The sequence below is a fragment of the Eubalaena glacialis genome, chromosome 5, assembly GCF_028564815.1.
Source record: "Eubalaena glacialis isolate mEubGla1 chromosome 5, mEubGla1.1.hap2.+ XY, whole genome shotgun sequence".
In the NCBI taxonomy this organism is placed as follows: Eukaryota; Metazoa; Chordata; class Mammalia; order Artiodactyla; family Balaenidae; genus Eubalaena; species Eubalaena glacialis.
This window is the reverse complement of record NC_083720.1, coordinates 53,842,721-54,131,078: the sequence shown is the minus strand read 5'-3', so window position 1 is coordinate 54,131,078 and position 288,358 is coordinate 53,842,721. Positions and strand designations below refer to the sequence as shown.

The following is a 288,358-nucleotide window of genomic DNA, read 5'->3' as shown; positions in this document are numbered from 1 at the left end:
ATGGACTCTAAAAAACAAGACAAACAAAATAAAATGAAAACAGACTCATAGATACAGAGAAAAACTGGGTGGTTGCCAGAAGGAAGGGATGTGGGGAGTTGGCAAAATAGATAAAGGGGATTAAGAGGTAAAAACCTCCAGTTCTATAATAAATAAAGTATGAGCATGTAATATACAGCATAAGAAATATGGTCAATAATATTGTAATAATTTTGAATGAGGACAGGTGGTTACTCGACTTGTGGTGATCATTTCATAATGTATGCAAATGTCAAATTATGATGTAGTACGCCTGAAACTAACGTAATATAGTACGTGAACTACATTCCAATGCAATAAATAAATAATAAAAGTTATATCTAGCTGGGTTAAAAAAAAAACAAGAGCAACACAAAGAAAAACCATAAAGTCACAGGTCACCAGCAGTACTAGAGTGTATCATAGATTTACTTGAATACAGATCATTTTAAAATTTTACTTACTTGTTTCATTTATTTGCAGAAATGCTTTTAACATCTCGCTAAACAGTGCTCCACGGAGCACCATTTGGAAAATGGAGCTCCAAATAATGTGTAATGACCACAGCTGCGAACATGACGTCAGTGTGGCCCCGTACTGCTGGCAGGGCACAAAAAACCTGAGGGCTGTGGGTTGTTCTCCGTGTGCTCCCCTGACCCCCTTACTTTGTGCCCTGTTACAGGAGGATGCTGCAACTCCGTGTGCCCATGCATAGTCGCGTGCTTGGCACAGTGCGTGTTATAAAACAAATCGAGAATGTTTTTTCTTGCTCCTGTGGTTCTCACGGTCCAGTGAGGGCGTGGAGAGGGCACATACAACACCAGTAAAGGGCATGATGGGGTAATAAACACACAAAGTGCTCTGGGAGTCCAAGGAAGGATGAAAGGCGAGCTCTTTTAGATTCTGTGTGTGCACAGGCATGCCCACACACATACACACACACACACACACACACTACACTTCACCTGGGGTCGCTCCACGGCTCTCAGGATAATATTTGAGACACCACTGCAAGTCGGCAGAATTATGTGATTCTGTTGCCAGCATCCGTATTGATTTACTTCCCGCCCTAAGAGAAGCTCTATAACCTCCCAGGGACATAATCCCCCATTTTCACTAAAGGAAAGGCCCTTCTTGACAGAGGCCTGGGGAGAGCCTATTAGCTCACTGTCGCAAGCCAGGGCTTCAGACCAAACACAGACAGCTTAGTTTTCAGCCTTTAATTCCCAACTAATGAGTCTGAAGCCTCAACCTCAGGCTTCAGTTCTTCACCCCTGGTTTAACAGGACCCAGACGGCTGAGCCCCTCCCCCAGGGCTCTAAGATGAAATGCAGTTCGGGTTCCTTGCAGCTTAGTTAGCGCTAACTTCTGTGAGTTTCTGTGCTGCTCTTTCATTGAGTCAGAAAAATATGGTGCTCTGTTATATATCCCTTTTCTTGTTCCAGAAGGAAACTCTACTTTGGATCAATAGACACACCCACTCTTGAATATTGTCTATTACAGAAGTCAAAACTCCTTGCCCAATCTCTCTTCTCTCACAGCACTTATGCCTAATTTAGAGTCCCTTCCACACTCTGCTTTTGACTGAGGCTGTTTGGGAATTCCCTGCCTCCTCTGCCAGACTATCATTCCTATGTGGGTCCAGTGAGGCTCCTGAATTTCGGCTGGCAGTGGAGACTAGGGTTGATAATCTGATTAGAAAGACAGGCTGGGGATTTACCTTGAAGTTCCAGTTGTGCAGCAAGCACACTGGTTCTCCTTCCCCTTTGTATAGTCCTTTGGAGTTGTATGAAGCTGATTGCATGGCAAGCTCCCAGTTTTTGCTACCACTCTGTGATGGTTGTTTTTATGTGTCAACTTAGCTGGCCATGGGATGCCCATATATAACACATTACTTCTGAATGTGCCTGTGAGGGTGCTTTCAGATGAGAAGAGCATTGGAAACTGGACTCAGTAGATTGCCCTCCCCTATGCAGGTAGGCTTCATCCATTCTGCTGAGGGCCTGAACACAACAAAACATAGAGGACAGAGGAATTTGCCCTTTTTTGCTTCCTGCCTGCCTGCTTGAGCTCTCATCTCATCTTCTCAGCCTTCAGACTGGGGTTTAAACTGTTGGCTCCCCGAGTTCTCAGGCCTCCAGACTCAGACTGAATTACACCTCTTACTTTCCTGGGTTTCCAGCTTGTAGATGGAAAATCATGGGACTTCTCAGCCTCCACAGTCCCATGAACAAATTTCTCGTAATAAATCTTTTTTTGATAGATTAGATAGATAGGAAGAAGGAAAGAAAGAAAGAGAGAGAGAGCGAAAGAAAGGAAGAAAGAAAGGAAGAAAGAAGGAAGGAAGAGAGAGAGAGGAAGGAAGAGAGAGAGAGGAAGGAAGGGAGGAAGAAAGGAGGAAAGAAAGAAAGAAAGGGGACTTCCTGGTGGTCCAGTGGTAAAGAATCCGCCTTCCAATGCAGGGGATGCACGTTCCATCCCTGGTTAGGAAACTAAGATCCCACATGATGCGGGGCAACTAAGCCTGCACGCCACAACTACTGAGCTTGCATGCCTCAACGAGAGAGCCCACCTGCCGCAAACTGCAGAGCTCACGCACCCTTGGAGCCCACGCGCCACAACTAGAGAGAGAAAACCTGCACGCAACAACTAGAGAGAGAAAACCTGCATGCAACAACTAGAGAGAAGCCTGCGTGCTGCAATGAAGAGCCCGCGCACCGCAACTAAAAAGATCCCGCATGCCTCAACGAAGATCCCACGTGCCGCAGCTAAGACCCAACACAGCCAAAAAACTAAACAGAAAGAAAGAAAGAGAGAGAGAGAGAGAGGGAGAGAGGGAGGGAGGGAGGAAGGGAGGGAGGGAGGAAGGAAGGAAGGAAGGAAGGAAGGAAGGAAGGAAGGAAGGAAGGAAGGAAGGAAGGAAGGTAATTAGATAGTTATCCAGTTCTGTTTCTCTAGAGAACCCTAATACATGTTTAGTTTGGATGGCTTTGGGACAGTGGTGAGAATTAGGGGGATAATAAAGCCCCTTCCCCAAAGTCACCCTTGAAGTTGCCTGTGGCTGCAACTGAGTCCTGTTCATTGTCATATTTCAAAGAACACCTCGCACAGTCCATGCAGGAGCTGCAACATTTAGCTGTAGAATGACACCTGAGCTGGATGTATGATCCAGAGAAGGACACAGCAAAACAAAGCTGGAGAAGGCACAGGCCCACAAAGCTGGGCCTAGTGCAGGTTCAGTCCATACTATTACAATAGGGCAGTGCCAAAGACAGCCACATGGCAACCTGCAGAAATATTTTAAAATAAAAGAAAACTAGCCTAGTACCAATAATAATTCCAACTGATCCCCAGGAAAAACACAGTGGGTCACCTCTAGGCAAGCACTCTAAAAATTAAGGAAGAGGGACCTCCCTGGTGGCACAGTGGTTAAGAATCCACCTGCCAATCCAGGGAACACAGGTTCGAGCCCTGGTCCAGGAAGATCCCACATGCCGCGGAGCAACTAAGCCCGTATGCCACAACTACTGAAGCCCATGCACCTAGAGCCCATGATCTGCAACAACAGAAGCCACCACAATGAGAAACCCGCGCACCGCAACGAAGAGTAGCCCCTGCTCGCCGCAACTAGAGAAAGCCCACACGCAGCAACAAAGGCCCGACCTAAAGTAAATAAATAAATAAATAAATTTATAAAAAATAAATTAATTAATTAAATAAAATAAAAATAAAAATTAAGGGAGAAATGTCAGTGCCACCAAGTGGTGCTCAGACCTTAGAGCAAGCTCTAAAGCGCCAAGCTCTCTCCAAAGGCATCTTGCCCATTAGCCTGCTGGTGTCTTGATCCAATACCCCTGAGGTCTCTAAATAGCAGTTTTACAAGGGTAATTGAAAGGGTATTACTGAATGTCTATCTATCATCTCTTGATCACCTAACACCATGGTACTTATTAGGACGAGCTAGTGAACTCTGTGCTAAAGGCACTCAGCTACAAGCTTTGCTGCTGCTTATCCAAGGAGGCAAAGCAAGAGTCCCCTCAAATCCTCTCATTCTGGACCAATCTTACGTGCTACTTAATCATGACTACTCCATGCATTAAGCATATTTGAGGAGATTAATCTGCAGTAGCCTCGGGTAGTGTCCTAATTAACAATATGCTGAAGCAGCGTTCTCCTTGTAAGTGTAAATACAGCTTTAACGCCATTTGCAAACAACAATATGACTGTTTATTAGGCAGCTGTGCTAATGGATGCTACGCTGATCTATTAAAAACCTTTCTGTCCTTTGACCTTTCTGCCTCATCATCTTGGCTGGATAGTCTCATACTGTAGTAGTAGAATATGTGGCTCAACTTCTTAGGATGTCATAATCAAAAAAAAAAGAGTGTGGCCAGGAAAATATAAAAGAGTTAGGAAATGTTAAATAGCAATTATTCACCTTCCTCTACCAGATTTTAAGAGCTGAAACATCATCGTTGTCCAGAGTTGAGATGGATGTGATAGTGCAGATAATACATTTCTTCATCCATGTTTAATGGGTAAATGAAATAGAGGCATCTGTAGGAACGAATGACCACTGCCCACTTCCACCCAAGCTGCATTCGGCCTTGGCCTTCCTTTAGCACTCCCCCATTCCCCATCCTCCCTCTACATTTCACTTTCTCTATATTCCAGCAGTTTAATTTGATCTAGCACTCCCACATCGTGGAGAAAGAAGAGAAAAATCAGGGAGAGTAGAAATTCAATGTGACCGCTTTATTAAACCTATCTCAGATTTGATTCAATTTTCCCATGGCTTCTGACCCTAATTCCATGAAAGAAGGGGACACTTTGCAAGGATTAAGCTAGAAAGAGGGAATAGGGCTGCTAGTAACTTATGATTAATATTTGTAGGTAAAGACCAGAAAGCTGATAATGGAAGAAAGCATCTGCCTCCTGACTCCTCAAAAGCAAATGAGTAGAAGGGATGTGGAATAAAAGAATACATTCCAGAGAAGGTCGGATCTATGGAAGGGAAGAAAGGAAAGAGAATTCAGCAGAGAAAAAAAAGTTGGTTTATGATAAAGTCTCAACCAAGGTCTCAGCCAACCCCATGGGGAACTTTGGGGCTGAGATGGTCCTTCAGATTACCAAATAGAGGAGGAGAAAATTATTGCATTTTTATGTTTTAAAAAGATTCTTCATATATGTGTGTGCACGTTGTTTCAGAGCAAGTTCGCAGGAAAGCAAACCCTGAGATAGGGTGAGCAGGCAGGAAGTTCACTGGGGAGTGCTCTCAGGAACAACATGGGGGCAAGGAAAGGGAAGGAAGCATCGCTTTCTAGGCTAATATTATAGATTCACCCATGGGAAAAAATTCACTGAATACCTATTATGTGCCAGGGACTAGCCACCGAGGATGCAAAAGTGAACAAAGTCTCCTAAGTCCCTGCGCTCATGGAGATTTCATTCTAGTAGGGGAGAAAGACAATCAACCAACAAACACAGACACATAACACAAGGTCAGATACTTGTAAGTCTTATTAAGAAAACTACAGCAAGACCAGGGGATAGAACGGTACAGACAGTAATTTTAGATGAAACGATCAAGAAAGGCCACTCTGACAGGGTAATAATTGAGTAAAGACTTGAAGGAAGTGAGATAGTGAGCCATGCGATTATTCTATGGACAACACGCAAAATATGTTCGAGAAACACATGAGTTTTTTTGTCTTTTAAGATATTTTCTTTTCTTCCAGTTTTATCAAGATATAATTGATGCACAGCACTGTATAAGTTTAAGGTATACGGACAGCATGATGATTTGACTTACGTACGTCATGAAATGATTATCACAATAAGTTTAGTGATCATCCATCATCTCACATAGATGCAACATTAAAGAAACAGAAAAAAAAGTTTTTCTTGTGATGAGAACTCCTAGAATTTACTCTCAACAATTTTCATATATAAACACAGCAGTGTTAATTATATGTATCACATTGTACATTACATCCCTAGTACTTACTTATCTTATAACTGGAAGTTTGTACCTTTTGACCGCCTTCATCCAATTCCCCCTCCCCCATCCCCCCCTCTGGTAACCACAAATTCTCTCTCTTTTTCAATGAGTTTTTGTTCGTTTGTTTGTTTGTAAAGTATAATTGACCTACAGCACTATGCTAATTCCTATTACACAACATAGAGAAACACATAGTTATTTTTAATAACTCACTGAGGCTCCATAATATGGATGCCCCATAATTCATTCATCCACTCCCTAACTGATGAGTACTCAGGACGCTTCCAAGTTTTTCCATTGCAGAAATGTTGCAATAAACATCTTTGTTTATTTACTAAGGATATATGTATACCCTTAGTTAGTTTACTTTTGTTTTTGTGGGGTGAATTACCAGGAGATTGGGAAAGATTTCTGGGTCAAAGGATATACTCATTTTTTAAATAAATACTTTTTCAACAGTATATAAAAATTAATAAACCCACTAGCAATATATAAGATGTCCCATTTCCCCACATCCTCACCAGCACTGATTGTTACCAACTTTTTACATGTCTGCCAATCTGCTGACCAATATGGTCTCTCATTCTTTTCATTTGCATTTCCTTGATAACTAGAGAAGCTGGACAGATTTTCCTGTGAACTGTCCACATATCATTGCTTTTCTGAGGTGCTCATTCATGCCTTTTACTTAGTCTTCAGTTGACTTGTATGTCATTTCCTTATCAACTTGAGAGAGGTTTTTTTGGATGAGGGATATTAATCCTTGTCATTCATATGTGCTGCAAATATTCTCTCCCAGTCCATTGTTTCACTTTTTACTCCATTCATGATGCATTTTTCTATGCAGAAGTTTGTAATTGTAAGTGATCAAATCTGTCAATCTTTCTTTTATGAACTCATGAGACGAAATTTAGGGGAGATAAATGTAAATATTGTCATCTCATCAAACACTGAATTGAAGTTCAGAAAATCCTCGTTGTCAGAGATTTTGAGGTTGGGAAATTAAGATAATATCAAAAACCAGAATTCAAGAAACAAATCAGAATTGAACCTATGAAAGCCCTTTAAAGTATATTTTGCATTCATGAAAATAAAAGAATAAAGACATTATTAAATTAATAATAATGGATGCTATAATAATAATTTCCATTTAACTTTCTTGAAATTTTTGAGTTTCTTAAAATTTCAGTGAAGTTGAAACTTATTTTTTTCTTTGCCTAGTTCTGCATTCAAATGATCAGTGCCTTCCTGATTGCCTGACTCAGAATATGCTTTCTACTCCCTCCTTGGATCAAATCTTCTCTCTCGCATCTCAGCTCTCAACTCCTCAACCCTTCCTCACAGATGTCACCTGAATATCTTTCTGAGTTTGCTGTGCTTCATTTTCCTTTGTCTTCCCCAAGGATTCACTGCAAAAATCTCTAACCTCCCTCTGCCATCTGCGTTACCTCCCCTTTCTATTCCCAACTTCCAATTTCCTCTTTCTGATTATCCAGAGCAGAAGTGACTCACAATCCACACAATTCTGTTTTTCTGGAACCAAAATTCCACTGGTTACCAAACAGGTGTACAGAAGGAGATTTCATTCTATTTTAGTGTATTTTGAAGTTGAAGAAAGATTATATCGCACTTGAATTAAGTTCAAAAAAAATCACAGACACTAGTATGGAAGAAATAATCTGGTTTAATAACTGTCCATGTAAAAATTATCTAGGGTTATTAGTTTTATACAAGCTTGAGCTAACAAAATATTATAATAGCAACAGAAATGGAAAAATCAGTATACACAAATAGAAATATATATCCAGATCAGGATTCAGTCCTCACGGTGGCAGCAGTGGATGGTGGGGGAATTATCTTCATCAATTTCCATCTTCCTAATCCAATCATAGCCAACTAGAATAGCACCAACAGGATGGGCTTAGACCAAACTGATTCTCCACCCTGGGCTGGGGCTAGGGCCGAGATAGCATCTCCTGAAGCACCTGGTCATGGAGGAGAGTAGAGACTGAAAATTCAAAGTGCTGTTTGAAAATATAAGAAGGAATATTTGCTTCCCACACCTCATGTTTCCTTCCATGTTGTAGGGAGCTCCATTAGTGTAAATCTCCTGGGTCCTCTCTACCTCCAAATCCATTCAATTCAAAATGATGGGAAGGGGAATGAGATGATGTATCTGACTGGTAAGTTTAGGAAGATAAACTCGCCAACAGATTCCAACATCCCTTCCCTCAACCTCTCCTTGTGATTTGAGAAGCATGCAATCTCCTCCATGACTTCCTACTCTATATCTGACAGAAGCGGAACCCCATGCAGGAAAGTCCTATATTTCGGTGGGAGGTTACATTCAATTCAGGGGACAGCTAACTTCTGGTGCTGAGCCAGAAACATTGGGAAATAGATAAGGGATGAGATATGGGGCAACAAAGTCTTCATGGACTTGTTGAAGCTTCTGATGTACAAGGGCACCCAATTTGGGGCCTTGGATGTGAGTGTGCAGACAGGGTGTTATGGTCTTCTTGGTGCCTAAATGTTTACTTTGATCCGTGCAATTGTTTTTTACAGATGTGCAGTAGGCTTTAACCACCGAGGCCAGACAAAGAGGCATTAATCATCTTGGCGGCAGCGCAGATCACTTTGCTCAGAGCTGCTTGTTCTTCCACGTGGCAGATTCAACATGAAAGTCTAAAGCAAAGGCTTCTGGGTGTCATCAAAGGACTGGGAGCCAAGGGCCTCAGCAAAGGCAGAGGCCACGGGGCTCCAGCCAGGAGCGGGGGGCCTCACCCAGCACAGGCCACACAGGGTTTAGGAAAAGAGAACCCTGCCCTTCTCCTCTCAGCAAATGCCTGTGTCTTCACCAGGCATAGAGACTGCCTTAGGATGCAGGTTACTCATGCTTGATCTTGAAATTCGCCTCAGCTTTTCCTAAGCAGGCGTTATCTCAGGTCAGGTTCCCCAGAAGCAAACCCAAACACAGGATTCACACGCAAGCAATTTTTTAAGAAAGTGCTTCCAGGAGAAACGGATAAGGGCTTAGGAGGGGAGAGGCCAAGCAAAGATGCCGTTTCAGGTCAAGTCCCAGCCTCAGTCTGAACCCTCAGTGCTGTTCTGGAGTATAAATTATCCCACAGAATTTGTCCAGGCTCAAGGCAAGGATGCTGGGCAATCATACTCCCCAGCACAAGTATGAAAGCTAGCACTCTTATAATTCTGTGAAGATGAGACTTGTCTTCCTGAGGATCTGGTCTTGATTCTGTATAACTTTTGAAACCCAAGTTGAAACTCTGCTCTACCTAGACATTGAAAACTCCTCTAGGTAAAACTGAGCAGAATAAAAAGCTGACACTATGAATTTTGGATATGATGCAGACATACTAACAGGATCTCCAGCAGCCCCTGGGAACCTTGACAGTGGAAGCCACACACTAAGGATGGATTGGACAGAAAAAGAGAAAAAGTTTCAATCCCTGACAACTTCATGACACTGCTCCACCTGCTTATGAATTCCCTAACTTTGGATTTTATTTTACAGGAGGAAATTAACTCCCAATTCATTTAAGCTCCTACAATCGGCTCTCAGTTCCTAGCAATCAAACAAAATTCCTTCCTAACACAATTGATGAACTACTTAAGGAACTTTTAATGCAAACTTACAAAAATGTTAGAAATCAAAGTATTGTTTTGCATTTTGGTTTTGGTGTTCAGGGATTGTTGTATTTTTAATTCCCAAAATTATGTTCAACGTGTTATGTGTATATTAATTATTTCATCATACATTTATTTACTCATTCCACCAGCAAATATTTATTGAGCATCTGTAGCCTGCCAAGAACTGCGCTAGGCTCTGGGGATGTTTCACAAACAAGACAGAGTCCCTTCCTCTAAAAAGTGCAGATTTAGTGGGAGAGGCAAAGCAGAGAGAAAGATAATACAATGCAAAGTGCCAAACACTATGATAAATACCTGAACAAAGAGGCTGTGGTATCCCAGAGGAGATGGGTTGCTTCAAAGTGCAAATAACAGCATACTTGGCAAAAAGCCATGAAGAAAAAGACTATGTCTGTCTTCAGTCAGCTCTAAGAGGCCTCTGAGTCATCAGCTTTGTGTTACAGCTGCCCCTTCTGTTAGTAAAGGAACTCCTGGAGAAACCACATCCGTACGCACAAGGATGAATAAACTGGAGGCTGGAGGTGGGTATGTGATGTGACAAAGCCACCTGCCACCAGCCACACATACGATCCTTTCTTTTAGCTTCAGTTCCAAGTCCATTAAAGGAACTGCAGACAAAAGTTGTCCTTGAGAAACCTTTGTAGTCTCCTTTTTTCTCTGTCCTGTTTTACTGCATCATTGTGGTTTAGGCTTTTTATTTTCTTCCATGAAGATGCCCTTGTGAAATTTACCTCCCAGGATTAAATCTTACCTTCTAGTCATATTTAATGTTTTCAAACCCACAGTGAGTTTGTATTTCAATGACAGTACAGTTATTCCCTAAGATGAAGAGTTTTTTCTGAATCACTTCAGAAGGTTATTCTCTTGCAAAATTTTCTCTTTAAGTTCTTTGTTACAAGAACCAGTTATGGATGGTGAAGTTGGGGGAATAGACTCTTGGAGTAGACTTATCCAGGATGCAAGGAGGGGAGGAGAGGGAATGAACCATGCTGTTTTTCCAACCAGATATTCTCCCCAGGTGGGTCCACTCACCCGCCTGTAGGTGGAAGATGGACTTGTAGGGGTGTTGGCTGTGGATCACGCCATTCTTTTCATCAATTACCATCCTGATCATTACCCCCGAGGAATGACCACACAGAGAGTTCAAGCAGCTCTTTACTCAATAATAAAACATAATTCTAAGAAAAGAGAGAGACAGCAGTGGAAATTGAAATTCATCTCTTTTACATGATTAAAAAGACAGGGAGGGCTTCCCTGGTGGCGCAGTGGTTGAGAATCTGCCTGCCAATGCAGGGGATGCGGGTTCGAGCCCTGGTCTGGGAAGATCCCACATGCCGCGGAGCAACTGGGCCCGTGAGCCACAACTACTGAGCCTGCGCGTCTGGAGCCTGTGCTCCACAACAAGAGAGGCTGCGATAGTGAGAGGCCCGCGCACCGCGATGAAGAGTGGCCCCCCACTTGCCACAACTAGAGAAAGCCCTCACACAGAAATGAAGACCCAACAGAGCCAAAAAATAATTAATTAATTAATTAATTAATTAAAAAAAAAAAAAAGACAGGGCACACAGGCTCTCATACCTGTGTTTCAGAATGTCCCCACTTGGTCATTCACTATACCAGCCAGTGCAGACCCCTCCCCAACCTCATATTTCCTTTTCCTGTTCCCTCTACCCTTTTAGCTCTTTCTCTCCCATGAATTTTCCTGCTTTCATTCATGTGAGATTGATATAAGTCAAAGCAAAGGGAACAGTAGCAAGAAGTGAGATGCAAAGGCTAAAGAGAATTCAACAGAAACATGAAATGAGAGCAAGAGGTGAGTGGAAAAATGGTGTTTCCCAAGATTATGTTGGGTTATTAGGGGACAATGTGAGTCTCCCATCATCTGGGCTATTGGGATCCCGAATAATTTAACTTAATGGAAAAGGGCTGTGTTAACCCAACAGGCTGGGGAGCTTGGGAATACCCAGGTAATTCATAGTAGTGATTCTCATACAGAAAACTCATTGAAAAGACTACTGCTTCTCGTTAGGGTGTAGAAAGTTGCAAGAGAGTATCATGCCCACTCTAAGCAACAAAAAGGGGCAAAATAAGCTACATACAAAATAGTCTTTTAAAAAATTCTAAGAGCTGAAGATTCCAAGAAACCTAGATGAACTGAATTTCACAAAGTGGAAAGTCCTTCCTCAGAGAAAAGACAGCACAGTTGCTTTCACCCCTGTTACAGCAATGAGAGTGGGGGGGGGGAATTGGCAATAGATGGAGATAAAGAGAAACCAGATGAACTTTCTACAAACTTTTAATGGGCACACATGAGCCAGGGTTATAGATTAAAATCCTGAGGGGCCCCAGTAATGGAATAATTCTGCACCCATTTGCCAAACTTCCTCAAAGTCCTTCTCTGAGGGCACAAAGGTACACACCAAAATCACAGAGCAGAGCAGGAGACATCCCTTGTAGGTACAATGAGTCTTCAGGGAATGCAAGGAAGGCTGCAGGCAGGGTTCACCGACTGCACTGCAGCTGCCCAATAAAGACTGGGGACAGGGCAGCTGTCACAAGTGGGGGAGAGGGATTTTTCTAGATGGATAGAGCCAGAGGGCAGGGTTGGAAAGCAAAGAGAGCTCCCCAGTGACTAAAAAATGTTGGCAGCCAAGTTGTAAAGCAGAGAGAGCTTTCCCATTGTTCAGAAAGCTGGTGGCTGAGCTGTAAAGCATCAAAAATGTTCCCAGAGTCATTCTGGTGTTAACATCTTAAGCCCTGCTGAAGGGACATCCTCAAAATGTTTGAAACCAGGGTGTACTGGCTCTAAAGGAAACTGGAGCAAGCATGAGACCCAGTCCAACTACAGATGTGATTGACTCAGCCTCATACACCATCAACCTGAAAGAAGGATAAGGAGATACTTTTCCTAGAGAAAAGTGTCATTTACTTTAGTATCTACTGTTTCTTGCACACAATAATGAGCATACAAGCAAAAATTGAAAGACCCCTGATGATGTGAGAAAATATGATTGGGACTTCCCTGGTGGCACAGTGGTTAAGAATCCGCCTGCCAGTACAGAGGACACAGGTTCGATCCCTGGTCCGGGAAGATCCCACATGCCACAGAACAACTAAGCCCGTGCGCCACAACTACTGAGCCTGCACTCTAGGGCCTGCGTGCTGCAACTACTGAGCCCACGTGCTGCAACTACTGAAGCCCGCATGCCTAGAGCCTGTGCTCTGCAACAAGAGAAGCCACCGCAATGAGAAGCCCATGCACCGCAACGAAGAGTAGTCCCCGCTCGCTGCAACTAGAGAAAGCCGGCGCACAGCAACCCGCGTGCAGCAACGAAGACCCAACGCAGCCAAAATAAATAAACATATAAATAAATAAATAAATAAATAAATAACCTTTTAAAAATCTTTAAAAATTCTCACAATCGGGAATTCCCTGGCGGTCCAGTGGTTAGGAGGGGGCATGGGTTTGATCCCTGGTCGGGGAACTAAGATCCTGCATGCTGCATGGCCAAACAAAACAAAAAACAAACAAACAAACAAAAAGAAAATATGATCCCCATCACCATCTTGATCTTATAAAAATGAAGTCATGTCAGCAAGTCAGAAGGGAAGGGACATTTTTCCTTCTCCTCCCTTCTGCCATCCCACCACCACAACCCACCCTAACACCATCATAGTGGCTAGAGCCTTCTTGCCTCTCAGGTCACAATTTACATAAAACATCTTCAAAGAGGACATCCCTGAATGTAAAATATACACTCCCCACATATCCCGTGAGTATTCTCTCTCAGCAATAAAAAACAATTTATAATCACTGAATAATTTACTTATTTGATTTTTTTCCCTCTTGCTCCCCTGGACAGTAAGATGCATAAAGGCCGAGGCCGTATCTCTCTTGTTCACTCCATCCAGTTTGAGGAATGGCAATCCAAGGCTCAGGGAAATTATATTATTTGCCTAGCGTCACACATCTAGAAAATAACAAAACCAGGATTCACACACTGGTCACTTCACTAGTGCTCCTTCTCCAGCATTTGACCTAACGCATGAACCTCTACATGCTTGCGTGAGTGTTAAATTGTTCAAAATTTAACAAAACTGAAATATGAAAATCGATAATCATGGATATTTTAATACTCAGTAGAGATGAAGAGAAAGGAGTATGGTCAGAAAATTCTAAGTAATTGGCTTAAAAGACAACCCAAAACTAAGTAAGAGGTTCCTACATAAAAAGTGACTCACTTGGGCTTCCCTGGTGGCGTACTGGTTGAGAAGCTGCCTGCCAATGCAGGGGACACGGGTTCGAGTCCTGGTCTGGGAAGATCCCACGTGCCATGGAGCAACTGGGCCCGTGAGCCACAACTACTGAGCCTGCGCATCTGGAGCCTGTGCTCCACAACAAGAGAGGCCGCGATGGTGAGAGGCCCGCGCACCGTGATGAAGAGTGGCCTCCGCTTGCCGCAACTAGAGAAAGCCCTCGCACAGAGACGAAGACCCAACACAGCCAAAAATAAATAAATAAATAAAGGAGTTCCTTTTAAAAAAAAAAAAAAAAAGTGACTCACTCATGTTACCTGAATAAGTCATTTTCCCATCCATCACTGTAACAGTTTAGGTTAACATGAGCTACTCTCAAATTAAATGCCAAAATCTTAGTGATTTTACTCAAGAGGTGTTTATTTTTTATTCTTGGGAAATCGAGAATCGTGTTCCTAATTGATGAGCAACCTTTTCTGCAAATGATGATGCAGCAATCCATCTGCATCACGCCAGCAAAGAGAAAAAACCTGAAGTATCACAGAGAAGTCTTTAAGGAGCAGATCTGGATGTGGTTTACATCAGAGCTTCTCAAACTGTAACATACTTGGAGAGCAGGTTTGCAGATTTCTGGGCCGCACCCCCAGAGATCCTGATCCAGGAAGTCTGGGATGGGGATCAAGCATCTGCATTTCCAACAAGCTCCCAAGTGATGCTGACCCTGCTGGTGTTTGGACCACACATGGAGTAGCACTGGCATGTATCACCTCTGCTGATAACTTATTGGCTAGAACTCAGAAATGTGGCTACACTTAGCTGTGAGAGAGTATGGTGAATACGGTGTAAACATATGCTACGAAAGAAGACAAAATGGGTTTGATGGACAGCTGGACAGTCTCTTCCATATCTCTCTTTAAAAAAAAAAATTACTAGCTTCCCATCCAGGTAACCAAGGAGCCAGGAAATCAAAAGAGAGAGATTTATAAAATGAAATTACAAATCCTTCTCCTAGTCAATCCTCTACCCAAGTAAGATTTCTCATTTAAGGAATCGCAGTCAGTTAAGAAAAGATCAATGGCTATATTTTGAAACTCTGTAACTATAGCTTAACAAATTGAGGCTAAGAATGAGAAAGGGAAATAAAAGCCCAAGAAACACACATACACAATATTAGCCAAAGAGACCACTTTTGACCAGGATCTAAGCAAACCTGCTCTTGCAAATGGAAATTCTAATGGGTCCTTAACTCTTGATAAAATATTAGCAATGCTGTAAGTACACTCACTCATCTCCAGGAGATCACACTTAATGGATATAACTCCCTGACCTTTAAGGTTTTACTTATATTTTTCAAGATGCCCCTGAGAGTCCTTATTCTGTTCCCATTTAGCCATTGGTCATGGGATAACAATGCTCTGTGATATAAGTAATTGCTCAGAACAGTCATTGCCCTCCAGGGTTTCTTTCCTTCTCTAGAAAGATTGTGTCTCCAGGTTCAGAGGGACTTAGAGAAGCCGTTTAGTCTCTTCTGGCCTTCAGGCTGGAATGTACTTGAAAGCTGTCCCAAAGACATAGAAATTTGAACTTCACTCAGTAACCCTTTCCAATTTTCATCCACTCTCCCTAGAAAAGAACTCTGCTTTCATTTAATCGAAGGATGTGTCGTTGCAGTTAATTTACTTTCGTCTTATTTTGTCCTCAGGGAAACAAGAGATATTTAGCTTCCAGTGTTCTAAGTTCAAGAGCCTTTGGAAAATGTGGAGATCCAACACATAAATTCACTTTAGTGAGCACCACATGTATGACTGAAAATCCACTTAGCACTGGGAGTATAAAGGTGAACAAGTCTATTGGCTGGAAAGTAGAAAATTACTTGTTAGTAATAATAAAATACCAATGTTTTCAAACAATACTTCTTGAAAAGAAATGTACTCCATAGTTCCTTTTTTATTGAAGTATAGTTGATTTACAATGTTGTACCAATCTCTGCTGTACAGCAAAGCGACTCAGTTATACGCATATAGACATTCTTTTTTTTTTAATATTCTTTTCCATTATGGTTTATCACAGGATATTGAATATAGCTCCCTGTGCCACACAGTAGGACCTTGTTGTTTATCCATCCTATATATAATAGCTTACCATAGTTCCTTTTAGCAATGAACCTCAGAATAGTATAGACACAAGGTGCAAAATTGAAGTCCTTCCTGCTAGAAATCAACCAAAATGGAACCATCAGGATCTGGAGGGACATCCTCACAGCTGTCTGTGAACTGGCTGTGATTGGCTGCACTAGGCAATTAGGAAGCCATCCTCAACCCTCTCCCAACGCAGCGCCATTCACAACAAATCACTGAGCAGCACCTTGAGTCAATAATTAAGCTAAGTGCTAGAGCAGAAACCAATAAGAGCAAGACTTAGTTTCTGCCTTCTGGAAACTGAAAGAGAGGCAGTCTATTTCAGGAATGGTAATTACATTTCCCCTGCATGTCAAATATCATTGACCAATGGTGGTTGTGCTGAGTGCTATGTTGAGAATAATAAAGCTTGATCTAAAGTCAGTGAGAAAGTACAAAGACAATAGCAATATCTGCCAGGACATGGACTTGTGGGGGTGGTGACAGCATGTTTTCCAGGTGTTTTCTTTCCCCATTTAGTATATTAGACTGGGAGTCTACCCAGATGGAGGAAAATTACTTCCCCTGCCTACCACTTGCCATTATCGAAGTTTCCTCCAGGTGCTGCAGACAAAGATAAGGTCCCAAGAGGAGGCCACTGGGGCCTCAGGAACTTCATTGGTTGTTCCTTATATTCCTCCTATCACGCTCAGGAGAGAAGCAAGCATTTCTGTTGCTTTTCTTTCCTCTCCCAAAAGAACACTTGAATCGCATAGAATCTAATCTTCCCCCATATATGTTTGGTGTGATAATGCCTCAAAGCAAAAGCATGTACAAGGTGGAATTACAGAAACAAACATTCTCAGTTGCCAAAACTGGATTTTTTTTTTCCTTACAGTTTTCTCACTTTGACTCTGCTCCCACAGAAGAAGCCTCTATGGCTCTCCCTTGAAAATTGTGACCTGAAAATGTACAAACACGTCAATCCTGAGACAGCCTGACATTTTCATAAAGAGCTTTATTAAAATCTAACAGAGAAAGACAGAAGTAATTGCAGAAATGCAAATGGTATTAAAATAGTTGGGTGTCCAAAGCACAGGTCTGTGATCCTAAGTCTACCAGCAAATCACAACTAAGAAAAACGAGCCTCAAAATCGCTCACCCTCAATTAACTACCCACCCCACCACCCCCCGTCCTGTGTGGACTGGCAAAACCAAGAGGGGCCTTTGCTGGCTCCCTTCTCAATGCTCAGAAAGTGACTTCAGGTGACTTTTGTCATCCTGATCCCTGAGACCTAGTCTAAGTTCAAATTCCAACTCTCTTTTCCTAGTTCCCCACTCCCACTCAGGGCCCTCCTCCTCAATTTCAGAATTTAGTCATACATCCAATACCAAAAAGTATTCATGGCAGCAGTAACTAGCACTCTCTGAGATCTAACGAGGGATATTGCTCTTACCTTTACCTGCTTTCAGTGCATTCTGGCAAGATGTTGTTGGGTCATTCTCTATCTCACCACCTGTGCACGTGAAGGAAATGCCTTACAAAAGTCCACCCACTAGAGTGTTAATAGTTCTAACTCATTCACCACAGCTTGGCAAGGGGACTCTGGCCCTGAATTGAGGAATCTGGAGCTGGTCCAGGCTCAGTGGGAAAGAATACAGAGATCAATTAGCAATGTCTGCCATGGGTGTGGGCAGCTCATTAGTATTATCCACAGACATATTTACCAACCCCAACTTTAATTGCATAGTAACCATAACACCAATCCAGAGTTAGCAAATAAGAAAGGCCCTTCTCTCCTGGTTGGCTGGGCCAAGAAGCATTTATTTAGTCTGTAGGAGAAAGCAGCTACAGAAACCATGGAGGGGTATAATGCTAGGTTTCGAAACTGATGACTCATCCACTTTTCTAATTAGCTCTAGACCTTTTCCATCACTCCTATTCTACTTTCAACCAAAAAGTAGGTCTTAAAGAAAACTCACATTTGTCCACATGATGCTTATATTCATCCTCTGTTGCATGAATATGTTGGAAATGCTGCTGTGAGAGCTTTCTTTAACATAATCAGGTTGAAACTGCTGATACTAGGCAGCTTCCTGGGTCATCTAGCCCTCTAGCTTCTGAGTGAGATTTTAGAAGGTCACTTGGTTGCAAAATCAAATGGAGTCCACCCCAAATTACTCTTCTCCTGACTGAAAAAGTTATGTGTCCAAGATCCAAACTGATCACAATTTTGTTGATTAAAAAAAAAGGACAAGTGATTTCACTCCACCAACAAATATCCAGGATTTTAAATGCAAACATTCTCACAGGAAGTAGAAAATAAAAGCCAAGGATCCTATTTCTAGTGTGGGCTTCTGCTCCTAACTCTGGCTCCTACATAGTATGAAGCAGGAGAAAACAGTAGTCTTGGTATGTTTTAATGCCAGAGGCAACTATATCAAAAAGGCTGTAAGAAATAAGGAAAAAATTAGCAGTAGAGAGAAAAAGGCAAAATTATCCTACATGTTGTTAAAAACACTCAGGTAGAAAAAGAGATGATAAAAGTGAAGAAAGCATATATTCTCCACTACTTCTAGCGTATATCAATACCTTGTTAAGAATCTCAAGATTTTTAGAATGTGAAAAAATGCCCATTAAATCTGCATGGTGGAAAATGAGCTAGGAAAAAAGTAATGGAGGAAGCAACTACAAGGTCAAAGAAGTTTGTCTCACTACTGAGGCAAATTCTTGATACATTTAGTACTTAAGGTTCTGGTGAGGAATCATCAAAGAATTTAGAAATAATTAGGAAAATAAGATTGGAGTTATGACTTTAAGACCAATAAAAGGGGATTAGAGAAGAGATAAGCAGAGTCAACCTAAGGAAATAGAATAACTCATGCAACTAATTCCCTTTATTCAGAGCCCATGTTAAACAAGCAACATTTTGATTGTGATGGGATTTCCCATGTAGTCTCTAGTGGGTTGAATTATGTCCCCCGAAAAGATAATGTCCTAGTACTAACTGCCAGTACCTGTAAATGTGACCTTATTTGGAAATAGGGTTTCTGCTGATGTAATTAAATTAAAGGGCTCAAGATGAAATCATCCTGGATTTAGAGTCAGTGGATTTAGTGCCTAGAATTCTGGTTTCTAGTGACTAACGTCATTGGATTTATAATGGAAAGGAGAGAGAGAGAAATTTGAGACACTGAGACACAAAAAAGAAGGCTATATAAAGATGGGGGCAGAGATTGGAGCTATGCTGTCATGAACCAAGAAACGCCAGAAGCCACCAAAGCTGGAAGAGATAAGAAAGGATGTCCCCTAGAGCCTTCAGAGTAGTCGATGTGGTTTGGCCATGACTTTGATTTTGGACTTCTGGCCTCCAGAACTGTGAGAGAAGAAATCTCTGTTGTTTTAAGCCATCAATCTTGTGTTAATTTGTTGCAGCAGCCCTAGGAAACTAACACATGATTTGCTTTAAGGAAAGAAAGCACTGATCTAAGGACTTAGATGTGCAGCCCTTTAACACTTACATTTACCATTGCACATTTTAAAATTAGCCTTTGATTTCTGTACAGTGATCTCATACACTCGGTATATTAGGCGGAATTATGCTGCAGTGATAACCCGAAAGTCTAAGTGCCTTAACATGCTACAAGTCCATCGGGGTGCCGTGGTGGGGGGATAGTGCTCTTACATATTCAGTCAAGAGCTAAAAATCCACCCTGTTGAGCTGAACCATGTGGAACACAAGGCCTTCTGAATTGCAGCAGCGAAAGAGATGGTACAGGAATTTCACATCTACTCTTCTATGTCTTAACCCAGAAGAGGAAAATACAACTTTTGCTCAGAGACCACCAGCAAAAACTAGTCATATGGCCTTACTTTACTGCAAGGGCAATGGAAAAGGTAGGCAAATAAATGAAATATTTTGTGAATATTACTTTTACTGCCACACTTTTTTAATGCGAATCCACGTGGGTAAAAGAAAGACTCTTCTCTTAGTAGACTCAAAAAGGGAAGCTACTAAGTTTATGAGATTGAAGGTTCGTTCTTAAATCGTAGCAAATTTCTCTCATGCTTCTTAGAGGTAAACCATGTGGCTTTCTCTGGCCACATACCATCCTACTATTTCAGCACTATGTGCAAAGAAAATATTTTTTAAATATTTTTAATTTCCACAGTGCAAAAATACTGAAGAAGCTCCGCAAGAGTCATCCCGAATCTAGCATTCTGTGGCTTTAATTCCCAACATCCTACAGCTTCTGGCACCCTGGTGCATATGTGCAAGCCATCCCACCCCCTTCTCCTGCCAGGTACTATAAAATTTGGAGTCCCTGGGATTCTCCAGAAAGAAGGTATGCAGAGATGCTGAAATTCTTGTCAACTGCAGGACCAAGACCAAGAAAATTTTTATGCCAAAAATTTACTACAAATTCTTTATGAAGTACCTAGAGACCATTGTGACTTACTAAATGGAGTCAAATAAGCATAAAAGAATCTTTGATATTCTGAATTATGTAGTACCTAAGGGTCATCCTTCTTAAGATACACTACTCAGAGAGGGGATTACCCCTCCCAAAGCAAGAGGGAAAGACTTTATTTTGAGGGGTTCAAACCACAGGAACTCTTCCAGATCTGTTCTCTCCTTCCAGAAATCATTTGGAATCACACCTTTCCTATTTCATCCACGTCTCAAGAGCCTGAACCCCGTCCAAGTTTACTTCCCACCATTTTCAGGCAAGAACAACAAAATCTGGATCTCAATAATTACCACTGAGTATGATTTAGAGGAAACAAAGTAAACACTCTTCAAGTTGCGATGTGCTGCAATTTCCGGCTGAGGTAAACAAGCTACACAAACACAAACGTTTGCAGAAAATTCTTCCTGTGCTGGTAAAAATTGATGCAGGTGGTCCTGGTGAGACTCCAGTATAGCAATCGGGTATTCACTTAAGGGCACACTTCCTTCTTGCTACTTAACTGTTATTTTTGTCTACAAATTAATAGGCACGGTTAACCTGGAGTTGGGATTTAACTGGTGAATGTCGAATTGGGACCTCAGAGACTGCTACACAAAGGAGGGAAGTTAGGTCTCCCCAGAAGACACTGTCAGTTCCCTGTGATGACGCCTTAGGTTGGAAATAAATGTCTTCCCTTGCAAGGGAATTGGCCTAAAGGAAGAGCAAAGGAGATCTCATTTAATTTACAGAAAACCATCCCAAAGTGGTGGAACATATTAGAAGAAATGTCATATCCTGTCACCAGTCTTGCACTGTTCTGTTACCCGTTTGAAAACAGGGACTCTAGAGACATCTACTTAACTACCCTCATTCAATAGCATCATTTGACACCACCATTATCCAGATTCCAAATACTACTGCACAAAGTGGAAGAAACGAGATCCAGAAAGCCTGGCTAAACAGGTGACACTGATCTAGATAACTGATTAAACAGAACCATGAATACTGTGAGCATCAGCATGTAAATTTCTTATGATTAATTCAGACTTGAAAACAAGGTTGTTGATACTAAAGGTTCTGAACAGTCCTGTATTATCAGGCATTCTTAGTGGTTATTGACTTAATGAAAATAAATGTGTTTTTTGTCTTCTCAGCAGTTTCTGATGAGGATTTGAGAAATCCAAATGATAGCCCAAATTTAAATGGTCCAGATTCATCTGTCAGTAAATAATTGCCAACTATCTCTTCTAATAGACTAGCTAGCATCCCTCACTCTTATATAGGAACAATAGCTCAATTTTGTTCAGTGAAATACTCCTTCTTTCACTCTCATTTGATGGTGTTTAGATTATATTAATTCCACATCTAGCCTGGCTAGTGAGAACATCACTTCCTCAGCTACCATTATGGGTCAGGGATGGATAAGCAATTAAAACCAATGACTTTTGCTTGAAACACAGAAAGAGACAGAGACAGAGAAACAGAGAGAGAAGCTCTCTTATCTTCTCATCTTCTGGCCTGGATTAGTTGGAGGCAGGTTGCCACCAAGAGGAGAGACCTGAGCTAACAACCATTAAAACAAACCATAGGAAGTAGAATTGAAGTATGGAGAGATACCAGGACCTGACAATCATTTGTGACATCATTTGAGCCTGAAACCAGCCACACCTGAAGGAGAAAACCCCTTAACTTTTCAGGTACTTAAGTCATTAAATTCCCTTTTTGGTTTGTTTAAATGTTTTGCTAGGGATTTTTTTCTTACTGAAATAATAAGATTTACACAATTATGTTTCTAACACGGTGAAAGAATCTTTAAAATACAAAGCACATAGGCTATTCCCCCAAGAAATTTACATGCTAGATAAAATAGCACATATGGTACCCAGGAGTAGACATTCATTGTTATGAATTAAACAACCTGCCACTCTAAAAAGTTTTCATGAAAATTAGGAAAATAGAGCCTGACCAGTTATCATAGTTCAGTAGGAAAAAGAACTGGGGTTACCCAAGGTCCCATTTTTAATTCTGGCTACTGAGTATAAAAAGGACCCATTTCAATGATGATTTAAGAATCTTGTTAGAGCAGATTTAGAGACCTTGAAACCTCCACCCACCACCATCATTTTTTGCTTTATTGTTCATAGTGCATGGAACTTTAGATTCTGAATTCTAGGCTCTTCAGGGTAAAGACCTAACACTGGAATATCAGCTACACAAAGCACAGAGAGTGTCAGAGATGCTATATAAATTATACACAGAGGCAGTGATGAGAGGAAAGGCGTTACAAAGAAATTGTGCTCCTTGGAGTTTTATGAGCATAATATTTCAAATTGAAACCAGACAATCTGGGAAACAATTTGCACTACATAAGAGTGGTAAAATTGGGGAGTTAAAGTCTGTGTTTCTAATACGTTATGATTAACCGAGGAATAGAAATAGAAATTTTATGATCTGGATCATTCTCCCTCAGTGGAACAATACCTTGTACTTATTTTTGTAAACTATATAGAAACTAATCGTCAGATTAAAAGCCCAAACCTTTTCATGGAGCCATTTCTTCTATGTTCTATATATTTAGAAAATTGGCATATAAACTAATAAGATAAAAACTATACAACATTTTCAAAAGTATTCAGAGTTTTGATGTTGTATTTCAGAAAAAAAAATGAAATTACAAAGAAGTCATGTTACTTTTCAAAGTTTGACAGAAAATGGTACAAGCAAAAACAGAAGATCATAAGAGATATCTACAAAAGATAAACAGATGGGAAGTATAGAAATAAATCAACTGACTTTGCTCTCCTCTAAAGTTTTCTCCATTTTCCCGCTCTACTTCCCCCGCCAAAAAAAAAAAAAAAGAGAGATTGAAATGGCCCATAATACAGATACTCAAAGGGCAGTTACCTTTACCCTATAAAATGTCCAAGTTACCACTCACTTTTGGTGGCATTTAAGAAAGCAAGAAGGAGAAACTATGATATGACTTTTTTGATAACAGCTTTGTTGAAATATAATTCACATGTGATTCAAGTTCACCCTGTTAAAGTGTACAACTCAGTGGTTTATATTGCATTCACAAACTACTGAAAATCTGTGAAGACATTAGTACTTTGTCCAATTCATTTAAGTTATCTGATTTGTTAGCATGCAAGTGTTCATAGTATTCCCTATAAACTTTGTTATTTCTGTAAGTCAGTAGTGATTTTCTCTCTATTGTTCCTGATTTTAATAATTTGAGTCTTCTCTCTTTTTTCACTCTGTCAGTTAGCTTTAAGTTTTGTCAATTTGGCAGGACTTTTCAAAGAATAAACTTTCTGTTTCAAGATTTTCTCTAGTGTCCTTGTATTCTTTCTTTTATTTATTTATTTCCTAGTCCTTATTATTTCCTTCCTTCTGTTTGCTTTGGGTTAGTTGCTCTCGTTTTGCTAGTTTCTTAAGATTAGTAAATTGATTTGAGGTCTTTCTTCATTTTTAATATAGATGGTTTAATATAAGTGGTTTAATATAGATGGTTAAAGCTCTAAATCTAGTCACTGACTGAGCTGCATCTCATAAGTTTTGCTACTGTGTGTTTTAATTTTCATTCATCTCAAAGTAGTTTCCAATTTTCCCTGTGGTTTCTTCTTTGGCCTATTGGTTATTTAAGAGTGTGTTGTCTAATTACCACATATTTGTAAACCTCCCAAATTTCTTTCTGTTATGGATTTCTAATTCCATTCCACTGTGGTCAGAGAACAAATTTTTTATGATTTAAACCCTTTTAAATTTATTGAGTTTTGTTCTGTGGCCTAACACATAGTCTATTCTGGAGACTGCTTCATGTGCACTTGAGATGAATGTGTATTCTGCTATTGTTGGGTGCAGTGTTTTATAAATGTCTGTTAGGTCTAGTTGGTTTATAGTGTTTTTCAAGTCTTCTATTTCTCTGTTGATCTTAAGTCTGATTGTTCTATCCATTATCAACATTACTATTGTTAGATTGTCTATTTATTCTTTCAATTCTGTCAGTGTTTGCTTCATGTATTTTGGGGCTTTGTTCTTAAGTATATATATATATATGTATAATTATTATGACTTCCTGATGGAGTTACCCTTTTATCATTATAAAATGTTCTTTTTTTTCTCTAGTAACAGTTTTTGTCTTAAAGTTTATTTTGTCTGATAATATACTACTCTAGCTCTTGTTTAAGTACTGTGTGAATGATATATAATTTCCACCCTTTACTTTTAACCTATTTGTGTCTTTGAACCTAAGTATGTCTCTTGTACACAGCATATACTTGAATCATAGTTTTGTAATTCATTTTGCAAATCTGTCTTTTTTTTTTTTTTTAAGGTTTTTGGTTTTTATTTATTTATTTATTTATTTATGGCTGTGTTGGGTCTTCGTTTCTGTGCGAGGGCTTTCTCTAGTTGCGGCGAGCGGGGGCCACTCTTCATCGCCGTGCGCGGGCCTCTCACTATCGCGGCCTCTCCTGTTGCGGAGCACCGGCTCCAGACGCGCAGGCTCAGCAGTTGTGGCGCACGGGCTCAGTTACTCCGTGGCATGTGGGATCTTCCCAGACCAGGGCCCGAACCCGCATCCCCTGCATTGGCAGGCAGATTCTCAACCACTGCACCACCAGGGAAGCCCGCAAATCTGTCTTTTAATGGGAGAATGTAATCTATTTACATTTAATGTAATTACTGATAAGGTAGGTTATATGTCCACCATTTTGCTGGGGTTTTTAACTGTGTATCTTATGCCTTTTTTGTCCCTCTAGTCCCTTCTTTTGTGTTAATACATATTTTCTTGTATACTATTTTAATTCATTTGTTTTTTTACTATATGTTGTGAATTATTTCCTTAGTATTTGTCATGAGGATTACAATTAACAACTGAATACAGTCTGCTTTCATTAATACCAATTTAATTTCAATAGTATATAAAAACTTTACTCCAGTATAGTTCCATTCCCTCTGCCCTACTTTGTACTATTATTGTCACACAAATTACATCTTTATACATTATGAGCTTACCAACACAGTTTTATAATTATTGTTTTATGTCATTGCCTTTTAAATCAAGTAAAAGCAGAAAATAGTTACCTAATATTTACCTAAATAATTACCTTTACCAGTGTTCTTTTTATTTCTTCATGTGGATTCAAGTAAATGTATAATGTCCTTTTATTTTTAGCTCAAAGGACTTCCATTAATATTTCTTGTAGAGCAATTCTCCTGGTGATGAATTTCCTCAGTTTTTGTTTTTCTGGCTATGTCTTAATATCACCTTCATTTGTAAAGGATAGTTTTGCTGGATATAGAATTCTTGGTTGACAAATCTTTTCTTTCAACATTTTTAATATGTCATCTCATCTGACCTCCATGGTGAAAAGGTAGTTAATATTATTGAGGACCCTTGTACATGATGAATCACTTCTCTCTTGCTGTTTTCAAGATTCTTTGTCTTTATCTTTAGACAGTTAGATTATCATGTGTTTGGTGTAGATCTCTTTGAGCTTATCCTCTTGGAGTTCATTAAGCTTCTTGCATGTACAAATTAATGTTATCAAATTTGGGGGGTTGGGACATTATTACTTCCAATACTCTTTCTGCTCCTTTCTCTCTCCTCTCTACTTTTAGGGCTCTCATTATTAATGTGTTGACACACTTAATGATCTACCACAGGTCTGAGGCTCTGACCCTTTTCTTTTTTCTTATTGTTCCTCATACTAGATAATCTCAACGTACCTGTCTTCAAGTTCACTCATTCTTTCTTCATCCAGTTCAAAACTAGACCTTCTAATATATTTATTTCAGTTACTTTACTTCTCAACTAGAATTTTTATTTGGTTCTTTTTTTATCATTTCTATATTCTTCATTCTCCTATGTTCTTTTAGTTCTTTAGACATGATTTCCTTTACTTCTTTGAGCATATGTACAATAGCTGATTTAAAGTATTTTTCTAGTAAGTTGAACACCTGGGGACAGTTCCTAGTTACTGCTTATTTCCTGTGTATGGGCCATACTTTCCTGTTTCTTTGTGTGTTTCATAACATTTTGTCAAAAATTGCAAATTTTAAATAATATAATGTGTCAACTATGGTAATCAGATTCCCCTCTTCAAGATTTGTTGTTGTTGTTGCTGCTGCTGCTGCTGTTTGTTGACTCAGTGACTTCCCTGGCCTAATTCTGTAAAATCTGTGTTCTTTGTTCTATGCAGTCATTGATGTCTCTGCTTGGTGACATAGTGGTCAGCTAATTATTTCCTTAACTTCTTAGAACCAATAAGTCTCCCAGTCTTTGCCTAAGGGCTCTCTATGTATGTTGGAAAGGCATACAATTCTGCTTCAGCCTTCATATCCTGTTTGTGCAGAGCTTCAATCTCAGCCATAAATTAGAGCAGCTTAGAGTTCCCTCAGGTCTTTCTCGAGCAGGCCTTCTAGATTCCTTCTAGATTCTAGGGATGTTTCAGAGCTTTCCAAAGCCCCCAGTGGACATCTCATTCCCCAGTTTTTGTGGTTAAGATTTATGATCAGCCTCCTGTTAGCCCCAACTGGTAACACCACATCTGGCAGCTATGATGTTAAACAGTTGTCACTGTCTGTTTTCAACAAATGCCTTGCAGATAGGGCTGTTTGCAGAGTGAATTCTGAGTCAAGTTAAATAATGCTCTAAGAATTAAACTTCTAATAAGCTGCCAGATAGGTCAAATACTGACAATGAGACTTTAGGGAACTCCAATTCCATTCTACCTTCTCCAGTGACTGCTAAGCTGCTGGTTTTCACAACAGTCATACTTGCAAGAGTGTTTGTTTTTTAAGCTATCACAAGGATGGGGAAAAGGGATGGAATTAGGGCAAGTGAAAAACACCACAAGGCTCATGGTTTTTACCAAGATTCAGCTGTTTTTCTTGAACAAATGTGCCTTAGATTGTTGCAAGCACTTAGTTAATTTCCAGAGTTTTGAAAAAATTGATTTTGACAGTATTCCCAGTGTTCTCATTGCTTTCACAGAGGAGATTTTCAGAGGCCCTTACTCTGACATTCCCAAACTTAGATCTAGTAGACAGTTACTGTAGCAAGTTTCTTTTAAGTAGAAAATAAAATTGTAGAAATAAATAACATATAATTGAATAGAAAAATAATAGAAGTCATATAACTTAACAAAACATAATAGAAGTAGATAAGTATTAGTATATGGTTACCATGATTTGCTTACTTCAACATTTCTAATTTTTTATCTCTAGTGATGGGCCAAATATTCAGGTGGTGCCTCATATCACATTCCACACATATAATTATATCATGCAAAAAGAGAGACATTTTTACAATATAATAATAAAAACAAAATCTCAATGGCTTAACCTTAATCTCACTCACACTACATACCCAATACTGTGGTGGGGTGAGGGGTATCTAGTCATCACACAGTGATCCAGGCTGATGGAAGCTTCATCTTGACAGGTGATTTCATGATCAATATCACATGGGAAAGTAAATCTCCCATTGGCTCTTAAAGTTTCTACCCAGAAGCAATATCCTTTCTGCTCAGATTTCATTGGCTAAAACAAGTAACAAAGCCATGCCTAACTCTGAAGGGATCCGAGACGTATAATCCTATCATATACATGAAGGAGAGAAGAGCCAAAATATTTGTGAACAGCTAGAATGCCTTCTGCAGTTGGTCTAATTATTTATTCTTTATCATTATCATTCTTAATTTAACAGAGACTACTGAGAATGAAATATATATGTCAATTTCAGAAGCCTGCTTAACAAGTAATACAGGGAAAAACACCTGGGAATGTATTAAATTCTAGTCATCGTTAGATTTATTTCCCTAAAGAAATTCCAGTAAAATAAATTTCAGTAGGAGAATCCTGGTTTCCTCTATTACGGTTGACAGTGATGAAACCCTGGGGATATTGTGGCCTACAATATCATCTGGTAAAAAGGGGTTAAGAAGCAGAGACTGTGTCATTCTTAATATCTATTCCTTCATTCAACAGACGGTTATTGGCCAACATGCACAAATCATTTTCACTCATCTAACAAGCAATCATTGGTAGTCTATTGACAGATTCAGTCCTACAAACATGTATCAGCACCTATAATGTAATAGGAACAAGAAATGCAAAGCTGAACTACATCCAATCTCTACCATAAAAAGAGTACACAGACCAGTGGAGGATGACAGACATGCAATTAACCAGTTATAATGCAGTGGTGGTATTTGAAGATCAGGAATTCTCTATTAGCAGCAAAACTGGCTTTTCATACTCATGGAAAGCCTCAGATTGTCTGCCCTCCCACTCTTACCAAAAGTAAAGTGGAGAAAATAGATACTTGGGTAAGATAAAATAATGGCCCATGTTCTAGGTAGTTGATTCTGAAATTTTGGTGTGTAACCAATTACAATTGACCAATTACAATTTGGTGTGTAACCAATTACCTAGAAACTCTGTTAGCAATGCAGATACCCAGGGCCTATCCTCAAATGTTCTGATTCAGTTGTTACAGCCCATCCCATCAAACATCCACCCAAATATTCTCCCTGTTATGGGTTTTATTTTGCCCCCCAAAATTTGTATTTTGAAGTCCTAACCCCCAGTATCTCGGTATGTGACCTTATTTGGAAATAGGGCCATTGCAGATGTAATTAGTTAAGTTAAAATGAGATCATACTGAAGTAGAGAGGGCCCCTAATCCAACATGACTATTACTTTTATTTATTAGTCTGCTTGGGCTGCCATTACAAAATACCATAGAAGTATATTTTATCACAGTTCTGGAGGCTGGAAGTCCAAGATAAAGGGGCCAGCAGGGTTGCTTTCTTCTGAGACCTCTCTCTTTGACTTGTAGATGGCCACCTTCTCACTGTGTCCTCACATGGCCTTTCCTCTGTCACACACATCGCTGGGTATCTCCCTATTGTCCAAGTTTCTTCTTATAAGGACAGCAGTCAGATTGGATTAGGGCCCACCCTGACAACCTCATTTTAATTTAATCATCTCTTTAAAGGCCCTATCTCCAACTACAGTCACATTTTGAGGTACCAGAGTTTAGGGCTTCTACATTTGGATTTAGGGAGGATACAATTCAGCCTGTAACACCTTATAAAAGAAGTAATTTGGACACAGAGGCACACAGGGACAATGCCACGTGAAGATGAAGGTAATACAGCAAAAGCCAAGGCCTACAAAAGACTGCCAGCAAACCACCAGAAACCCGGAGAGAGGAGTGAAAGAGACTCTCCCTCAGAGCCCTCAGAAGGAACCAACCCTCGCGATACCTTGCTCTTAGACTTCTAACCTCCAGAACTGAGACAATAAATTTCTGGTTTTTAGACCATCCAGTCATGGTATTTTGTCATGGCAGCCCTACAAAATGAATACACTCCTCTCTGCCACCACAGTGAATGCTGCCAGAAGTCCAAATTTCAGACCTGCATTTCTTTGTCTGGCTTTGCCTGCATCAGCTTTCCTGGCTGCCAAGATTTACTTTGCCCATCTGTGAATCAGGGCAGAAGTGCTGGGATATTAATGCCCCCCAGAAGCTACCTTTACCTAAGAAGTAATAGAAGTTGGTGACTAAATACTACAGGTCCCTCACCCCTCAGGGGTGATAAATGCACCCTGGCCACAGAGTTTCTCCCGGGTATTAACCTCCAGTTGCTCAGAGTGGTAGGTCCCTTACTAAAACACTAATTATTGGCTGTCATGTCTTCCCTGTTTCCTTCCCCACTCTCCTCCAGGGTTTAATTCACCTCGCCTACTTTACTCAAATCCTGTCTCAGCCTCTGTTTGGGAGGATTCTACTCTAATATTGATACATAGTTCTGTGCTGGGCCTGAGGATCTACATTTTAACAACCACCCCCATCGTTCAAACGCAGGTTCGTGGATTACCCTTGGAGACAGATTGTTTCAGGGATCTCTGAGACCAATTAGAGCAACCCAAGTTGACATGATTACCTCATAATAGTTCCTCTCTGGCACAAGCAATTTTCTGAGTTAGACTCTAATGTGACACTCTTGATCATTACAAGTGAAACAGCTACTGAAAACTACTTTTAAACTCATCATAGAACTCTTATCATATACATAAAATCCCTCCCACTATTTTTTCCCAAAAAATTTTATGCCAAGAAAAATTAAGTCCTTTCTAAGGAGCCAGAGTGCTTCTCTGTGATAATGAAAATGTGCATTTGCTTTTTTTCCCTCTTTGCCTTGGTGACCAGGAAGCTCTTAGACAAATCAGATGCTCACATCATTACTGAGCCCACATTCGTATCATATTTGTTTCTCATCCTTTTCATGCTCTTACATTTCAATTATACCAGTATTTCCTTTTTGAAAGAGTGCAGAGAAAGGAAATAAAGCAAGTATTAGAGTGTGAACAAGGAATAATAAATTCTCCAAGGTTACTGAAGAACTAAGTCAAACAGTGTCTCCTCTTTGACATTTTCTATGAAGGACTTTCCCCAAGGAACTTTAAATGGAGCATTTCACTGTCAAAAGAAACCTGAGTGAAAGGGACTCTGAGTAAAAATGATTAATGGCATTAGAATATGGAATGCACTTGACCTGAGCAGGTCACCCAATGACACTCACTTGGCCTCTAAATTGGAGTATACCCTAAGCTAAAAAATATGTTCAGGGGAAGAAAAAGACTGATTCAGTCAAGATCCCCAAAAGGAAGTTTTACCATTGCTGAAGAGTTATTGGTTGGGATAGAAAGTAACCATGCACATTTCCTCTTGTTGAGAAGGCAAGAATTCTACTTTCATTTCAGTTCAGCTCCGGAGTGGCCCACTTCAGACAACTGCAGTTTTACATACTGAGTCAGACTCCCTGAGCCCAAATTCCTATCAGTCCCCTGGGGGCTTAAAAGAAACCCTTGGACTAGTTTCTGTATAAGAGAACATGCCCAGTCGTACCTTGAAAGTGATAACTCCGCTTAATAAAGGGAGATAAAGAGAAAAGGCACTCAGAGACAGAGGAGGCAAACACGTAAGCATCTTTTTTATCCTTTGTCCTGGCATCAAGTTCAGCACATCAAAAGCACTCAACATTTTTTTGACAAAATTATTTATGTAATAAATTTTTTAAATGACATCCTCGTGAGAAAGGTAGGAGGAAAATTATTTTTATTTCAGAAGTAGGAAAAAAGAACACAGAGGGCTTATCTCTGCTTGGAGGTCAGATAATGCAAACTACTTAAGATGAGTTATCCCCCATCTTCCCCTAACAACCTGCACCTTCTCTGGTGTTTGATATCTTAGTTAACATCACCACCCACGCAATCCCTCTTGCTGAAATTGTCAGAGTCAAGCAGAACGCCCTCTCCTCCTTCCTCTCCTATACAAGTTGTCATCACTTGCTACTGAGTCTGCCCCAGAATCTGGCACCTCCTCTCTGTCCTCACAGCCATGACCTTGGTCCAACCTTGTCTCTCACCAGAACACTCAGCCAGTCAGTCAGTTACCAATCCATTATATTTTTGAGCACTGCATTGTGCCAGATTCTGAGCAAGGAGACTAAACAATTCTGTAAAAGAAATTACAGGAGTATTCCCTTCTCCAAAAAAAGGAAAAAAAAAACCCAAAAACTTATATCCTCAAGGGGGAGATAGAAAAACTACAGTGTATGAAAGGATACAATAGAGGTCAAAAGAGGGTACCGTGGATGCACAGAGTTCAAGCATCCATTAATTCATTCATTGGCAAATATTTTAACATTGAACAAACTATGTGCCAGGCATTAGGCTAGCACAGCTGGAGAGCAGCTGTGATCAAGACCATTAGGTTTACTCTACCCATGAAGCTTATACTTTCATGAAGGTGACAGACCAAAATCTGCATAGATGATAGACAATGAGATAGATGGTAGGTAGGCAGGTAGATAGATGTGTGTGTGTGTGTGTGTGTGTGTGTGAGAGAGAGAGAGAGAGAGAGAGAGAGAGAGAGAGAAAGAGAGAGAGAGAATCAAGTAATATTAATGGCTCTAAGAAAAATGAAGCAGGGGAAGGGATCAGTGCAGGTGTTAGTATAAACAGGGTGATCAGAGAAGGCCTCTCTGAGGAGGTCCAGTTGGAGCTGAGACCTGGAAGAAGTGAGGGAACATGCTAGACAAATACCTCTGCAACAGCTTCCAGGCAGAGTGAACAGCAAGTTCACAAACCCTGCAATGGAAACGTGCATTTCCCTCCAACCAGGACCCAGGAACAGTTTCAGGAAGATGAAGCACGAGCGGACTTGAAGAATGAATGAGTCGCCAGATGGAAATGGAGACAGAGAGCATCGTAGCCAAGGGCAGATGCAGGCAGGGCGCGCCGCCAGGAGAAAGGAATCGTTCATTCTGGAGCTCCAAGCGGTTAGAATTACCTAGCCACCAAATGATCTTGGTTCTGTGCCACCACCTTCCTACCCCATGAACGCTCCAGGTTTTTTGCCTCATCTTTGTTCAATCTGAAGTGTCTTTCTACGCAGGCATTTCACCCAGAAAAGCTCTCTCTGATCAGCTGCTCCTATCAAAAGCTGCCCCAGCCAGGCACCACGGTTAAGGCTTTGGCTTTTTTCCACGTGCTCGATTGGCCTGAGGTTCTTGATGCAAGGTAAGGGTGTGGGCAAACCACGGACATGACTCCCAGGCCCCCAAGGGGGTGCTGAGCAGCTCCCTAAGGATGCCTGCCCTCCTTTCTGAGCAGTAACAGGGCGAGGAGTCAGGCCTTGCTTTGCTTCACTGATTCTTTGCAAGAATAAGCACAGCCTCAGTTTCTCCATCCATTGTACAAGGACCAATGGTTTGTGCCCTCCTCCAGCTTTCCAGCACCCTACGAGGTTAATTAAATGTACCTGTAAAACTTGGTGAAATCCTCCAAGCACGGCTTCCTGTAAATACCAGACTAAGCCTTCAGCAGTAGGTAGAGGGCAGCTTTCCATTTCTACATCGGCTCTCTTTATTTTTTGCTACAGAAGCAATTCCATCACGCCAGAATTCACAACTGGGGAAAAAAAAAAAAAACATTCCCGATTTTACTTCCGTATAATCCAGAAACATACGGCCCACAGATCTATCCCAAAGGAAGACAGAAGGGGCCAGAGGAAGTGTCACCAGGCAGAAGGAGCCCAGCAGGGGGGTGGGAGCGGGTGTTCCTGAGACAGCATGAAAAATAAGTGATTCAGCCAGACCACAAGAGGGGAAGGGAAAGTGGAGTCACAGCAGGATTAGGCAACCACCCTTTATTACATTCACATTCTCAGGAACAGGAGGCCTAGAGAAGCGCCCATAAAACCTCAAGCAGCTCATTCCCATATGTCTTAAACCAACTACTTCTCCTCTGTGACCCCCTTCAATCAACAGAACCACCCATGTCACTGTCACCTTGCTAAGAACTTGAGTGGCATCCTTGATTCTCCCTGGCCTCTCGGAATCTAATCAGCCACTAAATAAGGTAGTTGGTGATGCACAAGGCAGGGCTTTAAAAACAACTCGTAACTGGGCAAACAGGACCGTTCCACCCAGAAAGTAGCAGGGCCAGATGGTGCCAGGCTTCCAGAAGGCACTTTCCCACCCTGAGTTTGCTCCTGTCTGTGATCACCTCATCTGTTCTCCAGATCCTGCTCTAGGCTCCCATCTTCCCATCTGACGTGGATGTCTGCTCTATGTGACCTTTGATTTCTCAGCCAGGGGCTGAGCCCCCTGGATGCAATTCTGGCACTGAGCCCTGCTTTCAGTCTCCTTATGTCTCACCTTGAGCAAGGTACATCAGCTCCTCCCCCTGCAGCAATACTGAGTCCTTAATTCATTTCATCACATGCAGGTAACAACTAGGTACAGAACTCCTATGTGTGTCCCACACTACTCTGAGTACCAGGGACACAGGTGCACAAGATGGAGAAGATTTCCACTCTCAGGGAGCACACATGCTGTAAACAGTAGAAATGTCCACAGGAGAGAGGTGGTTGATGGGCTGTCTGACAACTTAACACAGGTGGTCAAGGAAGACCTCTCAGAAGAGGTGATGTTTGAGAGATGAGAAAGAGCCAGCCAGGCAGCAGCGTGGGGGAAGAGAGTGAGAATGGCAGAGCTGGGGAGAACAGCTGGTCCAAAGACCCTGGGGCCGGATCGAGCTGTATTCAAAAAGCAGAGGGTACTTGCGTGGCTGGAGCAGAGGGAAAGGGGGGATTGGTAGGGGATGAGGTCAGAGAAGTTTCTCAGGCACCAGATGCGCTAAGGTCTCCTTGGCTATGGTAAGGATTTAGGGTTTATATGTGAAATGGGAAGGCACTCAAAGGCTTAAAGCAAAGAGAGTCATTTGTTCTGATTTGGACATATGTATTTTCAAAGATTGCTATGGCTGCTGTGTAGAGGGCACGAACGAAAGCAGAGACCTGTCCGGAGGCAGCCACAGGGTCCAGATGAGAGGAGGAGGGGGCTTGGGGGAGTCACCATGAAGATGACGCCTTTAGTTCATCTGTGCTGCCTTCACCCACTCTCAGGACCACTCTCCTCACTTTTGCCCAGACTATCACAGCAGCCTCGCAATTCTTTATCTGCACACCCCCCATCACTCCTACATCAAATCAGCTCTGAACACCACCTGGTAATACATCCTCAATTACAGCTGTGAAGACACTGCTCAATATCTATCCAACCTCAGGTTTGCTTCGCCCTTATTCACACATCCCCATGACCCAATGTGGGTTAACTCATTATGGTTTTCTCTGGGTATATGCCCAGTAGTGGGATTGCTGGGTCATCTGGTAGTTCTATTTTTAGTTTTCTAAGGAACCTCGATACTCTTCTCCATGATGGCTGTATCGATTTACATTCCCACCAACAGTGCAAGAGGGTTCCCTTTTCTCCACACCCTCCCCAGCATTTTTTGTTTCTAGATTTTCTGATGACGCCCATTCTAACTGGTGTGAGGTGATACCTCACAGTTTTGATTTGCATTTCTCTAATAACTAGTGATGTTGAGCAGCATTTCATGTGCCTCTTAGCCATCTGTATGTCTTCTTTGGAGAAAAGTCTATTTAGGTCTCCTGCCCATTTTTGGATTGGGTTGTTTTATTCCTTAATATTGAGCTGCATGAGCTGTTTGTATATTTTTGGAGATTAACCCTTTGTCCGTTGATTTGTTTGCAAATACTCTCTCCTATTCTGAGGGTTGTCTTTTCCTCTTGTTTATAGTTTCCTTTGCTGTGCAAAAGCTTTGAAGTTTCATTAGGTCCCATTTGTTTATTTTTGTTTTTATTTCCATTACTCTAGGAGGTGGATCAAAAGAGATCTTGCTGTGATTTATGTCAAAGAGTGTTCTTCCTATGTTTTCCTCTAAGAGTTTTATAGTGTCTGGTCTTACATTTAGGTCTCTAATCCATTTTGAGTTTATTTTTGTGTATGGTGTTAGGGAGTGTTCTAATTTCATTCTTTTACATGGAGCTGTCCAGTTTTCCCAGCACCACTTATTGAAGAGAACGTCTTTTCTCCATTGTATATACTTGCCTCCTTTGTCACAGATTAGATGGCCATATGTGCGTGGGTTTATCTCTGGGCTTTCTATCCTGTTCCATTGATCTATATTTATATTTTTGTGCCAGTACCACATTGTCTTGATTACTATAGCTTTGTAGTATAGTCTGAAGTCAGGGAGTCTGATTCCTCCAGCTCCGTTTTTTTACCTCAAGATTGTTTTGCCTATTCAGGGTCTTTTGTGTCTCCATACAAATTTTACGATTTTTTTGTTCTACTTCTGTAAAAAATGCCATTGGTAATTAGATAGGGATTACAATGAATCTGTAGATTGCTTTGGGTAGTATAGTCATTTTCACTGTATTGATTCTTCCAATCCAAGAACATGATATATCTCTCCATCTGTCTGTGTTATCTTTGATTTCTTTCATCAGTGTCTTATAGTTTTCTGAGTACAGGTCTTTTACCTCCTTATGTAGGTTTATTCCTAGGTATTTTATTCTTTTTGTTGCAATGGTGAATGGGATTGTTTCCTTAATTTCTCTTTCATTGTTAGTGTATAGGACTGCAAGATATTTCTGTGCATTAATTTTGTATCCTGCAACTTTACCAAATTCATTGATTAGCTCTAGTAGTTTTCTGGTGGCATCTTCAGGATTATCTATGTACAGTTTCATCATCTGCACAACAGTGACAGTTTTACTTCTTCTTTTTCGATTTGTATTCCTTTTCTTTCTTTTTCTTCTCTGATTGCCGTGGCTAGGACTTCCAAAACTATGTTGAATAATAGTGGTGAGAGTGGACATCCTTGTCTCGTTCCTGATTTAGAGGAAATGCTTTCAGTTTTTCACCATTGAGTATGATGTTTGCTGTGGGTTTGTCATATATGGCCTTTATTATGTTGAGGTAGGTTCCTTCTATGCCCACTTTCTGGAGAGTTTTTATCATAAATGACTGTTGAATTTTGTCAAAACTTTTTCTGCATCTATCGAGATGATCATATGGTTTTTATTCTTCAGTTTGTAAATATGGTGTATCACATTGATTGATTTGCATATATTGAAGAATCCTTGCATCCCTGGGACAAATCCCACTTGATCATGGTGTATGATCCTTTTAATGTGTTGCTGGATTCTGTTTGCTAGTATTTTGTTGAGGATTTTTGCATCTATATTCATCAGTGATATTGGTCTGTAATTTTCTTTTTTTGTAGTATCTTTGTCTGGTTTTGGTATCAGGGTGATGGTGGTCTCGTAGAGAGAGTTTGGGAGTATTCCTTCCTCTGCAATTTTTTGGAAGAGTTTGAGAAAGGTGGGTGTTAGCTCTTCTCTAAATGTTTGATAGAATTCACCTGTGAAGCTATCTGGTACTGGACTTTTGTTTGTTGGAAGATTTTTAATCACAGTTTCAATTTCATTACTTGTGATTGGTCTGTTCATATTTCTATTTCTCCCTGGTTCAGTCTTGGAAGGTTATACATTTCTAAGAATTTGTCCATTTCTTCCAGGTTGTCCATTTTATTGGCATAGGGTTGCTTGTAGTAGTCTCCTATGATGTTTTGTATTTCTGCGGTGTCCGTTGTAACTTCTCCTTTTTCATTTCTAATTTTATTCATTTGAGTCCTCTCCCTCTTTTTCTTGATGTGTCTGGCTAAAGGTTTATCAATTTTGTTTATCTTCTCAAAGAAACAGCTTTTAGTTTTATTGATCTTTGCTATTGTTTTCTTTGTTTCTATTTCACTTATTTCTGCTCTGATCTTTATGATTTCTTTTCTTCTACTAACTTTGAGTTTTGTTTGTTCCTCTTTCTCCAGTACCTTTAGGTGTAAGGTTAGGTTGTTTGTTTGAGATTTTTCTTTTTTCTTGAGATAGGATTTTATTGCTATAAACTTCCCTCTTAGAACTGCTTTTGCTGCAGCCCATAGGTTTTGGATCATCATGTTTTTGTTGTCATTTGTCTCTAGGTATTTTTTAATTTCCTCTTTGATTTCTTCAGTGATCTCTTGGTTATTTATTAATGTATTGTTTAGCGTCCATGTGTTTGTATTTTTTATGTTTTTTTCCCTGTAAATTTATTTCTAATTCTCATAGCATTGTGGTCAGGAAACATGCTTGATATGATTTCGATTTTCTTAAATTTACCAAGGCTTGATTTGTGACCCAAGATGTGATCTATCCTGGAGAATGTTCCATGTGCACTTGAGAAGAAAGTGTAATCTGCTGTTTTCAGATGGAATGTCCTATAAATATCAATTAAATCTATGTGGTCTAGTGTGTCATTTAAAGCTTGTGTTTCCTTATTAATTTTCTTTCTGGATGATCTGTCAATTGGAGTAAGTGAGGTGTTAAAGTCCCCCACTATTATTGTGTTACTGTCAATTTCCTTTTTTATAGCTGTTAGCATCTGCCTTATGTATTGAGGTGCTCCTATATTGGGTGCATATATATTTATAATTGTTATATTTTATTCTTGGATTGATCCCTTGATCTTTATGTAGTGTCCTTCCTTGTCTCTTGTAACATTCTTTATTTTAAAGTCTATTTTATCTGATATAAGTATTGCTACTCCAGCTTTCTTTTGATTTCCACTTGCATGGAATATCTTTTTCCATCCCCTCACGTTCAGTCTCTATGTGTCTCTAGGTCTGAAGTGGGTCTCTTGTAGATAGCATATAGATGGGTCTTGTTTTTGTATCCATTCCATGAGCCTGTGTCTTTTGGTTGGAGCATTTAATCCATTCCCACTTAAGGTAATTATCAATATGTATGTTTCTATTACCATTTTCTTAATTGTTTTGGGTTTGTGTTTGTAGGTCCTTTTCTTCTCTTGTGTTTCCCACTTAGAGAAGTTCCTTTAGCATTTGTTGTAGAGCTGGTTTTGTGGTGCTGAATTCTCTTAGCTTTCGCTTGTCTGTAAAGCTTCTGATTTCTCCATTGAATCTGAATGAGATCCTTGCCAGGTAGAGTAATCTTGGTTTTAGGTTCTTCCCTTTCATCACTTTAAATATATCATGCCGCTCCTCTCTGGCTTGTAGAGCTTCTGCTGAGAAATCAGCTGTTAACTTTATGGGAGTTCCCTTGTATGTCATTTTTTCCTGTTGCTTTTAATAATTTTTCTTTGTCTTTAATTTGTGTCAGTTTGATTACTATGTGTCTCGGCATGTTTCTCCTTGGGTTTATCCTGCCTGAGACTTTCTGCACTTCCTGGACTTGGGTGGCTATTTCCTTTCCCATGTGAGGGAAGTTTTCGACTAAATTTCTTCAAATATTTTCTCGGGTCTTTCTCTCTCTCTTTTCCTTCTGGGACCCCTATAATGCGAATGTTGTTGCGTTTAATGTTGTCCCAGAGGTCTCTTAGGCTGTTTTCATTTCTTTTCATTCTTTTTTCTTTAGTCTGTTCCACAGCAGTGAATTCCACCCTTCTGTCTTCCAGATCACTTATCCGTTATTCTGCCTCAGTTATTCTGCTACTGATACAGAATACACTAGAGTGTATTTTTCTTTTCAATTATTGTACTGCTCATCTCTGATTGTTTGTTCTTTAATTCTTCTAGGTCTTTGTTAAACATTTCTTGTATCTTCTCAGTCTTTGCCTCCATTCTTTTTCTGAGGTCCTGGATCATCTTCACTATCATTATTCTGAATTCTTTTTCTGGAAGGTTGCCTATCTCCACTTCATTTAGCTGTTTTTCTGGGGTTTTATCTTGTTCCTTCATCTGGTACCTAGTCCTCTGCCTTTTCATTTTGTCTATCTTTCTGTGAATGTGGTTTTCATTCCACAGGCTGCAGTATTGTAGTCCTTCTTGCTTCTGCTGTCTGCCCTCTGGTGGATGAGGCTATCTAAGAGGCTTGTGCAAGCTTCCTAGTGGGAGGGACTAGTGGTTGGTAGAGCTGGGTGTTGCCCTGGTGGGCAGAGCTCAGTAAAACTTTAATCCACTTGTCTGCTGATGGGTGGGGCTGAGTTCCCTCCCTACTGGTTGTTTGGCCTGAGGCGACCAAGCACTAGAGGCTACAGGCTCCATGGTAGGGCCAGTGGCGGACTCTAGGAGGGCTCACGCCAAGGAGTACCTCCCAGAACCTCCGCTGCCAGTGTCCCTGTCCTCACGGTGAGCCACAGACAACCCCCACCTCTGCAGGAGACCCTCCAACACTAGCAGGTAGGTCTGGTTCAGTCTCCTATGGGGTCACTGCTCCTTCCCCTGGGTCCTGATGCACACCCTACTTTGTGTGTGCCCTCCAAGGGTGGAGTCTCTGTCTCCCCCAGTCCTGTCGAAGTCCTCCAATCAAATCCTGCTAGTCTTCAAAGTCTGATTCTCTGGGAATTCTTCCTCCCATTGCTGGACCCCCAGGTTGGGAAGCCTGATGTGGGGTCAGAACCTTCAACCCAGTGGGTGGACTTTTGTGGTATAATTGTTCTCCAGTTTGTGAGTCACCCACCAAGAGGTTATGGGATTTGATTTTATTGTGATTGCGTCCCTCCTACCATCTCACTGAGGCTTCTCCTTTGTCTTTGGATGTGGGGTATCTTTTTTGGTGGGTTCCAGTGTCTTCCTGTCGATGACTGTTCAGCAGTTAGTTGTGATTCTGGTGCTCTCGCAAGAGGGAGTGAGAGCACATCCTTCTACCTTGCCATCTTGAACCAATCTCCTCACCTCCGTCTGAATTCTAAGCCATTAAACCAGACAGAGTGCTTACCTTTCTGATCAGTGAAAACAATAAAGCTATTTTCATTTGAAAAAAAGTGCAGAAAGGGTCTGGCATTCTGAAAATTTTTCCAGATTGGCTACGAAAATAAGCATGCCCACGCTTCTCCAAAATTTAAACTGTACCGGAAGCTCCAATACTCAAAGTCACAAGAATGTTTTTGTTGTTTGTTCTTAAATGTGGACAGGAAAAAAATGAGTACGAGAAGAGGAAATATAAAAGCTGGAGTGGGTTTGTCATCTGCTTTTGCAAGCCTGTCTGAGGCTGTGTGAAGAAAACACCCTGGTCTGTTCCATCTGCCCTCCTGCTCCTTTAATCTTCACCAAGACAGTATTTGAATAAACAGAGATAAACGGAGCACAGAGAAGTGCTTCAGGAAGGGCCGTGTGTGCTGGACGGAGTACACACAGAGTCCAAACTTGGAATATCTTGGAATTCAGGATCAAGTCTGAGTGTCCTGTGAATCCTATATTTCCTTTTTTATTTTATTTCTCTTCTTGTCCCAAAGTTTAGTGTCCTCACGAGTTTGCCATGGGAAGAGTCAGCCTGGGATTGAGCCCCAGGAAGGAGCCCGTGACCTCCCAGACTCCATCCTGACGGTGGCCAGGGAGCCGAGCCCAGGCAGAGACACACCTGCTTTTTCCTCCAGCCTCACCCATGGCACTGCTGGTGCAGTTTTTTTGTTTGTTTGTTTGTTTTTTTAGACAAAGCAGAAACCCTGCAGCTGACAGGAAACCAATCACCCACCACCTCTGCCCCTCCCTTCATTCATTTCCTTACCCAGCACACATCCATGAAGACCTTGCACTGTGCCAGCCCCTCTCAGGGAAGTGTGAGGTGTATAACTGATTAACAGGAAGTCCAAGAATCTTAAGCCCCAGGGGTACCTCCACATTTTATCCCATCCATCAATCACTGAGCTCAGGTGGAAGCAAAATAGCTCAGTGGTTAAGGGCGTGCACTTTAGAATCAGACCTGAGCTTGAACCCCAACACTACCACCAACAAGTTGTGTGACCTCTCTGTGCCTCCATTTCAATATCTGTCAATGGAGGACGATAATAATATCTACCTCTTAGAGTTGATATAAGGAATAGATGAGTGAAAATATGTTTGGAACCAGGTCTAGCACATAGAAGTACTCAATGTTGTTATTATTTCCTCATTGAAGTGTTGTGATGTTTAAAGGAGAAAATGCATTTAGCATCGTGCCCTGCGTACATAGCAAATGCTCAGTAAATAGTAGCTACTACATTCTTTCCACCCGCCCCCAGGCAAGGCGGTATGAGAATACTAGGGAAGCCGGGGCTGTTCTCTGGAAGCCTTACATTCTAACAGGGAAAGAGCTGTTAGGCAAGAAGGGCTGGAGGATGCTTCATGGGGAGGCAGAGTATTATTCATCATTCGGTCATTTAACAAAGATTTATTGAACAGCTGCTAAAGTGCAGGACAGTCAATATTTTAACAACAGCTAGAGAACACTCGGGAAATAACTGCTACCCAAGGCTTCAGGCAAGTGTCTCTGCCACCCCTGCTCTGGGACTTCTGCAGAATCCTGGGATGTCCCACCAATCCAGCCACTAAAGGGGCTTCCCCTGGCAGAGCCGGAGCCTCCAGGACCTCAGGATCTGCTCCAGGGCTCCCATTCTGAAGGGCTGGTACCTCTGCCCTGCCAGTTGTTGGTGTTTTGAAAACACCTCCGTGTTCACCCTCCACAGGCTGGTAGAGAAGACAAACAAGCAATGAGTTGCCAAACAGTGTGACAAAGAGCCAAAATAGTGCTACTCACAGAAATGAGGAGTACAGGGCCAACTCCACCTCGTGGATGGGGCATCATAACCGGCTTTACCGAAGAGGTGATGCCGAAACCAGGTATGACTGGGACAAGCAGAGATACAGCATCCCAGGCAGAGGGTACATCAGCGGTAAGGCACAGGGTAGAAGGAGCGTCCTCTGAGGAAAAGCGAGATCACAGAGCACTTATTAGATTTGTGGGCAAGGAGACTGGAAAGATGGGCAGAGGCTACGTGTTGGCTGGGTTGGGATGCAATAAGGTCTCAAGGATGAACAGGAAGCTGGGGAGTGCCTTTGGTAAAATCACCCTTGCAATGAAAGCGGACCAGAGAGGCAAGAGGATGGAAGCAGAGATGCTGGTGCAGGAATCCGGGGTGAGAAAGATGAGGCTCCCAATCTAAGCAGGGACAGAGGAGATGAAAGCCAGCGGGGGAATTACAAAAGAGGCAGAAAGGATGGATGTGGCAGCTGAATGGATGAGGATAAATGAGATGGGGCCGTCAAGGAGGACAGTCAGTTTTCTACCTGTTCACATGGTGCCCGGGACACCATTCCCCAAGGCAGAGCAGCCAGATGTGAAGGATGACAGCCAGTGACATACACAGAGGGGGCTAGAGGTTATGCAGCCACACACCCCTCCTGAGATGTCAGCCAGAGGGATTTTTTATAAATGTGAAAAAGATTACATCACTTCTATCTTAAAATCTTAAATCTTAAAATGGCCCCCAATCCACTCAGAATAAGATCTGAGCCCCTGATTTTCTTACCCACATAATCAGGCCCAGCACCTCTCCAAACTCAGTGCCTACCCGCAACCTCCCGGCTTCCTGATCTTCAGTTGCACTGACCTCTTTCTCATCTGGACCCAGAACAAGCTCATTCTTGCTCCTAGACATTTGAGCTTTGCTGTCCCTTCCACATAATTTGTGCTTTTCACCATTTTCCTTGTCATTGAGGACACTTCTCAATTGTCATCTTCCCAGAAATGCTTTCCCTGACCACCCCATCTGCTGTTACCACCCCACTGACACCCACCCAGTTAGGCTCTAGTACATTCCTTCCTTTTCTTTAAAGTATGAGATGATCTCAGGTATGCCTCCTTTCAGTCTCTCCCATTAGGATATAAAAGCCATGAGGATAGAGGGAGGGTCTGTCATTCATCCCTGAGTTCCTAACGCCCAGAACAGTATTGGCTCATAAGATATCATCAATAACCATCTCTAAAGAAATGAAGGGGCCGATCTGGGTCATCTGCCTGTCCCTTGTGTTTGGTTTTAATTTTAGAGGGATTCTGCGGAGGAATGAGATATACTATGTACCTGTAAGATGACAATAAGAAACAGTGCACTCAACGGGAAAACTGAGGAGAGTTAAATAAAGGGGCTGTTTATAAAGATGGGGGCAGGGGTGGGAAAATTGACAAGGGATGGCACCGTACCGCAGGCGTAGCCAGAAGCTGTTGCTTCCCCAGGGAAAAAGGGCATAAGAGGAGACATTACCAGGCTGTCTTACCAGAGTAAGCCGAGGGCACTGCAGGAGCAGAGCCGGGAGCTTTAGTGAGGAATGACCCCAGGAGGGAGGGAGTGGGAGGAATCACCTCACTCTCCCAGCTCCCATCCCCTCTCAGTGCCTCTCAATGGATGAATCCAACCAGAAACCATGGGGAAGGGAGCCCCGGGCGATGAGGGTCCTACAGCTCAGCCTCCCAGGCAAAGAGGCAGAGAAGGGTGGAGCATGGATCTGGGGGAGCAAAGGGAAGTTATCTGTGCACTGTTTTTTTCCCCCCTGCACCTTCAGAACCGTACAGTAGCAGAGGAGTGATTCACCAAAGTGATACAGAACAAACAAAAACAACACATTTCCACCGTGCGTATAGATTTACAAACGAGAGAGTCTTGCTTCCCATAACCTCCCTCTGGCCCCTTTGGAGTCCCGTCTTCCCTCTCTTCCCAGTACCCACCCCCTGCCCTCCCTTCCCCCCACTCACCCCTCACCCACCCTGCAGCTTCTCACTGCCCTTGGCTCGTCAGACATGGGAAACAGCACGGTGGCTACAATCTGTGGAATCATCCTTTACATGTCGATACTGCCTTGGGTTGTGGTGCAGAATAAACTGGAGGCGTAAAATAGAATGGTGTTCTGAAATTCTTACTGAGCACAAAAGCAGCAGGAGATGGTAGAACAAGAGATGTGAATTTCATGCCCTCCATCACCTGGGCTGCAAGTTTTGAAAATGCAGAATTCCTAAAATGCTGACCTTGGAAATGACAGGACTCAGGCTCAGAACTTTCTAAAGGATTTGGGCTGCTCTGTGTTTTCCCCACAGATGTGGGTGTCTGCTTTTTTAGCACAGAGCCCACAGATGTGGGTGCACATATGTCAACGAGTCATTGAAGTTTTCTGTGTATTTGTTTCTGTGACATCTAATTCAGTGCTTTGCCCCAGGCTTCACATCACGGGCACAATCAAGTATTATCTAATAAAACTTTACATGTAGCCAGTGCTTAAAGTCCTTTTCTTAATATAATGGAAACTTGGGGTGGGGGGAGAAGAGAGGAAAAAAATTCATCTTCAACCTTCGTTGTGCTCCAGCGAGTGTCAGCACCAAGCAAACCTGGCCCCCAAGCTTCCAGGCATCCAGGGGTTGTCATTTGCTGCCGGCTTTCCCCACATCATTGGAGAGTTTTCCCCACTGCAGATCACCCCCATAGAAGGATTTCTCTTTCCTTCAATTTGTATCATTAAAATCAAAGATAAATGCTGGGTTCTGGGAGGGGTTTTACAGGGCCACCTCGGTGCCCCCGAGAAAATACATGGAAGCAACTTAGAATCTCAAAGGTTTCTCTTTGCAGAGTCCACCCTCAGACTTAAGAAACAGCCCTCGACATAGGGTCTGGAAGAGCTGTCTACAGGAACTAGCCAGGTGCTGGACTCTGTGATGACCTTGCTAGTGGCTACCTGTGGACAGGTAACGAGCAAAGTTGGAAAGAGAGAGAGACTGGGAATATGGGAGAAGCAAGGAAGGAGAAGGCGGCAGAGAATAAAGCAAGGATTTAAATGATTGGTCCATGGTCACTCATCTAGGAAGCAGAAGAGGCAGAACTTAGATTCAATTCCAAAGTCCAAATTCCTTTCTTTATAACAGTTGGAGAGGAGTCACAGGTAGCTCCTAGCACACGGAGGGCACCCTCGGTAAGGAGAGTTCCCAGCTGATCTGTTTAACTCTAGTGATTTTCATAAAAGCATTTTTAATAGGCCTTAGAGTATGCCAAACAATGGGCTGGGTGTTTGGGATCCAAAGATAAACAAGACCGAGGAGCCCACAGTCTAGTAGGGGGGTAACTGTGAAGACAAATAACTATACCCAAAAACGTTAGGGTAAGAACATAAACAAGTATAAAATGCTGTAAGATCACAGATGAGGGAGGAACAATTGATCTAGAGAATCTGACAAAGATACATAAATAGGGGGATATTTGATGTGGGTTTTGAGGGATGACTAGGAGTTCAGACAGCAAATGATGGCAAGAAAAGGTATTATAGGCAAAGAAAGAGTTATTCCAAAAGACAAATATGGGAACACTATGTGGAAGTGATGAGAGGGCAGATTTGGCTCAATAAAGCATAAACAGCCCTGAAATAGAACACTGCCCCAGAAAGCAAAAATTCTCCATTGCTGGTGAGGTCTGAGCAGAGCATACACAACCCTGCGTCGACAAGAGAATAATCATGTTAAATTCTGCCTAGACTCCTTAGTGGTCCCTAAGATGTTCCCAACTCAAGCTCAGCTCAAGTTGGAGTTGGAGTGCGGTGCAATGGTGGAAGCATGGCCTCAAAATCAGACCAGCCGGTAGAACCCTGGCTCTTCTCTGGAAGCGGGACAAGTTACTGAACCTCTCTGAGCCTCGGGATCTGTGCCTGTGGACACCTGCCTCACTTGCTAGAATTAAATGAATTACTGGTGTAGAGCACTTAGCTCAGTGTCTGGAGTGGCAGATGAGTCCACAATATATAAACTTGAACAATGATGTCATGATTATCACAAAAGGTGGAAACTCCACTGAGGTAAGTTTGACCTGCTCTTATCACCAGGGCCACGTGGCAGTGCTAAGGCTGGTAGCCACTGGCAGAAAACATGGATGTATGTACAATGGACCAGGGCTGGGACACCAGTAAGGAGAATGAGGTCATAAAGTGCAGGGTCGGATCCTGTCTTTATCTAAAATTTTGGTATTTTGTTCATCATAGATCTTTTTGCCTTCATTTTTATTTTAAAAAAACAACAACAATGCATTAATATATTAAGTATCTTGATTCCTGAGCTTTTTAGCACCTTCTTAAATTTGTTGCCCAAAGCAAATTGCTCATTCCCCTCCCCCAACCCCTCCCCAGGCTGTTCCTGCAGCTTTCCATGCGGAGCCCCACATAAGCAGCCCTCGTGGGTTCCAACTTTCACCTTACAGTCTTCCTCTCCAGGACCCCCAGCCTGTGCCGAGACCCTAAGATTCTAAACCGAACACAGCTCCTGGCTTGGTGATAATTGATTTCACTTGATTTCTTTCTTTTTTTTCTTTTTCTTTTTTTTTCTTTCTTTTTTGCCTGCCCTATTATGAATTTTATTAAAAAGAAAAAGAAAACTTTAGAATTGGAAGGCTGAGAGCTCGCCACTTGAAAATCAGCCTGAATTGTGTCGTTACCCCGAGGAGGCAGAGGAGTGAATTGAAACGAATACAGAAAATTCACATCACCTCCAAATGAGCAGTCTTAATGCAAGAAGAGCCTGTGCTCAAAGGGCCTGTTTTCCCGGTATAAAGTGCAGCCGGCTCCCCTAAGTGACAGCCAGGCCTGTTTTGCAAGGTGTGGAAGCCTTAATCAGCCTTACCGTTAGTGACTTCTTCAAGTCCTGGTCCCACTGACTTCTCTCCCTCTGCAGCAGTCCTAAACGATGCTGTTAAGTAATTCAGTTTGAGGAACTTTTAAGGAGATCAGTTTTACTAATGCACACACAGCATACTAGAGGCTGGGCTACCGTAGAGAGAGGAATCTCTCTCTCTTCTTAAATCAGAGAACAAGAACAGGAATTACCGATCAGGTTGGAGCCTCGGCCTCACCATGGCTTCCCTATGGATTAACAACTCCTGACTTGGCACTTTACAGAAAGGTTACAACTATTTATGTCATGTGCAAGCCATATACAGCAATTAGAACCGCTACACAGCTTAAACCAGGACATTTGCAGGTGTTTCAATGCAGACATCAGAGTCCTTGGATTTCTGGTGACAGTTGTCACTCAGAACTGGCAGGAAGGGCCTAGATTTTGCATATATATATATTCCAAGTTATTTCTTATCATGCTCAGTGTTCTTGGTTCCTTTACCAATTAACCCTTCTCTTATAAATGTTTCTATTCGGAATGTAAATAGTTACAGTGTAAAGTCTGTAATTTAGCAACTATCCAGCAAGATGGAGATCTAGTTCAAAGACAAACCTTCGTCTTGCGTGAAAACTTATTCAAGACATGCAGTGTTAGTAGGAGTCAGGAATTAACAAATGGCAAACCGCATAGGAACAAAGAAAGCGTTTTAAAAGGTAGGGGGCTAGGATATTCTAGAAACTGGTCAGGGAGTCACTTTGGATAAAGATGAAGTACCTGTGAAGTTGATGCGTGTTAAATCCAACAGTCTCTGATTAGAGTGAGTAATCAAACTAAGATGCTACGTACCCCAGGTTTGGGATTCTCTATGAAAGTTATTCTCTTAAAGCTATGATTTCCCAGTAACAGAACTCCCCATCCGTATGCCTCTGTGATTCAGATTTTCTCAATATCATTTTGATTATATATAAGTACAGACTCGGCTTGAGCCCATGGAAAAGTAGGACATCAGAGAAGCATTAGATCACCCAGGCTACTTCGTACCACTTAAAAGATTAGTAATCGAAAAGGACACACAAAACCTGCTTTAAAACATCTTTTGCTTTCCGGCATCTAACTTGAAACAGGCTTCCAGGAAGAAAAGATAAGGCGATGGGAGGGAGTGGGGAAATTAACATTGGTGGGAACCCACTGTGCATCAGACCTATGCCGGGCACTTCACAGAACTTCTTGCTTAAGCTGGGTGAAAATGATGTGAAATTATCAATCCTCTTGCCTTTTTCTCTTAATTTTCAGAGAAGCCCATTCACTGCAAAGTACCTTATGTATCCAATTTTAATTACTCTTTTGTTAGTTTGGATGTAAGTGACAGAATCACAATTCAAACCAGTTTTGGCAAAATCAGAGATTTATTGGCTCAACTCCAAAGAAAAACTGAGAAACCAGACTGTGGGATGGGCAGAGATGCAACCCAGTTTTATGACAGCTGGAACTTGGAGAACAATTATCACCAGGATTATCTTCCTAAAAGTTGTCTCTTTCTTTCTGGGTGTTGGTTCATTCTTCTTCAATGCACCCCTGCTTTTCTCCACATCTGAGGGGAAACGTGGCCCTCCCCAAAGCACCTGAGCTTGACATTGTGTAGCTTCTAGATCAGGAGAGGACCTGACAATGTTTCTTATCTCAAGACCAAAAATCCCAGCAAGAAGACCGTTTGTGATGGACACCAGGCGCCAGTGGTAGCCATGGTGACGGGAGGCAAGCACTTCCTGGGAGAAGGGGACAGCAGTCCCCTTAAGGCTCCCTACACCCATCTAGAAAGTATTTCTCTCCTTAGTGAATGCCTAGTTTAATTCCTAGCACATAACAGGCCTTCAGTAAATAGTTATGAATGTCAAGGATTTTTTAAAAAAGGACGTAAAAAAAAGGTAAGTGAGCAGAATAGACAAAAGGCTAGGCTGGCCATGAGTCCAGTTCATAGTGACATATCTTCCCTGCAGGTGAGCTCACTACCTCCAAAAGCATATTGAGAGCCCAAGGGAAAGTTGCTTGTGTGTGTTTAGAAGTGCAGACACCTTTACCCTCAGCTGACTCTCAGCTGACGCAGAGCTGTGACCACACCGATAAGGTGCTGGAGCGGCCAGTGCTTCCAGGCTTCTTTTATCTTCCCCTGCAATAATACGATTCTTTTTCCTTTAGCAGCTGGCATGAGGATCTCTCCTCCAGGGAGAGACCCACTTTCGTCAGGCAAATGCTTTGATAAATCACTCAGGTCAGCTGGTGCTGGGATTAGAGAAGCAGGTGGGGCTGCTCTGTATGAGATAAGAAAAGTGACTGCTCCGGCTCGGAGAGGGAGGGGAGGAGGGAGTGGAAGAGGGAGGGAGAGGGAAGGAGGGGAGGAGGGGAGGAGGGTAGGGAGGAAAGAAGGAAGGGGAGAGGGAGGGGAGGAGCAGACTCCAAGGAGACTCCAAGTCAATGGCACATTCAAAGAAGCCAGAAGAAGAAAAGAAATACATGTCTAAGGGCATGGGGTGCCCTGGGCTCTGCTGTATGAGCACCACACCCACCCCCAAGCCCACGCATCCTTTACAAACAGCAGCAATCCCCACTTACAGGGTGGCCTTCCTGGAGAAGCCTGGGAAGGGAAGAGATTCTGTGTCAAGGTCAGAGTGGGGCACACGAAGAGCCTGACCACCTGGGCAAAGGGGCAACGTCTGGCCTGGAGTCCCAACACCCATGTGTGAAATGACCCGCACGCCAGGCCTTAGTCCACACCTGCGGGGAGCCCGGCAGGGCACCAGCGCTGGTGTCCAAGGTGAGGACCGCTGGCCTTCCCTCCCTGCTCCCTAAGGCGACAAGTCGAAGTTCTAACAACAATTCCATCTGGTAAGAGTAGTCCTTGTTCACAGGTCCCAAGTTCCAGTCACTTTGTCAGTTTTTCTGGTCCAAGGCCATATCCACTCTCGGTCCTCTTCCTCCCTCCTCCAGACCATTGCGCTGTGCTTCCTCCCCACCTGCGTCTGGTGAGCTCCTCTTTACCTTCAGATCTAACCTTCCATGTTCCTTTTTCTAGGGAGGCTTCCCCTAGCCTCCAACGCTAGATCCATGTCCCTTTTGTATGACATTGATTTCCTGACTTATCTCAAGCATCATCCTGATCATGTTGAATTAGAATTGTTTACTTGCCACTTATGTGCCTATCTCTCCCGCTAGACTATAAATTCAGTGTCTGCTTTCTTCACCACTGCATCCCTAGCACAAAGTACAGTACCTGTCCCACATCAGGTGCTCAGTAAACATCTGTTGAATGTGTTGAATACATGATCGAATGAATAAGGCTCTGGGAAAACCACTCACAGCCAATTCAGTCTCAGCCTAATCATCCAGATGGGTCCTCTCCCCTCCTTAGTCCCACACCCTCCTGCTGCTCCCCATCAAAGGAATGTAGAGCCTGCAGCCATGGCTCTGCCATCAACAAGTCACTCTTCTGATGCACCTGATAGTAGCCGCCAAGGAGCAGAACACCTGCCCATAGAGTCTAAGATCCCAACCCCAGGCAAGTGAGACTGGGGAAAGGAACTACTGAGAAGAATCCTACCCATTTGCCACCTCCTACAGTCCACCTGGCCACTGTTACGATGTCCAGAAAACATATACGTGGATCCTGAGGGCATCAAACATGTCCTCTCCCTGGGTGACCATAGAGGCAAGAGCAGGACCTTCTAGAAGACTCTCAGATGTCCTGGATCTCTGAACACATGAAACACAAACACCATGGTCCCCATTTTCACTGAGCCTCAACTCCAGCCCAGGAGACTGGACACCACAGAGAGCCAAGGTGCAACCGTGGAAGAGAAGGCAGCGAGTGGTTAAAGCCCACAGAGGAGAGGACCCTTCAGAGAAGGGCAGGGACCATCCCCCAGAGGACTTAGAAAATAGGTAGCATCCGAGTACATGGGTAGAATTAGGAAGGTGTTGAAGACATGATGAAGAGAATCAGCAGAAAGGCAGAAGTAGGAAAACCAGAAAGATCCTTGGATGCAGGGAGGGAACCATGGCAGCTGGAGTGGATGATTGATTCAGAAAAAGGAGAAGAACCAGAAGCCCAGGAAGGGCTCAGACTGCAGACGTCTGAGCTCCGGGTTGTAGAATCTGAACCCTGACTTCTAGGTAACAGGGACCCTTTGAAAGCTTTAGGCACAAGTTCCCCTCAGAGCAGAGCTTGGGGACAGGAATCTGGTGACAGGAAGGCAGTGTTGGGAGAGTGAGGCTGTAAGGCAGAGGAGCCGGCCGGGCAGCTGCAGCCCTGGGCAAAGGGAAAAGGCCTCTCCTCTCTTCGAAGGACCAGGGCGGTGGAGACAAATGTGGGGCGGGGAGGCGGGGAGGCCTGGCGTGGGGCTGGATTGTGAGCAAAGGAGAATTTAGCTTTATCCAAAATATTTTTATTTTTTACAAGGAAAATTATTTATGTAGTACTTGAGTGATAAGAGGTAATAAAATTATTGGAAAGGAAGGAAAAAAGGCAGAAGTAAGAGAGAAAAGAAAGAAAAAAGAAAAGATGAAAGGAAGAGAAAGATTGAACAGAGAAGGAAGGGAGGAAGAGAGGAAAGAAGAAAAATTAAAAGAATATAATTTAGTAGATTCAGGAGTAGTATCCATTCTAGAAATATTTACTGGGTGCCTATTCTGAGCCAAGCAGTCTTACTAGGATGAACAAATAGTTAAGATAGAAAAGGTCCCCTCCTTCATGGAACTTCTATTTAAGGGAGGAGATAGAAAATAAACAAGTTAAGAAATAAATGATTTTATCCCAAATAGTGAGCAATAAGAAAAATAAGAGGCTATCAGCCTACGCAGAGAGAGAATGTTCCAGTTATCTTTTGCTGTATAAAAACCAGCCACCAAACAATATCTTTAAGGAATAATAATCACTTGGTTTTGCACATGAATTTCCAGCTTGGGCAGGGCTCAGGGGGGACAGCCCATCTCTGCTCCACTCAGCGTCACTGGGGCAGCTCACGGGTAGGTGGCTGGATCACCAGGGCTGTTCTCCCACATCTGGAGATGATGCTGGCTAGCAGCTGGCACCTTGGCTGGGCCGGTTGGCTGCAACGACTCCACGTGGCTTATCCTCCTGTCCTGGGCTCTCTCACAAAGTGGTGGGAAGGCTCCAAGAGCAACGGTTCTGAGAGAGAGAGAAAGAGAGTGTGAGGCTGACACTATATCACCTTTTCCGATCTAGCCTCAGAGCTCATGCATCCTATTCACAGAAGTGAGTCACTAAGGCCGCCCAGTACTTGAGGGGAGAGGAATTAGTCTTTACCTTTCTATGAGAGGAACATCAAAGGATGTGTAGACATCACAGAGAATGATGTGGTTAGTAAAGGGGGCTCCAGAATCATCAGTGAGGGTTCTCCAGAGAAACAGAACCGAGAGGTCTTCTTTTTTTATATATATTATATATACTGATCTTATATATGCATTACACATGCACACACACATATATATACACACATACACATGGCATGGCACATGCAGTTGTGTCAATTCTGCCATTTGTGGGAAGCAGCAAGTCTGCAATCCATAGGGCAGCCGGTAGCTGTAAACTCAGGCAGGCGTTAAACGACTGGAAACCACTGGAAGATTCTGCACAGAGTGTATGCCCTGACTCACACTCAGCCAGCACCGGCTGCAGTCGGAGGGCACAGGCTGGGGGAAGGGCCACCCAGAGTTAGCAGCTCCCCAGATCAGGGGTCTGAAGGGAGGGGACGAAGGGGGACAACGCAAGGCGGCCTGTGCTCCGCCGGCAGCATCAGTCGTGGGACAGAAGTGAAGAAAGCAGAATTGGGCTCCCGTTCTAGGAAAGTCAGGTCCGAGATGAAAACTGTTCAACTGTCTTGAATCAAAGCAGTAGGAGAGTCAGGGCTGCACCACCGTCTGGAAGGCTTGGCTCAGAGGTGATGGCTGAAATCATGGCGCGAGGGGCTGACCAAGGGGGAGAGGAGAGAGAGCCCAGCCCTCTCTGGCGGCCAGCTCCTTCGTATTATCTAGTCATGACCGCAAGAGGGGATCCAAGGAGCTGATGAAACAGAAAAGAGTTTGAAGAGAATACTGCTCTGTTCTCTCTTTTTGTTCTCCCAAAAAGGCCACGTATGTGCTGAGATGTTAGGCCGTCCAGGAGACAGCTGGGAGGCGGGAGGCATGCATTACTTATAAGACTCCACTGAAATGTAAATTGGGGTGAGTTTATTGGCTCCCTTGGTCTTAAATGGAATCATGAAGTATTCATTGGGGCCAGCCAAGACCTTTCAGATCTGGAGCTCCGTGAGAAATATGTGGCATGCTTAGGCTACATTAATAAAAAATAAATAAATCCATGTCCAGGAAACTCGTGCTTGTGCACTCTAAAATTGCCCATTCTGTAGATATTAATGTTTAATGTGTTTGTAAAAAGCAGTCGGCTTTGCCGAGCACAGCAACAAAAACACCCCGCAATCCTCCGTACTTAACATCTCAGCGAGGCGCCTAAGTGCCCGGGTGGAGGTGTTCTGAGCAGCGTCTCCCGTGGAGACACATTAAAAAGTGGCTTCGCTAAGACGAAACATGCTCGCTCGCTGCTGATGCGAGTCAGACTCAAACTTTCACCCACGGCTCGCCCTGCTCAGGAGAAAGGCTGAGAAGTGGATGGTCTCAGAACTGAATCCATAACGACTGGACACTCTTTTAAGGAAAGATCACTGCATCCAAATCAACAAAGTTGGTTTCATGAGAAAAAAAAATCTGGTAAACACTGAACTCGGAGAAGCAAAAGTACTTTCTGGCTTCAGACCACTTATACCATCCCAGATGTTTCCTAGACATTTCTAGAAAGAGCACACTGATCGATCTGACCCATCGCTTTCCTAGGCCGGCAGGCAGCAGGCTGCACATTAGAGAGGCTGCGCTTGGAAGCTGTTATGTTTTGCTTTGGGGTCTCAAGTCAGTGCAGAGAAATCTCTTCTTCCCCTAAGCTGATTTGCAGTCAGAAAACAGCTCCTAGCCCTGCCGACCAAACCTCAGCCTCCCCACATGCCTCTGGGTTACTTTTCATCCGGAGGCATCACTTGGAACCAAATAGTGAAATGAGAAAGGGCAGGTACAGAGAACAGAGCTGACCACCCAGGAATGGGAATATATACTCAGACCCAGCAATGGGCACCTACCTCGCCACTAGTTTGCTCTGCAAACTCAGCCCGGATCTGCATAAAAGGAGTGTGGAGAGCAGAGAGAGACTCTCATTCTCCCTCGCCTCCACATCCTGGCGGTCACCAGACCCATTTTCATTTCTGCCCAGACTGCAGGACCATCCACAGTGTCCCTGAAGTCAGAGACCAAGCTTGCAGAGAGAACGCAGGGGACTTAATAGCTTGAGAAATGCTGGGAGACGCTTGGAGCTTGGCTTCTTATGCCGAGAAAGGGAGCCTGGCTTATGACCCTCCCAAGGAAGCTTTGCTTGTCACAGCCCATATTGTGGGTTGATTTGTGTCCCCCAAAAAGGTACGTTGAAGCTCTAGTCCCTGGTACTTGGATTTACTGACGATTTTGACTTGAGGATTAGAAGAATGATGTTACGATAGTAATAATAGTCTCATCTGTTTTAACATGGACACTTTGCTTACTGCAGTGTTTTAGTGCAACTAAGTATTTGAAGCTGATACTCAGAAATTTACGTTTAAGAAACGGCTTTTCTCAGGAAGACATTAAGAACATACTGGAGAGCATTAATGTGGAGCTAGCCAGTGTCTGCTGCAGGATTAATGGGATACTTTCTGCAGAGGAGAGGGGAAGGTCTGCAGGTGCATCAGGGCCTGAGTTCTGGACTTGGCCTCGTTCTATCCAGTGATGTGACCTTGAGAATGTCACTGCCCCTCTTTGGACCTCAATATCCTAATTTGTAAAATGGCAGTATTGCACTAGGAGACATTTAAGATCTCTTTCTGATCGAACATGCTGTAAGAATTTCCCAAGCTGTCTCCTTTGGTTGGATTGTGCACACTGCATTTCTCCTGAACTTCGGCATTAAAACAACACCAAAGGCAGATCTTGGGAGAAAAAAACGGAGAGACAGAGGATAAGGGTGTGAGTCCCGGTTCTGTACTTGCTGGCCACCCTTGGGAGGTGAGGGGGTTAAATTATGTCTACCCAAATGATGTTGAAGTCCTAGCCCCCAGTACCTGTGAATGAAGGCAGTGCTGTGACTGTGACCTTATTTGGAAATAGGGTCTTTGCAGATGTAATCAAGCTAAGATGAGGTCATCCTGGATTAGAGTGGGCCTTAATCCAATGACCAGTGTCCTTATAAAGACAGAAAGATTTGAAGACACACAGACACACAGAGAAGAAGACAACATGAAGAGAGAGGTGGAGTTGTTATGCTGCCAGAAGCCGAAGGACACCCAGGGCTGCGAGAGCCACCAGAGGCTGGAAGAGGCGAGGAAAAATTCTCCCCCAGGACCTTCAAGAAATCATGGCCTGCCCACACCTTGATTTCAGACTTCTGGCCTCCAGAACTGTGAGAAAATACATTTCTGTTGTTTTAATCCGCCCAGTTTTTGGTAATTTATGCAGCGGCCCTACGAAACTAACACACCCCAGGACCCATGGTGGTAGCTGAGGAATGAGCAAGGGAAATCTTGGAGGCCAGTGCTGGTAGGAGCTCTGTGCTGAGGATGGGGATATCCACAGCCAGCCCCAAAGAGGCTTCCCAACAGGGATGCACTGAAGTTGCCAGGAGAATCCCACCTGGGCAGCATATGGTCAGGGCACACCTGTCCTGCTGCAGCGTCCAGGAAATGTCCACTTTAACCAAGGCATCTCCAAGAGCATCACCAAGTCACCAAAGGGACTGAGACAAGGGGAGGGCGTCAGCCCCACGGGGGCATGGCTGACTGTCCGCAAATAGTCCTCCTCCAGCCTACCGAAATCTTTGGTTTATCTTGAAATGCCTTCCCTAAGAAGGAGGAGCACATAAATCACTCCCTGTCGCTGGGCTGGATCCCATGAGAAAGTAGGCACCCTGTAGATATTTGTCTGGAGGCTGAAAAAATGAAGGAATGCTCCAGATGAACTCCAGGTGAAAGTTTAACTGGACTGGGGTGGGGCTGGAGCAGGATGGGGAAGGAGAGAAGGATGAGGATGGGTATTGGGAGGACTCCAAGAGGGGAAGGACCGAATCAGGACTGATTTTGGCTCTTCAGGGATGAGCCTGGGAGGAGTCTGGTTTTGAGTCATCTGTCAATGACCTTTAGAAGGGTGTGGGCAAGTTTACTTAGGAAAGAAGCTGAAAAGGTATGAATACTGAGTGCTTCACTCCCATGTAATTCATTCATGGTTTGGATTCTGAGATCTGCTTACCCCAAACAGCCTCACTCTGGCCTGCAGCAGTGAAGACTCTTCGGGACAATTCACTTCAACCATTCTAGAAATTCCACGACTTTGTGGAGCCGAGTCTGCCATTGACTCACTGGGATGGACCCAGCTCCATCTCCTTCTGTCTCTTAAGCAGATGAATGAATGAATGAATGAATGAATGAATGATGACTGAGATTTATCTTGGCAGGATAAATAACACCTGGCCCCAACGACGAGCATAGCATAAAGAGAACAGATTTGGGAGTCAGGCAGCCCAGTTTGCTGCCACCACTTTCTAGCTGTGACCTTCAGCAAATGACAACCTCTGGGAGCCCCCATTCCCTCAGCAGCCAAATGGTTATTAGCAAGAACTGAAGAGAAATATGTAAAGTTCCTAACACCTAACAGGTACTTAATTCCAGGAGTTTCCTTCCTCATCCCTCCATCCTCTGTTTCCTCCCTCCTTTATTCCTTTCTTATAATAACTAACATTTGAGGTACGCCCACTAACTGACAGGCCCTGTGTGCTAGGGGCTTTCCTATACATCATCTCATTTAATCTCATCCTTGCAGGTTAACTATCCTGCTGTATTAGTTTGCTAGGGCTGCCACTGTAACAAAGTATTACCAACCGGGTAACTTAAATAACAGAAAATTATTTACTGTTAAATAAATTTTAACAGTATCATAGGGAAATAAAATTCTGGAGGCTAGAAGTCCAAGATCAAGGTATGGGCAGGGTTGGTCCCTTCTGAGGATTGTGAGGGAGAATGTGTCCCATGCCCCTCTCCTAGTTTCTGGGGGTTTGCTGGCATTCTTTGGTGTTCCTTGGCTTGTAGAAGCATCACCCCATTGCTGCCTTCATCTTCACACAGTGTTCTCCCTCTCTGTGTCTGTCTCTGCGTCCAAATTTCCCCTTTTTATAAGGACACTAGTCATATTGGATTAAAGCCCACCCTAATGACCTCATCTTAACCTGATCACTGGCATAGACCCTATTTCCAAATGAGGTCACATTCACAACACTGTCCTTCATTCACAGGTACTGGGCGTTAGGACTGCAACATCTTTTGGGGAGACACAATTCAACCTACTCACCTCCCAAGGATGGCCAGCAAGTATAGAACTGGGACTCACACCCCTATCCTCTGTCTCTCTGCCTTTCTCCCAGAAGCTGGCTTTGTTTAACTGTTCATGCCAAAGTTCAGGAGAAAGGAAGGGTTAACAATCCAATCACAAAAGGAGATTCTTACAGCATGTTCGATCGGAAAGAGATCCATTTTATAAATGAGGATACTGAGGTCCAAAGGGGGGCAATGATTGACCCAAGGTCACACTGCTGGATAGAAGGAGTCCAGGTCCAGAACTCAGATCGCAATGCACCTGCAGACCTTCTCCTCTCCTCCACAGACAATCCTCCATCAGCCCTGCAGCAGGGACTTGCTAGCAACCACATAATGCTCTCCGAGAATGTCGATAAAAGACGTCTCTTAAACGTAAATTTGAATAAAAGCTTGATCACTCAGTTGCAGTAACACACTGCAGTAGGCAAGGTGTCCATCTTAAACCAGATGAAGGGACTATTATTATTATCATTATCATTATTATTATTCTAGTATTCAAGTCAAAATTACCAGTAAGTCCAAGAATGCCACTTTCCTCCCATGTTCACTTTCAAGAAAACAACCCACAGAAACTGAATCACAGTTTCAGCTAAATACATATTTAATTCCTTATGTATTTTTTATATTTTGTTTTGTACAGAACTGTTTACCTAGTTAATGATGAACTGAAATCTATCATCACCAAGTTGCTGGGTTTTTTCCCTTACTCAGTCTTAAAGTGCCCCCTAGTGAAATGTTTTTGTACTTAAAAGCAGAGAAATAAGCTGAAGAGAAGCTTTTCAGAGAGCTGAAGAGAATTTTAGAAAGAAATGGGGGCAACAGTGGGGGTGAGGGGAATTGCTCCCTTGTTTCAAGGGGATTTGAACATGATTCTTTTAAGATCCATTTTGAAGCCTTTTTCTATATGCTCACTCAAGCAGAGTGCCTAGCAGTTTCATCCCCGAGGCAGGAAGGTTTCACCCACAGAGCATCCACCAGAGAAATCCTGCAAGCCTGCTTGCAGCCGGGCAGAAGGGACAGCCAGCCCAGCCTGATTCTAGGGCCACAGAGAAGCCAGGGGTTCAGCCAGTCACTCAAGCAGTTGCCGTGAAACCTCTGCCAACACTAGGTTTGTGCCCAAGTGATTTTAGGGAGCGTTTTTTCAGGAAAGGAAATCGAGTGCTGTCCTTTGGTTATTTCAAGTCGTGCACATTTCTATTAAAAACAGCATTTGATGGGGCTGTGCATCTGTGGAGGCAGGGGTATATGGGAACTCTCTGCAGTAAAAAATAAAGTTTATTAGTTAAATTAAAAAAAAAAATTTAACCCACAGCACTTGATAAAGCAAAGAAATCACTCAAAGGAACTAAACATCAGAGGGTCAACTAAACAGCTTCATCCAGTCGGCAGTTTGCAACCTGGCCTCTGCATCAGAGTCACCTATAGGGTTTTTAAAAAATACTCATTCCCTATCGCCACCCTCAGAGGTTTGCATTGATTGGTTTGGGGTGGAGCAGGCATTAGACTTCTTTCAAAAGTCCCCCCAAAGCAGGACAATGTGCAGCCAGGGCTGAGGAATACTGACCGAGATGATGGCCATCGCTCAGACTCTAGATCTCACCAAGGCACCTTCTGGCTGGTGATCTGGGTTCCCTCGGAGTCCTCCTACGGGCAGGATAGGAGAGACTAGCCACACAGAAGGGATGGGAATGCAGGTTTCAGGTGTGCCCTGTCCCCTGGACCCTGTGGCAAGTCAGTAAAGTGGCATCTGCTTATGGATTGGCTTCCCAGATGAGCAGCTCACAGGGCAACTCAGATCCCCAGGTCAACTCAAATTATCAGGGTGACTTCATTAACTGCTCCCTGGGTTATTCAGATGTGTTTCTAGGTATGAGAGAAGAGCGCGAGTTTTAATTCAGACAGATCTGAGCTCAAGCCCCAGTTCTGCAACTTACAAGCTGTGTGGCGGAGCATAAGTTGTTCAACCTCTCTGAGACTCAGTTTCTCTATCTGTCAAAGACATATGCATTCCCTCAAAGAGTTGGGGTGAGGCTTAAATTTAAGAGTGTTGTGTAGGTGCCTGGCCCTACGTGCAGCGGGGCTCAATCAACAGCAACGTACAGTGTTAAGCTTCAGCCCTGACCAAGCTTCCAGTAATTCAGAATAAGGCTCTAGACCCACTCACTTAGGGAAAGCTACTTAACTTCTCTGAAGCTGTTTTCTCATCATAAAAAGGGGGTAATAATAATAATAATAAACGATATAGTTCTTTTGAGGATTAAATGAGTCAATTTGTGGAGAGCAAAGCTCTTAGAACTCTCCTGGCATATAGTCAGTGCTCAGCAAACGTTGGCTCTTTTTATTATGTCCAGCTTCTGTATCTTTGCTCATTTCATTAACCCAGTTTTTAAGGCCTAATGAACATCCCACCTCCCCTGATCCCAGGCAGCCACAGGAAGCCATCAAATGCAGTGGGATAACCAGGGCCTCTGGAAGCCAGTGGTCCTGGGGGTCACAGGGCTGCCTGGCATCATCCAACAGCCCCATGTGAATACACACACCCCTTCCAATAGCCCAGGAAAATGTGAACCTAAAGGTTGATAGGCAGAGCCACCCAGCTGGGAGATGGGGATGCAGGCAGCTTCCTCACCTGTTGCAGAGCAAACCTCTCTGAGTGGCCTCTCTTAGGGGTTAGTGACACCCCTCCTTACGTCTGAGACCAGCTCTTCTTGCCCCATTGGACAGCGACAAGCAACACTGTCCTCGGACAGCTTGACCCTCGTGTCCCTTTTGCCCAGCCCACAGGAGCTCCACCAGAGCCTGGGCACTGTTTGGAGGAGGTCGTGGGCACTCCCAGGAGGGCACTGCTGCTCCGGGAAAAGGCGTTCGCTCCCATTAGACGCTGTTAAAACCTATAAGACTGTACAGCACACTGACCCTGATGTAAAATATGGACTTTAGTTAATAACGATTTATCAGTATTGGTTCACCAATTGTAACAAAGGTACCACATCAATGCAAGAAGTTAATAATAGGAGAAATTGGAGGGGGTGGGGCGGGGAGTGGAGTCTGTGAGAACTCACTGTACTTTCCGCGCAATATTTCTACAAACTTAAAACAGCTCTAAGAAATAAAGTCCATTAATTAAAAAAAAAAAAAAAAAGACACTCACCCTGTGAACCTCCCTTGGAATGAAAGTTAAGTATGGCCTTACCCATCACTGTGAGAACAGTTCAAATGTCAGCCTGGCAAATCTAATCATCCCTGTACCTCCCAGGCCTCACCATGGTGGTCCCACAACCAGGCCACCAGCCCCAAGTACAAAGTCCCCAAGGTGGTGCTGCCAGCACTCCGCCCCTGCCATCTGAGAGCTCGGGGCCCCTCCTTAATCGCGGTGAGCTTGCTACCCTCCCTAAAAGCTCATATTCAAGTGTAAATGACCCAGGTCAGTGGAGATCCCTGGTGGGGGCTTGGATTTTACATCCCAGCGGCTCCTGGGCTGGGAATTATTTCCTCACAAAGGTGAATTCTTTCTCCTGGGCTGCTTCCACCAGCAACATTCCCCATGCCTGGTGAATGGTGAATGTGTGCAGAGGACCACAGGCAGAAATTTTGCACGCCCCATTGGGCGAGCCACCAGGAAATCTACCCAGGGCTGATGAGAGCTACATCTGCCCACCCCGACTTAGCCAATTTGTCTACCCAGAAAAAGAAAAAAATTACATTGAAAAGAGTGCCCAATTTTAAGGCAGAGGTTTTTTTTTTTTTTCATTATTGTGAAACATTTAGTATAAAGGAGTATTTATCATCCTTTGCTGACTGCATTCCACTCCGGTTGCTAAAAATAAGAAGTCCAGTGTTCCCATTATCCTGAAGGTGGTTAAACTTGTGTTAGCAAAGCTGCCAGGGGACTGGGTAGCACCCAAGAGTGTATCAGGAGCACCACCAGGTGAAATGTTTATACAGTGTCCCCCCCAATGGGCACCTTAACAAAAACAAAAAAAAACAACAACCATAGATCACAGTAATGAAGGAGGAAGGAAGATACTGGTGGTTTTTAAAAAATAAAAGCATCTTAGTGGAAAAATTTCCCTCTGTGCAGGACAACAAAAGGAATATTTCCAGGAAGTTGAACCTTCTCTTTTAACCTTTGGATTTTCCTCTTGCCTGCTCCTTTCCCTCTGCTGCCCACACAATCCTGATGGGCATAGGATTCTCCACTTTCTCTGCTCAATACGTTTCTTGTCAAGAGAATTCCAACGACGCACTTACTACCACTTCCTCTCCCCATCCACGTCCGGGAGGAGCATTGCACCCAGCTCAGAGCCTGGCCTGAATGGGTATCACTGGCCCCATTCATGGAGAACAAGGAGAGACCAGAGAAAGAGACAACCACTCCAGACTAGTAGATGGCAGTTTTAATAAGCAAGGGGACTTATATACGATACTTGTCTTGGGTGCCACAAGATAAATAGATCTTGCCCTCCAGTCAGAATCTTAAAAGTTTATCTAGAGGCCTTAACAGGGTTCAGTCACGTGTACCATAAAGGTGGTCAAAACACCACTTTTCTCTCTCAAGGCTCTGTCTTTGCAAAGGGCTGCCACAGTGGGAACGGTGGGCAGAAAGTACATTCCAAGGACGGGTCCAGCTCATGGGGTCAACCTGCAGTTATGTTCTCCTGATGACCTCCTCCAACACTCCATAAGTGATCCAGCTGTGGTAACAAGACGGGAAAGTGACAAAAAGAGATGGATAAACCAAGAACACTGATCTGGCTCTCCATCCCATGATCCCTGCCACAGCATGGCTCTGCTATTTCTGGTAGGTGGCTTTACAGTGCAATAACTCAGCTATTGGCTGATGCATGGAGATGAGCCTAGACTAGCAAGCAACCTCTAACCTGTGCTTAACAGGCCTTCAGTCCTGTTTCAATTCCTTGGATGCATATATCAAAGGAAAGTTTCTCAGTTTCCAAGGAACAGCAAAACTGGGAAAGAGTGTTGATGCTTACACACCGTGAATGTAAAAGTGCTACTCAATGTACACTTTAGTTAAAATGCTAAATTTTCTGTTATGTATATTTTGCCACAATTTTTCTTTGTTTAAAAAAAACATGACAAGCATTAACTTCTAACAGCTTTTGATTCCCTTCCAAGTTCCTTTTTGCCCCGTAATTCTTCCCCAGTCTCCTCCTTTGCCTGAGAAGAGGTATTTCTGAAGAAGCAGTTGGCTTCTTACCCAGGTGGCTCCTACACTATTCTAAGAAGTCATCAAGCCTCTAGAAGGAGTGGTGAACTGAACTGGATAAGTGATCATTACAGGAGCCCTCCAACTTCCTTTTAAAAGTATTTGTAGGGCTTCCCTGATGGCGCAGTGGTTAAGAATCCACCTGCCAATGCAGGGGACACGGGTTCGAGCCCTGGTCCAGGAAGATCCCACATGCCGCGGAGCAACTAAGTCTGTGCGCCACAACTACTGAGCCTGCGCTCTAGAGCCCTCGAGCCACTACTACTGAGCCTGCATGCCACAACTACAGAAGCCCACGTACCTGGAGCCCATGCTCTGCAACAAGAGAAGCCACCGCAATGGGAAGCTCGCGCACGGCAACGAAGAGTAGCCCCCGCTCGCTGCAACTAGAGAAAGCCCACACGAAGCAATGAACACCCAACACAGCCAAAGATAAAAACAAATAAATAAATAAATTTACAAAAAATAAAAATAAAAAATAAAAATATATGTAACCTGCTTCTTCCTTTAATATACCATGAACATTTTTCCTATCCCTTCAGTATGATCTTCAAAATCTGCATAATATTCCATTTCTGGCTGGTTCACCTTCATAAAAGCACTGCAGTGAACCTCATCATAGGTACACCTCTGTGCCCTCCTCTAAATATTTTCAAGGTATTTTTCAGAGTTTACAGAGAGAGCCACCTCCTTTGTCCCCACCACTCTGTCCCTAAGCTCTGCCCTCCAAGGCTCCCAGGAGCTCACCTTGGCTCACTCTACCCAGCAGAAGATCCTGAGAGATCTCCCCAGAATTTCCCCTCAGCCTGACTAGATATTCATTGGCAAATACATTCATATCTTTAGACGGCATTTACGGATCTTCATTTGCAATTTTAAGCATTTGTTCAAAAAGCATTTACAGACATTGTTCTAGGACATGGGCATTGAACCACGGCATGGGCAAGGAAGGTAAACCCAATATTTAATCAAAGAAAAAAGGGGAAAGCACCTCAGAAGAAGCTCTCTGAGCACGCTGGACAGTTCTTTCCTTTGCAATAAATTCATCCGAGAATTGTACTTAGCCCGAGCCATTTTTAAAGCTCATTCTCTTTTAAAAAGAAAACGGTAAGGGACGTGTGTTTCATGCCATGAGATAGCTGCAGAAGGTTTGTGTTTCATTTTGCTCAGTATTAATCTCCACATTCAAGTTGACGCTGCTTTCGCTGAGTCAGCGCCGTTCCTTTAAGTGACCTGATTCTGTAATTCCATTATTAATATTATGAAAATGGCTTTCCTCTACACTATTTTGTGCTATCAATGGAAAACCACAGTTCCAAAATGCATTAGCCGTTGCCGGCTCTGGCAGGATTATTTGCATCAATATAAACCGAGTTAATCATCTGCCTATTTGAATAATCAGTCACGTGGCGCCCGCGCGCCTTGCCCGCCCGGAGCCGCGGAAATTCTTTTGGGTCCCACGTTCTCCTAAGCACTGAAGATTTTTCTACTCTCTGTTGCGTCAACTTCCTGCCATTTACTTTGCCATTTTTCCTCTCCTTCCCGGACAGTGATGTAAGCCCGTGCCCAGCCCCCTAATTAGCAGGTGAATGGCATGTGTTAAAACCGATAAGTGGAAGGAGAGAAAGAAACTTTCATTAGGAAAAAATAACGAGCCCTGTAATAATAAATGTCAGAACAGAAAAGACGCCTCTTATTTTTCACAATATTAAACTGCCTTTGGTATCTTAGGCCTTGAGGTAATACTTCACTGACTTACAATTTGCAAAACCAAAATTAAGTCAGATGGGGATGGGGGGTGCAAATTAGATGCCGATAAGGGGTTTTGATGCGTTCCAACCTATGTACCTTCCCTCTCCTAAGCCTACCGGGACTGTCATGGATTTCCCGCCAGTGATGCTGTTGGCCACCAGCAGAAAATTAGGGAGTTGGAGGCTGGGGAGAAAAAAGGAAGGAACAAAGAAATCTCTTTAAAATGCAAATCAGATCTCTTTCTTCCAGGTAAAACCACAAGGCAGCTCTGGGGCTGTGCCATCCGAACCCTCCAGCCTCTCCAGGCTGTTGCCCACTCTCTGCCCATCTGTCCCCCACCGCCCCCCTCCCCCGACCTCTCCTTTCTTCCCTGGGAAGCGCCTCCTCCCTTAGCTCTCCCTCTTCCTTCCTTTGTAAGGCTCCACCTCTATAATGCTCTTGCGCCCCCTTCCAGTTTCAGATGATGTCAACTTCCTCTGAAAAGCCTTCTCTGATCCCTCCAAGAAGAAATCGTTGCACCATTTACTTTGTAACATGCTTCGTGCTCCTAACATTTCTTCACCATCTGTAGTGGGTTGAATGGTGGCCCCAAAAAAGATGTGTTCACGTCCTAACCTCTGGGACCTGTGAATGTGACCTTATTTAGAAGAAGGGTCTTTGCAGGTTTAATTAAGTTAAGGAACTGGAGATAAGGTCACCCTGGATTACCCATACGGGCCCTAAACCCAATGGCAAGCGTCCTTAGAAGAGACACCCAGAGGAGAGACACAGGGAGAAGAGGAGAGGCCATGCTCAGTCAGAGGCAGAGGGATGCGGCCATAATCCAAGGAACGTCTGGAGCCCCAGAAGCTGGAAACAGCCGGGAAGGACCCTCCCCTAGGGCCTCTGGAGGGACTGCGGCCCTGACAACCTTCTTTTGAACTTCTGGCCTCCGGAACTGTCAGATGATAAACTTCTGTTGTTTTAAGTGACCTTGTTTGTAGCAATTTGTTACAACAGCCACAGGGACAGCCCATGAGCTCCATGAGGTCACGGGTCAGGCCCTCTATCTGCACTGCACACCAGTCCTGCCAGAGCGCATACCACAGCGCCCAGCACATGGTAGAGCTCAATATATGCTGATTAGGGACCTCCCTGGTGGTCCAGTGGGTAAGACTCCACGCTCCCAATGCAGGGCGCCCGGGTTGGGTCCCTGGTCGGGGAACTAGATCCCGCGTGCATGCCGCAGCTAAGAAGTCCACAGGCCGCAACTAAGAGTCCCCGTGCCGCAACTAAAAGATCCCGCATGCCGCAACGAAGATCCTGTGTGCCACAACAAAGACCCGGCACAGCCAAAAATAAATAAATAAAATAAAAATTTTTTTAATATGCTTATTAAATGAGTGAATGAATGAATCAATGAGTGAATGAATGAATGAATGGGCAAGTGATGAAGGGCATGATAGTATAGGAAGAAATGTTTTTCTTCAATATGAGCCTCCAGCTTATACCTATCTAAGTACCCTACTGGAAAGGGCTCCTTTGTTAGTGATGGAGACTAACCGAAGCCATGTGGCCATATCTGAAGGACAGAAATGTGGCCAGGCCCCAGAGGATGCAGGAGGAGGAACCGGGAAATCATCATCACCATTTCTCACCGCAGCCCCATCCACACAGCTGCTTCCTCCTTCTCTCTTGTAGCACAGTTTTCTCTGTTTCTGCCTGGAGGAATCCACCCAGCCCACATCTCCTGTAGGATGGTCCAGCTACCTTCAAGAGTGATCTCTTTCTCCACCCTAACTCTATATTCTCAGGGAAGGCTCTCTGATGAGCCAACCTTGAATCAAATGCCCACCTTTGTCAGTCAGAGGCAGGGGGCAAACATGGCTGTCAAGAGTCACCTACTTTTGCAGTTCTTAAAGCAGAGGGCTGAGCAGCTAACCCAGGAGCTACCCCCTACAGCCACCCTGAGCTTGTCCTACACTGTCTAAAGCACCTGAGTGACCCAGCATCTCTGGAGCCACCACATCCTCACGGGCTGCCAGCCTTGTGAATGGACAGCCAGTCAGTGCACGAGGGTGGACTTTGAAGGTTTGCCCTGCTCAGTCCTAATGCACCCAGATTTATATGTGTTCCCCTTGAAAAGTACTAAGAGTGTAGTCAGTCCCATGAGTACATGCCAGAGACTCAGGCTCTCGCTGATATGATTATACCACAGGGAAAAGCCACATTAAAAAAATATATATATATCCCACAATAAGAACAAAATTACTTAGAGGCACTTATCATAATGAAGCTGCATTAAATTACAACAAATAATTGTCCTCTTGAAAGAACTTCTGCCGATAAAAAGCTCCAGTTGGTAGAGGAAGGCCAGGAATGTCAGCACTGAAAGGAGAAGTATCAGTCGTCTAATTTAACGGGCTCACTTGACTGATGGTGAACCAGCCTCCAGGGGAGAAGGGGCTTGCCTCCATCTCACTATTAGCCAGCGAGAAAGCCCTGGTTAGAATTAGCTCTCCCAAGTCCCTGGTCAGCGCCACTATTGTCTCCTCTCTCCTCCTGCAACAGTAAGTAAAGCCAAGAGAGGGGGTAATTAAAGCAGGTCAGGGAAAAGAAAAGACAGAAGCAAAGGAAAAGGCAAACAGACTCAACCAAGCAAATCAGAATGTTGTAGTGAAGGAAAAACACCGCTATTGTCTCTGAAACCAGCCTAGGATATAGTAAGCGCTCAGTGAATCACCGTTAACCAATTGCTAATTGCGGGTACGCAGCCATGCTCATCATTTACAAACAATAAAGTCTCTCTCAAAAGGACAACAGCCAGTTACAAGAATATCCCATAAGGTTATTTTCTCATTGCTTCTTTCACAAAACAGTTGTGTTCTTTTGTGTATGAAGACGAAGATTAATCAACTCTTGATGGGGCGAGAGGTGAGGTTTTTATTCCTAATCCCCATACAGTTCTGGAATCCATAGTGATTTAGGAAAAGGACTTGTGGGAAGTTTATGATCTCTTTGCCAAGATCTCCAGTCTTCAACACGCAGGCCCTGAGGGGCCTGGGGAGAGGAGTTCCTGAGTCTTCCTCCCCAGGCCCTGAAACTTGAATTTTGGTGACTATGATATTGTGATTTTTTTTTTTAATGAGAAATATGTATTTGGCCTATGTCCTTGTTCCTGGCACAGAGCTCCCAAAACCCTTGGAATTTCCTACGATGAGAGAAATAAAGGTATCTTATTATTTAAATGAGGTGACTGGAAATCACCGAGACTGGGGGCTGGCTGTCAGAGGGACCAACCACTAATTAGAGGGTTGGAACTTTCAGTCCCACCCAGACCTCTGGGGTGGCCAGAGGGGCTGGAGAATGAGTTCAATCACCAGTGGCCAGTAATTTAAACAGTCATGCCTGCGTAATGAATCCTCCATAAAAGCCCAAATGGATGGGGTTCAGAGAGCTCCTGGGTTGGTGAACACGTGACGATCTGGGGAGAGTGGCACACCTGGAGAGGGCATGAAACCTCAGCACCCTCTCCCCATGCCTTGCCCTGGGCATCTATTCCAACTGGCTGTTCTCAAGTTCCTTTTATAATAAAATGGTGATCTAGCAAGTAAGATGTTTCTCTGAGTTCTCTGAGCTGCTCTAGAAAATTAATTAGTTAACCCAACGAGGGGGTCATGAGAACCTCCATCTATATCTGGACATCAGAAGGACAGGTGACATTGGCATCTGAAGGGGGGGCATGCAGTCTTGTGGGACTGAGCCCTTAACCTGTGGGATCTGATGCGATCTCTTCATAGTGTTAGAATTTAGTTGAATTGTAGGACACCCAGCTGGTATCTGAGAATTGCTTGATCAAAAAAAAAAAAAAAGAAAGAAATAAAAAAGCACACATTGGAATTGGGGATAGAACTGTAGTGACCTTCCCAGAGAAGTTTCGGCAGGGTCAGCGGTGCAGAGGGACAGCTGTTCCACTTTAGCTGAATTAAAATAGAGACAAATCCCCAAGCCTGTTCCAGCTGGTTGGTGCCACTGGAATCTCATGGGTTGTTCAGTCAAGATGAGCTAATTGATGAGCTGAACTGGCCAGAGCGAGACATGAACTAGAAAATATGTCCATGAAATGTAATATAGTCGCCCTCTGTATCTGCATGGTCTGATCAGCAGATTGGGAACCTATGGATAAAGGGTGGGGATGTGGGGCAACAGTACTACGCCTTTTTATTGAAGGGTCTTGAGTGTCCAGAGATTTTATTATCAGTGGGAGGAGGTTGGGGGCCTGGAACCAATGCCACCACTGGATACTAACAGACTGTATATCCTTTTTTGCCAATGAAAATATATGTCAACTAAATCCTTTTGGTACACACAAATTCCACTGTCCTCTAACCAACCTTCCTTTGCTTCTCTTCCTATTAACTTCCACTGGGGGAAGCTTGGTGTGGGTAGAATCAGAAAATCAGTTTCTCTCCAAAACCTAAACAGGAGACAAGCTAAGCTCTCGTGCCCAATCACCACATTTTGCATGTCTGGGGACCAAGTTTGCAAGTGTGGCGACGACAAGGAGGATCACACCATTGGGTCCTGTCCTGTCTCATTGTGCAGAGACATTTAGCACAGTTGGGCTTTAAGTGCACAAAAGAGGAAGTTACAGTCAGCGTTTTGTCAGGCGCCCTGGAAAGAGCCATCTCACTCTGATATCTTGCTCCTAAATTCCTGGGTCCCATCCCACTGACAACTTCTTTTAATTAAAGCACTGAAGCATAGTAGAAAGGTTCTTAACACTGAAAGAGAGAGGACCCCGAGGGAAAACAGATGTATCTTGATGGGCAAAGAGAAGAAGGGCCAGACAAAGGAGGCCAGCAGCCACGGGAGGGTGAGCCCACGAAGAGTGGGAGAAGACAGGGCTGAGGGGGGGATGTCATGAGTCCACCCAAGGCAGATGGAGGAGTGTGGGTGCCGGGAGTCCTCTTCTGTGCAGTGTTGACCACATCTGGTAACCCTGGAAGGACCACTCCCAGCAGAAGAAATACATACAATATGAGAATTACTAGAAACCTCTGACTCTCCACAGCCTCGGTGACAGGGAATCATGGCAGAAGCCAGCTCTGCTTGGTGATTTCCATACATTCCCTCATTCTGTTTTTTCCTGCAATCCAGTGAGAGGGCTACTGTTAGCCCCACTTTAGAGACTGAAAATAGTATCAGAAGAGCTTTATAGTTTGCAATCTCATTGATTCCAGGTGCTCAAGGTCCTGTTTTGACAGGACGAAGCACTTTCACTTTCTTGCCCTCCACAATAAGAAGACAGGAGATGCTTCTAAGTTCCATAACAACTCTAGACCAAGTTCCAGCAGCCACAATCCAGGACCACGACGCCAGCCTCTTTCTTTCTGACCGTGCGCCAGGCCAGCCCAGCCCATTTGTCCCAGATCTCCAGTCTGATGGTAAATCTTTCAAGGACTCTGTTGGCCCTCACCGCCCCAGCCTTGGTTGGAATTGCCCTGTCCTAGTGTCAACTTCTGTGCCTCAGAGGTTGAGGCGTGGGTTCTTTCATGCCCTGAATGCTCCTGGGCCCCTATTCATACCGGTCCCCTCCCTTTAGAACTCAAAGGGAGAGGCAACATTTGCCAAAGCCACCAAACAAGAGTTATACACTCTTCCCAGGAAAATGGGAAGCTCCTTGTTTTACTGGTTCTGTGACTTCCCGGACAAGTTTTCTAAGTCTCTTTTCTGCAAAATGAAAATAATAATAGTATCAAACTCATATAATTTTTATTAATTTAAATAAGATAATGCATGTAAAGCACTAAGCATGCACATGCTAGATAAATAATAAGTATTATGTTAAACGTGGCTATCATTATCATTCACCCACATTTGCAAAAATCACATTTTTCAAATGAGCCTCTGCAGAATGAAGATCTGCATAAAAAGTCTTTCAGTCTCAGTCGACTCCTGTTGCAGCTAGAATCTTCTTTCAACCAAGCCTGCTCTCCTCTACACATGTACCAATTAATGGTCCTAGCGCCCTGGCTACATAAAGAGCTAATGCCAACCTTTCAGTGCATTGAAGTCTCAAGTTTATTCTGCATATTGATGCTCCTTGTCTTTCATTTCTCTCTGACTCCCCTCCACATTCACACATACACACCAGCTACTTAAAAAAGAAAAAGGCTTTCAGAAGACAGTAAGAAATACTTAATGTAATCCCTGTTCTAGTCTCATGATTACTGATACAGAGAAGTGTACCGGAGCAAATGTTTAAACCCATTAAAATTAAATAATGCATTGCCTGTGTCTCTGTATTGCCTAGCACACGGGGGTCTCTCAAAAAGGTTGCCCACACTTTTGTAGTTCAAGTCCTGGGGTAGCAATCCCTTCGTAAATGCCCAGCATCCCCTGTGCATTCATTTATCTCCTAGAAAATAAGTCCCTAGCAATTGTCACTTAAACCTGATTAGGATAGGGAGATGAAAGGAAACCAGGATTTTAATAGGCTGGTGAGCTTAAATGTGATTCTATCGAACACACAAAATCATTAGCAGATGTGAATGTGACTGATGGAATATTGCATCAAGAGCTGTTAAGAAAAGGGCTCGCTTGGCAGTGTTCATTTCTGGGAAAGCCGTTTAAACTCCTCTTTCCCCACACCTCTCCTCCTCAGTTACCCAATTCAGTACTTGATTTGTTTTCCCTCTAAGATATAGATACAGGCAGAATCATTCATTCTACCCAGCTTCTACTGTGTCCCTGTGCTGTACCCGGAACTGTGTCAACCACTGGAGACATAGTGATGAGGATGCCATGGTCCTGCCTTAAAGGGACTCGTGGTGGAATGCACGGCCACACAAGGTAAGGGCTGTAACACAGAGCGAGGAGATGTGGGTGCCGACTGAGAAGGAAGGGTGCTGTTGACTTGGGCTCGCTGGGAAAGCATTACAGACAACGCGTTTCAGAAGAGCTTTTAGAGCTGAGGAGTTCACCAGGACATAAGGGGTCTTGTACATGGGAAAAAGAGTAGAGATTTGAAAGAGAGAAAGTGCTTAGTGTTTTCACAGAATGGCAAGCCCAACACTAAGGTTAAAACGAAAATGATTTGTTGGGTTTTGTATCAGGAAGGTTTTTCCACAAGTAACAGAAAGTCAAACCACCAGTAGCTTGAGCCATGAAGACAATTATTGTTTACTTCACAAAAATCTATGGGTTCTGGATGGTTCCAGGGGTCATTCCATGGCTTGGTTACATCATCAGATACTCTGGCTCTGACCATTCTTCTCTTCTCCCATCCTCAGAGCACTGGCCTTCCGCCGTGGTGCTTGTCACCCCACGATGGTGGCTGCCACAGTAGCAAACATCACATCCTCATCCGGTGTCCCAAGAAGGAAAGAAGAGGCAGGAGCCAAAAGGATTCTTTTATCAGAAAATAAAAGCTTTCCAGAACCAAGCCCCCCAGCTCACTTCGTCTTAGCTCTGAAAATAGGTTATGTGCCCAATCCCATACATAAGGGAGAATCTGAGGATTTAGGAAAAAGTCTCTGGTAAAGGAAAATGGAATGGCCATGCCAGGATTAGATCAATCCTGATTCATCTCTGAGGAAGGACAAGTGGTCGGGTCAGTAACTAACAAGGCTACACCTTTATATTATTAATGCTTGAGACACAAAAAAAAACAGCGTAAAGAATAACAACTCATCACCCAGCTTTAAAAAATAACTCATTGTCAGGGCTTCCCTGGTGGCGCAGTGGTTGAGAATCTGCCTGCCAATGCAGGGGACATGGGTTCGAGCCCTGGTCTGGGAAGATCCCACATGCCGCGGAGCAACTAGGCCCATGAGCCACAACTACTGAGCCTGCACGTCTAGAGCCTGTGCTCTGCAACAAGAGAGGCGGCAATAGTGAGAGGTCCGCGCACCGCGACGAAGAGTGGACCCCGCTCGCCGCAACTAGAGAAAGCCCTCGCACAGAAACGAAGACCCAACACAGCCAAAAATAAATAAATAAATAAATAAATTTTAAAAAAATAAATAAATAACTCATTGTCAACATACAGTGTCTTCCAAGGTTCCTTCTCTTTCTTCTTTCTACCCAGGATGAAACTGTCCAGATTTTGGAGGTTTTTCATTTATTTGCATTTCTTTTTTCCTTTCCATATATATTTCTCCCTGTTCAATTAAAAAAATTGTTGTCTGTATTGAACTTTCTTGTAGATATCATACTGCAAAAATTCATTTGCAAATTGCTTTCTTTTGATCAATATTATGTTTGTGGAATTAATCCATATTGATTCATGTAGCTCTAGTTCATTTCTTTTCACTGCTATGTGAATTCCATTATAGATATGACAATTTATTTCTCCTCTGGATGGATGCTGGGAAGTTGCCAATATTTTACTATTATAAACAATACTTCTATGATTGTTATTTTTCATGTCTCCTAACATATATGTGTATGTGTGCATACATAGGTATACATGTGTATATGTGCATGTACATGCCTGCATATATGTGTGTATGTATATATGTATACATATGTGTGTATGCATGTATGTGTGTATATATTAATTCATCGAGGATATATATCTAGCCGTATATTTCTGAGCAATAGTGTATACGTATCTTCAACTTTACTGTTGCCAATTTGCAACAGCAGTAGATAAGAGGTCCCATCACTCCACACCCTAACAAAACTTGGTCCTGTCAGACTTTTCATTTTTGCCAATCTGATGGTGTGAAACAGCACCTAATTTTAGTTTTAATTTGCATCTCCCTTATTAATAATTAAGTTAAGCATCTTTTCATGTGTTTATTAGCAACTGATGTTTCCACTTTAGTAAATTATATCTTAACTCTTTTGCTTGTTTTTACTAATCTGTTTGTCTTTTTCTCTTTGATATAGAGAAGTTCTTTATGTATTCTGGCTATTAATTCTTTATTTCTTCCTAACTTTTTAAAGGTATCTTTTGATGGACAAAAAAATTTTTTGTTTTAATGCAAATTGAATTTTTCAATTTTTGCTATGGTTTGTGAGTTTGGAACATTATGAAATTCTTTTTTCCATCAAGTTCATAAAGATGTTTTATTTTCTTGTAAAAGCTTTTAGACTTTTATATTTCAGTCTTTCTACAAATAGAGTTTTAACCTATACGATGCTAGGGATATTGTATTTTTCTCAATAGTAATAACCAATTGCCAATAAATAAATAATGTTGATTGAACAGTGTCATTTTTTTCATTGAGCTGCAGTGCCAGCCAGTTATGCATGGAGTGTGTCTGGGCTCTCCGTCCTTTGCCAGTGATCTACTTGCCTGTGCCAATACTACACTGTCCTCACCATAGCTTCGTGATCTGTCTCGAGAGCTGGCAGGGAGAGTCCCCCACCTTGTTCTTCCCTCTCAGAGGTGTCTGTTAGCAGAGCATGACATGTGGGGCACCCCATTCCCATCCAGCTCCCTCCAGCCCGTCTACGCAACACTGGCTTCTTGCTTGACTCCGTAACCCACTAATAGCCTCTCTTCCCTTTCAGTTTGCACATTCAGCTATGGGTGGGATGTTTTGTACTCCTTCGAACTGAAAGACTCGCTTCCCATTTGAAGCCGCATCTGAAGACAGACACCCCGTTAGCAGACTTGCATTTGGAGGACAATTCCAGTGTCTTAACTAAACACCGCCTGACCATGTTAGTGAGCACAAGGGAGGAAAAGGAAGGTCTGGTCTGCTTGACTGCTGCACACACCCCCCGGGGAAAGTGTCAGCCACACCAGAGCCAAGGAAAGCCAGTGTGCATGGGCTCCGGGAAAGCTGATGTCAGAGAAACAGCCAGAAGTGCCTGGGCTTGGAATACAGGTGTTTTAACCTGACTTCTGTTTCCTCCTCCTCTCTTCATGGCCCACCCCCAAGCCCACTTGCACTCCCTACCCACGCACACCCACCTCCTTCTTTCACCTGACAAGGTGAGAAAGAACTTTTGATTCTACCTCTTCCAGGCCTCCTGGGCTGTCCAAACTCTCAGAATCGAATTTAATATTTTTTTCTCTTTCCAGTTTCCCACCACTGATCTCTGTTCAAATCTCCTATGGAATTCCTAATTTTTGTTTATGTATTTCTAAGTGCTGTTTATGTATTTCTAAGTGCATTTATATTTGTAAGAACCTTCAAAGATGTTTTAGGGAAAGGTGAAATCTCAATATGTGTCCTATTTTACAGAGAAGGAGTTGCACCTCAGGGAGATGAAGCAATGTGTTCAAGAATTTGTGGTGTATCTGGATTAGAAGTCGTACTCCTAATGTCCATGCCAACATCCTTCTCTTCTTCAGTCTCCCCACCTCTCCCGGGGGCCTTCCGGCTCACAGAACAAAATCTCCAGTGGCCAATTGGGCTGACGAGGACTTACTTGCTAAGGGCTTTCCAGGAAACCACAATGAAGCAGAACCTGGCTTCAAGGAACTTGATACCCAGGCTGTGTGTGTGTGTGTGTGTGTGTGTGTGTGTGTGTGCTGTGTATACCCACTTTAATAAAGTGTGCATCTGAAACTCTGCAGGAATGGTGGCCCCGTCGTGCCAATTCTTTTTTAATGCCTAACCCCTCAGCACTCCCCCCTAAGGTACAGAGTTTTAAAAGCTGCTCAGGAAAAGGGGGAAAATATCTTGACACCATCTTAAAAGCTCTATTCGCTCAGCAAGAGCCATCATTTTTCTATCAGCTCAGAGACTTTGCCTAAAAAGCAGGGGCAGAGGCCCTGTCCAGAAGGCAGAAGAAGGAATTTCAGCAAATTGTGAGTTTCTTAGCACAGGTGAGGATGGGCCCAAGGACTGGCTCAAGGAACTTGGAAGCCACAGGAAGACTCTGCAGGAGGGCAAGAGGGTCAGGCCTGATTGGGACCAAGACCTGGGTGGGCCTTTCTCACTCACATGTGCAGATGCCCAGGAGGCCCTACTGACAGGCTCTGCCCTGGCAGCCCTCACACTTGAGCAAGCATCAGAACCACCTGGGGGAATTCCCTGGCGGTCCAGTGGTTAAGGCTCCGCACTTCCAGTGCAACTCGTTAAAGCAGATTGTGGCCCTGACCCCAGAGTCCCTGGTTCAGTGGGCTTGGGGTGGGGCCCGGCAATTTGCATTCCTAATGTGTTCCCAAGAAAGTGATGCTTCTGGAACAGGAACCACACGTGAGAACCGTGGCTCCACTCAATTCAGTTACACATGGAAAGACTCTCAAATACATCATAGGTGCCGGACGCTGTGGGGACAGTGAAATAAGGTGGTGTTTCCAAAACCCAGTTATTCAAAACAAACAAACAAACAAAAACACCCAGGAAGCTTGAAAATATACAGACTCCTAGGGTCCTCCTAGAAAATATGGAATTAGTACGTCTCTGATGGGATCAAGGAATCTGCATTTTTCAACAAGTTCCCCAGGTATTTCTTATGATCATGAAAGGTTAAGACAGACTTGACTTAAGGCCTGGTTTTCCAAAAAGCCCAGAACTTCTACCACAAGAAAGGTCTCAGAGTAACCCACTAGTGTTCCCACTTCTGTTACCTATTATCCGGCACAAATTATTCTAAAATGAACTGGCTCTTTCCCATAAAAGATCTCGAATAAAGAGCCCTGGAATAACAAGGGGGAAGATAAAAAAAGGAGTGAGACCAAGGACAGGTGAAGTTTAGCAGGCCTGGATGGAAGGCATGAGATGCTGAGAGGGGTCCGGGGGGGAATGGGGTAAATTGCAAAATGGTCACAATACTTTATAGCTCCTTCCACAGAGAGGTAGAATCTATTTCTTCTCCACTTCTTGAATCTGAGCTGGCCTGTGACCTGCTTTGATCAACAAAATGAGGTAGACTCATTCTAGAATGTGTCTAGAATGTGGCATGACACAGTCAAAAGCTACTCTAACCCTTCACAAGCCAGCAAGCCCCAGCCGCAGACCACAAATGCCTGAACAAGATGGGCTGGACCAGAACGGTCCCGCCAAGCCCAATCCAAATTCCCCACAGAATGCTGAGCCAAATGAATGGTGTTATGTTAAGGCACTAAGTTTGGGGTGGTTTGTTACCGAGCAAAAGTTAACTGAGACGAGAAGGAGACCAGGAAATGTACAGGGAACCCTAAAAATCAATTCCATCATTGGAGAGTTTTGCCTTAGGCCAGATCTAAGTATTGTGCCCCTGCTGTATGATAAGGCCACCTTCTGGCTTCCTCACTCCCCAGCCCCTCCGCTCAAAATTCAAAGCTTTTCACTGAGCAGTGAACAGGAAAATTCAGATCCTTCTAACACCTCAGCTTTGCTCACTGTCCCATTGCCCTGAACTCCGTTTAGATGGGAAACAGCTGCCATTTCACCACTTGCCTCCATTGCCATCTAAGAAGGCAAAGCAAGTCAGTCCCCTATCCACACACATCTAAGGAGCGTCCTGCCACATCTTGGGGATAACTGAACCCTGGAGAACTCTCTGTGCTCCAGGCATTCACACTGAGCTAACTCTTAGCAAACAGGTAGCTGAGAAGCAGGTAGCCAGGTGATGGATGGAAAACAGTAAACAATGGCCCAGGGGCCTGGCCATGGGCCTCCAGCCCTGCTTGTTCTCATTGGGAATCTTGGGTAAGCACTTACCTCCTTGCACTCCAGGAATTCAATGGCTGGGTATGATCACCAACAAGTTGCTAATGATCTGGAGAACAGGGGATGAAGCTCAGGTAAGAGATCTGGGTCACAGTTCGGAGAGAGCTGGCTTTGTCGGGGTGCAACCCATATGGTCCACAGGGCCCCAGGTTCAAAAAGCCCTATGCTTGGTTTAATGCTCAACTGTCACCATCTTTAGATGCTTAATAATTTTCTCTTTGAACCTGGGTTCTGTAAGTGAAGGAGGATGGGACAATGGAACATGCACATGAGCAGAGGAGATAGGCACACTATGTGTGTCTCTGTCCCTTGTTGCCACATCCCCAGACAGTGTTCATGGCTCCTCACGAGCACAGAAAGCCAGTGGCCCATGATGAGGGGACTTTAGCAAGACTCACGTCTATGACAGAGTCAGTCATAGATTGGGGGGTCACTGCCAGCCCCAAGAGGTCATGCTTTCTGTTCAAACTAGAACTTGCTCCAAATGAGGCAATGAGCTCTAAGAAACATGAACAACCAAGAAAACTGCTATGGGTTGAACTGTGTACCTGCCCCCCAAATTCATGTGGTGGAGTCCTAACCCCCCGTACCTCAGAATGTGACCTTATTGGGAAGTAGGGTCATGGCAGCTGTAATTAGTTACAATGGGGTCATACTGGTGTAGGGTGGGCTCTAATCCATTATGACTGGTATCTATATATAAAGAGGAAATTTGGATGCTGACATGTACACAGGGAGGACGGCATGTGAAGATTGGAGTTATGCTGCCGCAAGCCAAGGGACCACCAGAAGCTGGAGAGGGATCTGGAAAAGCCTTGTCTAGAGCCTTCAGAGGGAGATGGGCCTGACAACACCTTGACTCAGACTTCTCCCTCCAGAGCTATGAGACGACAAATTTCCGTTGTTTAAGCCCCTCTGTTTGTGGTACTTTGTTACAGCAGCCCTAGCAAAGTAAATCAGAACCCTGCTATATCCTCTCTTCCTCATACTACTTCCCTTTGTTAGTCAACCACAGATGCTGAAAATGATGACACAGAAGGAAAGGGAAAGAGAGGCGACTCATAATCCCTTTTCCTTTCCGTCCTTCCTGACTCATTGTCAGCCAAAGATAGAGAGTGTTGGTGGAATGTGCATGTAGCAAGAAGTGAAATTTAAAACAGCTTTAAAACAGCTGGGTTCATTTTGTGCAGCATTTCTACTGTCCCAGTAAGAAAAAATATATATATGTATGTATTTTATATATATATATATACATGCACGTACAAGCTGCAAAATATGAGTTATGTAATCTGGGGGTTTTTTGAGTTACTTCATTTGGGTGATTATATTAGTTAAATAGTCTTATGTTTACATTTAAAAGAGGCATTGCAAAATATAAAGAGGAACAGTAAAAGTGCTATTAATAATTAAATTTTTAATTTTTCTTTACTTAGAACAACACTAGAGAGCAAATGTAAAACACCATCACAAGTTGAAAAAGAGACCATAGAAGAAAGGAAAAAGTTTTATATTGTACCACCTTTAACAGCACTTTTTTCCTGCCTTTTGAACAAAAGGACCTGCATTTTCATTTTGCACTGGGCCCTGCAAATGACGTAGCTGGCCCAATTCTAGAATTAGCCAGGAACAGCAGGCAATGATATTTCTACTCAGGTGCTCTGAACTTTTGGCTTTTCCCCAACTCGAAAATCTGGATCTCTCTGATATTATTTCTTATAGCGATTTATATGCATATAGCACACACAGATTTTACATGATCATAGTGCTTGGGTGTGCAAAACCGTCACCTTTTTCATTTCTCCATAACGGATGCAAACTTAGTTCTTGAGACTCCATTTACCACTGATGGAGGAAAAAAAATTGCCAATTCAAGGAAACTCAGTGACTTTGGGGTTTGAATTCAATCAATTCAGGATACTGTCCCTGTAAACTCACACACACACACACACACACACACACACACACACACACATCTCCCCAGGGAGGGATTAAAATCTGGGAAGAAATTCCTGGCTCGTCACTAGCAGTCATCCACGCCGAGAGAGAGGTACAGTTCCCTTTGATCTTTCCCTTTCGGTCCTCACCCACCTACAGGTGTAGCTGAAATGCGGGGTGCTCTCCACCCTCCCGTCCACACAGCTCCTTCTGCATCTCTTCATGCTCACAGAGAAGCCCTTCCAGGTCCAGGAGGAGGCTGCCTGCTTTCACTGTAAAGGACAGAGTTAAGACTTTGTGACAGAGAATGAATAGCCCACAACCAAAAATACTTATTATCTGACTCTTTACAGAAAAAGTTTGCCAACCCCTGGCCTAGACACACTGGCTGTTACTTCTATTTTCTGTTATTTCAATGCAGCAGATATTCTTTTCTCCTGTAGTAAGTTTGCTGCCTCCTCAAGAAGCAAGGCTTAATTCCTCTCTACTTTGCAGAACCCCTCAAATTTACCCAGGGTTTCCATCCACCCCTCTAGGAGGACAGGGAATTTTGTCCACGTCCCCAGATGGAAATCCATCATTGTCTTAACCCTGCTGACATTCTCTCTGATCATCCTTTCCCACCAACAAGCCATCAGATCTTTATTACCTCTTTGGAAGAAAAACTGATTTTATACCACCATGCATTGGCCACATACATTAGTTATCTACTGCTGTATAACAAATGATCCCAAAACTTAACAGCTCAGCAGAACAAACATTGATGATCTCACGGTTTCCATGGGTCAGGAAACTGGACGTGACTAAAATGAGTGTCTCTGCCTCAAGGTCTCTCCTAAGATTGCAGTCAATCTGTCATTGGCCCGGTTGCAGTCATCTCAAGGCTGGACTGGGGGAGGATTTGCTTCCAAGCTCCCTCACGTGATGTGGCGGGCCTCAAAATTCCTGCTTCCAGCTCACTTACGTGGGACCCTCCACAGGCTGCCTCACGACGTGGCAGCTGGCTTCCCCCAGAGCCAGCACACCGAGAGAGAGTGAGGGACAGCTCCCAAGATGAAAGCCACTGTTCTCAAGTGACATCTCATCATTTCTGCCATATTCTATTCTATTCAATCTAATGTGCTGTATTCCATTTAAAGATGTGGCCTTAAACCTACCACATCACTCTAAGGCTTATGACAAACTATGGCTGCAAAATACCTTTGTCAAAAATAAAACCAAAAAACAAAGCTCTTGATAGCCTGGGCTATCAAGACAATTGTGTCTACCACTATCCCTCAAATTCCATTCAGATACTTGTTTGAAAGCCATTCTGAGATGCCTTAATGCTCCCCTTCATCCCACGCCTCCCCTGGAGGCAATAAATACTTTGTGACAAAAAAAGTGAGGAAAAAAAAGAAAGAAAGAAAATAGTGAAAATCAGAAAAGGGACCAGGAGGCAAAACCTTGGTTTTTATCTTCCAATTTTGTCCTACCATATTTACTTGACAAGGCATTTTGAATGTCTGAAATCCATCTGTTCAGGCAAAGAAATCAAGCAAATAAGAGGAACCAAACGAATGGGGATAGGCAGCTCAATGTGCCATAAATACTCCAAGGTCCCGAGCACATGACTATGTGAATAAACATTTAGCTCCACATAAATATAAGCAAGTCTTTCAGGAACAGATCGTTGGCAACCACCAGCTGAAGGAAATCAAAGTCGCTGTTCAAATAGAGTCCATTCTTTACCTATGTGTACTTCCTTCTCTCTGGCTGGTCCAGGCTCCTTAACCCCACATCTGCAAAAGTTTCACAGTGTCCACTGTGAGATCTCAGCCTTAACGAAGACTAAAGTTAAGTGATCTTCCAGCAATCAAGAAAATAAGAAAAATTTCTTCATTTTCCTCCTTCTAAGAGTAAGTAACAATTGTATGGAGGTTCCTTAAAAAACAAAAAATAGAGTTACCATATAATCCAGCAATCCCACTCCTGAGCATATATACAGAAAAGATGAAGCTCTAATTTGAAAAGATACACGCACCCCAATGATCACAGCGGCACTATTTACAATAGCCAAGACGTGGAAACAACCTAAGTGTCCATCAACAGATAAATGGACAAAGAAGATGTGGCATATATATATATGATGGAATGTTACTCAGCCATAAAAAGGAATGAAATAATGCCATTTGCAGCAACATGGATGGACCTAGGGATTATCATACTAAGTGAAGTAAGTCAGACAGAGAAAGACAAATATTATACAATATCACTTATACATGGAATGTAAAAAATAGTACAAATGAACTTATTTACAAAACAGAAACAGACTCACAGATATAGAAAACAAACTTATGGTAACCAAAGGGGACGTGGGGGGAGGATGAATTGGGAGTATGGGATTAACAGATGCACACTACTATATGTAAAATAGATAAACAACAAGGATTTACTGTAGAGCACAGGGAACTATATTCAATATCTTGTAATAAACTATAATGGAAAAGAAGTGAAAAAAAGTATATATATATGACCGAATCACTTTGCTGTACACCTGAAACTAACACAATACTGTAATCCTGTTTCCTGTGCACATGTTATCACTTACTTTGTTAGACACCTTACGTGCATTATCTCATTTAATTCTTATCCTCACAACAACCCTGACAAAGAAATATTGTTATCTCTTTTTTTTCGGATGAGATAAACGGCTCAGAAAAACTAACTCATTTTCCACAGGTCACACAGCTATAAAATGGGGAGTGCAGAATTCAAACCCATATCTGTCTGAGTCTGAGTGCATTCTCTTTACAGTATTACCATTCAAGGGGTAAACCCAGTACACACATCTTCCTGGAGCATCCGTTATCTACAGAGATTTAGGGAGAATATAATTTTCATATTAAAATAAATGATTACATATAGGAAAAATTAACATGCATTGTAAAGATCAAATAAATGCCATGCTTTTTGGTCTGTGGGTTTGGACCACACGTGAAGATCTCTGGGGAGATGGGTTTCCTCTTAGTTGTACTTGAAGTTTCCTCCATAAGAAAGTTCAAGAAGCCCAGCACTCACCCCTGCCTCCCTACAAGTAAGCAAACAAAAAGCTAAGCACAGCAAGACATCAGATAAAGTTTTTTGGATTTTTTTGTTTTCAATACAGTCTTGATTCCTTGTGGGACTCTCTCAACACAGCAACTACTGTACCAGTGAAAATGGATGGTTGCTTGTCTCATTCCTGTTCCGCCCCACCTTGCCTTTGAGTTCTGATACAATCCTGTTGAGATCCTTACAGGGGAATGAGATGTTTTGATTTGTTTGCTGATTTCAAAGGCAAATCCCTGGGAAATACCACAGCAATTGTGTTCTAATTCACCTGAGTCAATGTTTTGACTTATTAGAAAACAATCTTTGCAACAGGAGCAAGCCGTGCAAAAGACGTAGAGATCAGGGAGCCGAGGGGCCAAATAGAGACGCCCGGGAAGTTACTGATGTACTTCCCTTGAGATGTACTCATGTGTCTTATTTAAGAGAAAACTGAAGGGAGCAACATGGGGCCATTTGAAAGAGCACAACTCAGTAATTAGGTTCCATTCATTGAAAATTTGGACCTAGCCTGAACTAACAGACAACTGCCATTCAGAGAACGACTATGTGCCACAAATCTGTGCATGTGGACCACATCTATTCCTCACAACGACTCTTTGGGGTAAAAACTGTCATTCCCATTTTACACTTGAGTAAAATGAGGCAAAATGTCCAGGAAGGTCCCTCAGTCACTGAGGTAAAAAGGAATAACAGAGCTTCCAGGTTGGTGAACACATCCCGGTGCTGGGAGAGTGGCATGCCCAGGGAGCTCCTGGAGACACCCTCTTCCCATATACACCTCTCCCACCTGGCCATTCCTGAGTGGAATCCTTTATAATACATTAGCAAACATTTAGTTTTAAAAGGTAGCAGAGTAAAGCTTTCAACTGGAGCCTGGTTCTTCATGGCCATCAGTCACAGGCACGTGCTATACCCTAGAAATTCCCTTATAACAGTCATCACATTCTAATTTCTGATGTAATTGGAAATCTCCCCCATCAGAGGTTTCCACACCCTTGGAAGGTCTGGGGAAGCAACTGACTGAGTTCATAAACCCAGAAGTTCCAGGGCCATGGGGGTGATTCCTAGGAGCTCACCCAGAAGCTGTTACAAACTTCACACCATCATCTGCCCACACTTCTGCCCACAATTACCCAAGGATGATAGCTTCGTCTTCTCTTTCACTTTCCAAATCTCACTCAAGTGACTCTGATTGGCTGAATAGAACCCAGAACCATATGAGGACAGGAACTGTGAGGTAAGTCCCTGCTTCTTCCCCAAAGCACAGACGAAAATGGACAAAGCAGCAGCAAGGATACTGAGCTGATCACAGCCAATCCGGCCAAATGCTAAATCGTCTATGCATCACCAATTTGCAACTTCAATTTATACCCCTGGGACGATTAAAAGAGTTTTTTAATGGATGCCATTATTGTACTATAAATCTATTGCTGCATACAAACCACCCAAAACTTAGTGGTTTAAAACAACAACCATTTATCTGGCTCACAAGTCTCTGGGTCAACAAGCTGGGCTGTGTGCAGCTGGTCGCTCTCACGTGTCTGTGGTCAGCCTCCTTCCAATAAGTCGGATGGCTCTGGTTGCTGGCTGGTGGTTGTCTGGGGCCACATCTCTCTCATCCTTCAGCAGACTGGCCTGGGCTCATTCCTATGGAGACTGGCAGGGTTCCACCAGTGAGAATAGAAGCTGCAAAACCTCTTGATGCTCAGGCTCAGAACTGATACAACATCATTTCGGCCACATCCTATTGACCACAACACGTCATTAAGCCTGCCCACGCTCAAAGGTATGGAAATAGCCCCATCCACTGAAGAGAGAAACCTCAAAGTCACATTGAAATCAGGGATGCACACAGAGTGGAATGTGCAATTTTTGCAAACATCTACAGGACTTTATCCAATCATTTTGGGAGTCAGGTAAATAACGTTCAACACATTCTCATAACCCCCTTGCAGGTCACTAATGCACTAAAGTGCATTATGTGTGGTATCCTGACAAAGCCCTTTTGGTTTTGTGTGTCACGTGGGCTTGGTGTGCTGAGAATCGACCTTGGGAAACACCACTCTCCCGCTGTCCCAGCCAGAATCCAGGAAGGTATCTGTTTTCATAGTTTAGAGGATAAAATGCAATAATAGGGCAGACATTTTTGTGGGGAAGAATGTCTTGTTTTATAGTAGGGTTAATAGAGGAAATAAAGCCCCATATAGTCCCTCAACTTTCTGTTTCTAAACTGGAAAGACCACAGTGTGTGTTCCAGCAGCCTCCCTGAAGTCATTAGTGCTTCAGAGCCAGCTGAATTGCTGGATAATAATGATTCTTTGCACTTATAGAATGCGTTTCCTCTGAGGAGTACCAAGTAATTTACAATCAATTATTAATTAATCCTCAGCCCCCACGAGATGAGGATGGGTTATTATGTGTCTCTGACAGATGTGTGAAGTGGCCAGAGGGACACCAAGTGACACTAAGTTTCTGCCCAAGGTCACTGCGTTGTCAGACTCACTGGACACCGTCACAGCTCCGCCAGCCTCACCATTCATTCTGCAAGCCTCTCCCACAGAAGCACTGGAATTCCTCGGGGCTGGTTCCAGCCATTTCAGAAAAGTCTGAGTTTTTCAGATCAAATGTGAGGATTTTGCTGTTCCATTTTGTGTGTTTTGGGGGGAGGGGGAGGGTCCATTTTTTTACTGTTCTGTTTTTAGTTTTGGTGTTGATGGGCACAGTTTTAGGTCTACCACTTAGGTGTCCAGGAAGAGTTGGTTCTAAGTGCATTACTTTTGCATTTTGTTCAGACATGTCACTTACGCAGGGAGAGCGTGCATTCTCCCAACTGAAAGAGGAAGCATAACAGCTCACAGAGTGTGAAAGGAGGCCTAAGAGAGGAGGGGGGAAGCGAGCCTTGCCTCTACCAGGGCCTCGTATTTTTGCAGCAACGTGCAGTTAAGAGATAAACGCAGATTTGCTTTTCTAAACAGATTGCACTTACACCAACTCTCAGAAAACTAGAGTCCACTTCCATTAGCAGATGAACACATCCACAGAAGAAGCTACGAGCTACAGAAGAGTCTTTGGGATTACTTTCAGACATCCTTTGCAGTTTATTTTCAAACGGATCTCTTACCTGAATATGTGTTTTTCCACACATACAAACGAAACCAGCCAGAGCGGGTTTGTTTTTGTACAGGGAAGCAAGATCCAGTCACATCTAAAGAAGAACTACACTGTACGTTAAAAACTCAGAAACTGTGAGCCAAACACCCCAATGGTGAGGCCACGAAAGCCATGGCCAGCCTTCTGGCCAGCCTTCTGAGCCTTCTAAGACTAGTTGTAGTCATTGCTGGCACATGAGAATAGACAGCTTGGATGACATAAAATACCAGGGGCCACGAAGGAGTAATTAAGCATGGTGACTTCCAGGGTCAGTTCAATAGAAGAAAGCATTGTTATGTCTGGAACTTTGAGGAATACTCTTTGGACAGGATACAGTCAAAGTTAGGCCAACTGATGGAACTCCTTCCTTCCTCCCTCCCTCTCTCCCTCCTTCCTTTCTACATCAAATGTTTGTTGAGCATTTCCCTTGTTGAAAGCCCTGTTCTGGGACTCTGGAGGGATGTACCCAAAGCCAGCAGTCTCAGTAGAACATTCAATGACCTAATTTTCTTGAACTCTCTCCCACTCCCACTCCTCCCCCTTCAGGCCTGTGTGCCCTTTTGCTCTGCCTGGGTGTGAGTCCCATTCCTGGCGGATTAGGACGTAAAGCAGAACTCTGTCTGAGGAAACAATTGAATAAGGCTTCCAGGAAGACCCAAATTCTCCAGGTCTCAAAGGAAGGGGACCATGACGGTAGAGTTCCAGTTAGCAGGGTTGCCCTTTGTGGGAGAGAAGTGGTGTTACCCACGCGTCCAGGTCATGGTAGGATCACCTCAGCTGCCCGGGTCGCAATCAGAGCGGGGCACAGGACGAGGGGGCGTGCCATTGTGTCAGGCGACTGGCCTGCACTTGCAGCTGTGGGCTCCTATCAAGAGGTTCCTGCTGGACAACCCCAGCACACGTTCATACTTTCCCATTTCTCTCTTCTTTTTTGTCCCTGGGTTCTGCGGTTGATCTTGTATCTGTGTATGACAGGTGACTGTAAGTCCTTACATGTGTTTTAACTCAGTAACTGCTCATTACTGAGTGAAATTTATTATCTTCAACCCATCCTTTTCCCTACCATCTGCCCTCACCTACTAAATTCTCTTGATTATATTCCAAAGCCATGTTTGGCTGGTTCTGATCTCATCTCTACCACTGCATGGCCCTGGGTTAAAGATTTAGCTTCTGAGTCTGGTGCCTTGCATCTGATATCTGTTTTACAGGGTCACTGTGAGAAAGAAACAAAATAACTTAGGTAAAGCACTTGGCACAGAGTTGACAGCAAGTAAATGTTAATTTTTTTACTTCGCCTTCCAACCTCTTCCCCTGTGCTCCCAGGCAGTTTGCTCAGACAACTATATTTGACTTGGGGATGGGCTGCTTTGTATAAAAGTTAGTGACAACTAGCCCCTTAAACTGATGATGCATAATTTAAAGAAAAGGGAAGTAGACTCAACATTGACTAACAAAGGTAACAAAGACAGAAACAAGAGGCACAGCCTTGGGGGTGCCGAGGAAGTGGGGATAAGACAGGAATCATAACTGATCTGCATATGCACAGTCACTAGGAAGTCAGAAACCGTCATTATTTATTATCAAACTCTATAATTTATAAAAGTTGTTTTATAAAAATACTTACAAAACATTGATCAAATCAACACAACCATATTTTAGAAGGTAATCTTCCAGAAATTTACCAAGCAAGAAAGTCACTCTATATTTAAGGAGACAAAAGGAAATGACAGATGATGATAAAACAAGTTGCTACCAAAAGGGGATACAAATATGATACAAAAGAACCCAAGAGAATAAACATGTGATGTTGGTAAAGGATTTGCTTGCTTTGAGTAGATCCTTGAGTAACTGCCAACATCCATCTATGTGCAAACCAATAAAATATGTACCACATAAAGTGCAAAGTTTGGCAGACATCTGTGAAATAGCAGCTAGTGGATAATGAGTTAACACATGCTCTGGAGAAAACCCCATTTTTTTCTGACCTATTTGTAAATGAAGGATACAGAAGAAGATCCTATAAGAAGCAAAGAAAAATTCTAGCTCTTTACCAGAATAGTCTATATCACCATCAGGCACCTAAGCCACAGAAGCCCCAGAGAAGGACTAGCCAGCCCCTAAATTGTCCATCACCCCCTCCCTGGGACCAGCTGGAGTAAAACCAGAAGCAAATCTTCAAATATCCTCCAGCTTTGAGCCCTGCCCAGCACAACAATATTCCCATAATTCCATGCTCTTAGGGAAAGAAATTACATTCACCTGCATTTTATTTTGAGCCAAATACCCTTTGGGCAAATCAAAAAGAGATGAGTATTCACTGCTCCCCCCGTCCCTCAGCAATGTCTTATGGCTTAATTAAGACAGTAATGACTCTGGGGACAGAAAACATGTTCGAATTCTAAGCCAGCCCCAGCCTAGCACGTTCCCTCACCAGGCAGGAATCAGGAAAAACGGAGAGCAAGCCCAGCTGAAGGTCACCACACCAGGGGGAAGGTGACTCCTCTCCAATTTTAAAAAGAGGAAGAAAAAGCATGAGGCAGCAGCCGTTGGTCCACAGAGCTGTGTTCGTGTTTGACCAAGGAGCCAGGGCCACGCAGATTACAAATGTATGCACACAAGCAATACACTATGTAGGCAGTGGGAATCAAAATGGGATGTCCCTGTTGGTGTGATGATTGGGACACAAAGACACACACACACACTCGTCAGAAAATATTTTCTTTAAAGCAAAGTCCACAAATGAAAAACTATGATTTTTCTCAGCAAATTCAAACCTTTCTAACCTTCTGCATTAAAGACATCGTGTGACAAATCAGAGCAAGCCCACCCCGTCCCACTAAGAGGTGCGCGCCAGCTTCTGGTGAGAAGAGCTTCAAGCTTCCCAGAATGATAGACGGTGGCGTGGTTACAGCTCTAGTTATCAGGCCCAGTGTCAGCATCCACAGAAGCCCCCAAACTCCCCTCTTCATCTATCACTGACTACAACGCAGTAAGACAAACAGAACAGATTTCATTCAAATCAACTGCACAGTTGGGAGACAGTTTTCAATTTTATTCCATAACGAGGGTGGCTTTATTGCCGTAGCTACTGAAGGAATACAGAGTGGCCAGATTTCTGGTCCATAAAAAGGCCAGTGTTCGAGTCTGGAGGAATGTGAAATTGAGAAGAGGAACTCTTCTGCAGATTTATGTGTAGGTAAAGTTAAAGCGCAAATCAGGGAGACTGGACGCTTTAATACGGCTCTTCTTTAGCGATATTTATACAAGCCTTTGAACTGAGCCCAACCATTCAGAGCTGATACCGTGCAGTGTTCTCAAAAACTTACCAAATATTAAAAACCCTATTTTGCAGAAAAACAACACTTTGCATGTTGGAGAGGCAGAGTCATAGTTAAGCAAACTTCCCTTTGTTTTCCACCAAGAGAAACTCAAGCTTTTTTTCTTTTTTCACCTTCTACATTGGATGAGAGAAGATCTTTTCCTTTGTTGCAGAATCAGTAAGAAACTGGCAACCTGGAAATGTGTATTGCATTCATCCTGCACTCCCCCTACAGGATGGCAGTGTCTGAGCAGTTAGGGAGCACAGTCCTGGGGACTGGGTCGGCTATAGAAAAGGATGAAACAGGTCTTCCGGTCTCCAGAGGCTGCCAGTCTCCTGAGGCTTCTGGTCTCCAGGGGCTTCCGGTCTCACTCTGTAGGAATGAGACAGGCAACCACAGTGAACGTCTCTGTGGTCTGAGATTATCGGAGAAAGATTTCTGAAGAAGGCAGGAATTTAGCTGAGCCTTGAAGCAAAGGGAGCAGGTAGATAACGGTTTCCTATTTCCACTTCTCTGCATCTACTATTCCCTCTACCTGGAACTCACTCGTCATCTCATCTTCTCTGAAAATACTATTTTTCCTTGAAGAATCCCAAAGTCTAAAGTCAGGGCATCTTCCCACCAGCCCCACCTCTCAGCCCACCTCTTTCCTTCCTGTTCCCTCAAGTCATTTAGTCTTTGCAAATTCTGTCAGTTACGTGGTGAGCATTTTGACAGAGAGCTGGGTTGAACACAGGACTTCCAGACCTGGGGGCAAGATGAGATTGTCCCAAGGTGGAAATGCAGACCTCATGCTTCCTATAACAAGATCCCATCAGCCAAAGGCTATGGTGTTGAAAATACACGCTACGTATAAAAAGTAACTTGCCTTGAAATTTTTCTTGAAACTAGAAATGTTGTCATAAATGCTCCAGAGAAGGTGGATTTTATGTGCTCTAATTCAGATTCCGTTTACCCAGGGGTTAGAGCCACTGAAAACCTTGACAAAAAGATAGTCAGGCCGCATACCTCTCTGAGGACTCTTTCAAACTCCCTCTAACAGGGTGGATTAAGGATCTGGAGGTATTCAGAGGGAGGGAAAATTCTACTGTGGAGACAGATGTGTCCAGGAAGGCTTAGTGAAAGACATACAGTCTTAACTTAGGTCCCAAAGGACAGAAAAGGGAGAGAGAGGCGGAGAGGGGTCAGGAAGGGTGTCTGGGAGGGGCAGGAATAGCCTAAGTCAGGATGGATCAGTGGTCAGGCAGGGTAGGAGCTGTACGTGAGGAGGTGGGGCTGCTGCTCAGACTTTGCAGGGTAGGACCCAGCTCATGCTAACAAGGGTGCTCTTCCTGAAAGCAAAGGCTAGTGATGACCTTTTTTCTAGACATCTTAGTTGGGTGCCACCAAGTCTGACCCAAAAGCCAGACTCCAAGCAGGATGTGGAAAGAGGGGTATGCCAAGTAGTGGAACAAAGGTGAAATCCATCACTTGGATCTAAGGTTCAAGGCATTCAGTTCAGGGGTGAGGAGGAGTCTGGAGCCATAGAAATAAGGCAGTCTCTCTCATAACAGAGAGAGGTCACAGCGGCCTCTGCACGCTGCGTGTAGAACAAGCCTGGGAAGTCAGACGGGTTCCATCCCATGTGCCACTTCTGATGAAATCATAGTAACTGCCTGGGGGGCTGTGTTGCCAAGGACCCACACTCCTCACTGCAGCCTGCAGAACTCTCCCGGCGGCAGCCCTGTTCACCTGTCCACCTGCATTTCCTTCTTGCCTCTGCCCTCCCCTTGGCTCACTGTGAGGAAAAACGTCCCCAGAGTCACCTCTGTCCCTCAGTGGGACCAATATTGACACGATGCTGCCTGAGACATACCCACTCCTGAGGGAGCTCCTGCAGGGGCTGGAGGACCTGTCTGTCAGGGAAATGGTAACCCTTGAACACTGGATGAGAGAAGCCCTCATGGAGTTCTTCCAACTCTAACCTTTTAGGATGTAATCAACCTGATGACCAAACAGGTTGGTCCAAGGTGTAATTGACCAAGCTTTTACAAAAGGGAACTGCCAGGTCCCTGTGTCACACCCAGCTGTCAAGTGGATTAACCAGGACTAGAAAGATGGCACTTTGAAAACCCAAAGCACCAAAACCAAAGAATTAAATCAGTGAAATATTAGTGAGTTGTACTTGAAGATAAAATTAAATACTTAATATTTATCTGTTGCATACCAAAGCAAATTGCACAAAGTAACTCATAATGAAATATTTAATTAGCTGTTCTGAAATGAATTTGTTCTCAAACCATTAATCTAATTAGCACCCACAACTTCCCTTTCGCAGCACTTGCCTTGTTTATGTATGAGGCCGACACACAGCTCACATTTGTCTACTTATGTATATGTATATCTCTAAGAGCCTCCTCCGTGTAGTACAGACTATTTCCTGCTCCCTTGCCTCCCATATTTGTGGGTAACATTCATTATCCACAAAACAAAATAAAGAAATTGCTCCAAATGAGAAACATTTGATGTTTCAAAGTGCACAGAGAAGGGGCTATTTTTCCAACATGCATTGCAGATGTAGCAGCTGAATGCATGTGCACACACAAACTCTAAATGAATAGCCTGCATAATCGTGACAATTATATGTTGCAATATATTCTGTTTCTGCTAATCAACTCAGGCAGCTCCAAAGAGGCGGAAGAAAAAAAAGATTGTCGTTTCGTTCTTTTAAATATTGCAGCTTGTGGACTCTACCTCTTACTGATAAATTTGACATTATTGAAAAAATACTGAAATAAATTTAGAAACAAAAATTATTCCCACTGAAAAATTAATTAACATTTTGAAGGCAGCCGGAATGGGGAATAGCTGAGAGAATACCAGTGCAATACTGCCATCTAGAGGCAACTATGGGAAACTACAGCTTTAAAAAAAATTTTTTTTCAGATTGCTTTATTCCAGAGATGTAAAATAAGCAAAATAAAAAGGCTTGCTGGTATATCCGATAAGGATAGGAAAAGGAGACCTGGAATTCTAAAAACTAGATTCTTATTATTCTTACATGGCTTAAAGCGGAGCTCTCCAAACTTTTTTCACTTCTTTGGACCCTTGGGTGTTTGGGAGGCTGAAGAGGAGGGCAGGGCTGCTGATCTGGCAGAGAGGGCCGCGACCAGGCCTGCCAGGAAACTGAATACATGAGTGGGGTCAGGCTTAGTAATGCCTGTTCTTCCTTTTTTGTTTTTGCATTTGTTTAGGGAAATCTGAAAGTTTGTATGTGAAATCTCCGGATGTTTTAATTTGGCAACTTAAAACAAAATTTAACTGTGCAGTGAGAATGAAACATGTCTGTGGGACAACCTTGGCTCAATGGCAACCGGTTTGTGACACTTGGAATGAGAGAAAAAATATTACTGGTGAATCTTGACCCAAGGAGAAAGGAAGAGAGAACCTAGGAAGTTGTTGCCAGCTTGGAAACGTATAAAGAGGGATTGGGGGCCACACCTAGAAACTCCAGCCCAGTCACATGGGAAGACAAGAGTCTAACATAACAGTAGCCTTAGCTCTCCAACTGTAACTCATGGACTTCTGTGGAAAAGGACTTAAGGAAATGTGCACAATCTTCCAAGTGCAAACGCAGTAAGCTGTTTCCCCACCTCATCACACAGGGGAAAATCGTCCATAACGCTGAATCATTCCTGTGTTAGGCCAGTCCTTTCTCCGAACCCTGGTTACAGCTGAGAAAGCTCCCCCCAAGAATTGTGACCCAGGAAATGGGAGACACCATGGGAAAGAAAGGAAGGAGAAGAAAGCTTACCAAAGAAATGCCAAAGGCAGACAGAAACTGCCAAAGAAGAAAAACATGGGGCTTTCGTTTTGATATTGTTTTCAATCATTGCAATGAACAAGTTAAAAGTCATAACTAACTATGGACACAGTAGCAAATAACTCAAAGAGAGTAAAACAAAAATGGTATACAAAGTGATGCCAAGCCCTGCATATGTCTCTATGGAGCAAATAAACGTTGGCAGGTAGAGAGTGAAACATCAGGCAAGCTGGGATGTTGCAATTGATTTGCACTCTTCAGTTACCCTGTACTGAGGTGCTCTGTGTGCTCTGTGTTTTCCCTCTGGATAAAATAATCGCAGGTTTATACTGTCACAGAACAAAGAGAATCATGATGTATGTTTCATAATTTATTAATATTTAGCTGATTCCACACACTTTTGCTAAACAGAGGAGTGAAGGCAGGACACTTCAGAAGTGTGTTCACAAGAACCCAGGAGGAAGCAGGGAGGCCAGGGGCACAGTGGTCAGTGTGGGTGAAGGTGGTGCATCTCCTCTCCAACTTTCCCTTCTCTCTCTTTACTGATTTTTTTTTTTTTTTGGTCTTCTTGTTGCATCAATTTATGAAAACAAGGTGTTAAAATCTCCAATTATAACTGTGGATTTGTTCTGTGAGTTTTTCCTTCATGTATTTTAAAGCTGTATCATGTGCATCCCCTACATATTTAGGATTTCTGTGCCTTCCTGGTGAATTAAAATATCATTATGAAATGTCTCTATATGTAACAATAATCTCTGTCTGGAAGTCTGCTTTGTGTGAAATTGATACAAGCACAGCAGCTTTTTTGTGCTTACTATTCCATGGTATAGCATTTCCCCTCCTTTTTTCACATTCTAACTACATGTATACTTATGCTTAAATTGCTTCATTTATAGGTAGCATCTTGTAGGGTCTGCATTTTTATGCAAGCAGTCTCTGCCTCTTAAATGAAGAGTTTAGTCAATTCATTTTAAGTAATTAATATGATTGGGTTTAATTCTACTACCTTGCTATGTGCTTTCTATTTTTTCAATCTTTCTTGTTTGTTCTTATTGTTCCTCTATTTCTCCTGGCTTATTCTCTTTTGAATTAATCAGACTTCAGTTGTAGAATTTCCATTTGGTTCTTTTTTAGAGTACCCAGTCTCCACTGAGGTCTCCCATCTGCTTATTGTGTCCATCTTTTTTTTTTTTTTTTTTTAAAGTCTTTGAACATTTTTATAATGGCAGTTTTAAAGTCCTAGTCTGCTAAGTACAATATTTGGGTCCCATCAAAGTCTATTTCCATTGACCGGTGTTTGTTCCCTTGATCATAGGTAACACAAGTCTAATTGCTCACATGTCTAACAACATTTTATTATATGTTGGACATTGTGGGTGATGTTTAAGGAGTCTGGATTATGTTATTTTCTCTAAGGAAGGTTAGTTTTGTTCTGCAAAGGAGCTAATTATTGGCAAATTTCCTTACTCTGGCTTGATTTTATTCTTGTTAGGGTGGTTCTGTTTCATATTTATTCTTAGTCCCAGGACATGGCTTTTACATCTATTGCAGGGGTTGGCAAATGTTGTCTGTAAAAGCCAGGTAGTAAACATTTTAGCTTTGTGAGCAGTATATGGTCTCTATCTTCTTTTCCTTCTTCTCCTTCTTTTCCTCCTCTTCTTCCAGCTCCTGCTGTTGCTGCGCTGCTGCTTTTGAACAATACTTTTTAAAAATGTAATAATCATTCTTAGCTCACGGGCCACACAGAAACATGCCACAAGTGAGATTTGGCCATCGTTTCCTGACCCCTGCTCTACAGCATGGTCCGTAATCCTAGCATGTAGTCTTTATGAGTTCTCAGCTGAACCCCTGCAGTGTTTATTGAAGACATTCCATTCGGGATTGGCCAAACTTCAATGTACACCAGCTAGCTCATGGCAGTCACTCTCTCCTAAGCCTCATGAAGCCTCACCCTGTGGAGGTACAGCCAAGCTCTCGGGTAAAGACCCAGAAGAAACCTCTATGCTCCACACCACACTGAGGTCCAAAAGGTGCTAAATGGAAAGAGCTGTGCAGGGGAAGAAGCAGTTCTGTCTTGCCTGGGTTAATTTTCTCTCTGAGGCTGTACATTTTAGGAATAGCCTAAAGAGCTGTCCATGTCCTCACTGTCTGTGATATGTTCTTACCCTCAGGGGAAACACTGATCCAAATCTTACAAAATAGTTAAATAGTTACTCATGACATCATCCTTACAGATGATTTTGCCTTACAGATGATTTTGCTCTCCTCGTTCTAGTATCGTTGATTACTGTAAAAAAAAAATCACTATCATTCGGACTTGTCATCAACTTCTGGCTTCCTTCTCATGCTTACCTAAAGATTCTGCTATAAGCTTCAGATTAAAAAGTAGGTGTTTAACCAAGACAGACATCCTCAGAGCCTCAATGAAAAGGACAAGGCACTCTTACCTATTGATACTTTAAGTAATAGACTCATGAGTATAAACTACCAAGCTGACACCACTTAGACAACTGCAGATTGCAGCAGGAGACTGAGTCAGGATCTCCAGGACTTTTTTCTTTTAGTCCAGAAGCAGCCACTTTGTAAAAGCAGATTGCAGACCCAACATCCAGTGCAACAAGTATTAGTTAAATGGAAGTGAATGAACTGATAAGGTGAATACAATTGTGGTTATTTGTATTGGGATATTATTTATCTTCTTATTGTGTACTGGTATTATTTTTAATGTTCTATTTTCTTATGGACCTATGATGAAGCCCTTTCTCTTTCTTCTTGATCACGCCTAACCTTTATTTTAAACTAGGGATTAGAAAACCATGGTCCATGGGCCAAATCTAGCTCATCACAGGTCAAACCTAATCTATGAGCCCATTGTTTACATGTTGCCTATGGATTCTTTTATGCTGCATTGGCAGATTTGAGCACAAATCTTATAGTAGACCCATGGCCCACAAAACTGAAAACATTTACTATCTCGTCCTTTATAGAAAAAGTTTGCTGATCCTTGTTTTAGACTATGCCTTTGCAAACTGAAATGAACTATTGTTTACAACACTGTCAAATTCAGAGACAAATGTTTTTTACTAAGTCTTTTGATTTTAAAACCAAGGTAGTGGACTTTCCTGGTGGCACAGTGGTTAAGAATCTGCCTGCCAATGCAGGGGTCACGGGTTCGATCCCTGGTCCGGGAACATCCCACATGCCACGGAGCAACTAAGCCCGTGCGCCACAACTACTGAGCCTGCGCTCTAGAGCCCGCGAGCCACAACTACTGAAGCCCATGCGCCTAAAGCCCGTGCTCCACAACAAGAGAAGCCACCACGATGAGAAGCCCGCGCACCACAACGAAGAGAAGCCCCCGCGTGCTGCAACTAGAGAGAGCCCACACACAGCAACGAAGCCCCAAGGCAGCCAAAAATAAATAAATTTATTTTAAAAAAAAGAAAAAAAAAAAGCAGTTTTTCAAGGGATCAATAAGTTTTGTTTGTTTAAGCAGGATATAGTTAGAAAAATCAATTGTGTAACCAAAGTTACGCATGAAGTATCAAATGAGAATAAATCTCATTTAATCAGGTATGATAAGCCTCCCATTGAGGAACAGGAGTTGTGCTTCATATGTGGAACAAAGGCTCACAAAGCCCTCCCAGGAAACCTAACACCTGTTTTGTGGATTTCTGGATCCTGGAATTTTAGATCATTTCCTGGCAGACCAGATACCTTAGTAGATTTGGAGAATTTCACAATGAGAGAGAAATTTATTCACATTTACAGGTACTCCAGGAAAAACTGATAGAAATGAATTTCTTAGGTTTGGTTTTCTAGCTTCAAATCATGAGTGCAAATAAGAGCAACAAAAACTCTTCTGGCCTATTGAAAAGACGCTAGTAGATTCCACGTAATTTCTCCAGACAGAGGTTAATATTTTGGCCTTAGTCATTGCTTAAGACCACGTGGTGCTGGATTTGCTGACCATGCTTCAAAGAAATTTATATTTAACTAACACTTTTTGCTGCACCAATGTTAATGAATCAGAACAAGATAAAATAAGACTAGCTTTTGTGATCAAAAATAATGGGCTTCCCTGGTGGCGCAGTGGTTGAGAGTCCGCCTGCTAATGCAGGGGACACGGGTTCGAGCCCTGGTCTGGGAGGATCCCACATGCCACGGAGCAACTACTGAGCCCGTGAGCCGCAACTACTGAGCCCGTGAGCCGCAACTACTGAGCCTGCGCGTCTGGAGCTGTGCTCCGCAATGGGAGAGGCCGCGACAGTGAGAGGCCCACGCACCACGATGAAGAGTGGCCCCCGCTCGCCACAACTGGAGAAAGCCCTCACACAGAAACGAAGACCCAACACAGCCAAAAATAAATAAATAAATAAATTTATTAAAAAAAAATAATCTTTAGGAATTATGATCACAAGGATGGCTTTTAGAAAAAGTTTCCAAAATCTGGAAAAAGACAAAGGGGTTTCTGCCTGTTGTTTCAGTGTTGTGTTGGGTGTAGTCTAACAACCCGCCCAGAGTTATTTTGATTCTCTAGGAGTGCGTGCCTCTATATGACTTGCTATTTACTATTCAGGATATTTTTCGACTCTGTAAGGGTAGATGTTAACTCATAGAAAACAGAGATGTAAATTATTCTTGTCCAATAGGAATGAAAATGAAATTTATCTCTGGAGAGATGCAAATGGAAATATTATAACCCAAAAGTTATGGCTTATTTTATATATAACTTAGCAATCTGATTCCAGCATCCTTTCAATGACTTTATATACCTAAGTCTCTCAAATTTTCTTTGACCCAGCTTCACCATTCTGCTGAGTCCTTCATTAATGAGTTTAATAAATTCTTGACACAGACTCACTTTTAAAAATGTTAGATATATAATCATTGACTACCTTCCTAGATGCTTGGGTAAAATATGAAAGCTAGAGAGAGTTAAGGATTTTTTTAAGATAATAAATATTTGTCTGTTTCCCAATGTAAAAAAGGAAGCCATGAAAAGAGGACTATTAAAGATTCAGTCAAGAGGAGACAATTAATGAGTCAAATCCCGGAAAAGGGGCACAAAATTCAAAACGTGAATGGCTGGATGACGCTTGGTTAGAAAAATGACCAACTTTTAATCTGATGGTGAAGAAAGGAAGTATAGTTGTATACATAGATAACTTTGTAAGTTAAGAAGCAAGAAGTTGAAGACGTTCATACCACGTAAGCTGTCTGTTGCTGAGACTGAGGGTTTGGTGGTGTGGTAGGTAATGGGAAGGCATGGTAAGGGTTTGAATGGCCACTGGTAGAAATGAGAAAGGGAGCCAATTTGAAACAACCTTGCTGAGGTGAAAAGGGAATTTGTTGGCTGTACTAATCTCAACGTGGGATTTTTGGTGAGAATCAGGGATGTGTTGGAGGAAGTTCCAGACAATTGCAGTGATGTATTGTGGAATTCAGGGAGGAGAACACAAGAGAGAAAGCCAAGATGTGGCTGATGGATGTGGAGGAGGTGGATGGTATCCAGAGACTGGGCCCCATGACAAGGTTGGTGAGGCACAATGGAGCAAAGGAGTCGCAGCAAAGAGGCACAGGGTGAGGCTGGGGATGGAGGCTCCCGGTGGATGGTTCCAGATGATGACGAGGTTTCAGTGTGAGCAGCAATGGCGTCTGATATTCAAGTTAAGTATGTGTCTCGGGTCAACCTTTCAGAAGACATTGGGGTAGGGTGTAGGGACAGGCTGGTAAAAATGACTTCACTGAAAAATATATAGGGGACACTAGGCTCTCGCACACTGGTAAAGAGTAAGAAGTTCTTTTTTCATAGGGCAACGCTTGACCTATTCCAGATATTCTGTGTGACCCAGATCCTGAAGACCACAAGGAAGGGGAGAAGAGTAGAGTAGAATAGAGATACACATTGGGTACCCAGCACTGCGCGGGCCCTTCACACACACCATCTCATTCAATACAGTAATAGTGCAGGAGGCATATTAGCATCCCAACTTCTTAGATGAGCTAATAGGCTCTGGGAGGATAAGCTATTTGCCCAGTATCACAGGTAGGAAATGTCAGGGCTCATACCCAGAGCTATCAAGAGGCCAAAGTCCATTTTCATAATTACTACAGCATAGTCTCCAGGAAAATAAGGAAATAAGGGAACAGGATTCAGGAAGGGGAGAGAAGTGGGAAAAGGCACTTAATAATTTCTCAAGATGTACATTCAGGCACCTTGTTTTTTCCAAAGGGGGAGGAAGCACTAGGTACCCCTAGAATTGCCCTATACAGCACAACTGTACCTATCAATGTTCATATGAAGCAATTAAGATTAAAAAATATTGAGAATCCATAAAACAAACATATACTGGAAGTACAGAGAAGAACCCAGGGACTTTGTATCTTTGTTCCTGGTTGCTGGCTCCTTTCAAGGTATTTACATACCAAGGAATTTACGTACCTCACTTCCTTCACGTCATTACTCATAACCAGCTTTGTAACACTGGTCTTCCTAAGCATCCAGCTGAAAATTACAACCCACCACCTCAACCCTCACTACTTGGACACTCCGTTCATCTAAGATATCACATATTTCATTTGTTTATTGTATTCTCCACTAGAACGTAAACACCATGAGAGGGGGACTTTGTCTTTTTGCTTTTTTCATTTTTGTGGGGTTTTTTTGTTTTTTGTTTTTACTATTGTATTCCCAGCATCTAGAATGGTTCCTGGTACATGGTAGAAGCTCAAATATTTTAAAATTTATCTCAAGGTCAGGCAAGTGCCCAATGACCTGTGGCAGACCTTTCTAATTCTTTACTCAAAATCCCCCTTCTTTCCTATCAGTAGAATTGTGTTTGAGGGCAGCAGCAGCATACCAAAAATAAACAAGTAAATGTTAAACCATTCTATTTCCCAGCTTCTCTAGCTGATGATGGCTGTGAGGCATCGTCCTGGCTGATGAGCTGGAAAAGGAGGTTCCTGGGCGAGGCTTCCTGAAAAGCTCTGTACAAGGCAGTAGCATCAGCCTGCACACACCATTTTGCTTTTGCCCTTCTTGTCTGGCATGTGCATGTGATGCCAGAGGCAGCACAGTTATCCTGGGCCATCAGGCAGCTCAGGATGGATAAAGTGGAAAGAGGGGAGGAGCCACTACCCTACCCTGGACCACCTTCTTCTGGACATCCAGTCCTATGAGCGAAAATAAAGCCCTAATTTTTTGAGCCATTGCTTAGCTGTGTTTTCTGTGACTTGCAGTTGAATGCAATCCTGTGTAAACCCCCAGGGTCAGAATTGTGCTTCCCACTTTCCCCTCCTTCAAATCTAGGCCTTACGATCCATGTGTGGGAAAGCTAGGTGTGATTGGCACCCACTCAGCCAGCTATATGGAGATTATGGCTTGTTTAACAGTCCAGTCCATCGTGGCAGGACAAATAATACTGAGCACAAGAGAGTGAAAGGCTGGCTGCTTTTCCTGTGCAGACCTAGCAAATGTTGGGTTCTCTCAAATTTCTCTAATCAGATAAAAAAATCTAGAGAAAGTGGGAGAGAGGAAGAAGTGTTTCCCAAACATGGAGAAGTCCCTTCATTTACAGGCTAAGAATAAAATGCAAAGATATAGTCAATATTCCCTGATACAATCAGGATCATCCCCGGCAGATATTTTTAAAATGTAGATTGAGTCCCTAGCCTAGAATTAAATGAAATAGAAACACCCAAGATAGGTCTCCTAAACATCAATTTTGAGAGAGCTCCCCTAGTGCTACTGATTTACATGCTGGTTGAGAACCACTGCTTCAGTGGTTTCACACTATCAAACCTGTTATGGATTGAACTGTGTCCCCTTGAAATTCATATGTTGAAGGTCTAACCCCCAATGTGACTGTATTTGGAGACAGAGCCTACAAGGAGGTAATTAAGGTTCAATGAAATCACACAGTGGGTTCCTCATCCGATAGGACCTGAGCGTTCCCCGTCTTCCCCGCGGTCTCTCTGCCATGTGACGACACAGCAAGAAGACGGCTAGCTGTCTGCAAGCCAGGAAGAGGGCTCTCACTAGAATCCGACCATGCTGGCACCTTGATCTCGAACTTCCAGCCTCCAAAACTGTGAGAAAATAAGCTTCTGTTAGAGAAGAGCTAACACCTATCCTTCTCAAACTCTTCCAAAATATTGCAGAGGGAGGAACACTCCCCAACTCATTCTACGAGGCCACCATCACCCTGATACCAAAACCAGGCAAAGATGTCACAAAGAAAGAAAACTACAGGCCAATATCACTGATGAACATAGATGCAAAAATCCTCAACAAAATACTAGCAAACAGAATCCAACAGCACATTAAAAGGATCATACACCATGATCAAGTGGGGTTTATTCCAGGAATGCAAGGATTCTTCAATATACGCAAATCAATCAACGTGATACATTATATTAACAAATTGAAGGAGAAAAACCATATGATCATCTCAATAGATGCAGAGAAAGCTTTCGACAAAATTCAACACCCATTTATGATAAAAGTCCTGCAGAAAGTAGGCATAGAGGGAACTTTCCTCAACATAATAAAGACCATATATGACAAACCCACAGCCAACATTGTCCTCAATGGTGAAAAACTGAAACCATTTCCACTAAGATCAGGAACAAGACAAGGTTGCCCACTCTCACCACTATTATTCAACATAGTTTTGGAAGTGTTAGCCACAGCAATCAGAGACGAAAAAGAAATAAAAGGAATCCAAATCGGAAAAGAAGAAGTAAAGCTGTCACTGTTTGCAGATGACATGATACTATACATAGAGAATCCAAAAGATGCTACCAGAAAACTACTAGAGCTAATCAATGAATTTGGTAAAGTAGCAGGATAGAAAATTAATGCACAGAAATCTCTTGCATTCCTGTATACTAATGATGAAAAATCTGAAAGTGAAATTAAGAAAACACTCCCGTTTACCATTGCAACAAAAAGAATAAAATACCTAGGAATAAACCTACCTAAGGAGACAAAAGACCTGTATGCAGAAAATTATAGGACACTGATGAAAGAAATTAAAGATGATACAAATAGATGGAGAGATATACCATGTTCTTGGATTGGAAGAATCAACATTGTGAAAATGACTCTGCTACCCAAAGCAATCTACAGATTCAATGCAATCCCTATCAAACTACCACTGGCATTTTTCACAGAACTAGAACAAAAAATTTCACAATTTGTATGGAAACACAAAAGACCCCGAATAGCCAAAGCAATCTTGAGAATGAAAAATGGAGCTGGAGGAATCAGGCTCCCTGACTTCAGACTATATTACAAAGCTACAGTAATCAAGACAGTTTGGTACTGGCACAAAAACAGAAATATAGATCAATGGAACAGGATAGAAAGCCCAGAGATAAGCCCACGCACATATGGTCACCTTATCTTTGATAAAGGAGGCAAGCATATACAGTGGAGAAAAGACAGCCTCTTCAATAAGTGGTGCTGGGAAAATTGGACAGGTACATGTAAAAGTATGAAATTAGAACACTCCCTAACACCATACACAAAAATAAACTCAAAATGGATTAAAGACCTAAGTGTAAGGCCAGACACTATCAAACTCTTAGAGGAAAACATAGGCAGAACACTGTATGACATAAGTCACAGCAAGATCCTTTTTGACCCAGGTCCTAGAGAAATGGAAATAAAAACACAAATAAACAAATGGGACCTAATGAAACTTAAAAGGTTTTGCACAGCAAAGGAAACCATAAACAAGACCAAAAGACAACCCTCAGAATGGGAGAAAATATTTGCAAATGAAGCAACGGACAAAGGATTAATCTCCAAGATTTACAAGCAGCTCATGCAGCTCAATAACAAAAAAACAAACAACCCAATCCAAAAATGGGCAGAAGACCTAAATAGACATTTCTCCAAAGAAGAGATACAGATTGCCAACAGACACATGAAAGAATGCTCAACATCATTAATCATTAGAGAAATGCAAATCAAAACTACAATGAGGTATCATCTCACACCAGTCAGAATGGCCATCATCAAAAAATCTAGAAACAATAAATGCTGGAGAGGGTGTGGAGAAAAGGGAACACTCTTGCACTGTTGGTGGGAATGTAAATTGATACAGCCACTATGGAGAACAGTATGGAGGTTCCTTAAAAAGCTAAAAATAGAACTACCATATGACCCAGCAATCCCACTACTGGGCATATACCCTGAGAAAACCATAATTCAGAAAGAGTCATGTACCAAAATATTCATTGCAGCTCTGTTTACAATAGCCAGGACATGGAAGCAACCTAGGTGTCCATCATCGGATGAATGGATAAAGAAGATGTGGCACATATATACAATGGAATATTACTCAGCCATAAAAAGAAATGAAATGGAGGTGTTTGTAATGAGGTGGATGGAGTTAGAGTCTGTCATACAGAGTGAAGTAAGTCAGAAAGAGAAAAACAAATACAGTATGCTAACACATATATATGGAATCTAAGGGAAAAAAAAAAAAAAAAAGAGGTCATGAAGAGCCTAGTGGCAAGATGGGAATAAAGACACAGACCTACTAGAGAGTGGACTTGGGGATATGGGGAGGGGGAGGGGTGAGATGTGACAGGGTGAGAGAGTGTCATGGACATATATACACTACCAAATGTAAAATAGATAGCTAGTGGGAAGCAGCCGCATAGCACAGGGAGATCAGCTCGGTGCTTTGTGACCACCTAGAGGGGTGGGATGGGGAGGGTGGGAGGGAGGGAGATGCAAGAGGGAAGAGATATGGCAACATATGTATATGTGTAACTGATTCACTTTGTTGTAAGGCAGAAGCTAGCACACCATTGTAAAGCAATTATACTTCAATAAAGATGTTTAAAAAAAAAAAAAAAAAAAAAAAAAAAATAAGCTTCTGTGTTGAAGTCCCCCAGTCTACGGTATTCTGCCACAGCAGCCCCAGCTAATACAAGCCTCTAACCGAAGGAGGTGACCACCCTACTTCCCCATGTTCTCTCTAGGGTCCTTACTAGTCTCCCGAAGTATCCTACTCATTCTCACCCTTATACTTGTCTCCCTCCATTGGGAAAACAAGTTGCTAAATATTTACTGAGTCTCTGATTTAGTGGCAGGTGCTAAGAGGGAATGTAAGGATATATAAACAAACGCGTTTACCCCTCGAGCTACCTGGAAGCAACAGAACTGTAAAATAAATTTAAGAAGAATCATTTTCCTATCTACAAAACAGAAACAGACTCACAGACACAGAGATCAGACTTGTGGTTGCCACGGGGGTGGGGAGCGGAGGGGGAAGGTTGGACTGGGAGTTTGGGGTTGGTAGATGCAAACTATTACACTTAGACTGGATGAACAACGAGGTCCTACTGCATAGCACAGGGAACTATGTCCAATCTCCTGGGATAAACCATAACGGAAAAGAATATTAAAAAAAAGAATGTATCTATATGTATAACTGAGTCACTTGGCTGTACAGCAGAGATTCACACAACATTGTAAATCAACTATACTTCAATAAATAAAAAAAAATCATTTTCCTCACATTTAACCCTTTCAGTGATTTCCCACTGATCTCAGTACCGAGATGGCCTGCAAGGCCCTACACCACTGGGCCCCCTTTTCTCACTCCCTCCCTACAATTCAGCCTTCTTTCAGTTTCCTGAACCCATCCTTTTCCTCCTGGACTCTTTCTACACATGCTGTTACCACTGCCTGGGCCACTCAGAAACCTGCTCTCCTCCTCATCTGTTTCCTACCAACTCTTCAGGGTTAAGCACAAATGTCACTTCCTCGGCAAGGCCCTTCCCGCCCTTCGAGTTAGATCTCCATTAAGCACTCGCAGAGCCGCCCCGTGACCTTTTTCTTCATAGCACTAATAACAGGCATGGTGATTTAAACAATTATTTACGGACTTGTTCAACAAGTGAGGTAAGGACAATGTTTACCTTAGTTGTGGTTCTGTGCCCAGCACTCAGCATAGTATAGCATATTCTTACTAAAAGAATAAGATCTGATAAGACGAGAAATCTCATTAATTACCAGATATGTAGAATAGTCATTAAAAGCTCAGGTCAGGAGAGGGGGTAGAGCAGCAGGACTGGATAGGCTAAGCAACTGCACAGAGCAAACACCTTAACAGAGTCTGAAAGGAAAGAATCCAATCATTCTGACGTCATTTCTGTTAGGCCTATTCAGACAGCACTCACCATTCAGAGTCCAGCTCTAAAAATACGTTTCACAAAGAAAACGGACTAGTTACTCCATGCCATCTTGATCTCTTCCTTCCTTGGAATCTACATTGTAAGACAACAGAAACACAGCCATACAATGCTCATTTGTATTGGGTAATAGTCTTGCACTGTCTTCTAATCATTAAACTTGTGAATGCCCTTAACAGTCTGAAACTTGAAGGCAGCAATAACATGTTATTCATTTATTCATTCATCAGGCATGTAATGTATTCAGTGCCTGAAGTTCCAGTCTGCAGGACCTCAAAGCGAGATAAGGCAGAGTCCTTGCTCTTAAGCAGTTCAGTTTATTGGGCCAACAAGTAAACAGGTCCTTGTAATACGTGACAAGTGCTGTAATAAACACCAAGTTCTGGACATTCACAGAAATGGTTTCTCACTCAGATCGGGGGCCTATATGGAAGGCTTCCTGGAGATACCTGAGCTGAGTTAAAGGTTTAGAGTTTGTGGCCCAAGACTTGAGAAGACATTCCAGGCAAAAGGAGCAGCCTAGCTTCTTCAGAAACCTGTATGAAGTTCTGTGCAACTGGTTAGGTTATGTCCATAATGTGAAGCCATGAGGCTAGAGAAGTAGGCAGGTCCAGAACACCAAGGTCTTTTGCTAGTTTAAGTTTATATTTTATCCTACAGGCAATGGAAAGGCATAGAAAGATTTTAATCAGAGAAAAGCCATCCTATGGCTTAGAAAGCTCACCAACAAGTAGATGAAAGATGGTAAGGCTGGGTTCAGTTAGCTCTTTAAAGTTAATGAGAAATGGAGAAGGCAAGGCCCCACGGCAGTAGAGGCATTAGCTAAGATGTTCAGGGATTAAATGGACAAGATTTGGTGATGTGACAATAAATGCACCTTTTCCCTCCCTACCTCCTCTCCTTTCCCAAGGTCCCATGTCCCAGTCCTATTTCCAGGTTCATTTTCTTACCTTTACATTACACGTCAAAGGCAACCTCTGGTTCACTGTTACACCCAGGCTTCATCACCCCCACCACCATCCAGCCCCCCTTTCTTGTCATTGTACTTTTTGACTACAGATGCACACCTCAAGTGTTAATAGAAAGCTTTTTCAAGGAGAAGCACCGAACTTGAATAGCCGGTATTTCATAAACAAAATAAAAAAGCCAAATTCTTCTTCTAGAAACCTTTTCCAGTTCCTAAGTGGCGTTGCCCTTCAATCTCCCTCTGATCTGATGCTGTCATATCCCACGGACCAGAGGTCTGTGAGAGTATCTCAGAAGTTAACATTCTCACATGTGGGAAATTAGCCCATGTGGATATTTTAGAACTAAGATGCTGCAATTAGAGGCGGTACTTAAGGAATAGACACAAGGTATTCTTAACAGAACCACAATACTGGGATGGCTGCTATGTTACACAACTATTTGAAACTAAAATGTGGCAGTCTGAAGCAAGAGATGCAGAACAAGTTGACCCAGGTAAGATTTCTTAGAGCCCTGCTTTACAGGGAACTAGAACTGCCAGGGCCAACTGAGCAGGATGTGGGAAGGGGAAGCAGCACCTCTGCCTCTGCTTTAAGGACTGGGGATTTGGAGTGGCTGAGCCACTATGACCCCCACTCCCCCCCATTCCCCCCACTCCACACACTGCAGAACCGCTCTCACCCAGTGGAGGCCAACTGCCAGCCTTACCTGGAGCTCCCCGCTTGCTCTCTCACTTTTGGAGGCTGATGAAGACACTGCAACATAAGCAGTAAACACTAGATCATCAGGATAATGGAGACCCTGGCAGTCAAAACTCTAGCTCATGAAGGGATCCTGGGCATTGCCTCAATCCTTTCTTGCTGATAGGAGATCAAGATCTGGACTGAGGCCTCCCTACAACGTCCTATCTGGGCCTACAACAAACATCGCCATGGAGAGGACCCTTTGAGGGCCACTCCAGAGACCTGTAGATAACCTCAGAAAAGCCCAATCATGGGACTGAGGCAATATCTGAAAATTGGCCTGAAGCCCACTTGACACCCATTGAGAAATGCAAATCAAAACTACAATGAGGTATCTCCTCACACCAGTCAGAATGGCCATCATCAAAAAGTCTACAAATAACAAATGCTGGAGAGGGTGTGGAGAAAAGGGAACCCTTGTATACTGTTAGTGGGAATGTAAATTGGTGCAGCTGCTACAGAGAACAGTATGGAGGTTCCTCAAAAAACTAAAAATAGAGTTGCCACAAGATCAGATCAGGCCTACCTGAGTAAATCTGAAGGAGAGTGTCTTTCAACAGACGATCCTGTTTCAGGGCTGGGGACGTGGGGAGGGAGACTTTTATCAGTACTATCAGGGCTTACGTGGGGTTGCTCACACACTGTTTCTCTCTGGTAAACAATTTACCCCCGAATGAGCACCGTCACAGCTGTTACAAAGTGTTTTGCTGGAACTCAGTAACTGCAAGCTCACCTGCTGGAACTAGACTAGTAGTTAGATGCAACTTGCCCTTGGACCTGTATGTTTCAGCCACACCAAGTACTCTGCCCGTCCTCAGCAAATTAGCATCATTAAATTATCCTTGATTTAATAGATACTATTGAGTTACATAATCTCTCTCTCCAACATTTGGTTTACATTTCTATTACTGCCCTTATTTTAAGGGTTCATGACCTGTCTCCCCTATTAGATACCAAGTTCCTTTAGGGCAGGTATCTGTCACATTAGTCTCTATACCTCCAGAGCTTATCGTGATGCTTGGTACATGGTAAGCTATTTAATATTTGTTGAATGAATTAAGCAGATTCTGATTGTCTCTTACCTGTAATTGGGGGGGGGGGGAGGCAGGGGGCGGGGAATCTACTCTCTCACTGAAGACCTAAAAACAGGAGAGCAGGAAGACTAAAATTTAAATGTAGGTTTTCTTCGGCTTATTTTTAAAAATAAACATGAAAAATACTATTTGATAAAAAATATCAGTTTTAGTTAGTAAATGAAGAATACAAGAATAGCTACATTTGAGAGACTGTGTGAAAGATTGAAAAAAAACACTAGGACCTCAAGAACTTAACAGGCAAAGGACATGAAGAGACAATTCACAGAAATGAAAAATACATGGCATTAAAAAAAAAAACTTTCCATCCATACTAGACATTATTTACCAATTAAAAAATACTTATTAAAATAGCAAAGTTTTAACCAAATGGTAATTCAGAAATGATGGTCTGAGGCAAAAAGTCACTTGTACCCTCAAGTATTGAGGGGAATACAAACATAGCTATGTGGAGAAAGAACTTTAACAGTCACCCTCAAGGTATCTATGTGAGACTTTGTGTGTATACATACAAACATATGTGCATATACATAAAATTAAAATCTTGATGCTTTTCTAAAAATATATATTCTAAGGAATGAGAATGTTCACGAGAATTTATGCAGTATGACTTAAAAGTTAGCATGGTTCTAACACTTATTAGCTATGTGATCTTCAGCAAATTATTAATTTTCTGGGCTCAGTTTCCTCATCAGTAAAATGGTGATTTTAAAAAAAGAAAAAAAAAAAAATACACCTACCTTACAAGGTTAAATGAGAATATATATAGAGTTTAGAACAGTGCCTGGTATATAGGGTGCTCAATAAATGTTAAATGCTACTATTCCTCATATTAGAAATTTGGAAACAGCCTAATGTTTAATAATAAAAGAATGATTAAAAAGATTATGGTTAATCAATACAATGGCATATCATACAATCATTAAAATGTTCATGAAGAGTTTTTAATAATGTTCGAGAAATGTTTATACTATATTAAGTGAAAAAGCATAATATAAAGCTATATAGTATGATTTCAATTATGTAAAATATATATCAGTATATAGAAAATGATCTAACAGAAAACATACCAAAATATTAAAGTGATTACTGTGGGCAGTAGAATTTGATCTACTTGCTGTTGTTTTTCTTCATACTTTTCTATCATGAATCATTTTTTACAGTAAGGAAGGTATTACTTTTAAAATCAGGTAAATACCATAGTTTTATAAGGTTAAAATAAGGTAAGAAATGGGTAATTTAAAAAATTTATATTAACGTCCAACTCTTCGTGTGTAAATGTGATACAGAAATTATTGTGGCTTTCCAAAACTCAATTATTTTCTGTTGAATTTACAAATACAGAGCATTGTACTAATGCAAGTAAATATTACAAGCAACATAAGGCAGCACGTATCCCTTGGTTGAATGTTTGTAACTGTATGAAATTTAGAACAAACAATGCATCCCCCGACTTAAGACGGCCCACATTTTACTTAGGCCAGCCTCTCCCACTCCCAACCACAAGTTCTAGCGTCCAGGTGGTTCTGATCCAGGATCCCTTCTAATCCTGAACAAGTGGAAGCCTTGCTGGGCACTCCTAGAGATCCTCCTTCTCCCAGCCCCACTTCAGGCTCTACGGCTCTTACCTTCTCTATTCATCAAACTAAAAGGTTCTCATCCCTTTTGCAATTTTCAAAGGGAAGAACTCCTGCCTGGTTGTAAGAAGGAGAAAGAAGATTAGGTATTCCCTTCACTCTGAAGAAACTTTCCAGGGCGCTTTTCAATTCTTCATGCACAATTGTTCCCCTTCCTAAACAGCTTTAGGGTCTATGTTCCTCAACTCTTGACCTTTCAGGTCAACTTACCTTATAATTAGTCCAAAACACTATGTTCATTTCAGTCAAACAATTTTTGCCCTCAAAGCACTGTCTATTAAATATATAAATACCTGCGTATATAAATATCATTCAAGACCTTAACAGTTTTTAACAACGGCACTAAAGTACACAAAATTTACAGGAAACTTTGGGAAACTGTTCATATTCTTAGTAAAGTATTGCTTTGGAGCAAATCTTGAATGCTGATTGTTTATCAATCAGCATTTTCATCTAAACAGGACTGAGTTGGACATTATATATTTCAGCCACAAAGCTGAAAAACCATTCTAGCTAATATGCATCAGTTGTTCACCTAAATGTCCATCCACATTGCATTAACCAGATCATTCTGACTGAATTTTTAAAAGAAGCAGTTTAAGCAGAAACTCCCCAAATGTTAATGTACTTTGTTACTCATGTAACAATCTTCACAGTAAAAGTTACCTTTATAATAAGCTATCAGTTTAACAAACCCCAAACTTTATAAATTAATACAATACAATCTAAATGCACCATAAATTTATATTTGTTAATCTTGATATTAGAACATTTAAACATTTCAAACTACATAAAAATATGACAAATATAAAACATAAAGAAATTTGTTGACAACTTACTTCCAAAACATCACTATTTCTTATATTGCAGTTAAGCAAGAAGACAGCTTACACAGCTCTCCAAAAAATATATAGTGTTCTTAGTGGAGTGTTATCAACAAAAATCAGCACAGTCCCACACAATAATGTCTTCGATTTATTATCTTTTCCACAGTACAAGTTTTTCACAAACCATAAATCCTTTGCAGTTATTTAGTCTGTAAACAAGTGCCTGAATCCCCACATCCCCCCAGTTTAGTATATGCTTGTGAATGTTTTAAGTCCTTCAATCAAGTTTTAACTCTTCCACTTTGTGTAAGGAATCAAGAGCCTTCTCTCTTTAAATTATTTATATTTTATCATACAGCCTGCAATGCAGAAAATCACAGTGAAAGCCCTGGGAAAAACAAAACAACATGGTCTTTACAGCAGGACTTGAAATTTTATAATGTTAAATGCATTTAAAGAAGCTTCCCATAATAAAAGCGTGGGTTTTCATTTCCAGAAATCAAGTTAATTAGAAACCCTAGGTTCTACTTAAAAACCCATTTTGATCTAAAAGTGAAAACAGTCCCCTATCCATAGTCATTTTATAAACTCTATACAGTTTCACTTGCAGAGATATTTTTCCAGTCTGAGAAACAGTAGTGCAATTAGTTTTACTCCTTTTAAGTTATTTTAGTCCAGGATGTAAATAGCTCTGTGGAAAGATAAGAAGATGCTCTGGTAAACAAGAAATTTTTGCAAGCCCATGCTGGCTTACTAGTCCATTAAAGCTTGTAAGTCCATAGTGGCTCTCAACAAAATGTTGTATATACGTCACTAATAACAAAGCAGAAATAAATAGGCAAAAATGACTGTAAACTGTCTCATCTCTTAATGATTTTTCAGTAATAACTGGCTTGACAAATTGATTATATAGTCATTTAAATAAGCAGACAGTAGACAGTTGCTCTTAAGGACATTCCACTATGGCATCCACTCTGGAAAGCCCCAATGGAGTTACATTCCTAAAATTAAAACAAAAAAAGAGGAGTGAAGGATGGGAGATAAAAGTTTAAAGATGCCACTTGAATGGAATTCCACCAAGTCAGCCAGTTCACTTAGATTTCTTCTTAAAAAGGCTTTTAATTTTTGATGGCTTTTTGCTTTTCTCTCCATTATGGCAAAGGTCATGTGGGATGCTGCTTATCCTGGCAACACCTGGGGCTTCCTGAACTGGTTTGCTGTCGTTGCCAGCTGAGGAACATGATGTGTGGCGAGGCTTAGGTACCGGGATGCCACTGGAAAGCTGGTTCATGCTACAGGATTTCTCCAAGATGCCATTGTACACTTTGCTTGCAGGACTGAAGATCATGCTCTTAGTTTCTGTCAGACCTACGCAATCAGGAGAACCCCGGGAGATATCTGCAGCTATGGGCGAATCTCCTCTGGATGAATCCTCTAGAGAGAGCTCATCTCTTGATATTTTTCGAGGAGACAATGTTTGGTATATCTCAAGGCTTGAAGGAGGAGATTGTTTCCTTCCAATGGAAGAATTTAAGGAGTCACATTCTGAAGCTGTGTCTGGCACTTCCCTGGATGAGATAGAGGCAAAGGTAAAATTTTAAATCAATATGTTCTTAAGGGTACCGGCAGACTTTCTAACTAATTCTAACCAAAACATCTTTCGCTGTTTAAGCTATTGAAATATTAAAGGGAGAGATGTTAAAATTCTATACACATTTCAACAAAATTAGAAAATTACTACTTTAAATAATATAACTTATCAAAATGTTTAATTTTTAACATAAACTATGATAATGATACCTTCCAATCTAGAAAATATTATAACTTAAAGTTATACCTTCTTCAATTGTCAGAGAAATGAAAATGTTTAAATTTTACAGGTTTTCATCATTTCAGCTACTTCTGTGTTTTGTTTCAATACTGAAAATTTTTCTTTCTAAATCACATAGTTGACATATAGTTGAAAAGATGAATTTTAGTCACCACCTTCTCCCTTTATTTTTTAGTCATTGAATTGATAAAATATAGCTTCCTAAGGAAGGAAGAAAAGAATATACTAAGCTAAAATATAAGCTCTCCCAAGTTTAAAACAGAAGGGAAGAGGGGTGAGGTACACTGGGGTGGGGAGTGGATGGCAGGTGAAAGGTAATGATATTGAGCTATTTTTTTAAAGTAGACATTCAATAAATTCTCACAAATTTATTCCTTTGTGATTTTTCCCTCTTTTCCACAGTGGAAAGAGAAATAAAGAGGACTGGAAAAAATAAAGTTTACAACCCCAAAGCCAACATACAGTAAATGCTATCAGTTATTCCTTCAAAATATACCTCAAACCCACCCTTTTCTTCCTGTCCCACTGCTACCGTCCTTCTTCCTGCCCTACCAGTTACCTCAATGATTGCAATAGCTTCCTAATTCGTCCCCCTGCTTCCATTCTTGTTCTTCCCTCTGAGTTACTTCTCTGCACAGCCCTTAAAGTGGTTTTTAAAGACTCAATCAGAGCACAATAATCTCTTGCTCAAAACTTTCCAATGCTTCCTCACACACTTAGGCTAAACTCCAAAGTCCTTGCCAAAGGCCACAAAGCCCTGCACGGTCAGGTCCATGGCTATCCCTCCAGCTGCACGGTGTACCATTTTCTGCCTCTTCCTTGTTCCTGCCACATGCCAATCATGCGACTCCCTCAGGGCTGTTGCACTTGCTATTCCCTCTGCCTCATCTTTTTTCCCCTCCATCTCCACATGACTCAAATGGTCTCTCTCCAGAGATGCTTCCCCTAACTACCCTATCCAAAGCAGCATTCTCTTTCCTTTTACCTGTCTTTGTTTAGCATCCCAGAACTTATCACCACCTAAAATATTTTATATTAACTTGTTTATAGTAAGTTTCCCCAGAAGAAAGGAGACAATGAGGGCAGGAAGTCTTATTAACTTCTGTATTCTCTGGAATGGTGACAAGCTCATAGTGGATATTTAATAAGTATAGAAGGGAGGGAGGGAGGGAGGGAAAAGAAAGGGAGGGAGGGAGGAAGGAAAAAAAGAAGGAAGAAAAGAAAAGAGAAGAAAGAGGGGAAGGAAGGGAGGGAGGAAAATTTTGAAGAATAGGGATAACAATTTATTCATTTTTGAATGTACCATACCTGAGATGAATAGTGTTCACTCTATGAACGGAATGATTACGAAATGAAAAGTAGAGTCAAGGTAAAAAGTAACTGGCAAAAGAAATAAGGTGAGAGAAGGAAGAGAGCTGAAGACAGAAAGGCAGGAACACATATGATCATAATCCACCAGCTGGAACTAGGCCAGGACCTTGTCTCACCTGTCTTGGCAGCTCAAGTTATTAGCAAGTACACGGCACACAGCAAGGACTAAATTCATATTTACAGAGTAAATGAATTGAATGATCTCTCACCTTGGATGATCTATGATTACTATCATTATTCATGGTATGATATGCATGTTTATTGATTTTGACATGTATTTTGTTAATACCATACTTCAGGTATATATTAGACTGCTAAATGTATTTAGTCTTTTCTATGAACTTTACTCACACATGTATGCAAAGACTGTCTTTATTACACTATAAGCTTTCAGAAGGTACAAAATCTCCTGGGCAAATAAAGACTTAAATAATGCTTTCATTTTATACAGTTACATGTACTGCATAATTTTTCAAATGCTCTTACAATTGATAATGGATAGTGCTAACAGAGGGCAAGAGGCAGTTCAGCTAGGAAAAAATGACTCAGAAATCAATCACTGGTAGGGACTTTTCTGCAAGGCTTCTTTTTGGAGTAGATGTCCATTAATCAAACAGCATATATCACTGTTCCCTGGAGCAGCTTCCAGAGCCAGAAGTTGATCTAGTCAAAATTTTATGAATTTACTTTCTATTCTGTTATATGGTTTGGCTGCTTTGTGTGTGAAATTCTAAACTAGGTTAAAAATATTTTAAAAACTAGCTTCTAAAATCTAAATAATGTGTGAAAAGAATACTGACCTAATTTAGGAGACCTAGATTCCTGTCCTGGTCCTGCCATTAATCAGCTGTACAATCTTGGGCAAACCACTTAATTTAACCAGATCTCAATTTTCTTGTCTAGGTAAGAGAATTTGATTAATCTCTAATACTACTTCTAGTTCTAATATCCTAATTCCAAAACAAATAATAATCTGAAGTGTTGCTTCTTCTGCATAACTAGTCAGACTTGGAATACAGGTCTAGTACACCTTAAAATCTCCCATTTTTTCCACAGCATATATTCTTCAGAATATTGAATTTAATTGTATGTACCATTTATGTCATTTTTCTACTTTTTTTTCCCACAGTGACGTGCAGTTGAATTTATGTAAGTTTAATGCACATATAACAAGACTTAACTCAAGGTAAGGTTTAAATGAGTGTATACGTGCAATAATGCATAGAACATAAAAGATTGGTAAATAGTAAATGTTTGTATTATTATTATTTTGTAAGGATTCTGGTGGTTCAACACTTAAAAAACTAAAATGGAGAGGAGGAAGTTGTCTGAATCCAAATTCTTCTCAAATTTATGAGCTAGCTGTGAATTTCTGACAGTGCTCTTTGAAATGAGGGCTGAACATTTCCATCAGTGCAAAAAATTCTACTGGACAGCAGAGCTCTGGAGTTTTCCTACTAATTTCCGTAAGCCACACAAAATTAGTTTTGTCAGTAAAGCCATCTTACTGGTGACTACAGTTATACTGCAAAGGTTAGACAAAAAAGCTGGTCATAAAGTGCTAACCAAGCAAAGCTGCATCAGATTCTCCAGTTGCAATGACAACACAAAACTTGTACTGTCTCTTTAGGAATATGCTATAATGATCACTTCCTAATCATAAAATTTACTTTCACTAGCAGACGAAACAATTATGTGTGAAGAATCACATGACAGAGAGCCACCAGGGCTTATGGCGAGTGTCCAGCCCATTCCTTCTGGTTTTGTTCTTCTTACAAGAACAGTAAAGACTTCATGGCCACATGGCTACTAAGTGGCAAAATCAGAAACCAATACCAGTTTTTCTGTCACTTAATACCGTACTGCTCCAAAAGAGGAATATGGTTTATAGAGATTCCCGACAGCAACCGGTCTCACTGGACTAGAATACACTGCTGCTATATCTACTTTATAGAAAAAAAAAGTGTTATGAATATAATTTCCTCCTTTAAGTTCCTGACATTTTCTTAAATCTTTTGCATCTGATACTGCTTGCTTGCTAGCAAGTACTAGCACATAACAGAACAAATCATTAATTGGCAACAAGTATTTCAAAACCTCAGTCAGTCATATTTAATGTTTCCTTGTGCTCAAGTATACTTAAGCTCATGCCTTTATATTTTACATATGAAACTGTTCGTTAGACAAGTTTATATTCTGAGACTTGAGTCAATTGTGTGCAATAGCCTCTAAGCAGTTATATCTCAAAATATCCTATGTCTGTGGTGGTCAGAATTCTAAGATGGTCCCCCAATTCCCAGCCCTGGTGTACACACATCTTCTCCCAGTTAGTTATTTAATCAAACACTAACATAGGTGCTGCTATGAAGGGATTTTGCAGGTGTAATTAAGGCCCAAACTAATAGATCTTAATATATAGAGAGATTATTATCCAGGTAAGCCTTTTAAATTTGGGTATAGAGATCAGAGATAAAGGAAGGCAGAGATTCAAAGCAAAGGAGGGATTTGAAAGAAGGGAAATTCTCTGTTGCTGGCTTTGAAGATAGAGGCCACACATGGCAAGGAAGAGCGGGCAGCCTCTAGAATCTGAGCGCAGCCCCCCAGCTGAGAGCAAGCACGGAAACCAGGACCTCGGTACTGTAACCATGAGGAACTGAATTCTGCCACAACCAAGTGAGCTTTGATGAGGCCCCCAAGCTCCAGGTAAGAATGAAGTCCAGCCAACACTTTGATTTTAGATTTGTAAGACCCTGAGCAGAAAACCTAGCCACACCAAACTTGGGCTTTGGCATACAGAACTGAGAGCTAATAAACGGGTGTTGTTGGAAGCCACTAAAGTTTGTGGGAACCTGTTATGCAGCAGTAGAAAATTAACACAACATACCACTCCTACCCACCCAGCCCAACACATACTGTATTTCATTCATTGCCAATACCATTGCTTTTCAGCAGAGAAGTAAATGGCCTCCTCCTCCTCTTCATTTCGATAAAGAGCAGGGCAACTTGACACTGAGAGGATATCTGGATCAGGGGAAGGCAAGGAGTGCTGTGTGTGCTGGGGATGGTGGGGATGCCGGGGGTGTGACGGGTGAGGGGCATGTGCAGGAAGCTGAGCTCGCTGAGACTGCGGCGAGGACGGAACGATGCTGCGGCGGGAGCGACACAAGCTGCTGCTTCTGGCCAGTGATCCAGCAGGTTTAGCCATGGTCCCTGAAAGCCAAGCGGAAATAAATGAAAACTTTCATAAAATCCAATGCTCCTTTCATGCACACTACAAAGACACACCAAAGAGAACTGATGTGATTAATCTACCTTTGTCACCACTGAATCTACCTTTATTGAAGTAACTGTACAATTATTACCATCCTCTATCACCTATAAAACTGCTTCTCAGGAAAGTTAAGAAGTAAAAAAATGTAACAAAAATAAAAACAGGTCTAAAAATTAAACAGAAGTGAACATATAAACACATGAGGTTTCAAATATAAAATCTGACATTACTAACCATAAAGGCTTAAACATTTACCCAATATAACAAATTCTTATATTTAAAAATCAATAAAGCATATTTATAAGGAATCTGTACTTTATTGCAAATATTTTAATGAATTTTAACGTTGAAAGACGAGAAAACTATTCAGTAAAACAGGTTGGATTTTTCAACAAATATCTCTTGAGATAGCACAACTTGTTTGAACTTTGAGAAATTTTAAATCAAGGATCATTTAAATACTGTATATATAGTCTCACTATTTTTTAGGCAAAGGTCAGATAAAAACTTGTTTTTTGAACACTGACTACTGTGGAACTAACCAGAAGTCTTAGATTACCTTGTTTCTGCTCCCAGTCTCAGTCTAGACCCACACAGACAGTAGACAAACTTCCCCTATGTGCTTAAATCTTCCCTGAATGGGCACTTCATTTCTTTGCCTTAATGGAAACACAGCCCTCCTAAGAATACCGTTCTCAAGCTGAAGCCGTTCATTCTTCATACCTCACATGCTGCAGCATCAGAACAACAGACTGATGGCCTTCTCACTCCCCAATATTGTTGTAAACCCTCACTCCCTTTATAAAAACATGTTCCTTTGACACTCACACTATGAAGCCACGTGAATCTCTCATCTCCACTTCACTAGTCACTTCCTGCTTAGTCTCTCTCTTACCAGTCCATCCAACCTCTCACCAGCTTGAGCCATCTCATCTGTAAGATCAACACCTTAACCAATCATGGTTTTCATCTCTTCTCACCAGACATTCACCTCTACTCTACTCCACCACCCACTCTCATGCCTTGGTCTTGCCATCATTCAGAATTGCTGCATTTTTGAAATAATAAGCTTAAGACATCAGATAATTTAGATTCTGACATTCCTACCTTTCTAGTTCACACATTCTGTTCCTTCCACTATCTGTCCCATTCTCTACCCTAAACTCAAGGCCCTTATCTACTGTTTAGCCCTTTTGCTGCCTTTATTTTCATCTTCTCCCCTTCTATTTCCCATCGGCACTTAAAAATAAAAGTTGAAAAAACAGGGGGCTTCCCTGGTGGCGCAGTGGTTAAGAATCCGCCTGCCAATGCAGGGGACACGGGTTCGAGCCCTGGTCCGGGAAGAGCCCACATGCTGCGGAGCAACTAAGTCTGTGCGCCACAACTACTGAGCCTGTGCTCTACAGCCTGCGAGCCACAACTACTGAGCCTGCGTGTTGCAACTACTGAAGCCCGTACACCTAGAGCCTGTGCTCCGCAACAAGAGAAGCCACCACAATGAGAAGCCCACACACCACAAGGAAGAGTAGCCCCCACTCGCCGCAACTAGAGAAAGCCCGCGTGCAGCAACGAAGACCCAACACAGCCAAAAATAAAAATAAAATAAAATAAAATAAATAAATTTATTTTTTAAAAAAAGTTGAAAAAACAAACCTGAAAAACAAACAGATAAACAACAAGAGCAACAAGAAAACCTCTTCTACCCTCAGACTGTTTTCAGCTGACATCTTTCTTCCCTTTTATGTAAATGACCTATGTTGCTTTCTCCACTACTTTATCTTCACTCATTCATCAAAGAAATGGTAAAGTGCTTCCATACAATTTCCCTGCAACTATCATTAACAAAGTTATGATAAACTTCCTCATTGCTAAATTCAGTGAGTATCTCCATCCTTCCTTGACATTGGACCAGCACGTGACATTATTAGTTTATCCTTTCCATGACCTCTCCAACCACATTCTCACCTCTTCCTTTACTGTCCCTTAATTGTCTGTCTCCAAAGTTCTGTTCTAGGCCTTGTTATTCTTGTTCCACTTATTCTTCTCAAGAAATTTCATCCACTCCCATTACTTCAATTACCCTTTGCAGTCTATAGAAGTCCAAATCTGCGACTCCAGCTTTTAATCTTTTTCCTAAACTTTAGAACTTCACAATCAACTGCCTACTGGACATTTGGGTGTTCCACAGATACCCACACTGAATTCAACATTTTCCTCCCAAACCCACTCCTTCTTCTATGCTCCTTACACCTTGGTAAAAAAAAAAACACACCACCACTCACCTAGTTATCTGAATTGGAAACACAGACATTCTTGACTCTTCTTCCTCCATCATAATCCACATCTAGTTAATCATAAAGCGTTTCCAGTTCTACCTCCTGGGTATCTCTCACATCTATCCACTTCCCCCTCAACAAACCACTGCTGTGTTATGCTGGACTACTGCACCAGAATAATAACTGATCTTTCTCCTCCAACTTATTCTCCATACTGCAACCTGCATGATCATTTTAAAATGGAAAAGGAATATGACATTTTATTGGTTAAAACCCTTAAGTTGCTCCCATTACTTCTAGGATTAGGATAAAGTCAAACTCCTTAACATGGCTTAGAATGCCCTATTTATCTAGCCTCTAATTTGGAACTAGTGTCCCTCTAATTTGGAACTAGTGTCCCTCTTCTCTGTTATAGGAATAGTAGGAACAATATACCTCACTCAGCTCCCAGAAGTATCAGAGTATCTCTTGCCTCCACACCTTCTTTCCTCATCTCATCTCTCCCTTGACCTCCTATTTCACTTAAAGAGCAGTTCCTCCAGGAAGTTTCCCAACCCCTCCAAATTTAAGGTCAGTGTTTGCCCTCTTGTGCTCACATGGCAACACCAAAGTGCATTTCCCTATGACATAACTTAGTGCATTGCTCTTGTCTGTCCTCCATTAGACTGCATGTTTCATGAAGGAAATAACTGTGTACCATGTTCAACACCGCATCACAACTGGCACAATGCCAGGCAAAAAGTAGATGTACAGGGACTTCCCTGGTGGTGCAGTGGTTAAGAATCCACCTGCCAATGCAGGGAACACAGGTTCTAGCCCTGGCCCAGGAAGATCCCACAAGCTGCGGAGCAATAAGCCCATGCGCCACAACTACTGAGCCTGCGCTCTAGAGCCCGCGAGCCACAACTACTGAAGCCCGCGCACCTAGAGCCCGTGCTCCGCAACAAGAGAAGCCACCTCAATGAGAAGCCCGCGCACCACAACGAAGAGTAGCCTCTGCTCGCCGCAACTAGAGAAAGCCCACAGGCAGCAACTAAGACCCAACGCAGCCAAAAATAAAACACATAAATAAATTTATTAAAAAAAAAAAGTAGATGTACAGTAAGTATTTACTGAGTGAATTAACAAACAATTCAAACAGAAACAGCCACTGAAATAACTTGATGGACTGGGGAAAAAAAAAAAAAGAAAATGGGTAAAATTAAAGGGAATATTTTCAGAATATTTGACTACCTCCATAAATACCATACAAGGCTTTTTCCAAACACAAATTATATAATATGAAAATATTTATAATTTAGTAGACAAACATTAGAATTTTCTCTTACTTATTTATAATGATTCATAGATTACAGAACTGGAAGAAACCCTGGAAATCTTTAGTCCGATGTTCTCACTTCGTCAAAGAAGAAACAATATCCTACAAATACTAAAAGAATGTGTCCAGACTGACACAGATAATTAAGTTCTACAACTCTTAGCATATAATTCAGCCATTCTCATCAATCACTGGTTACTTGGTATACACAGTAAAACGTAGCCACATTCAGCCATGAATAGGTGTGATGAGAAGGGCTGAGAAGAATCAGGATTCCCTGCTTGGAAAAATGAGTATTACTCACAAAGATGGAAAGATACTGCATGAAGGAGGTTTAAAAAAAAAGTAAATAGTTTATATGAGGAAAATTCTAAGTAATCCAATAAAGAATATAACATAAAGATGAGACTCATAAATGGGTCACATCTAGAAAATGTTTACAACTCTACAATCCTTTCAAAAATTTTTCTTCTTACATATTGCCATCTCTTACATATTGCCTACACCATAAAACTCATGTAGGATTAAAAAGCAGTTCACTTTGACCTTGTAACAAGCTCTCCTATACAAAAGGTGAACATGTTTAATAATATCTCCAGGCTGTTATTAATTCTCAATGAAAGCCGGCAGCCATCCCTACCTGTGATTTATAAGAGTAGTTAAATGAAACACTGAAGTTCACTGTACAGAAATTTATTTGAGGTGATTTTTCATTCTAATATCAATAATTACATACAGAAGCATAACAGTTTAATATGACACTATTTTTCAAACTGTATTTTCTTATGGCAAAGAAGATAAAATTTGGTTTTGAATAAGGGGGTCCCCCCTGCCACCAACAACCAAAAATAATAAGTAATATAGGGACTTCTGGTTCTAGCAATATGGCAGTCAAAGATAACCTGACCACCATTCCCAACCCCCAACCACACACTTTAAATAGCCTCAAGTACTTCAATACGCTGAATAAAATATAACAATAGTTTTAAATGCATAGCTGAGTTTGCAAGGAAGAAGAGAAAATTCTTGGATGCCAAAACACAAAGACTAAAAGTCAGAGCTAATAGGACTGTGAGTGATGTTGGAACTGCTGTAGGAGGTTCTCGGTCTCAGTAATTTAATGGTTTGCGCTTTAATTTGGGGCTATAAATGACATCTTAAGCCCACAGAAGGTGAGGAATAGGAATTGTGAGTGTTCTGGATAAAAGCCTGGGGCTAGATGGCTGCATTCCTCAGTGGGAGGGTGTACTGAAAAGAAATCTGACCAATGAACAAGGGAACTTCCTTCAATGCATGTTCTCTGGATACAGGAATTTAAAAAGGTTCTTGTGAAAAACTCAATATGCTGGGTGTTCAATACTCAAACTCAATACAAACTAACTCATATTACCCTGGAGTTCAAGTTTATACTATCAGAAGGGTCTGTGAAACCCAAATCCAAAAGGTTAACAACAACAAAAAAAAAGATGGTCCTGAGTAGGTGAAGCCCTTGAAACTACTGCCAGAAGCAAAATAAATCATATTGAGGCGCACTCCTACTCCTCACAAAGTGTTTCCCTGGAGGGAAGGAAAAAAAGAAGTTCCTTTAAGATAGTTCAGTAAAACACTATAAAACAGGAGAAGGCAATCTGCTCTGCAAACTCAAGAAACAGCTGCAATAATCAATCAAGAACATCAAATAATACAATTATCAAATAAAACTAAAAAATAAGATGTTTAAGGGCATTAAATTATAAAATAAAAATGAAAAAAGGACAAGGCATTAAAAAACAAGTAGATTTTATGAAGAATCAAGGAGAACTAACAGAAATGAAAACAGTCACTGAAATTAAAAATTCAAAGAATGGGTTAAACAAAATTGGAGCTGAAGAAAGAGTAAGTAATCTCGAAGACAGATCTAAGGAAATTTTTCTGAATGCAGCACAATTAGATAAAAAGAAAGGTTAAGAGATGTGGAAGATAAAATAAGATCAAACATATAATTATAGGCTAATATTAGTCTTATATTTCTATACAACTAATGTTCCAGTAGGAGTGAACAGAGAAAAGAAAAACAATATTAAAAGAGAAAACAACTAATAATTTTTCTGTAATTGAAAAAAGATAATCATCTTCAGATTCAAAAGCACACCAAGTATCAGGGAAAAAATTGTACACCTAATTATATTATAGTAAAAACGTGTAACAAAAGAAAATGAAAACATTTTCTAAGCGATGAGAGAAACGAGAAATTACCTAAAAGGAAACTGGAACAATCTGCCTTACTAAAACTTCTCAACAGTAACAATAAGAGGCCTGAAAATAACAACAAATGTTTTCAAAATACTATGGGAAAAGTAATTGTTCATCTAGAGTCTGATATCCAGTTAAACTATTATTCTCAAGTGAGAGTGAAAATAAAGACATTTTCAGGCAAAGACAGAGAATTTACCACTCCCAGTTGCTAACTGAAAGAATTTTTACCAAAGAACATATTTTCAAGGAAGAAAAAAAAAAAGGAAAGAGTAAAAAGCAAAATACAATGATGAACAGAGAAACACATAAGTCTTTCTGAACAATGACTGAATAAAACAATAAAAAAATGACTTTTGCAGGGTATTCAAAACAAAATACTAGACAACATTAATATATAAGATGCGGAGGGTAGTGTCTAAAATTAAAGCATCTGAAGATCCTTTAGGAGAATGACAGAGAAGCTGAAAAGAGGTATAGAAAAGAGAAACCACAAAATAATATGCCAGAGAGAAATCCAAACGGATCAGCAAGCAGATTAAATGTAATTGGATTAAATTGGCCTTCCCTGGCAACAGAGATCCTCAAATAGAATGCAAAATAGTAAGTTATTGCTATTTCTTATACAGACGTATCTAGAGCCTCATGATGGAAAAAATTTTAAGTAAAGAAAAAGTTACACTGGCAAATATTAATCAAAAGAAAGCTCCTATAGCTATTTTAATATCAGATAATACAAACTTAAAGGCAAAAAGTACGGTTAGCTGTAAAGCAGTCTCCGCATAATCATAGAAGAATAGTTAATCTTTTAAAAAGACACATCTGGACTTGTATTCACCGAATAACTTGGTTTAAACTATATAAAATAGAAACGAGCAGAATTACAAGAAGAAATTGATAAATGTGAGAGATCTGAACAAACTTCTTTCTGCAACTGACAGAAAAGTAGACCAAAATGTAGGTATATAGAGATTTTTCATAACTAATACATGATTTAACCAACAATATAGTATCCTATAACTAACAATTAAGAAAATGTATTTTTCAGGTATGTGTGGAAAATTTTAAATATTCGATCAAATAAATACTAGGTCATGAAGCAAGTCTCAGAAGATACCAAAGAATAAATGTTATACAGATGCTATTCTCTAAGCATAATACAATTAGAAATTGATAAGTAAAGATATTCTTTAAAAACTAACGCCCAAATAAACAACAAAACAAACATACTACATTTGGAAACTTAAACATATACTTCCAGATAATTCATATTTCAAGGAAGAGACATATTAAAAGTTGGAAACATTTTAAAACTAGATGATAATCAAACTATACGTATCCAAACTTTAGGTAGATTCAGTTAAAGTCGTTCTTAGAGGGAAATTCACAGCCATAAAAATCATACATTAAGGAAAACAGGAGGACTGAAAATTCATGAGCTAGGTGTCTAAATATTGAAAACAAACAAATGAAGCAAATTCCAATAAAGGAAATAAAAGATAAGAGCGGAACTAAATGGAGAATATCAACAAAACCAACAGTCAGCTCTCTGAAGAATGATGAAGTGAAATAAAATAGACAAATCATGCCAGATTAATCAAGGAGGAGAAATGAAAAGAAAATTTAAAGATGTGAGATTTTTAAAATCATATAAAATACTATGGAAAACTTTAAGCCACAAATTTTATAACTCAGATAAAACAAACAATATTTTAGAAATATATAATTTAACAAATCTAGACTTATGACCATTTTAAGAAACTGAATCAATAATTTAAAAATCTGTCTCCTTCCCTCCTGCCAACATACACACACACCAAACTCAAACTGCCTATAGGCAATTTCTTCAAAATCTTCATATAATCATCTGTATCTTATAATATTTCAGAATACAGAATAAAATTCAAAACATTTATTGAGGATTATTATGGGCCAGGGTATGTTCTAATTGTTTTACAAATATTATTTAGTTTAAATTACAAAATAATCTCATAGGGTAGGTTACATTTTACAGACAAGGAAGCTGAGAGTCAGAGTGAGTACCTCCCACAAAGTTACACAAATAAAAAATAATGTTTTGTGGGACATTCAAAACAAAACAAAATACTAGACAACATTACATACATATAAGTAAAATGGAGGAGTAAGGATTCAAACTCTAGCAATCTTGTTCTAGAGACCAAATTCTTAACTACTACTATAAGAGTAAAAAAAAAAAAAAAGAAATGAAAGAAAAAGGGGTATTCTTTGCCTTATTTTATGATGCTAATATAACCTTGATACCAAAATCAGAGTGTCAAGAAGGAAAATTATTGACTAATCTATGATTTAAAACGTAAAAACCCTAAATAAAATAATATAGCAAACCAAATCTAATTATTATCAAAACAGAACATTGTGACAAAAATAGTTTCACTGACATTTAAAGGAATTTATTTAAACAGATTAAAATTCAAATGGAATAAAGAAAAATAAAACAAGCAATTACCTCAAATTATGCAGAAAAATAATTTGGTAAAATTTAACATCCATTGATTTAAAAGAAAAATCATTCTTAGCAAAATAGAAATAGAGATTAATTTCCTTAACTTAAAAATAATCTATCAGGGACTTCCCTAGCGGCCCAGTGGTTAAGACTCCGTGCTCCCAACGCAGTGGGGCGCGGGTTCAATCCCTGGTCAGAGAACTAAGATCCTACATGCCTCGTGGCTAGGCCAAAAAAAAAATGTAACCCATCGAACACAGAGCACAAAAACCAAAAAAACACACTTCATGATGAAATAAGCATTCTCTTTAAAGTTAGAAATGGCGATCACTATTTGTCTGCAATCACTTTCACACTTTTATTCAACATTTTACTGGAGGTCTCAGATTGCCTTGGGAAAAAAGCTCAAGGAATGGAAAGGGGGGGGGGGGGGAAAGTCATTATTATTGTCCACACAAAAAAATCCAAAACACTCTTATAGAAAAATTCAATGTTTCTATATACAAAATCAGCATACCAAGATCAACAGCTTTTCCCTACATATCAGCAACAAGCAATTTGAAGTATAACTTTTTAAAGAAAGGTAACACATGTAACTATAAAAAAACAAGCTAAAAATTAATCTTTAAATTCAAAGAAATTCCAATAAAAGCCCCATGGAACTTTTCATGGCGTTTCGTAAGCTGATCCTAAAATTCATAAGAATAACTTGCCAAGAGTAGCAATTCTGAATTTATTAGAGGAAGATTTAAACCCATCAAACATTAATACTTACTATAAAGCTACATATAACAACTAAAGCAAAATGGGATCAATGGAACAAAAATAGAGAGCCTGGAAGCATTTATGCATCTATGGAGAGAAGTTGTGTTACAAACCAGCAAGGATACAGCAGGAATGAGACTAGGACAACTGTTTATCCATACATCAAGAGATATCTTTAGATTCCAACCTCACAATAGGAACAAAAATAACTTCCAGGTAGATTAAAAGACTAAAGGATTAAAGTAAAAGTTAAAAACTTTTAGTAGAGCAAACAACAATCTATCGCCTTATGAAAAAGACATAAAAATACAAACCAGATTTGTAAATTTGTCATTAAAAATTTTTTTTTGAAAAAAAATCCGTTTGATTAAAAGAGAAAATAAGTAACATAGCGCAGTAAAAAAGAAAAGCCAAGGCCTAGGAAAAGACATCTGCAACCCTCAAATAACCAGAAAATAATAATAATAATAAAAATTCTTCCAAATAAGTAAAGAATCTTGGAGGGAGATTCCACAGCAGGAACAAGAAACTCAGAAAGGAAAAAATCTGAATGACAAACACCAATAAATATGAAATGGTACTCAACCTCAGTAGTCATTAAAGAAATTACAATTTTAATAACACTAAAGTATCATATCACACGCATTCAAGTTACAAAACAAATAAATCAGATCATTCCTAGTATGGTGAGGATACAGGCAGACAGGCATTCTTATAAACAGTGGGTATGTAAACAGATAGAACCACTATGAAAGCAACTTGGCAACGACTAATAAGAGGTGCCTACCCAATGACTTAGCAATCCATTTCTAGGTGTCCACCCAGAGAAACTCTCAAAGTTAGAAACAAGGAGACAGAGATAAGGATGCTCATTTCAGTACTGTTTGCAAGGACAAAAAAGTAGAAAGCACCTATCTCAGTGGAAAAATGGATAAACTGTGGTTTATTATTACAAAAGATAAATAGATATACTGTGGTTGACTCATATTAAACAGTTTTAGTGAATTTATCTGTATATACACATGGAAATTTTCTAAAACATACTTTTGACCAAAAAGAGTTGCAAAATGATACCCACAGTTTGATAACATTTATGTACATTTTTAAACAAACAACAATTGTATCTATTGTTTATAGATACAGCTGCATGTAATACAAGTAAAACAGGCTTTAGAAGATATACAACTTTAGTAGGAAGGGGAGGAGATGTGTTTTCTTTTTCAGAGAAAAAGAAAGATGAATAAAGCAAAATGTTAAAATCTGTTTATCTTTGTAGTAAATGAGCAATTTATTTTCAGTATTTTTAAGCATATCTGAAGAGCTTTATGATAAGAAATTTTAAATAAATTGCTACTACAATCCCACTATGAATATTTAGTAGATACTATAAAGGTACTGGGAAAACCCATACAGAGCTAACCTTTGATAATATTTTCTCTTTTTTATTTACACATAATTAAACATAAACAATATTATTCTGTATATGGTTTTATAATCTTTTACTTTGCTCTTAACATACCACAGGCAGGTTTCCTTGTCATTCCTTCACTCTTAGACAATTTACACATATCCATGGTGCAGATTTAAAACTGCTTAAAAGGGTATATAATGAAGAGCCTTCATCCTACCTTAGACCCTAGTACTACTGCCAAGAGTTTATTTGTCAGGTCCAGAAATTATGCTTTTATAACTAAACAGAGTGGAGTATTACTTTCGTGCCACTGGGTGGAGACAGAGCTCTCAAAGTGTAATCTTTGGCATAAGTTATTTTTCAGAGATAATAAACTTCAGCATTTCTAAAACATCATACTGAATTTTAAAAAGTTCAAATTTCTCTGTGTATCACAATCACTAAAAAATTATTCACATTTAGTGATAAGTGTTTTAATGCACATGTGGATATCTTGCCCCATCAAAAAGTACTTAAAAAAAAAGTAAAGAAAAAACTAGTTAATTTTAGGGAATACATATATGCACACTTCTGATATCGAATAATTATGGTTTCTAAGGAGGAACTGCAACTTTAAAAAGCTATCATTTTCAAACAAAATCATACACTTATGAATCAGTGTTGCATATATGGTAAGCTTAAGGGCACATAATTCAAATAAACGCAAGTTGACAGTATCCAAACAGCAGAGCTAGCCCATATCTAGATAAAACTTTGCAACCATCACTATCTTGCAGCATGGGGCAAGTGAAATGATTGAGGTCACATACTTCCCAGTATTCACTGCATTTACAATCTGTCCTCTCCCCCTTCCTCTTGTAAGAGTTTAGTGTCTCCCCAATCTGCTTGCATTATCTGTCTGCCATTAAACCAGATAATTAAAATCACAGAAATGAACACAAGCACATAGTCACTGATTAATTATTTGCAAACTTAGGGCTTTATTTCATAAAATTGTTTTAACATTAGAACCCTTTCTAAATCATAACTTTAGGAAAGCTGTAACAATTGGACAGAAAATTTCAAACTGCAAAATGTTCATATATCATGATTTGTGTCTCAAAGACTCAAATTTCTGTGTAAGTTTTCAACTGATTAATGATTAAATTTTGCTCTCTATTCTTTGGAATCTTATTCTAGCTATACTGTTTCAAAAAGGTTACAAAGATTGGGAAAATGAATCAGGCAAGCAATAATAAGGATAAACAGTTTTTCAAATGATTTCTAATACAAGAAATACACCACTTTAAACTTAAACTCTCTATAACTTTGCAAAAATTCCAAACATTTATTAATAAATTCTACAATTTATTAATAAAATCTAAAATATTAAAATTTCACCTTCCTACCAAAATGTATTCTTTACACTGTAAACATCTTCAAAGACTACAGCATAACAAGGCAATTATAATGAAAACTGTACATGTTAAAACCACCTTTGGGAGAAACTCCATTTTCTAGCAACAAAAATATATATGTTTTCTAAATATAAACGCAATTTAATTTTGTGTAAAGGTGAGTGGATTTAGTGCTTTATGAGTTAAATACAGCCGGATAATACTCTTTCAATAAAAGGACAGAATTGGGAAAGCAAAACAAAATACTATGAAACATGCCTACTGGGAAGGCAACTCAATTTAAAATAAATCGACTGGCTCAAAGTCACACAGTTGGTTAGTTAGTGGCAGAGCTAGGTCTGCAACTCAGGTTTCCAAGGTCTTCCTCTAATTTTTAATTTCTACTATAGATTAAGCTGCCATATGAAAGGATGTTTTCCCTCAAAGCTCAGCACTTCGTTCATACAATGACTTAGCATGTATGATGTGTTATTATATATGTGTACATATATATGTATGTAACACACACACACCCCTCATATAGTATGTCAAACAGTAAACACAATGATCAACAAAAAGAAAAAAGAGAAAATGAAGAATTAACACAATTTTTATCATAGATTTCAAAGCAAATGATTCATAAAAGGCATGGCAGAAAGTTACTTTTAAAACTGTACCAACTCTCTTTTTTGAACTCACCACTTACCGGGAAACTGTGACACTATTGGGGGTGTATCTTCATCTAAATCATCAACTCCTCCAGCAATGGGATAGGGTGGAATGGAGACTCTGGGCATCACCACCCAGCTGTGATCAGAATAAAGGGAAGAGGTGAGGCTGGGGAGTCCCGAGTTATGGGCTATCTGAAAGCCACAGATCTTCTCTATCTGTTGCCAGCGAAAAAGTCGTTCTCGTAAACAAGTTGTCAACTCAGAGAGAGCTTTCCTGGAAAAGCCAATATAGGAATTACTTGTTGCATCAAAGAGTCTTTAATACAGCACTGTAAAAAGTCAACTACATGAACAGATCAAGGCAATTAACCAATTTCAAGAAGAAATTACCCCTTTTCAGAATTAGTATAAATGATATAATAGTACATGATTAAATGACAAGTTAAAACATAAATTGCCTATAAATTACACATTTCAACACAATAAAAATAGACAGTTAGTGGCAGTAACATTCTTACTTTGCTTCCAGAATTTTGTGGTCTACCTCATCTAGGGAGGAGCTATGTGCAACATGCAGGGTCCCAAAGACTGTACTTCTCTTCTTTTTAATTTTCTCTGCCTAGAAACCCAAAGAGAGAAAAATAAGGCTAGGTTTGGGATAAAATACACATATACCCATAAGGTTTATTTTGTTTTGAATATATTAATAATTATAAAATCAATGGAGAATTATTAGCCAAGATATAGCCCTATTTTCCAAAAAAGAAAACAAATGAGGGAGAAAGCGTGCTTTCCTAAGCCAAACTTTGTTCTAGAGAATTTTTCCCCTCATTTCTATGGATCAGAAAGACCTGAATCTTCTATTTAAAACTAGGAGAATAACATAAACTATATCCTACTGTAATGGAGGTGTTAGTGAGTGCACTGAGTTTTTTGTTGTTGTTTCACTAGAAATCAGATTAAGACTCAATAATTTCACACAATTATTAAGAGTCAGACATTAATTTCTAGTAACTCCTAACCTGAATCAGATATGAAGCAGCAACCTAGAGGAGAAAAGCTCCGTATAAAACATTTATGATAATGATATAGTAGGGATGATTTTTAAATGATACTAAGGTCATTCTGAAAGGTATGTACTTCTCTTAAATAAAGTAATTTTACTTTTATGAGAGTCAATCTATGCAATAAGCTCCAATTCATGAAAATAATCTGCGATACTAAAAATTTTATTCAGATCTTTGTATACCAACTGGTTAATCCCTTTAGAAACGTAGTACGTTTTGCAATATAATAGAGTACCTCATCCTTAGCAATAGCTAACTGCATTTCAGCATTCTGTCTTTTAATATTGTAGTACTGTACTTCTACTTCATGTGTCAGCTGAAGCCATTTTTGAAGTGCATCTGGAACAGACCAGCTGCTTCTGAGTTCAAATTCTTTTTCAGCCTTTTTTAGAGCCATTCGAACCTGGGAGGGAGGTAGGAAAGAAAAGGAGTGGGACAGAAGGAGAGAGAGGGAGGGAGGGAGTGAGGGAGAAAGAGCGGTAGAGGAAGGTGGTAGAGGTTAGAGAGAGAAAGAGAAATTTCTCTTTTTAAAAGATATTTAAACTAAGATTTTTTAGTACCAAAATTAAGAGACAAGGCAATTTGAATTATGCTCTTTGTAAACATCTTTTTAAATCAGTCTAAAACAATATTTCTAACATTAAAACTAAAGCTGAAGTTTTTAAGTACCTCTTAAACTCACTAAGCAAGTTTGTAAAGCCAGAGGGTGAATGGGAGCTTACATATATCTTAGGTTGCAATATTGCATTTTTATATTTTATAATAGCCAGACTCACTGAGAGACAAAAACCCAGGGCATGTACAAACTGAAATGGATTACATTTTTTGTATTTTTTTGTTTATGGACAGGATATGAAGAAGTATCCAAAATAGGGTGAATACCTGTTCTACTACCCCTTCTAATGTTCCCAAAAGACCTTGCTGTAGTTACCTAACTATACACTCATTTTTTAAAGTAATTATACCATTTTTTAAAAGTTTTTCAGACATCTTTATGGCCAGTTATTTCTCATTGTTATGAGCATATCTGCCTATTATAGTCTGTTTTATCACCTCTATTTAATTTTTTCCTGCTTCTCACATACCAAAAAGTTGATAAATTAGCATTTGCAGACCAAGTGTAAATTTTGAGAAAACAGATTCTGAGTGAGAGTCTTCTTGATTTTTCCATGGGAAACTATGAATAGCTTCAGTGTCAGAATGTGGAAGTTTTTCTTCTAGCCGCCCTTTAGGGGAGCCAGAAAATAAACAGAAAACTAAAATGCTTAGTGTATGAGGTGGTATTAAGTGTTAAGGAAAAAACTCTTAAGGAAAGTCTCACTAAGAAAATGACACGGAATAAAAAGACAATCCATTGTAGGAATGATTCACTTAAAAACTAGCAAGAGCTCAAGCTAAGGATGTATAAAGATGCATGATGGAATTTATGAAATTACATACATACACTCAAGACCTTCAGACAAAGTGACAAATGAACTATGGAGCATCCTGTTTCTAGAGCACCATAACCGCAAATTAATTTTCCCCACAGTTAAGTAAAGTAACTAAAACTTCATTCCTAAACTAACATGCAGAAGAACGTTTGATCTGATCAAACCCAATTTATTTAAATAAACCTTATCATGTGCCAGAATAAACTAAATTAGAGTACTAGACACAAATTTCTGATAAAGAGAACAGCTGCCAGATACTACAGGAAAAAAATGTAGAAAGGTATTTTTTTTTTTTTAAACCTATCTCTTTTTTTTTTTTTAATTAATTTATTTATTTATTTTTATGGCTGTGTTGGGTCTTCGTTTCTGTGCAAGGGCTTTCTCTAGTTGTGGCAAGCGGGGGCCACTCTTCATCGCGGTGCGCGGGCCTCTCACTATCGCGGCCTCTCTTGTTGCGGAGCACAGGCTCCAGATGCGCAGGCTCAGTAGCTGTGGCTCACGGGCCTAGTCGCTCCGCGGCATGTGGGATCCTCCCAGACCAGGGCTCGAACCCGTGTCCCCTGCATTGGCAGGCAGATTCTCAACCACTGCGCCACCAGGGAAGCCCTAGAAAGGTATTTTTTAAAACTCTAAAACTTTAAAAAAGTTTTCTAAAAACTTTTTTTAAAACTCTAAAACCGTCAGACAGGAAGTAAACAATTCAAAATACAGGTATTAACAGGAAGGGTAAAACAGGACTTACTCACTTAAGACAAATCGTAAGCAACACTTGCCTGACGCGACTCCCTGTGCAATGTGCTTGCGACAATACTGCGCTTAATAAGACGGTTGGCAGAGCTGTGTGGCGTCCCTGTTAATCTCTCAAGAGAGAATTTGAGCTCAGGTCCTGTGACATGGAGTTGTATGTAACACTACAAAGTGTAGGTCACAGGCCCTTCTTCTCACAAGATTTTAAAGCTAAAATTTCTATACAGTTTTCATTGCCAAAGATGTATACAGAGAATCTGAACAAATACACTCGTGTTTTTCTCTTTAACCATAAAGATTTTCCTTAACGTTATATCCATAAATTTATTTCCCCCAAACAAGCGCAATAAACACCTTTAACACAGAATTGATATAGTTCTAGTATAAACTGAGGCTGACCAATGTTTCTTTTTTTTTTTTTTTTTTTTTAAATTTATTTATTTATGGCTGTGTTGGGTCTTCGTTCCTGTGCGAGGGCTTTCTCCAGTTGCGGCGAGCGGGGGCCACTCTTCATCGCGGTGCGCGGGCCTCTCACTGTCGCGGCCTCTCTTGTGGCGGAGTACAGGCTCCAGACGCGCAGGCTCAGTAGTTGTGGCTCATGGGCCTAGTTGCTCCGCGGCATGTGGGATCTTCCCTGACCAGGGCTCGAACCCGTGTCCCCTGCATTGGCAGGCAGACTCTCAACCACCGCGCCACCAGGGAAGCCCTGACCAATGTTTTGATTGACTGTCAAATTATGTCTCAAAATTTTGGAAATTCTGACCTTCCAACAACAGCAACTATTTTCTCTGCCATTATTCTTAAGTTTATCACCTGATCTGAATTCCAATCCTCAGTCTAAATTAACATTGTTATTTACAGGGAAATAGATGCAGTGAAAATTGAGTAATTAATAGGTTTTACAAATGATGAATTATTAAGTTGTTTAAAAATACAATACTTACTTATATAATTTTTGTGTCTTAGGAATAAAACAGCAACAAGTAAAAACATGACATCACAGAAGAAAGTCTAAATATCTGAAAACCTGGTTTCTGGACCAACTTTATGATTTATTACCTCTGTTTCCTTCAGCAAGTTCTTTACTTTCGGAGACTTATTGTTGCATGTACAACAGAGGTACTATGACTTGCCCTAACTTTAGGCTTCTTGAGACTTTAAGAACAAGATAATTTATGTGAAAAGTATTTAAACCACACAAAATATAAAGCAGTACTATTATTCACCCAAAAGCTTCTGTTTAACAGAAAATAACATTATACAAAATATGTACCAGATCTTCCTGCCTTCTAACTTTGAGAAGTTGATTACCCACCCGACAAGATACAGTAATGCTTCAAACTATGTGGAATTGTGGATTATGTGACATTATATGTAAATTAATTTCCCAGTTAAACTTATTTTTATAAACAAAGCTTTTAATAGCAGTATGGGAAAACATGGACTTTCGAATAAAACACACACAATCTTGCCTTTTGCCACATAATAGCTGTGTGACCTAAGGCAAGTTATTTAACCTGTACACATCTCATCTGTAAATGAGAATAATGTCTATGTATAGTGAGGATTAAAATTTTGCAGTGATGTGCACAGCATAAAGTTCTGGCACAGAGTAAGCACTCATAAAATTGTGTTTCTTATTACTGTAATCATGTTGGACAGAGTTCTTTTTAAATACCCAGTTCTCTCCTTTAAACCACCTCTTACTGACTCAGGATCTCATTAGGATTATTACGTTTGTGCTGCGACGTAGTATCATAGTAATCTTAGGGTCTACTAAGGTATGCAAGGTCTCTATGCCCCAAACCCCAGACGAGAATATTTCTGATTTTGGGGTCCTTCTTTATATTGTGTCTTTTTCCCGTACTGTGAAATTTTACAGGCAGTTTCCTGTAAAATACTGCTACCAGTTTATGGCTCTATAGAAGAATCCCCACTATTGCTTTCCGATTTGTTCTTTCTCATCTGCAAAGTTCAGAAAAACAGCTAACAAGCTTTTTAGTTTATTTAGTACTGACTGGGAACAACCAAGAGTTGAAGTCTCAGTGGGAACAGGCACAGAGTTCTCACAGGAGTAAAGGACATAATATCTAATTCTTGGACACAGTATAATTTGGCTACGCCTTTTTTGTTAACTCCCTGGTTCTTTACTACATTCTATATAGACAAGGGCTGCCAGGTAAATAGGACCAGACTGCAAAATAGGTCTAGGAGTCAACTTAAGAGAACAAACCCCTTACAGGGAAAGAAAAGACCCAAAAGACAGGTATCTGGGGTATGAGAGAAAGAACAGTTAACTGTTCACAAAAGAGATAGCTGCATTCAGTCAGACAACTCCTTCCAAAATGACAACCTTGAAGGAATTAGTAATGCACCCTGAACATTTCCTCCTGAGTTGAAACTGAAACTCATCCATTACATAATTCTTACTTAGCACTTGATTGAGAAGACAACAGTGCATAAAGCAAAGTGGGAGGCAGAATACCTAGGTTCCTGGCCCTGCTTTACAACCAAGTCACTCTCTAAACTTGAACAAGTTTTCTCGTCCTCATTTTGTTCCTCAACTTCTTTATCAGTAAAGAAAAGGTCAAAGTCAGAAGAAGGAGATGAGACCATGGAAGCAGAGGTTGGAGTGACATGCTTTGAAGATGAAGGAAGGGGCCATGAGCCAAGAAATGTAGGCAGAAGTTGGAAAAGGCAAGGAAACAGATCCTCCCCTAAAGCCTCCAGAAGGAATGCAGCCCTGTAGGCCTATTTTAGACTCTGACTTCAGGAACTCTAAGATAATAAATGTGTGTTGTTTTAAACCCCTAAGTTTGTGGTAATTTTTAACAGCAGAATTATAAAACTAATACATCTGCCTATAATCAAATTCTCCCAGGACCTCCCCGCCTTTTCTGAAGGATTGTGCAATGCCTGAACTCCATCCTGAGTAAATGCATAGTAGAAGCAGATATTGAAAAGGACACCTTTTGAACAACTTCAGAATTTGTAGCAGATTATGTTCTAAAACCATTTAACAGGATTCAAATGGATGTTTAATAGAGATTCTTAACATTTGCAGAGAACTTTAACAGTAGATATACTTTACTAGGTTACAGTCAGAAACTGAAATATACTACAGTTGTTAAATAAACATCTTAGATTCACTCAAGACAATTAACATGGCATGGGATAGGACTTCATGAATGAGTGAACATGAGGGTAACTTTTTCTTTCAGTTGGTACTTTGTTTTTTTGCTATATGAACTTTGACCAATGCTAACAATATAGACAGATGACTCTTTTATTAACTAAGGAAGAGTATATGATGGAACTAAATGTAGGAGATTGAATGAAACCCAAAAAACTCCTCAGGGTAGCAACACAAATATCCTCACAAATAGTTTTTTAAAACATAAATACCTGTTCCAATTCCTGCTCTGCATACTGACGTCTACTCAATTCACATTCAGCTCCCTCCCTTAGCTCTCTCAGCCGACAAGCCTCTTCCTTTGCATAATTGATTTCATCCATCATTTTGCGCTCTAGATTTTGCTTTTCTACAGCAACATTTCTGTTTTCTTCCTGTGCCTTTTCAAGCCTTACAGAACAATAAAAATGAAAATTCCTCACAAAAGTTTCCAAAATTTCATTATCTTAATGAAGAATAAATACGTATCAAGCAATAGGATACATGTTTCAATCAGAATTCACAGCATTTTCTATTAATCTTAAATTTGGACAACAAAAACATCAGGTAGCCTACTATATAGCTATTTTGATTTATCTTGAGCTAAAAATACAGGATATAGAAGGAAAACACTCTTCAGGAAGAAGCTTTTAAGAAATTCATAATTATTTAAATCATGTTAAAAATAAAATTTAACTTCACTTATAATTCTACCTATATTTGATTTATTTCCACTGGTCTTCTGCCCATTTATTCCCTAGTGCATACCTTTATAATAAATTTGTGATTATGACAATATGATACTTTTCTAAAAACATGAAATGGACTCCTGATGTATGTACCAACCTAAATATAAATGGTAAGCATATGCCCATATTACATATTCACAAACTGTATCTTCCCACAGTTTTATAGTCTTTTTTACCTACTCACCTCTCTTGTAAGTCCATGAGACTTTGCTCTGCAGTTTGTAGACTCTCCAAGTCTTTCATCATTTTTGCAACATGTTCTTTTGATGTCCTATTCTGCGTGTAAGCAAACCAGCACCCGCCAACACCAATTACTATAGAAACTGTGAGGATAAAATCCTTCATCCAGTTATGAGGAGGGCCTACGAAGACAGTTACAGATGGCTAAGTTAATCTTTGAGTATCACGGAATCTCAGTACACACAGCCACTTATTTTAAAAAACAGTAGGTATCTAAAAACAAAACAAAATATGAAGATGTCCCTCCCATATACAAGTTCTCCTCAAATAATCAATGTGCTTATTATAACTACCTGATACACTAGACCTACAGGAGGGCAGTGATAAACCCACATGGATGCACCATGCCCCTGCTGCTACAGGAGCTAGTGACAGAATTCCTGGGGAGCTCTGAAGAAGCAACAGTGTCTCCAATCACACAGAGAGGATGGTCCACTGTGGGGTGAAAGGAGTCATGAAGAGTATCACCATTACCAGCTCCCTTCCTTCAGACAAGTTAGGCAGGGGTCATGCTTTGATACACAAACTGAAATCCTAATCATTCACCAAAAAGCAATTTCCAAGCACACAGCCATGTAACGAGATTAATTAGTGATTCTCAACCAAGAGTGATATTCCCTCCAGCAGACATCTGACAATTTTTGCTTGTCATAATTTGGAAGGTGGAAGTAAGGGTGTCTGTTATGGGTATCTAGTAGGTGGAGGCCAGGGATGTTCCCAAACATCCAATAATGCATAAGACAGTCTCTTTCCTGCCCCCAGTCTGGCGGTAACAAAGAATCATCTAGGTATTATCCAGCCCGGAATGTCAATAGTGGCAAGGTTGAGAAACCATGGGTTAAATGATCATAACTAGTAACGTTTTAGGTGGTTATCTGCCAGAGAGATCTGGGTTACTAGAGGGAAACATCGGGATCGCCTTCCCCTGTGGCACACCAAGCGTGACAGTAACCCCCGACATTTTTTCTAAAGTCAGGAGCCAGGAGCCAGGCCTACTGTCCTCAGTAATACAAACCACAGCAACCGCTAGTCAAATAATTTCCTAGTTGATCTCTGAGTGTGGAGGCTCAGTGGGGGGAGACATGATAACTAATAAAATATAATGTGTTATTTGTTGAAAAGAGATACAGTTTTTCAGTGAAAAACTGCCTAACTGCCCACACCTCCAGAAGCAAGGAGATACTCTGCATGTTTGATGAGATGAAGAGCTCTATAGAAATAAAAAGTTTTCATGCTTACAAGTCTAGCGTTTGTATACGTTTACATAGTGTGATAAACAGCACGTTCTACGCCAGAGACCCTCAGTGTTTCATATTTCAAGAGTGCACGCCCTCACCTATAGTGAAAGAGATTCACTATTCACTCTTTGGCAGAAGGCTAAAGTCTCAAAAGGATTTATTTTTATTCTGCCTCAGACTGAGAGGTTCAGCTCAGGCTCTAGTCCAAACACAAGCCTTGTTTAGGCTGAACTAGAATCACCAGGAATGACAATAAACAGATGGACAAGTCTCAACTGTACAATAAGTGCCACAAACTGGAAAAGATTTCAGTGAAAACTCCTTTAAAATGTATTTCTGTTCACTTGACACTGCTAATTTTTTATAAATCTAATGTGGGTGTTCCAACTGTAGGGCTCATTCACTCAAATAATAATTCTAAGACAAACACATTAAAAAGGTAACGCATCATTAACTTCTAAACTGGTTTGTTATTAAAACATTTGTTTTCAACATTCTTTGAGACTAGTTTGGTTTCTTTTCAAGTGATAATACTGTTTGGCTTAGAGAGTGGTTTGTTCTTGGATTAATAAAATATAAATATTCCTGACCAGTTTGTATATAGAGACAAATTCTATAGTTTAATTCCTATTTTCACCAATCATTCACATGAAAAAACTAGATCAAATCTCACAGAAGAAAACCCCCAATAGATTCAGTTGATAACTTAGGATAAGGAAAAGGTTAGAAAGGGTATCATCTTTATGGAATGCTTGGCATTTCAATAGTGTTCTATTTCATAGGGTTTGTAATTTCCACCAACTCTCACAAAGGGGAGTTCCAGCTGTTTCACCAGCTGCCCTTTTAGCCTGAGCCAAAAAAGAACCACCAGTAAAGTCATGGAATCCATCCAACCACTCCAGTAACCCTTTATTAGCAGGGGCACCCCCAACATGGTATTATAGAAATCTGCAAGTCTCTTAACTTCAAGAACTGAGGTAAAATTAACATTAGTTTCTTAATTTATAATTTGTAAAAGCCATTTTTCTTGGATTAATTTTGTTATCCCTTTTTAGCTTCTGAAAAATAAAATATAATTCCTCTAAAATGTGTACTCTTCAAACATTTTTCCCGCAAAGCTTTCTGAAATTTGAAATTAAATGAAGTAAACATATTAAACTTCCCTTCTGGGAAGAAAGTATTCCTCTCAAGGTAAAGAAGAACAAGGTTCACTTCCCTTACAAATATGACAAAGCAATTTCTTAAATGTTCTTCTTTAGAACAATCAAGTAACATTCTCCACCTTGTACTTCTGCCAGAATAGTCTGTTACTTTGTACAGTTTCAAGCAGGCCTCTAGGGCCCCTGTTTTTGATCTGTATCTTAAAAATCTTTTTCCTGGTAATTAATAAAGTCAAGTTAGGATTTATTACTTCGTGTTATCAAGATGGTTAGATTGCACCTTTTTTTTAAGGACTCTTCAGTGAATACCCAGCTATAATAACATCAACATTAAAACTGCTGTAAAGAGCTTTAAATCTAGAAATTTAATTCTAAATTATCAACTAACATATACTTTTTACAACTTTCTACATCAGTAACCAGCTTTGAAAATTCCACACTCCGTATTTCAATGACAGAAAATCTCACCCTATAAATCTTTTAAGATAGTATTACATTTCTTTCATAGCTAACAGAGGATTCTTCTTGGTCTACCACCTTTCTTACTTTTTCTTTCTTTAAACAACAATGGATGATCTGATTATTCTTTCGCACCATATTTTGGGAGAGAGAATACTAACGCGTTAGAGGTCCGAACAAAACCACATCCAGCGCCTTGAGCTGAAGTTTCTGTCTGTGACTCCGATCACTGATTTTCAACTGAGAGATCATAAATGAAGGTTCATGCACTGCTATCCTGTTCATTTAAAAAATACATATATATTAAAAATATTACTAGTATGTAAATTTAAATATTTCAGCAACATATTTAACACTTTACATATTAGTGATGATTACTTTAAGAGCTCATCCATGTGCAATTTAACACTTTATTACATGTATCGAAAACCTTTTCAGTGAAAACTCAGCAGTGCAAACACTCCTGTATGTTAATAATTTAGTTGCTATATTGATGTTTTTGTTTTCTATGGTTACTTTATGCTATAACTTAATATGATTTAGAAATTTATCAAATTCAAAATGTTTTATAATCATTAATTACCTCTGGCATTTTACTATCATTTCATAAACAACAAGAAAATTGTAAGTAATTTACTGAACATAGCAGACTTTTAAAAATCATCCTCAATTTAGATCATATTGCTTTTCTTTGTAAATATCTTTTAAAACAGCTATACCTTTACATTCTAATATTTAAACAAAGTCCACTGAAGTCATAAATGGAAAGTAAAAAGTCATCATTGGCTGGGGGAGTAAACTGAGGGACTGATGTAGTAAGAAGTATTGAACCATTTCATTAGCAATGAAGAAAGTATGCAGGGTGCCAAAAGGCACAGGTGAAATAAGGAAAAAAAATCACTCCGTTTTGGACTTCAAATCCAAGTATCCCAGTAGTCAAGATTTCTTATCAACCAATTATGATGCCAAGAAGGATCTTACGATACAAAGTGTAATAATAATAATAAAATTGTTAATAACAATGACGATTAAAACAAGCATGTACTACGTGCTGGGTACTGTGCCAAGGGTTTTTAGAATTCAAAGAACCTATAATATGTGTAAAATTGCCATTTTATAGATGAGGAAACTAAGGTACTGCGAGGCTGAGTAACTTGCCCAAGGTTACTAATTAGTAAGAAGTAAGGCAGGGATTCAAACCCAAATGTGTATGATCCCAATGACTGTACTCTGAACCACTACATTTTATTTAGGAAGATTTCAGGTTACAGAAATCCTATGAGGTTTCTACAAAACTTTAGAGAGTAAAGAACTCTAACTTGCCCTATAGAAAATGCCTTCCCTCATCATCTCTGCAGGTAACCTTTTGTGTATGCTCCTGTTACATCTTCAATATGACACTTATCAAAGTGCTTGAAGGCAAAGTATGCCTCATCTCTTTATCCCCAAACCTAGCATGGTGCTTGGCAAAAGTAGATGCTTGATAAATGTTTATATAACAGATGAATGAATGCATGGATGGATGCATGAATGAATAGCAATACTATCGGTAGACTAAATTTAAGACAGACAATGAGATGTAGTAAAAAGGAAACTATAAAACAGAATTTTATGCAAAGTTCTATATGAGCCCAGAGGTGGAAGCAATTCTACCTGAGTGGGTGAGGATGTCAGGAAAGTTCACACAGGTCTGAAAGGAATGAGGAGGCATGTGTCAGGTGAAGAGAGCCTTAGTATAAGCTCTGGTAACAAGAATTACAGAATATAGAAAATACAATAAAAGGCTTAAAGATAACCATGACATAAAACTAACATAATTTTACCTACCTACTGCAGATGTAACAATATTTTAATGCCACAGAAAGGAAACAAAATAATGAATTATTGTAGGTATGTGTACATCTGGAATGTGTAATACATTTTCTTATACATTCTTATAAATAGCTCTTGTATCTACAGTTACCCTACAAAAAAGTTTAAGTTCAAAAGTTGTGAAGTTAATTTCTATTACCATATAAAAGTTAAGCTTTTAAATGGACTCATCTAATTTCTATTACCATATAAAAGGGGCTTGATGAAGGCTATTCCAGTTTTCCTTTCCCCTCCATTCGAAAAGCCTCCAGTGGGCTGACCTGAAAGCTGAACTTCCACATTTATAAGCTTTTCTTCTGTAGTAATGTGTTCACTATTTTTAAAAAACTGATCTTGATTAAGTGTGTGATGTTATCTCAACAATTCTACCAGAATTTGAGGTTATCTCTGATAACCTTTACTTAACCAAAAGAAAAAAGTGGCTATAACATTTATGGTCAAAACATCAAGCAGCCTGGGACTTCCCTGGTGGCGCAGTGGTTAAGAATCTGCCTGCCAATGCAGGGGGCATGGGTTCTATCCCCGGTCCAGGAAGATCCCACATGCCACGGAGCAACTAAGCCCGTGCGCCACAACTACTGAGCCTGCACTCTAGAGCCTGCGAGCCACAACTGCTAAAGCCCGCGAGCCACAACTGCTAAAGCCCACGCACCTAGAGCCTGTGCTCCGTAACAAGAGAAGCCACCACAATGAGAAGCCCGCGCACCTCAACGAAAAGTAGCCCCCACTCGCCACAACTAGAGAAAGGCCGCGTGCAGCAACGAAGACCCAATGCAGCTCAAAAAAACAAACAAAATCAAGCAGCCTATTTTATTTCATGTTGTTGTTATATAAAGAAACTTCCCAAAAGACAGGATAAGAAAAATTCTATATGTTCCAGGGTAACATAAACAACTTGAAAAACCCTAATCCCATCAATGCTCTACTATCCTGTTTTGTTTTAACTTAGAAACTTGTCTTATTTAAAAGCAAGAACTCTATTTTATTTTTTTTCCCTTCTTTTCAGCATCTAGTTGCACCATGAACATACAAGACACTTAATATGCACTTGTTGACTTGACTCTTAACTCCATAATTTCATCATTATAGTCATGTGCACAGTAAAATCAGAAATACTGATGTTGATTTTCAGAATACATTTAAGAAGATAAGAAAACTTTCAACTTGATCCAAAATACAAACTTCAAAGCAACAAATGCCTCTTATTTAAATAGGATGTATAAGTAAATTGATTAGAAATAAAATATGCATATAATAATTAGATAGCATTATTAGAGACTTTTTTGGTACAAGAAACAATCTAGGTTGGAATGGAACATAAGCAATCTCGTAAGGGTCAAGTTCCAGTGGAATTATGCAAATTTTAACATTTAAATCTTTAACGATTATTAGGTTAACTAATGGAATTTTTAAAACTTAATTTACAAAAGTAGTGACAATTAATTCCAGACATCTAAGGAATAAATTGGCATCCTATACTTTGGTATCAGATCTACCTGTGTTCAAATGCTACCTTGGGCAAAACATTTAACTTCTCTCTGACTTGGTTTTTTCAATCTGTAAAATGGGGATAATACTACACTGTACTTCATTTTAACCATGAAGCTTATATGAGATAATATACAGTACCTCTAGGTAATATACATTCAAAAATGGTTATTACTTACAGTTTATTTATTAAACTTCATTTTTTTTGAGGTTTAACATATGGTCACTAAAATTAAGTGTTGTTATTGAAAGAATACCAATTAAGACTAAGGATCTGTACATTAATCCATTCAAATAGGTCTTTTCATAAAGGTAGACCCATATCAAATGAATAAGCTTTTGTTACATTTACAACAGGGTCAGAGGTTAGCCCTTTGTTTTTTGGGGTTTTTCTGTTGTTTTTTTTTTTTGGCTGCATTGGGTCTTCGTTGCTGTGCATGGGCTTTCTCTAGTTGCAGCGAGTGGGGGCTACTCTTCGTTGCAGTGCACGGGCTTCTCATCGCGGTGGCTTCTCCTGTTGTGGAACACGGGCTCTAGGCGTGTTGGCTTCAGTAGTTGCAGCACGCTGGCTCAGTAGTTGCAGATCGCAGGCTTAGCTGCTCCACAGAGGTTGGCCCTTTGACGTTATCTAAAAAAGATGTAGTTGACCTACCTTCTAATTTTCAAAATTACTTTCCTTAGGAATAAATATTTTAAAAGGCCAGATTATTTAGGCAAGAAAAATTGGTTAAAGCTTGCAAATTCACACCGTACAGATATCAAAGAATGGATATATTTATAATATTTTCTTTGAGCACTTAGCCACAGAAGTAACTTGTAGATTTTGCTTTGAAAAGTAACATTATTCTCCAGGAGTATAAAAAATACATTTGAATAATAAAGACCCACCTGGGAAGCGTTGTTCCTTTGACATTATTGTCTCTAAAATTCTTCTCATATTGGGGTAGTTCAACAAATTCTATCAACCACTGAAGCGTGTCCTCAAGGGTCCAATTATGAACTGCAAAAGATGAGAAGAGAAGGAATATTTTAAACACATCTGCTTTCAGAATTTATATAAAGTATATATATATTTATATACATACACATATGTATAACAATACTATAACTTCATTGGAAATAAAGATGTTAGACTGAATTTTCAATTCAATTCAATCAATAATAAGTACTACAATAATATGTAGCATTCTATGAAAAGCTAAAAACAATGGAGACATACCTCCTACCCTTAAGGGCTTACAATCTAGAACCGAGAAGACACATAAAGGAAAAGATAACAAAATATTAGCATGCTTAATTCTAAAACAAGCATCTATGCAAAGTTTGAACAGGACGAAATAATCCACTATTTCCCTGGTTGTAAACTTACCAGATATATATTTATTCATTCATTCTTTCATTTAGCCATCCATCCATATAATACTGTAAACCTGAGTATCAGGTTCCATTCTAAGCACTGGGAATATGGCAGTAAGGAAGATGGATAAAGTCCTTACTCTCATAAAACAAATTCTTTTGGGAGTGGGGAGGGGCAATTAACAAAAGGAGGAAGAAAAGAGGAGGAAATTCCAGATAGTGATCAGCTATTAAGAGAGAAAAGATGTCAGGGTAAAGTCTCTCTGAGGAGCTGTTACCTGAATTAAGACCTAAAAATTGCAAGGAGTCAACATTGTGATGATCTAGGAGAAAAAATAATCCAGATAAAGGAGAAAGCTGGTGTAAAAACCTTAAGATAAGGAATGAACTAGCTGTGTTTGAGGGAAGGAAAGTAGTCAGAGGGGCCAGGTCAAAAAATACTTTCAAAAATTCTGGATATTTTTCTAATTTCAATAAGAAGAAGGAGAGGTAAATAATCTATGTTTTTAAGATATCACTATCCAATGTGAAGAATGAATTGTGAGAGACAAGACTGAAAGCAGAGAGGACTAAGGAGACCATTCCTTCCATAACTGTCCAAGCAAAAGGGGTTATATTCCCTTGGACTAAGGTGCTGGTAGAGGATATGGTGACAAGTGGTCAGATTCAGGACATATTCTGGGGAAAATGCTTTCAGATGTTCTGATGAAATGGATGGGGTCTGATAGCTAGAGGAAAGCCAAAAAAAGTACGGAGAGTGCTGCCACTAACTGAGATAGGAAAGAATGAGGAGGAACAAACTGGGGAGGCAAGTAGGGGCAGGTGATAGAGATCGAAAGTTCTATTTTTAGACATGTTATGTTTGAAGTATGTATTAGATATTTAAGTGCAGATATACGTAGCAGTCAGATATATAAATCTCAAGCTTGGGGAAGAGTGAGGTAAGGAACAGAGATATAAATTAGAAGTCATGGGCATATAGATGGTCTTTAGACTAAATGAAATCACCCAGAAGAGTTGAAGATAGCTGTTAATGGATTCTAGAAGATTGGTTCTAAATCATGAAGAAAAGAATAGCTAATGTCTCTTCTCCTAGACACTTATTTTGAGTTAAGCCCTTTATATGCATTTTTCCCTTTAAACCTTTAAAAAAAAAAAATTATGAGGCACTAACATGATTATCTCCATTTTGGAGATGAGAAACTGAGAAGTTAACGGGACCAAGATAGGAGTAGCTGAACTGGATCTGAACCCAGGCCAACTGACCTCAGGACCTGATTCTACACTACTCTAAGAGCAATAATATTAAATAATAGTAGAGATATAAGCAAGCAGTTAAACACTGGAAGCAACTCAGACATTTCTGTTGATACTTGAAGAGTAGGAAGAACAATAAGTTTATCCAAAGGAAAGGATGCAAATGTGCTTGAAAAAAGAGCTCCATGTTCGTCTGCATTTCATCTGAGGATGTGGAGAAACAAAATGCTTATAGATCACAGAAAAGGCCAAAGTAGAGTGAAGAAAACAAATGAGCAATAAAAGCAGAGATGGGAATCCATCTGTGATAAATCTGAGATAAGATCTTTCTGATTATGAATTAACTTTTGCAAGCAAAGCTGGGTGTTAGCAATCTGCCTTTTTCATTAAGTGTTCTTTAGAGGAAAAGCTTAACTAAATCATAAACAAAAAAATTAACAAAAATTAATTTTTAAATTACATATGATATTTGATAATTTTATACTGAGACAAAGCTTTGACTATTTTTTTAATGCGCTCTCTTTCATGTGTTCCTGCCATAAGCTTGGGCATGTGCCTGAGGCTGCTGTATCCGTTTAGCCAGATAACTTAGAATAAATATCAGCCAAAGGTTCAGGCCCTGGGTGCTTTCCACTGAATTTAATACATGCAAAGTAGCCTTTTTATCTTAAGCTTCTTCCTATCCAAGATGAACTGCATTGAGAATTGCCTTGCCTTGACTGCCAAGAAACCGACGGTGCAGCTGCACCTCACACACCCACACAAAAACCTCAGCCAAGAAAACAGGATAAGATTCTCTCTGTCATTTCTATGGCTGTTCAGCTGATCAAAAGCAAAAGTCCCTGATCTAAACACTCCAGTACATCAAAATAGTCCCTCAATTCCCAATGAACCAAGATAGAAAAGAAGAAAAATCAAATGAAAAATAATACATGTTTAAAGTACACAAATCCTAGTATTACTCCATCTAATAAATAGAATATTATAGTGGTTCTAAAGTAATTTTCTTTTCAATGAATCTGTAAAACTCCAAAATTCTAACATAGAGCACACATTTTACTTTGGTGGGGGGAGGTTTATTTCTTCTTCTTGTGTTATTTGGTTTCTTCGGTGATGCCTAGTAAATACCCTCACTTCTCATGAGCAGGAGCTGTATTTTATATTAGCTTTCTCTGTTCCAACTACAGTAAATTGTCTTTCAATTCTTAGGACAGATAATACTATGTCCTTCCTCAGGGCCTTTGCACATGCTGTTTCCGCTTTCCTTTTCTCTATCCCTCTGACTCATCTTTGCCTATTTACTTTATTGAGCCTTCATACTGCAGTTAAAACTTTAATTCCTCAGGGGAGCCTCCTCAAACATTACTATATGATCATGTATCACTCTGTACTTTTAGGCATAGCATTTAACTAAGTATAATTATTTATTTGTATGATTATTGTTTCAACATCTGTTTATACCACTAAAGCATAAGTTTCTTGCTCACCATTCTAGCCCTAGCACTTGGTACACAAAAGGCACTAAACAAATTATCTATTGGATCCTCTTGAATAAACGAAGTAGAGCGTGTTTAATTGAGAAGTATTATGAAAATCTATTTTCATATTTTAGAAAGGAGATTCAAACAGAAATAGGAATTTGTCTGTATGACAAATTTTTGATGGCAAAGGAATTATTCATTTAAGAATTATCCATAAATCAACTATACTTCAATTAAAAAAAGTAAATTTAAAAAAGAGAATTATCCAGTTCCTTAGTATCTGCCTCTCACTGCTCTTTCACATGTGCTGTTGCTAAATACCATTCATACCAGAGGGCAGGCAGAGGAGGATATGATACTCCTTTAAAAATATAGATTTTTTAAATCTATCTGTAAAGCTACAGAAATGTCAGTTTCTACATTGTTAACTTATATTGTTTCTGCTAGAAACTGTGGCCAGTGCCATAGGTTGGTGTCTTTGAGTGATTTTTGGCAATTTATTCCAAGACCAATAGAAAGAACTCTGGAATTCAAACAGACCTGAGTCTAGTCCCAGCTGTGTCACTAACTCATTGTGATGTCATAGCCAGATTATTTAACTGTGACTCAGTTTCTCAACACACACACAAAATAATGAAATTGAGCTAGACCATCTTTAAAATTCATTCAAATTCTGTTTTTATGATTTCGTTATAATGAACAAGAGATAACGTTTAAAATGTTGCTAAACTATTAACCTAGAACAGTAGATTATAGAATACTGAGAGGGAAAAAGTAACTCTAAGAACTTTTAGGACAGCAACAAAACTGTTCCTAACATTTACTACATGTTTATTAAACACCAGGAGATTTGCAAAACTTATTTCAAACCACCATTGCAACAACCGTTTTGAAGTAGGTACTTTCATCATCATACTGAACCTATAAGTTTATGAAGGTGAAGTTTTTAATTAGATAAAACAGATTACCAAATGGTCAAACCAGGTTTCAGACCAAGTCCATTTCTAGAATTGTCTACCACTGTACGATAACATTACCTCTTTAGAGTTAGGTAAGTGGTCCTCATAATCAAATTAGGCACTACAAGTAGACGGTTTATGCTCCATACTTGAAACCATATATGCAGCTTTCTAAATCTGCCATATTCCCCCATGCCACTCCTTCAACCTGGAATGGCTTTCCCTTCTTTCTTCTTTGCCAGGCTTGCTCGTCCTTAGCCTTCGGATCAGGAAGTCACTCCCCCACGAAGTTTTCCCTATCTATCCATTTCCAGATTATAGTTGCTCTTCCTTGCTCCCCTGATCACATGTACCTGTATCTGCCATAGGATTTATCACATACTCTAATGTAATTGTCCGTGCTTGTGTTACCCTCTGGATGATGAGTTCCCAGAGGGCAGGAACTTGTTCTTTTACCTAACACAGTGATTATTAACACCATAATGCCACATTCCTTTGATATAGGATTTTACATTTTACTACACACTTTCACATACATTCTCATTTAACACCTCCAAACCACATCTGAGAGACAGCTGTTACCTCTACAGTCTATAGAGAGAACCTTATCCAAGAGAGGCCATGTAATTACAATGTAGTTACACAGCTAGCATCTGAACTCAAATCTTCTGACTCCAAGTTCACTGCCAATATAGGTGGCTCCTGATTTAAAAGAAGAACTCACTATTTAACGTTAAAATTCAAAACACATTTTCTCTTAGAAAAAAAGCTTCCAGACCTACAGTACTAATAGTAATTCAAGAGTTAAACATTACATATGAGCAATCTGCTGTGGGTAACTGCGTTAATGGATTCAGGATTCCACTACAGGCATTAAGTAAGCATCATGGCCTACTGAAGGCCTGGAGGCAGTAACACAATAGCCCAATGGAGCTACACCAGTTCTTCATCACGGGACTGACTCCTAGGACTTGAAAAGGGGGCTCTAACAGCCTGAAGGGTAAGATTTCAAAGAGTCAGGGGATTGAGAGCTGGAGCAGGGCTCTGGAGCAAAGGAAGTAGTGTGGGACAGGGGAGAGTGGGCACAGGATGGTGACGAGAACCAAATCTCCAGGAGACGAGGGGGTGCGGGAGAACACATTTATGGATTTTTCACAGGAACAGAGAGGCACTATGAGGACTCTCCTTTCCATGCCCCCTTTGCTGCTCTCTAAAGGGCTCTTTCTGTAATAGGGAATGAGATTCCTGATTCTACACCAAAACACTTCCTCTTTCCTGCCCTTCCTACTTGCTATCGTCAATGCCACCTCCATATAATTAGTTTGGACCAACACTTTGAAAAGATGAAAAACAGTAACTGGGCCTCAGGGGAGACAGCAGTAGAATCTATAGTAATGGGGAGAATGAAGAGATAGTAAGGGCTAGAAATACCCAGCAACAGAGAGGTAAAGAATCAAGCATTCCTGTGGCCACCCAGCAAAAGCAGCCTTCTAAAAAAGACTCATGAGTCATGCATAGGTACATGCTCAGTTGTACAAACTAGGTTATAAGTAGAAGAAACACTCCAACTGAAAGTGGTCTCTCCCTCCCCAGAATTTCTATAGTACTTACTATTCCTACCAAATGGCATATCATATGTGCTGCCTTATTTTGTAACAGTTTGCTTAATTACATCTTATGTTCCTACCATACTGTAAGCTTCCAGCAGCCCAGCATAAAGTTGCCATTTAAGTATTAGCTAAATATATAACTGACTTTTTTCTTCCTTAAAGAAGCTGTTTTGTTTTGTTTTTGTGTCTACTTGCTACCCCATAGTGGAATGAAAGACAAACCGTACTGTTTTCATGATATCCCATTTCAAAGAGAGAATCCCTGGCTCCAAATGAGGATCACAGAGACTTACAATGGAGGCTAAGGTGCCAATTTATAGCCACGTGTTTGACAGTTGGATGAGATGAGAATTTGTGTGCTTTCAGTCCATCTCTGCCTTAAACAAATGTGACAGACAGGAACAGTGCAAAAGAGAAACTTCAGAGGATTTACATATATGTATTTACTTGCTCATTTCATCTGTAGAAGGCCATCTTATAAAACCAATGCACCCAGTGCACTTAGTCATATACTTGTATTAAGTTACAGGCCTAAAAATACAAAACAGCTTAGTGAAGTACCACGATGTAAGTTTTCATCTGTTGTATTTAATATTAAGCACATGCTGTCCTAAAAGGCTTCAAAGATGATTTGTGAAATCACCTAAATACTGTGAGGGAGAAAACTAATTTCTAATTAGAAAGCATTAGTGTGCATGTAGAGACATGTTAATAAAGCAGTACCTAACATTTTGTGAGCACTTGGCAAGTTCCAGGAACTGTGCTAAATGCTTTACATGAATTATCTCATGAAATCCTTTCAACAACACTATGAACTAGGTTTTAGGAGTAATATTATAATCTTGGTTTACAGATCAGGAAGCTGAGTCTCAGAGAGTATGAGTAACTTGTCTAAATTCACACACCAAGTAAGCAGTGGAGATAGGATTCAAAACTACATCGACTTCAAAGCCCCAACTCTTAACCATTATGCACTTCCTCCTCCCCTCCTCTGCATACTGAGAAAATTTCAAAGCCACCGTCAGCTGTGTCACACCTTGTGTATAACAGACATACCATTTACATTTACTCTGCATTTCATTTCTTAATATCTCCTATTACTTTTTAAAAACTGCTATCTTCTAAATTTATGATAAAAACATTTGTAATGTTCTTAATGTTAGGAAAGCAACTAACATTACTTTAACAGTTTCTTTTGGGAAACTAATGTATTTCAAAGAAATCAACTTGTGATATTTTAATACAGTACCATATAGCTACATACAGTACAGTTACTACACACTTACTACTTTCTATTAAAGTATGAAAACTTCTTTATAAGTAACAAAAGGTGTGGTAAGGGGGTCAGGAAGGAGAAAGAAGAAACATTGTTAAAAAAGTAACTATACTTAAAGTTGGCCATATGAAATGGTTAATAAAACAAGTTCTATATTTTGAAGCTACTCTGATACACAAGCTAAAAATTATTTGTCGTTTGAAAAATATCTGAATTACTGGCATGTTTATGTGATGTACTAATTTCTAAAATATAGGTGCAGACCAGTATTCACAGCTTCTCCAAATTCAATTTCAACTAAGAATTTTAAGTTACAAAAGCCTCAGAAGTTCTTACAGTGACAGACAATTTATCTGGTGAAACTGCAACTAACCAAAGGTTCAACATAGCAGGACTTTGATGAAGAGCAACTTTAACTAAATGTAATATAAACATTAAAAAAAATAACTTTTTAAAATATAAAAAATGAAAATGTTTAAAGCTTTCCACACTTAATCTCAACTCAGGCGGTTTATAGACTTTGTGGTATCAGTTCTGAGTGAGACTTCAGATGATCAGCTGCTCAGCACAGTCAAGGGAGGCTTATCTTTAGAACAGAACCAGCACGTGAGCGCCTCATCTGCACAGTGGTCAGTGGGGCATGTCTCTGTTAACAGGACTAAGTTCCTGCACCATGCTATATTTGGACACCTAAAAGCCACACCCTGAAATTGGGAAGTCTAGACATTAGTAGATATTAGTAGTTGTATCAAAGAGAAATAAGTACACACTTTCTCTCATGAGCTCCTTACCTTTTACCATGCAAGAATTACATGTAATTTTTAGACACTCTAGATAAATATTGGTAAATGTCTGAATGTTCAGAACCAAAAATTACCAGGTGTTCTCTTTCCAACAGTGGTACAATGGACACTAAGGGAAGGCTTTAATATTTTTCCTGTTGTAAACTGCAATCTTATCATTTAAATGGAGTATACCATCAACACCTAGTTTCGTGAAGATGATGAAAGATAACAAAGACATATCTAAAAAATAGAAACTGGAGAAACATTGAGTCTCAAAGTTGTATGACTGTTCTGAAGATTAACTAACAAAATGTGTGTGGAAATAACTCTTAGGAATGGTAAAACTGCTCCACAAATGTAAATTATTATCATAATATAATAAATATTGTTACTTATAATAAATAAGTAAATTCAAGGAATTTGCTTTCTTTATAAGTAAGTCCACAAAATCAGTGGACTCAATAGCTATAAGGGAATTAAATGTTTAATCAAGTTTTCCTAAACATCTCATTACGATGTCATCGAAGATGTTAGGGACTGAGTGGCTGAATCTCTGGTTATGCATCTTCCATTTTACACTCAGCCCTCAACCTTCTTTTTTTAAAACACTGAACTGAGACTACAAAGAGTAGTTCACATCAAATGAAAATAAGTTATTTAAGGGCAGGCAATATCTCTTATTCATTTCTATATTCCCAACATGTTATATACAATGCCAAAAATACAGCAGGCACTAAACAAATGTGGAATGGCAGATGTTTCTTAGGAACTCAATTAATACTTGCTAGATGAGTGAATGAATTACAAAATGATTTATTAACCAAGGCTGCCAGGAAAATGTCACCTTTGCATTCACTTTAAAAAGAGTGGCATTTCTAGATAAAGCAACAAACTTTTTCAAAAGTACGGCTAAGCTTCATAAAAAAGAAAGGATGCTACTTTTCAAAGAATATGTTGAACAACAATTCTATAATTATAATTATTATATTTACAAATGTCTGCTTTAATTTTCTGCTATTAAGATTTCAAAATTGCTCAATTTTTTTCCTCTTGGAATTTGGGAGTTTCTTCAAAAGACTATCTGCACAGGTGACTTGGGATTCTTATATTCAACAAATATTTACTGAGTGCACAGTAATTACTCCTGGGCACTAGATAAAATAAACGTAAAACATCAGAGTCAAGAAATTATTACCAAGACTAACATAAAGCTCAATGTAAGAAAATGTATTGACTTTAAGAGGAGGTTCAACAAAAATGAACACAAAGCCCAGTTAATAAATACCTTATTTCTAAAGGGTATTAAATCAAAGGCCAGCTAAAATTGGAGCTTTCACAGCTTCTTGTCACACATCTCCAGGTAAGAAGAGACATCACATGCAAAACGTGTTAATCCTTATTTCTCCTAGAATAGAAAAATTCACCAATTCCAACGGTAAAAGCATTCTCAAGATAATATTACCTAGGAACTTTGATATGACTTTTTCTAGTACATGTAGCATTTAAAATTCTAACAGTTCACAAATGCTATTAGCTGCATTTACTTGGTATATAGCATTTTCCAATTTAGGTTTCAACTACTATATAGAGTAGTGGTTTAACTCATTACTATTAATGCCAAAACAATTTAGGAAAAGTTCACTTGTTTTCTGAGTACTACTGACACAATGATTGAAACATTAAAATATTAAATAGCCTCCCCATTCACAGGGGACCTTTGTCAATAGCTAGAGTTATGTGATGAAGGAAAAATGTGAATAATGTGCTTCAGTGATAAAAATAAATTCATAAAGACGAACTCCTTAATACAATGTCACTGTATAGTGCTCATTCGACTTCTCTCCAAAGTCTTTTTTAATTCTCAAATTGCCCAGCAGTAGCTGGGTTCCATGTGAGGATGGGAAGATAGGCTAGTGGTGGGCAGAGTCTGCATAATGAGGACAATGGGAACACCAGGTCCCTACAAGGCAGGCTCCTGAGTGAGGGAGCAGCCCAATGGTGTCAAGAGACTGAATATGTACAGGGGGACTCAGCAAATTAGAAAATATATTGAAGATAACAGAGCTAGGTGTTTCATAGTCAGTGAAATGAGATACAAATAGGGAAAGAAGTTAACTAGAATTAACCAGCTAGAATTAATCCAGTAGTGTTAGACTGGTATCAATGTGAACTGGTAACAGGTATCAGTGAGAACTTGTGACTTTTAATATATAGAGAGAAGTAAATAGAGATGTGTGTGTGTGTTTCTTAACTCTGTCCACTGAGAAGGCCTGGGAATAATACCTCAGTAGCAATGAGAACACCTAGTGTGCAAATCTTGGTTTCTAAATACCACCTCAACTAAAAGCAACCAGAACTCCTTGGAGAAATGGTTGTTTCCAGGGGTAGGGCTGAGAAATAACAAAATAAGCCTGGAACATCTTTTTGTGCCAGAATATAAGGAAAGCTCAAAAAATGATAGAGACATACATATGAAAGAATAGAAAAGCCAGCTTGAAAGGCTTCCCACTAGCCATAGTTGGGACAATTTAAGCATTAAAATAATGAGAGCAACAAATCCAGGAGTCCATGCTGATATAAATGAATAAATGCTGAAGATCAATCTTCAGAACAGTCATAAGATTTTGAGATTCACTATTTCCCCAATTTCTATTTTCAAGATATGTCTGTTACCTCCCACCCTTTTCACAGGACAAGATGTTGACAATACGCTGTTGAAATTTCTTCCTTATAATAAAATGCAACTAATAAATAGAAGGAATGATGGAATTTGAAAAACTACAATTTGGCAACCATCAGAGTAATAATTAATTCAGGCAAGAAACATTCACAGATGCTGAAACTAGTGGGTGAAAGTGATATGAGGAATGTGATGTTACAAAGTCTCCAAGTTTCTCTCCACACACACACAAAAAATATTACAAAGGGGGAAAAAAGTAACTTTACAGTTACAGAAGCGGAGTAGACACTATCTTAATCAAGTGATCAAAGGTAACACCACATAAGACAAACTGACACCATGTGCCAATCAAAAGAATTTAATGAAAAGAATCATTTCTGTGACAGTCCAGCCCAAAATGCCTAACAGGGATCTAATCATATGAAAACATCAAACAAATCCTAATTTAGATACAATCTACAAAGTGACACTTTTGACAATTACTGGCCAAAGACATGCAAGGCAAGGAAATACTATGGAACTGTTCCAGATTAAAGAAGACTACAAACTCAGGACAACTGGGTATAATGAATACTCTTGGATCCTTTGGCTATAAAGGTCATTATGAGGATAAAAGGCAAAATTGGAATGAGGGTCTCTGGACAAAGTGTATACGAGTTCTTTGTTCTGGTCCTGCAACTTTTCACTAAATTTGAAATTGCTTTCAATTTAAAAAACTGCATTAATAATCTTTCTTTTTCAGTTATGCAGGCAGAGAGTTCTAATAATTGCTAACTTCATTACTGTTGTAGTTTGTGGTTTTCTTCAAGAAAGTATGGTAATCTTTTAACACTAACAATGATAATAGCAAATATTAGGCCCTTATTAGCTGTCAAGTATTGTTCTAAGCTCTATATATTAACTCATTTAATCCTCAACACAATCCTCTAAGGTGGGTACTATTACTACCTACATTTTACAGATGGGGAAAGTTAAAGACAGAAAGATTAAGCTACTTGCTCAAGGGGAAAAAAATTTACTAAGTGTTACACAAAGAGTTGAATCTAGGAAGTCAAGCTCCACACTTTCTATGGAATACTGTCTCTCTAGGAAAGGACAGCTGTACCTTGGAGTTTCGCAAGATACCAGTAACTAAAAGATGACAGACCTCAGTGATTATAAAGCCTCAGAATCCATAAAAAGTTTACTTGTTGTTCAACATTCATTTAGTACCAGGTTGAAAAGATGTAAGATCCTAAATTCATAATACTGGAAATTTCTAGTACAGATTTATGATGTTTATTTAGCAAAAAAACTAATAATAAACTACTACAAAAATATTTATGATACTTTCGAAAACTAGACTTTAAAGAAGACCAATTCTTTTCTTAACTTTGGTTGCATTCACGAATAACCTGAAATTTAAGTAGTTTTTTTTTTTTAGGAACATCGTGACTACATTGATTTAAAACACTAAAACATTTGAACTTTACTATTTCTCTACTGTAAAAGTAGAGCTGGAGTTGAAATAACCTTTTTTGTGTGTGTGCCTTTTCTAATTGTCTATTCAACAATTCCCAGTTATATTTCTTTGTTCTCTTGAAATTGACTTACTTCCCAGATCCAGAAGCGCTTTCCTGCTTTAACTTTTTTTTTTTTTTTCCCCAGGCCCCAGCTGTGTCAATGGGGAAGAAAGTAAATCTGCTTACTCTGGTGAAACAGTGTTGGAGACAAAACAACAAGTTATTTCCAAATAATTAAATTCAGAGTTCTACTTAAATTATAAATTGCCCTCTTATTTCTAGTGAGTAATGAGTATCTATTTTAATGGAAGTGTTGACAAACCAAAAACCATAGAAGTGACCTCTAAGTCCTGCCTAACCAATTTACTTGCAAAATAAACAAATTCTTACATTCCAGAAGACAAATACCATATCTATTCGTAATTTATCCATGTCTTCAGTCTACACAAATGCTACTAATAAAAATATTACACCAATTTGGTATTTCAGAGAATTCTGCTCCTTGCTTCCTATTAATATAAAGAAAAATGAAAGACAATCACAACGACATCAAATTAATTTCTGAAAAAATATTATCCAAATTTTTCATTAAAAAATAGAAAAAATGAAGACAGCACCGTAAACTAAATAAAACTTCCATTTCTTATAGTCTAAATCTCATAAAAGTATTGCTTTTCCTAGAATTGATAACAGCAAAGTACTGCCTATAACTACTTATAATTTAATAACTCTTTTTATAATTTCATAAAAGCATATCTCCCTAGACAATTCTCTGGACGCCTTTATAAACTTTATATTCATTGACTCTCTAATGTTATATTTGTTCTTTTCCCTACTGAGAAGACCTCACTTGGCAAAAATTCATGAGTAACTCAAAAGATAAGAACTCTAGGACATCATGAAGACACAGCACTGCAAAAACCTTCTACATTCTTAGGCTCTTTACAGTAAAGTTACCAGTAGTTGCGAACAGTAGTTGGTATTCTTAGATATTACTTAAGTGTGATGAATACTATTTGCCTTTTGGGGGTGTTTAGGTCATGTGCCAAGAATCATATATTCCCTAAACTTAACATGTATCTGGAGGGCATCACTTTCTCAAGATTTCCAGACTAACTCAGAATGACAGCACCTAGTTTTTGCCTCCTCGAATTCACTTCTTTGATCCTCCAATGATGCTTTTAAAAACACCTATGTTTCCTCTTGCACAGTATACACATGTCTGGTGATCTAGGTGAACACAGTCAGGGTTTCACCTTGTCAAAGTAAAAAGAGCTGTGCAGAGGTGAAAATTTGTAACAGCGAGGAAGATTTTGGAAAGGGTAGAAGTAGAGCAAAATTTACTGATATAGTGTCCAGCGATGAGAGTTGTATTAGCTCATTTAATTAAAATACCAAAATGGGATTTAATAAAGCATCTATAGTTGGGAAATAATATACTCATCATAAAATTCAGAGTGGGAAAAAAAGAGGTATATGAGAAAATCCATTTATAGTCCAAAAATTTTGGCCTGAAAATGTCAAGAACATATCGGATTTTCTGAAGGAGTGACTATATTTTACATCTTGTGACCCATGCTGCCAGACCCCACACACCTACTTCTGGATCCAGAATAACCTTTCAAGCTTTTCTTCTACCTACTCTTGTCAAAGTCTAGTTTCTCTTGCTCATCAATCTGTTACAGCTGTTTGTCAACTAGGTACCCCTTTTCTCTCTGTCGTCTTCTGAGACAAGACTCATGATCACCAGGGAAAGGGGGTCAGAAAAGGAAGTAATCAGAGGACATCGCCACATGACCTAAGCCAGTTACTTCCTGAACTTTTTCGAACTAAAGCAGGCAGGAAAGACTCCTTTCGCTTTAGTCAAGATCCTGGGAAAAGGTAAGTTTACAACTGCCCACAGCCACAGAGTTTAGCCTCTAGGAAATGCAGTAGGAGAAAATAAAAGCAAAATCCAGAAAGAAACAGAGAAATGCAGATAACCAGGGTGGATTAAGCCCCTGACTACATACCTACACTTTCCTTAAGTTAAATATAGTTTTTAATTAATATAGATTGATTTTCTCCTACATCAATTTTTTCTCAACTGGGTCATTCCATTAATAAACACACTTTTATGTATTTCCACCTTTTAAAAAATAAAAAAAAAAACTGCCTTCATATCATATTTATCTTCAGGTATCACAGCCCCACTTCTCTTCTCCTCCTTTTGAAAGTCAACAATATTTACTGTCTGCACTTCCTCTTTTATCCACTCCGATCCGAAGTTCACTTCCACCACTACAGTGCAACTGCTTTGTCGAGATCACCAGCAGCAACCTCAGCCTCTACTTTGCTGATCCAATGGCGGGTCTCTGTCACGATCTTACTCAAACTTCTGGAGCATCTGACACTGACTACGCCTTCTTTCTTAAAATATTTCCTTCATATACTTCAGCACTCTAGATTCTCCCAGTTCCCCTCATACCTCACTGGTCACGTCTTCTCTTTCTTCTTTCCAGGATCCTTCTCCTCTCAGCATTCAGTCCTTCACTTCTTTGCATCGTGATCTCCATGTTTCTCAACGTTTTTTTTTTTCCCCCATTATTGATCAGGCCCAACTGAGCCTGTTTCAACTTCTTTTTCCCCTAATTGCCTCCATCTCCAAGAAATTTTAATACCACAGATACATAAAACCTAGGGACTGTCCTTAATTCCTGTCCCCACCCCCATCAACTTCCTAAATCCAATCCAACAGCAAATCCTGCCAGCTATTCCTTCAAACTATATCTCAAATCAGACCTCTCTGCTACCTCCCTCTACCAGCTCACCGCAAGACCCTCAACAGGCCTTTTACTTCTACTCCTGCCTCTCTTCTCCAGAGTCTAATATCCATGTAGTAACTACATGATCTTTTCAAAAGATAGACCACACATCATTACTTAGCTCGAAACTCCTAGATGGAGCTAGACTTTCAGTAAGTATACTGACATTATACTTAAAATAAATCTCACATTCTTTATTAGGCCCTTCAAGGCCTTATGAGATCTGGCCCCTGTTTATCACAGTGATCTTACTTGTCTCCTACCACTCTCCCCATTCCTTATGACCATCTAGCTACACCAGCCTTCTACAGTCCCCTAAATACTTTGAGGTCATTCCAGACACAGAGTCTTAGCCTGGCTGATCTCTAAACCTGGAATATACTTCATCCAGACCTTCCTGTCACTCACTCTCTCTCATCACTCAGGTCTATAATCAAATATCACTTCTTTGGGAAGTTCCTCCTTGACTACGTTACTTAAATAGCCCCCACCCTACCTAGTCACCGACCATGTATTACCCTGCTTTACTTGTATCATATCACTAATCTGTTCCAGCAGTCCTGTGAGTGTGTATATATCTACACACACACACACATGCAAACTTGTTCATTATCTGTCTTCCTAAAAGAGTGCTAACTTCATGAAGGTAGGATATCTATTTTGCTCAATGCTCTATCCCCAAAACCCAGAATAATGCCAGTGAGTCACTTGCAATTAATAAAATCATTGATGACAGAGTATCCTTACAACAAATTTCCCATTACTTGAAGTAATTTGAGTCTCTCTCTTTATCTTCTGCCACTAAAAAAAGACTTATTAAGACATATAAACTGCTCAAACTTTAAAATAAAGCTCTGTAGTAAAAAAAAAGAAGACATAGTATATTGTAATTTCAAGCCAATCAACAAAGCATGTTGAACAATCAGTTATGCACAGTAATTTATTAAGCGTTTAGTTTTGTGATAAATTCAGCCTCCAGTACTTAATATAGTGCAGGTTCCATTAGAAACTAGAGTGATTACTTTTGGGGCATTCCTGAAAAACACTCAAAGAATCTAGACACAGTCCTAAAACATATATCCACTAACTTAAAACTTAACCTTCCCTTTTTCAAAAGCTTCCAATAACACATCTAAAAGAATGCAGTCTAAAGTCATGGTCAGATTCATGCAATTGAGCATGCTCATTAAAAACAGGTGAGAGAAATTTAAACAACTACCAAAGCAGATCAATCTTCAACTATCTCACACTGCAATCTGGGATATGCTTACCTTTGCTAAGGTCACAGGCTCTGGATCAGTGGGTATGCAGCTAGCACACAGAAACCTATTATTATTCATTGTAGTAGAGCTGTAGCACTATCATTAAAATGCTGCCACAAAATATTTGGTACTGGTCAAAACATGGAAAATAAGGATGTTAGAATTCTATATTCTTACAATATATAATTCAGAAACCAAACAAACAAATAAGCATATGTAATGGGTAAAGAATTTCTTGGGCCTCCCCTCTCTAATTACTCACCCTCCCATTTCCCCTTTTCCTAGCCCACCTCTATCCCCTTCCAAAAAGTTCAAGGCATTGTTTTAAAAGAACTGTCACTCAAATTCTTCACGGGAAGTAAATTCCGCGAAGGATTTGAAAATGGCTAGCGATAGTGCCATCTAGCAATGAAGAATTATTCTGTCAACTAGTTTCTTGCCTGTCTTAGCTTAAATTCATTTTTTATTAACCTAACAATACCTTTTCAATCCATAAACCGACATAATTATCCATAAAGAAAATAAATACTGACATTTATTACATTAAGATATAATAAGGTGTAATCCCAACTTCCAACTCTTATACATAGTGGTAGTACTTTTTGAACAAAATCCTTGCTGAAATGAAAATTTTTTTAAATGTTCAACTTTTTAAAATGTCAGTAGAGTACTTCCCTTTTTCTTTAAGCATAATCAGATCTACCAGTTCTTAAGAAAACCCTTTACTTGATCATACTACCTATTTGTAACTACCATTCAATTTCCTCCATTTTCTTGCCTACCCCTTAAATAGGGGGTTACCCATATATCTACTTCCTATCTACTCATTCTCTTAAATCATTTTTTATTGTGGCAAAATACGCATAACATAAAATTTACCATCTTAACCATTTTTAAGTGTATAGTTCAATGGTATTAAGTATTCATATTGTTGTGCAACCATCACCACCATCCAACTCTACAACTCTCTTCATCTTGCAAAATGGAAACTCTGTACCAATTAACCAATAAGTCCCCATTGCCGTCCCCCTAGCCCCCGGCAACCACTATTCTACTGTCTCTATGATTTTGACTACTCTAGGTATCTCATATAAGCAGAATCATACTGTATTTGCCTTTTTGTGACTGACTTATTTCACTTAGCATAATGTCTTCAAGGTTCATCCATGTTCTAACATATGTCAGAATTTCCTTACTTTTTAAGACTGAATAATACTCCATTGTATACATTTTGTTTATCCATATATCTGTTGATGGACATTTGGGTTGCTTCCACTTAAATCTTTTTTAAGATTTATTCCGTGTGTATATGTGAGTCAATTCCCCATACCAATGTTTAAAGTGATATCCTGTAGGTTAATGATTTTCTTCTTGTCATATCTAATGGCTTTTTTCCAATGCATTGTATTTCTCTATTTAGCGCTACTGGCCACTTTTCATCTCTCCTCTCTCTATCCCCCAGTGAGAGAGACAGAGAGAGAGAAGAAATGACTTAGATTCGTAATGACAAAGATTCATATAATATAAACAGAATAAAACATGAAGGATGTCAATGGACCAGAGAAATAAAATCAAACTAAAAGCATGCACAAAATATAAATGAGTTCCTTAATAAAAGCTACAAAAAGTAGACAAAGAAGGAAATAAAATCAGTCACAGAGTTCACAAGATAAGCACAAATTATCCCCTCAGGAATACAACTATTCTTATTACAGAGAACTAAAAAAAGATTCTTCATGAGGGCTCTCAGCAGATACTTTGCAATATGGTGGACTATGCCCTCAACTATACAACCATCCGTCACTTCCTGAAAACTCTCCTCTATAGACTTTCAAGAAAGTGCACCTTCCTGATTCACCTCCCATGTCTCTGATGGCCATTATTTATTTCATTAGCTAATCCTTTGCTTTTGTCTTATTAGCAGTATTCCCAAGGGCCTATTCTTTCCTTTTCCTTCTCTTAGTGAACTCTTAATTCATATAACTCTAACTATGTTACCTTTATATGTGAGCAAATCACAACTCCATATCGTTATTTCTGTTTTAGAACATAGCCTTTAAGCAGCCGTAAGCTCCTAGTGAACACCTGTTCTATACTTTTTTTTTTTTTTTTTAGCTATTACCTGGTAAGGAAAAAAAATTGATGATGGAAATAAAAACTTAATTTCCTCCAACGCAACTGACATTTGCTGTTTCATTTTGTTAGACTGATCTAGACTCTTAGTTTTAAACTAATAACTTAAGTAAGCAGCTGATTTTAAACACTTTGAATCAAAAGTATCTAAATGTCCCCCATTTTCAACACCTTGGAAGAACTCACACTGATGCAAAGAGAAAGAGAAACAGAAGACTGGCCAAATGTTAGAGGAATGCTTATTAAGGACCTCTTATTTAAGAGCACCTTAACCAGATGAGAAAGTTAGACAATAAACATTATTTGTACTTTGTACCCTATCTGAATACATAACCATCCACAGAGTGAAAAGATTTTTAAGACATAATATAAAAACTATGTGATTTATCCTATGTTTTAATCATACATTCCCTCTGAGACATATTTATATATGTAATATAACAGATTATGTGTATACATATATGTTTCAGAATTATAGAAATGAATTTTTAGAAATAAGTCATATTCAAATCAAAATGGTTATCTAGTATCTGTGAAATCTTTATTTTCGTTGTAATTTGCATTATTTCTATTACAGTTGCTTCTAAATTGCTAAGTAATATTCAGCAGAATTGAAAAAAAGACCCAAGCAAGCATAAAATTTGTTTGAGAAAAGATTTTTGTAAAACTGACCATCTTTGAAGAGGAAAATATTATTACCAACGAACAAGTTCTTCATCCAAAAGAGCAGGAACAAAATATTTGTTCCACCTAAAGCAGAATTTGATATAGTGAATCTCCCACAATAACATGTGTTTTAACAACCAGAACTTGAACCAGAGTCCTCCTACCCACACCCTTGCCAAACCAAGGATTAGTAAAGCAAAATTTAACACACATCCATGTGGAACTGGTTCCCAGTTGGTGGGGTAAGGGAGGAAAGAACAATAAGATGTTCAAGAAAGCCTATTGTTTTCTAGATAGTCCATCACAGTGAAAAGTGGACAGCCCTCATTTTTACCTTCTGCAGAAGGTTCTGTTACTGTACTCCAAACTTGAGGTATCCCTTGAGTCTGTGAACACAGCAGAGGAGAAATGTAGAATAATTCAGGTATATAGAAAACCATAAGGCAAATTCACAATTTTAGAATAGTACTTCCTTAAATTATAAGAAAAGCATCATCATATGATGAATATATAAAAGTTGGGTTTTTGTTATTTGAGAAAAAATGAAGGCTCACAATGTATCTAATTCATGTGTCCACACAGAATAGAAATTGTCAAGTTTTCTAAAGCCCAAAGTACAGAGAGATGTAACAGGCAGTCGGTCTCTGCATCCTATTCTGAGAGGTGGTCTCTATTTCAGAACAAAACCAAGAAAGAACTATAAAGGAAGACAGAGCTAGCTCAAAGTCAAATACCTTCTATAGATTAAAAAGTCATAATTAGGGCTTCCCTGGTGACACAGTGGTTAAGAATCCGCCTGCCAATGAAGCGGACACGGGTTCGAGCCCTGGTCTGGGAAGATCCCACATGCCGCGGAGCAACTAAGCCCGTGAGCCACAATCACTGAAGCCCATCCACCCTAGAGCCCGTGCTCCGCAACAAGAGAAGCCACCACAATGAGAAGCCTGCGCACCACAATGAAGAGTAGCCCCCGCTCGCCGCAACTAGAGAAAGCCCGCACGCAGCAACGAAGACCCAACGCAGCCAAAAATAAATAAACAAAATAAAATAAATAAATAAATAAATAAATTTTTAAAAGTCATAATTAATCCCAGCAAATCAGTACATGCAATGACCCTAAGTCTCCAAAAGTCAAGTATCCTGAAGTAAAAGAGGAAGAGTGCCAACAATAAAAGAGAAAGAGAAAGAGAAAAGAAGACAACTAAACTAATAAAAACCAAAACAGTCCTGATGAAGAGATCTGAAATTAAGGGTACAGAGAGACCGAAATACTAACACAGAATAAGATTAAGAAAGATTAGCAATTTATTGTGAGTGCTCTGAATTCATCTAGATAATTATATAATACAAAGAAAGCTATTTGATTATAAAGGAATAAAAACACACTTTATACAAAGTGCAAAAATCAATCCTGATTAATATAAAGCAGTGTTTGCAAAATGATCAATTTACCAACTGATCAAGTAATATTTATGTTACTCTTATAGAAAAAAACCCATGTTAACACACTTAAATGTTGGTTGATAGAATAAATGAACAATATGTTCGTGTCACCTACTCTCTACATAAAAGAAACTTTGACAAAAAAGACTTTTGTTAGTGGTGCAAATAATGACATCTGTCATTCTGAAACCAGACTCTACCTCAAGGACAGGCCTTCCCTTGTATAAACCACTTTCTGTGGACAATGAAAACCCAGTACCTCTATAGATGGCTAACAACTGCTTCTCCTAGAACTAAAAGTATTGTATAAAAGTTGAAAAGTGTTAAACATCTGGGCTAATAAAACATCATAAGCATTTGAAGCATATTAAGTGCCTTGTGTTTTTAAAATGTGCTATATTAATTACAAATATCCTGAAAGCTATTAATCCAGTAGAGTCCTTCCCAGGGAAGGGTGACAAAAGATGAAAAAAGTAAATGTCCCTTTATACGCAACTAACTCCTCTGGCCTTACCTGACTTCTGCAGGCAGACTAACATACTTCTTTTTCTATTAACCCACAGTGCCTACTACCTATCTTGATTACAGATAGTATCACATCCATTAATTACTTGTCAACAGAACTTTCTCCAGTAATGGATGACAGGCAGGTGGAGGACAGAAAACATATTCTTCAGCTGTGTATCTTCAGTATCTGTGTATTTTCATTCTTCCCACTCAAATCCACATTACATTAAACTCAAAGCTGATTTTCCTGCCTAAAGTGAATTCATCATCCTATAACTCTGCCATATTATATGACTTTCTAAAACAAGAAGCTGTAATAGCTCCTAATATTTAGTGCAAGGATGATAAAAATGTTAAAATACACTACACTACCTCCCACATACACAGTAAATATTGCCAACCAGTAATTTCTACAGTAATATCCTTGTTTGCTATTGAGACCAGGCACAGATCAAGCATCCTTAATACAGTCCTCCAGGCAATCACTATCATTTGGTAAGCACTGGTGTATCAGTGGAATCTTACTTGTTATTCTTAAAGCAGTTCATCAGACTTAAACATCAAGGCTCACTAGTCTGGTCTCCCTGTCTAACCCTATTTTCTACTATTCCCCAACTCAGAAATATTAGTCTCCAACATCCCCCCCCATGTGCCACCTTCACACTTGCCTTACAAAAATAGTAAAAACGGATAGTCATTGAGCACTTGCTATGTAGTAGGCACTAGTCTAAGCACTTTACATGTACAAATTCATTTCATCCTCAACACGTTGATGTAGTAGACAACCTTTACCCCTAACAGATGACAAAACCAAGACACAGAAAGGTTAAGCACTACCTGTTAATAGCAAAAGACAAATATTAAAACAATGATTTATTCTCATCTCGTATACTAAAAAATTACATTTCTGACTTGTAAACTGTGCTTATTTGAGGGATTTAGGACTAAAGTCTGGAATTACACCTATTCATTTACTCATTTTAATGTGCTAACCTTAATGTATATCCCTCTCTCTTTCTCACTTCTAAGAAAATTTTCTCTCTTTCAAAATCTTGCTGAAGAGTCATCTCCCTAATGAAGACTTCCTCATAATAAATCTATTCATTCTCTTAAACTCCCACAATAGAATCATTGACCTAGTATTTAATCAAACCTTCCTGTACTGTTATTTAACATTTCATCTGTGCACATGTAACAATATCGTAAACTCCTGGAAAAACAAGGCCTTATCTTATACTTACTTGTATAAGTGAGTATCAGTCACCATAGTGACTGCTATGCCTACTACTGTAAACATACAATATTGTGTTGATGGACGCCACAAAGATAATGGCTACCTTATTATCTATAAGGTCTACATTTTGAGTTACTCTGCTGATAACGTCAAACAATGTGCACTGATCCTTTTACATTTTTTTTTCATTCCAGTCTCATTGTAACCAACAGCAATACACATGAAAAAGCTGGTAGATTTTATCAACATTTAGAGATCCATTTATACTTTCACACCCAGAAGAAAATCCTTATGAATATCAAGGATCTATACAAAGGAAATAGTTATAATCCTCCTTACTTTTAGAAATTTAACACCCATAGTCAGGAATTCTTTTCCTTTATATTTCCTTTATGTAACATTTACATTTTTGCTTTCCTAAACAGAAAGAAAACACTCTTGGTCATTTATCTCTAGCTAGGCTTTATATACACTTCAAAACATCCATCATTAAAGGCCGACATCTTTCATTCTCTCAGACAATTTCAGTTCCTTTAAATTTCTAATCAAAAAACAATAATAATAATAATAATAAACCTTCAGCAAATTTTCCAGATGTCTATTCAATCTGTAAAGCCCAAAATTACACAATGACCTGAGGTAAGATAAGACCCGTGCTGAACAGGATGGAAAGATTACCTCATGCGTGTCACATGTTAAAATAACTATTTAACCCAATGAGCTATCATTTTTAAAAACAGTACATTACTTAATCAGTTTTTTAATCTACTACGGTCCCTAGATCTTATGCATAACCAATAATTTTCTATCTATATTTTCCTTCATTAGGTAGCTGGCTACTATTTAACTGCTCATTCATTAATTTTAACAACTGATCCAGTTTATCAAAATCTGTCTGAAATCTAATACTAGTTTTTTAAATAGCTTTCATTTGTATTGGACTGTTGCCATGTGCAAACTAACCAAGCATTCTCTACACACACACAAAAAGTACATTCAGGTCACGCTGAAATTTTTCTATATGAGATCAGTATCAATTTCTGAGGAACACAACTTTACTTTTTCCCCACTGACAATATTCCATAAAGATCTCAGGTACATTTTACAAACCAGAGAATTGCACACTACAGTGGTGAGTATGTAGTCTAATATATTCATTTTATTGATGAATATTAAGAGACTGAATCAAAAACCTTACAAAACTTTAAATAGAGCTGAACATTTTAGTTCGTTCAGCATTATTACAAAGGTAAGTAAGTCAACACTTACTTAGTGCCTATCAGGTGTTGCCAGGAATTATGCCAGGCACTTTTACTACATTACTCATTTAAATCACACAAGAATTGCATTTTACAAGTGAATTTTTAAATGTGCCAAATGTCTTAATGTTCATAAACAGAAGGGCCAGGATTTAAATTTGTACAGCTTGAAAGCCCACACGCCTCCTTTAGTATGCTACCTCCACTTCCATTTCCAGCAAATTTTCAGGTAACTGAAGGAGGAGCTATATGGGGGCTACCATTTATGGTCTACCTCCTTATCCCCTTCCAGAACTCCTGGTCAACCCTCACAGCCTACCACAAACACCACCTTCTGTGTATAATCCTATCAGAGAGTTCATTAGTCCTTCCAGTGAGCTACCTCATATCTTACACTTACTTCTAGGATTATACATTTCACCACATGTTGTAATTATTTGTTTACTCTGTTTTTCCCACTCAGCTACTTACTCCTTATAGCCCAGAGATGCATTTAACTCATCTTTAGTACCCAGGATCCAATGCCTGCTTAGCACATAATAGATACAACCAATTATGCTTCATTGCTACTGTAACATGAATTAGCTTACCTGTAACTGGTAAAAAGGAATCATGTTAATATAATGTAAAAGTCACATCATTTCACACGTTATCATTTTACACCACCAAGTAACAGCAAATGGATATGAAGTATGAAGAACACTAGAACAACAAAGCTATGAACACGATGTCTGCTCACCATTCCTTCTTCCTTTTAGCTCAATCTGGCCACAGGCTCTCAGAAATGCTTGTTGCTCAGTTCTCATCTTTGTGCACATTGCCCTTGTCTTCATAATTTAGCAACTTCAACCCTACCTAATACCTCCTTTTAATAAGTTATCTTTAATTATTTTTTAAGGTAAAGTCCTATATCTACTATAGTATTTACTGATTAGGAATTTAACACGTCTTTTTTACCTGTATTTTTATTAGTACTGTTAGTGCTCTGACTACAACGTTGCAAAGGTTTTCAGTAGTCTGCTCCAATCCCGATTTTTCCCATAAATTCTAATTTTTAAGTTCATAATTTTGCAAAGCATAAGTTTTCCAGGAATGCATATATTTCATTATGGCAGAAATGCCTGTACTCAAAGTATGAACTGAATTACTGAGAATCCAATGCTCATGGGGCACTATACACTCATTCATTCAATTCATTAGACAAATCTTTACTGAAAATCAAAGTAAATAAGGCACTGCTCCAGGCACTGAAGACACAACAATGATGGGCAAAGTATGACTGTATGTTTGTGTGTGTATGTATGTGTGTGCATATGTGTATGTGTGTACCTATATTCATATTCAACTAAACAACCTTAAATTACATATTATTGCATTCTACTCTCTTTATCAACAATTTCCAAACCTTTTCAGAAGAATTACTTTTTGTTTCCCAAGAGAAATCTTAAACAGAAACAGAATATACCAGATAAAAGCAGAACTCTACACATTTAGCATGCCCTGTCCCTGAGATACCTCCAGGAAACCTGGGGCTTGTCAGGCTATGATTTTAAAACCACTGATCTAACAACAATGCTCTGCCTTTTTACATGAAGCCTGTAATAAATAAAAAGAGTATGACATGGTAAAATCAATTGAGAAAAATAACACTGAGAAAATCAATCAGGTCACCATAAAGCTTCTAGTAGAGGTTTATTTCACTCAACTCCTCTCTCTTTCCTCCCATGCAGCTGTTTTAGTAGGAGCCCTAAAACACTTCCTCCCAAGCCCTAATCCCCTAAGAAGGTTATGTGAGAGACTGGGGTTTGGAGAAAAGGAAGCATAGAGCAGATAATTTATGCCAACTCTTTGAAGACTTAGGGGGAAATCTTCTCACCACCATAATGGTAAAATCTTAGGGGGTGGAAATTAAGGTGAAAGCCTAGGAAAAAAGAGATTTAAGAAGCTATTCAACTTGAAAAGACCTTAAGCTGAAAACAAACAAACATTCTTATAGATCACAAAAGATCCCACAAAACTCACTAGGGTGGGAAATCAAAATGGGGTTTAAGGACAGAATCCCCTTGAATTTGGGACACAGTAATAAACAAAATAGACAAAGACACCCCCCCCCCCACTGCTTTCTGAGGCTAACATTTTCAGGGGTAGGGGACAGAAGGGAGACAAACATAACAAATAAGTCAATTATATTATAACTTAGAAGCTGATTCCTGACATGGGGAAAAGAAAGTGTGAAGCTAAGTAAGAGGTATCAACAAGGGTGCCAAACGACAAAGAGGGTGTCGGGGGGACATGGTTTGCAATTTGCAATTTTAAATAGAGTGGTCAGGGTAAGCCTCAAGGAGAGAAGAGCCCAAAAAAGAGGTAACGAGTTAGCCAGGAGGACATCTGCATTCCTGCAGCAAGGAGTCCATCTGGGCAGAGCACACTGAGTGAGAGAAATGGAAAAGACAGAAAACGGAAGAGAGGAGGGTGCAGGAGAGGACAGATCATGTAGAGCCTTACAGATCTTTGTAAAGATTTTAACTTTTACTCTGAGCCATTACAGGGTATTGAGCAAATTTGATTTATATCTTAAATAGATTACTCTGCTAAGTGAAGAACAAATTTCAAAAGAGCACAAGTATACAGAAGGAGACCCTCAGGCAGCTACCACAATTATCCAGGAAAGGGATGGGGGCTGAACCAGGGTGGTAGCACAACAGGTGGTGAGAAGTGGTCAAATCTTTTTTTTCCTTCATTCAAACGTAGTTAGTTTTGTGGGCTCCATTCAGCTTACCACAAACTCCAAATATAAAATATACTAGTGGCAATAGACTCCATTGGATCTCCAAGTCCTTTACTAATATCTACATATTGCTGAGATATCTCATATAAATAGTCTTACTGAGTTTTTGACCATTCTAGCACTTTCCCCCATGAAACTTATACTCATTTATTCCTATTCCTACCCAAGTTCATATTACTTTAAAATAATATGGGGAAGGGAAATGGAGAGGTTTTTTTTAAGTCTATGTATCTTTCATTAAAGTCAATGGTATTTTTTTCCTTCTTTCTTTTTCTTCTTCCCAGAGTATTTCATCAGATGCCTCTTTTAGAAAGTGAAAACAAAAACATAAGAACACCTTTTTTTTTTTAATTTTTATTGAAGTATAGTTGATTTACAATGTTGTGTTAGTTTCACGTGTAGAGCAAAGTGAATCAGTTTTACATATACATATATCCACTCTTTTTTAGATTCTTTTCCCATATAGGTCATTACAGAGTACTGAGTAGAGTTCCCTGTGCTATACAGTAGGTCCTTATTAGTTATCTATTTTATACATAGTAGTGTATATGTGTCAAACCCAATCTCCCAATTTATCCCTCCCCTCCCAAGCAAACCTTCTTCTATATTAATAAAAATACTGAGTTGATGGAATAGTTCCCTGTATTTTCTCATTTCCAAATGTTACCACTGACAGTCTAGTAAACTTTGTTATTTTTTCATACTCCTACTTGGTAATCTGTCCCAGATTCTTTTTAATTTCATTTCACTATTCAAACTGGCAGAGGAAAATATATGCTACAATATAATTGCCTGACTTTGACAAAAGAATAGAAACATTAGGAAAAAGACATTTTGTTTGACACTGTTACTAAAAAAAGAAAAAGAAAAAAAACTTAACAGACTTTTTTTTTTATGTAGCTTTCTACAATTGGGGATCAAGTTGAGGTTTTAGGCCATACACTTTCTGCCCTAAAAAATTACTATCCGTAAGACAGCTTGCGGACTTAAGGGTAGAAAAAGGAATAAAATATAAATTACACAACTGTATCATGCAGTCTTTATCATCAGCAGACTTTGCCTTCTAAAGACTTTAGGAACTGTTCTCCATAATTAAAAAAAAAAACTTTGGTGGGGCCTCCTTGGTGGCACAATGGTTAAGAATCCGCCTGCCAATGCAGAGGACACGGGTTTGAGCCCTGGTCTGGGAAGATCCCACATGCCGCAGAGCAACTAAGCCCATGCACTACAACTACTGAGCCCGCGTGCCACAACTACTGAAGCCCGTGCGTCTCGAGCCTGTGCTCCACAACAAGAGAAACCACCGCAGTGAGAAGCCCACACACCACAACGAAGAGTAGCCCCTGCTTGCCGCAACTAGAAAAAGCCCACGCGCATCAACGAAGACCCAACACAGCCAAAAATAAATAAATAAAATAAATTAAAAAAAAAAAAATTAGGGGCTTCCCTGGTGGCGCAGTGGTTGAGAGTCTGCCTGCCAATGCAGGGGACACGGGTTCGAACCCAGGTCTGGGAAGATCCCACATGCCGCGGAGCAATTGGGCCCGTGAGCCACAGCTACTGAGCCTGCGCGTCTGGAGCTTGTGCTCCGCAACAAGAGAGGCCACGACAGTGAGAGGCCCGCGCACCGCGATGAAGAGTGGCCCCCCGCTCACCGCAACTGGAGAAAGCCCTCGCACAGAAACGAAGACCCAACACAGCCATAAATAAATAAATAAATAAATAAATAAATTTAAAAAAAAATTAAACTTTGGGATCCACATGTTTATATGACAAACCTTTTATAATAATGCCATTTAACAGATGAAACAATGCTCTACAACTTTAAGCTCTCAGACATGTGTTACCTTATTTATTCTAGTATAAGGTATCAAATTAACTGAAAACAGGCTGACCTTTAATAAATCCTAAGGAAAATTAAAATCATATTTCAAAATAAAAAATGGAACAATTATTTACTAAAATATAAATATCCTCATAGAAATGTTATTTTGATTTGTTTGTAAATCATATGCAATTAGTGAGCTCAGAAAAGCAGCTCAGGGATTCAGATCACTAAAACAGTCCTACCTTCTGATGTTTTCCATCGTTTCCATAAATCCTCAACAGTTATATGCTTGTCTTCTCTGTGCAGATGGCTGTGTTTATTAGTAGCATCTTTATATTTCATATCTTCTCTGATAAACTATAAAAGAGAAAACACTAAGTTAAGTATACTTAAATTCACTATTTTATTCTCTATAAACAGAAAAAAGTAAAATGTGAAATACAGCAGCTGGTAATTTTCTGATCATAACTGGTGCATTTTTGGTATTTTATACTCACATTATTCTTAAATGTTTATAAAATTTATTTAATGAGATGTCTTCTAATCATAACAACAACAGCAGCAATAAAAGTACTTAGTTAACTCATTATTTATCAGGTCCTATTGCACATTATATAATAAATATGTCATATCTGCACACACACAGAGTCATTTAACTTCATGAGAGTTCTATAAGGAAAGTATTATGTATTGCCATTTTATAGATAAGAAAACCAAGGCCCAAAGAGGTTAAGTAATTTGCCTAAGGTTGAAAAAATAATGAATGTCAGAGCTGAGATTCCAACCCAAGCAGTTTGGTTACGCTCAACAGCAATAATGTACTGCCTCAATATTATACATTTTTACCAAATACTTAGTGACAGGGGTATTTCAGAACACACTAAATACTAACCTCAATTACTGCATCATATTTCTGTTCTTCTACCTTTTAAGTCATTACTTATAGTTGAAAGACAGAATTACAGTGTTTAGAACTAAAGTATTTTACAAAACTGAAGTAGATCCTCTATTAATCTTACTTTAAAGTATATACAGAGAGAAAACACTAAAAATTTTCTTTGCTAAAAACCAACCTACTCTGTATTGCTTCATTATATAAAATTCTCCAACTGCCCTTCACTGTCTAGCAAATAAAAAGCAAACTTTTTATGAATTACATACCATTTCCCAATCTTGTCCCTGACAATCTTTTAGGCCTTAACTCTTGACACTTTCCCCATATCAACCCAATACTCTAATTATATAAAACTAATAGTTTTATATAACCCTCAAACAAAAGACCAAATTTTACTTTTGAGTACAGTTGTTCTCTACTGAAACTAAAAAAGAAAAATTTAATAGCTGTAGAGAAATATAGAGAAAATCATTTCACTTTTCTAAGCTAAATAACCTTGGGTACAAATGAAGAAACAAAGTTTTAGGAAAAACCACTACTCAGCATGTGGTCAGCAGACTAGTGTCAATCAGCAAACTGACACTGGTGTAGAATATACACAGAAATGAAGAAATTTCAGAATCTAGAAACCTTTATAGCAATTAGACAATGCTTTCAAAGAATTTGACCCCAAGCATGAGGTAAATGTACTTGCCATGTAGGTCCTATCCATAATGAACTGGTAACAAAATATCTGGTTCTTCACCATAGAGGTAATCTGGAAAGCACTAATCTAGAAGGTCCCCTTTAGCACTTGTATATTATATTGTTCTAAATAATGCCTTACTCTTTTTTTTCCTAAATGCCCCCTTTTTTTTTTAATTAATTTATTTATTTTTGGCTGTGTTGGGTCTTCGTTGCTGTGCGCTGGCTTTCTCTAGTTGCGGCCAGTGGGGTCTACTCTTCGCTGCGGTGCACAGGCTTCTCACTGCGGTGGCTTCTCTTGTTGTGAAGCACTGGCTCTAGGCGCGCGGGCTTCAGTAGTTGTTGCTCGCGGGCTCTAGAGTGCAGGCTCAGAAATTGTGGCGCACGGGCTTATTTGCTCCGCAGCATGTGGGATCTTCCTGGACCAGCGCTCGAACCCGTGTCCCCTGCACTGGCAGGCAGATTCTCAACCACTGCACCACCAGGGAAGCCCCTAAATGTCCTTTTTTAAAGTTATTTTAAAGGGACCTGCCTCATTGCCTCCACTCCTCCTGTCTATTTCTATTTCCCATTTTCTATTTCCCTATTTCTGCCCATCCCTCTTCCTCTTCTGACTGACATTTTTAGAATCCTGTAGATATACCTGGAAAATATCTGCCACTGAGATGCTCAGAAACTGCCCCTATCTTGGAAGAGATCCAAGAGTTAGAGAGAAATTCTAGAATGAAAAACATGATGATTGACAGAGCAGAGAGGAAGCCTGTCTTGGAAATGGTCCAGTCAGTTGGAACAAATGGCAACTGTTTCATTTATGTGACACATCAAAAAAACAATGTCCTAGGAAATTCTTTTTACCACGTGAACACAAAGAGCCCAGAAGCAGAGTTCTGTGGCTTTAGGATCAACATATTTCAGAAGATAAAGCTAATTACCACATATAAACTAGGTGTGGCATTCTAGCTACTGAATTACTCTAGAAAGCCTAGAATGAGTGTATAGATATCTATCAAAATATGTGCTTAACAAAATAAAATAATTAAGATATAAAAAAAGACAATAAAAAAAGCTTATAAAGATATCTACAGTACATCTGCTGTAAAAGAACTGACTCCTAAGAAAGTTGAGCGTAAACTGAATAAATACACTGAATTATGTTTTCTCTGGAATTATCATTCAAAAATTAATATATACTTCTGTTTTAAAATATGACCCTCGAAATAACACAAAAGTATATTCATATAACAAAAGTATACTCTACATCTAATATATCTTCAACATTTTGATCATAAAATATGACTAGAAAGCACCATAATTAGAATTACTTTATGTTGACACTAAGTTGGAAAATACTTAAACCAAATACAATACAAACCATTAGCTTCCATTAAACCTTTTTCCCAATATCCTACAAAGGAGCAGACAATTCTGACTGTTCACACTTTTTTAAAACTTCACAGGAAACTGCAGATTTTAGAAATGGGGGAGGCTAGTAGAGAAATTTAAAAAAGAGTCACCAATAACTGAAAATGCATGCAAAAATTATAAATACTTCTTACTCATTAAAATCTGTGAATTAAGAAATCTGAAAATAGAATCTGAAATCCTATGAAGTAAATCTTCAAATAACGTACAGCAAGCAATAGAGTTCCTTAGTAAACATATCCAATTATGCAAACCTACTGCAGGAAAGTCTGCACTGACAATACAAATAAAGGAATGCTCAATAAATAAATGACTATTGAATATTCTTTTCAAAAACATTTACCCAGATGATTCTTTCATACAAATTCTTCTGGTACCATTAAAGAAATTACATATCCAGTTTCAAGAAGTTACGTTTTTTTTTCTTTTTTACTTTTTATTTTGAAAATATTTCAAAGGTTACAGAATAAACAAAAAGCTTTTTTACCCCCAACTGAATCACTTGGGAATAAGTTGCAGGCATGTTGTCCCATTATCACTGAATAATTCAGCATGTTTTCCTATAAACATGATGTCATCCTATATAGTGATGGTATGACCACAAAAATTAGGAAATTAACACTGATACTTTATATTCCCTACTACTTAATCCACAGAGCACATTCCATATGTGCAGTTGCCCCAATGATATTCTTTGTAGCAAAAGGATTCAATCTAGGACCATGTGTTAAATTTAGTCCACATGTCCCTTTAGTCTCCTTCAATTGAGAACAGTTCATCGGTCTTTCCTTGACTGTCACAACCTTACAGGAAGTCACCTTTTGAAAGACTGATTTCAGTTCCTTGTACCTGTAACATATATATTATTCTGCATTTTATATGTGTATTTGTATTTTGTATTTGTGCATATTTTTGTTGTATTTACTTTTGTTTTATTTTTATGCTATTTATTGCATTTGTATTGATATTTGTATTGTGTATTTTTATGATACTGCTTAATAAAATCTGATACATATTAATATAGACATATTTTGGGACACTATTCAGCCTCTACCTCTTTCCCTGAGAACTACCTACCAACATTAGTGTAGATCCCTGAATGTGTCCCCTCCCTCAACCTATCACCCCCGCCACAGCTATGTGATCAAAGGACAGACACTCGACCCAGAAAAAAATAATCCAGAGCCTGACCAGGATGACAGAACTCTGTCTCACAAGAAACTACAAATCAGATCATGAAAAGTTGGGTCACTTGGCCAAGGTTCTGGATTTTTAAGGTAGTAAAGACACTTGTGTTGAAGGTACCATTTTATGAGCAGTCAAGGTGGGCCAGGTGGTGAGGAGAATGGAGGAAGCCAATATGCAGAGAGAGAAAATAATAAAAGAGATAGGAGTGAGCACACAGAAAGATACAGCACCAGAACTGCCTTGGTTCCCAATGACTTTCCAGTCTCAGTTACTCCGGAGGCCTGGGCTATACAATTCTTGTCCTGATTTCCATGATGTAACAATGATAAATCTGTCTTTCCTCTTTTATTTTTAAATACGCAATTTTAAGACCTCAAAATCCAGGAGAGGTGATTTATCATCACAGTTAAGCACTCAGACTCTGGAAGCGACAGACTGTATTCAAAATCTGACTTCACTACTTACGTTCTCTCTAGCCTCGTATTTCTTCTCTGTACAGTGAGGAAAATAAAATTGCGCATTACATATGGTTATGAAAAAGATTAAATTAAAAATGCGTTCATAGTGCACAGAAGTATTAGACAATAAAAATATTTCGAACCAAAATAATTGGCTTTTATATATCAATGTTATTACTGCTGAAGTTTAAAGCCTAAATAAATGAGTTTCACCCCAACTATATTGGTAGGTTTAATACATATTTTGGGGAATTTAGACATTTATGAAGAAAAGATTGTCCAATACTCTTAAAGTACCATTTCATATATTCTGAAACAAAATACATAACACAGAGATGGAGAGGAAAACCACAGTCTTTTCACTGACAATGTAAGCAGAGACTTTCCCAAAGGACACCTGTCATCAAAACAACACATATCATCCAAGGTCTGATATGTGAGTCAGTCAAAGCAGATGTGTTCCTTGAAAAAAATTCCAGGGTCTTCCTGTCTTGAAAATAATACTAAAATAGCTTAGCATAATGCTTTAGAGGGGAAAGAATGCATAACAAGAAAGGTAACTACTGTTAATCTCAACCTTGAAAAATGAAAGAGCTAAGGCAATGAGAGGGTTAACAATTTATTCTATTTTGTATATAGCTATTTAGGAGACCTAATAGTGAAAGTAAATTCTAAATAATTCTAAAATTTAAGTTCTTCACCACCATCCTAACCTGGATATTCTGTAAAAATTCATTGATTCCCAAACTCTCAGAAATGATAACATGCTAATTAAGCATGAGCTGCCTATGTTTCTCTCTTCATCCCAAAATTGTTAAAACAAACAGCACAGTGACTGAGAGCACAGACTCAGTCTCCAGACCACACAGATATCCCAAATCTACTATCTGTCATATGACCTTAGTACATTACTTTATGCTCTGTGCTCCTGTTTTCTCATCAGCAAAATGGTAATAAAAGTCATACGTCAAAGGGTTGTGAAAATTAATTTATTTCATATGATGTGTAAAGAACAGTGCCTGGTATATAGTAAACACTCAAAAGTGTGAGCTATTTCTAGTATACTAAGACATTCCTTGTTTTAATAACTTTGCTCTTATCATCTAAGATGGATGATGACAAAAACACAAGAGAACACAGGCAAACTGGTATATGTTTTCATGAAAGTTAAGAATGAAAAAAAACAGTATAATTATTTAACATCTGAAAAAATTTTCTTCAGATCCTAAATTCAAACATTTAAATTATATGCTAATGAAAACTTCAGGCTGATTTGGATAGTTTCTCCATTTTAATACATGCATAACTTTACATTTCTGCTCCACCTCCCACCACGGTAACTCCTTGCAGTGTTGCCATAGTACCGTTTCAGCCCTTAATCCCATTCCCTGAGCTTCCAACATCAAAAATCCACCAGTCAATCCCCAGTTTACCTGCAATAATAAATCCAATGATGACCTCCTTAGCATCCTGTTCTCTGAACAGCTCAGGGTTCAACTGGTTCCACAATTACTGTCAACACCATTTAAGCTAGACCATAGCCTTTTTTAAGCTAATTGTAGAACTTAACCATTATTTATGACACTGGTGCAATTGACGGATCAGTTAATAGACAGAGAGATGACCCATGGACAGAGTCAAACAACTAATTTACAAAGAAACTTGTAAAACACAATGTTTTTATGAACTGAAATCGGCCTGCCATTTGTTTTACAGAAACCAATGCATGACCTATATCATGGTTATTCTTCAAGATTATTATTGATTATAATCCAAAAATCTCTAACAAAATTACTCATGATTCCATCAGTCTGTCCACTAGTTTAAAAAAGAAAAATAGCACTGTACTGTCATTAAAAAGAACACGAAAGTAAGAGTCAAAATGACTTACCTTCTGTGTTCTCATTTGGAAAATAAAAGGTAAAAGATATCTCACAAAGTTATAATGATAAAGAAGAGAGCATAGTTTTACAAATATATGGTGAAAATATATACTAGAGTTAAAACAGGTAGGTACTGTGCCAACTAGAGATAGACCAAAGTCAAGTTTTGGCCTTAGTTTCCTCTGCCAAAACCTACCACTAGGATTTGGTCTCAGATTCCAGAACTCTGAACACCCAAATACCTACATACATGTCTTTCTGCCATCCATGAATCTGTGTGTGATCAATACTCGTAAGATCACATAAATTAAACTTATATCCAATCAGCATAACATCAGTAATATATATAAAGCAAGTCATTCAAATTTAACACAAATATGTGAATTTCACTTTAAGTAGTGATAAGCATTCAAGACATAACAAACAAAAAATCTCCTTCTGTTTTTTTTGGCTAAAATTTAGTAAGTCAGAACTTACATTTCCAGCCATAGATGAAATTATAGAGACCAGATGTACCATCCTCCCCCAAAACAACTAAAAACCCATACAAAATGTAAGGAACACCAGCTTTCAAGACATTGAACACTAGGCAACAAATTACAGTGATCTCTGAGAGACAAGAAACAAACAAAGTATGCCCTATGGCTGCCCTAAATTAGTTCCTGGAGAGAACTTCCAGAACAAGGTGCAGGAAGAGAGAACCCAGGCAGAGACTGGCAGTCCTGAGTTGAAGAGATGGAACTGAAAGGCTGAGGAGACTAAGGGAGGATAGAGAATACAGGACTAAGTACCAGAGAAGAGTGAGCTGCACAGAGGGAGAAGCCTGGGTATCTCGAAAGAGTGCCTTGAGTCTTTAGTTGACTACTGATCAGCTCATGCATGCAAGGAAGCTACAGCAAGCCAAAGAAAAAAGACATGCAAAAGAATTAGTGTAAACAATCCCTGAAGATTTCACAGGGCAGGGAATGGTGCTTATTCCTACAAGACAGAGTAGAAAACCATAATTTGTGGGTCACCAGGTAGAATACAAAAAAGGGTTTTGCCTCAGTACTAGGGAATATATTAACCCTAGACTAAGCTCCACATTGGTCTTGCCTAAAAAGCTTATAAGTACCAGCCAAAGGGATTAAACTGTTCCCAAGTAACTTAAACCTGTCCTGGAACAAAGCTTAAGAACATTTATAGGAATAACTAGGAATACCCACACCCAACAAGGTAAAATCTACGATGTCTGGCATCCAATGAAAAATTACCAGGCATGCAAAGATACAGAAAAATACAACCTCAAATTGGGATAAAAATCAATTAAAACCAGTCCAAAAATGGCACAGATGAGAGAATTAGTAAACAAACATATTAAAATAACTATTGCAACTATATTCTAGATATTTAAGTTAGGGTAAATATTAAGCATGTTAATTGAGACATGTTTAAAGTTCTTTTCTAAAGACCCAAATCAAAATTCTAAACATGAAAACTACAATGAATGAGGTGAAAAATACACTAAATGAGATTAATGACAGATTAAACATGGCAGACTAATATTAGCAAACTTAAATACAATAAGCATTAGAAACTATCCAGGCACTTCCCTGGTGGCACAGTGGTTAAGAATCAGCCTGCCAATGCAGGGGACACGGGTTCAAGCCCTGGTCCAGGAAGATCCCACATGCCACGGAGCAACTAAGCCCGTGCGCCACAACTACTGAGCCTGTGCTCTAGAGTCAGTGAGCCACAACTACTGAGCCCACGTGCCACAACTACTGAAGCCCACATGCCTAGAGCCTGTCCTCTGCAACAAGAGAAGCCACCACGATGAGAAGCCCGCACACTGTAACTAAGAGCAGCCCCTGCTCGCCACAACAAGAGAAAGCCTGCGCGCAGCAACGAAGACCCGACGCAGACCCAAAAATAAATTAAAAAAACAAAAACAAAACTCTATTTAAAAAAAAAAAACTATCCAAATTGGATAATGAGCCGTGGGTCTACTTCAAGCAGCCTAACACAGGTGTAACTGGAGTCCCTGAGGAACCAAGAAAGAGTGACAAAAAAACTTATTGGAAGAAATGATGGCCATAATTTTTCCAAATTTTATTAAAGCTATGAACCCTATAGATTCCATAAGATCAATAAACCTCAAGACAAGAGACACAAACTACACCAATCCACATCACAGTCAAATAGCTTTAAATGAGGGATAAACAGAGTATCTTAAAAGCATCTAGAAGAGGGGAAAAAAGGCACATTAAGTACAGGGGAAAGAAAAGGAGGACAGCAGACTTTTCATCATATACAGTACAACCCAAGGAGTACTTCAGCAGCATATTTAAAGTATGGGAAAAAAACAAACAACTTGTTAACCTACAATTCTTACCTAGCAAAAGCACATTTCAAAAATGAAGGCAAAATAAAAACTTTTTCATATATACAAACACCAGAAGAGCTTGTTCAGACAAGAAGTCCTGTACCACTAGAAATGTTTTTAAAGCCCTATAAGCAGAAGAAAGATTGCTGGAAATGTAACTACATGGGAAAAATATATGCAATTTATTGTAAGTCAATTATACCTCAATAAAGCTGGTGGAAAAAAACACAAAGCCTGTACAGGATGTGTAGGAAATGGCACATTCATACATCTGTGGGAGTACAAACTAGCACAACATTTTTGGAGGATTATTTTAGCAAATCAATTAAAATGTTAAATGCTCATTGCTTTTACCTCAGAATTTCCACTTTTCAGAATTTATCCTACAGCAACACTCCCAAAACTATAAAAAAGGTCAAGAACTTTCATTGCAATATTGTTAACCAACAATAAAAATTTGAAAACACCCAAACTGCCAATAATTAGGAGAATTATTAAACAAATTATGTTACTACCATGGTAAAATTTAAAATAAGGTCTATTTATCCTTAAAAAAAGAGAAGCTTACATTTAATAAATCTGATACTTAATAAAATTATGTTCACTGAGTATGATTACCTTGTATATTTTTTCATGCTGACTAGAAGCTCTGTTATATGCCTAATATATTAAAAAACAAAATTATAACAAATCAATCAGAGCTTCTGATGTACATTTTCATACTATCTCTTAACTCCTATCCTAAGGCAGGAAGGTGTTAGCTAGATTCATCAAGGCACTGTCTGATAATTTCCAAGAACAACACAGAATTAAATCAGGCATTCCCAGAGTCTTAAGGAGATTAAAATTCTCATATTTGTTTACTAACCATTTGTATTTCTTTTATGAAATATTACATACTTAATTTACATCTGGGAATATGTGTTGGACTCCTCTCTGATAAAACAAAGAAAGAGAGACTGAGATAAAGGCAAAACAACAGCCCTCCAATCTCCTCACTCTTGATGTTATCATGCGAGGATATACAAAACTTGGAGCTTTGTAGCATGAGCAGAAAGCCAAGAAAATGAAAAAAAGCTAACACAGAGTCCTACACATCACTGAGCTTCTGAACTAACCTTGAAACCATTTGGTCACAGACTTATGGTAATTTCAAATGCTAAACTCCTACTTTTAAAGCTACTTTAATTCATATAACTTGCAGCCAAAATCATCCTAAAATATACAATCCTCAAGTGACAAAACTTCTGTAGCTTGCCAGTCCCCATCCGGCACTCATTACCCAAAGTCTACACTCATTTAATGACCAATAATAAGCAAAGATGACTTTTGACACAGGGAAATAAAGCAAGAGACAAATAGGGAATTAGAAATATAAGGTACCACAAAATCAAACTGGTAAATTGACTTTATAAACTAATTATCCAACTGCATATTATTGTCTATATATTCTTTTAATCAAAACTAAAGGATATGAAGCCATCCAAAATTTGTTTCAGCTTTGGGGGAACTCAAGGAAAGGCATACTTCCATATTAGAGTTAGATAAAGGAAAAAGAAGAGTGCAGAGAAGTGCAAATACACAGAAGTGTGCATACACACACACACACACACAAACACACACACAAGCTTGCCAGGCAATCACAGCAGTAAACAGTGAGAGACCTTCCTAAGGAGAGAAAAAATATCTAGAGATAAAAGCCAGAGCTATAACTGAACAGTTCCTTCCATCTGATATTCTTTTTCCCTTGCCAATATTAAGAACCAAGTTTTAATCAGACTAATAAAGGGAACTGACAGGTTCTTAGTCATAAGTTCTAGTAATTTTTAATAAGTATTCACCTATATTTTCTTTTAACTTCTGAATGGTTTCACTTTTATTAAATTTTTTAATCTGATTTATTTTTGATGTAAGGTGAAAGGTTAGAATCTAATTTTATTTTTCTCCAAATCTTAGTTATCCAAGTATTATTTATTGAAATAACTTTAAAATCTCCAATGATCTACAATACTACCTTTATATAATTAAACATGGTCAAATATCAGTATTTTTACACTGTTCAACCTAATCATACACAGACAGTTCTATTTATGCGATACTCGTTCTATTAAATGCATTTACTTGTTTCACTTTAATACTAATGTTAGAAAAATGATTTTTGCATGTGCAACTTAAAATAATGACATCACAGACAAATACAACAATTTTATACATGGCTCCTGGCACAAAACTAAATGATATCACTGTAACTTTGTAAATCTGCCATGGATTCCAATTCAAATAGTATTAGTAGTACTAATAGTACTAAAATAGTACATGATTTTTTTTAGACTTTATTTTTTGGAACAGTTTTAGGTTCACAGGCAAATTTAGCAGAAAAGTAGAGTTCCCATATATCCTCTGCCCCCACAGTACATGCTTTTTTTCATTTAAACATTCTCCATACACTGTTAGATTTAAAATCTATACTGAGCCATATTCACAAACCAGTGCATATGTACACAAATGCACAGAGTTAACAGACACAGTTTGGGGAAATATTATTTGGGTAATCAATGAGAAAAACACATTCAGTGATTGTTAACTTACAAAGAATGTTCTGTTACTTTCATTAAGAAACTGTTTTCACTAGTTACTGGGAAAGATTATTACACAACAGTAAAAATAACTTTAGAATACTAATTTCAGCTCTTCAGCATATTATCACTCTCAAATGAAGTATAAAGTAACGCATTCTATTTTTTTAACATCTTTATTGGAGGATAATTGCTTTACAATGTTGTGTTAGTTTCTGCTGTATAACAAAGTGAATCAGCTATATGTATACATATATCCCCATATTCCCTCCCTCTCGCATCTCCCTCCAACCCTCCCTATCCCTCTAGGTGGTCACAAAGCACTGAGCTGATCTCCCTGTGTGATGCAGCTGCCTCCCACTAGCTATCTATTTTACATTTGGTAGTGTATATATGTAAATGCTACTCTCTCACTTCATCCCAGATTACCCTTCCCCCTCCCCATGTCCTCAAGTCCATTCTCTACGTCTGCGTCTTTATTCTTGTCCTGCCCATAGGTTCGTCAGAACCATTTTTTTTTTTAGATTCCATATATATGTGTTAGCATACAGTATTTGTTTTTCTCTTTCTGACTTACTTCACTCTGTATGACAGACTCTAGGTCCATCCACCTCACTACAAATAATTCAATTTCGTTTCTTTTTATGGTTGATTAATATTCCATTTGTATGTATGTGCCACATCTTCTTCATCCATTCATCTGTCAATGGACACTTAGGTTGCTTCCATGTCCTGGCTATTGTAAATAGTGGTGCAATGGACAGTGTGGTACATGATTCTTTTTGAATTATGGTTTTCTCAGGGTATATGCCCAGTAGTGGGATTGCTGGATCATACGGTAGTTCTATTTTTAGTTTTTTAAGGAACCTCCATACTGTTCTCCATAGTGGCTGTATCAATTTACATTCCCACCAACAGTGCAAGAGGGTTCCCTTTTCTCCACATCCTCTCCAGCATTTACTGTTTGTAGATTTTTTGATGATGGCCATTCTGACCGGTGTGAGATGATACCTCATTGTAGTTTTGATTTGCATTTCTCTAATGATTAGTGATGTTGACCACCCCTTCATGTGTTTGTTGGCACTCTGTATATCTTCTTTGGAGAAATGTCTATTTAGGTCTTCTGCCCATTTTTGGATTGGGTTGGTTGCTTTTTTGATATTGAGCTGCATGAGCTGCTTGTGTATTTTGGAGATTAACCCTGTGTCGGTTGCTTTGTTTGCAAATATTTTCTCCCATTCTGAGGGTTGTCTTTTGGTCTTGTTTATGGTTTCCTTTGCTGTGCAAAAGCTTTTAAGTTTCATTAGGTCCCATTTGTTTATTTTTGTTTTTATTTCCATTTCTCTAGGAGGTGGATCAAAAAGGATCTTGCTGTGATTTATGTCATAGAATGCTCTGCCTATGTTTTCCTCTAAGAGTTTGATAGTGTCTGGCTTTACATTTAGGTCTTGAATCCATTTTGAGTTTATTTTTGTATATGGTGTTAGGGAGTGTTCTAATTTCATTCTTTTACATGGAGCTGTCCAGTTTTCCCAGCACCACTTATTGAAGAGGCTGTCTTTTCTCCATTGTATATTCTTGCCTTCTTTATCAAAGATAAGGTGACCATATGTGCATGGGTTTATCTCTGGGCTTTCTATCCTGTTACATTGATCTATATTTCTGTTTTTGTGCCAGTACCATACTGTTTTGATTACTGTAGCTTTGTGGTATAGTCTGAAGGCAGGGGGCCTGATTCCTCCAGCCCCGTTTTTCTTTCTCAAGATTGCTTTGGCTATTCACGGTCTTTTGTGTTTCCACACAAATTGTGAACTTTTTTGTTCTAGTTCAGTGAAAAATGCCATTGGTAGTTTGACCAGGATTGCATTGAATCTGTAGATTGCTTTGGGTAGTAGAGTCATTTTCACAATGTTGATTCTTCCAATCTAAGAACATGGTACATCTCTCCATCTGTCATCTTTAACTTCTTTCATCAGTGTCTTATAGTTTTCTGCATACAGGTCTTTTGTCTCCTTAGGTAGGTTTACTCCTAGGTATTTTACTCTTTTTGTTGCAATGGTAAATGGGAGTGTTTCCTTAATTTCTCTTTCAGATGTTTCATCATTAGTCTATAGGAATGCAAGAGATTTCTCTGCATTGATTTTGTATCCTGCTACTTTACCAAATTCACTGATTGGCTCTAGTAGTTTACTGGTAGCATCTTTAAGATTCTCTATGTATAGTATCATCATCTGCAAACAGTGACAGTTTTACTTCTTCTTTTCCTATTTGTATTCCTTTTCTTTCTTTTTCTTCTCTGATTGCCGTGTCTAAACTTCCAAAACTATGTTGAATAACAGTGGTGAGAGTGGACATCCTTGTCTTGATCTTAGAGGAAATGGTTTCAGTTTTTCACCACTGAGAATGATGTTGGCTGTGGGTTTGTCATATATGGCCTTAATATATTATGTTGAGGTAAGTTCCTTCTATGCCTACTTTCTGGAGAGTTTTTATCATAAATGGGTGTCGAATTTTGTCGAAAGCTTTTTCTGCATCTATTGAGATTATCATATGGTTTTTATCCTTCAATTTGTTAATATGGTGTATCACATTGATTTGCATATACTGAAGAATCCTAATGCATTATATTTTAATAAACTCAGAAATTTTAATTTGCATTAAGATAAAACACCATGAAAGCACAATGCATCAATTATTCACATAAATATTTAATGAGTATCTATTATGAACTGGACTTTGTTCTGAGTTGCGAGAATATACAGTATGAAACAAACAAGGGACTTCCCTGGTGGCGCAGTGGTTAAGAATCCACCTGCCAATGCAGGGGACACGAGTTCGAGCCCTGGTCCGGGAAGATCCCACATGCCGCGGAGCAGCTAAGCCCGTGCGCCACAACTACTGAGCCCACATGCCACAACTACTGAAGCCCACGCCTAGAGCCTCTGCTCTGCAACAAGAGAAGCCACCACAATGAGAAGCCAACGCACTGCAACAAAGATAGCCCCCACTCGCCGAAACTAGAGAAAGTCCGCACGCGGCAACGAAGACCCAACGCAGCCAAAAATAAATAAACAAATTTATTTATTTAAAAAAAAAAAAGAAACAAACAAAAATCCCTACGCTCAAAGAATATACTTCCTAGCATGGGGAACCCAGAAATTAATAAGTAAAATTAGGGGCTTCCCTGGTGGCGCAGTGGTTGAGAGTCTGCCTGCCAAGGCAGGGGACACGGGTTCGAGCCCTGGTCTGGGGTGATCCCACATGCCGCGGAGCAACTGGGCCTGTGAGCCACAACTACTGAGCCTGCGCGCCTGGAGCCTGTGCTCCGCAACAAGAGAGGCCGCGATAGTGAGAGGCCCGCGCACCGCGATGAGGAGTGGCCCCCGCTCGCCGCAACTGGAGAGGGCCCTCGCGCAGAAACTGGGACCCAACACAGCCAAAAATAAATAAATAAATTTATTTTAAAAATAAGTAAAATTAAAAGTATATTGTTACTTGAAACAAGGTTGATTTTTTTAAGAAGATAATAAAAATATGTAAATATTTGCTTATTATTTTTAAAAAATTAAAGGACAGGTAAACCATAAAGTCGGCGGGGGGGGGGGGGAGGTTTCCTTTAAAGGAAATGGAAGAAATATGATCTATGACACAGAGACAGAAGCAATACTTTTTGCATATACTTTGTTTTACAGACAGAATTGTGGAATCATATAAATGTCTTTTATAATTATTGAAAAAATGAATTTTTAAATGTAATCCCTAAGAATCACAAGTAAAATAAAACAAATGAACCTAACTGTATATCCAGTTAGCAGTATAACAACATAATTAGGAACCATCTTCCAGTGATTTTAATCATATATCCCTAGTAGGATATACCCTGTGAACAAAAACAAGAACTAAAAGAAAAAAGGCTTAATCTATTTTTAGTGACCATACCTTGGACTTAATATTAGTATTGTTATCCTGAGACTGTTGGGTACATACTGTGGGATAATTCTAATGAGTAATTATGCTGGTATTGTTAAGCACCAAGAGTTTCAATGTGACTGTAGGGGTAAGATCAATAAAGTTAAATAAAAACCCTGTAGTATTAAATTTGAATCTTAAGTATCAAGCTGAATTCATAGTGAGTATCATCTTTAGGGGAAAAAAAAAAAAAAACAGTAACAATAAAATGTTTCTTGGCTCTGTCCACTGAAAAGACATAGAAACAATGACTAACTCAGCACTGCTAGCATCTTGATTATGGTCTGTCAGATACTGTTTTCCAATAAAAACAATCAAGTCTTCTAAAAGAAATGGCTAAAGAAAATGGAACTCTGGGGCCAGCTATGTGCAAACAGAGCCTGGTACATCTTATCACAGTAGAAAGCAAGAAACTTATCAAAGACTACTCAAGTTGGGTCAAAAGGATCCAGTGAAAGCTTAAATAAGCTTCCACTGGCCAAATATGGGACAATTTAAACAACAAAATAGATTAAAAACAACAACAACAATAATAGCCTGAAATTCATTTAGATCCATAAGTTCATGATACTATACACACACAGACACACACACACACACATACATATATTCTTCTATCTCCTTTGGTGAATCCTTGGAAACCACCTAGTTATTTTGAAAACCTATAAATAAGGGGAAAGAATCAAGGATTTATCCTGCCTTTCCCATAGAAACAGGAAACCCAATAACAGATATACTGAAATTTTTCACTAAAGAAGTATTCCAACTAGTAAGGAAGAAGAATGGCATTAAAATATCGGCATTTTGCAGCTCTAATAGATTAATGGATCTTGGATATGATTAGCAACAGTGGATAAAATCACAAAACATTAGAGATGATGCAAATGTTGCGGGGGGGCACTCAAGGTTTGTTATATATACTGTTTAAACAGTAATTTCATTGCTAGAAATGAAGATAACTGAGAAGAGATTTGAGTCAAGCAGAAAATTAGGGCTAAATTTTGAACAACTTAAATCTAAGTTTACTATTAAACATCCAAATAAAGATGCTGATGCAGCTGGATATATAAAACCAGAGCTCAGGACTCCAATCAGAAGAAGATATTTGAAAGCCTTCAGATTAGATGAGATCACTAAGGCAGTTAAGTATAAATAGGCAAAAGGTGTAAAGACTATAAGTTCAGGAGCACTTCAACATTAGGAGGGCAGGGAGATGAAGAGGAAATCAGCAAAGAAAGTGAAAAGAAGCAACTAATACAGAAGGAAATAAAGAAAGTGTGGGGAGAAAAAAAAGAAAGAAAGTAAGTGTGGTTTCCTGGAAGCAACTGAAAAACATCATGTTTAAAAATAAAGCACGTTTAACTTTATCATGATACTGATAAGTGACATAAAGCTTGATAACTGACCACTGCATAGCAACATGAACATCTCTGGTGGGTAAGAGGCAAAAGCTTAAGTGAGTTGAAGAAAGAACAAGATGAGAGAGATAATACACAAGTCCTTTTGTGGAATCTTGTAAAGGAAGAAGAAAGGAATTGGGCAATAACCAAAGGGAAAAGTAGAATCAAGAGAAGTTTTTATTCTCTTGTGTTTATAAGGTGGGTTAGTAACTGCAGGTTTGAGTCAGATGAGAAAAATCCAGTAGAAAAGTGGAAAATATGGTTGTTGAAGAAGAGAGGAAAACTGCTAAAGAGTGGCCAAGAGGAGATGAGATTGAGTGCACAGGTGGAGGAGCTCAATTTCTGCAAAGAGCACAAACAGTCAACCCACAGTAATAGGAAAGATATAGAGCTCATGGACACGAATACAGGTGGATGAGCCCCCAGATGTTATGTGGCTCTGACAATGAGAGAGGAAAAAACTTCCCTACCCCAATCCTAATATCTTTGGTTAGTTATTCAATCACTGGAATAAGGCTTTAAACATACCACAAAGTATGGGAAATAAACTAGCAATGGGGAGTTAAAGGAAAATTACTGACCAATTACACTTAGTAGATTTAAAGCAGCACAAAGATTTCTCTTCATTGTCTTCTACAAAAGAAAGTGAGAGTTTCAAAATCTGAGAAGCAAAATGTTCTGTATCTCAAATGGGGTGGTAAATACATGGGTGCATACATTTGTCAAAATCCATCAAACTGATAGCTAAAATCTCTGCATTGAAATGAATGTAAAACATACCTCAAATATTTAAACCAACAAGAATGTTAGAAAACTCATTGTCTTTTATAGGCACAATTTTATTCACTAAAAATATACTTACTTTAAACGTACTGCTCATATCTCAGGATCATTAAGAAAGCCAACCTTTAAGAGGTCCCATTAATTTGCCATATAGTGTAATCTTTAAATGTCTTTTTCTATCATTTGTTGATTTTTAATTGTAGAAAAGAGAATAGAAGAGGAGCTTAAAATACTTCCATCAGTGAGACTCAGGGTAGTAACTGTAATCCATTTCTTTGAATAAGACAATCCTATACTGGTGCTCAAGGAATATTGGCTTGTTAGGCCTCCTTGTTACAGCCTACAGAAAGAGCTTAATTTCCTTCAATCAACACACATATGCTAATGTGGGATAGGGAAAACATAAAGAGTTGACTGAAAGAAGGAAATAAAATGAAATAAGGGTCAAGCTAAACTATAAGCCAACAAATACCAGAAGAGAAAAAGTGCAATCTAAGGGATTACTCTGGCTTAAAAGGATAGAAAAAAATACCAAAAAAAACAGGGAAGACTTAAATGAACGAAATCCTATTTTACTTTATTTATTTTTTAAAAATTTATTTATTTATTTTTGGCTGCGTTGGGTCTTTGTTGCTGCGAGCAGGCTTTCTCTAGTTGTGGTGAGCGGGGGGGGCTACTCTTCGTTGCGGTGCACGAGCTTCTCACTGCGGTGGCTTCTCTTGCTGCGGAGCGCGGGCTCTAGGTGCACCGCCTTCAGGAGTTGTGGCTCGTGGGCTCTAGAGTGCAGGCTCAGTAGTTGTGGTGCACGGGTTTAGTTGCTCCGCAGCATGTGGGATCGTCCCAGACCAGGGCTCAAACCCGTGTCCCCTGCACTGGCAGGCAGATTCTCAACCACTGCGCCACCAGAGAAGCCCCGAAGTCCTATTTTAGCTAAATCTTAAAATTAACCTTAAAAATGGATATAGGGGCTTCCCTGGTGGCGCAGTGGTTGAGAATCTGCCTGCCAATGCAGGGGACACGAGTTCGAGCCCTGGTCTGGGAGGATCCCGCATGCCGCGGAGCAACTAGGCCCGTGAGCCACAACTACTGAGCCTGCGTGTCTGGAGCCTGTGCTCCGCAACAAGAGAGGCCGCGATAGTGAGAGGCCCGCGCACCGCGATGAAGAGTGGCCCCTGCTTGCCGCAACTAGAGAGGGCCCTCGCACAGAAACGAAGACCCAACACAGCCAAAAATAAATAAATAAATAAATAAAACCCAAAATAGTTCTTTTAAAAAAAAAGAAGGATATAATTTGACATGCAAAATGGAACAGGAAGAGACTGAGAAATCATGAATGAAGTGCCTCTGTAGGCATGAGAATACAGGGTATGTACAGAGCTGTCTGTCAACAGTTCACTTTGGCAAGAGTAAAGAGTGCGTAAAGAAGCTGCATAGCAATTGATAATGGCTAAAAGGGTAGATTATAAACGGACTGCAAAAGACCTTGAATACCAAATTAAGAAGTCTAGACTACATTTGGTAGACTTTGGTAGTGATTCTTAAAGTGTGTTCACTGGACCAGCAATGTCAGCGTCACCTAGGAACATGTTAGAAAGGCAAATCCTTGGGTCTCATCCCAGACCTACTGAATCAGAAACTCTGAAGATGGGCTTGGCCATCTGTGTTTTAACAAGTCCTCCAGGTGATTGTGATGCACACTGAAGTTTGAGACCACTGGACTATGAAGATCCAATACAAGTTTTTGAGTAGGAGGAGAAAATAACAAAATATCATGTTCTAAAATATTTTAATCAAGTAATAATGGTCAAAATGGATTTTAAAGGAGGAAAAGACTAGCAATGGCGAGACAAGTTAGAAACCAAATAATAAGTAGAGAACAACAACTCAGGGACAAAGATGAGTCTGGAGTATTAAGCCTGAGTTGCAGGTAAAAGAGTGATATCATCAAAAAATAACAAATTTAAGGGGAAACAGGAAACAGTTTTTTAAGGGAAGGCAGTAATTGGTTCAGCATGAGACTATCTAGAAAGGAAACCAGGAGAGAAAGCAATGTATTTTGTTAGAATTTAGGACACTGAGTTGGAGATCCTAACAGACAAAATGTGAGAATGGAATTCAGGACAAAAGTCAGAACTGAACATACACAGATAATTAAAGCTATGTGCCTGAATAAAGCTTCCTAGAAAGTGAAAGAAAGGAAAGAGGCCCAAAGACAAAAATTTTATGGAAGAGACTTCTAGTTTCCGGTTACACATGTAAGGAGTTTGGAAGTTGCCATTCCATCCTAACAAAAAAGCACTATAAAAAGCTGAACAGACTAAAAAATAAATACTCTTCTTAGATCTATAAGAGTGGGGAAGACACAACAAACCGCTGCCCCTAAGCCTGGATAGCTGACAAGCGAATACCAGGAGTCTCAGCTTACCTTTACCGGAAGAGAGACTTAGGAGCAGAAACCGCTGAGGGAACCAGTGCAGGAGTAGGAAAACCTGAACTGTGATAAAAATAAGACAACAGGCCCCAAATGGAGTCACTTTTGCTAAGCTCCACATCGCCAAACCAAGACTTAATATTTAATTACAGTTTTGGCGTCTCCCAGAAATGGAATCTTAAACCAGTAAATCAGGAATGACCTGGTCAGCACTAGTGAGATAATCTGCCTGATAGATCCCAGCCATCCCCTAAAGGAAGGTGACCTTGCCACAGCACCACCAATCTGCTTGTTGCTAGTATAACTTCCTTGTTCCACTCCCTTCTGCCTAGGAAAGCCTTTCATTTTGCACAGCTCCTCGGAGCTCCTTTCTATTTGCTAGATGGGATGCTGCTCGAGTCATGAATCGTTGAATAAAGCCAGTAAGATCTTTTAAATTTACTCAGTTGAATTTTGTTTTTGTTTTGTTTTGTGTTTTTTGGCCACACTGAGCAGCTTGCAGGATCTTTGTTCCCCGACCAAGGATCGAACCCAGGCCCCTGAGCGAAAGCACCCAGTCCTAACCCCTGGACCCCCAGGTAATTTCCTGAATTTTGTTTTTTAACAGTATTGGTGGCAGCAGTGGGGTCCAAAGGAAACTTCTGATGGCTTTGGGTACAACGAGAAACACAGGCACTAGTACCTGTGAACCCTATGAGTTCTCTTTCTTGCTGTTTCCGAGAGCTGTGGGTAAGTTCCTCTCAGTTCTAAGCTCTGCTCTCTTTGCATCAAACTCCTGATCTAATTGGCTTTCCAGTTCAGGGAAGGTCAGCTTGAGCTAGCAGACGGTTCCATTTGGAACCTAAACCCCTAGCCCTTGGTTCAGTCCTCAGATTCAACATTGGGAACTGCAGGTGGTTCAGTCCATAGTTCCCCATTTGACTGGAATCTCAGTCCACAGTCCCCATTTGTTGGGGTCTGCTGTTTCAGTCCTTTCCCCAGTTCCACAATGGGAATTGCTGGTGGTGCCCACAAGGCCTTCTCTTGGCCAGGTTACTGTTGGTCTCTGTTAATGTGAACACGAGGTAAAGGCTGATGCTAATGGTAATCTCAGAAGCCAAAGCCACAAAATTGGTGGTCATGAGTGGAGCACTTAAAAGCTGTTCAAGCACTCACCACTTAAGTCTAGACTCCTGTGTTAAAATTTTAAGTTGGTCACAGAACAGGTTAGATTGGGTCACTAGCCAACCTCAAGCAAATTTCCATGCAAGGAGGTGTATCTAAAATACCACACAACCCCCAACCCAATAGCGCATCCCTCCTAGGTATTAATTTGACTCCATGAGACCCAAAGCTTAGCTAGAGAAACGGGATCCTTAAGTTCCAAAGAGTTGAGTGTGCCACCTTCCAGCACACCTGATCATTTTATTTCTAAGAACTGTGGTCCCAGAAGCTGCAGACAACCCAGAATTACAGCGGCCATTATGGGGAACGTTCCAATTAGACAAGATCATTCATGTAAGAAGTACACTTGAAAGCAAGGGTTCCCAAATCAAACAATAGAGATAGGATACCTATTTTAATTGGTATGCAAAAGGCTTCAAAAGGCTTAAAGATTCCAAAACAGCTTCACTGAAAGATTTGTCGCAAAAGGCTAATGAAAAATTAAATACACAAGAGGTACCTAAAACAAAAGGCAATAACACTGACATGACTCCTACTGCTGCCCTCTGGTCTCCTTTTCCTGAGTACTCACATTCTAATTCTCTATCTGAATTGCCTTTCCACTCTGAGGAGACTATTAAACGGTTACCATTTAAAATAAGACCACCCGAGACTGCAAGCAATCCTCTTCAGGTATCTTTCACTCCTTGGTCAAAGACCGTATTAAGGGCCATTGTTAAAGAATTTTCCAAACCCAGGGGGGAATCCCCAAAAGTTTTCTGAAGAATTTAGAGTTCTTATGGGGTCTATGACCTTGTGCTGCCAGATCTTTGGCAGCTTGTGCACATGCTGATAGGACTTGGTGAAGTCCAAAAATGCACGCAAGAAGGAGAATGGCATAACCCCGAGCGTGACATTTGAGATCCTCAATCTTCAACTTGGTCTTCTCCCTTATGAAACAGAAAAAGCTCACAAAATAGCAACCGATCTTTTCAAAGCTATTCCTAGTCTTCCCTGCCTGCACTGATTGGTCATCTACAAAAGAAAGATGAATCTGTGGCAGACTTAAAGCCCATCTGGAACCTCTCTTCCTACAGCATTCTAGGTTCCATACAAAAAATGATGTCACCTAACCTGCTCTAGCTGCCCTATTTGTAAATGGATTATCTCCTGAGATTAGTGGATTAATAAAAAGGCAGAAAATAGGATGGGAAGCCACAGGTCTGATCTGACTGAACTCACGACCACAGCTGAGCACTTGAAAAGAACTTTGGGATAAGACTGTAAACAAAAGTCCGCCAAGCTATGAGCCTTACAGCTACAACAGTTCCAAGGCCAGAAACCAGAAACAATACCTGGGCCTCCCCCACCGTACCCTCCTAGGGGTTCATCATCAAAATGCAGGCCCAGGAATCAGTGTTTCATTTGTAACCAACTGGTACACCAGAAAAAAGATTGTCCTCAAAGGTTTTATGCAAATTCTTCATCACCAGCTTCAATGCCCCCATGCGTACTCCAGAAGGAAGGCCCCCATATGGACCCTTCCTAGAACTGACAAGACTCTGGAATTCTCCAGTAAACTGCTACCAGTAATTCCTGTAGACAGCTGAGGAAAAACTAAAATTAAAATAGATGGAAAACCTTGCCAAATTCTGGTAGATACTGGAGCTACACTCTCTACTTTAAACCCTAGTCTCATAGAACAACAAATAACTCAGAGTGAAAAAGAAGTTTCTACAGTGGATGTATCTAATAAAACCCAAAGAGAGTTACTATCTCAATCAGTACAGATGCCTCTGGGACCTTTCCCTGAAAAACATTCCTTTTTTGTTATGTGATACAGCTCCAATTTATCTATTCAGTAAAAACTCCCTTTCTAAATTAAAAGGGCTAATACGTTTTGCCTCCAACAGAGACCTCACCTCAGAATTTCCTGACCAATCTGAACCTGATCTTTTACGTTCCTTACTATCTGTCCTTGATACAGAAGAGAAAGAATTCCAGCAAAAAAGCCCTAAGTTAATCAAGGTTAACAAAAAAATCTGTGGGCTACCTCTAATACTGACACTAGAAGAATAAAAGTGTAGAACCTATAAAAATTCAGATACACATATATCTAAACCTCTTTCCAAATTGCCTCAATATCCATTAAAGCCCAAGGCCATACAAGGCCTCACACCAATAATAGAAGACCCAATCACTCCAGGGCTAATCATTCCCTGAACCAGCCCCTGTAACACACAGATCTTGCCAGTCTGTAAAACTAACAGGCAGGGATGGTTATAAGCCCACGACTTGACAGCTACTAATAAGAAAGCTATTCCCCATTTCCCAGTTGTTCCAAACTCAAACACCTTTTTGTCACAAGTTCCACCTGACTCAAAATGGTTGACTGTTGCGGACCTATGTTCACCCTTCTTCAGCACCCCTGTAGACTCCACTCTAACAGTCAATAACTATTTGCCTTCACTTGGAACAATCAACAATATACCTGGACAGTCATACCTCAAGGATTCACTAAGGTCCCTTTTCATTTCTCCCAAGTGCTCCACCAAAATTTAAGTACCCTCCAGTTCACCAGGAAATCAATCCTTCTGCAGTATGTAGATGACCTCTTTTTATGTTCAGTCACCAAAGAGGCATCCATAAAGGATTCCATTAATTTGCTGCAACAGTTAGCTGAAAACAGAAAGTCTCTGAGGAAAAATTACAATTATCTTTAGACACTGTTCATCACCTAGGTCATAATCTAAGCACTAAAGGAATCTAGCTATCTCCAAAAAGAATTAAATTAATCCAAGAATTTCCTAGGCCCACAGCTAAGTGACAACTTCGTGGATTCCAAGGTCTGCCTGGCTATTGTGGACTATGGGTTCCTATTCTTCTCTATCAGCTTCCCCACACTATGAACTTACTAAAAATTCAGCCCCTGAACCCCTTCTTTGGGAAGATAACAAGAGCAGGCCTTCCTAAGACTTAAACAAGGGCTACAAGAGCTACCTGCCCTACGGCTATCAAACTATTCAAAGCCTTTCACCTTATTTGTGCATGAACAAGATAACCAAGCCCTGGGAATGCTCATGGGAGACCACAGCAATAAACACAAGCCTATTGCCTATTATAGCATAGAACTCGATTCAGTTGTTTATGCCTATCCCAACTGCCTTAAGGCTACAGGCTGCAGCTGCAGCTGCAAAGTTAGTAGAAGCCTCAGAAGCCTAGGAAATGATATTCACTTACAAACTCCACATGCTGTCCAAAGTCTTCTTACTTCTGAATTGACTAAGCATTTCTCTGCAAGCAGTCTGACCTCTTATGAGAGCCTTCTGCTTTCATCACCTAATGTGTTTCTTAAACGTTGCAATGTTCTTAATTCTGCTTCATTACTACCCTGCCTGATCAGAGTGAATCCCATGACTGTGAGATAATAACATCCCATCTCGTGACACCAATTTATGAGATGCCCCTTTGACTAATCCTCATCTAATTTTGTTCGTTGACAGGTCATACTGTAAAAATGAAAATGGGAATTTCCCAGCTGGCTCTGCTGTTACTACTCGACATGAGCTACTTGAGAGGGGAAACCTCCCACAAGCTAAATCAGCCCAACAAGCAGAGCTCCATGCCCTTACCAGAGAATGCCAATTATCAGAAGGACAAATTGTTAATATTTATACTGACAGCTGATGTGCCTTTGGGGTCATCTATGATTTGGGGATGTCATGGAAATAAAGGGGCTTTCTTACATCCACTGAGACTCCAATCAAAAGTCGACAACACGTCGACTTCCCTGGTGGCGCAGTGGTTAAGAATCTGCCTGCCAATGCAGGGGACACGGGTTCGAGCCCTGGTCCGGGAAGATCCCACATGCCGCGGAGCAACTAAGCCCCTGCACCACAACTACTGAGCCTGCGCTCTAGAGCCCGCGAGCCACAACTACTGAGCCCATGTGCCACAACTACTGAAGCCTGTGCGCCTAGAGCCCATGCTCCGCAACAAGAGAAGCCACCGCAATGAGAAGCCCGCGCACCACAACGAAGAGTAACCCCCGCTCACGGCAACTAGAGAAAGCCCGCGCGCAGCAGCGAAGACCCAACTCAGCCAAAAATAAATTAATTATTTAATTAATTATTTTTAAAAAAGGACAACACGTAAATGACCTTCTTACTACCATTCTCTTACTTTCTGAAACTGTATCAGAACTGAGGCTCACACCAAAAGGACTGAACCTGGCTATCAGGGAAATGCCCTGGCTGACCTTCCTGCACAGACAGCAGCAACGGAATCTATAGACTGCAGCACATGTGGATAAAGTCCATTCTGCTTCTGCAAAAGCTGACCCCTTGCTGCCAAACTTTTGCCATCCTGATGTCGTTGCAACATGGCAACAATCTGCTCCTGAATCAGAGAAACCACAATGGGCAAATAATGGTTGCAAATTAAATGACTAGTTGGGGCTATGGAAACCCAAGATGGCCGCTTGGTTCTTCCGGCTCCCTGGCAAACCCCATCTTTCAGTTTTTACATTCCTTTACCCACCACGGTGCAATTAAGATGACTCAAATTATGAATAAACATGAGTGAGGACAATTCTGTAAAACTATGAAAACAGTTTACCACAAAGGTCTGACCTGTCAGGTCTGCATCCTGGGAAAACTATTTTTGTTTCCAGAGGCTTCAAACCTCATCCCTCTGGACCCTTTGAGCACCTGCAACTGGACTTCATTCAATTGCACCTCGAATGAGTTATCAATATGTTCTTGTTACTTTACGTATGTTTTCTGGCTGGGTTGAAGCCTTCCTTTGCCACACGGCTAATGCCCTCACAGTGGCAAAGAAACTGTTAGAAAACGTGTCTCCCATTTGGGTATACCTTCCACAACCTCCAGTAATTAGGGAACCCACTTCACTGGGCAAATCATACAAGCCTTAACAAAAAACATTGCAAAACTTGCTGAAACTACTGGCTTCCCTTGGCCTAAGGTACTGCCTCTTGGTCTTGCTGACTGTTTGCAGTACTCCTTTTAGGAAACAAACTCACTCCACATGAGCTACTGGTATACAACTTTTTGATCCCTTGTTATCACATGCTTATATGACTACCTACTGTAAGTCTTTAATGTCTTATGCTAAAGCCTATTATCAACAGGTTAAAAAAGCTTTCCCAGATCCCAATTCAAAGGATCCTGTTGGTCACAGTCTGAAGCCTGGTGATCGGGTATTCTGGAAATGTCATCAACCCTTGAGCCCCATTGGAATGGATCTTACCAAGTGCTTCTGACCACTGACACTACTATGAAACTAGAAAGCATTAAAACTTGGGTACACATTTCACAGCTGAAGAAGGCTCCACCTGACATCTGGTCGTGTACAAACACCAGAAACCTCCAAATCAAACTGACTAGGAAGAGAAGTAGCCAACATCGAAGTAGACTGCTTCCACCCAAGATGCTGGGTCAAGACTTCATGCTTTAGCTAAACATGAAACGCTTTCTTCTCTTTCTTTCCTTTACTCTGGCATTGGCCTGGGAAGATAATGCCTCATCTGTATCTCCCGAGCCACTGCTAAGAGAGGTAACCTTTCAAACTGCTAGATTTCTTATCAAATACTCCAATTTATCCATGATGGTAGAGACCCCCTGGTCCTCCCTGTGATCAATTTTTCTTCTATTCCCAATGTCACCATAAACTATAAAAAAGGAAGGAAGGGAGGGAGGGAAGAACAAACAAACAAATGAACTACAATCAAATCCCGTTGGAAGTCACTTACAGAGTCCCAACTTTTATAGCCAGAACATCCATTGCCTTGTTTTAACCTTTCTCCAATTATAACTGTACTTTCCCAACTAGACACAAATGCCTACATAAATCATGGTACATTTGTACCCCACATTCTTATGATTACATCTAAATTGGATCTGCCCCCAATCACGAAAAGATCTCACCAGCAGCACCCATCTTTGCAAGGAATTTAGAACTTTTTTTTTTTTTTTTTAAATTTCAGGCTAGGAGATTTACTTCCCAAATGCACTGAAAACCTAACTGACCCATGGCTTGGAAGAGGCAAATCCAACCATCCCTGTGAATGAACCCATTAACAGTACCAGCTTAGCGGGAGTAGTTTGTGCCCTGACAGGATTTATCTTTGTCTATGGTGGTTATCATTCTCCTTGGACCTATTTATGACTAGATGGCTGGCACACAACTGAGCAATGCCTCTTAAGTGATCTAACTGCATTCCTAACTGTCCACAAAGTGAGACACCTCATTGGTCAACTCTCCTGAATTTATATCAACAAGTTAGAAGGGACCTAACAGGAGGCATTCATGATTCAGGATTTGCTTCCTTTGGCAGGTCCCTACTTCCCTGGTTAGGAGTGAGTACAAATGAGGTTATGATCAGGAACCTCTCCTTAATTCTTGAAGATATTACAGAATCTGCTGCAAAAGCAATAGCTGTCCAACAAAAATCCTCAACTCTCTGGCCAAAGTTGTGCTTGGTAATGGGATAGCCCTTGATTATCTTTTAGCTGAGCAAGAAGGTGCCTGTGCTGTGGCCAACACCACCTGCTGCACCTGGATTAACACTTCTGAGGAAGCTGAAACTCAGTTATGTAAGATCACTGAACAAGCCACTTGGCTTAAGAAAGTGACTCCTTCAACAGGGTCTTTCTTTGACTTATTTGAATTTGAGTGGTTTTGGTCTTGGGGACCATGGCTCCAAAATGCACTCCAGATATTAAGAATTTTCCTGCTTATAATAACCACAATAGTCTCCCTGGTATGCTGTATTCTCTCAAAAGCTTTAAGTGCATGTTTGCAGCCCCTAACCACCAAACAAATGATCTCCCTAAGCCTGGAATATCAGAAGGGAATGAAGAGAATGAGCAACTTAAAAAACGTGAACCTGAAGTCATGACCTGTGAATACCACACAGAGGATCAGTAAAAACTGCAAGAACTTCAGAGCAGTAGCTGGCAGTGGCACTAATGCCTTAAATTTTGATCATACCTCTCAGAGGCTGAGAGTCATGATCAAAAGGGGGGAACTGTTAAAAACAGGACAACAGGCCCATAACGGAGTCACTTACGGTAAGCCCCACATCACCAAACCAAGACAATACTTAATTTAATTACAGTTTTTGCCTCTCCCAAGAATGGAACCTTAAACCAGTCAATCAGAAATCACTTGGTCAGCACTACTGAGGTAAGCTGCCCAACAGACCCACAACTGTCCCCTAAAGGAAGGCCACCTTGACACAACCAATCCGCTTCTTTCTTCTGCTCCCTTCTGCCTAGCAGGCTGAACACTGGATAGGTCCATAGGAAAAGTCAGACTAAATTCTTCAGATATGAAAGTTAGGGAAAGCCAGAAAACTTACTACTAAAAAAAAGTAATTGTAAAAATCAATGAAAGGGTCAATGAGTATTATTTTAAGTTAATAAAGAAAATATTGTTGAGTTATAGTATTTCTAAAGAAAAGAGAGACAGGAAAAAATCACTTAACTCTAAGAAAAAGGAATAGAAAAATGCCCGAATCTCTGTCATGTTACTAGAAAACAAACTATACCATGTAAAAAGACTAAGACGATAAACTAAACTGAAATAGATCCAACCAACCTTTACTAACAGAACAAACCTTGGCATAAACTTAGATCAATTTAATAACAACTTAGTAAAGGAGCAAAACAAAGATAAAGATAAGCAGTACAATAGAAAGCAGACAGTGATAAGACACATAGCAAGGTAATTATACAGCCCCATTTGCCAGGGTTACTCCTCATTTACACCTGTTGCCCTGGTATAATTACTAATAGCACCCTCTTTCACTCTCAAAAGTATTCCAGTTTGGATGATGAATTATATGGTCATCCTATCTGTAATAACAATATAAGGCAGGTGGAGTTAATGTTATAGTAAAGGTACAATTTTACTTAATTCATTTGTGAAATGGGAATAAATAGGTTCTGTACCCACCCTAACTCAGAGACCTTTTACAATATGAAACAATATGTGAAGTGTGCTAAACTCTCAAAAAAAAAAAGAATTACATAAATGCAGTGCCATGCTGTGATCCTAAAAACGCCCAGGAAAGGAGGGGGAGGAAAGAGCAGGACTGGCAGTGCAACCGGGCTGGAGCTGACAGAGTACACACACAGGTCCCGACGCACACTCCCACGCCGCTGCCCCCTTCCAGCCTGTAACGGTATTTAATACGAAACTCTTTGTAAGGTAAATTAAAAATTAATGGAACAGGAATGGGAAATGGTATTTTTTAATGATTATTATTTGGTACGACTAAGAAAAGCAGATATAATTTGGAGGAAGGGGCTAAAATATGTACCAGTTGAAGCAGGGGTTGTGGTAATTCCCAGAAAGAGGCAAAAGGTCCTGGGTTGAATGTTTCATGGCCATAAAATAATTCAGAAGTTTTTGGCTCTTTATAGACAGAACTCATAACCATAGACTATTCATTCCCAGTTAAGCCAGTTGCATTTAAGAGCATTTATTTGCCATTTGAAACACATCTTTCTACAGAAACTGTTGTGGTATTTAAGTTCCTACAACAAAAGCCTAATATTTAATCTATATATAACTGAACTATATAGTACCAATGGTGCTCTCGAATGACCCGTGACTAAGGAATCATCAAGAAGAGATTGAAGAGGTAGAGGTGAGACAGTCTGGATGGTAAGAAAAGAGAAAGTCTTCTGGTTTCTACGGTGGTTGCTTTGAAAGAGACGGAGGTATATGAATTGAAATACTCTAGGAGAATTAGTTCTTATCAAATATCTATAAAGAGAAAGATAACAACAGCAGCTGGTAAATGAATTGGAAAAGAAAGAGATAGAGGAGGAAGTCTAGTAAATAGGTACTATAATTGTCAAGGGAAGACATAAGAGCCCAGGTACTCAAGTAAATAAATGCTGAGGCAGGATAGAAAATTTAGAACTTAAGAAATAGTCTAGTTATGTTTATATAACTATAAAATGAGATATTTTCTTAATATCCATCCCATTAATTTATACAGTGGTTCTTAACCATTCTAGGCTACAGAACCATCTTACTTTAACAAAAGCAAAGAATCTTCTACCCAGAAAGATACACATATAGCCCTGCTTTATAGTAACTGCAAGTCCATGACCTCTTTAAGGTGGAATTTGGCCAACGTGAAATCGCAAAGTACAGGGGCAGGAAAAAATGTCTTTTGCAAGACCATCACAGTAGCCAAATATAATGCCTGAGATTATAAAAACTGTTACAAAAGTATAGTGCAAAAACAGCTGTTAAAATTTATTAAAGTACAAAGCAGGCATCAGAATCATGGAAGGACTTGTTAAAACAGATTTCTGGGCCCCACCCCCAAGTTTCTGATGCAGTAGGGCTGGGAGGGGGCCTGAAAATTTGCAATTCTAACAAGTTGCTGCTTGTCCCAGAAGCACACTTTGATTTATTCCTTAGAGCAATCTTTCAAGACTACAAAAACTATACCAACTTCTTTTTCATCCACTTCTCTCCCTTGAGGCCCAAAGACTTGGCTGCAGTAATCCACTCTGTCTTACGGGTTCACTGCCTTTCTTTCCTCATTCTGTAGGCTAAATGCAAACAAAGTATTGAATGGAAGAGTGCCCCAACCTTATTTCTGCCTTACTTCCAAAACATGCCTACAGCCTCCACATTATTTTGAATAGCTCCAGCCATAGTTAAGAACATGCAAACAGAGAAGAGGTAATAAGCAAAGTGACAAACAGATATTAGGTACTTAACAGATTTTGATGTGCTGTAGAGTATCAAAATACTGTACGCAAACCCCAGGAGACGACTTCCTCCTAGGTAAGAGAAGGATGTTTCTTTCCTTTTTTTTTTTTTAATTTTTATTTATTTTTGGCTGCGTTGGGTCTTCGTTGCTGCGCGCGGGCTTTCTCTAGCTGCGGCGAGCGGGGGCTACTCTTCGTGCGCATGTTTCTCATTGCAGTGGCTTCTCTTGTTGCAGAGCACGGGCTCTAGGCACACGGGTTTCAGTAGTTGTGGCTCATGGGCTCTAGAGCGCAGGCTCAGTAGTTGTGGCGCACGGGCTTAGTTGCTCCGCGGCATGTGGGATCTTCCCGGACCAGGGCTGGAACCCGTGTCCCCTGTGCATTGGCAGGCGGATTCTTAACCACTGCGCCACCAGGGAAGCCCGAGAAGGATGTTTCTTGCACAGACTCCTATTTAAAGGTGTTCAAAATCATTACTTCTTTTATGAGCTCTACAGATCAATAATTAGACACATTCTAAATAAAAATTAAATTTTAAAATTAAATTTTTTAATTTAGAATTTGCAGCTAAAATAAAAGATCATAGGCAAATGTACAGAAAAAGGTATTTTTCAAACAAAGGAAATAAAGTGTAGATTTTAATCATTTCTTCTCTCATCAAAATGATATCTAAATTTTCTGCCTCAGTCATTCCCTACCTTTTTTTCTAAATTAGTATAAATGAGTGTGACCTTTCCTCCATTCTTACAATATCATTTCTTCTAGATATCACAGTATCAGAGTTAATTTCAATCATGAAAGGCAGAGTGGTCATCATAAGAATATCAGTAATTGATGTGCTGTATAGTAGAGACCTGTATACAATCAATGTGGAAATTAGAGAAGAATATTAACATTATCAGTGTTTCTGGAAATTGCTTTTTTGAAAAATTCTCACGGTTGCCTGTTCTTATAAAAATGGAATGAAGCCTATGTGCCTGATAACATACCTTGCTTTACAATTCATTACAGCAGTGGTCTCCAAATTCGGTCGCCCAGACCCCATAGGGATGTACAATCTAATCCACTTTAGAGGGAGAAAACATTAGAACTTCCATTTATATTTAATTTTATCTCATTTTTAATTTATATTTTCATGAACATTTAAAAAAGACGTAACACTGGTATAACAGAATGTATATATAGTAAAAATATTTATATACACATATGACTTATATACAGCTATTTATTTATAAATTGTATCAGGGAGGGCATAATGATGGAGATTAATGATACATATTAACATAGAAAAGCAACACAGACTAGAAATCAAGAACATGGGTTCAGTCAGTTCTATCATTTGTAAGCTGGTGACCCTGGGCATTTGCCTCATCTCTCTAAGCCTATTCCTTATCTGCAAATAGATAATTATGGTATATTCTTAGTTCACAGGGTTGCTATGAGGAGTCCATTCCATAGTGTATGCAAAGTGCTTACAGTGTGGAACAAACAGTAAATGTTAAATAAATGTTTTCTGTTATCTTAGTATATAAATCCATAAATACAAGTTTGAGAAGTCCTCCAGTAACAAAACTAAATTAATTCATCATTTCCCAGTTTGGGCCATCTAACCCTTTTTTTTTATGGAATAACTATTAACATTCTCTGCTATTCTAGTTGTATGCTATTGCTATTATTTTCCAGAAAGAATTAAAGCCTGTTTTTATGGCATCAAGTTTTTAACTAATTGAACTATGAAACTATGAAAATTTCAGTATACAGGAAAATACCTCAATAATTATAATTTAACAGCAAGAATTCTTTAGCACCTACTCTCTTCACCTTACCTTTGCCCTGCCTGTCCTTTCAGGTGAACGCCAAGTGATCCTTCAGTCAAATAAGTTGTACCGGTACATTTGTGCATGTAAAGTACTACTCAGTAGATAATTTTAATCAAATTTAACATGCTTTAAAATGTTAGACATATCCTAATACAAAGGTAAACATGAAAAGTCTTATTGTGGGTCACTTCCAAAGCAAAGCCTTTTGAAGGAAGTTATGTAACTTTACTGCTTTTATACTTTATAATTCCATGGCTTGAGAATTTCCCATCAAATCTCTCTAGCAGAGTACAAAAACAAACCACGGTAAGCAGCTTCTAAAATGGCTCATAATGATCCCCACATTCTCTTATTTGTGCTCCTGTGTAACTGCCTCCCCTTGAGTATCAGCTGGACCTAGCAACTCACTTCCAACAAACAGAATACGGCAAAAAGTGATGAAACATCACTCCCAAGATGAGGTTACGAAAAGACTTTGACTTCCATGTTGTCCTTTCCCTCTCTCTCTCTCTCTCTCTCTCCCTCCCCCCATGCTCCCCCCGCCCCCTTCAGCCCCTCTCACTCAGGGAAGACCACTGCCCTATGGACAGGGGCATGTGGCAGAAGACTGACATCTGCAACCAGCAACCAGTGAGGACCTGTGGAGCCAACAGCCACATGAGTAGGCCTTGAAGTGGATCTTCCCCAAATCAGGCCTTGAGATGACTGCAATACCAGCTGACATCTTAACCGCAGCTAGTGAGAGGCCCAGAGCCAGAAGAGCCAGCTAAGCTGCTCCTGGATTTCGAACCCACGGAAACCGTGAGATGATAAAACCGTGACTGGCTTAGTAAACCACTAAGTTGGGAAGAATTTGTTATACAGTAATAGATAACTAATACCTAAGTTGAAATTTTAACTTAGAAAACTTCAGTAAAAAATAGACACAGTTATTCCTTTAGAAACAATACTCCATGTAATTCAAAACTCAGTGATCCTTTTTTAAAATGTATTTTCTACTATTTTTTTCTAACCCTACTTTTGCCTATTTTCTTAGGTGACTCTCCTTGTTTCAGACAGATTCATCTGTGTGGTTAAAACTAAGTTTTCTGAGAAGTGTACAGAGAAATGATGACAAAGGTGTTTTTCAGGCAGAATAGCTAATATAAGAAAAACAAATACCAGGTACAACCAGATTTTTCACATAAGTTGGCCTTAAAGTTGGTTTTATATACATATGTATACAAAACCAACTGATAACAAACACTCTAAAACTATTTGGAATCACATAAATGAACAGGAAGAATGGATAAAAAGGAAGAAAAAGTAGAAAAAGGGGAAGAAACCTTTTAAAATATAAAAGAAAAAGGGGGAAAAATAAAAACAGAAAACAAAGTTCATACACACTAGGAACTATAATAAAACTTCCAGTCACGAAGTAGGCAATAACAATGTCAATTCTCACTGCCTCCTACTGCTGTGCTCAGGGCCACAGAACCATTCAATACTCTCATTTAAATTATTTGCTAATCAAGTACCTACACTGTCCAAAATATCTTCAATATTGACAGAACAGGCAAATTTACCTGTAATCAACAACTCAATCTAAGCAGGTCACAAATTCAGCATACGCTGACATCTAATCTTCTAGATCTTGCGTCAGAAGACAATGACCTAGAGAGCAAAAGCTGCATATCCTGTTCCTAATCTGAAACACCCCTAGTCCTCCAATTTCAACTGTAGAATAGCTCTGGAAAATTGCCAGATATTTATTCTCTTACTTGTCCAAACACTGCAAACAGTACACACTTTGTTACCTTCTTAATGAGGCCTGCCGTGACCATCCTATTTAGAATTACAGCCATCCATTATCTACCTGTCCTGATCCCCTTTCCCCTACTTACTTAGTTTTTTGTTTAGTCTTGTTTTGTTTAGTCTTGTTTGCTTAGTCTTGTTTAGTTTTGTTTTGTTTAGTCACAAGCCCCATCAGAATGTTAGCCTAAGGGCTTGAAGATTTATATGAGATTTCTGTCTGTTTTGTTCCTGATATATTTCAAGATCTATTTGAGTATCTGGCATGGAATAGATCCTCAAATATTAGCTCAATATCAAATGAATGAATAAACTAGAAAAGTAAATACTTTCTCATATGACCAAAAACAATAGGTACTAAAGAGAAAAAAATTAAGCTTCCACCCAGCATTTTCAAATGCTAAATATTTTGCTAAATTTTTTAAAAAGCAATATTTCCATTCAAAAATCACAAGAAATTGAGTATTTTTAAATTTCTAAGGTTTCCTATTAAATTCATGAAGTTTCCTAATGATGGCTACTAGAGACCTATAACAGTATTAATATTCACTTCTTTAAAAAAGAGAACACTTTAACAAGAAATACAAATCAAGATGTAGCGATAATGAACTGAAGGCACCAAACTGGTCCAAGAACTACAGAATTAAAAACCCATTCTTTTAAAGCCTGCAACACACTATAGTCTCTAAGATCAGTCCTGTCCAATATAAATAAATTGTGATCTACATATGTGATTAAAAATTTCCTAGGAGTCACATTAAAAAGTAAAAAGAAACAAGTGAAATTAATTTTATATTATATTTCATGTAACCCAGTATGCCCATAATATAATCATTTCCAACATGTAATCAATATTTCAATATTTATGTAAATCTTCAAAATTTGAAGTGCATTTTACACATATAACACACCTCAATTTTAAGTGCTCAATAGACAAATATTGCTAGTAGCTACCATATTGTACAATGGATTTCTAGATTCTTTTGGGTACTAATAAAATATAGAAGCATACTATATTTGCTTTTAAATATTCATATTAAAAGAAACAGAGAGAAAGATATCTTCCAATGTTTTTAAACATTAAAGTTCACCTATTATACTGATAGAATTCTAAGTTCTTTTAACATTAAGTTTTACTTTTTAACATAAAGTTATTATTTTTTTATTACAAAATATTTGGAATTCCACTGAAATTTAAAAGACTCAATAAGAATTCCATTGAAGTATAAATTATACAGCCATGCGTGCTTACTTTGTTTGGCACAGTGATAATGACACTACTTCACACATTTGAGCATTTACTATCTGATGATGAGGTAAAAAGATTAAAATAACTTGCAATTCTAGGAATTATTATGCAATCAAATACATTCAAGTAGGCTGTCAAATATCTGCATAAGCTTACTTAATACCTCTCTGTCTATATATTATACACAATTGCAACAGATCCTTCTCTTGAAGGTATTTTTAATAATTAAAAAATATGAATTTTTGCTATTTTTTCCATATTTAAATATTTTTTAAATTGTGATATAAGAAGAAATATATTTGGTCTTTATCCCTGGTTCCTAGCACAGAGCTCTTAAAAGTCTTGGAATTTCCTCAGTGATAGTGTCCTTTCCTCCTTTAATCACCCCTGAGTTCATGCTAATGAGATGACTAAGGGTGGGGCCCCTAGATAGCCTCAGGATGGGGCTGATCACTAGAAAGACCAAGTGATCAGAGAATTGGAAATTTCAGTCCCAGCTACCTGACCTCTGGGAAAACTGAGCTCTGTAAAAACTCTTGAACTTAGAGATTCAGAGAGCTTCCCAGGTTGGTGAATATATCAAGGTGTGGGAGGTGCTGGGAGGGCGGCATGCCCAGAGAGGGCATGGAAGCTCCATGTGCCTTCTACCATACCTTGTCCTATACATATACAGCACTTGGCTGTTCCAGAGTTATATCCTTTTTAATAAACCAGTAAACATAAGTAAAGTGTTCTCCTGCGTTCTGTGAGCCATTCCAGCAAATTTTCTTTTTTTTTTTTTACTGAAGTACAGTTGATGTACAATATTATATAAGTTACAGGTATACAATATGGTGATTTGCAATTTGTAAAGGTTATACTCTATTTATAGTTAGTATGAAATATTGGCTATATTCCCTGTGTTGTACAGTATATCCTTGTAGCTTATTTATTTTATATATAATAGCTTGTACCTCTTAATCTCCTACCCCTGTATTGCCCCTCCCCTCTTCCCTCTCCCCACTGGTAACCACTAGTTTGTTCTCTATATCTGTGAGTCTGCTTCTTTTTTGTATTATTCACTAGTTTATTTTTTAGATTCCACATGTAAGTGCTATCAAACAGTATTTTCCTTTCTCTGTCTGGCTTATTTCACTTGGCATAACACCCCTCCAAGACTATCCATGTTGCTGCAAATGGCAAAATTTCATTCTTTTTATGGCTGAGTAGTATTCCACTGTATTTATGTACCACATCTTCTTTACCCACTCATCTGTTGATGGATGCTTAGGTTGCTTCCATATCTTGGCAATTGTAAACAATGCTGCTATGAACACTGGGGTGCACGTATCTTTTTGAATTCGTGGGGTTTTTTTGTTTTTTTCAGATACATACCCAGCAAATGTTCAAACCTGAGGAAGGAGCCATGGGAACCCCAGATTTATCGCCAGTCAGTCAGAAGTTCAAAAACATAACCAGAGACTTGTGACTGGGATCTGAGATGAGGGCAGTATTATGGGACTGAACCCTTTAACTTGTGGGATCAGGGAGAGAGCGTCAGAATTGAATTGAATTGTTGGAAATGCAGTTGGTGTTGGAAAACTGAAGAACTGGTTGGTGTCAGAAAATACCCCAGAGTAGTAATATTTATAACTTGATATATCAATTAATAACAAAAGTAATTTTATTATGTAGATTTTTAATACACAGAATCTAGCCTTATTCTAGGCTCAGAATTAACCAATCTTAATAAGTTAATTTGTAACTTCTGAAATGTGGCTACCTAAAACTATTCCAGCTTTAAAAAGTGAAAGTGCACACCAATCTTTTCAAACATTTTATAATACTAAACTCTTCAAATTAACCATATCCGCCTGCCAATGCAGGGGACACGGGTTCGAGCCCTGGTCCAGAAAGGTCCCACATGTGGCGGAGCAACTAAACCCGTGCACCACAACTACTGAGCCTGCGCTCTAGAGCCCACAAGCCACAACTACTGAAGCCCGTGTGCCTAGAGCCCGTGCTCCGCAACAAGAGAAGCCACCACAATGAGAAGCCCCCGTGCTGCAACAAAGAGTAGCCCCTGCTCGCCGCAACTAGAGAAAGCCTGAGTGCAGCGACAAAGATCCAACACAGCCAAAAAAAATAAATTGAATTATAAAAAAAAAATAATAATCCCTCTGAATTAATATATTTCTTAACCTAAAACAATGCTAAGCAATGAGTAGTTCCTCAGAAATACCAAAATCAAAGGAAAACTTAGCACCATCAGTGTAATAACTTAAAATTATAACCTTTCAACACAGTACAAGAATTAGTGTTGTAAATTATCTCCAATCTAATTGATGGACAGAATTAGGAAACCGCACAGAGTATTCATCTACTAAACACTACACTCTCTCTGAATTGACATGAAATTTGATCAAACTAATACTGTAAATGACTAAGAAAATGTACAACAATAATTTCAGGAAATCTATTTAGTCTAGAGAATAATTTCCTCTACAAAGAGTATCAAATATATGAACATAAAATTCTATTGACTCCATAATTCATATGGATAGTAATAATTTATGGAGTAAATGGAATTTATGTTAGAATATTTGATATTCAAAATCTTAAGCAACTATATTAGCAACTAAGTAAACACCTGAGACAATCTTGGGAGGATTAGAAAGAACAATTCATCACTAATAATTCAGAGTATTACTTCTAAAAAGTAGTTTTACAGCTTGATTTTATTGTGTGTATGTGTGTGTTTGTACTGGAAGAAAGAGAAGGAATGGTGATGATGTTGAGAGAATGAATTACTCAGTATAATAAAGTGACCCTCAATAAATGACAACTACTTTGTTATATTCCAGTAAGTAAAACTCCTAACAATCATCAACTTCATTTCATTTACTCTACTTTACGACCAACAGAATATATTTACATACTTCGAATACTTTTTAAGTTGGAAACAATGTAAAATAGGACTATCCTGTCATCTGCAGTTCTAAAAATGAAAGAAATAAATTTGACTATTTTGAACTGAAAGCCATGATTTTGGTATTAATAGAACTGAACTCTAATTAAAATGATTTAACCACAATGAGAAGAGATTATCTCAGTAAGCATGAATCAGCTGATGCAGAGATAGTAAAAAAAAAAAAAAAAGACTAAAGAGTTAATATCTGATCTAATAAGTACTAAGAAATCACTGTTAAATTTCTTAGCTAGAGAAAGACACTCTCAAAGTGATATGCATGATGATTAGAGAGGAAAAATTTAGAGGTAATAATCTAGGCATAAGATAATAAATACCTAGATTAAAATGGAATAAGTAAATAACTAAAACAGGTAAGTGAAAAAGGAAGAAAAAGGAATAAATTCTAAGAACACAAAATTTTATTTATAGCAGGGGTTGGCACACTACAGACTGATGCCTGTCTTTGCAAACAAAGTTTTTTTGGAACACAGCCATGACCATTAGTTCATATACTGTCTATGGCTGCTTGGCACTACAATGGGAGAGTTAAGTAGATCCAACAGAGATCATACGGCTCACACAAATCTAAACTATTTACTAGCTGGCCCATATTCGTTTCCTATGGCTGCTGTAACAAAGTACCATAAACTGAGTGGCTTAAAATAACAGAAATTTATTCTTTCACGGGTCTGGAGGCTATAAATCTAAATAAAGTGTCAGCAGGGCCATGCTCTCTGAAAGGCTCTAAGGGAGAATCTGTTTCATGCCTTTCTCTTGGCTTTTGGTGTCACCAGCAATCCTTGTCATTCCTTGACTTGTAGCTGCATAACGCCAATCTCTGCATCCACTGTCACATGATCATCTTCTCCCGTGTGTCTGTCTGTCCACATGGTGTTCTCTCTTACAAGGACACCAGTCATATTGGATTAAGAGCCCATGCTACTCCAATATATGCTCCTCTTAAATAACTACATCTGAAATAAACTTATTTACAAATAAGGTCACATTATGAGGTACTGGAGGTTAGGACTTCAAAATATTTTTTTTTGGGGGGGAACATATTTCAACCCATAATTTGGCCCTTTACAGAAAAAGTCTGCCAACTCCTAATTTAAAAAAGTAAAAACTGGTACTGGGGGCTTCCCTGGTGGCGCAGTGGTTGAGAGTCTGCCTGCCGATGCAGGGGACACGGGTTCGAGCCCTGGTCAGGGAAGATCCCACATGCCGCGGAGCAACTAGGCCCGTGAGCCACAGCTACTGAGCCTGCGCGTCTGGAGCCTGTGCTCCGCAACAAGAAAGGCCGCGAGAGTGAGAGGCCCGCGCACCGCGATGTAGAGTGGCCCCCACTTGCCACAACTAGAGAAAGCCCTCGCACAGAAACGAAGACCCAACACAGCCAAAAATAAATAAATAAATAAATAAATAAAGGAGTTCCTTTAAAAAAAAAAAAAACAAACTGGTACTTCCTTAGTGGCACAGCGGTTAAGAATCCACCTGCCAACACAGGCGACACGGTTCAAGCCCTGGTCCAGGAAGATACCACATGCCACAGAGCAACAAAGTCCATGCACCACAACTACTAAGCCTGCGTTCTAGAGCCCATGAGCCGCGAGCCACAACTACTGAGCCCATGTGCCACAACTACTGAAGCCCGCGCACCTAGAGCCCGTGCTCCGCAACAACAGAAGCCACCACAATGAGAAGCCGGCGCACTGCAATGAAGAGTAGCCCCCGCTCGCCACAACTAGAGAAAGCCCGCGCATAGCAACAAAGACCCAACGCAGCCAAAAATTAAAAATAAATAAATAAAATAAACTTTAAAAAAATAAAAGAGTAAAAACTGAGGAGAAGTAGGTCCACAATTGCCATTGAACAGTGAGGGATTTCAAAGAGAAGATCTGGGATTTTGCTTTATTAGATAAACTAAGCTGAAAACAAAAGAGCCCTCAAAAGATGTCAGGCAGAAAGCAATATATGTAGGTCAGAATCTGGACTGGCTTAGAGATGGAGGAATCAGGAGTAACCTAAAAATGGGTGAGCATTCTCAAGGTAAATGTTTTATACAGCAGGTCAAAAATTGATCTTTAGAGAATGTTTCTGTTACATAACAATGTGATTAGATAAAAATGTGATGAGAGGATGTCACTGTTATACAACATTAGATAATAATGTAGAAAATAGTGTAATTTAGTATTATGTAAACTAAAAGAGAAGCATCTCAACAGTGACGAATACAACAAAAAGGGTGACAAGAACTAAAAAATGACTGGGGAATTTGGTTAGAATGAGACCATAGTCAAATAAAGAAAACAACCTCTAAGAAGAAAACTAAAAGGGACACTAGACAAGGGTAAGATGAGAATGCTTAAGAAATAAAGCACTATTTATTTGTATGGTGAGTACTGTAGATTAGGACATTGGTGACCCCCAGTAAACCACATCTCCTGGTATTCATATCCTTGTATAATCCTTTCCCACACAGACTCTGAGCTCAGCCAAATAACTTGCTTTAAGCCAATTTGATATTAACAGGCATTGGCAAGCAGGGGCATGATAAGCACTTTCACATGGGAACTTGTTTTCTTGGAACACTGCCACCTGGAAGCTGGATGCCATGCTGTAAGGAAGCTTGAGCTAGACTCCTGAATGATGAGAGACTGGATGGAGAGAGACTCTGATGGAAAAGAGGTCATCTGAGATATTCCAGCCCAGCAGAGCTGGCAACTGAATGCAACTGCCACAGTGACCTCGGGCCATAACTACAGGAACAGAAAAAGTGCTCAGCAAAGCCCAGTCAACGCAGAGGATCAGGAAAAATAACAAAATGTTGTTGTTTTAGGCCACTAAATTTTGTGGTGGTTTGTAAAGCAGCAATAGATAACTGATATAGTCAGAATAGGATATATGTTGAGAAACCTAAGTACACAAGACTGGGAATTCTTATAAAACTGAGAAGACTTGTATAGATGTGAAAAAAAAGAAAAAAGAAAAACCATGTAAATACAAAGGGTAAAATTAAAATGTAAAGAGAAAAACTAAAGATGATGAAGATGAAGGAGTTGAGTCATACAAGGAATAATGGGAAAATTTAAGACTAAAAACTTGGTCATTCTGTTTTAAGAGAATACCAGGGAAAAAGGGTTTCCACCTACTTCATCACTTTCATCTACTTCAATTCCACCATCTTTGTCATCATCCATTTGTTTATGTATTGTCTGAAGAGCTTCCAGACTAAATCTATCTTCTTCTGTGAAGCATGGTGGACTCAGTGACATGCAGGGATCTGAAATAGAACAAAGGGCAATTATTAACTTGCAATCCCCAAACACAGGCTATAGTCAAGAGAATGTAATTTAAAGCAAAACCAACAAATTAAATTTCAGACTAAGTCAAACTAAGAGGCTTTAAGAAGTCTAGTAGGGTATTCTTCACATCAAAAGTATAATATATGAACACACTGACTAAAAATAAATAATTCAATTTAATTGATATTAGTCAACTAAAACCAGTACTAAATTCAGGTTGTCTACATTCTTCCACATCTTTAACCATTTTCTTCTTATCCAGCTCATTATATTTATAAATTATTCCTCCCCCAAAACAGATAAATTCCCTCCTTTAAAAAAAAAAAAAAACTAAACTAAAAATCACAGAGTACAAGGTGCTATTTTTGTATAGTCCAGTTTAAAATATAAGTCCTAGGGAAACATCACAAAGAATACAAGAAAAAGAAATGCAGACTACTCACATGATCCTTAGACATGTTTTTATCATTTTTCTATCTAACAGAATCCAAGAGTCCACCATATGACTTTTTAAAATAAAATGTATAACTTCTTAGATTCAACAAGGAAAAACTGAATTTTTAAAAATCTTGTTCTTCATGTTTTTCTTAACATACATTTATTGGCTAAACCTTTTCCTATGGAAAATGAGTGAATCCTCACATTTAGGTTGTCAAAAACTAACAATTTAAAGAGAATGTGGGGTTTTTCATGGCTTAAAATGAGATTAATAAAAATTACCTCCTGTTGACTCAACTAGTAAACAGTCTACATACCAAAATGGAAAAGTACTGCCAAAACTTCACTCACACCCAATCTGGCTGACTCCTGGATTGACAAATTCCAGGAACTGACTTCTACCAGGTCACTAAAATAATATCCTTTTAAAACATCATCAGATCCATGTGTATTTCTAGGAACAGTATGGTCTTAAAGTTTAAAGTGGTTATTAGCATAACAGAAGGGTTAGCCACAGTTTGGCTATCTCCTCAACAATAGTTAAAAATCTAGTTTATCATCTGGTCCTGTTAACTGACTGTGGACAAATCACATGTCCTTGTTATCTTAGTTACCTCTCTAAAATAAAGCAAGTAGACTAGATGTTTACTAAGCTCTATTGCAGCCATAATGGCCTAAGAATATCTAATTCTGCACTTAGGAAAAAAAATTACAAGAAAAGAAGCCAGTCCTGGAGACCAACTAATAATTTTCTAAAAAAAAAAACAATTTAAGCCTATATTACCTGCATGTTCTACTTATAGACCATTTTGGCAATTTAACATTTCTAATAGTTTTAAGTTTTTAATCTGAAACTTAATTTTGATTCCTTTAATCTTAGAAGGGAAGGAAACAGAAAAGGAAACTCTCTAAAAATGAAATTATAAGTTATGTGACATAAATATGTGTATAAATATTCAAAACTCTGATTAAGATTTGCTAAAATTTAAGAACTTACAGGCATAATGGTCAATTATGATCCCTAATTCACAAGACATCCAGAACCCTGATATGCCCACAAGTTATTCTGAATGGATGCAAAATAAAATATAAGCTCTCAGGTATCACAACAGCACATGGTGTGAAGAAGATGTGTATACAACGTGCTACTGCCTCCAGCAGACATATTTTTAACACATATTTATTTTGCTAACCAACATATGAAGTGAAAGTTATTACAACTAATACAATAAGGAAAGGCTCAGCATCACTCACTCTGATTAAATAGGCTTTGTTGTCAAACTCTCTAAGCGAAGTCAACAGTGAGGACGGCAGAAACATTAAAAAGCTTAAGAGAAAATTAGGAGGAACATATGATCTGGAAAAAACTCATATATAAACAAAATGGGTAGTTTTTTACTTAAATTAACTTAGTTAATAAAACACTATCTTTTAGGGTCTACTTCTGGATGTAACTTCTCCATGAAGAATTTCATAAATACTAACTCCTAGTGAGTACTTCTTTCTCTGAACACCATTCCATCCATTCAACAAATATCTATTGAGCACCTACCATGTGTCAGGCATTACAAATACCACAGTAAACAAAAGACATAAGAATTCCTCATAAAACTTACATTCTAATGGAGGAGATGAGCATAATAAGATAAATAAAAGGCATAGCATGTTAGTAGTGGTAAATATTAAGGAAAAACAGAGCAAAAAGCAGATAATGAAATGCCAAGGGATTTGAAATTTTCAACTGTATCTTTATTCTCAAATCATCCTTTAATGTTGTACTTTTAATTAACCTTTAATTGCTTAATGTCATTTTGTCCATACAACTAAGCTTATGAAAAGGGCAGGGACCATGTTATTCCATTTCTCACATGCTCATAATACCCAGGACTTAGCTGGGCACAATCTGGACCTCTGATAAATTCTGTTACTTCATACATTAACTAAATCACAAAATTCTAGGCTTCTATACTGTGCTAACCAGTGAGAGGCATTAGAAATTAAAGAGATAAAAGAGTATCCTGTACTCGAAAAAGCTCACAGTCTAGGGAGGAAGAAGACATGTTATTGGGTTAGGTACCACTGAGAACATTAATTGTGGGGCATTATGAGAGCATGGAGAAAGGGCACCTAATCCAGACTGGGAAAGCGAAAGTCAGAAGTTTTCTAGAGGTAACCGTGGGGAGTTTTAAAGGACCTGTAGTTGATGACCTTGGGAAGGAGAGAAAAGCATGCCTGGAAAAAGAAACATCATACGTTCAGTGGCATGAAAAGAACATGAAACACTCAGAAAAATGCAACTGGTTAATATGTCTGGTACAGATAATATGTGGGTGGAAGAAAAAAAAAAGAGGAGATTGGTAAGAAGGGGTCAAATCTCTAAAAGTGGTTTTCCATACTAAGGAATTTGGATTTTTATCCTGAAAACTGAGAAGCCCATAAGGGATTTCAAGGAGAGAACCAACACAAACAGATTCATTAGAAAGACCATTCTGGTGACCGTGGAAAATAGACAAGATGGAAGCAAGACTGGGAGCCACAGCAGTCGGGAAGTGCTTCAGGAATCCTGGCCGCACTCAACAGTCCATGCCCCCAAGGAATGGAGGAGGTAAATGATGAAGGCTGCTCTAAGGCTTGGTGTTTTGCCAAGTTGGAACAGCAGAAGAAAAGGAAAGACAGGGGTTGAGGATATGGCAAGAGTGATCCATTTCTCCACATAAAATTCTATTTCCTTTTGGTACAGTGACTTAAGGCCTAGAAATCTAACTTAGAATAGTTGTGAATTCTGAACTCCATTACCTGTTCTAAGGTCTTTTTCACTTTTTCTCAGTTGTTTCCATTCTAGGTTACTTTAGCACAAGTGATCATTTTTAACTGACCTAAATTTCTTTTAAAATATACAAAATGATATAAAAGAACTGTACATGTAATGAATCAGGTATAATGGTTTCAAAGACAACTGCTAAAATACCAAAATCAGTCTCCTTTGCCAACATCTTACAGACATCTATCTTAGCTACCCAAAATGCACTATGTACTCCATAGCCAGAACAGGTTTCTCATCTAAACAGAATTCACTTGTTCATTTAAACATGATATGGAGTGCCTGTCATGTGCCAGGCCCTGTACTTGGTGCTGGACACCCAACTAAGACAAATTTCCTCCCCTTGGTGCCCTCACCTTGTGTTAAATGCAACATGATGGGATGTATCTTTCTAGCATTATTATGCTCAGCATTCCTTTCTTTTCTCTGGATCAAGACCAGCACATTCCACTGAGAAAAAAAGGAATCAGCTGAAACAGAGTAAGACTTAACCAAAGTCAGCAATCAACACCATTGTTAAATTCCACCTTGTTTTCCTCTACCCAAAGCCAAACAAACGCTCAGTCTGATTCTGCAGAAACAGAGTTACTGAATTAAAATGATTTCACCTAATAAGAAACATCTGATATATTCTAGAAGCCAACGCTCTTTTACATACATAATGTAATCCCTACAACCCTGTGTGAGGAACATATTATCTCCATTTTTCAGATGAGGAAATGAGACTAATGAGTTACTTTCTTAAGATCACACCCCTAGAAATGACAGACCTGGGATTCACACCAGTCTTCAAGACTCCAATTCATGTTCGAGTGTCAGTATAATGAACATAAATGCGTCAGTGTCACCAGTGTCAGAGAAGAATAAAGGACTGCTATCATAGATACTGCCAGAACCTGGCTGAGAAGCAGAGAGAACCAAGAAGCATAAATGTGTCCCAAGGAAGGGGATCACTAATACCTCAAATGACAGACATAATCTAGAATACAGACCTATACTTCTTAGATTACTTCTCCTTTTGATAATAACGTACCTTTAATTCACACTCCCCTTGAACAAACCTTTACAATAAGTATATTACCACAGTAACAGACATATGTTGAAAGTTTAAACATATATTTGTTACTTATCTAGCATTTGTTACTTATTTGTTACTTATCTAGCAAAATACATAAATGCCAGACTTCAGGTTAGAAGCCAGGTATACAAAGGGTAAAAACAAACAAATAAACTTAAATATGGCAAGAGCAATGACAGACATGTAATAAATATATAATGGCAGTAAAACTAAGGGAGTAGTCCTGTATAGCAAGAAGAAGATTTGAGGAGAAGGTGATATTTACATTGATTCTTGAAAGATGAGCAAGTGTTCTCTAGGGAGACATGAATAGGCAAGAACATAAGCTGCTAATAGTTATTATACTAACAAAATAATGATGACAATAACTATCAATTACAGAGTGTCTATAACATATTACATAAATGTATATATAAATTATATATTATATATTTCACTTTGTTCATAAAATAGGCATTATTATTACCATTTGACTAGGTAATTAAGAGAAAAGACTGATAATATCATTGAGGGCCAGATTATGGAGGGATCTACAGATTATTCTAAAGTGACAATAAAGGGGAAAAAATATTAATAAATTACTCACTGAAACCCCCTACTTGCAGTTTCCTTGACCTGCAAAGCTCTTTCTCCCACGTACACCCACTGTTGGTAACTCCTTTCATTCCAGCACAAATGTTTCTGCCCAGAGGTCATCTTATTTCCCTATCTAAAATAGCCTTCCCCTTTTCTATTTGCTATATTTTTCTTCACAGCACTTAATCACAGTGCACATATTATGTATTTATTTTCTTACTGTCCAATCCTCCACTATAATGCAATCATGAGATGAAAGGCTTTGTTTTGATTGTTGCTCTTTTCTGAGTGCCTAGAACAGTGCCTGGCACATAGTAAGCGCTCAAAAAATATGTTTACTGCATTACTTACCTAACTGGTTTCCAATATAAATGTTTGGAAGAGAAAAACTTTTCACGAAATTACTTGGCTGATTAGAAAACTAAGATGTAGAAAGTGACAATAAAACCCCTCACCTCTTTATAGTACTAAAGTTAACTCTTAAGTGTTAGTAGAAATCTACTAATATTACTCCTGCTCCAATTAAAACTATTCAGTGGCCCCCAAGAGCCTAAAGTATAAAGTCTATTTTTTCACTGTCAAATACTGCTGTTTAAATACTTAATGAACAAAATATACAACACATTATAAAAAAAAATGGAAGGGAACTTTAAAATATTTAAGATTCAAGGCCCTTATACTTTAGCAGCAAAGATAAAATTTCATGAAGGCAAGGACTAAGCTTGTTTTATTCATTACTATATATTATTACTATTATTATATATGTTATAATATATGTACATTATTATTATACAGTACCACTCCTAATAAATAATTATGGCTGACTGGCTTTTACATGCAAGCAATTGCATTTTTGGTGGTATTAGGAAAGAGAAATTGGATTTTAATAAGTGGGGTTAGAAAAAGAGAAAACAAGAACAAACCCAAAGAGGAAATAAGATGACATCTGGGACCCACAAAGAGCAGTCTGGCTCTCTACTGAGAGTGCTACTCAGTGCTCCTCGCTGCTCACCTCTCCTGCAGCTGCTGCTGCAGGCCTTCAGCGGAGGGGTGGGGAGGCCGGTCCCACACAACAAGGAACTGCCCTCTGCCAGCTAACAGTACTGCCCAGAGGGAGGAAGAAAACACTAGCAAGCGTGGGTGGAGGAGCAGCAGGATGTGAATCTGGAAACATGGCTTGGGGTTATCAGTCAGTGAATGACAATGAACCAAGAAAGAAGAGTCTAAAAGAAGCCACTGATCATTTTTAAGTGAACTGTGACTTGATGGCAAATATAACAGAAATCACAACTTATATTTTGTGTAGTGCTTTCAAGTTCAAAAAATGCTTTCCCATATAGTCAGTTTTATTTTAATCTAGAGAAAAAACTATAGTCTCAGTTTACATGCTTGTTACCACTGAATGCCTATTCCAACAGTACAGGCAGGAAGTAACAACATAAACTACAACCACAGCAGTGAGGATAGATGGAAGAGGTCAGACTGAAGTGACAACTGAATGTAGTGACAGAAAGGAGACAAATATGACTGACATTTTTAGAATGAACTAAAAGTCTAGGTAAAACAAAGGTACACTTCTATTTGGCTGAGTGAAACCAAACAACATAGTTACAAAATGCGCCAAATGTGATTCCATTAAGCCTTTACTAGAGGCATAAATATTTATGCCATATTCTATATTTTGTTGTCCCAGTCAATTGATATAGGCAAGGAATACAGTTCAGAAATGTAAGAAAATAAGAGCTTAAGAAATAAATGAAACTGAAAAAGTAAATCCAGCCTTTACAGCTAGCTTCCCTCCTATAATACCTTTAAGGTCAGCAAATTTCATGCAGAAAAGAACTAAGAAGGAGAGCCAGCCGACTTTTAATCACAAGCCAATGACTGTAGCCCATTAACAATGTGCAACATCATATACTGCCAAGAACGTGGCTTACCACACTGGCAACTATTTATGAGTCTCATGATTAGGATTTTCTTAATTACTACCACTGAGAGAAAAATTTTAAATAAATATTGTTCATACTTAGTACTTCCATTAATAGTTCAAGCATTTATCAAATCAAATACTTCAATCTGAATATTTTGAGAGCAAATTTTCTCTAAAATCTTCAGAGGTAAACGTTTGGTGTCATTTTTCAATAAACCAACAATCTGATTCAAACTCAAAAAGAAAGTGAATAATGTCTTCTTTCTTTTTTGATATCCTCTTTAAGGCAGAGTCTGCCGTATTTCTCTTATTATCCCAATGTCTAGCATATCACCAACACCTGGCATATAGGAGGATTAATGGATGTTTCTCAAAAAGTCTAATAAATAAATAATAAAGGCTGCCACATACTTTTTTAAAGAGAAGTTTCAACCCATAATCTATTATATTTCCCGGTATATGGTAGATATTCAAACTATGCTAATATTTACTGAAAGTATATTACATGCCAGAACAACAAATGAGAAAAAGAAAATTGTAACTGGTATACACAACGCTATACCAGGATGCTATAAAAATGCAGGTGGATTCTGAATCTCAAATGTTTAACTCAGATTTTTGAAAAGTGCAACAAAGGAGACAGACCTCACCAACAACAGGGCTGAGAAACCACTGCTGATATATCAAATTATGGCTTAAGTATTATACTGAAAAGAAAATAAAGAGCCTTTATTTTGAAACCCTTTCTGATCGATGACTGCCTCTTGGAGCTCTGAATCACTGACTTTGTTTACAAAGTACTCATTAATTAGTCTGACTCTTGTAAAAAGAAAGAACTTTCCCTTCATCTGTTAGCTAAAAATTTCCCTTAAAAATTGCTAAGTTCACTTATACCTTCCAAATGTTTTAAACAGACTATCTGAAACAAACTCAGTTACTTAGGTCCTTTCCCACTTTCCAGGGATATTTTTCAACTTACCATCTTCTGATTATTTCACTCCCACTTATTCCCCCACCCTCACAAAGCATCTTGTCCTTGCCACCTCAAAAAGTTCCTGCTAATCTTCTCAAAGAGCCTCTCTAAAGGTAGGAGACAAGGTGATGCCTCTGCCTCAAAACTATCTTAATATGCAATTCATTTACCAACACATTCCTCAACCCAAAAATATCTACACTTATATTCATGGTTAACCAATATGTTCCTTTAATGTATGTAAATAAGTGAGAAGTATTTATGCAGCTGTATTTATCTCTAGATTCACTGACAGCTGCCTAATTTTTCCCACTGTGTTTTACACTATAACCTCCTAGAAAGCAATACTATATCTGAGTATAACTTTGCTGTATCTGTCATATGCAGGAAAATACTGTTGACTAGGTGCAAAAAACAAAAGTAAACAGATGCATGCATACACTTATTTACTGACTCCTAATTTCCCAGGATGCTATAAACACTAACTTTATTTATCTATCTGTTTATTTATTTATTTATGGCTGCATTGGGTCTTCATTGCTGTGCACGGGCTTTCTCTAGTAGCGGCGAACGGGGGTTACTCTTTGTTGCGGTGCGCGGGCTTCTCATTGCGGTGGTTTCTCTTGTTGCACAGCACGGGCTCTAGGCACGTGGGCTTCAGTAATTGTGGCACGTGGGCTCAGTAGTTGTGGCTTGCAAGCTCTAGAGCACAGGCTCAGTAGTTGTGGCATGCGGGCTTAGTTGCTCCATGGCATGTGGGATCTTCCCAGGCCAGGGCTCGAACCCATGTCCCCTCATTGGCAGGCGGATTCTTAACCACTGAGCCACCAGGGAAGCCCTAAACACTAACATTTTGATTAGCAACATTATGTGCACAGAGTAGTGAAATAGCTTTGCTTATTTTTATTTGTTTTGGAGGGAAGAAAATGATAATTCAAAGTTACAACCAGAACACTGTGCATGTACTTAATGCCACTGAATTATATACTTAAAGTGGTTTAAATGGTAAATTTTATGTTATATATATTTTACCACAATTTTTTAAAAAGCTATAAGCAAAACATAAGCTATGGAGAACAAAGACCATTAAAACCATTCTACCTATATCAACACCTCAGGAAATAAAGAGAACGTTGTTGTTACTGCCAGGCATTGATCCAACTGTTTCACTTCTCTGTTTCACTTCTCTCTCAGTGCGAGAACTTAACAACAGTCAAAAATAAAATCTGTATCCCAATTTTTCAGATGAGAAATGTTGAGCACTCTGTAGGAGGAAAAAGAACTTTTAATTCATTCTCATTCTGCCTCTTATTATATAACCTCAGGAAAGTTATTTAACTTATTTGCCTTAACTTCTTCATCTGTAAAATGGGAATAATAGTAAATTTGCAAAGTTGCTGTTAGAATTAAATGAGACATCTATATATAAAACACCTAATACAGTGTGCGGCACATACTTGGAACTTCATAAACAACACTCAATAGATACTTTTTATTATTATCCAGAAAGGTAAGGTGCCTGTTGAAATTAAACAGCACAGTAGGAATTCAATGCCAAGTCTCCTGCAATCTAAGTGTACTCTTCCTATAATATCAATATTACTATTACCTTAACAGATATCAAAAACATTCGTTTTTAATTAGACTTAACTCTAAATATCTTTTGGCCGATCCCAAAACCAAATACACCGTAAAATACAAAGAGAGAAGATAAAGAGGGAGCAGAGTATTTGTTGGGTAACTTATATGCCAGATGCTTTACTTGGTTATCTAATTCTACTTCTCTCAACAACCCTACCAAGTTGGAATCATGCTACCACTTCTCACAATGAATTAGCCAAGACTCTCATTTGTAAAGTAATTTACCCACAGTGAAAAGCTTTAATCATTTTATTGAAATTCAACCTAGGTCTGTCCAAATCCAAAGAACTTAATTTTTCCCTATATCTCACAATCTGTCAAAAGAAAAAGACTTCTTAGTTTTAAAAATACCCAAAAAGAATATTTTGTGCTATATTCCCATCACCTAGAACATCACCTGAAACATAACAAGTACTCAATAAGTATGAACCGAATGAGTGAATCAATACAGAAACTTGATGAGTGGTCATGGGTTAAGCTGGTTTATATTTATATCTGCCCAGCTTTAATTACACTAGAAAAGTTCTCTTTTTATATGGAACAATCAAATCAACAAAATATAACCAAACCACCAAATGTGATAAAGTACCAAGCACTTTAGCTGACAGCAACTCCATTCTTACAAGTGCTAACGGTCAAAAACTCTAAGGTCCTTCTTGATGACACTCACACACGTCACATCCAACCTCAGGAAACCAGTTGGTTCTAGCTGTGAAACATTATGCAGACCTATTACGTAGACCCTATTCAGAGTCATCATCTCTCGCATGGATTACTGTCCCTCATCTTTAATGATTTCTCTCCCTTCCTTTTATAGCTAAATCCATGGCCACCCATTATAATCACTCCTCTACAAACACCCTCAACTCCCTTGCCATTCTCTCACTTCATCATTCTTGGTTAGCAAAGCCACAACAACTAGATAAAAACCTAATTCTCCACCTACTGTGCATCTATACCCATGCATCTAAACACAGCTGATCATGATGCCTTAAATCTATAGCCACAGACTTCAACGGCACCCTTAATGTTGCCAGGCAATCATACTGTAACTCCCTGGTCTATTCACTCTCCCACTCTATTTCACATCTTCCTGATCCTCAACCCTCAATGTCTTCTCCCCACCCTTATTCATGGCAATGACTCTGCTTCCTGTGCTTCACTGAAAGAAAGAAAAAAATTTAATGAAGCAATTAGAAGAGATCTTCCACAAACTCTCACAACCCATCGAACTACCTCCCAGCGTCTACACCTCATACTGTGCCTCTGGCCTATTAACACAGAGGAATTATCCAAGTTTCTATATAATGCCAATCCCTACACTCGTGAACTAAATCTTATCCCATCGAGCTCCTCAAGAGCACTACTCCACGTATTCATCCTTAACATTTTGTTCTCAGTGGATCATTGGCATCAGAATATAAACATGCTTTTCTCCCATCCTTTAAAAAAAAAAAAAAAAAAGGCAAAACACTCTCAATTCCACTTTACTATTCCCCTTTGCAGAAAATCTCCTCGAAAACATTGCTAACTTACCATCTTGAATTTCTCTCCTCCTTTTCTCTGTTAAAATACACTCCAGCCAAAACAATCTTGAGAAAGAACAGAGCTAGAGGAATCATGCTTCCTGACTTCAGACTATACTACAAAGCTACAGTAATCAAAACAGTAGGGTACTGGCACAAAAACAGACACAGATCAATGGAACATAATAGAGATCCCAGAAATAAACCCACACACTTATGGTCAATTGATCTATAAGAAAGGAAGCAAGAATATACAATGGAGAAGACAGTCTCTCCAATAAGTGGTTCTGGGAAAACTGGACAGCTACATGTAAAAGAATGAAATTAGAACATTCTCTAACCCATATACAAAAATAAACTCAAAATGGACTAAAGACCCAAATGTCAGACCAGATACTATAAAACTCCTAGAGGAAAACATAGGTGGAACACTCTTTGACATATATCACAGCAGTATTTTTTTGGATCTGCCTCCTAAAGTAAAGGAAATAAAAGCAAAAATAATCAAATGGGACCTACCTAAACTTAAAAGCTTCTGTACAGCAAGGGGAACCATCAACAAAAAGACAACCTGATGAATGGGAGAAAATATTTGCAAATGATATGACCGATAAGGGATTAATTTCCAACATATATAAATAGCTCATATAACTCAATATCAAAAAACAAACCACTCAGGCTTCCCTGGTGGCACAGTGGTTAAGAATCCACCTGCCAATGCAGGGGATACGGGTTCGAGCCCTGGTCGAGGAATACCCCACATGCCGCAGAGCAACTAAGCCTGTGTGCCACAACTGCTGAGCCTGCACTCTAGAGCCCGTGAGCCACAACTACTGAGCACGCGTGCCACAACTACTGAAGCCTGCGTGCCTAGAGCCCATGCTCCACAACAAGAGAAGCCACTGCAATGGGAAGCCCACACACCACAACGAAGAGTAGCCCCCACTCTCCACAACTAGAGAAAGCCCGCACGCAGCAACAAAAACCCAACGCAGCCAAAAATCAATAAATTTAAAAAAAAAAGGTGATTAAAAAAAAAAAAACCACTCAATTAAAAAATGTGCAGAAGGACTGAATAGACATTTTTCCAAAGAGGAAATGCAAATAGCCAACAGGCACATGAAAAAAATTCTCACCATCAGTAATCATCAGAGAAATGCAAATCAAATCCACAACCAGATTATCACCTCACACTTGTCAGAATGGCTATCGTCAAAAAGAACACAAATAAAAAATGTTGGTGAGGATATGGAGAAAATGGAACCCTTGTACACTGTTGGTGGGAATGTAAATTGGTGCAGCCACTGTGGAAAACAGTACAGAGGTTTCTCAAAACACTAAAAATAGAACTACCATTTGGCCCAGCAATTCCACTCCTGGGTATATATCCAAAAAAAAAAAAAAAAAATCAGAACACTAATTCAAAAAGATACATGCACCCCAATGTTCATAGCAGTATTATTTACAATTGCCAAGATATGGAAGCAACCTAAGTGTCCACCAACAGATGAATGGATAAAGAAGATGTGGTATATAAATAAAATGGAATACTACTCAGCTATAAAAAAGAATGAAATTTTGCCATTTGCAGCAACATGAATAGATATGGAAGGTATTATGCTGAGTGAAATAAGTGAGACAGAGAAAGACAAATACTGTATGCTATCACTTATATGTGGAATCTAAAAAATACAACAAACTAGTGAATATAACAAAAAAGACTCAGATATAGAGTCTGCTCTATAGTGCCTGGGCGGGGAGGGGGCAATATATGGGTGGGGAAGTGAGAAGTACAAACTACTGGGTGTAAGATAGGTTCAAGGATGTACTATGCAACACAGGGAACACAGCTAATATTTTGTAATAACAGTAAATGGAAAGTAACCTTTAAAAATTGTATAAAAGGGACTTCCCTGGTGGCACTGTGGTTAAGAATCCGCCTGCCAATGCAGGGGACACAGGTTCAATCCCTGGTCCTGAAAGATCCCACATGCCGCGGAGCAACTAAGGCCGTGCGCCACAACTACTGAGCCTGCGCTCTAGAGCCCGCGAGCCACAACTACTGAAGCCCACGTGCTACAACTACTGAAGCCTGTGCGTCTAGAGCCCGTGCTCTGCAACAAGAGAAGCCACCGCAATGAGAAGCCCACGTACCGCAACGAAGAGTAGCCCCTGCTCGCCACAACTAGAGAAAGCCCGTGAGCAGCAACGAAGACCCAATGCAGCCAAAAATAAAATAAATTAATTAATTAAAAAAAAAAAAAAAGAATTATGAGGATGGTTGACAGAGATCTGTGCCGCTTTCTTATTTACTATCAGTTACGTGTCCTATTTTCTATCTTTTCATAATTTTATACCCATCTCAATTAACATCAATCTATATCAGGTATTTTAATAAATACTATCAACAAGTTATTAAGTAAATAAGTAAACAGTACTTAAAGCATAAAAAGAAATGAATGTATTAAAATATTTTACAAAAGTCAAGTACGTGCGCGGGTGTGTGTGTCAAATTGTTGGAGCTAGCAAGACTTCATGGAAATTAAATATTCAAGGAGCCACTCCGGTTATGTCACAAACTTAAGCATTTAGCAGAACTCACTAGCAACAACAGACTCATGGATACATAGGTGGGATGGTGTCAGATTTGTGTTTTCTATAGAATATTCAGGTAGCTGCAGAGTGTGGATTCGAGGACAACAGACTGAGGGCAGAGAGACAAGTTATTTTATTATGCCAAGCCACAAGGTCTAAACTAAGATTGTGCTAATAAGGTGAGATACAATGGGGCAGATTACAAAAATATTTACAAGGTAAGTTTTACTAATTTCTAGAACTCTCATTCATTCCACTATGGTATGCAGCCTCCATTAAATAGATATGTCATCAATCAGAAAAAGACCTTATTGATTATCAAGCATAAATATAACTATGCATCATTTTCCTTTGTATTTCATAATTTTAGAGAAAGATATATAAACTAAATCTCTGAATGATTAGATACTAAAAACTAAACTCATATTATCATAAACCTATTATTTTTTTTGGCCCAATTAGCAATAGGAAGACTGTTCTTACAGACAATCCAAGAAAACTCCACCTACCACATAACAGATGGGAACATTGCAACAGGTCCCTTCCATTTCAGGATATGAGGAAAGGACAAGACACAGGGTGGCATCAAATAGGTAGAATCTGGCCTAGAAGGACATGATATCAAAGAGACTGACAATTACAGCATTCTTCCTGCCTACAAAACTCAATCAGAAATTTCTAAGAAATGACTTAGAATGATCTAGAATGGAATGAAAGAAGTCATTCATAAAATAGTACTGATCATTTTAAGTAATGTTAGCTTTGCTTCCTGAAATGATGTGACTGTGTAGATCCTATATTGAAAAGTCTTATTTACACTATTACCATAATCCAGGCATAAATTTAGCTTCCATCCAAAGAAAGAGCTTTGTCACTAAAAGACATGATTTCTATCCGAAATGCAGCTATACCCTTAACAATTAAGATCAAAGCTCTTTGCAGATCAGCAATCTGAAGATGATCAGAACTGGGTCAGTTTTCTAAACGCAAACTTTTAGCTCTTTTTCTGATGGGGGCGGGGTGGGTGGGGGATGGAAGAAGTGAGAACAACATCTGCATGTTGTCTGACTATTAAAAGCTCAAATCCAGTTCCCTCCTCTCCTCCTCTCCACCGCTGCCATCAGAGATAACCTCATCACTTCCCCCACAGCTTTCCTGTAATGGTCTCCCTATCTCTAGTACCACCACGCTACAAATGTATCCCCTTTTACGGCCACCATATCTTTAGAATATGAAGATGGTCACATCACCCCTCCTGCTGAAATCCTTCAGTACTTCCCAATCCCCCAAAGAATAAAGCCCAATGACCACAGCATGAAATACAAAGCACATTCTGATCCCTGAAGAATCACTTCACTAGTGATTAACCCCCTCTATAAAGCCTTCCTGACTGCTTAACAGATATTTCCTATTCTCCACTTCCACAGCATTTTTATGCATAACTATTATAATCACATGTAACTGTCTACCTATCAGCCCATATATTCCCTAAATAATCATAATACCATCAACTCTGGCAACAGACATGAGCTCTAATCTCAATTTCACTGCAGTAACCATGTAACCTTCAGCAAACCTCTTAACATCTTTGGTTCTTAACTTCCTCACCTGCAAAATTAGCATAAAATATTCACCCTCATAACTTCTTATGAGTAGCATTGAAAAATATAAGTAAAAACTAATACATGGTTTTAGTAAACCTGGAGAACTATAGTGCAGCTAACAACACCCATAAAACCTAAAAAGAAACTAACATGTATTATACAAAGGAACTAAACCTTCTCTATGGAAGGTATAAGCCCTACTTTTGTGATGAGGATATATGTAATGAGTTTTATTTAAGTAAAATGTCCTGCTTTTCAGAGCAAAGAAGTAACAAGCCACGTTAAATGTGACCTTCAACTTTAAATCAACAAAATTACAATTAATTTTATATAAATGCTTATTAAATCTTCAGAGAAATTAGTATTCAAACAAAAACAACACAGCCTCAGTTCCTAGAAACTTTTTATTCAAAATAACTACTGACAAATCTAGCATGTAACGGCATTACCTTTAAAAAATATGCAAGCGTGATGAAATGACTTAAGTAAAATTTTTAAAAATTCATTTAAAATATGGGACACATATTTTCTACAAAGACGTTTGGTATTTTAAAGTTGCCTCAGCAAACCTGGGCTCCTCCCTTTTAATATGCCCTTTTAATATGTCCCTGTGTGTCTCATCATTTCATAAGGAATAAACTTCCTGGGAAAGGAAGGGTAAGAAAGGAAGGAAAGAGGAAATTCTTAAATGAGAGCAGACAACAGGAACTGGAGATAGGGATTAGCAACTGAAATATGTGCTGTTCTAATGAAGAAGAAGGGGGAGAGGAGGCTAAGCTGGAGGGAAGGAGAGCAGCACAGTCTGGGATCTCCAGTTACTGCAGCAGTGAGAGAGAGGGAGGAAAAAGCCCGTCCCAAGGATACGACACCACAAATACAAAACAATACAGTAAGCCCCTACATACGAACCTTCAAGTTGTGAACTTTCAAAGAGGTGAACATGGGTTCACACGTCCAATCACGTAAGTTAGTTCATGTGCCTGGTGTACATTGTCACGTGCGTGCATCCTCTACAAGTCATTGTGCTTTTGTGTACTTTACAGTACTGTACAGAGTACAATAGTACAGTATCTTTATTTCAGGCCCAGGATGTAATCTATGACGAGAAAAAAAGAGCTACTCTCCAAACATCAGTGAATCGCTTTTTCAAGACGGTAGATAGAATTGAATCCAGCAAGGAACCAGAACCTGTGCCATCAATGTTAGGCATGAGTGAAATTGCACCTTGCCCTCTGTCTCCTATTGCTGATGATCCTTCAGCTCTACCATCTCCCACCTTCTCTCCCTCCTCCAGTCAGTAACTCTTCTTGCCTGTTCACTCACTGCCAGCCCCTGTATGCCAGCTGTTGTACTGTACTACTGTACTTTTCAAGGTACTGTAAGATTAAAAATATTTTCTTTATTTTTTGTGTTTGTTTTTTATGTATTATTTGTGTGAAAAGTATTATAAACCTATTACAGTACAGTACTATATAGCCGATTGTGTTAGTTGGGTACCTAGGTTAACTTTGTTGGACTTACGAACAGAACCCTCGGACAGAACTCATTCGTATGTAGGGGACTTACTGTATACTGAATCTTCAAAGCTCAAATAAAAACAACCCTTCCCACTATGAGTATGAGCTTAAATCTGAAGGAAACAATTTTCTTCAAGACTATATTTAGTGAGAATAAGGAATTAAGCAGACAAATTAAATTTCAAGGAACTAACTCTTACAAACACAATTAGTTTGAAAGTTTTCATGTTAAATATAAGGTAAAATTTTACTAAAATTACACTGAAGTAATTTTTTTTAAGTGAAATTTCAACTGAATTTCAAGTACAAAGTTATGCAGCAACCACACAGAGCCTTACTTCTTACTGCATTACATGAATTTTAATCCCTGTAAAGTATAACAAGGTTCTCTTTGTTTAAACTCTGGTGGAAAAAAAAAAATCAATAACTACTTTGACAGCAGTTTTAATTACTGGTAACTTAAGAAACTAAAGTCTTAAAATTCCTTTTTCTCCCTAATATCACATGTACTTTTCTACCTAACCTCTTGGGAATGATACACTCAACTATGTGCCTAAAGAAGTCAAAGTTTCTCTCAAGCATCCAGTGTTTAATTTGAAGGAAGACAAACTAGGAAACACCAATGATTTGGGAAACAGGAAGCCTAGGTTGTGCAGACAGCTCTATACATACAGTAGTAGCTTCTATTTCCTATAAACCAGAGGGACTCAACCAGATCTCAAAGGTTACTTCTAACCAAAACCACACAAAGATAACACAAAAAAGAAAATTACAGGCCAATATCACTGATGAACATAGATGCAAAAATCCTCAACAAAATACTAGCAAACCAAATCCAACAATACATTAAAAGGATCATACACTGTTATCAAGTGGGATTATCCCAGAGATGCAAGGATTTTTCAATATCTGCAAATAATCAATGTGATACACCACATTAACAAATTGAACAATAAAAACCACACGATCATCTCAACAGACACAGAAAGGCTTTTGACAAAATTCAACATTCATTTACACAAAAACTGTCCAGGAAGTAGGCACAGAAGGAACATACCTCACCATAATCAAAGCCATATATGACAAACTCACAGCTAACATCATACTCAATGGTGAAAAGCTGAAAACATTTCCTCTAAGATTGGAAACAAGACAAGGATGCCCACTCTCATCACTTTTATTCAACATAATATTGGAAGTCCTAGCCACAGCAGTCAGACAAGAAAAAGAAATAAAAGGAATCCAAATTAGAAAGAAGTAAAACTGTCACTATTTGCAGATGACATGATACTACAAAGAGAAAATCCTAAAGATGCTACCAGAAACTACCAGAGCTCTTCAATGAATTCAGTAAAGTGGCAGGGTACAAAATTAATACACAGAAGTCTGTTACATTTCAAAACACTCACAAAACAGTATCAGAAAGAGAAATTAAGGAAACAATTCCATTTACCATCACATCAAAAAAAAATAAAATATCTACGAATAAACCTACCTAAGGAGTTTGTAAAAGATTTGTACTCAGAAAACTGTAAGACACTGATGAAAGAAATTGAAAAAAACACAAACAGAAGGAAAACTATATCGTGTTCATGGATTGAAAGAATTAATGTTGTTGAAATGACAATACTATCCAAGGTAATCTACAGGTGCGATGTAATCCCTATCAAAATAACAAGGGCGGACTTCCCTGGTGGCACAGTGGTTAAGAATCTGCCTGCCAATGCAGGGTACACAGGTTCAAGCCCTGGTCCGGGAAGATCCCACATGCCGCGGAGTCACTAAGACTGTGTGCCACAACTACTGAGCCTGCGCTCTAGAGATCGCGAGCCACAACTACTGAAGCCCGCGCGCCTAGAGCCTGTGCTCCACAACAAGAGAAGCCACCACAATGAGAAGCCTGCACACCGCAACAAAGAGTAGCCCCTGTTCGCCTCAACTAGAGAAAGCCCACGTGCAGCAACAAAGACCCAACACAGCCAAAAATAAATTAATTAATTAAATTTTAAAAATAAATAAAAATTAAAAATTAAAAAATAACAAAGGCATTTTTCACAGAACTAGAACAAATAATTTTAAAATCTATGTGGACACACAAAAGACCCCAAATAGCCAAAACAATCTTGAGAAAGAAGAAGAGAACTGGAGAAATCATGCTCCCTTACTCGGACTATACTACAAAAGCTACAATAATCAAAACAGTATGGTAATGGCAGAAAAACAGACACATAGATGATCAGTGGAACAGAATAGAGAGCCCAGAACCCACACACTTATGGTCAATTAATTTACAACAAAGGAGGCAAGAATATACAATGGAGAAAAGACAGTTTCGCCGGTAAGTGGTGCTGGGAAAACTAGACAGCTACATGTAAAAGAATGAAATTAGAACATTCTCTAACACCATATACAAAAATAAGTTCAAAATGGATTAAAGACCTAAGTGTAAGATCAGAAACCATAAAACTCCTAGAAGAAAACACAGGAGCAACACTCTTGACATGAATCATAGCAATAATTTTTGGCTCTGTCTCCTAAAGCAAAAGAAATAGAACCAAAAATAATCAAATGGGACCTAATTAAACTTAAAAGCTTTTGCCCAGCAAGGGAAAGCATCGACAAAACAAAAAGACAACCTAGTGAACGGGAGAAAATATTTGCAAATGATATTACCGATAAGTGGTTAATAGTCAAAATGTATAAACAGCTCATACAACTCAATATCAAAAAATCAAACAACCCAACTGAAAAATGGGCAGAAGAACTGAATAGACATTTTTCCAAAGAGGAAATGAAGATGGCCAACAAGCACATGAAAAGATGTTCACCATCATTAATCATCAGAGAAATGCAAATTAAAACCATAATGAGATACCACCTCGCACCTGTCAGAATAAGAACAAACAAAATAACAAACATTGGTGAGGATGTGGAGAAAAGGGAACCCTCCTACGCTGTTGGTGGGAAAGTAAATTGGAGCAGCCACTGTGGAAAACAGTATGGAGGTTTCTCAAAAAACTAAAAATAGAACTACCATTTGACCCAGCAATTCCACTCCTGTGTATATATCGAGAAACAAACAAACAAAAAAATGAGAACACTAATTCAAAAAGATACATGCACCCCAATGTTCGTAGCAGCATTATTTACAATTGCCAAGATATGGAAGTAACCTAAGTGTCCATCAACGGATGAAGATTATGGTATACATATTAAATGGAATACTACTCAGCTATAAAAAAGAATGAAATTTTGCCATTTGCAACAACATGGATGGACTTGGAGACTGTTAAGCTGAGTGAACTTAAGTTGGACAGAGAAAGACAAATACTGTATATCACTTATACGTGGAATCTAAAAAATACAACAAACTAGTATATATAACAAAAAAGAAACCAACTCACAGATATAAACACAAACTAGTGGTTACCAGTGGGGAGAGGAAGGGGGTAAGGGCACAACAGGGGTAGGGGATTAAGAAGTACAAACTATTACGTATAAAATAAATAAACTACAAGGATATATACTGTACAACACAGGGAATATAGACAATATTTTATAATAATTATAAATGGACTATAACCTTTAAAAATTGTGAATCACTATGTTGCATACCTATAACTTATATAATATTGTTTCCTTCTAACCTCTTTCTTTCTTGGAACATTTTATCTATATTCGCTACCTTTAAAACCTTTCATTTATATATAGTTTATGGTTATAAAGCACTTCACAGTTTATCCTCATGAAAACTATGTGAAGTAGGTATGTGTTTTACAAATGAGGAATTTGAAGCCCCAAAAGTAAGAGATATACTCATGATAGTAACTGGCAGAGCAAGAAGCTGAACCTAGGTATCTAGATCAAAGTCCTCTAAAGATTCCTTAAAGATTCGTTACTTAGAAATCTTACAAACTTAAGAAGCTTAAAACACAAATCTAAACTGTAGTAAAGCAATATAGTAGATAACCTATTTTTTAATGTAATTGTATTAAATATAAGAGTTATTTACAGACAAAAAAGCATGTAGGCAATACCTCAACAAACGGAGACAAAATAGCTCAACTCAAACCATTCAGCAAAAAATATTAATCAAAGAATGTGGAATCTAAAAAAAAAATCTTTAAAAAATCTTAAAAAAAGAAACAGATAAACTTATTTACAAAACAAATAGACCCACAGATACAGAAAACAAACTTATGGGTACCAAACGAGAAAGCAGGGAGGAATAAATTAGGAGTCTGAGATTAACATATACACATTACTATACATAAAATAGATAACCATCAAGGACCTACTGTATAGCACAGGGAACTATAATCAATAATTTGTAATAACCTATAAGGGCAAAGAATCTGGAAAAGTACATATATATATAACTATATATATATTTAACTGAATCACTTTGCTCTACACCTGAAACTAACAAACACTATAAATCAACTATACTTCAATTTAAATACATACATACATAAATTGAAATCTAAGAACTCCTGTGAACTCCTTTTTAATTTTTTTAAAAGTTTACAGGATCCTAAAAAAAAAAAAAAGAATGACTTTTTCACTTATAACTACTAGTTTGTCACCACAGGAAGATACTACTTTTACCTTATATTCTTCAAAGAACTAAAAACTAAACCACCTGGAAATTTTTCCCACAAAGAAAATTCCAAGCCCAGATGTTTTCATTTGTGAGTTCTAACAATAATCAAGGAAAAGGGAATTCTACCTTTAACACAAAGAGAATAGAAATTTCCTTAACTCATTTTATGAGGATAGCTTAACAGTAGTACCAAAACCAAGAAAAAAGTACTAAAAATGAAAATTACAAATCCAGCCTCACTTGTGAACATAAATGTAAAAATCTGAAAATATAAGCAAATTAAATTTAACAAACTACAAAAAGGATAATAATACATCATGATAAAGCTGAGTTTATCCCAGGGATGAAAGATTGGTTTAACATTAGAAAATCAATTAACATAATTCACATTAACAGATTAAAGGCAGAGAACTCATATAATCATAAAAACAGATACAGAAAAGCATTTCATAAAATTAGACATTAATACATGATAAAATGTATAGGTATATAAGGGAACATCCTTAATCAGATAAAGAACCTAGAGTAAAACACATTATTAATAGTGAAATATTGACAGTGTTGCCCCTGAGGTAAGGAATAACAAAAGGGTTGCATTATCCATTTCTATTCGAATAATACTCGAGTACTGTACTACCACAGTAAGGAACAAAAAAGAATGAAAGGTATAAAGACTTGAAAAGCAGAATAAAAAACTGCCATCTGCAATGATAAAAATCTAAAAGTAAATTTAAATGAACAAGAATTTAACAAGGTTGATGGATTAAAAAGATCAATGTACAAAAATCAATTGTACTTCTAAACACCTACGGTTAGAAAGTGAAATTTTAAAAGCATCCAATACCTTTTTTAAAAATTTTGTCATTGAAAAGCATCAAATACCTTTTTAAAAAATCTACAAATTCAAAATAATACACAGAGAAAATGATGGGGGAAAAACACCTCATTGGTGTCTTCTGTAGATGACCTGGGCAGCAAGTCATTACTCTGAGAACTGATAATTAAAGAGGAGTGGGGGGATTGAGCATTTTTTCCTACCTTTCCTGTATGAGTGTATTTAATGAAAACCAAAAAGTTGATGAAAGTTCTCAACAGTCCAGCAAATAAATGCAGAAATAACTAAATTGGAAAATCATCATTCTGCAACCCCAAATGAAATACTGGACCTAGGCAACAATCATCAATAGAAGCCATAACCATTAGGTGAAAGATAAATGAAAAATGCTTAAATGTGGGAATGGGGCTGACAATACCTGAACCAACTGATTGAACTTAGTAGTCCAAAAAGCAGAACAATCAAACATCATGTGCCTCATGATGTGATGCAACAGGGAGTATACAGTACCCTTGTGAAGTACTCTTGTCTAAAAATCTGAACCCATATCTAACCGAGCCACTAAATCTTTCTATTAGTGTAGAGGAAAGAGGGCATAGAACAAGTTAACTGACACAAAGAGAAAGGAATCAGCCAAATCCAAATTTGTCTAGAAGACAAATGACCCAACTTCTCCAACGAAATCAATTGCCTGAGGGGAAAAAAAAAGGAGGGAGCGCTATGAAAAAAGAATACATAACTAAGTGATCTTATTTGAATTCTGATTCAGACCAACCACTTTTAAAAATACATGTTTAAAACAAAAAAATATAAACATGGACTAAGTATTAGCTATTAGATATCTATTATCTATTAGCGACATATCCTAAGGATATACTAGCTGCTAACATATACTAGTACTAATATATACTAAGTATATACTAATACCATTAGGTATTAGTATTAGATATTAAGGAATTATCATTGTAAGTACTTACAAGTGAAATGTCATGAAGTCTATGTATCTGACTTGCTTTGAAATATTCAAAACAAGCAAAAGGGTAAAATGTAACTGCTGAAACTTGATAATAGGGGTTCATTATACCACAGTCTCAACTTTAATATTTATTTGAAAATGGCCACAGTAAAAACTAATCAAAATCCAATTAGAAAATGGGCAAAGGCATGAACAGAAGATATAGAGATGGCAGATAAACACATAAAAAGATGCTAAACACTGCTAGCAATTAAAAAAATTCAAATTAAAATCACAATGAGATACTACCACACATCTATTAGGATGGTCAAAATAAAAAATACCAATAGAACCAAATGCTGGCAAGGATGCAGAGAAACTGTATCACTCATCCTTTGCTGGTGAGAATGTAAAATTGTACACCCACTCTGGAAATCAGTCTGGCAGTTTCTTAAAATGTTAAACACACACTTGCCATATGGCCCATCAATTACATTCCTAGACACTTATTCTAGAAAAAGAGAAACACATTCACACAAAATCCTGAACAGAAATACTTGTAGGAACTTTGTTAACAGGCCCAAACTGGAGACAACCCAAATTTCCTTCAATGGGTGAATGGCTAAACAAACTGTGGTACATCCATACAATGGAATACTACTCAGCAATAAAAAGAAACCAACTACTGATACATTCAGCAATTTGAATGAATTTTAAGGGCATTATGCTGAGTGAAAAGGGTCAATCTCAGAAAGTTACATCATCTAAAATTCCATTTATATAACATTCTTGTAATGACAAAAGTATAGAAGTGGAGAATAGAACAGTGGCTGCCAGGGATTCAGAAGTAGGGTGTTACTATATGGGGGGAGCACAAGGAAATTTCTTTGTGATGACAGAGCAGTTCTGTGTCTTGAATGTGGTGGTTATATGAATCTATACACAGAATTATACACATAGACATACCAAAATTTAAAAATTAATGATACAAAACTGGTGAAACTGGAGTAAAGTGTGTAGTCTACTTAATCATAGTATGCGGATATCAATTTCCTGGTTTTGATAATGTATTATATTTATGTACGATGTCACCATTGGGGAAAACTTCCAATTTTTAGATTGGAAGATTCAGTATCAGGGTGGATATACAGAACCTCTCTGTAAAAAGTTTTGCAACTTCTTGGGTCTACAATTAGTTCACAATAGAAGCAATCCAGGTGTGAAGAAGAATCAAGGTATCATTTGATATGAGAAACTGGAATTTTCACGTATGGATCAGAGTGTGATAGGCAGAATTCTAAGATGTCTCCCAAGATTCCTGCTCCCTGGTGTATACATCCTGTACAATCCACTTCTCTTGAATGTGAGGAGTTGTGAATATAATAGGATATCACTATTGTGATTATGTTATTTTACATGGCAGAAAAGACTTTGTAGATGTCATTAAGGTTACATCAATCAGTTGACTCTGACTTCACTTCAAAAGAAGAATTTATCCTGGGTGGGAATACCTCATCCATTAAAAAGCCCAATAAAAAAGGTCAAAGAGACACAACATGTAAGAGAGATTCACCTGCTGGCCTAGGAGTAGCAAACCATCATGCTGTGAAGAAAGCAACAACTGGCCAAAAGACTTCAAGAGATCAAGGTCCTTGGTACTGTAACCACAAGGAACTGAATTCTGCCAACACTCTGAACGAGCTTGGAAGAGGACTCTATGCTCCAGATGAGAATGTGGCCCAACCAACACCTTGACTTCAGCCTTGAGAGACTCTGAGCAGAGACCCCAGTTAAGCCACACCAAGACACCTGATCAACAGAAACTCCAAGATAAAATACATTCACGTTGTTTTAAGCAGCTGAGTTTGCGGTAATGTATTACGCAGCAATACAGATAACTAATACACTGAGTTTGACAATTATTCCTCAAACATGCAAAGACTATGACTTTGAGGAGTGGATAAAGCCAAAAATAGATTCATTTACTTTTTCAAACTAATTCAAAACTTGTCTGAACCTTAGGCCTTCATGTTCTGGCTGAAAGTTTCGTAAGAACGAACTATCCAAAGAGTTCCATGGTTGGGATTACAACTCATAAACAACAGAGCAAGACGGAGACTTAAAACTGATGAAATTTGGTTAGACCCAAATTCCTGTTTTTCACATTTCTCATCCATAGAGGGTTTCCAAAACCCAACTTAAGCCCCAACTCCTGCCTTTCTCTACCCATGCTAAAAAATTTCAGGAAAAGAGAATATTTACAAGTTTATGTTTCTTGAAGTACAAAGACAATCAAGACAATCACGAATCTATAATACTTGTTATCCTGAAGCGTGAGAACTGACAATCCCATTTTTAAAATAAAGATACTATTTTTTCAGACAGAAGGGGAGATCGAAACATAAAGTACCTAGGAATAAATACAACAGTGTGCAAGACCTCTAAGGAAAGAAATTATAAAACTTTATGAGAGCCATTAAAATAAATTTAAACCAATAGAGATATACACCAAATTTTTAGACTGAAAGATTCAATGTTATAAAGATGTCAACTGTCTCCAAATCAATTTGAAAGAATCAATGCAATTCCAGTCAAAACCCATAGGGTTTTTTTCCCCTAGAGCTGGACAAACTGATTATAAAATGTACATGAATATGCAAAGGGCAAAGAACAGCCAGACAGTTTTGAAAAAAATGAGAAAACCTGCTATACCAAATATTAAGACTTATAAGACAACAGTAACTTTAAAAATTGTGAGTATTGTCAAAGTAACAGACAAATCAGTGGAAGAAATAAAGAACTCAAAAACAGATCCACACATATACAGACACTTGATATATGACAGAATGAGCAATGCAAATTGGTGAGGAAAATTCACTTATAAAATATATGGTTCTGGAACTGGTTGAGCATCCACATATAGAAAAAAAAAATGGAAATCAGACCCGATTCTCACAAAGCACACAAAAATCAATTACTAGCAAATTAAAAACCTAAATTTGAAATACAAATTATACCGCTTTAAGATAATGTATGACAATATCATCAGGGTATTAAAGAATTTCTTAACTAAGACACCAAAAGCATTTAATGATAAAAAGCCCAGTTAATTTGATAATACTAACATTAACACACCATAAAGTAAATAAAGAGACAAGCCATAAATTGAAAAAAGATATGGCAACTGTAACCAAAGGATAGGAATATAAAGAATTCCAAAAATACTTTGTAACAAAGAATAGAAATATAAAGAATTCCAAAAACACTATAAGGAAAAACAAAAACGACTAACCCAATAGAAAAATAGACAGAAGACCTGAAAGACAATCTCCAAAAGAAGAAATCCAAATAACCAATAATATGAAATAATGCTCAATTTCAATAGTAAAGAGCAAATTAAATGCACAAAAAAATACCGTTTTCACATCCACCACAGAAATTTTTTTTAATGTATAATACCGATATTGGTGATACTGGAAAATAAACTGATACACCTCTTTTGGCAAATAATTAGGCATTACTAAGTAAAGATGATATCATCTGACCCAGCAACCTCCTTGATTACATCCCCTTGATAAACTCACATAGATGTACAATAAGAGGATATTCACAGAAGCATTATTCACAAAAGGCCAAAACTAGAAACAATTTTTAAAAAAAGTATTAAACTGTGGAGTATTCAAAACTGGAATATAATACAGCAATAAAATGAAGTTACATACAATAAAATGAACAAAACTCATACTTTTCTTGAGCATAAGTGAGAGAGAAAAGTACATACAATGATTCTATTAATATATACTTCAAGACAAAACTAAGCAATATTGTTTAGGTATACATATACAAATGGTAAAAGTAAAAACAAAAGGAAGAAAATTATTACCACAGAAGTAATGTGTACATCTGTGTGCACATATATACTTGTTCTGTTTCTCTGAAGAACCCTGACTGATACCGACTTGGGTACTAAGAGTAGTTCTAGAGGAACAGAAACTTATGGATGAGTTTTCTGAATTGGTTGTGGGGTTTATGAAATTGGTTCTCTACTGTGAGTAGATTTAAAGGCACTAATGACTCCATTTCCACTAAAGAGGCAAAGTAGGCACTGGTGATCCATGGCATGATACAGCAAAAGAGATATACAAAATATAACCTCTGGATACTCCTAATCAAATACTTACAAAAACCAAGGCTCTAGGTGAACATGCAATTGACACCTTAGAACATCTGTCAAACATCTGTCAAATTATTAATTACAATAAGATTAGCTGGTGACTCCTAACTGTGCTGGGTAAAGTGGGGAAGTAAAAGGATAAGCTCAGCACTTCATACGCCTAGCTCAAATGCTATGCAAATGACCTGAAAGCTTTTGTCTTCCCTGAGAGAAACCCTTATCTACTGAAGCCTCAGAGCTGAGATTTCTGAAAACCAAACCCACAGTGTCATCCTGTGAGTGGCTGAATTCCAACACAAATTGAATTTCCGACCTCACAAGATACTGTCTGTTAAAGTAAGGGCACTGATTAGAAAGAAATGGGATCCTGCAAACTGGAATGGGCACATGTGGGCAGATCTCAATGAAGCTGGGGACAAAGAAGCCTTTCTTTGCTAGGAGAAGCAGACCTTCTACCCTTGACAGAGGTGAACTATGCTACGCATGAAGAATCTATAATGACCTCCCCTTAGGTAGTTGCCTTGCCAGACACAGCTGATTATCCTCAGGACCTACACCGATCCTTTGCTTCCAGACCTACAACTAGACTCAAGTCCCACTGGCCCCGAAAGGTGCGATACAAAGTGTGACCTCTAGGAGATGTACTACAACTCAAAAGAGCAGCACGGTTTTTCCAATTTATACAGATAGAAACCTGAGGAATATGTGTGGGATTTAATATTATGGATGTGGGATAATATGGACAAAACATAAAGTTGGATGAGGCCAAATTTATTGTTATGAGACTAATTAAACAGATATTCTAGAGTCAATGTTGTAGCTCAAGGGGTTAGAAAAGGCTCTAGCAGTTTGGTGAGTTGCATAAAACATGCCCCAAAAGGTGGCCTACATTAAATGAACTTGAAATACCAGGACTGCCTTGGTATAATGTAGAAGGTGGTATCCAAAGACTTTGAGAAAATGAAACGTAAAAAATGGTTTTATCATGTAAAACCTGCTCACCCACCCCAGGATGGTCCAGAAGACCTACCTTTCACCACAACTGTCAGAAATAAACGTGTGAGGTGAGTCAGCATCGCTGAAGAACTCCATGGTTGCTCTTCTCTGCAGATCGGAAATTACAGTGGGAACGGATACCAGTGAACTGGTATCCTTAAATGCAATGGGGAAAACTGCATCCTGGGAGGTAGGGGCCAAGTGGCAGTATTTAATCACCAAATACAAGGTGGACTTTGTTACCACAATGGACAGCAGGGTAAAAACGGAAATCAGAACAGTCTGACTCAGTGACCTGTGTGTGGCATTCTCTAGTTGATCATGGTGCCTCTAAAAGAAACAGATGGGCTGTCTACTAAATTCTTATTTGATCTATATGGGCAAAAGAGTTCTAGGTCAAGTGAACACAAGACTAACTTGAAAAACCAAAACACAGTCAAGGCCCTCCCAAACTTAAGCCAGTTTACAGACTCAGAACTCCTTGGGTGAAGGGGGGAATTGGCCCCCTTGAGGAAAGACCCTCCTACACAGCAAAAATTTCATTTTGTTAATCTTTGTCCCAGCCTTTCCCAAGTGGATCTATACCCTTTTACCAAGGTGACTATGCACTGGGAAAAAGAAATAATTAGACTTTTCAGGGACAACTGGACACTGGATCTGAACTGACACTAATTCCAAGAGAGCCAAAATGTCACTGTGTCCATGTGTCACAGTAGGCGACTATGGAGGCCAGATAATTGATGGAGTTTTAGCTCAGGTCCATATTACAATAGATCCAATGGGTCCCCTGAATCCTCCTGTGGTTATTTCCCCAGTTCCAAAATTCATAACTAGAAAAGACATACTCAGCAACTAGCAGAATCCCCACACTGGTTCCCAGACTTGTGGAGTAAGGGCTATTAGGATAGGAAAGGGCATGTGGAGGCCACTAGAACTGCCTCTATCTAGGAAAACATTAAGCCAAAAGCAATACCACATTCATGGAGGGACTACACAGATTTGTGCCACCACCAAGGACTTAAAGACAGGGCTGGTGATTCTCAACACATCGCCATTCAACTCACCTATTTGGCCTATGCAGAAAACAGATGGAGAATGAAAGTGGATTATCATAAACTTAACCAGGTGGTGACTCCAACAGTAGCTGCTGTTCCAGATGTGGTTTCACTGTGAGAGGAAATTAACACATCTCTTGGTACCTAGTATACAGATATAGATTGGTAAATGCTTTCTTCGCAATACTTATTAATAAAGACTACCAGATACTGGCACAAAAACAGAAATATAGATCATCTGTTTATGTCTTCTTCAGTTTCTTTTATCACTGTTGGTGGGAATGTAAACTGATACAGCCACTATGGAGAACAGTATGGAGGTTCCTTAAAAAACTAAAAATAGAACTGCCATATGACCCAGCAATCCCACTATTGGGCATATACCCTGAGAAAACCATAATTCAAAAAGAGTAATGTACCACAATGTTCACTGCAGCACTATTTACAATAGCCAGGACATGGAAGCAACCTAAGTGTCCATCAGCAGATGAATGGATAAAGATGTGGCACATATATACAATGGAGTATTACTCAGCCATAAAAAGAAATGAAATTGAGTTATCTGTAGTGAGGCGGATGGATCTAGAGTCTATCATACAGAGTGAAGTAAGTCAGAAAGAGAAAAACAAATACCATATGCTAACACATATATATGGAATCTAAAAAAAAAAAAAAAAGGTTCCGAAGAACCTAGGGGAAGGACAGGAATAAAGACACAGACGTAGAGAATGGACTTGAGGACATGGGAAGGGGGAAGGGTAAGCTGAGATGAAGTGAGAGAGTGGCACTGACATATACACACTACCAAATGTAAAACAGATAGCTAGTGGGAAGCAGCCACATAGCACAGGGAGATCAGCTCGGTGCTTTGTGTCCACGTAGAGGGGTGGGATAGGGAGGGTGGGAGGAAGACCCAACAGGGAGGGGATATGGGGATATATGTATATGTATAGCTGATTCACTTTGTTATACAGTAGAAACTAACACAACAATGTAAAGCAATTATACTCCAATAAAGATGTTAAAAAAATAAAATAAAATAAAAACTAAACTAAAATAAAATAAAATATTGAAATGCATAAAATAAAATATTGAAATACAAAAAAAATAAAAAATAAAAAAAATAAAGACTACCAGAAGCAGTTTGTTTTCAGCTGGCAAGTCCAACACTACATCTTCACTCAGGGGTATACTGACTCTCCAGCCCTTTGATGGGGGTCATAACTTAGTTCTCAGGGATCTTGATGGACTTTCTCTTACACAAGATATCACATCCATTACATTCATGATAGTCTACAAATTGGACCTAGTGAGCAAGAAGTTGCAACTACTCTAGACTTATCGGTAAAGACAACTGCGTGTCAGAGGGTGGGATATAAATTGGACAAATATTCAGGGGCCTTCCACCTAAGTAAAATTTCTAGAAGTCCAGTGGTATGGGGCATGTCAAGATATCCCTTCTAAGGTAAAGGATAAGTGGCATCAGGTCCCTCCTACAAACACACAAAAAGAGAACACCTAGTGGGCCTCTTTGGATTTGAGAGGCAACACACTCCTCATGTGGGTGGTTAGCCCACTAACCAGGTGCATCAGTCAGGGTTTTCCAAATATACAGAAGCAATGGGAGATATAAACATGTATAGACTCAGGCGCGCACACACACACACACACATATCCACGGCGAGAAAGAGAGAGAATACACACTGAGAATACACACTTATTTTAAGGAACGGGCTCACACGATTGTGGGGTCTGGCAAACCTGAAGTCTGTAGTATGGACCATTTGGCAAGAAACTCAGACAGGAGTCGATGTTACAGTCTTGAGTCCAAAATCTGTAGAGCAGGCCAGCAGACCAGAAACTCAGGCAAGATTTCTAGATACAATCTAGAGGTGCAATTTCTTCTTTCCTGGGAAATCTCAGTTTTTGCTCTTAAGGCCTTCAACTGATTGAATGAGGCCCACCTGCATTATCAAAGAATCTCCTTTACTTAGAGAGTCAACTGATTGTAAATGTTAATCACATCTACACATTACCTTCACAGCAACATCTACAGCAGTGTCTGATGAAACAACTGGGCACGACAGCCTAGCCAAGCTGACACACAAAACTTATCCATCATACCAAGTAACCTAAAAAGCTACTAGTTTTGAGTATTGCCCAGAAGAAAAGAAGGCTCTGGGACAATTCAGGCTGCCCTGCAAGCTTCTGGACCATGTGATCCAACACATCTAATGATGCCTGAAGTGTCAGAGCAGACAGAGATGCTGTTTAGAGCCTCTGACAGGCCTATATAGGTTAAACACAGTACAGATCCTTAGGATTTTGGAGCAAAGCCCTGCCACCCTCTGCAAATAACTACTCTCCTTTTAAGAAACAGATTCTGGCATGCTACTGGGCCTTCAGTAGAGACTGATGCTTAACAATGGGCCACTAAGTTACCATGCGAACTGAGCTGCCCATCATGAACTGGGTATTATCTGACCCATCAAGCCATAAGACTAGGCATGCACATCAGTACTCCAGCATCAAATGGAAGTAAATAGTATATACAAGATGGAGATTACACATACACAAGTAAGATATGAAGAGGTGACCCAAATGTCCATGGTCTCCATTCCTGCTACATTATTTTCTCTCTCCCAGCCCACATTTATGACCTTATGCGACATTTCCTACCATCAGTTGAATGAAGAAGAGAAAACTTGGGCCTCATTTACAAATGATTCTGCACAATATGCAGGCACCACCCAAAAGTAGATGGCTGCAGCACTGCAGTCCCTTTCCAGGACATCCCTAAAGGATAGTGGTAAAGAAAATCCTCCCAGTGGACAGAACTTGGAGCAGTGCATGTGGTTGTTCATTTTGCTTAGCAGAAATGGCCAGAGGTGCCACTGCATACCAGTTCATAGGATGTAGCAAATGGTTTGTCTAGATGATCAGGGACCTGGAAGGACGTGATTGGGAAACTGGTGACAAGGTGGTCTGGAGAGGAGACATAAGGCTAAACCTCTCTGAATGGGCAAAAAACATGAAAATATCTGTGTCCATGTGAATATTCACCAAAGGGTCACTTCAGCAGAGGATGATTTTAATAATCAAGTGGATAAGATGACCTGTTCTGTATATACAAGTCAGCCTCTCTTCCCGGCCACTACATCATTGCCCAATGGACTCATGAACCAAGTAGTCATGGGAGGAAGGAAAGTTACACGTGGGCTCAGCAACATGAGCTTCAACCCATGATGACTGACCTAGCTAGAGCCACTGCTGAATGCCCAATATGCCAACAGCAGAGATCAACACTGAGTCCCCAATATGGCACCATTCCCCGGGGTGATCAGCCAGCTAGCTGGTGGCAGGTTGATTACACTGGACTGCTTCCATCACAGAAGGGGAAGTTTTGTCCTTACTGAAACAGACATTCTGGATACAGATTTGCCTTCACTGCATCTAATGTTTCTGCTAAACCTACCATCCATGGACTTCCATAAGGCTTATCCACCGTCATATTAGACACAAAATTACCTCTGATCAAGGAACTCACTTCACAGCAGAAGAAGTGCAGCAATGGGCTCATGCTCATGGAATTCACTTGGTAAGAGCACTTATTTTACCATGTTCCCCATCATCCTAAGCAGCTGGCTGATAGAACAATAGAATGGCCTTTTGAAGACTCAGTTACGGTGCTACTTAGGCCGCAATATCTTGCAGGGTTAGGGCAATGTCCTCCAGGAGGTTGTATATGTTCTAAATCAGCATCCAATATATAGTGCCCTTTCTCCCACAGCTAGGAGTCACAGATCCTAGAATCTAAGGGCAGAAATGAGAGTGGCACGACTCACTGCTGCCCCTAGAGATCCACTAGCAAAATTTTTGCTTCCTGTCCCCATGACTTTATGCTCTGATTGTCTACAGGTCTTTGTTCCAAAGGGAAGATGCTGCCATTGGGAGACACAACGATTACACTGAACTGGAAGTTAAAACTGCCACCAGCCACTTTAGGCTCTTCCTCCCTCTACATCAACAGGCAAAGAAGAGAGCTACTTTACTGACTGGTGTGAGGAATCCTGATTACCAAGAGGAGACTGGATTGGTATTAAACAAGGATGGTAAGAAAGAATAAGTCTGAAATATAGGCAATCCCTTAAGGTAACTCATAGTACTACCATGCCCTGTGATTAAAGTCAACAGAAAACTACAACAACCCAATCCAGGCAGGACTACTAATGGCCCAGATCCTTCAGGAATAAAGTTTTGGGTCACCTCACCAAGCAAAGAACCACAACCAGCTAAGGTGCTGAGAACAAACAGAATATGGAATGGGTAGTAGAAGAAGGTAGCAGAAATACCAACTACGACCACGTGACCAGTTACAGAAAAACTGGAATTGTTACAAGTAGTTCCCTGAAATTAATCTATTTCAATATGTATATATTTAGTTATTTTTTAATATTTAAATTTAAAATAATTATTAATTAAAATGCAAGTAACACTGAACCTTACATTTTGAGTTTCTCTGCTCCTAAACTCCTTAGTCTGATAATCAGAGTTAAACTCAGATAAACTTCATTTATTTGAAAGCTCCTTCTGACTTCACCTAGGCAGAACACAGATAAACCTGAAAAACTACAAATATATCCTCAGAAATGAAAAAGATATCACAAATATCACACATAAAAACTCTACATGCTTTACTCAAAGGAGGACCCCTTACACTACCAATAGGGATGACAACTCAAGCCTTGACACCCATCTTCCGGCCTTAGCAGATACCAAAAAATTTTTTAAAAATACAGCTGTCCGATGAATAAACTGTGATGTAATCATATGTTGATGATTCTACATTTATATTACCTTCAAAAGCAGCAAAGCGATCCTACGGTATCTGAAGTAAGGACAGTGGCGGTTAACCCTGGGCAGAGGCAGGCAGTGATTATAAGGGGGCATGAGGGACATCAGGGGTGAGGGCAATATTATGTTTCTTGAGCTGGGTGCTGGTAATACGGAAGCATTCACTTTGTGAAAAACAGCTGAGCTGTCTAAAGATTTCGTGCCATTTTCTGTACTGTTCTACTTAAGTAAAAAGTTTATGAAGAAATAAATACATGGGGCTTCCCTGGTGGCGCAGTGGTTGAGAGTCTGCCTGCCAATGCAGGGGACACGGGTTCGAGCCCTGGTCTGGGAAGATCCCACATGCCGCGGAGCGACTGGGCCGGTGAGCCGCAATTACTGAGCCTGTGCGTCTGGAGCCTGTGCTCCGCAACGGGAGGGGCCGCGATAGTGAGAGGCCCGCGCACAGCGATGAAGAGAGGCGCCCGCTTGCCACAACTAGAGAAGGCCCTCGCACAGAAACAAAGACCCAACACAGCCATAAAGAAATAAATAAATAAATAAATAAATAATAAAAAAATAAAATAAAATAAAAAGAAATAAATACTACAGCTGTTCAAGGCCATGAGAGATAAGGTTGAACAACTCTACATGAATCAACAGTCCTGAAAAATACCTGTGCTTTTGCATGAGCGCCAGCAGTAACAATGTGCCTGTTAACTTGCACTCAGTACCAGGCAGGGAAGTAACAAATTTTAGAAATAATTTGATTCCAAAATGTTTAAAATAAAAGAAGTTTATAATTCAAAAGAGTTAAGCTGCAGCTATTCAAGAATCAAAAGAGTACTGGTTAAGGATACGAGAGCTGTTGGTAGAATCCCGCCTCTACCATTTGCCAGCTCTGTGAAAGTGTTCTTAACTTCTCTGGGCCACCATTACCTCACCTGTGAAATGGAGATCTACCTCATAAGCCTGTGGTGAGGACTAAATGAATTACTCTGTGTACAGCATTTAGAACTGCATCTGACACAAAGTAAGTATTCAGATAAGTGCTGGCTTTTCACTCACGTGACATACTTTATCTCCCAATGATGCTAAATAAACAGGGTGGGGTGTTTCCACCATAGCCAACTGACAGATGAGCAACAGAATGCAACAAAAAGCCCCTTCTTAAAATAACATGTACCACACTCTTTCTATAAAACAGGATCATTAACTATTAGCTTTCCTTATATTTGAATTTCCCAAAGAAGTTGGGATAGTACCAACAAATCATACTCCAGTCCCATTCTGGGTCTTTTTTAATCCTTTACTCCAAATAGCTTTAAGAATTAAATAAATAACCGCTTAGAGCACTGCATCATCACAGAAAGAAACTGTAAGAATTTAAAGTAATACTAGTACTTAACACTTTGTAAGAGTTACTATGTGGCAAACATTATGCCAAACATTTTTCCTATACTGATCTTATTTATTCTCAACAACCCTATTAAATAGGTATTATATTGTTCACCCTAACTAAAATGGCATAAGTCCATTTTACTTCAGAGCCCACTTTATTACATTTATCTCCTTCACCCTATTCTCTCACAATTTTTTTCTCTCAGTCTTTATATATACCTCAGTTATCACAGTGTTTTGTAGTTATACCTGCTCTTCCTCCCTAGGTTATAAGTACCTCAACTCCCCTCTCCCAGAACTGGCACAGAGTACAGCACAAAGAAGGGACTCAGGAATGTTCTCCAGGGAACTGGCTCATTAAAAAGTTGTAACTCTTGGGACTTCCCTGGTGGTCCAGTGGTTAAGACTCTGCGCTCCCAATGCAGGGGGCCTGGGTTCGACCCCTGGTCAGGGAACTAGATCCCGCATGCCGCAACTAAAAGATCCTGCATGCTGCCGCAACGAAGATCCTGCGTGCCGCAACTAAAACCCAGCACAGCCAAATAAATAAATATTAAGAAAAAAAAAGTTGTAACTCTTAAGCCCAGCTGCGTTTGAGTGAATTCTAGAGCAAGCATCTTCTCTTCCAGAAGAGGAATGTAAAGAACTCAAGCATCTAATCCCATTATTCCAGTCCCATTTGAGGTAACTTGCTTGGTTTGCTGAGACGGTTATCCATTTGCCAGGTGTTAACCCAGGGGATATTTTGATAATCCTATTTCAACCATACTTTTCAGAGAATAAGATAAATGCTGAGGATCCACTGGATGGGCATCTAATATGAAATTAAGTTATCAACATCCTATCAAAAGACACAATCTTGCAGATTTACATGCCTCACAGTACAGCAACAGTACTCCAGTATCCTACATGCTGCTTTTTTTCCTTCAATTACCAAAGAAGCATTATTTGACACAGCATTAAGTCTCCTTCCAAAAAATTAATAAATGTAGCAGGAAGTTTTCATTTTAAATTAAACTTCAAAGAGTTTTTTCATACTTTATTTTAATTATACAATTCTATTTCCACTACAGTTTGGTTACAGAGAACAAATCTGTTGAAGTGTTTTGCTCACCACAACGTAACTTACTGTGTATGTTCGGCATCTCAGACAACGTCCTAAAATATGCTCGTACAACTCACACCTGTGTTTATACAATATGGTCCTCCCAGACATCGTGACAATCCCTCTATTTCCAAAGGGAAAAAACAGCTATTTACTGAACACCATATAATATATTACACAGCACAGGTATATACATACTATGTGTGTGTATAATTTGATCCTTACTGTGACCTTGAAAGATAGGAATTATCATCTCCTTTTTTCCCCAAGAAAGAAACTGAGGCACAGAAACTTTTAGTAAATGATACACAAATAAAATGCAGGTTTACATTACTCTAAAGCCTAGTTTTTCCACTCTAAAGCCTAGTTTTTCCACTCTAAAGCCTAGTTTTTCCTTTATTCCAAGCCTATCTTTACTCCCTACCCTTCTTTTTTCTCCCTCTGCAGTTTTCTCTGATCACCAGTCGCCATGGTGGAAGAGACATACAGTTAGTTCCTAGACTTACATATTATAGTTCAAGTCATAAAAAGAGAAGAATAACACAAACTTCAGACTAACTATGCAATTAGGTATCATGGACATCACCATTTAGAGAGTAGTGAATAGTCAAGAGGAACTTACAACAGAAAATAAAGGCAACCAACATTTGTAATATTCATGGTAACTTACTGGTCAGAAATTTGAGTTGCTAAATTCAAGAAATTCAAGAAACTAGGTTCCGGATTAAATCAGAATTAAAAGGAGGGGGGAAAACTATGATTAGCTAAAACTTTAACAAAATTGGAAAAAATGGAAGCATAAATAATCTATCGGAAAGTGCAACCCTTTTAATATCACACTTTTACAAGAGTCACAAAAATGGAATGTCAGGAAAGAATCAGGCTTCATCCTCTCATTAGTTTAAGAGATCTGTTGTCAGGGCCACCGATCACAAGGGACGATGTATTTAACAATACACAAAGGGGAAAACATTCCAACTATAATAATTAAAGAAATGAAACATGATATTTCACCCAAAATAGCAAAGATTCTTTTTCAATGAAAACACCAATGGGCACTCAAAAACACAATCCTTCCAGAAAGCAATTTGGCAGTAATATATGAATTAGGCAAAAATATACATACACTGCCAGTAATACATATTTTTTAAATCTTAAAATATTCATACCTTTTAATCTAATAGTATGCTTTTGGGAACGCACCCTTAAAATCCAAAATGCCAGAAAGGTTTCTGCGCATAAATGTTTATAACAATATTTTTAGTGGAAAAACTGAAGACAATCTATTTAACAATGGGAATCTATCCAACAATAAGAACAAGTAAATATGTCTTCTATTCCATTTAACAGTTAGGAAAAAGCTCAGAATGTTAGATTTTTAAAAGCAAGATGCAAAATTGCATCTAAGAGGACTGCAACTATATACATACAGTAATACTGTATATAAAAAAGAACAATACCAAAGTGGTTCTGAGGGTGAAATTTGTTTTATTCTCTTTGCTACACTTGTCTGTATTTTCCAAGTTCGTATTAAAAAAAACTATATAAAAGAAGAATGAAAATTGAGATGGCCCAGCACTCATTTTAAGTATCGTAAGATCTAAATAAAAAGAGAGGAAATCATTTCTGAAAAGTTTAAATTACCACATATGGTTAAAAATACAGTAAACATTTCCCTTAGCTTAATTCTACTTTGGCTTTCTAGCTTCAGGGGAGAAAAGATCAAAATACAGAAAAAGGCTTATGCACAAAAGGCATGAATCAAGACATTCATCATCCAAAAAGTTTCATGGATTACCTATGACATATTAGACACTATTTAGGTATTATACAAACAAGACAGACAGGGGTCCAATTTTTAGGAGCTTACATTTCTTTGGGCAAGTACAGATAGCAAGTTAATAAATATATCAAAATATAATTTCTAGTTATAAGTGTATCTAAGTATTAAAAGTGATTTGTGAATTTATTGAAGATAGGAAGGAGACTGCCCCTATAGGTGATCACCAAAAAACATCTTTCTGAAAACGATGCAAAACCAAACACTAAAGTCAGCCATGCAAAAAAGCTGATGAGGAACAGAGGAACAGTAAACACAGAAAACCTCAAGTGCTAAGACTTAGAAACAGGGAAAGAGTTCGGCATATTCTAGCAGCAGAAAGGAACTCAGTGTGGGATAAAATGGCAAAAAGAGATGTGGAGAGGTAGGTAGGGGCCAGAACAAGCAGGGATTTGCAGACCAGGGTAAAAAGTTGCTATTTTATTATAATTACAAAGTAAAGCCACTGAATGGGGAAGAAAATGATCTTATGTGCATTTTTGGAGGCTTCTGAGAGGACAGACTGTCAAAGGTCAAGAGCAATAACAAGAAGTTAGGAAGCTACTGCAGGAATCTCAGTTGGGGGTAATGGTGGCCTGGACTAGAGTGATGGCAATGGGAATAGAGAAGAGTAGAGAAACTCAAAACATATGTGGGTAGTTAGAACCCATAGTATTTACTGACAGATGGTCAGGATGTGGGACATGAGAACTCAGAACAATCAAGTATAGCTCCTAGGAGTCTGGCTGAATCATTACTTACAAAACTTAAAGTATGTTTCTAATAGAGGAAGAGTTAAGTATATTATGAAGTATCCATCAGATAAACATTACTAATGTTTGTGGAAGGTTTGCTTCTCTTACTATCTAGAGGCAGTGGACATGATTCTTAACTATTCAGGCCTTCAGTTTCCTAAAATAATTACTCAATATTTCCTCATATAATTACTACAAAACAAAACAAAAACAAAAACACCTACTGCTCTTACAGAGCTGTTGGAAGAATTAAATGTGAACCTATGAAAAACACTTATTTAACATAATGACTGTGCTCAATAAATTAAATCTGCCAGAAGTCATAGTAATGACTCTGCAACCAGAATAGAAAAGTTAGTCAATAAATATTTTATGGATAAATAGACAAGCAGATAAAAGAAATGGTGAAATAGGAATTTAAACCCAGGTCATCTGACTCAATCTCTACAAAACCATACACTCTACACCACAGGTGAGCAATGAAGAATAAAAACTGTAACAACCGTTAGATTGTGAAATCAACCAAGGAGAAGATGGAATCCTCATTAGAAACTTTTTGGTACAAATTACACAACAATCCAAGGTCCAGAGGGTTAAGTATAATACACAGTCAAGTAGATTAACTAGAATAATTGGCAATTTCTGAATCACAGAATTAACTGAAAACCTTACCGTCTTTTCAGTAAGTACCCTACTTCAGTAATGTTGATGACTCAACCTGAACAGAATGGAGAGGGAGCACAAGACTAGGAATTTAGTTAGACCATGGGGGTCTGGGCAGCAAAGAATTATCAACAGGAAGTCAAGACCTAGACAGGGAATACAACTGAGTACCAGGATAAGAGAACAGAGTCCAAAACCTGGAAGGAAAGCATTAGCAAAGAGACATATACCAAAAATCAGTATTAGAGTCTGAGAGAGAAGCACAGACCAGAAGAAGCAGGTATTTACCTCTGGGATAGAGTTGAGAAATTCTCCTATCCCCAGGGCCCAGGCAAAGATGCACTGCTCCTAAAGGAGAGGCAGAAGTAAAATCCCACTACCTCAGGAGAAAGACAAGAAACCCACTTGGCCCAGGATTCCATACCGCAGCTAAGCAGTTAAGCTACCCCTTGGCAAAAGACAGGAAACTCTCTCAAGTCTAACTCCTCCCTCAGATACAAGGCAGAGTTTAGCTGCCCACTGCCAAGGTCCAAGCTCAAAAGCTCTACCTAAAGCTGAAGGCAAATCAGGAGAACCAAGAACTCCTCCACTCCCACAGTAGCACACACAAAGAGGGCCTCTCTGTAGCACAGCCATGCTGTGGATAGTTGCCAGTGGAGCAGGAACAATACTCAGGCCACACAAAACACCAAGTAACAGCAATACTCCACTGGGGAAATTTCAGGTCTGTGGTGCACTGAACATGACAATAGTAACAACAGAGCCACACCCAGCTCAACTAGTGACAAAACTAACTCAAACTACCATACTAATTGTCTAATAGAAGAAACATACCCCTTTCTGGACATATGCAACATTTATGTCCTCAGTCTCAACTGTTCTGTCATCCAATCAAAAATTATGAGACACATAAAAAAGGAAAAACAAATTCATTGTCAAGAGATAAAGCAAACAACAGAACCAAACACAGAGATGACCCTGATGTTAGAACTGTCAGACAGGGATGCCAGAATAACTATGATTAACATGTTAAAAGACCTAGAGGAAAAGATTAGTATGCAAAAGGATCTGGATAATATGTATGAACAGATGGGGGATTTCAGCAGAGATATGGAAACTATAAGTGAAACAAAGAGAGAAAACAAGGGTGTTTAAAAAAAAAAAAAAGAAACCAGAAGAAAGCACCCAATGATTGTGGGACAATATCAAATGGTCTAACATACACTTAATTGGAGTCCCAATGAAGAAAAATAGAACAGAATTATCTCAAAAGATAACAGTTGACATTTTCCAAAATTAAATAAAGACAACAAATCACAGACCCAAGGAGGTCAGAAAACTCTTAAAATTGTGAAGTTATCATTATTTTATATCAAGCAAGTTTAAAATAAAAGGTTTCAATAAAGATATAGCTTGAAATAATTAGCTACTAAGGAGTATGTATTTAGCAGATATTGTAAAAATATTTTCTATTACCCATAAAAATACGACATATTATTTACTATCTCCACATAAAAATGATCTAGAGGACTTCCCTGGTGGCACAGTGGTTAAGAATCCTCCTGCCAATGCAGGGGACACAGGTTCATGGGGAAGATCCCACATGCCGCGGAGCAACTAAGCCCGTGCGCCACAACTACTGAGCCTGCTCTCTACAGCCTGTGAGCCACAACTACTGAGCCCACGTGCCACAACTACTGAAGCCCGTGTGCCTAAAGCCCATGCTCCGCAACAAAAGAAGCCACTGCAATGATAAGCCCGCGCACCGCAACAAAGAGTAGCCCCCACTCTCTGCAACTAGAGAAAGCCCGCCGCAGCCGCAAAGACCCAACGCAGCCATAAATAAATAAATAAATTTATTTTTAAAAAATAGACTTTCATGTGTCTGTTGATCCTCACTTCAAAGCCCATTTTTCCCATAGGATCTTAGTTCTTCAATTTCAAATTGTGGTAGGGTTAAGATTTTTCAGGAACATCTTCAGCATGATTAGAAAGGTATTATCTATAAACATACCATGTCTTGCTTTGGAATTTGTATTTAACAAGTACAGCTGCTGTTTATCTAGAAATCTGGAAAAAATGACTGAATACAAAAAAAGACTTATCTTATTATCTTTTTTTTCCTAAGCAGTCTATTCCCACGTTGTTTCATTATAAATTAGAGGTCCTACAATATCATAACAATTTTTTACTCCTTTACTAACCTAGAATATGAAAAAAAACGGTCCTAATTATTAACAGTTCAGTATTCAAGGCTTATAATGAATGTCATGACTATCAGCCATGTACCTGAAAACAAATTTTTAAAGACTTCAAAATGTAAACCTAAATTTTCAGTACACCATAAAAGCTAGTTGATAATTTTATAAACAAGTTTAAACAATTTATCAGAGATTTTCATATGTGTTTTGACTAAATTCAGAGGGCCAACATATCTGCATGTTTCTATGACATTTTAAAATAGACCCCCAAAAAGTCAAAAGGTAAAAACAGTAAAATTTTTAAACATGTTAAGACACAAAATGTGAACTTTGGTTTCTTTTTAAGATTCTACAAATGGTAACAAACATATGACTACAGAAAAAAAATTTTAATAAAAGCTAAAAAAAAGAAGATACATAAGTAAACTCCAAGAGTTGCAAATAAAAGTATAAAAATTGACAAAGATACAGGCTCAGAAAAATGGATATCCTAATGCTTGCACACAGCCGCACTACCCAGAAAGAGGCTTCCAAGGAGACATCAAACGTGAAGCTAACCACACACCTTTAACAAGGCAGAAGCATGAGCTGAGGGCAGAAGCACCCACTAGGAGAGCAGATGGGGGCATGGCAGGCAGAGGCAGCTGCATCAAGCTATGGGTGGACTGTGGGAGGAGGAAGCAGTGGGGGGCAGGGGAGGGATGGTGGGATGGAGGGATGGGGGGAGGGACAGTGAGAAAAAAATAGGTCCCATAAAGAAATATTATATAGCATATGACAAAAACAACACAGGACCAGGAGTTAATAGAGTCTGGATTCTAGTTCTAGGTCTACCATATTGTACTAAAGTTGATTTTAGAAAACATGTATTTGTATATGCTTTGTATAAAACTCAAAGAGATTTATCGTCACTTGTATAACTGATATTATAAATGAGTAAAAAGATTGATAAATAAAATCAACGTACCACTTAGCTTCAACTACAAAGGAGTCTGGGAACTAGTGAACACTGGGATCAGTGGCAACCATAAAATGAGGAAGTTGTCAATTTGTTCAAAGATCAGATACTGTATATAGCAAAACTACAACTGCATGACAAGTAACCAGAGCATTAAAAGTGAAATGAGAGCAGAGACTTCATTTGTTTAGTTTTCTATATTTCTCCAGCACCTAAAAAGTGTCTAGTAGTTTGAAGTAGGCATTCAAACATCTGTTGAATATACTCCCCAACTAAATAACACACTGTAATCTCACAGTCCCTGCCTAATACTTACTGATTCTACTGCTCTTAATTTCACATTAATCAGCACTTTTTAAATGTTTTTAAAGTCTGTAAGATTACAGGTTGAATAAAATTCCATCCTTTTTAATAATCACATCATTCTAAATTTCCCTAAACTCTTTCAAAAAGATGTGAAATTATCAATTAAAGAAGAGTTCATGACTTAAGCCAACTGAGTAATATATTAATTATAACTGCTCAGTCTATAAAAGTGAAAAACAAAGTTACTCCTGTAACATTTTTCCATTAGAAGTTAGCAGTCACAGATGAAGATGTGCTACAGTTCTTCCCAAAAATACCTAACACACAAAATTTTTCAATACCAACAAAGACATATTAGATCAGAACAGATGTCAATGATTAAATCATGCAATATTCCAGACTAACTTATTTTAAAGTGCTGGACACACTGTATCAAAGTGGTATTTGTAAATGATTAATCACTATATAAATGTAAGGTATCATCAACTATAACAGATTACAATCAAAGACAAAGCTTCAAGTCAAAAAGTATCTACAAGACTATGGTACAACTTTTAAGAGAAAGATACCTCAATTGAGTAAAAACTAAAGAAGAACCACTATAATACAACATAAGTAGACAGATATTGCCTGTCAGAATTGCAGTAAGAAGGGTATAAAGAATCTGTTAAGAAAGTTCCAAGGTGGAAGAAGTCATGCCCTCAAATTAAAGATGACTCTGGAAAGACTTTATGACAACAGAAACACGGAAGAGCAGGAGCCATCTCAATTTTTGCCAACTATGACATCTCCAACTCTTACAACAGTGCGCTGAACACAGAATATTATCAATATTTACTGACTGAATAAACAAACATTTAGAATGGACCTTGAGAGATTGAGAGGACACTCTAGCATGAGGGAAACACGTAAGGAAAAGAATAAAGGAGGAAATAAGGTGTGTTCAAAGAACACGGAGTAGCCTAATTTTGCTGGAGTATATTTATAACATGCAGAAGATCAGCAGCAGTTTGTGTCCACTATGAACTTCGTAACACGTTTAAATTTAATTTGGTATAAGTGGAAAATAATAAAAGCTTTATTAATGAAACTAGAATATAAGAGAATGCAAGATGAGTTATAAGATTATTGCCTCCTCTAACACAGATTTAGTTCAGAACAAATATGGTAGCAATAAAAATGAAAAGAGTGGGGAAAAGGTCAAATATAATTCCAAGACTGTACGTTTGGTTGATCAGAAAACAGTGGCATAATTAAAAGAAATACAAAGTCAAAAAAAAGATGGGGTGGAGGGAGAATGACGTAAAGAAAATGACATTTGTTGAGCGTTTATTCCTTGCTAAGCATTTCAAATACACTATTTTATTTAGTCTTCACAACAACTCTGTGAGGTAGTTATACTCCCATTTTACAAATGAAGCAAAGAAGTCAAGATGCTTCCCCAAAGCTCACAAAGTTAATTAGTTATGTGTCACTCCCTCTATTCTTCCTTCCTAAGGGAACCTCCATTTTGTTCAAATATGGGCCAGCAATGTGCTCAGGAAGGTGGGCCACTCCCCTAGGCCTGGGACAATGAAACTTGATTGTTCTAAACAAGGGAAATCCTATTTCCATTATCCAATAACCCAGGCCTGACCTATGAGACATGAGAAGAAATATGTTGAGGGCTCCGGGAAACTTTCTTACCTGCATTAGCATCATGGATGTCATTAGGAACCTTGAAACCACCAATCTAAGCATTACCCTTGATTCCTCCCTTTCCTTCACTCTTGTTTCCCAATCCATCAGCAAGTCAAATTGATTCTATTCAATAATTCCAAAACATCTTGTTAACCCTTCCTTTTCTCCTATCATCCTAATCCAAGCCATTATTAACTCTCAACTGGACTCTTAACAATTACTCTCCTAGGCAATCTCCCTGTGGTCACTCTTGCTCCCAACAATTCATTCCCCAAACAGCAGCCAAAGAAATCTTTAAAATGTAAATCATGGAGCAACTAGAACCCTTGTGTTCTGTTGGTGGGACTGTAAAATGGTACGACCACCATGGAAAACAGTACAGAGTTTTCTTAAAAAACTAAAAAAAAAAAAAAAAAAGCTACCATATGCTCCAGCAACCCCACCACTGAGTATATATACACCAAAAAATTGAAAGCAGAGTCTCAAAGAGATATTTGCACACCCATGTTCATAGCAGCACTATTCACTATAGCCAAGAGGTAAAAGCAACGCAAGTGTCCTTCGACAGATGAATGGATATAAAAAAATGTGGTATAAACATACAATGGAATATTATTCAGCCTTAAGATAGAAGGAAATCCTGTCATATACAACAAGGATGAACTTTAAGGACCTTATGCTAAGTGACATAAGCTAGTCACAGTAAGACAAATACTGAGTAATTCCACTTATATGAGGTATCTAAAATAGTCAAATTCATAGAAACAGAAAGTAGATAGTAGTGAATATACTTAACACTACTGAACTGTACACTTAAAAATGGTTAAGATGGTAAATTTTATGTTATTTTTTTTCATAACATACATACACAGCAGGCCAAAAGAAAAAAAAAAAAAAAAAAGTAAATCATATCACTTCGCTCCTCTCCTTAAAATGCTTCAGCTGCTTCCTATCACCCACTGATAAACTCCAAACAAGGTCCATGAGGCTCTGTACCATCTGGTCCTTCCTGCCTGTACAGCCAGGTCACATGCTACTCTCCTCCTTCAAGATGCTCAGTCAAAATGATACTCTCTCACTTCCTCAAACAATTCAAATTCTTTCTTGCCTCAAGGTCTTTGTCCATTCTATCACCCCTGTGTGGAATGCTCATCCCTAATTCTTCACTGACTTGGCTCTTTATTATCCTTCAGATGTCACCTTAAATGTGACCTTCTCAGAAGTCTTCCCCAACCAGGCTACCTAAACTAATAGGTGTCCCCACACCATCCACATTCTTTTCTATCTTATGTCTCTTCTGTTCCTTGGTAGCATTTCTCGCAAATTAAAATACTATTTTTTTCCCCTGTCTTCCCAAACAAAATGCAAGCTCCACAGGGACAAGGACCTCATCAATCCTGTTCATCATTATGTCCCGAATACTTATCATATGCCTGTTATATACTTAACATTCAAATATTTATTGAGTAATTTCACATTAAGAAAAAATCATTCTATAAGCCTGTTATTAAATATATATAAATATATATACAGATCTTTAAAAGACTAACTGATGTGACAACTATTACTTCTAGTTATTGAGGTAGACATGCTAACTTTATACTTTTCGATATGATCTAACTTTCCTATAATAAATCTTTACACTCAGAAATTAAAGATTTTTAAGACTAATATTTCAACTTCTAAATGCTTCATATCTTTTAATTATATAAAATAATAAAGGTACAAAACAAGACAATGATACAACCGACTTTTTAAAAACACCACAGTACGCCTCAATCTCTGCCTATACTTAGTGTTGTATTTCTACAAAGTTTTAACTAATATCAGACCATTAATGGTTGTTTAGATCACAGAACTGACTCAAACTATGCCTACTTACTTTTCTAAATGCATATAAAACATTTTAATAATACTCAATATATCACAGCACATTTCTACAACTTTCCTACATCTATATCTATAGATTAAAAAAAAAGTCAACAGTAATTGAACACTTACACTTGCCACACTCTAAGCACTTTACATAGATTAACTCATTTATACTTTAAACCCATTTTAGAGATAAGGAAATTTAGGTACTAATAGGTTAAATCACCTACCCTAAATTACAAAACCACTGTCAGACTGGGCCTCAAGCCCAGGAAATCATGCTCTAGTTGCGAGGCTATGCTCTTAACCACACTAGTTGGAACAGACTTACAGCCCAAATAAAAATTCAAGATATAAAATGCTATGTTTCTTTAAAATTGCATTCCATCCTTAAGGAATATTCGTGAAAACAAAGCACAAATAGGAATTACCCACTTGTTGAGAATACCAATTTTTTTTAAAAAGTCCTTTGTCTTAAGCCCCAGGAATCAAACATTTTAAATGTGTATTTTTTAAGAGTTCAGAATATTTAATGGCAAAATTTTAAAAAATGAAAAACTGGTTATTTACCAAGATAAATGAAGAAAGAACTCATAAAGTTCCTTGGACAATAAAGCTCTAGAACTTAACATTAATCAAAAAGTTTAATTCTGCTACTTCTCCAGCCTCATTTCCTAATTCACTTCTAATCACACCCTGGGCTTTGTCATAACACTCCTTGGCACTGGAGGATTTTTAAGGCATAAACTATTTGAAAGCAATCCTAAATCTCCATTATACGGAATAATTTACTATGGAGATGACAGTTTCACAAGGCTTCTATAAGGATTAAATGAGATAAAACATACAAATGCCAGGCATAAATTTGAATCCCACATGCAAATATAAATGTTCGTACACTACAAGCAGGCTGACCACTGACTCTGCCATCCTGCGTATTTGGTAATTCACAATCACCATCCAGCATTCTCAAATGCCAATGTGTATGATCAATGTCATTCCCCACTCAGCTTACTTCTCTCATACCATTATAATTTTCCCTATCTGACAAACTCTTATATAGTCTCAGTGAATACCCCTACTGTGAGGAAGGGGGGACATCTTCATTAATAACCCACCTCCTCACATCAAAGTTAGGGACTCCCAACTTTGTATTTAATTTTACTAAATACAGCACATGCCCTAATGTCCATATACCCTCATCACAATGTATCATCACCCTTTAAGTGGTTATATCTCCTCCTGGAAAACAAAGCACAGTCAATAGCTTATTAATCCTGGAATTCCAAACATCTGATTTGGTGACTGGCATATAAAAGTCACTGAAGGTTTTTGTTTGTTTGCTTGTAGTTTTTGGTTTGTTTGTAAATGAAGAATAGAAGTAATACAAAGGGGTGAACAAAAAAGAATGTTTGTTTATATTATACCTTTTTCCAAAGAAAGGGAAAAGGAGACTTATTTTCAATACTGCAAATGTATAACAAGCACTTGTAATAAAAATTCTAAAAGATATTTTTAGTAAATGCAGGAACGCTCCTAGATAAGCTACCTAGTCATTTCCTTTTAAAAAACAAATACACAGAAATCTGTTGCATTTCTACAGACTAACAACAAACTATCAGAAAGAGAAATTAAGGAAGCATTCCCATTTACAATTGCATCAAAAAGAATAAAATACCTAAGAATAAATCTACCTAAGGAGGTAAAAGACTTGTACTCGAAAAACTGTAAGACACTGATGAAAGAAACTGACGACAACAAAAACAGATGGAACGGTATACTGTGTTCATGGACTGGAAGAATTCATACTGTTAAAATGACCATACTACCCAAGGCAATTTACAGATTCATTGCAATCTCTATCAAAACCAAGGGCATTTTTCACAGAATTAGAACAAATAGTTTTAATATTTGTATGGAGGGACTTCCCTGGTGGTCCAGTGGTTGGGAATCCACCTTCCAATGCAGGGGACACAGGTTCGATCCCTGGTCAGGGAACTATGATCCCACGTGCCGCCAGGCAACTAAGCCCATGCACCGCAACTACTGAGCCCATGCGCTCTAGAGCCTGCATGCCACAACTAGAGAGCCCGTGCACCACAACTAGAGACAAGCCCGTGTGCCACAACAAAGAGCCCACGCACCACAACGAAAGATCCCATGTGCCACAACTAAGACCCAACACAGCCAAATAAATTTTTAAAATATATATTTTTTTAAAATGTGTATGGGAACACACAGAGCCAAAACAATCTTGAGAAAGAACAGAGCTGGAGGAATCATGCTCCCTGACTTCAGACTCTACTACAAAGCTACAGTAATTAAAACAGTATGGTACTGGCATAAGAACAGACACATAGATCAACAGAACAGAACAGAGAGCCTGGAAATAAATCCACGCACTTATGGTCAATTAATCTACGACAAAGGAGGCAAGAACATGCAATGGAGAAAAGACAGTCTCTCCAATAAGTGGTGCTGGGAAAACTAGACAGCTACATGTAAAAGAATGAAATTAAAACATTCTCCAACACCATATACAAAAATAAGTTCAAAATGGATTAAAGACCTAAGTGTAAGACCAGAAACCACAAAAATTCTAGAAGAAAACATAGGTAGAAAACTCTCTGACATAAATCGTAGCAATAATTTTGGGCTCTGTCTCCTAAAGCAAAGGAAATAAAACCAAAAATAATCAAATGGGACCAAATCAAACTTAAAAGCTTTGCCCAGCAAAGGAAAGCACTGACAAAACAAAAAGATAACCTACTGAATGGGAGAAAATATTTGCAAATGATATGACGAATAAGCAGTTAATACCCAACATATATAAACAGCTCATACAATTCAACATCAAAAAAGCAAACAACCCAATTAAAAAATGGGCAGAAGACCTGAACAGACATTTTTCCAGAGAAGACATGCAGATGGCCAACAGGCATATGAAAAGATGCTCAACATCATGAATCATCAGAAAAATGCAAATTAAAACTATAATGAGATATCAGCTCATTATAAATGAGGTATCTATTAAGAATGGCTATCACCAAAAAGAACACAAATAACAAATGTTGGTGAGGACGTAGAGAAAAGGGAACCCTCGCACACTGTTGGTAGGAATGCAAACTGATGTAGCCACTGTGGAAAACAGTATGGAGATTTCTCAAAAAACTAAAAATAGAAGTACCGTATGACCCAGAAATTCCACTCCTGGGTATATATCCAAAAAAAAGGAGAACACTAATTTGAAAAGGTACATGCGCCCCAATGTTCACAGCAGCATTATTTACAGTTGCCAAGATATGGAAGCAACCTAAGTGTCCATCAACAGATGAATGGATAAAGAAGATGTGGTGTGTATGTATGCGTGTGTACACACACACAAACACACACGCAATGGAATACCACTCAGCCATAAAAAAGAATGAAATTTTGCCATTTGTAACAACATGAATGGACTTGGAAGGTATTATGCTAAGTGAAATAAGTCAGAGAAAGACAAATACTGTATGATATCACTTATATGTGGAATTTTAAAAAACAAAATTAGTGAATATAACAAAACAAGAAAGACTCACAGATACAGAGCACTAGTGGTTACCAGTAGGGAGATGGAAGGGGGAAGGGGCAAGATAGGGGTGGGGAATTAAGAGGTACAAACTATTATGTATAAAATAAGCTACAAGGATACACAGGGAATACAGCCAATATTTTATAATAACTATAAATGGAGTATAACCTTTGAAAATTGTGAATCACTGTTGCACACCTGAAACATATATAATATTGTATATCATCTATACCTCCATTTTTTTAAATGATATTTATACATTTTTTAAAATTATGTGATCCACTCTCTAGCAATTTTCAAATTTATATTGTTCTTGCAACAATAAAAATGGTTAATTTTTATATTCCCAGTTCTTTGCATCATTCTGACACAAAACAGTCACTAAAAAATGTTCAAAACTATATGTGCACACACACATTCACTGAAGCCTGACTTTCTCACTTTTAGCCTCTGGGTTTTTTAGGATCCATTTCGACCGACCTAGAACCAAATACTGGATGCACACTGCAAGGTACATTTAAAAAAGCAAATTCAAGAAACAGCAAAGGATACCTGTACCACAGCTGGACAAAGATCTGGAGTAGCTTTTTTTTAATTTGGTACACAGAAATACAGAAGAAAGAAATATCAAGGATTAACACAGTCTGAATGTTTGTGACAAAGTAGAAAGAACAGATGAAGATGACAGAGCAGGAAAAGAGGAAAAATTACATACTTGTCATTAATGGAAAAATTAAAAGATTTATTGCTGAAGACTAGGAGTAAAGAAGAAGGGGAGCTAAGATTATCTATTACTCAACATCATATATTTTTGAAAGGAAAGAAAAACAATAGTGCAAAGAAAACATGAGTGCAATAACATGGACCCGTACACTGTGCTGAATAGCAGAAAAAAATTTCAAGTAAGGATTTTAAAACCTTTTTCACTTATTGAGAATCACTTAAGAAACAATTATGAATCACTTTCATTACTCTGGGGGTTTGTGATGAGGTTTCTTACTATTTTTTAATTACCTAAATAAGATACTCACTTCAAATATTTTCAAAATTTAAAAACCAGTTTTTACATAATTCAGTAAAATCTTCTTTGACATTTTCAGTTCCATATAATGTCAAGTTTAGGAAAATCAAAGAGAGAGGTAGAGAAAGTGAAAATGACTAGAGGAAAAAGAGTAAGTTACAGAGGCCAAGATCCAGGCACACAAAAAGATAAATTCATTTGCAACAACACTGGGACAGATACAGACACCTGAGTTCTGAAATGAACTAGTCCAAGTAAACTGTGTTTGTCATACTCTGGTTCCCTGGTCCTGGGGTGGGGGGGGTTACCACTATCTTAAGAAAACACTGAAAAGTCACTATTAAACATTCTAAACCTAATCTTAGCCTGAAGTTGTTTCACTTTAGACAAGATGGCTGATAAAGCCTAACAGAAAGGAAATTACTCTCAGGACTGCAGCCATGATGGTTGTGCAGTATCACCTCAAGGGCCAAATGAAATAAAGCCAAAAGTCAAATCAATCATTGGCTTGGGGTTCCCCACCCCCAATTTAGAACTTTCCTAGTAATGAAGTTTTCTGAGGAGGAAATGTTCAGGTAGACTAGAGGAACACAGACTGAGGACACAGGCTTAGGGGAGAACCAACCTTAAATCTGCAACAATGAAACCAGTCAAGGACAATAGTTCCTGAAGGTAGGATTAGAAAGTGTCAAGACGGATTGAATATCCGGATTGAATACCTACTAATATAAAGATCTAGAAGGATAAGGAAAGGAACAAATCATTTAGATTTGGCATTTGAAATCATCTACAAATCAAGTGTGAAATTCACACAATGAAATTCAAACGTTAATTTTGAAACAAATAATATATCAGTACTCTGAGACACTGTTATTCAAATGGCGGCTGGGGGGGAGTTCAACCCTGATGCATCGTAATGTTAGTTCAATCTGGAAACAGTTATCTTTGTTAAGGAATAAACATGAATTTTTAAATATGGAATACTAAAAAGTTTCATATAAACCGTTTGTAAATCATCACATAAGTCCAATCATATACAAAAATAGTAATTTTTTAATTAAATAGGCACATTTGAAATAAAGACGCTCTACAACAAAGTGTTCCTTCTTGCCTATTTTCAAGGACTTGTACCAATTTAAGTCATTTTACAAACTCTAGGAGTTTAAAGGTTAAAGGCAATTTTTATTTCTTAGACTTTATATAAATAGATTCCTTTCTAATCTAACCATAAAGGAAATTTTATAAAATTTCCTCTAAACATTTTCATAGCCACTGTATCTTTTAAACTTTCAAGACCTCCACTTCTATATAGCTTACTAATTGGCCTCTTTATCTCTCTTATCTCCTCATTTCCATCCACCTAGACTTAGCTTTTCAAACACTGAGGTTATGTCACTCCCATGTTTAAACACCACAGGGCTTCTCAACCCCTGACAGGATAATAGATTTAGAACTCTAAGTTCACAAACAAAACATTCTGAAAGGTCAAAACACCTTTTTAAGCCTTTCATTTGACCTTAAAATTTAAAGTAAACTTACATTTTCCATAACTTGTGCATGTTTAGTATTGTTAAATGTTTTAAATTACTATCTATTAAATATTTAATGTTTGCTTTCAAAATAATCTAGTAGGGCTTCCCTGGTGGCGCAGTGGTTGAGAATCTGCCTGCCAATGCAGGGGACACGGGTTCGAGCCCTGGTCTGGGAAGATCCCACATGCCGCGGAGCAACTAGGCCCATGAGCCACAACTACTGAGCCTGCGCGTCTGGAGCGTGTGCTCCACAACAAGAGAGGCCACGATAGTGAGAGGCCCGTGCACCGCAATGAAGAGTGGTCCCGGCTTGCCGCAACTAGAGAAAGCCCTCGCACAGAAACGAAGACCCGACACAGCCATAAATAAATAAATAAATAAATTTTTTTAAAAAAAAAAATAATAATCTAGTAAAATGAATATGCCAAGAAAATGTATCATAACTTTCCTGGGGCTTTCCATACTCCCCAGCACATGGCTGAGTACCCCAGTTTTAGATGTGCTGACATTTTGATACACAGGGAATAAACTAGGGAATATTAAAGCTCTTGATAATTTGGCCAAACCTTCTTTCTCCTTGCATTTCTGCCACTCTACATACAACCTATGCTTAACTCTAAAGAAAACTATTAACTTATTCCTTATTCTTGCATACGCTTCCTCCCTGAAAGCCTTTTCACTCGTCTCCACAACAAGTCCTATCTATACATCAAGGTCCAGCTCAAACCTAACCCTCCTCCAAGTAATAGTCTCTAGTAGCCTTTCTTTCTCCAACATTTTTAGGTCTGTTATTGTTAATCACAGTCTATCTCATTATTATGTCTAGTTGTGTGTATAAGGAAGCATACAACATACCAGTTAAGAATCAAAGCTTTGGAATCAGAGAAACACAGGTCAACATCCGACTCTGCTACTTACTAAATGTAACCTTGGACAAGTTACTTAAGATCATCCTGCATCAGTTTCCTCATCTCTTACATGAAGAAAGCAACTATCTAACAGAATTAATCTCACAATCAAAAACAGTGATGTATATAAAGCACTTAGCACAATACTGACTGCCAGTAATAGTTTAATAAATATACCTATTATTCCCAATAGGCAGACCCATGTACTTAGTCTCTTTTGTATTTTTTCCCATTCGTACTACATGGTATTCGGCATATGCTTAATAATTGCTTGGTTGATGAAATCTGATCAATTCAGAAGTAATCTCCTAGGTAGGTCTTAATAAGGTAAGGTCCAAATTCTGGTGAATATCAAAAATGGCTTGCTAATCATATTATTAGCTGTTAATTTTAACATTAGCTTAAAGAGTTCATACTTTAGCTACCCTATACACAAATATAGATCTCCATGCATCATTCCAAAAATGTTCCACACTGCATTATTATCAATGAGTAGGGCAATATCCAAAATACTTGATACAGTTACTCAAAAGTCTAAATTAATCTAAGAACATTAGCATGTATCCAATCACAAAGCAAGCCTTTAGCAAATTAAAGAATTCCTGTGTGGATCCTATTGTTAAAATTAAACTAAATCCTCAACCCACTTTTCCAGCTGGCCCTCTGAGTTTTTCCTGTGTCAGGGGATTCCCAACAGAGACCACTCAGTTCTGCCATAGCATTCTCAAAAAGAGTACCAAGGGATGCAATGTTTCCAGACCAATAAGATTACTACCAATTCTTAAATGGTCAGAATAGACTAGATCAGAAGGGATACGAGTATATTCTTTAATTCTGTAGTCAGCAACAGGAAAAAGAAAAAACAACCTAGAGCAATGGCCAAAGACTAGTAAAGAAAGAGACTGGTATGGGAATTCCCTGTCGGTCCAGTGGTTAAGACTTTGCTTACCAATACAGGGGGTGCAGGTTCGATCCCTGGTCAGGGAGCTAAAATCCCACATGCCTCCCGGTCAAAAAACCAAAACATAAAACAGAAGCAATGTTGTAACAAATTCAATAAAGACTTTCAAAATGGTCCACATCAAAAAACAAAAAAAAATTTTTTTTTAAAAAAAGAAATGGACTGGCAAATGAAAACTATGGGAAAGGAAAAAAAAGGATACAGCAGTAGACCTAGCCATCAAAAGGCAGCTTCAGGAAATCCTAAGCTAAATTCAAAAAGAATAACTTCACAAAAGGAGGAAAAACATTTTCTAACACTATGTGAAGTACACTATGAATTTAACTATTGTCACAATGAAAACATTAACACGTGCAAATTCACAAAATATTACTCAAAGTAACATATATGTATATATATAACATATATATGACAAATATATATATTTTGTCAGAATAAATAATTGTGTTCTATAAACATGCGATATATTTATGCATGTGTGTATGTCTATTGTATATATGTGTGCCCTTTCATAAGCTATTTCTCAGGGACCATATCTGGATGAGATCAATCACTGCCTACTGGGATCAATTCATTGACTCTGAATCTGTTAGGCAAAAACGAAAAAAAAAGTGATGTTTTGAATTATTCAAACACTGCTTTAGATTATAATCAACAAGCACTCAATCACCAACCCTTAACTTGCTTTAAATTTCAATCACTTTGAAAGTAAGAACCCTAAACATATATGTATTGTTATTTATTCTTATGACAATGGGCCTGTTTATTTTGATGTGACATAGTCTCTCTTTAAAAGAACACCCACTTGCTCAAAACTAAGCATGCAATAGATGATTTAAAGGCAATTTATTCTTAAAATACACTAAACCTCTAAAATAAAACTCTTGAGAGGCAAACTTCAGTGGAAACGACTGTTTTCTAGATTTTATTAGTAAGAGGCAAACTCTTATGAAGTTCCTAAAGGTAAGTATTTAAAATACTAATCTGAAGAGAAAAAGAGAAGATAAAGTGACTTTGGTTGTCATTTTCAGAGCTATTAAGAATTCACAGTTAAATGACATCTTTAATACAGAGCCAGAGAGAGCAATTCTCTCAAAATTCTTACAAGAATTTTCCATTTTCAACATTCACATGAAGCTTAGTTTCATTACTGAAACTCTCTATTCCATTTCTATCCATTAACACTGCCTAGATTATAACACCGTATTTTTTAAGTTCAGTCTATGGTTCTACTTCCTGAAGTGTACAACAGCAATAATTAATTATGCTCTGGGTTTAGCACAACATTTACAAATGGTAACCATAAAAGAAAGCACTATTCATACAATCAGAATAGGAAGGAGCCCCACACTGACCGTATAATTCAAAGAAATTTTCAGTATGCTCTAACTTTGTTGACTGTATTTACATAAACTTATTAAAATAACCCAATTTAACTTGTACACTGTGTAATTTGATTATCTTAAATTTCAAGTGATTTACATGATTCAAAAAATCAATATTCAAGCTTCCCTGGTGGCTCAGTGGTTAAGAATCCCCCTGCCAATGCAAGGGACACGGGTTCGAGCCCTGGTCCGGGAAGATCCCACATGCCGCGGAGCAACTAAGCCCGGGCACCACAACTACTGAGCCTGCGCTCTAGAGCCCGCGAGCCACAACTACTGAGCCTGCGTGCCACAACTACTTAAGCTCGCACGCCTAGAGCCGTGCTCCGCAACAAGAGAAGCCACCGCAATGAGAAGCCCACTCACCGCAACTAGAGAAAAGCCCGTGAGCACAACGAAGACCCAACGCAGACAAAAATAAAAATAAATAAATTTATTTTAAAAAATCAATATTCTAACAAAGGGAAAGACTATTAAGAATATTAAAAATAAATTCCAGGGTCAATATTATTTTAGTAAACTTATTTTAAAGCACTACAGCACAAACTAATTTTGTGTGATATATCAGACTTTTCATCCAATAAGAATCACCTTTCCTTTTTCACAATACCATAAATAACTCAGAGGAATTTAAGTCTTCAAAAGGAAGGATTATAAACAGCTTATTAAAATAAAATTCGATCTTAAGTAATTTTCTTGACCTAATCTACATGATATACACCATACTGTTAGTGGTTAATACTACATTTTCCGAATCATGTGCCCTTTTAGCAACTACATAGTGATAAAACACTAGCCAATTATTTATTAACCAAACTTTTCTGCTCAAGAAACCAAGAGCCACACTCCTATAGCTTCTAGAAACCCAAGTAATTCTGCTCCTTCCCTTCGTGCATGAGGCATTAAACCTTCACATTATAGTTTTATCTTGCTACTTTCCCAATAATCACTATAAGACTATTCAAGCATAAAACTATCCAATCTATCCTCTCACTCAAACTCTATTACACTCCTAATACTGATCATTCTGTAATCGTTTTATCAAAATTACCCAGTGATAAGTCTGATGTTTCAATTTCCACTTAACAGGGCTTGATATACTTCAGGGTAAAGCAAGTTAAATATTCCTATCATTATGTTCCATATACTACAACTTCCAAAGAGCTTGGAAAGTTTACCAACACCCTCCTCTCTAGAAGAGTAAACATCCTGTCACAGAACCCAGAGAATAGCTGCTTTGCTCTAAAGAATAGAGCTCCTGAGCTCCACTCACAGCAGCTGTTAGTAACTTTCAAACGCCTGTTGGACTATCACTTTGGTTAAATTAATGATGGGTCATCTTGTTCCACTTTACTTTTTCCTTTTTAGTCCTGCAATTATATAGAAAATCTACAAAGTACTTTTAAAAATAAAGTACAAAAAAAAAAAGCTTACTTTAAACTCCACTACTTTTCCAAAAGAAATCATTTCAAGATCCTTACATCACTACTTAAACCACAACCTATCAGTAGTACATGACAGTGGAAAGCTTTAAAAGGATTCAATTTTCTACCTCACCTTACCACACATGTTCGCCAGTTTTCAATAATTTCAAGAACGTTCCATATTTTTAAAAAGTGCTGTTGCAGTCTATCAGAAGTGTGCTGCTCAAATACGAGCACCAAATATCCTGCACTTGGTAAATTTTCGGTATATTCCTGGTAACCTGCTCAGCTTTCTGCACCCTTTGCACCCAGTGATGCTCCCACCAGCAAATACTATCTATCCATCCTTTAAAACGGTCTTCTCCCCACTCCTCAAAAAGTCCACATTAGACTTAGAGGTTTCCGCATACTAATAAGGAACCACTAAATACCACTAGGTATTATGACTCTCAAAGAATCCTCTCCAGCAGCCTCCCCCGGGACATTGTGCTCAGCGGGTCTCTGAACCTGTGAGACTCGCTGCCAGCTGCCTTTGCAAAAGCAGCACCAAAGGCGGTCTCAATACCGCATTGCTGCTGCTGACTTCTCCTACCAGTTTCAAAAAAAAAAAAAAAAAAATCAGTCCAGTACCCTGCAGACCCTGCTGGTTCTTCTGCAGCACGGAAGAGAAACCACCGCAGTGCTCAGCGTGGAACACCGGAGAGCAGACTTAAGGGCGGGGAAGCGACTGCCGTCGAGAGGCTTTGACGAGGGCGGGGTATCAAGGGGGAGAGGGAAGGCGTCCGGAGTGCAGCGCCCAAGCAGCTGCCAGGGCGCTGGCGTCTGGGCACCCGGCTGGGCATCGCGCACTGACGAGAGCCATCGAACAGCAGGCGCCGGGCAGGGGGCGCGGGCCCCTCCCGGGGATGGGGGTCCCGCAGCGCCCGGCCGAGCCCCGCCCGCCGCCCTCCCGGCCCTCACCTGTCATGAGCGCCGGGCTGTCGCCCCCCGCCGCGGCGGGAGAGGAGGCGGCCGCCGCGGCAGAGCCCGTCGCCCGCCGTCCGCGGAGGTGCCTGGGCACCAGCTCGCATCCGTCCGCCGCGCCTGCCACCAGCAGCCCGAGGACCAGCAGCGCAGCCCAGCGCCGCCGCCGCCGCAGCCAGCCCGAGGCCGGGCCGGGCGTCGTGGCGGGATGAGGACGCGGAGGAGGAGCGGGGGGAAAGCGCGGCGGCGCCCCGGCCACCAGCCACTCGCCCGCTTCGCGAGGCGCGGCCGCCTCCTGCGACTCCTCGGGCCGCCCCCGCCGCCTCAGACGCGAGCTCCTGTCGGGCTCCAGCCTGGTCCCGTCGGCACCGGCGGCCTCTGGAGCTCGGGTCCCGGCTGCGTTCATTGGTTTCGGTTATTTAAAAAAAAAAAAAAAGGTGAGGAGCAAAAAGGTACGTCGTCTTCAGGCCGCGCGCGACACTCGCGCTGCTGCGGCAGCGAGACTGGGGTCCGCTGCTCTGGCGCCTCCAAACACCAGTCCCAGCGCCCGCGCCGCCGCCGCCGCGGCGCATCCCCCCGCCCCCTCCGGCCCGCGCCCGTCGTAGTACCACGCTCGGCCCGGACGCCTCCTCCCCTCACACATTCGCTCGCATACCAATCCCCCGCCTCCTTCAGCCCCTCCACTGCGCAGGCGCGACGGGGCTGCATTGGGCCTGCGCGGCACCCGAGCCCCGCCCCCGGGGGCGTTCCGGGTAGGACGAGAGCCGTGGGGTGGTTTCCAAGGCTTTCGCTGAGCGGCGAAGATAGGGGGTGGGGAGGAAGGCGGACTTGCCCCCTTCCCCCATTCACGTCCCCCTCCCCCATTCACGCCCCCACCGCGACTGAGGCGGCGGGGGAGGGGGAGCGGGAACCGGAACCAAGGGGACGGGGAGAAGAGTACGGACATCCGAAATCGTTTGGGCGTCTTTTAACCGTGCAGATGGCAGCAAAAATAATTGCATAGGTCAGAAAACCTCGTAATCGGAAACAGCGGCGTCTCCAGAATTTCGGTATAGGTGAGGCTTACAAGAGGCTAGCAGTATGTAAGTGGAGGTCATAGCGTTTTACTTACTTATCAAAGACTTAAAGCTCTTGCTAAGTGCCAGTGTGCCAGGCAATGTCCTAAGCGCTTTACAAATTTACACATTGTAACTCTAAAAGTTAGGTGGTGGTATCGTTTTCATCCCCATTTTACAAAAGAGGAAACTAAGGCTGAGAAACGTTGTTACTTGCCCCCAGTTTCCACAGCTAAAAAATGGGAGACGGTGCCAGATTTAGCGCCACTGAATGTAAATATTCAAAAGGATTTGGTCTAGCCTCTATTCTCCTATGTTCAAACATTACCTGAACTCATCACCTCCCTAACCGCACCCCACCCCAAGGAGTCTTTGCTGTCAGCTGAATAGGTTGACAGCAAAACGGTGTTTCAGATTTCATTTGGCTTCACGTACCTCAAAAGAAGCACGCCGCACACACAAACACACACACACACACATTCTCTCTCCAGAGGCACAAAATTGTTTTGCAGATAGGGTTCTTAAGCACAAACGTCCTGTTTGTTATTGAGTCTCTGTTGTTGGGTTAGGGTTTTGATTTGGTTTTTTATTGGTTTGTTTTCTCAAGTCAAGAAGATACTCAAATTACACAATCTCCCAAATAATTTCTTAGGCAGTCTGACCAACATAACCATGAATATCACTGACTATGGAAGGACAGATGCACACTTCAGAAAAGAACTAAGAATTTCTTTGAGGCTAATCAATCTATCAACAGTGATTTCTTGACAGACTTCTTGGGGACACGGTGTTTAGGTGGCAATTCTTTATAAGGCATCAGGGAGATTATATTTCCTCTGCTGAAAGGCACAGCAATCAAGTCACATATTTGCTGAATGTCCTCCAAAAGGAGATAATAGTGCTAGAGGGCCAGAAAAATATAAAGAAATAGCAGGCTTGTTTTCTGCTCTCCAGAAGGCAACATTTCATTCAACATTAACTGAGTGCCTAGAATGTGCCAGGCAGAGTACTTAGTAGTGGGGATTCAAGGGGGTATAAGAGAGACACTTGCAAAAGTCAAGTCAGTTCAGAGATATAAGACAGAGAACACCGTCCCTGCCTGGGGCATCTTACAATCTTGCTTAGCAGATAAAATTTACACCCATTAAACAATTAGAGGCTAATTCAAGGTAGCAGTTAATCAGTTGTTAAATTGGGCAGAGCAAGCTGTTACTGCTGTTTCAATAGCAGTATGAAACCACGAACAAATTAACATCACTGGGTCCAAGCTTCTTTAAACAAAGATGATATGGGCTTTTTTTCTTTCTTTTAAAGATAGACGTTGGCACTGAGATGGTACTGGATTGGGGCTTATGATTGTTTATTCTTCTCACTACTGGAGCCACAAAGGAATTACAGAAGTAGAAGAACCTGCAAGCACTAAAGAGACCTCTCTCAGGCAGGCCAGGGTTCGGCAAGACATCCTCCATCTCGTATCATCTTTGTCACGGGTACCAAAGTTTCCGGCTGTTAAATGAGTGGCCAGAATGCATCTTCATGCTGAACAGAGGAACAGTTATCACTGTGCATCGAGCAGAAATCTAGGTGCAGAAAAGAGAAAGTCCATTGCTTTGGAAGACGAGCCTATCTCTAGAATTACAGATGCTACAATTTGCAAGCCAAACGTAAAGACAAGGTTTCAGTTGAAGCAATCGCTTCCTTTGCTTCTCAGGTTTCCTGTTCCACCTCCAAGCCGTTGCTTTCACTTTTCTTACCTCCAGTCAAATCCTATTCAAAATCCACTTTGACCCCTTTTCCCTGACACCTACCTACTCCTATAGCCTGATTTATACCTTTTAACGTCCAAACCTCACGATTTACCATTTATTTACAGAATGTCTTTATTGTCTAATTTTCACCCATTCAGGACTTCAAGCGTCTGATAGGCAGCAGTGAGCTTTGGAATCAGACAAACCTGGTGGAAAGAGCAACTCCACGATACTTCAGCTGCGCGACCTGTAGACAAGATAATCTGTCCTAGGTTTCCAAAGGGGAAACTGGGGACCACGTAATAAACCCGCCTCACAGGGTTGTTGGTGGCGGCGGGAGACTGAAATAACAGGTCAGCCATTGCGCGGTGCCCGGCACACAGATACGTAGTCATCCCAGGGGAGAACTGGCCCCAGGCTCTGGGCGTGTATTCTAAGCGTGTTCCTGGCTTAGGAAAATTGCATCGCACTTTGCGCGGTGGATTGATTTCATCTGCCGACAAATCCCTAACTCTGTGGGGCGCCCAGCACAGACGCACACTAGGATCCGTCCACCCGGGCCCTCTCCATCCCAGAAGCAAATCCGCCCTTCTTAAGAGTCTGGCTCCTTCCGCATCACCTTTTTCTCCCCCTTCTCCCCGGCAGCCAGGACAACCCACGACACCACCCCCGCTCCAACCCGGAGAACCGGATCTGGTCCCTCGCGTGAGGCCAGCAGCGCGCCTGCGCCGCCCGGCAGCCTCGCGCATGCCCACTGTCTCCTGCCGCTTTTCCCCAGGTGCGCGAGCTCTCAGGCTCCCGCGGTTCCGGGACGCCGCGCGCGGCTGCCCTCCCGGCTTCCGGCTCCCCCTCCGTGGGCGGCGCGTCTTTGCACCCGGCAGCCAGGCGATGACGTTGTGACGCGGGCGGGCTGTGGGTGGGCGTGGAGCGAGAGCAGGGATGGGGGTGGAGAAGTGGGGAGCTTCAGCCTGTGGTTAACCGAGAGGAGCTTTGTCTTGCGACTCGCACCGCCCACGGAATTTCTCCGGTCCGCCTGTGACCTGTAGGGCGGTTGCAAGTAGGATTTCTTACCTTTGACTTCGTGTCCCTGGAATGTCGGGGGCTGACTGAACATCATGCGAGAGCCCGCTTCATTTGCTCATCCTGGTTAAGTCCCTCGGAGAAATGCAAAGAGCTCCCTTTGGTGGAAGCACCGTTGCGTTCCAACCCTTTTATGTTTTCCCACTGACTCCCCACACTAGCTTGCAAAGTAATCGAGGCCCCGAGAACTTTGGAAACACGTCCAAAGTGATACTGCTTATATGATGGTTCCAGTATCTGATCAGTGAAGCCTCCGCGTATAAATATGGCGCTCAAATTGTTGAATAAATTAAAGCACTAAAAAATAGTGACACATTGGAAGTAACTCATTGGCAAGATTCTTTCTCCCTAAAGCCAATAAGGCATGGAATATTACTCACCTAATCCAGGGAAGGTGGTAAACCTCATACCATCTTTCTGCTTGAGTGGAGAAAGGAAGTCTCCTAAAAGGTGTCGTACATCCAGTGTAGGAAATAAAAAACTAAGAATTTTTAATGTATTAACATACCTTTTTTAAAAGACACCCATCAGAGCAAAAGCAAGTCAACTTTGCCCACCAAAGCTATGGGAGTCAGCAGGCTCTGGGGTCATTTCTATTATTAAAGATGTTGGCCCTGGTACTGCTTAATCTGAGGTGTTACATGAATAATAATGATCATGTAGTATCTGATAAGTGCAAAAGCAGTAGGAGTTGACAGTTCCTGAAAAAAGAGTGGAATTGTGATGGAGATAAAAGAAGACATATTCATAATTGAAAATGATGAGAGAATAAGAATTGCTTCATTTGCACACAGATGACCTCCTTGGATAGTACTGACAATTCTGAAGATAAAAAGGCAAATTATACAACAGGTAAAACATGATATGCCTATGCTCTTGACAGCAAGAGACTGGAAAAGTGATTGATGGAATGGAAAAACCTTGGAGTATGATGGAAGAGATAAGCTTCTAAGTCAGATGCCTACTAACCTAATCTGAAGTCAGTTAAGACCAAGTATTTGTTCTGGAACTAAAGCTTAGGATGGTAAATTTTTTGTTTTCCGGCAAAGTGTGGTTCCATGGGCTCAAAGCACTAATCAAATGTTCATAACACCTGTGAGTTACAGGGCACAAAGCTGTTAAAGTGTTCCTTTCAATACTTGAAGAGATTATCTAGGAGGAAATTGCCTACCCTCAATTTCAAAGTACAGTAAGTCCCCTACATATGAGCCTTCAGGTTGCGAACTTTCAATGATGCGAACGCACGTTCCGTCAACGTCAGGCATGAGTGAAATTGCAGCTTGCCCTCCGTCTCCTATTGCTGATGATCTTTCAGCTCTACCATCTCCCACCTCCTCTCCCTCCGCCAGTCAGTAACTCTTCTTTCCTGTTCACTCAATGCCAGCCCCTGTATGCCATCGGTTGTACTGTACTACTGTACTTTTCAAGGTACTGTAGAATTTTAAATGTTTTATTTATTTTTTGTGTTTGTTTTTTATGTATTATTTGTGTGAAAACTATTATAAACCTATTACAGTACAGTACTATATAGTTGATTGTGTTAATTGGGTACCTAGGCTAACTTTGTTGAACTTACAAACAAATTGGGCTTATGAATGCGCTATCAGAATGGAACTCGTTCATATGAAGGGGACTTACTATATACAAAACATGTCTATTTTAGGAAAAGGTGCCATACAACATATATGAGCAAGGACATTTCAAAGTTTCAAAGGGTTTTAAAGTTTTAAAGTTTCAAAGGGTCGCCCATCTCCCTTTCCTTTTGTGGAAAATTCATCTGGAGACTGCAAATTTAAACCCCTTCTCATTAAGTTTGAATGAATAAAAACATGGCCATAAGTACAGCCATTTGGAATCTAAACGCTTTGTAAGGAGAGACGCTCCTGTATCTTGGTTCCAGGAAAGCCAGGTCCTTGCTGGAAGCTTATTTGAGCTATGATGTCTTTAAGAATATGGATTCTGGGGCTTCCCTGGTGGCGCAGTGGTTGAGAATCTGCCTGCCAATGCAGGGGACACGGGTTTGGGGCTGGGAAGATGCCACATGCCGCGGAGCAACTAAGCATGTGCCCCACACTACTGAGCCTGCGCTCTAGAGCCCACAAGCCACAACTACTGAGCCTGTGTGCCACAACTACTGAAGCCCACCCGCCTAGAGCCCATGCTCCGCAACAAGAGAAGCCACTGCAATGAGAAGTCTGTGCACTGCAATAAAGAGTAGCCCGCGCTTGCCGCAACTAGGAAAGCCCACACACAGCAACGAAGACCCATCGCAACCATAAATTAATTAATTAATTAATTAATTAATTAATTAATTAATTAATTTTTTTTTTTTTTTTTTAAAGGGCTTCCCTGGTAGCACAGTGGTTAAGAATCCGCCTGCCAGCGCAGGGGACAGGGTTTCGAGCCCTGGTCCGGGAAGAGCCCACATGCCACGGAGCAACTAATCCCGTGCGCCCCAACTACTGAGCCTGCGCCCTAGAGCCCCCGAGCCACAACTACTGAAGGCGGCGCACCTAGAGCCCTGCTCCGCAGCAAGAGAAGCCACCGCAATGAGAAGCCCGCGCACTGCAACCAAGAGTAGCCCCCGCTCGCCGCAACTAGAGAAAGCCCGCGCGCAGCAACGAAGACCCAACGCAGCCAAAAATAAATTAAAAAAAAAAAAAAAAAAGAATATGGATTCTGGAGTTCACATAGCCATTTACTAACTGTGTGACTTTGGCCAAGTCACACAGCATTTTAACTTCAGTTTCTTCTGTAAAAAGGTAAAAAGGTTCATAATAATAGTACCTAGACAGGGTTGTTGTGAGGTAAAAATGGTTGTAAAGGTACCTGGTGCATAAATAGCTGTTAGTATCTAAGCTCATAAGGGTGTTAAGGACAAGAGCTTGTTTTCACTTAAATTGTGCAAAAGAGGAACATGGAAAGAGAGAACACAAGAAAAACATACAAGAGCACATACCACAAAAGTAAGCACATAAAAATCTTTACAGGGCCTATGCCTGAGGGGATGATCAATGATGGTATTTGAATCCCAGTTCTCTAGAAAACAGAATCTGAGGTAAAGGCTTATATAACAACAATTCCTTGGGGAGTGCAATGCCAGGGAAGCAAGAGTGAGGGGAAAGGGGAAATGAGGCAGGGAAGGAAGTAGAAAAAAATCAAGGGGATGAACTCCTGAACTGGCTGCTGGGTCTCGTGTGATTTCTCCGTAGCAGACTTGGGAGACCACAGTGTTTTGGAACAGAGGAAGGTAGAACAATGGAGCTCCGGGCTCCCGTCAGGCAAAGGTTCCTGCAGGAGCTGTGAGCCCCCCATACTTCTGAATCATGGCTCCTGCCTCCTCAGGCAGCTGCCAGGGAAGCCACACTCTCAGCAGCAGTGGCATTATCCATGCATGAGCTGAGCCGGCAAGTGAATGGGAGCCAACAGCACTCCCCAACTGTCCACCCGCAGCCTGCAGCTTCCAGCAGTGCCTACCACCTCTGTAGCAACAGAGAGGCTCCAGGAAAAAAAGGCTGGGGATTCAAGGTATTAAGCAAAACATTACTAAGTCATGCCCCAAAGCAGCATGAGGGACCTGAGCAAGCAGAGCATCACAATGTCTTGGCCACTATCACCAAGGCAGCCACAGATTTCAACAAGCCTCCTTCCAAGGAAGATTGAAGCATCCTTTTTGCAACCTAGAAGGGTGCTGTTGCAGTGCAGTAATGTTCCTGGATGGCAAATGTAGCATCAAACAGAAGACTATGACCAAGCAAACTCAGGGAGACACATAACTTGGGTTCGACATAACAGTAATGGCAGAGACATAGGAGGACCGAGGCATAAAAGGCATTATGAACTAAGGGAAGCCCTTCATGATTCATGCATCAAACATTGAATTTAAGTGTCAGGTAATATATTAGGTGCTAGGATCAAAGATGAAAAAAACAATCCTTACGTTCAGGACTTGAGGAGCTCACAGTCACATAACAGCAATAAAAAAAATAGATATTTCATTCATTTATTCGTGCTTTGTTTAATAATATCTGTCATCATTAAATGATGGTTCTACAGTCTCTGGTGTGGTTAAAACTTCCAAGAAAACAGTTCATTTTTCAAGTTCTTCCCTCAAAAAATTAATATCAAGTGAGTTTATGAATGATCTCATACTTCACATAATGCAGCTGCCAGGAACTGGAAAATTAGGCATTTGTCTGAATGTTTTAATATTTACACAAAGGTGTTCCAGAATGTGTTTGCAATTGGAGGAGTGGAATGATTAAAGGCTTGTTTGGGAACAAGCCTTCTGACATGGAAAAGAAGGAAAACAGCCTGGAAACATGGAGGTTCAGATTATGGAGGAGCACATTATTGTAGCATTATTGCAAATCCAGAAGGAAGAAGATGAGAGTTCAGTGTTCTCTCTCTAAGCAGGACAAATTAATGCTATTTGTCCAAAATTTATTGGGCCCTTGACTATGGGGAAATATAAAAAGAAAAGAAAAACACACCTCATGGGAATTACGTTCTAGCTGGGGAAGCTGACAATATGTAAGATAAATATGTGTCAAGTGTCAGATGCTGATAAGTAATAAAGGAGGAAAAAAAGCAAGGTGAAGGAAGGTGATTTTTGAGTAAAGACTTGAACAAAGTGAGATGATCATGGAGATATCTGGGGAGAGAGGATCCCAGAAGCAGGAAGATTTGGGGGAAACAATATGTATGGCCTGTTCCAGGAATAACAAGGGGGTAAGTATGGCTAGAGTCGACATAGGGAGAGAATAGTAGATGTAATAGGAGCCTAGAAATAGGAGCCAGAAAGTACAGGGTCTCCCAGGTCATAGTAAGAATTTTAGCTTTTTCTTCTGAATGAGGTCAGAAACTAGTGGAAGGGGACTTCCCTGGAAGTCCAGTGGTTATGACTTTGCCTTCCAATGCAGCAGGTGCAAGTTCAATCCCTGGTCGGGGAGCTAAGATCCCACATGCCTCGCAGCCAAAAAACCAAAACAATAGAACAGGATCAGTGTTGTAACACATTCAATAAAGACTTTAAAAATGGGCCACATTAAAAAAATCTTTAAAAAAAAAAAAAAAAACAGTAGAAGGTTTTGAATAGCACGATGAGATCTGACGTACGTTTTTATAGGATCACTCCAGTTGCTTCAGGGCAGGAGCAGGGACAATAGTTTGGAGTCTCCTGTAACAACCAAGACAAGAGGTGATGGCAGTTTGGACCAGAACAGAGGCAGAAGTGATGGTAAAAATAGTAAAATTCTTGGTAAATTTTGAAAGTAGAATCAACTGGCTGTATTGAGCCAACTGAAAACAATATGTGAGAACAAAGTCAAGGATAGCACTGACATTTTTGCCTTAAGCAACTGTAAGAGTGAAGTTGTCATCAACTAAGACGGCAAAGACTATGAGAGGAGCAGGGCAGGGGTAGGGGTGGGTGGTGGAGAAGATTAAAAGCCTGTTTTGGATAGGTTCAATCTGAGATGCTATTAGCCATCTCAGTGGAAACATCAATGAGCAGTTGGATATACAGGTCTAGAGTTCAGAGGAAAAGCCCAGGCTGGAGGTATACATGTAGAAGTCATCAGCATATAGACTGACTGTAAAACCATGAGATTATCCACACTTTACCAAAATGTACCCATCCTATCTTGTCCTTTGTGCACTAAACAGGTGCAAATAAAAGAAAAAGTACTTATTACAGCAAGGAACTCATTTATAGACTGTACTAACCTTAGAAGTAGTATAAAATAAGTAATTAAATAACTGCAAAGGCTTTGTTAAATTAATGGCCAAATGATCCAAAGTGAGTTTATTAAAGAAAATTCAGTAGCTTAGGTTTATATTCTTGTACCTCTCACCCAAAGTTTGAAATGTCAAGGAGTGTATTTTGCAATAAAACAAAAAGTCTTTGACACCAATCAACCCTGGGATCAGCCTACTCTGTTTGTCATTGAGAAAATTAATACATGTCCATATTCATTTGCTTGGGCTACCATGACAAAGTACCACAAACCGGCTTAAACAACAGAAATGTATTTTCTCACAGTCCTGGATGCTAGAAGTCCAAAATCAAGGTGTCAGCAGGGCTGGTTCATTCTGAGGGCTGTGAGAGAAAGATCTGCCTAGGCCTCTCTCCTTGGCTTGTAGATGGCCATCTTCTCCCTGTGTCTCTTCACATTCCCGTCTGTCTACGCACGTCTGTCTCCAAATTTTCTCATTTTATGAGGACTAATCATATTGGATTAGAGCCCACCCTAATGACCTCACTTTAACTTGATGACCTCTGCAAAGACTTCATCTCCAAATTAGGTCACATTCTCAGGTACTAGGGGTTAGGACTTCAACATATGAATTAGGAAGAGGACACAATTCAACCCAATGCAGTGCCTATGAAAATAATAAACCTAGGTTTCAAGACTATCCTGAAGCTTAAATAAGTCCAGTATCTAATACAGTACCTGGCATATAGTAGGCAATCAGATTTTGTAGGGTAACAGAAAATACGGTTTGGCAAACAATAGTGATCTAAGTATAATCCCTTAAAAAAACCTTCTATTAACAGGGTACCAGACATGAGCTGGCTGTAAAAATAATGAAAATTTCACTCTCCCTCAGAGCCAACCAAAAGTTGCATATAATAGTGTATTGGGTTATTCTAAAACTTGGAAAATAATTTAGAAATTAAAGTTAATGTGATGTGGATTAGAAGCCCACTCAACAACAAGAGAACCTTAATTTTCTGTGTTCATTAAAGCTCTTTCATTTGCAAAGGGCATTAATTTTTTCACCATATATGTATCAATTGATTACTAATGCCAGTCACTGTGCTACTTGCTGAGCATCAGAAGTTAAAAAGACAGATTGCCTGCTCCCAAGAAACTCTACCTAGTGATGGAGACATATGAATAAGGATTTACAGTAAAAATGTCATAATGGGGTAAAAATGTAGTAATAAGGGTAAAAAGAGAATGCTGTATAACCACAGTCCTACTGGGGCGCTAGGGAAGACAATAGAGGAGACCATTGTCTTAGAGAAGACAATGATTAAGATGGCTTTGAAGGTTAAGAAGATGTTACCAGTTAAAGGGTAACAAGACAAAGAGGAAGGGGAAGATAGTCTAGTTGGAAGTACTAGCAGCTGAAAAAAGAAAGTAAAATCTGTCTTATAGGGCTTCCCTGGTGGCACAGTGATTAAGAATCCACCTGCCAATGAAGGGGACACAGGTTCAAGCCCTGGTCCGGGAAGATCCCACATGTTGCGGAGCAACTAAGCCCGTGCGCCACAACCGCTGAGCCTGTGCTCTAGAGCCCACGTGCCACAACTATTGAGCACGTGTGCCACAACTACTGAAGCCCGTGCGCCTAGAGCCCGTGCCCCACAACAAGAGAAGCCACTGCAATGAGAAGCCCGCACACCACAACGAAAGTAGCCCCCTCTTGCCGCAACTAGAGAAAGCCCGCACACCAACGAAGAACCAAAGCAGCCAAAAGTAAATAAATAAATAAATATTTTTTAAAAACCAACTTTCTTATAAAAAAGTAAATATGCACTCTTTGGAGAACCATATTTCACTCAACATTAGCATGTAGATAATTGAATAATAGATCTTGACATCATGAGGCCTCAAATTCATGATGGTGTGTGTGTGTTTGTGTGTGTGTGTGCATGCATATTTCAACATTGAACCATTTGGGAAGTTCTTAGAATACTGCATTATGAGTTGAAAGATCTAAATCTAAAAGCTTATTTCTACCTAATAAACAATATGGTGGGACAGATGGAAGAAAACCACAGTCGTGTACACCCACTGGAGCAGAAATGGGTGGGAGAAGATCTTTAGAAAAGCTAGTGGCTTATCGTTGCAAAGTAAAAGAAAGAAGTAATAATGGTAATAAGGCTTCTGAGAATTTGATGAGCAATATTCATTCTTTGGCTTCCAGGAAGCTCAAAGCTAAATTTGCTCTGAGATTTTAATAATCATATAAGAGCTTAAACCTATATAAGAGCTTACTCTTTCCTCTCAGTTTTTATTCCTCTGTTCTATCAAAATGGTGGTTTTATACATATACAGAGTGCCCAGAGCTCAGTGTGTAGAACTCTTCTCTAGCTACACTCATTCTTTGATAATTTCAGCCAATCTCATAGCTTTAAATGCCATCATAGTTTAATGACTCCCAAATTAATTTCTCCAGCTCAGAGCTGTCTTGTGAACTCCAGACTCACACTGACATCTCCACTTGGATATCTAATTAGCATCTCCAGTTCACATGTTCAAAACCCATATTCCTGATATTCTCCCCAAACCTGCTTCTCTCTACTCCCCAACTCAGTCAGTGACTGAGATCCTTCCTCACACTCCCACATGTAATCGCTCAGCAAATCCTGTTGACTCTACCCATTTCTCATCGCCTCTACAGCCAGCACTTTGGTCCAAGCAACCATTACCTCTTGCCTGGATTATTGCAAGCACCTCTTAAGTGGTTTCCCTGTTTTGCCCATGCTCTCCCAAAGGCTATTCTTGGCACATCTTCCAGAGATCATTTTATTTCCCTCCTTAAAACTCTCGAACAGCCCATTTTGCTTGGGGTAAAAGCAATAAATGGCTGATCTGGCCCCAGTTGCATCTCTGACCACATTTCCTATTGCTCTCCTCCTGATTCAATCTGCATAAGCCTTTCAGTTCCCTCACTCCTTCTGGAAGAAACTAGGTACAACATTGCCTCAGGCTTTTGCTTTTGGTTTTCCTTCTGCCTGGAATGTTCTTCTAACAGATGTCCACAATGGTTGTTCCCTCATCTATCTCCTTCAGCTCTTTGCATAAATGTCCCCTTCTCAGCAGGCCTTCCTGGACCACTCAATTTAAAATTGCACCCTCATATCCACCCATAGATACTTTTTAACTTCCTTGCCTGCATTACTTCTCTATAGCCCTTAAATACTATATATTGTATGTACTTAGAATATTGTCAGTCTCCCCCATGTAAGTTCCATGAGAGTAGGCATTTTATCTCCTGAGCCTAAAAAAGTGCCTGGTAGAGTAAATGTTCAAGTAATATTTGGTGAATATTAAGTGAATTAATGACTGAACATATAGATCCAGGTAGGATTTTCTGCCAAAGATTAAAAGAAGGGGGGAGGGTGTCAGTCACATATGGGTCCAAGGGGCTGATTAGTCAGAGAGCATGTACAACATGAGAAGAATAAATGATTGAAATCAATTTTAGGAACAGGTAGAGAAATAGGTGCAAGAAAAGAGCCTGAAAACCAATAGCAAGAATATGGAAGAACCAGGAAAGAGTGAGCAACAAAATTGTAGACATACTTCCAGAAAGAGTGGTTAGGAGCCAAAGTAGCAAAAAGATTAAGTAAGACTGGCAATAAAAAGTGTCCATAAAAATTGCTTAGATCATCTTACACCAATATATCCAATTCCAGATGGATAAAGTGTTGAGTGAAAAGAATCAGTGAAGAAATATGCTCTTGATGGGAAAGACTTTTCTAAGCTTAAAATAAATTATATAATTTACAAATGCACTAAATGATAAATTTGACTCCATTAAAATGAAAAATATTCTCTGCATCGAAAAGAAGCCTAATCAAAACAAAAGGCTAAAATAAACTGGGAAAACATGTGCAGTAAATTTGACAATGGGGAAATATTTTTAAATTGGAAAAACACAATAAGAAAAATCTTAAGACTCTAATATATATAGGGATGAGAAACATGAACAGACATTTCACAAAAGTGGAAATATAAACAGTTGAAAATGATCTACTTGACTAACAAGTGGAGAAATATCAATTAAAACAATGCTAAGATTTTTTTCTCCTATTAATTAGCAAAGTTTAAAAATTTTATGGGAAATAAACTATGAAAAAAAATACTTATATACTGTCAGGAGACCTAAGCAGGTACAGTTTATTTCAGAAAGAAATTTAAAAATACAATGAGATATTCACAATAGCCAAAAGGTGGAAACAATCCAAATGTCCATCAACAGATGAAGGAATAAACAAAATATGGTATATACACACAATAAAATATTATTTAGCCTTAAAAAGGAATGAAATTTGATACATGCTACATTGTGAATGAACTTTGAAAACATTATGCGAAGTGAAATAAGCTAAACACGAAAGGGTAAATATTGTGTGATTCCACTTGTATGAGGTACCTAGAATAGTCAGATCCATAGAGAAAGAAAGCAGAACGGAGTTTACCAGGGTCTGGGAAGGGAGGAGTGGGAGGTTATCGTTTCATGGGTGGAGTTTCAATTTGGGATGTTGAAAAGCTCTGGAGATGGTTATTGATGATGGTTGTACAACATTGTGAGTATATCTAATGCCACTGAATTGCACATTTAAAAATAGTTAAAACGGGGGCTTCCCTGGTGGCGCAGTGGTTAAGAATCCGCCTGCCAATGCATGGGACATGGGTTCGAGCCCTGGTCCGGGAAGATCCCACATGCCACGGAGCAGCTGAGCCCGTGCGCCACAACTACTGACTCTGAGCTCTAGAGCCCGTGAGCCACAACTACTGAAGCCTGCGTGCCTAGAGCCCGGGCTCCGCAACGAGAGAAGCCACCACAATGAGAAGCCTGCGCACCGCAGCAAAGAGTAGCCCCCGCTCGCCGCAACTTGAGAAAGCCCGCGCACAGCAATGAAGACCCAACTCAGGCAAAAATAAATAAATAAATTAATTAATTAATTTTTAAAAATAGTTAAAATGGTAAGTTTTACTTATATGTATTTTACCACAAAAAAACTTAAAACATATATATATACATTTATATGTATATATATGTGTGTATATATATTAAGAACCTTAAAATGACCCAGTGATTTCACTTTTAGAAATTACTCATGTGGAAATAAACTCAAATTTAAGCAAAATGTTTATCAGAATGTTATTTATAATTGTAAAACAATTCTTTGGAAACAAAATAACGGTAAAATAAATAATGGCACATTCCTAGTAAAGTGGAAGTGCAGAACAGTGGGAACCATATCTGTTATTGCTCTTCATCTCCACCCTCCTTCCTGTGCTTGGCACCTAGAAGCTACCCAACACAGTTCCACTGAATTAATTAGTATGATGAAATGCTACGTATAAGAATATTTATTAAGGATTTTAATGAAATAGGAAATGGTTTGATATAATAAGTGAAAAAAGCAGAATAAAACTTGTATATACAATTTGATTTCGGCTACTATGCAAAAACAAGGATTCTTGTTATGTGAGATAATGAAATCCTTTATTGTTTAACCCAATCTGAGTTGGGGCTTTTTATGACACCTGAAAGCATTCCAACAGATCCTTACACCCACACAAGAACTTTCTCATCTAGAATTCCTCATGCTTTCCCAGAGCTTATTAAAGAGAAATGTGGAAAGTAGAAAAAGTAATGGTACCATTAATAAAAGTTACCTAACAGCAAGGGAGAAAACAGGAAAATAATCTAAACCAAACACAAAAAAGCAGCTGTAGTACCATAAAAACACAGCTGGCTGTAGAATTTAGGGTAGGATCCGACAGTTTTATAGACTTCATAACTTTTTAAGCTATTCTTATAATAATGGATATTTGTAATAATGATCCTGAGTCACCCATAACGATGCCCAATGTGTGTAATATATTCTGTTTGAGAAGGTGGTGCATTATATAACACAGTTTAGAAGGATTTTCATTAAAATGTTTAAAACACTGAGAAGTTCCAGGACTTCCGGGGGTAAACTGAAATTAAATTCTTCTGGGAAACTCACTTAGCTGGAACTCCTCATTTTCCCAATATTGTTAAAGAGAAATTAAAAGTTATTTTATTTGACAATCTAAAACTCTTGTGTTTATGTTGGAAATTGGGTTTTCCTAAAACCTGGAGTGCCTAATGATCACTTGGGATGGGGTGGAGGGCTTATTAAAAATGCAGTGTCCTCAGTCCTTCCTCGAAAGACCCTAATTTAGTGGGTCTGGGATGGGGCTTAAGTACTGGCATTTTTAACAGACACCCCAGATGATGTGTTCTGGATATTCTGAAACAGTGGGAGCAA

General features: G+C 39.4%; 1 protein-coding gene and 1 long non-coding RNA gene across 3 annotated transcripts; both read right to left on the bottom strand.

Annotated features, from left to right (window-relative positions):
- Window positions 1-52,204: 52,204 nt before the first annotated feature.
- LOC133092074 (uncharacterized) lies at window positions 52,205-107,255 on the bottom strand. The gene is made up of 5 exons (XR_009701017.1): window positions 107,191-107,255; window positions 106,630-106,676; window positions 104,944-105,030; window positions 79,528-79,646; window positions 52,205-52,529 (listed from the first exon to the last, which is right to left on the bottom strand). It is a non-coding gene; the product is annotated as an uncharacterized LOC133092074 (long non-coding RNA).
- Window positions 107,256-110,357: 3,102 nt separating this feature from the next.
- STIM2 (stromal interaction molecule 2) lies at window positions 110,358-273,039 on the bottom strand. 2 transcript variants are annotated; one of them, XM_061192147.1, is made up of 12 exons: window positions 272,427-273,039; window positions 213,602-213,732; window positions 171,927-172,041; window positions 143,743-143,854; window positions 139,656-139,771; window positions 136,582-136,759; window positions 135,882-136,059; window positions 130,532-130,699; window positions 129,748-129,848; window positions 129,265-129,503; window positions 116,361-116,634; window positions 110,358-111,790 (listed from the first exon to the last, which is right to left on the bottom strand). In XM_061192147.1, the coding sequence occupies exons 1-12, from the start codon at window positions 272,833-272,835 to the stop codon at window positions 111,313-111,315; spliced, it is 2,499 nt and encodes an 832-aa protein (XP_061048130.1). In that variant the 5' UTR covers window positions 272,836-273,039; the 3' UTR covers window positions 110,358-111,312. The 2 variants fall into 2 exon arrangements, with proteins under 2 accessions (XP_061048130.1, XP_061048131.1); XM_061192148.1 differs by lacking the exon at window positions 130,532-130,699.
- Window positions 273,040-288,358: the final 15,319 nt, after the last annotated feature.

Bases quoted from the DNA above. Each gene is read 5' to 3' on its own strand.
- STIM2 (XM_061192147.1), bottom strand. From the start codon at position 272,835: ATGAACGCAGCCGGGACCCGAGCTCCAGAGGCCGCCGGTGCCGACGGG. The intron at 139,772-143,742 runs GTGGGTCTTTAT...TTAAATGAACAG, and splicing joins AAAGGAACAACGCTTCCCAG to GATAGCAGTGCATGAACCTT. The intron at 116,635-129,264 runs GTAAGTGGTGAG...CTTGGCTTTCAG, and splicing joins AATAGTGTCACAGTTTCCCG to GGACCATGGCTAAACCTGCT.